Genomic DNA, 238,199 nt, shown 5'->3' with positions numbered 1-238,199 from the left:
GGGCCGAATACAATTTCTAATAACAGTTAGTAAAAATAATTACTTATATACAAAAGTTTTACAAACTTACAAACAGTATTAAATCTTCTATTTGGTCTGGAAACAATACAATTTCTAATAACGGTTAGTAAAAATAATTACTTATATACAAAAGTTTTACAAACTTACAAACAGTATTAAATCTTCTATTTGGTCTGGAAACGTGTATTTTATTGCGAATTCAACGTGACTCAGCATGTTTTTAAACTCAAGGTCGTCAAAAACGTAACGTTCAAAAGCCCTCCTCAAAGTACTTTATTTTGTCATTATTTGAAGGGACAATTGATCGTAAGGATATTTTAACAGTCTGTTCTGTCTTAGTAGGTTGGTTTGACCAAGAAATGGGAGGCGTAAGAAATCCCAAAGTGCAATTTACAAAAGTATGTTTAATCCAATCGTATTTAATTTTGTGTTAGTTACGTTGTAATTTAGAATGTAAATAGTTTATAGCCTGATGTTTATTTTATCGTATTTTATGTAGTTGGTGAGTTTGTAAGTTAAACTTTGGAGATCACTAGCATAAACTATGATACTTTTATAGTAATAAAACCAAACGGTTTTTTAACCAATTGGTTTCTCTGTTTAGCAATTTTTAACGAAAGCGTTTGAAAATTAGTACAAGTGTTTGGTTGAACTTTTCATTTCAAAATCTTTAAAATTGTAAAATCACAGAGTTAGGAAACGATAAACTGTGTAACTAAAAGTGAAATTTTCACAGCATTTTTATGTTATATATTAAAAAATGACTGGTATGGATAGAGAAAGCATCGGTAGAGAAGCGAACAACGTTTCGACCTTCTTCGGTCATCGTCAGGTTCACAAAGAAAGAAAGGGTTTCTGATCGGTAACTGACCACATGTTTGAAGGCGGCTGTGTAATTGAGTGTAAGAATGTTGAGAGCGTGTTTAGATATTGGACATATTTATTAAAATAGGTATAAAGGTGTTCCTTTGTATTGGTTTATTTTTGGCTTGAGTTGTTGTATAAGTAAGGCTTCTTTAATTTTGCGTTTGTTTATGTTTGTTTTTTTATTTAGGTTAAATATATAATTTTCTCTGCAAGTGGGTTTTCTCGTAATCACGGATAAGCATTTTTATGTGTTTAGTGCCGATAAAGTGATATTGTAAAGTAATTAAACTAATTTCATGTATCATATATTGTAATTGCTTTATAAATCATATAAAATCCAAACCGAAAACTCATATTTTGTTACCAAAACCTTATACTGCTTACAAATTAGTTTAATAATACAAAAAACTTTGGTTAGAAATCATTAATACCTCCAATAGACGTTTTTTTACATATTTTTTTACAAGGTACTTATATTCTTATTGTGTACTATTGTTTCATATATATATGTACAGAGCCCGGCATGGCCAGGTGGTTAGGTCCTTCGCCTCGTAATCTAAGGGTCGCTGGTTCAAACCCTCGACACACCAAGCATGCTCGCCCTTTCAGTTGTATGGGCGTTATAATGTGACGATCAATCCCACAATTCGTTGGTAAAAGACTAGTCCAAGAGTTGGTGGTGGGTGGTGATGACTAGCTGCCTTCCCTCTAGTATTGGCCCGGCGTGGCCAAGTGGATAAGGCATTCGACTCATAATCTGAGGGTCGCGGGTTCGAATCCCCGTCACACCAAACATGCTCACCCTTTCAGCCGTGGGGGCGTTATAATGTTACGGTTAATCCCACTATTCGTTGGTAAAAGAGCAGCCCAAGAGTTGGCGGTGGCTGGTGTTGACTAGCTGCCTTCCCTCTAGTCTTTCACTGCCAAATTACGGACGGTTAGCTTTGTGCGAAATACAAAACAAACCAAACTCTCTATTATTACATTGCTAAATTAGTGATGGGTATCGCAGATAGACCTCGTATAACTTTGCGCAAAATACAGAACAAACACCATGTATGCAGGTAATAGAGAACGAAATTACAGTACTTCTAACTGACAAACATGGTCTGATACTAATATTGTATTATATATTGGTGATATGATGATGACTGAACGCGTCTCTTGAACTAAATAACTGCACATCAAATTTACACGAACAACTCAAGAGTAATGATATTTTTTACATAACACATCTATGTTAATTTCAGCACCACTGCCTCTTCTTCTACAGTAAAGCAGCGAAGTATTGTAAGCTATTTTAAAATACAGTGATTATTTTTAAGTTTTCTATAAATCTCTCATGCCTATATAATTCACCTCACTTTCATTCTTTCATTTTCTATGGACTCTTAAACTACCAATTTTTCTAAAACTGATTTCTTCCAGATCTAGTTCCATAATTATACCAATCATTAAATAAGTATAAATAACCAGCTCATTTCTAAACTGCTCTCCAGTGCTTCTCATAACTGCTTTTTTAATCTAAAACTAATCTTTTTCGTGTAGTTAATTCAATAATTTTGTTTTTTCAAAATTCGTGCACCGAGAAGCAAATAGTATACCTTTCAAACGCTGAATCTCTGCGCAACAAGTTACATAATACGTACATACATTTAGAAGTCAGAATTAAAGCTGTTATCACAGTCAATTCTCACAATAACGGTTTTTTACATGGCACCAAGCCCTCAAAATCACGTCTATGCAAATCATGGAATGCGCGAAACGTTTTGTTTGTTTTTTTCACAACAATACAAGTCACATAAGAAACCTCTGTTATCGCTCAGCTATACAATTCCTCCCTCGATGTAAAGAAATTTGTTGATGACTGATATATCTTATTCCATGAACAACACAATCACTAGATCTGAAAGGCATAATCAAACGAACATAATCATCAGCTCCATTGTGAATTATACAGCAATCTTTACTTCATCCTCCATCACCCAAGATACCACAAATAACTTACGACTCTGAAATTACTAATAGAAATACTCGTCGTTCTGATACTAAAACAGAACAATAAAATTCATTAAAATACTTTTGAATACTTAAAACCAAAACAAATCTGCCTAGGAAGATTTTACTTATCAAAATCCATAAACTCAACATTTGTGATTATCCTATTATTTCTATTGCATAAATTGACCAAATAAAAACTTTCTCTGAAGAGTTTTTTCAGTGATACTGCCCATTTTTTTTGAGATTTTGCAGAGCAATGTGCTAAGGACTTTTCCACATGATGAAAGTCTAAACTATCTTAAGACTACCTTTAAATATTTTCAACAACTCGAAATTAAATAAAGTAATTGATTTGGCCATATTTGTTCCAACTCTAAATATCTTAAACGACAGGTCGCGATGACAACTAAACTAGTATTTTTTTCTCGGTTTATTCGTGCACAGGTCTGTACTAAATATGCTCTTCAAAAAAAGAAACGCAAAAGGGATATTTTTGTTATTTTAAAGAGAAATATGTGTAATAACGTTACAAGCTCAGAGTATGTGATGTTACACGTGTTAAGGCACTGATTGTCAGACCAAAATGACAATAAAAGTTGTGCACTTTGAAAACGGAGGAAAACATCGGATTTTTCGCCAAAACGCATTCGTGTCCAATAAATTTGTTTGAGAGATCTGCATGTTCTGAAAGTGCAACATGTGCAAAATCCCTATAAAAGTGACGGGTTCTCGGTTTCCATAGCTCAGTGTTAAGCCACCGGCACGCAATACAGTTACGCCAAGACTGACTGAAACACAACGCAACAACGCTATTGGTCGCTTGGAAGCAGGCGAATCTTGATCAGATGTTGCCAGAGCTGTGAATGTCCACCCAAGCACCATCACAAGGCTATGGAATCGTCACCAACAACATGGATCAACTCGTGACCGTCCACGATCTGGCAGACCTCATGTGATCACGCCCGCACAAGATCGCTACATCCGGTTACGTCACCTTCGGGATAGGACCACCACTGCGACGTCTACTGCCTCAACCATACCAGGGCTGCGTAGGATTTCCTATCAGACCGTACGGAACCGTCTACGAGATTCTTAGGCCCCATGTGCAACCCATCATGGTGAACGTCAACGACGTTTTTCAACATGACAACGCCCGTCCTCACACAGCCCGACTCACTACTGTCCTCTTGAGACACCACAACATCAACGTTCTTCCCTGGCCCTCCAGATCACCAGATTTAAACCCCATCGAACATCTCTGGGACGGGTTGGACCGACGTCTGCGACGGCGACAACCTCAACCGCGGACTCTACCTCAGCTTGCAGCAGCTTTGCAGGCTAGTGGACAGCCATTCCACAGGATGTGATTCGTCATCTCATCGCTTCTATGGGCAGGAGATGCCAAACAGTTATTGATGCTCACGGGGGGCATACTCGTTATTGACGTTGAGTAACGTAAACTTCAACTAGTGAGCGTGAACTTCGCCTTTGCAGACTTTGGATGTTCAGCGGTGAATGGGTAAAGTTTCACACATGTCATACAGAACTACCCGGAATAATTTTGCCTTTTGCATTTCTTTTTTTGAAGAGTATATAACACTTCTGGATTCTTGGAAGCCAGCAATATTTTCACGTTCTTTAAGTCCTAAAGCGAAGTTTGTTTCTAGGATTTTGTTGGCAGATTCAGCAATTCTTCGTGTGTTTTTTCAGGAATGAAGCGCTGCAGTTGCATAACATATTACCAATTTTGAGTTATTTGTTACTTTTTTTTTAAATTTAAATTCAACCAATCATTGCGCGTGTTTGGACTCAGTTAGTTCAGGCAGTAATACTATTAAGTAGTTACTGATATCAGATAACTGTTAGCGTGCACCCATTGCTGTGAAATTAAGTACTTTTGTTTAAGTTCTTTCCTTTAAATAATAATATTATTGTCGTTTGATCCCATCATAAATAATTATAAACGTTGTCAAAAACGTTTGTTTTTGAATTTCGCACAAAGCTACTCGAGGGCTATCTGTGCTAGCCGTCCCTAATTTAGCAGTGTAAGAGGTTATATCTCCAGTCGACAAATATATCAGAATAAAAAAAGATATACCACTAAATGACTTGTTTAAAATTGAAGTTACAACATTAGAATAATCAGTAGGTCGTGCCAGACGCAAATTATCAAATATCAGTTTTGACCGATTTACAAAAAAATTTCTATAAATAATTTTGTTTTTTTTTTTGAATTTCGCACAAAGCTACTCAAGGGCTATCTGTGCTAGCCGTCCCTAATTTAGGTGTGTAAGACCAGAGGGAAGGCACCTAGTCATCACCACCCTCCGCCAACTCTTGGGCTACTCTTTTACCATCGAATAGTGGAATTGGCCGTCACATTATAACGCACCCACGGTTGAAAGGGTGAGCATGTTTGGCGCGACGGGGATGCGAACCCGCGACCCTCAGATTACGAGTCGCACGCCTTAACACGCTTGGCCATGCCGGGCCTGTCACAACCATCATAGTCGTAAAAGCCAAGTGTCACGAGGTCAGTCAGTTGGGCACGCTCGATTTCTCTAAATTTATTTTGAATTACACGAGTTTAATTACACTTTTTCTTCTACAGTACTTCCTCTTGTAACTGCTCATTCCAGTTTTAGTTGAATGTAACTACTAACATAGGTGTAAAAGAAAATTCTTAAATTTCAGCATTTTTTGCTGAACCCATTAAAGTGCATTCACACTGTATCGACCCCGCCAGTACAGCGGTAAGTCTACGGATTTACAAGGCTAAAATAAGAGGTTTGATTCCCTTCGGTGGGCTCAGCAGATAGCCCAATGTGTCTTTGCTATAAGAAAAACACACACAAACACACTCTATCAACGTTTGTGAAAAATTAGTAAAATCTTGACGCTAATTTATGCTTACCTATTATTACGAAAAAAGCCGTGCCGAAACAGTCTGGAAATAGCAATTGTATGCATGAAAGAATATGTTAAAGGACGCCCAATATGTAACATAAAACAACGAAGAACTAGTGAAGTTGAGTGAATTTTTTAAGAAATTGTAATGAGTATCTTGTGTTTTTTGTATACTACGTTTTAATCACTAATTAAATGAACTTAACAAGCTACAAATATTTTGTATTCCTTCCTTGACAGCTAAAAATAAAACTGATAAGGCTAGACTTGAACCTTACGATTTGAATGTACGCGAAAACCCTGGATATCATACAACACCTGAACTTTTGCAATCAAAATTAATTTCTGAGCGACAATTTCTCCAAATCATATAAATTATTGTCTAAAATTGAATGGCACAGTTATTTTGAGAAAAAGTTGGGGAAAGACAAAACCGCAGATAATCGAGGATCGCGAATAACGGAGGCGAGTATAATCCAGTCACTAGTGTGGCCACCACAAACAGTAGTGAAATTAGGTTAGACACACCTGGCTCTTGAGATTTTTTAATGACTCCTAGATCTGAATATATTTGTCGAGGTCTGTGCTATGTGCACAAAATAGATTCTAACTTTGTTAACACTTTTAAAGGTGAAATTGAAAATCAAATCTTGGAGAAAAATTCTGCCCAACCACACTTCTGAAAACAATAAAGTGATGGTATATTTTTTATTTGATCTACAGATTCGGAAATGTTTATATGCAAACTATTTTCATCAGTCTTATGAAATTTAGACTTGAATATTCTCTAATACAAAAGCATTTTCTTGGTGTCGATGTGTACTTAAAATATATGTCTTCCCGAAAAGTACCAGAGCTGTAATCTGACCTGTAGAGTATTATTTATAATCAACCTTTTCACACATACTTGTATGTATATATATGAGCTGCAGTGACAGTAAGGGTTATAAGACACACACTGAAATGCTAGAATTATTAATGAAAAAATATGGTTATAAGGTTGGTGAAAGAGAAAAACAAATTAGAAAAACTGGCCTGCAAAGCATCGATGGACACTTTTTATAAAGTTGTATAGCTTTGATAGAAAAATATAGTAAAATAAATGAAGCTAGATAATTATATGCTATGCAGATAATGCTGTGTACTAAAATACAATATGATTTTAATTTTGTTCAGAATTCCGTATTTTAGAATGAAAATTTGTGTGAAACTTCTGCCTTTCATCGTGGTATTTTCTCCAGACCTGATTTTATAATCTTGCTTATTTCATGATCACTTTTGCAATCTCTTTATTTCTTGAGTGCTGGAGGTACTTGTAAACAACATAACCTAGCTCCACAAAATATAACTACAGCTTAATTTTTTATAAGGTGTTATTATTTCATATCTACTCTCTCTGTTTTCCCGCACGTGGAGAACACACCACACATACATATGCAGTGCTATTCATCATTGTAGGTGATATTATTTTCTCACTTTCAGTACAATGACCATTATAATTTATAAAATATGCTTGTAATTTCATTTGCCATTTACTTTTTATGGAAGAAAATCTACTTTCAAAAAGTGTGTGAGTTATTGTTTTTTTTTTCTGCTATTAACGTTTATTTCTGTTGATCTGATCTCTTTGGAAAATCATGGGTATTGATCATCTCATTGAAATTTTCTATGTTAAATAAAAGGGTAGGACTTGTTCTTCTTGATGTTAATATTTTTATAGATTGATAAAATCTTTGCTGCTAAAGTTATGTAACTGTCTTCATTTGCAGATCTTTATCAACAATGAATGGCATGATTCTGTAAGTGGAAAAGTCTTTCCAACAGTTAATCCTGCAACAGGTGATAAGATAATAGATGTTCAGGAGGGAGATAAGGTATGGAATTTCAGTTCTGTACAGTTAAACCTGACTGAATCTATTCTTTCTACATAAATATTTCTGTTGAATACAAGTGATGTCTTTGAGCATGGGTAGTTTTAGAATAAGAAAGATGATGGATAAACATTAATTTAGTCAGACATATTTTAGTGAAGATATATTAATAACATTAAATATATCCACCTTTGGGTGGGTCCAACATTTTCTAAGATTTTTATAGATTGGTGAAACATTTCATTTATGTGTGTTTTTTTCTTTTCAGGCAGATGTTGACAAAGCAGTGAAGGCAGCCAAAAAAGCTTTCAAATTAGGCTCAACATGGAGAACTATGGATGCTTCAGAAAGAGGCAAGCTGCTCAACAAGTTTGCTGATTTACTTGAACGGGATAAAGAATACTTAGCTGTTAGTATATATATATATATACTTTATTATTAATTTCTCAGTAATCTGAACTTTTTTCTCATTCTTATATTGTATGTATCTGTTGTTGAATTTTTAGCACAAAGCAACAAAATGGATAATCTGTGCTCTGTTCACCTAGGAGAACCACACCCCAGATTTAACATTTAAATCCATAAATTTATCCACTGTGGGACAGTGTATAAAACTAAATTTAAGATGTACTAAATTAATGAATAAGAGAATAATGCATAGTTTAAACCAAATCTTAAAACTGTGTGTGTAAGAAATGCTTATAGTTCTAATAATTTAATGATCTCTTAAATCTTTATTGCAATATCTTCTTCAAACTTCTAACTGCAAGTTTGAAACAAATCAAGTTAACCCATTGAACATTTCTTGTAATAGTTACAAGATAGCCATGATGTCTTAACTTTTCATTTAGATCAGTGGTTCCCAAGCTTTTTCAGGCTTCAGCCCCCTTCGCTTCCAGACCACATCCCTAGTGCTTTCCTCCTACTCCACACGCATACATAATAATATCTTCATAGTACCGGTATAAGACTTCTACTAAGCCTATTTATCTGCAAGTCTACACAACGGCAATCACTACAATGATAATGCAAGCTTATATATTTATAAACTTAAGCTTGATCAAGTAAACCACTTCATTTAACATCACTAAAGGGTGTATTGGTAACTGCACTGTTCTGTAACCTTTTAATGAGATGGATGAGCTTGATGCATTGATACAAATTTCTCCATATCAGGCTGCAAGGTACTAAAAAAAAAGCCTGAGATCCTCACATTCAGTAATTTGCAGTCTATTTCTTTATTTGGAAATAAGCAGGGCTACCGCAATGAAGCCACGCTCTACTATATACGATGTCGGGAAGGCAATAAAGTACACCTTGACTTCATTCCACAGTACACAGTAGCATTTAGAAATTTCTTTCTGTAACCAAAACACTTGATATTATATTTTGAACTTTGGCCTCAGCTCAATGTCATTTTGTAGTGAGATCAGTTCTTCCTCTACCCTTCCTGTTTCCTTGATGTTGATATCCAGGAATGGATTGATCACCTAGTCTGGTTTGTTTTGTTTTTGTGTTGCTGTTGTTTTTTTATTTCGCGCAAAGCTATACGAGGGCTATCTGCGATAGCTGCCCCTAATTTAGTAGTGTAAGACTAAAGGGAAGGTAGCTAGTCATCAACACCCACTGCCAACTCTTTTACCAACGAATGGTGGGATTGATCGTAACATTATAACGCCCCCATGGCTGAAAGGACGAGCATATTTGGTATGACGGGGATTCGAACCCGCGACCCTCAGATTACGAGTCGAGTGCCTTAACCACCTGGCCTTGCCGGGCCCCACCTAATCTGGTATTTGGAGGTAAAGAAGATTCTGAAATCTTTCAGACATTTCTCCGTGCAGTTCCTCCAGGTGTGTACAATACGCTTGAAGGTCGTCATCTACTTCTCTTCCAATTCGGAGAGACTCGGAAACTGGAAGAGCTCACAACAGCCTATGTTACACTTGGAGTTACAAAATGAATTCGTTAAACAGCGCGAATATGTCTGACAAGTAAGCAGTGTCGTGTTTGGTGTTTCTGAGTTCCTCACTAAAGGAAACATTGGAACCTTGAAGAATTCTACCACTGCTTCAAAAAATGAGTAGAAACGTCGCAGGCAGTTTTCCTTCGATAACCATCTGACTTCTGTGTGCAGCAACAAACGTTCAACCAGTTCTGGTTATCAACAACAAAATATTGTACGAAGCATGCAAATCATCATTGTTTTGTTGTGAAGCGCTAGTTTGCAAGGTTTTCCGTTTCTGAACTCTTTCTTGCAGAGACTGAAAATAAGTTATGTTTTTGTCTGCTTTGTCAGAGTGATTTTATGTCGAGTGATCAAGGATCTTCGAAGGTTTCATAGCTTCATTTGACAAAACTTTCTCACATCAGTGGGCTCAACAGATAGCCCGATGTGGCTTTGCTATAAGAAAAACACACACACACACGTTTCAAATACAGCCAGAAAATGGCGACAGGAAAAGGAATTACAGTTTTAAGCGGTTGCTTACATTCGAGAGTGGACACGATCACTCTATGCGAAACGCGAAAATATTTCAGATAGAATTATGTAACTGGTATATTTCTCTTTTTTTTAAAAAAAAGCGATTTTAGTTACGTCACAGCACACAACAGTCATACCGGCAAAGACACACTGCGCCGCTCAAAAGAAATCCGTGTTTTATGCCTATAATTATCAATTCCACATATTGCTTTTTATGATATTATTCTTCAATTATTAATAGAACTTTTTTTAAACATTTGCTGCTCCTAACTGTTTCCCCGTAGCCTCATAATCCGAAGGTCGCGGGTTCGAATCCCCGTCACACCAAACATGCTCGCCCTTTCAGCCGTGGGGACGTTATAATGTGCAGTCAATCCCACTATTCATTGGTAAAAGAGTAGCCCAAGAGTTGGCAGTAAGTGATGATGACTAGCTGCCTTCCTTTAGTCTTACACAGCTAAATTAGGATACGGCTAGCGCAGATAACCCTCGTGTAGCTCTGCGCAAAATTCAAAACAAACCACACCAAACCGCCGCCTCATTTTTTTTTTTAATACCGCACCTTTTTCATTTATTGCTCCCATGGAATTTCCCAACACCCCCAGGGGAACGGTACCGCCCACTTTGAGAACCACTGATCTAGATTGATTCTTTTATCAGAGACATGACAACAAAACAAGAGTTCAACCCTGAAGCAGATAAAGAAACAAGAGAAGTTTTCTTCATTATTTTGTAACCTTGTTTAAGTATATCATGGTTCAATGAAGTTCTGGCTTTCTTTAAAGACAATTTTTGTCATACTTTGTTCTCTTACTTCTCTGGGGCCTGGCATGGCCTAGCGCGTTAAGGCGTGCGCTTCGTAATCTGAGGGTCGCGGGTTCGCGGCCTAGTCACGCCAAACATGCTTGCCCTCCCAGCCGTGGGGGGCGTTATAATGTGACGGTCAATCCCACTTTTCGTTGGTAAAAGAGTATCCCAAGAGTTGGCGGTGGGTGGTGATGACTAGCTGCCTTCCCTCTTGTCTTACACTGCTAAATTAGGGACGGCTAGCACAGATAGCCCTCGAGTAGCTTTGTGCGAAATTCCAAAACAAACAAACTTAGTTCTCTGCCAGTCCGGCATGGCCAAGCGTGTTAAGGCGTGCGACTCGTAATCTGAGGGTCGCGGGTTCGCATCCCTGTCGCGCCAAACATGCTCACTCTTTCAACTGTGGAGGCGTTATAATGTTATGGTCAATCCCACTATTCGTTGTTAAAAAGAGTAGCCCAAGAGTTGGCGGAGGGTGGTGATAACTAGGTGCCTTCCCTCTGGTCTTACACACCTAAATTAGGGACAGCTAGCACAGATAGCCCTCGAGTAGCTTTGTGCGAAATTCAAAAAACAAACAAACAATACTTCTCTGCTATGTTTGCTTCCCACTATAACACACAGTTTTCAATCAAAACATCCACGTGTTGATAAGGTAAGACAATTGCAAAACAGCTATTTCTTTTGATCTTGAATAATCCTTTATTTTGTTCACACACACACACAAATATGTATTATTAAAGTTTTGTAGTGGTATATCAAATAATGTTAAAGACAAGTTACTTGATTTTAAAATTATTATTTTTATTGGTTTAGTCAACTTTACCCTTTCTCAAAATGGTTAACCTTTTGTTTATCAATTCGAAATTTAATGTGTCATTTACCTACTGGTTATTATTTCCAGAGTCTGGAAACTATAGATTGTGGGAAACCTTTCAGAAATGCCAGAGGAGATGTGGAATTTGGAATCAAAACTATTCGTTATTTTGCTGGATGGGCAGATAAGGTTCATGGGAAGACCATACCAGTTGGTGGGTGAAGTAAATTAGTTGATGTGTTACAAATAAAATTTAAAAATTGAAAAAAGAGATGGTGAAATATAATTAGGATAATTTATTGTTGTCATATTTGAAAGGTTATGAACTTATGATGACTACATCAAACAAGATGACTGCATTAATTCTGAGCCAGTAAAGAAAAAGATTGGGAAGTTTAAAATATGGTAAGGCTCCTGGGTCAGACTGTATTTCCTCAAGGGTTTTGAAGAAGGTTAAATATTGGATATGTGAGCCATTTACTACTATTTTTTGTCAGTACATGTATACCAAAGGGCTGGAAGTTAGCTAATGTAACTCCTCTGTATTGAAGGAGATGATTAAAGTTGTCCCAGTAATTATAGACCCATTAGTCTTATATTAGTTGTGAACAAAACTGTGGAACATCTGTTGAAAGATGCTTTGCGAAGTCATTTAACAAAGTCAATTTGGTTTCACTAAAGGAAAATCTTGCCTTACAAATCTTTTGGCATTTTTTGGGTAGGTTACAACTTATGTAGGTGAGGGTAAGGGGTGTAGATTTTGTGTATCTATATTTTCAGAAAGCATTTGACAATCTTGTAAAAGTGTCTATAGATGTGGGGGCTTAAGTTAGCAAATTGAATGCTAGAATAGTTACATGGAAGAAAGCAGAACATTCGTGATGATGAGAAACCCACTTGATGTAAAGATGTATCCTAAAGACGGCTGGTATGAGCATTAAAAATTTTATTAAAATAAAGTAGAGAACAACATTTCGACTTTTAGGTTAACCTGAAGATGACCTAGGAAGGTCAACATTGTTCTCTACTTTATTTTAATAAAAGTTTTAATACCCATACCAGCTGCCTTTAGAATAAAAAGCAGAGGACTGTTGCAAATGCAGTTCAGTCAAACTGTCACATGTGGGGTACCTCAGAGCTTAGTTTAGAACCATTGCTCTGTTTTATTTATATCAATGACACAGATGAAGGAATAGTCAGTAAATTACTTAAGTTTGAAGATGATATTAAGGTTTTGGATGTTGCTGGCTGTGAGGGGATGCTGCTAATTTACACAGGGATTTAAATCATTTAGTGAGTCGATCAAATAAATGGTAGGTGGGTTTTAATTATAATGAATACAAAACAATGCATGTGGGTTATCATAATTTGAATTATAAGTATAATTTGAATGGGAGTAACCTTAACAGTATTATGAAGAAAAGGGATTTTGGTGTAATAGCCAAACAGTATCTAAAGTTATCTAAACTAGTTGCTAGTGGTAGAACAAAGAGAATTTTAGTTTGTATCTACACAAAAAGAGGTTATAATTTCATTGCACTGTTCACTGGTTAGGCCATAATTGTAATATTATGTTCATTCTTGGGCTGCTTATCATAAGAAAGACATTGAGTTTTTGGAAAGAATTCAGAGAAAATGTACAAGAATGGTGTTTGGGATGGAGGGATTGTCATATAAGAAGAAGCTAAAATCTCTCAAATTCTTTTCTGTTGAGGTATGAAGAGTTGGGTGTGATCTGATTGAGATGTTTAAGATCATTAAGAGAACTGACAGTGTTGATGCATCATCTTTTTTTCATATTTAGTAGTGAGAATAGTAGGACCAGGAGACACAAATATAAATTTTGACAGAGTAGGAGTCATCTTCAGCTAAGACAGTTTCATTTTTCTAACAGGGTGGTTGGGTTTTGGAATGGGTTGCCATCAGATGCTCTAAAGGCAGTAAATTTAAGTTAGTTTTAAGAAAAAGCAGGGTAAGTATGTATATTATAAAGGCCAACTTTAAGATTTTAAAAAAATTTATTAGACAATAGTTTTAGTTTAGAGGGTGGAATATCTGAGATGGACTAATAAGTTTCATGTTGTCTCAAAATGTTGTTTTTGTGTCACTTATTTAAAATGTTAAATTAATTTCAATATTCTGCAGATTTTTTATATCCAATCATATATTTTTGCCTAATATAAATATTTTTATACATATGTAGATGGAAACCTTTTCAGCTTCACAAGGATTGAGCCTGTGGGAGTTTGTGGCTTAATTGCCCCTGTAAGTAGTTGTTCGTGTTATGTATTCTAACTCAGAAAACATGTTTATTTAATATAAGCAGTTATAGTCAGTAAATACTCTTTTGGTTACTAAAAAAAATAGTAAAACCTGCAAGTCAAAAGCTAATTTAAGATGGGGTGTTAATGCTAAGTATAAAGAGTTAGCTAAAGCATTTTTTTTCCTCAGCATAGCAGCTCATAGAATGACTCTGAGTTTTTGTTTCATAAAGTATAAACGTTTAGCTCATAGCTCTGTCAGTTCATGACATATTTGAGATCTGATTACTGTTTTAGACTTAGGAGGTTAACCTCTTTTGACTGATGTATTTGACTATACCTAAGATCTCATACAATAGTTAACTCTAATCCTGCATAAAATATTCTTGAGAGTTGCAGCTTGTATTGCTTTAGAGCCCATAGAATATATATGATATTTTAAATTAGTTGAAGTTGATAGATACACAAGTGTACCAATTAACTTAACTGTTATTTTTGTTTAAAAAAACACAAAGTAAAAATATATTGTTCATTTATGAATATATATCATGATATTACATAATAATAATAATATCATATTCTTAATACAGTGGAATTTTCCTCTTCTGATGGTGATCTATAAATTAGGACCCAGTTTAGCTGCTGGGAATACAGTTGTTGTAAAACCTGCTGAACAGACCCCACTGACAGCACTCTATGCAGGAAGTTTAATTAAAGAAGCTGGATTTCCTCCTGGTGTTGTTAACATTGTTCCTGGTTATGGAGCAACTGCTGGAGCAGCTATTTCGGAACATCCCGATATTGATAAGATTTCCTTTACTGGTTCAACTGAGGTGAGAATATCTTATGCTGAATTAAAATCTTGCAATATAACAGTTTAGGATCTGTTGCAAAAATATTGAGAGAGGGAGAGACAAGTTTGATTATTACACCAACGTCAAACAGTGTTTCTAAAATCTTTGTCAATGCCCTTTAAGAATCAATTATGATTTAAATATATTCATAACATGGGGAAAGAATATGGTTCTTTTGCTAATTATTTCATTTTTAGGTAGGGAAGTTAATTCAGCAGGCAGCAGGTAGAAGCAACACTAAAAGAGTTACTCTTGAGATGGGAGGAAAGAGTCCCCTGGTGGTGTTTGCAGATGCTGATTGTGAGTACTGCTGGAAAGTGCATATTTTACACAAGGATTTCATTATTATTATTATTATTTTAATAACTGTTATTATGTCTATGCTCTAAGTATACTATCAGAAAATTTGTACCCATAATGCATATAAATCTTAAGATATAGAAACCTTAGAAGTATAAAGGTATTAGGGAAATTCCTAAAGCATATTAGATTATCTGGTGCTTTATAAAGGGTTATGTCCTGTATAATTAAAGTAGAACTCTATTTTGTAAAGAATATTTAGAAAATAATTACTATTACCACCTCTGTTCTTGTATTAAATCTATATTTATTACAGATTTCTATTTGTAATAAAATAAATCTTTCAACATTTTTATTTTAGTGGATAAAGCAGTTGAAATGGCTCATATTGGATGTTTTTACAATCAAGGAGAATGTTGTTGTGCTGGCTCGCGCACTTATGTTCAAGAAGAAATTTATGATGAGTTTGTGAAGAAGAGTAGAGAACTGGCAATAAAGAAAATTGTTGGTGATCCTTTTGATGAAAAAACTGAACAGGGCCCACAGGTATTTTCCAATTATCTTACTCTTAACATGTTTACTATACTGTAATCTTCAATTCATATAGAAACCAAACCATGCATCTGGTAAATACTGGGCTGGCTTTGAACTATGTTACTTAAATGATATGCAAAATTCAATATACTGATATTGTCTTTACATGATAGTGTTGCAAAGAATAATTACATTTTAGTTTATTTGAAACAGGATTAATAAAGCTTCAAAAAAAGTAAATGCTCCTGAAGCCTTCTTAATAACTGTCTTTTTTTCTATGTTAAATGAACCAGTTATGTGAAAACTTTGGATTCTGCATATAAATATTTGTATAACTGTTATTGTATACAAATGTTGTACTATTATTGAGAATGATGATCAAATGCTGGTAATGATGTTTTTACCATGTATTTGTAATAGAATAGAACAGTGGTTATGTTTTTTTTTTTTTTTTTGGAACATTCATTATAACTAATTTTGTTAATGATACTTATTGTGAAGTACAACACTCTGAAATTAATAGTAAGTTAACATCAATAGGCAAAATATGTTCATCGCTACCTTTATACATTTCAAGTATTTTGGGAATAATGCCATATTGATAAAGGTCACCTACAATTGTATTAAATGCAATTGATAGTTTAATGTGAAAATGTAGTAATAAGCTATGTTTAAAATGTATTTTTAGTATGATCTTTATTATATAAACAAATATATTAGGTTGTTGTCTTTTCCAATAAACTACATAGTCTTTTCATGCACTATAGTATTTCATAATTTAGAATAGGTAAAACAGTAATGAATAACTTTGTTATATATATTTATCATATATCAATATGTGTGCAGACATGCTTTAATTTCTCTTGTAGGTTGATCATAACCAGTTCACAAAAATTCTAAACTTTATTGAGTGTGGTAAGATGGAAGGAGCAAAAATAGAATGTGGTGGTGGACGACTTGGTGAAAAAGGTTTTTATGTGCAACCAACTGTTTTCTCATCCGTTACCGACAATATGAAAATTGCTAAAGAAGAAATATTTGGACCAGTGCAACAGTTAATGAAGTTCAAAACTTTGGATGAAGTTATTGAAAGATCTAATAATACTCACTATGGTTTGGCAGCAGGTATATTTACTAGCAACATTGAAACAGCCTTGTTGTATACTCAAGGTGTCAGAGCTGGAACCATATGGTAAGAAATTATTTTTTATGTCAAATATAGTATTAAAGTAATTGTGCAGTTTCATCTGCCATTCATGAAATTACCTCTTCAAAAACAAATGAAAGAACAAAAACAATTTGTAATGAATATGTTTGTATACCTTTATGCTTTCCTTTGTACAGTAGGTTAAACTGTAGATTCTCATGTAGCATAAACTGGGAATAAAACTTGTGAAATAAAGTTGGTAAATAAACAAATCTTTTAAAAAATAAAACCGTATAATTCAAACATATGTTGTTCCATAACATTTAAGTAATGCTTGTTGTTCATTTACTTAGTCATATTTGATATAATGCAGTTGATAATTTTATTATCATTATCTTAGGGTGAACTGTTACCTTGTTTCTGGTCCACAAGTGCCTTTTGGAGGATTCAAAATGTCAGGCCAAGGTCGAGAAATGCAAGTAGTACTGGTTTCTTTTATGAAAGCAAAATTTTCTTGTATTGTACAAGATAGTTATTTGTTTAAAGGAAGCTTTCTAGAAAATATATACAACACTTGTTATTAATGTATACCCAAATATTAAGACTTCTTTATCCAAATTATTTTATGTTGACAATTTTTATACATTCGTTTTTTTTACCTAAAACAAAGTTATACTTTCAAGAATAACATCTGAAAACTCAGTAATGAGATTTCTTTATAGTAGTCTTTTGAAATAAAATTTCATTTCTATATATTTTAATAATATACATAATTATGTTGCCAACTGTGTAAATTTCTTATCTGATCATACATTTTGTATAAAATACTCTCAACTCTTCACAAGGGCATGAATATTGAGATGTCAAAAAAAAAGTTTCATATTTAGTTTTCAGACTGTTGTACTGATTTATTTTAGTTAGTTTGTTTCATCACACATCAATAAAGCTGTCATAAACAATAACATGAGGATTTTTTTCAGAATCAGCTTGAAAATTATGTTGAACTACAAAATTGTTTTGGTGACATTCCTTTGAATACAGCATTATGAATTTTAGGTGTCTTACACTACAAAGATGAGATAAGTAAGAATATTGAAGGTGTTTTTGATTTCATTTAGTCTTTTCATAACAAATTTCAAATCTTGTACAGGGGAGAAGATGCCATCCACGAGTACACAGAAGTCAAAACTGTAAGTAAAACTTTTAAGGATTTTGTGCATTTATTTAAAAAATAAATAGGTAAAAATGCCTTTTAAGAACTTTATTTTTTATCCTTTATGAAAACTGTTGTACTAGCTAAGTTACTTATTCCAAATGAAACTTTACATCATGATCTACTGATTATTATAAAAAATATGATAAAACTATTTGTTAGATTTGTATTTTGTTTTTCAGGTTACTGTGTACATTCCACAAAAAAACTCTTAAACTTTCAACTCTGGAGAAGATTCCTGCTTATTTCAATGTATTGATTATATTTTTTAATTGTTGCTTTTGTTTGGAATATAACATCTTTTGGGTTTTATTATTAGTTGATTTATCAAATTTTATAGATTATATTAATAAAAATTTAACCATTTGTTAGTAAATATGAAATTTTGTTTGGACAACTTTATATCATTGTTTTTATTAAAAATGTATGATAGCACATGAAATAGTGTTGAGGTTTTTCACTTTGAACTAACTCATATCTGGTGAATTGTATTTGAGACATTGTATTAAAGGAGATATGTTTATTGCTGCAATACTTTTGGCTAAAACTTTGCATTGTTTAGATTTGGTAAATCATTCAGAAGGTATATGCCAAATCTCTGGAGAATTTAATTTAGGTCATTATTAACTTTCAAATTAAAAATAAATTGGTACAAGTTTATCCTGATAAACATACTTAATTCACACAATGTAATCACAAACTGTTACTGTCACTGGGGGCCCCAAATGGCTCATTGGTAAGTGTTCAGATTTATGACATTAAAATTCAGGGTTTAGTATATATAAAAGTACACAAATTGCTTTGGTTATCTTCAAACTAATCTTCTATGAAACAGAATAATTAATTTTATTTTCTAGGTTTCTGGCTCAATAAAAAGTAAATATCTCTGCACCTAGCTTATTTTACATAAATATTTTAAGATAATTTACTGGAGAAGTTTAATAATTTTTAAAACTAATGGAGCTTTTATGATGTATTTATTCATTAACAACTGTCCATATAAGAAAACTCATTTATTTTGTTCAAAATTTAAAAAAATGACTAATTATTTAATCAAATATATTTTAAATGTGTGTTCTAATTGCAGTGACGTTATTATAGTTTCACTGTTAATACTCGTATATTGTAAATGTATATTAAGTTTAACTGTTAAGACTGAGAAACGACTTTTCATAGTCTGCCCTACTCTGTCCTAACTGTTGAAGAACATTTTGGAAAGCGTTGAAGGATTGATGTTATCACATTATTAAAACAATTTATTTTTGAAACTTACTGCTTTGTATGTGTGTGTTTGAGGGGAGATAACAATTGTACCAATCTCCAACGATATTTAATTTGACATACATTGTTTTATCATCTCACTTCTGAAATAACTGTGATTTGTACGCTTGGAACTGAAAATGTGATATAGACAACGAAAGGTGCTGTAAATGAGGTAAACTTCTCAAATATTACGTGTAAGAATGAAAGGTAAAAAAGGAATAAAATAAATTCCTGTATCACTATTTTAATTATCCTGGCCATACTTTCTATTTCAGTCAATAGAATATGTTAATTACATTGATCCTCTGTGTAGCAGTTTGTTTGTTTTGAATTTCGTACAAAGCTACTCGAGGGCTATCTGTGCTAGCCGTCCCTAATTTAGCAGTGTAAGGCAGCTAGTCATCACCACCCACCGCCAACTCTTAGGCTACTCTTTTACCAACGAATAGTGGGATTGACCGTACCATTATAACGCCCCCACGGCTGAAAGGGCGAGCGCATGTTTGGCCCGATGGGGCTGCGAACCTGCGACCCTCATATTACGAGTCGCACGCCTTAACACGCTTGGCCATGCCGGGCTTACTATGTAACAGAATTGAACTAGAAGAAAAACTACTGGATAACCAAAATTGTGGCTAATTATTTATTTGAGATAATGGATATTTAAGAGAGAATAATGTTTCTTAAAATTCAATTAATCCTTATCTTTTCTCGGCCTTTTCAATATCATCCCCGTAGTAATGGGAGTTGAACATAATTAAGATTAGCAGATGCATTACTTCAGATATATAAAATAAAAAAAGGTCTTCGTTCGTATTATGTTGCATTACGACATCTTGCAATGACAAAATAGTTTATTCAAACCAATTTGAAAGTAACTTCCACAGGGAATGATAATAAATTTGAATTAATTAACACGTATTACTTGTCAGCAGCTTTTGCTGGTAAACATATAATAAATGTACAGTATTCCTCGATGTTCGGTGGTAAACACAGCACATATAGTTCATTGTGTAGTTTTGCGCTTAACAACAACAAAAAGATAAAAATAATAATGACGAACTGAACACCATATTTTCCTATTATTGTAATTGTTCAGTTCTTTTTAAGTTTACACAACTAATAAATATGTCATAAATAGAAACATTAAAACGTTTCGAAAGGAACAGTTAAGACTTTTGCTAAGTAAGGGAAACAAATTTCGCGTATATAAGCACATTTGCTAAAACTTTTCGGTTCAAAGACGTCTGTTGTCAACTTGAAGTGAAAAATAAATCCTAATAAGTTTACACAATGGTTCTACACCTATTACCATTACTGCCCTACGACATGTTGTTGGTTGAGATTCATGGACTACTCTAGCCATGACACTACCACTTATATATCTGGCATTATTAATTATTGCTATTTCTTACAGATATTTTGATGAGATAAAATCAGGGGATGCTCAGAGATCTATTGATCTTCATAAACGCCCCCTTCTTGGTTAAAAGAAGTTCATAATTATTAAGTAGAGAGAGCAAAATCCATAAATTAATATATTTCTTGACTTGATTTCTGTTTCGCTGCGACAACCGCAAAACACATAAGGGAGGGAAGGAGAAGGGAAGAAAGCTGGATAACGCTGGATGCCATCGTATTAAATGTGGTGTATCTGACTGATGATGTATAATGCTGTATTTTCTTTAACATTGCTGGTTAGCTCTAAGTGGACACCAAAATATATCATAAAATAAATATAAACAAGTATTAAAAACAGTTTATAAATTAAAATGTAGTAGACATGACTGTGCCAAAGAAAACGCAAACAAGAATATAGGAAAGATACAGCTATACATGACTTTCAATATTAAATTCAATGAAACACTGTGAAACTAACAAATACAAAACTGACCAACTTCCTAAAGAGAGTCTGCATTAATCAAGATACATTTTGACTCGATTTGGTTTTCCTTATACGTAAGTCCTAAGCTTTCACTTACATTACACTGATGCCTGCCATAATATGTTCATGATATTATGATAAGCAAACTGCATACCTACAATCAGAAATATATTATTTCCAGTCGCTGTAATATTAAAGGGAAGGATGTATTTATCAGTGTAATGTTGGCCAGGTGGTTAGGGCACTTGACTTGTAATCTGAGGGTAGCGGGTTTAAATCCCCGTTATACCAAACGTATTCGCCCCTTCAGACGTCGGGGCGTTGTAATATTACGGTCAATTACACTATTCGTAGGTAAAAGAGTAACTCAAGAGTTGGCGATGGGTGGTGATGACTAGCTGTTAAATTAGGGACATCTGGCGCGGATAACTTTTGTGTGGTTTTGCGCAAGATTTAAAACAAACAAACAGTGTAATATTCTAATATTGATTGTCATGTACGGTTGACCTGTGTACAGCTGTATCATCCATATATTCTTGTTTTTAATTTTTTGGCACTGCCCTCCATACAACATTTAAAGTGTTTTTGATGATTGTTTTGTGATGTTTTTACCTTGACTGAAAGTTAATTTATTCTATGAACGCGTGTAATGAAATGTAATGTCATGTGTAGTGATTTGATTATTTAACTCCTTCACTTAGTACATTATATAGTGTGTAGCTTTCTAAAAACACCAACTATATAGTGTACAAAGCATAGAGTATTCTACGTGTTACAGTCATCTATTGGTGATTGATAAGCCCTGCTTCACACTGTACTTTAGCTCTTGAAATAACACCATGAACAAGCTGTGCGTTCTGCACCACTAGTATAAAAATTAGGTTTTTATGGTTATAAGTTTTCTGACTTACCAACCCATAAGAAATGATGCCCTAAGCATAGCCTAACAATGGTGTCCCCCCTCGGCCCCTCAATTTCTTAATTTATAAAACACTAAGACTCAATAAGTGCTGAAAGTGAAATAAAAGTTTGAAAATTTATAACCCTTCTTCAGTTTTCTTCAGGTCATACCCCACAACTATATTAAATAAAAACGAATAGTGGGATTGACCAAAACATTATCATGCCCCCACGGCTGAAAAGGCAAGTATGTTTGGTGTGACGGGGAATTAGTAGTGATCTCACTTTCAGTGAAAGTGGTGTTTTCTTTGAAGAGAGAATAAAAACAAGACTTTTAATACATTAATGTAAAATTATATACAGCTTTATGTACAAAGATATCATAGATTCTTCATGAGCTAGTAAATTTTTGTTAAAGCAGTCGATACGGAATGTAAGTTTCATAGATAGAAATATAATTTTGGTTTTGGAGTTATTTTTAATAAATGTGAGGAGATGATTTTTTTTCCTATTGATAAAAGTACCTTGGTAGTTTTTGTTTGTTTTTTTGCTGATTTTTCAAGGTATGTTCATCAATAATTCTTTCTAACAATTTAAGAGTGAGAAATTTGTTTTTATTCCTAGGAAAACTGAAGTTAAAACATTTTTACCAGAGGTTTCAAAAGTTCATCACGCTCTAAAATTATCAGGTTACATGCTGATAAAAGACATCAGCCCAGTTGTTATAATAGTGATAATAAAACTAAACAGTATTGTCAGCCAAATTAAAATATTGACAAAAGCCAATAAAATGTCCAACTGGTTCATTGTACTTACAACCCAATGTTGGGTAAATGTTTCTGTGGAAAACAAATTATTAGTGATACTCTGATGAATTAATGGCAGCAAAGACAGATCGTTTACTATGTTATGTTTGAAAACAGTTACTGTAGAGGGTTTTCTTTTTTCAATGTACTATGGAAAGAAGTAGTAAGTGATTCTACACCAATTTTAAATTTGATAAAACTTTCATATGTGCTTCGTGAAATGAAAAAGAAATCTGTTTGGATAAGGCAATATTTACATTAAAAACTGAATTCTTAAACAATTAATTATTCAACTAAGAAAATAGAAATAATAAAGGGTTTAATAAAATTCTTTAAAATCACTTCTTTTTTGTTTGTTATAACATTTCACCTCAATCTTTAATGCTTGCATAAAGAATTAACAAGAAAAAGCTAAAGGATGAAACAGGCAGATTTATTAAGTGAATAGCGTTATTGTTTTGAAAGACTTGGAAAATATATTAAAGTATATTTAAAGTGTTTTAAGATAAAGTAATATATTTTTCAGTTCATTTATTAGAGTAGTGTACATAATGTAAAATAATAATTTTAACACTAGCGAAAGCACGTAAATGCGAAAGATCAATTTTAATTGAGTGAGGAAAGCTTTTGTTAATTTTTAAATGTAACGTAATAGAAAATGTTTCTATGTGTTGTATTCTGCACAAGTCAAGAAGTAGATGACATTAGAAGTTTTAGAAAAAGTTTCTTGAAAAGTAAAAGTTGCTTAATCGCTGTGGTGGAGCACCTTGAACAGTTATTATTTTTGCAAGTAATTGATGTATATCCAAAGAAATTTTAACATTTACTTTAAAAAGTTGTCTAGGTTTAAATTAGTATCTCTAAAAAGAACAGATAGTAAAGAAGCAGCATCTCTATATCCAAATATATTAATAACAGTAGTAAACATACAAAGAACATCATCATATGTATCATGAAATTTATCAGTAACAACAATACAATAAAGTGAAAATATCACATATTATAATGTGATCTAAATACACACACAAATAAAAATATATTTTATAATGTAATCCAAATTCATACAAAGTCAAAATATACATAATAAAAATGAGTTTTAAAAATCTATAAATTTTCAAAAAGCTTTGAAAATAATCTGTCTTTTCAATTTTACATAATCGAGGGTAAAACCTGTTGTTTGAGAGCAGGTGAAAAATCAAAAAGTGCTGGAAGGCCAGGCTTGAATCAGTGATATCCTCAACGAAACTACACAATTCACTGTCTGAACACAATTATTGAAAGATAGTTGTCCATATATATAAACCATTATAGTTAATTCATTCATTTATAAACTTGACAGAATCATCTACAGAGATTTTGCATCTCATGCTTGGTCTTCATTATACTATGCTTGAGGCCAAATACATCTGAACACTTAAAAACAGCATAGAATTAAATAAGAACATGGTTTAAGAAAGAAATTAACACTAAATCCTTGAAAACTAATAAGTATATTGTTAGCCAAAAAATGTTTTTTTTTTTTTTTATAAATTGCATATCACTATAAAATATCTTAAGTGACTATATATATTAACGATATTTTTTTGAATTTGCCAAAAATCATCAGAAAAATTCACATGTTCACAGTTTGCTCGTTTAAATTTTTCTTCTTTCTTTGATCCTAAGGAAAACAAATATAGCAATGATATATTGAAAACACGACTTCTCTTGGACGAATCTCCTATTTCAAAGAAATATAATCATGCCAAAATCATGCATAAACATTATAGATATTAAACAATTATTTTCTTAAAGAGTTAGCTTATTTATCATAACAGAATGATATTTGGAACCTTAAGCATAAATGTTAGTGAAGTGTTTATGGCAAACAATTTTACCTGATCCATTCCAAATCAGAGAAGAACCGTTTATAACATGGGTGCCCACAGGAAAATTTTCAAGAGTGGAGGGAGCAAACCATGGATGTAGGGGATCAACTTTTACAGGGTAAGTCAAACAGACTAAAAGAATACCTGTTATATGTGCTTAAACCTACAATATTAAAGTTTAACTACAATGTTAAGTTTACATCATAATATGTGGAATTTGTTGTGAAATTTAAGGGGTGAAAATGTTCTCTCTTCCTCTTTTATTGATATTTATGATACTAACAAAGCATCATGAATCACTTCCAGGTTAAAAAGATAATTATAAAAAAACTTTTATTTGAAACATCAAATGTCATGACAGAAATATCTATAGAAACAATAAATTAAGAATAGAAGCATTTTGAATGACTTACAGTCAGAATATTATGTGCAAGGTATATTGACGATTCATCATTTTTAGACGCATATATATAAAAGTGGGCAAATTAAATACGAGCATAAACATAACACAGCAATAAAATTACATTTTAATATTCAAAAGAAAGAGTGCAACATAACAGTATCCTCTTAATTTAGATATTTTAAAATATATCCATACACACTTTCCTGGGCTTAATTTAAGGAAATTTTATCAGTTTATTAATTGAGCTAGGATCTGAGGGAATAAATAATGAGTGAATGCTCAAAGCCTGGATGATGGAGTATAGATGTTATGATTAAAATATTGTTTTGGGGTAATCTGCTATCATATGAAGGTAGCCATCACAAAAACTTTTAAGCGGAAAAATTGAAATGGTGCAAGTTTTATTTGAAACAAAAATATTTTTGCCCATTTACAGAACATTTGAAATGGGTTAACGTTTTTAGTAATGTTTCGTTTTGCTTCATGTTAATGTTTAGAATAATACATATACTGTATATAATTTCGAGTTGTGAAACAGGAAATTACTTTTACGGCTACCATTAATTATTAGATGTTTTGTTTTGGAATTTCGCACAAAGCTACTCGAGGGCTGTCTGTGCTAGCCGTCCCTAATTTAGTAGTGTAAGACTAGAGGGAAGGCAGCTAGTCATCACCACCCACCGCCAACTCTTGGGCTACTCTTTTACCAACGAAAAGTGGGATTGACCGTCACATTATAACGCCCCCACGGCTGGGAGGGCGAGCATGTTTTGGCGCGACTCTGGCGCGAACCCGCGATCCTCAGATTACGAAATGCACGCCTTAACGCGCTAGACCATGCCAGGCCGTAATTATTAGAGATTGACTCATTTATACAGCCATTAGTATCACATGCTCCGAAACCATAGCAACTCTTTTTTATATCATTACGTAATAAATAATGTTGCAAAACAGAAGCAAATAATATTATTTTACTTTTTAATAAATACTCTTTTCGCACAAATATTATAAACTATTCAAAATATATGTATTATACCATGCTAGTTTATATATAACCACTTGATTCCGAATCAACGTTGAATAACTTGTTAACCAATCTTCCGGATTTCTATCTAGTTGTGTTGGAAGAGCCTTAAAATGCTTGATCAAGGTCTGTCGCTGTTGGTTGGCTGGTGAATGTTCACTGTCGTTGGACAAGTTCGTGTGTTGGGAAGTGTATTTTTGCGTCTGTGTGACATCTGGTATTATTAGATTGCAAAGCTTGCGATTAACTTAATATATTGTTTTAATTCATTACAAATTTAGAATTAAGAAGTGTGCATTAGACACCAGTGGCGTAATTTTAGTAAATTTACTATTTTTGTTATTAGTAATATTGTAATAACTAAATACGTAAATTGGTAGTAATAGGTTATTTTGTTAATTTATTCAAGTTATTGCGATGTTTAATTTCCAAGGTTATAATTTAGTGAATTTTGTGTCGGTTAAAAACATTTAATAATGAAAAAAAAAACGAAAATTAACACAGAAGAAGAAGATGGTAACCCCAATCCGTTTGAAAACGCCAACTTCTTGTCGAGAATTTTATTTTGGTAAGTAAAACTGTAGTTTTGAGTTATAACGTATTACTCGCACTGTAAGAGTCTTAAGAATAACAAAACTGGTACAACGGTACTTCTACCGTGATAGTATTTATAAGTTTAGTATATTTATACTTGACGCGTAGCTCAGCTACATCATCGTTGAGATAATGTACACAGGTGTTAATCAGTAGCGCTAACAGCTGTGTAAGTTATAACTAACAGTAAGGCTAAAACTTTAAGTTACGTTACTGTATTCTTGAAAGCTGAAAGTAATCAAAATGTAAAATTAAAGAAGAGTTTAAATAATTCATGTTTTGTACGTTTTCACTAAAAGCTTGGCGATTGTTTAACCTATGTTTAATTTCCGTATCTTTCCCGCCTAAGCGGTTAGCTAGGATGTGTGTTTTAATATATATTGATATTTCAGCAGTAGCAACAAATGTTAAGCCTATTTCGGCTTACAAGTTAAAAGCTTTGGGTAGGTTTCATTTCTAAGAAATGTAGCAGTAGTATTAAAAATATTCATAAAAGAAGCTTTTATTTTGTATTACTCGATAATATGTTCAATTCAGATTTCACATAAACGATCTTGTATTACTGGCTACTAGTACTGTCATTGCTGATGCATTAGTGGTTAATTTATAATGTACATCCAACATGAAGTTATTGTGACTGAGTATGACGGTTGAAAAGTAAAATATAACCTCTTCTTTGTTTTTGTTTATTACCCTTTCCTTGTCATGTGATAATTATAATTTTATATAACCATGGGCCTTCCCAACGGTTTAAGTGGGGCACCTACCTCTACTGAGAAAGTGGAAAGCATAATTGTATATTTATTCAGTATATTTATATTAATTCAATTTGCAACTCCACCCTACTTTGTCCCACCCCCTTGAAAAATTTCTGCAGGCGTTGATAATAATATAACTAAAGCTGTTGATGAGATTAACAGATATTCATGCATTTTATGATTTGATAATTATCTGTGATTAATTGGGTTAAATATTTTTATTAATCGCAGATTATCATGTGTCGTTTTACTTTTCAGTATAAGTCCTGCAAAAGGCCAAATGTTACTATTCGAAAGTTGGTACAGTACTGCAATAATCAATTTCAGAAATTAAAAAATAATCATGAAGATTTTTTTTCTCTTGAAAGCTAGGAATAAAGATACAGGTAATACAGGTACAGTTATTTATGGTATAATTCAGTCATTGATCCTGGATTATTTGTGCAAACCATTGTCAAGTTAATATGACTAAGTAGCCAAGCTTATTAAGACTATTAATTGTTTCTGTGAATTTCTTTGTACCTTTACAAATACATAAGGTTATTTCTTAAAAGTATCTTGGGGCTACTTGATATATAAAGATCTTTAAAAATGAGAACTAGAATTAAAAAGATACTTTACACTATTTTAAGTCCTAAACAACTATTCATTCTTCCTTTTAACCCATACTTTATATACTGAAGTATAAAACTTTGGTGAGACATTATCCTAAATTCTTTCCACATAGTTTTTCTTTTGCAATAATAAATAATAGTAACTACAAATGATTATTTTATACCTTAAAGAAGTAAAAGAACTTGTAATCCAAAAAAGTGTTTTCCTGTCATACTTGAAAGTAATGTTGTTAAGCTTGTTAACTTTTTCAGTTTTTATATTCAAGAGGTAACAAATAAACGACAAAAAGCAAAGGCAAACAAAAATATTCATTTAAGTAAATCTGAAATCTCTTAGTCCAAGTTAAATTGTTACTTCACGTTTGTGGGATTTTTTAAAATTGCTTTATAAACCTTTAAAAATTATTTTATGCAACTTGTTCTTATTTCATTTGATTTGATTGAGCTCACTTACCTGAAATTTTAATTTTTTTCATACAAAAATGCAAATGTGTTGGTGGAATGTTCAGTATGGGATAGGTTGTTCACAGATCTATAAAAATAATAAGTAGTATGTGTAGTGTTTATTTACTATATATATAAAAAGCATACGAATGATTGAAATTATATATACTTATGGGCAATTTTTATTTGGTTTGTAGAACTGTTTTGTTTTCATAGCAGGTATTATTGTGTACAATGTTTTTGTCATTGTATTAGAATATATGCAATGTGGCATGAATATACCTTTATATCAGTATTTGAACTTTTAGACAGGATGAAAAAAAAGGATGAAAACTAAAATAATGTAATCTATTATGTAAAGCATTCTATGGAATGTATAGATAAATACAAATGCATTTAGTTAATGAAAGGATAGGATTTAAGGTAAATATATTTATGGAAAATAATATTATATAATCTAATATTTATGAGCTTACAATAATAAATTGATAATGAAATGTGCATAAGTTATATTCAGAAACAAAAACATAAATTTACTTAGAGCAGGTCTGTTTTGAGTGGTGAATTGAAAAGGGTTGTCAATATCAATTTGAATATAATTAGTTTCAAAGTTGTAAAAAGATTGTTTTTCAGCAATATGATTTCTCTGTAAGTTATAAGTCTATGAAATTCATTTGTCTGATAATTGTAATTTATGTTGCACAAGCAGAATGAAACAAAGAATTTAAGTTTTGTTTGATTATATGGGTAGGTAGAGGGGTGACTTTGGTGTGATATCTGCAATTGTCTTTTGGTCAATAGTGTAAGAAACTCCAAAAGATAAGTTAACTCTTATGTAGAGTATTTCTTACAGAACATTTTGACATTCTGACATACCATTATTAGGCCATAAAATAAGACTGTGCAACTTCAACAAAGAAGTTTGTGTTATCCGTTTAAAGGCTTTCTGTTTTGACATCTGTGTTATAACTACTGTTGTGGTTAGCTACCACATTTGGTAGCTATATTTCTTCATGAAGTGCATTGTAGGACATGGATGCTAATTGTTTACCAGATTTGGGTCCATGAAACCATGGCTTCTTTAAAAAAAATATCATTTCAGAGAAGCTTTTAACAGTAATGTAAACCAAAGGAAACAAATAAGTGTTCATCTCTACAAAATCTTTATCCTTCTAACCATATTTGAACTGAAAAACAACTGAAACTATATAAATTCTAATAACCAACAGAGGAATTAATAGCTTGGCATGCAGTTTGTAAAGTTTTTAATCTTTCTGTGGACATTGTAGCATTAGAAAAATGTCAACCTTTACTTAAAAAAAAATGCTGGCTTAAAATGAACAAACTTGGAGGCCCACAAACAAAGTCTTCAATTTAAAGTCATGTGGTAGGTTAACAGCTGGATTGCAAAACATTGTCATGAAAACAGTGCACTCTATTTTAGAAGTTTGTTTTCATCATCAAAGTAATCCCAATTACTTCAAAATAAAAATCATCAATTTATCTTTCTGGATCTGAACATAGGCACTTGAGATACCATGACTACGGCATAATTTTCAGTTAACTAAACTTGTATGAAAATTAAGAAATGCAACAAATATAGATACTCGAGCTTAAATCACGCACATGTAGTTAAGATAATTGCATTCTGAAAAGTAATTGTGGTGTTGCTTCAGTTTATAATGTGAGCTTATGTTATAATGAAACTGGTTAATCTAAACCAAATTGAAACAAAAATTAATTGTAATTAACTTATTCTGAATAAAATCATGCCCGATTGTTATCAAGAACATAAAAATATAATAAAAAAAACAAGGTGAAAAGTAAGCCCTTTAACTGTAGGTCATCCCTCAACTTCAAAAATAATTATAGGAATATAAAATTCAAAATAATGGACATTCCAACAAAACTATAACTAAGAAGACAATCCAATGTAAATGATGTGAAATTCAGAATAACATTCACAGCCTTTACCATTACAGTTAATAATGTGCAATTTAATATAGTTGACTAAGTAGAAATATGTTTTTGATAACAAGTTTTTCCACATTTCAGTCAATAAGGAGTTACCAAGAAGAATATTTCAATGCAACATAAAATCATTCAAAATTCTAATTAAACAATACTCAAAGGAGTTGACCAAATATATAACATTTTCTTAAAGTGACTATCTTATTTCTAGTATTCTTCACATATATATTTTTACTAGGTTATAATTAATTAAAAAACATTTATTCAAATATTTTGAGAATAAAAATAATTACTTCCTATCATATTATTAGCATTGAGGAAAGAGAGACAATTTATTTGTTCTTTGAGCACATTACTAAAAAGAAATAGAAATACAGAGTTATCATAAAAGAAGACTCCACATCTGGAATACTATACTTTTCATTGTGTAACTAAATTCACCAGAAACTGGGAATTGTAAGTCTTATTCAAGAAAGATTATACATGATACAGCATGTTTCAATAACTTTCACATCTGTTCTGAATAGAACTTATTGATCTTTTTAGTATCGTGCACAGTGACACACATTATAATCAAATCACCAATATTTTATCATTGAAAGAAAGAGAAAGAAGAGAACATAAGTCAGTACTAGTTTATAAGAAAAGTGATATAATGTAGATACAAAAAGAATATGGTTTGAAATACATTAATGTGTTTTGTTTCTCTTAGGAGTGGTGTGAGATCATTGATTCATTTTAAATATTGTTTTTTTTATAATCACCATGTATGAATTGCTAGTTCTTAATTTCTAAAATTTTTTATATGTATTGAAGTAACAAATATAACTACAAAATTATTAAGTCTGAAATTCAGTCTTTTAATTATCTTTCATAATTTGTACAAAGTTGTTTCTTGGTTGAGACTGTCTATAACTAGACATAGCAAAAAATGTTATGAAAAATAAACACATTGAAAATTAATATATCTTTATAGACTTGCAACTGGAATATGATTAACAAAAAAAAAATATATATATATACATACATACACGTGTGTGTGTCTGAAATATTAAAGAAAAATGGATATGTATAACTTACACTTCTAACATGGGCAAGTGTAGCTGCAACACTTATCCTATAGTGAATGTTGTGATAACATATTAATGATAACTGTGACAATGTTTGCTGTTTGCCAAGAGGAAAAGTGACCAGTGAAAGTGAAATTGTATATACCAAACATCTATATGGGTTTAGTAAAGTGTTAATTGATGATATGCAAGTTGTGAGACTGTGCATGTTAATGTTTGCTGACTGTAGATGACTACCATAACGATGGTTACCACGTGATATATCAGAAATGAGTAGTTGTACATTTCTAGGAACCTTATCAGCAAAAACACTTAAATAAATCAGTTTGCCTATATTACACCTATTCCAAATTAATGATAATGAAAAAAGAAAAATAACCACCGACATTGTATTTTATGATCATAAATCAATAAACTAAGAATGAAAAAAAAAAAAACCTAAGCATGTAAGTGCTGGAAAAGATATGGTTCATTAGGACAGTTATTGATATGTTGTGGCTTTATAACTCCATAAATCTCATAATTTGAAGCAGTATTGAACAAAAATGTTTTAACTAGATTTATTACTGTTTTTTGATATTTTTATAATGTATATAGTAAATAGCTATATATTCATATTTTCATTTGTTCAAATCTATTAAGTTAATCAAAAACTAAAAATTAAGTCCTACCTGTAGCTGTAGGTTTGTAATACCTAAGAATACTTTATTTTGTTCCTGTTCATTGCAGTTTTGGTTAAAATGTATTAAGTGCCTCATTACTTGAAAAAAGTGTAATCTGTTTAAGTAGATTTAATTTGGGCAACTGGATGACTTGTGTTTAACATCTTGATTTGTTGACTGGAAGATACAAGGTTTGAGTTTGCAAAATACTGCTGAACACATTTTTCATTTTTACCTACAAGTGCTTTATTAAAGTAATTATCATTTCTGCTGTTTTGTTAAGAATAGTTGACAGATGTTGTTTGCTGATTACTTTCTACCAGATCAGTAGTCTAATGTTAAGGATAGATAAACCTGAACCTTGGAGCCTCTGACCTGGCTGTTGAACATGTTTGTTTTATAAGGTAGTACTCTTTTGATTAGAAATTCCTAGATTTGATTTGTTTTCACTAAAGTTATAAAGCTGACCAAAGTGATATGGAGGTTAAAAAAATCGAATTCCACTATTATTCAATAATGATTTCAATTAATGTATCATCTATAATGTAACACAAAAAAATACTGATGAAAAACAAAATGTTTATAGTTTAATGAACTACTGTGTGGAATTGAATAAAAAAGATTGTGAATAGCTCATTACAAATCCTCTGCACATGATTGTACTGACCCTGCAATTTATCAGTGATATGCACAGGAGGGTGGGGATGATTGGATGGGCTATAGCCCCTGCCTTCTCATATGACCAACAAATGCCATATTTTTGGTCATAAGACTGTCGATAACTACCAAAAGACATACCTGATTCCAAACTTTTCTTGCTGTAAATTATTAGGGGAAAAATGATTCCAACTTTTAAAAGAATTGAACCTGAGTACTGGTAAGTCTTCACAGCAAAACAAAAACTAATTAATATCACTATCAAGTTTGGTTTGTTTTGAATTTTGTGCAAAGCTACACAAGGGTATCTTCACTATCTCTAATTTAGCAGTGAAAGATAAGAAAGATAAGCAGCTAATCATACCACCTGCCACCAACTCTTAAGCTACATTTTTATCCACGAATAGTGGGATTGACTATCACATTATAGTATCCCCAAAGCTGAAAGGGCAAGCATTTTTTTCTTGAGTCCCTGATAAAGGACATTGATAAATAACCATTACTATAATTTATCTAAGTTAACAGTTAAAGTCCCCCCAATGGGACAGTGGAAAGTCTTATATTTACAAATGCTAAAATCAGGGGTTCATTTCTCCTCAGTGGACCCAGCAGATAGCCAAGTATTGCTTTGCTATAAGAAGGTACGCATACCAGAAAAAATGTACAATGATTTAAATTTTATCATTCATTTTGAACAAAGTATTCAACACAGTGTTTTTTGTTGTTAGCATGACATAAAACATAACTGCCTTTTATCAAAAAAAGAGTAAGGGATACAAAGAGCCAAATTCGTGTATTATTATATGATTACCTAAGCTAGAATATTATCAGTGCTTATCAGCTGTAACATGTTGTGCATAGTAACCTAAAGAAGTTATAACTGAAAGTCGAGAATAATATTATATTATCAATCACCTGCATGTGTCTTGCCCTTTTGACTGGTGCCAGTTCTTAGTGTGGTAGCTTTGGTATGACAGATATTGTAATATTCAAGGAACTATTTGTCATAATTTGTATGAACAACTGCTATGATGTAAAATAGATTAAGTAATCAAAGTATTATTGTCAACAATTCGCATTTAATTCATTTACAAATCAGAATTACGAGAGTTTATTTATTTAATTATTGTTATTTATAGCATATACAATCAGTGATGTCGAGAAAAACCCACTTGTGGAGACAAAAATATGTATGTAAAAACGGCTCGTTTCGGTTGAGAAAATTTTTACGCAGAGGAGCCTGACGTTGACCGAAGAAAGTCGAAACGTTGTTCGCTCCTTTACGTAAAAAATTTTCTCAACCCAAACGAGCCGTTTTTACACACGCACGCATGCATGCTCGGTACGTTTAGCTCCATGGTTTGTCTCACAGTATTTTTAAGCTATAAATTATAATTTTTATGTAGTTGTAACACTACGGAACTACACAGTACATTATAAATGGGTAAAAATATTCAGCGCCATAGACCAGTAAAAATTAATAAACTTGAAATTGCGCATTACAATACAGAAAGATAGAAAAATTATACCGGCTGCTAAGCATTGCAGGTGATAAAAGTTCATTAAAATAACTATGATGATAATGCTAAAAATGCTTTGGGGAATATCTTATGCCTTCAATCCTGTCAAACCAATCATGAAAAAAACGGTATAGATAATGCCAAAGTGTACACACAGTGCGTCATATTCGGATTAATGTATATATATATTCACCCGTCAGTGGCATTGTTCAGTTATGCTCATAAATATACGAGTACAATAGTGCCTAACGTCTGCCAAGTATGAGATGTGGAAAGTACTAGAAACCTTGATTGCACTGCCATGTTACGATGAAATACGATATATGTACTATATTTTTGTTATGAGTAGAATACTCTCGCATACCATCCCGGCAGTGAACAAATGGGATAAAAAAATGCACAACTTAGTTTATATATTAACATGTGGAATGAATATGTGTATTAAAATATTACATTTAAATGCATATTATTTGAAAATTGAAGTAATATATTTTTAGCTGTTTAGTAGTTTCGAACAATGTATGATAACGTAATAACAGTTAACTCCTTAACTGATACTTATTCAGATGCGATGTCATTCATCTTCAACGTATATAATCATTAAAACATTAAACGCATGCGTTTAAATTTCGAAATTTAAAATTCGAAAATTTCGAATTTAGTTTAAAAGTTAATTGAATGTCGATATGTATCAAATGTATATTTGCCAATAAGAATGATAATATAATTTTCGTTTAAAATACGTATTTTAATATACAAGCATCAATACAATTTATAACGATGGTTATTACAAATAATGATTTATATACCAATGTTTTACAAATAATATCAAGTCTTCTATCTGTTCTAGAACTGCATATTTTAACCATGGTTTACGATGAGCGAATTAATTCTGAGTTGATAAACTACCTAGTTCTCTGTTGGCTGACTTCACGCCGTTTTAAAACTGATTTTCCCCAACAAAAATATCTAATGTCTTTGAAGAAATACTGGCTTGGCATAGCCAAGTGGTAAAGACTTTCTATTCGTAATCTGAGGGTCGTGAGTTCGAATCTCCGTCATATCAAACATGTTCGCCCTTACAGCTGTGGGGGCGTTATTATGTACGATCAATCCCACTATTCGTTGGTAAAAGAATAGCTCGCGAGTTGGCTGTGGGTGGTGATTATTAGCTGCCTTCCCCCTAGCCTTACACTTCTAAATTAGAGACGGCTAGTGCAGATAGCCTTCGAGTAGTTTTGCGCGAAATTCAAAACAAACCAAACCGAAGAATGGCGCAGATAGCCTAGTTGCTTTATGCCATAAAACACCCAACCGAAGAAATGCTAACGTACGAAGTTAAGTCACTGAAATTAAATGGTTTGTAATGCTCGAAATTATTTCATTCCTGGTCGAATACCTGTAATTTCACGATTGATAAGCGTTTGTGGCAATTATAGCTTCTGGTATTTATAGTACACTAACTGTAGCAAACCAACAATATTAAACTCTCGGTGTTTTGCGATTACTATCTTTTTAATCATTAGGCGAGGTTTTCGAAATTTCAGTTGGCAATAATGCTAGCAATCACTAGTGTGTGTTTTTTTCTTTACACATACACACACATCTTTCATTGTTGGTTCTTACACCCGAGAATCTTCTATAAATTTAGAAAATGAAAGAGACCTAGTAATACACATTTAACAATATAAGTTACATCCATATATTAAACAAATGTAGAAGGTAAAATAAATATATAATAGTAAATCCGTTACAGTGTGTCATAAGGGATGGTCAAATCCATTATTCGATTACAGGAGTCTATGAGTTGATAGTGGGTGGTGTTGATAACTACTTTCTCTCTAGCCTCTTACTTCTGGATTAAGGACGGTAAGCGAGATAGTCCTCGAATAGTTTTGCGCAAAATTCAGTTACCAAGAACAACATATATAATCTATTTTAGTGTTCAATTATGCACATGTTGTAGTTTTTTAACTCGTTTGTGCAGTGATGAAAAAATTAACTCTGCTTAGTTAGTTAAATGAATGATTTTATATTAATTAGAATTAATAAATTGGCAAATTCATAAAAAGTGTTCGTCCAGTGACTCGAAGCTGTTTAAAACATATCACCAAATTTTCTTCCGAAAAAGTAAATAGGTTTTTACCAAACACACATATTTTATTCCGCCGAATAGGCTACATGGTTTGTGTGCAGTGATAAATTATCCATGGAATAGCCACTAAAAACATCGTTAAATTTGCTTCAAAGTTTCCACCTTGTCATTTCAGGATAAATTTTACTTTTGTATGATTTTCATGATATTTTTTTAAAGACGTATGTATATTTTAATAAAAACGAGCTTTACTACTGGGACCTTGAGAAAGTGACGATCTCTGTTGCTCATGAACTGCACTTTGAAACTCTTCCTGTCACATGCTAACACTACTGGTACGTGAGACTCTCTTTACACACCCAATTTCTAAGAAATAAAATCATATTGCCCACTTACGACCATTTCCGCTACCAAATATAGTTTATCCACCTAAGGCCACTTCAGCTTAAACATAAGAGATGCATATCATGCGTTTAGGCCATTATAGTTCATCTTATCGCTAGAAATTCGATAAAATATACTCAAAACGTTTTGACACACACAGGACGATAAAATGTAAGCAAAATAGTTAGTTAGTGGCTGCTAAGAGAAACTGCAGGTTTTTAGTGACTAAAACTTCAAGCGTAGTTTGTTATTACTAGCGTGAAAACTTCTTTGATGTTGATTTTTTTTAAAAAATCGGAGCTATTTTTTGGAATTTCGCACAAAGCTACTCGAGGGCTATCTGAGCTAGCCGTCCCTAATTTAGCAGTGTAAGACTAGAGGGAAGGCAGCTAGTCATCACCACCCACCGCCAACTCTTGGGCTACTCTTTTACCAACGAATAGTGGGATTGACCGTCACATTATAACGCCCTCACGGCTGGGAGGGCGAGCATGTTTGGCACGACTCGGGCGCGAACCCGCGACCCTCAGATTACGAAGCGCACGCCTTAACGCGCTAGGCCATGCCAGGCCAAAAAAAAAAAAATCGGAGCAAACTAGATTTTTGTTATTTCATGTTTATCTTTTCTAAGGTCTTATATAATCGTAGAAATTAAGTTCTTAATGGACCCTTTGAAAAAGCTGGCTCATTTTCTGGTAGGTTTAGGTTTTAAAGAAGACTTATGTAACTGCGTAGCTGGGTAGGTACTCACTCATGTTTGTGCTCAAGTTTTTGTAATCGTGTAACTAGCATTTGTACATCGCTGAAAACAGCCTAATGTTTGTTAGATATGTTGAAAAACAATTTGTATAAATTTGGGTGTAAGTTGAGACTTTCCTAGCTTTGTTCCTTAATTGTAAATTTTATCTAAATGAATAAGTTCGTTCAGATTGTGTAATAATATTACGAAATAGCACCATGAGTCTTGTTAAGAAGGAAAAAACTTTATCAAACTGATTTTGACCACGTACATTAAGTCTGGTTTTGTTGCTATTCATAGGCCAAAGAAGTTTTTTACGGTGGTCAACTGCCCAATATTGTGTGCTCAACAAACTGAAGAAATGTAAACCTGACATTTTTTACAGTATACTACGTCTAAACCGACTTTACTGTGCGTGTTTGTGACCATTATATTTCATTTGCAATCACTGTATTTATCTATTTATTTTTTTCAGTTTTAGTACTTCTTAGATGCTTAACAAATGTATTTCAACATTAGGAATTTGTCCATCTTGTAGGTATTTTGTTAATTGATGTTTATGGTAATTTATTGATTTGCGCCATCCTGACCATCATAAGATTCGGGATTTGATACATGTAGTGGAAACAGTGTCGGTAATCCACTTCTCCAGCTTTGCATTTAACAAAAATTAAAAAAAAATTATTGTTAAAGTCAGTATGAAGATATTCATGTAAATCTTTTAATTTCATGTATCGTCTTCTTTACACTAAAGCTACCTTAATTAGATTATTACTTATTATTTTAAGAGAATTTTACTTGAATAAAATAATCTAACTTCTCCATTGCTTGAAAGTTACGATTGTTGTTGTTTTTTTCTGGTTATTTTGTTTCCATTGAAGCACCTTGTAGCGATAATAGCCCTTTAGGATATGTTTGTATTCAAATTGACAGTTGTCATGTTAAGACAACTGAGTTAAATGTGTAAAGAAAACTCAATCGATGGTAAGGCCTAACTTCAAACAACAGACGGTTGGCTTATGTCTGTTTGTCTTTTTAAGTTTAATCTTTAACTGTAAAAGCAAAGTATTTCTGTTCCTTCAAATAAAACATGTTGCTTTTACAGCCATTTTGATAACACCAATAAAACCGTAGGGAACAGAGGATAAGTCTAACCTGTACTAAAGATAGTATGTGTCACGTCGCTGTCAGTTTCTCTTGAGTTCTCGAAGTAGGAGTCATAAAAACCAAAATACATTCGTCCAGATAGAATAGTTTGATTACAATTTACTTATTCCGAATTTTGTGTAGTTACGGGGGGTGGGTGAAAGGGTGCCCTGAAACCATACAAGTTATACCTAAAGTACAGATGTTGTGTGGGAACACCTAGCCTAGAGTCGAGTAGATAAAATTTATCATGAAAGAAAAATTATCCTTTCACTTTCATCAAAAACGCTGATGATATAAAATAGTTTAATTCAGAAACAATTTGATTTTAAAGTGAATGGATAATTTTTCTTTAATATATTTTCTAGTTTTCTTTTCTGTAAATTTCATTTTATGCTTTCAGTACACAGACTAAAAACAACATTAACTTGTACTTTGTGTTATTAAACAACATACAAGCTGTTGTAGGAAGACGTGCGTGTGTGTGTGTAATACAGATTCATCACTCTTACCTATTTTAACTGTGTGTTTAACCTGTAAATAGTGGATTCACGTGTTTTTTGTAGTGCAAGTCTAATTCTCAAACTAGAGTAGACAGAAACCCTGAGACGTGCTGAAAGTATACAAGTCACATTACAGGAATTTTCCTTTCGGAATACAGTTTATTCAGTAGTATCTTACTGTTGGCTTACTTGTAATTTCCTATCCATGTGTATTTTACTATGATTATATAATCTCTTCTGATAGCGTGTAATATTTACTGAAAGTTTGGAAATAGCATTCTGGATAAGTTGATAAGAATAGTGTAAGAAATATTTCAATAATTAACCTTTGTTTATATCTATCCAGTTTAGTGATATCTGTTGGCTGGAATTGTAGCACATTATTATAAATAATAATCAATATTTTATTAAGAAACAACACTTAAAAAAGCAATCTTTTCAATGTGATGTTTCATAACTTTCAACAAAAATATATATTTACTCTTGTGTATTCTTTCGTATTTTACATACCTGCTAAGTCATACAATAAAAACGCATGTATCAGACAAATAAAAATAATGATCTGTTGATTTTAATATTAGAGCTATAAGTTTTGTAATATTATATTTGACGGCTTTTGATATTGTGTTAAAGTATGACCATGAAGTGAAATCTTAAGAGCTGTAAATGTAGATCTGTATTTTAAAATAAAACTTATAACCACAGTCTTTACCCCATTGCATGAGTTGAAAGGTGTACATACCGAGTCTATATTTTATTATATCAAAGAATATGGTATAAGATTAGCTGAAGACGAATAAAGATTGTGTGTATGTATAGAACAAGCTGTTTCCATACTTATTATGTTTACACTCTCTATATTCATACATTCAAAGCTGAAAGTATACCTCATTGTTTAGTCAGATAAACTTGATATTTGAAGGACGTCTGAGATTACTACGTCTATGTTCGAAAGTTCGTGAGGCGGCATTAAAACAGTTGTATGGTTGTGCTTGAACGAAGCAAATGGAGAAACAGAGAGAGAAACAACGTTAGAAGCTGTATTACTTGAATGAAACACGCTAAATGATTTAATGTCTAAGACGTAAGAGAAGCATTATGATAAAGTATGAGAACATGAAATATACTTTAGGTTAATAAGTATGGTATTGAAAAAGTAACACTGTTGTAACTGTACTCTTTCCCCTTCCCCAAGATGTAACTATATAAATAATACCCTTGCGTTTGTTTGTCCGGAACATTTCTAGATAAAACGCTGCAAATCTTATCTTTAGAAAGGTCTATGTTCGAAGAGTTCATACGGCATATTGGCTTTTCAATTCAGTATAATTTTACTTGTTTATGCTTAGTCAAACTTTTTAATGCACCGGACATTGCACGTGATGGCACAATGACCATCATGTAACGATTGGCTTCGATTTCAACTTTGGTTTATTTTAAAAGTCTTTCACATAAGGATGAACACACCTTATAATTTTTAAAAAATAATATTAGATTACGTACATTTTCTGTTTTCTTTCTCAATTTTTTTGGTCTAAAATATTCATGCCCAGTTCGTCTAAAACCATTTCTTATCACTTTGAATATGCATTCAGATGTTTCTGCATATCAGCTAAGTTTACTTTCATTATAACTTCACTTTGCAATAATTTATCTTCAGTTCGTTTCGTAGACTGCTATAAACACCTTTTAGCAGCGTTTTTTAGAACGGTTTTTTATTGATCAATACGTTTATATTTGTTTAATTCGCAGTTTATGTTGAAGACACTGTTAACGTACAAGGAACAGTAATCAATTAAAAAGATTCTTTGCAGTCAGATGTAGATATCTTCTCTAGAAACTCAACGTGCTGTATTTAGCTATGCAGGATTATTGAACGTAGCATCGTATACGAATACTTAAACGTGTGTGTTTTAATAATTTAAACACATGATTACGTTTCCACATAACGTATTTTCAAAATACACGTGAATTTTTTATTTCATTTACATGGATTACGTGTAAAAAAAAAAAAAACGGGGATTTCAATCGAATATTAACTAGTAGTTGCGGTAACGTCATCAGTAAATTATGGAAGGTGTTTCATATTTCGTTCATAATGTATTCCGAATCTTCTAAGGTCAAAATAAACCTTTCATCACAGCCAAACAAATAATTACCACTCGGTGTGGATTTCTGTACGTGGTGAGGGGACCTCCTAGGGAAGATTGTTCTTTCAGTTTACCTCCTCTGGGATCTAACCATCCATTCACGTGTTTGCCGTACGTTGTGACCCGTCAAGGAGAGGAGAGGATCCTGATGGTTGAGGGGTCCAACCCTAACACACGACTTTGGCCTAGAATTCCTGTAAACGGGCGGCCTTGGGGTGACCCCACTTGGGTCCAGCGGCTGGTCCACTTGGGCTAGGGTCAACCAAGTACCAATGTTGGATGTTCTCAACAGGTGTTGTGTACATTGTATCTGACGCTAGTGTTTGGGTATAGTGCTTACAAAACCTTGGCGTTGCTGCAGTGTCCTTGTTCGGCATTGTAGTGCGTCCATTCGTAGGCCTCCATGGTGGGTGGGGTCAGTTGGCAATGAAATATTCTTTTTTATTATGGATCTTTCAAATAAAAACTTTAAGATAATAAAAACAGTCCATAGGTAAACGATCACGTCTTGAAGATTCTAAGCAGCAATCTTCAACATCTGTAACTCATTGTACCTCATTTTCTTTCAGACAAACCTTTAGAGCATCTGTCTCCCTTTTTCATTCAGAAGGGACTAAAGGGACTTGCTAGCTCTCCAAAGTCAATAAAGATGCTTCCCTCTGGTGACATCTTAGTGGAAACATTCACATATTAACACAGTGAACTCCTCTTGCATTCAAAGGCGATTAGGGATATATCTGTTGAGGTTACTCCTCATGCTACTTTGAATTCATCACGAGGAATTATTGTTGAGAGGGAGTTGAAGAACATCCCCAAGTCGGAGATTCTCGCTGGTTTCTCAACCCAGAGAGTTTCTGCAGTGAGGCGTATCTCCACTCACAAAGATGGAATTATGATGCCGACCGATGTCCTCATTCTGACATTTACATCACCACGTCCACCTGCCACCATCAAGACAGGTTATTTTAATCCACTACTACAGTGGGAGTGCAGATTGATCTTTCTGTGTCTTTAAAAGAATCGTTCTCAAACCAAATGAAAAGTATTTTGTCCTCAATGGTGAAAAAGTTGATGAATCAACTTCAACACTCATCTCTGTCTCTAACATATATTCCAGCAAACCCTAAGAGCCATTTCCTTTGGTTCTGGGTATGGGCATTTCCTCTGGTACATCTTTCCCTTTCCCAAGATACAAAACGATAATTTGTTCACATCTTCAGTCGCTGGAATCCTCTTTCAACACCAAAGACCTGCCATGGCAGTCAACAGACCTCCCTCGAATAAAGACAATAAAGAGAAAAGACGTGGGCGTAAACAGAAGAGCTCTCCACCAATTCGCCTACACATAAATAAAAATGACCACCTTGATGCAATGTTTACGTTCTAATCTAGATGACATCAAAACACTAATTGCTTCCTACCATCTTGCATGTCTTTCCTTACAGGAAAAGTATCTGAAACCTGCCGATACAGTCGCCTTTTGGCAGTTTTTCTTTGTGCAGAATGACAGACTGTGTAATGGACGAGTGCATGGAAGGCTGGCACTGTTGGTTGATCAGCGTGTGTCCACCCTGTCTTTGTCACTCAATACACACTTGGATGCTGAGATCATTCGTGTTTCCTTGGGTTGTACCATCACTGTTTGTTCTTTCTACCTGTCACCTAGAGAGACCTATGCTCAATTAGACTTTGATGTTCTCATTGAACAGTTACCATCTCCCTTTTTAATCCTGGAGGAGCTTAATGAACATCATTCCCTCTGGTGAAGTGCTGATATTGATGGGAGGGGTTACTTTGTAGAGTTTATGCTCTCTGGTCACAACTTTTCTCTTTTTCAGTAGTGGTTCTTATACTTATTTTCATGCACCTAATCAATCCTTTTCTGCTATTGATCTCTCAATTTGTTCCCCTTCACTGTTCTCCCACTTTTCATAGAGGGTTGACAATGATTCACGAGGTAGTGATCATTTTCCTATAATTTTGAGAGAGACTGGCCGTGGTTGATGCTACTCGACTCGCGTGCCTTGGTGGAAGCTGGATAAAGCAAACTGGCCCTCTTTCATTTTTCTCACAGAACTTGATCCTGCCATTGTCTGTAAGCCATCATTAGACGACTGTATGGCAGCAGTAACTAACTGTATAAAACATCCAGCTGCTCAATGTATTCCTAACACCTTGGCACGTTTTCCACGATATCTTCATCAGTGGTGGAATCCAGCCTGCCACATGGCACAGAAGGTTCAAAACGGTCCTGGGATACTTTTTGTAGGTATCCCACACTGTTGCACCACATTGCTTTCTAGCAGGCCCGTGCACATGGTCATTGGACAACATTGCTGATACTCTAGGCGAAAGCTTTTGCCAGTATCTAGCAGTTCTTCATTTTCCACCTTCTTAGCCATCAAGACTCAGGCAGAGCGATCGATCACCTCTTTCCTTTCGAACTGATTGTCTCTATGGCTATAATCGTCCCTTTGCACTGGTGAAACTCAAATTGGCTCTTCTTTGGTCTGGCATTACATTGGTTGAACCTGATTATGTACACTATGAAATGCTGTGCCACCTATCTTCTGCTTCTCTTGTTATTCGTCTGATTGTTTTTCACTGGATCTGGCAAGAAAATGTTTTCCTGATGCCTGGCACCAGGCTGTTGTCCTACCTTTATCTAAGCCTGGGAAAGGTCTCAAGATTCCTTCAAACTAACATCCAATTGCTTGACAAGCTGTCTCTGTAAGACCTTAGAGAGATGGTTAATGCTTGTTTTGTTTGGTTCTTCAAAATAAACAACCTCCTCTTTCCCACCCAGTGTGGGTTCCAACGACAGCACTCCACCATGGACCAACTGATTCGACTTAGCGTCAATCAAAGAAGCCTTTCTCAAACAATATTTCGTATCAATATTCTTTTAAATTGAGAATGCTTACGATACGACATTGAGGTGTGGCATTTTGCAAGACCTCCATATATATGGGAGGCTCATCATGCCCAGATGGGTTAAGGCAATCGACTCATAATCTGAGGGTCGCGGGTTCAAATCCGCGTCGCACCAAACATGTTCGCCCTTTCAGCCGTAGGGGCGTTGTAATTTACGGTCAATCCCATTATTCATTGGTAAAAGAGTAGGCCAAGAGTCGGCGGTGGGTGGTGATAACTAGCTGCCTTCCCTCTAGTCTTCACTGCTAAATTAGGGATGGCTAGCACGGATAGCCCTCGAATAGCTTTGCACAAAATCCAAAAACAAACAATTCATATATAGGTTATGTGGCTATTTGCCCATTTTTATTACAATTTGTTTAATGGAAAAGCGATTTCAAGTTCGTGTGGGCTCCACACTTTCCCATTCTTTTCTACAGGAACTTGGAAATCTTCAGGGCTACTGTGTTTTGAGTATCACACATTTCGGTATAAAGATTAATGCTATCACTCAACAACTCCTTCTTGCTATTGCAAATTGACTCTATGTCGACGACTTTCACATCATATACTGAAGTGAACCACAGCAAACAGGTTTAACTTCTCTCTCTCTAAAACTATTTGCATGTACTTTTTCCGCCAATGGGGTATTCATTCTGATTCTGAACTCCATATCAGTGAAGTTGTTCTGCCTGTGGTACCTGAGACAAAGTTCTTGGTTCTTATCTTTGACTGTAAGCTGACCTTTACCACACATCAAGCAGCTTTGGGTCAAATGTACAAGAACATCGAAAATCCTCCGTGTCATCTCTTCTACCACTTGGGAATGGATCAATGTACTGTGCTAAAAATATATTGTGCTGTTATTTGATTGAAACTCGACTATGGATCACTGGTCTATGGCTCTGCCAGGACCTTGGCCTTTAAAGATGCTGGACCCCATTCATCATCAGGGATTTTGGCTCTGTACTGGGGCTTTCTGCACTTCCCCAGTTCAGAACTTATAAACAGAGTCTCATGAACCTTCTTTGTACCTTTGCCATTTGCAACTGTCTTTAGTGTATGCTTCAAAACTTCATTCCTTGCCAAATCATACCACTTGATATTGTGTTTTCCTTCCTTGGTGGGCCATACTTTTTCAGAATAGACGATCTGCCATTGTTCCTTTTGGCCATCGTATTCCAGTTGAATGAATTTGGTCTCTTCTTGGATAACATTGCTGTGTCCACTGGTCAGCCCAACCCACTGTTGCTTCTTACAGTCCCAAAATGTGACCTATCTTTAAGTCATCTGAGAAGAGCAGACACTCCAGATTGGAAACGCTGTCTGTTATTTTCTGAACATCTTTCGAACCATCCTTCCATTCTTATTTATACAGATGGTTCGAAATCATGTGACTTTGTGGGCTCTGCCGTGATTTGTTGTGGTTTGGTGGTTGTGTGCATAATCCCCACTACAGCTTCTGTGTTTACTACTGAACTGTATGCCATTTCTCTTGCCCTTTATCACATAGAAGCTAAGCAGTACTCAAATTGCACTATTTATACTGACTCGCTTAGTTCTCTATTGGCCCTGGAATCACTTCACGTTAGTTCACACCCTGTTAGCGCTGATATTCAAAACCGAATGCCCCATTTCTCTTTGACATCCATTTCTATCCAGTTTTTCTGGATACCGGGCCATGTTGGTATTCGCGGGAACGAGCTCGCCGACACCACAGCTGAATCTATATGCATTGGTACTGTCACTGCTGTGCCTGTTCCATACATGGACCATGGTCCTGTATTCAAGGCTTAGCTCTATGCCAGTTGGTAGTCGATTTGGAGTGAGCAACGTGAAAAAAGCTTTTCAGATAAAGCTCTCTATTGGACTTTGGCCATCTTGCTTTCGTAAGGACAGAAAGAGGAAGTTGTTCTAACTAGACCAGATGTAAAAATTGGATTTAATGCTATTTATGTTTTTTTAATTCAAAACTTGAACTTGGTTTTGTTTTACCTTAATTAACTTTTATGAATTTTACTAATTTTACTTTAATTTTAACTTTTTACCAGATGTTTGCAAATAGCAGGATTGCTTTGCGCTATAAAACACCAAACCAACCAACCAAATAACTAATGAAGTTTCTATATGTTTAAGGTGATATTCTATTATGATTGCAAAATATAACTGGATAAATCTGATGTTTAAAAACTCTTAGGGAAGGATAACCTGTACAAGATTATAGTTAATTAATTACTCATCCTAAACAGTTGATAGATGAAAACAAGCTTGAAGAAGATGTTCACATTAATTCTGATATTGTTAAGAAGAAATTGGGAAGTTTTAAAAATAAGTTTACTAGGTAAGATTGGATATTGATTCACTTGCTACTATTTATTGTAACCTCTCAAATACCATGCAGATGCCAGAGCATTAGAAGTTTCCTAATATCACTCCACTCTTCAAGGAAGGTAATAGAAGTTGTCCCAGCAATTATAGACCCATTAGTCTCATATCAGTAATGGGAAAAGCTTTGAAAAGTATGTTAAGAGATACTTTGCAAAGTAATTTAACAAAGTGTATAATTCTCTTGGATAGTCATTATGGTTTCAAGAAAAATCTTGCATTACAAATCTTTTGACATTCTTATGTTGATGATGGTAGATTTGATGTATTTTGATTTTCAAAAAGCATTGGCAAGGTGTTACAAAGAAGGTTGTTAAAATTATCTCTAAGTGTGAAGGATAAGCTAGCAAATTGGATTGAAGAGTTGCCAGATGGAATAAAGCAGAGGATTATTATAAATGGAGATCAATGAAATTGAATTAAAGTCACGTGTGGTTTACTTTAGGGCTTAGTCTTGGGACGTTTGTTCCTTTTGATTTGCATCAATGACGTAAGTGAAGGAATAGTCAACGAATAACCTAAACATGCTAATGATATTGATCCACTTACTTGTAGAGTAAGGTTTACCTCTGGCAGTTGAATGCGGGTGTGCTGTATACAGTATACGGCTCGTAAAAATTCCGCGTGAGTTTAAAGCAGCCGCATTCAAAATGTTAAGTCATCTTAGCATGATAGGGTAAATAGGATTTTAGATTGCACTTACAGGAATATTGAATACAAATTGAATAAAATTATGATTTCAGTGTACAGGTCAATGATTAGACCACATTTAGAATACTGTGTTCAGTATCAGACTACTGACCTTAGGAAAGACAATGAACTGTTGTGAAAGGTTCAGTGTTTGTTTTTGAATTTTGCGCGAAGCTGCACGAGTGCTATCTATGCTAAAAGGTTTAGAGAAGGGTGACTGGGATGGAGGTGTTGTATGAGGAGATGTTAAGATCTCTGAAATTGCTTTCTCTTAAAAAAAGAAGAGTTGAGGGGGTCTGATTGAAGTATTGAAGATTGTTAACCCTTAAATAGCGGGAATGTTTTTTAGTTAGCGGCATCAATTGATAATGGCTGCCGTTTAAGGGTTAAGAGAATTGATAGTGTTAACACATCTTTTTTTTTTATACTTTGGTGATAATGGTAGGACTAAGGAATACAAATATAAATTTTGATAAGATAGGTGCTGTCTTCAGCTAAAATAGTTTCATTCTTCTAACACGGTGATTTGCCTTCAAATGTTGTAGAGACAGTAAATGTAAGTGAGTTTAAAATAAAGCTTGATAATTATATGAATGATAAGGGCCAGCTTTGGGGTATATTTATTTATTTAATGTTTTAGTTTAATTTAGAGAATGGGACAGCTTAGATGGATGAATAGTTATGTTGTCCAAACTATTGGGCCTGGCATGGCCGAGCGCGTTAAGGCATGCGCTCGTAATCTGAGAGTCGCGGGTTCGCATCCGAGTCGTGCTAAACATGCTCGCCCTCCCAGCCGTGGGGGCATTATAATGTGACGGTCAATCCCACTTTTCGTTGGTAAAAGAGTAGCCCAAGAGTTGGCGGTGGGTGGTGATGACTAGCTGCCTTCCCTCTAGTCTTACACTACTAAATTAGGGACGGCTTGCGCAGATAGCCCTCGAGTAGCTTTGTGCGAATTTCAAAACAAACAAACAAATCAAACTATTATTTTATATTAATGTTAACACTTTTCATATAGTACCATTGTGATAATGGTTATATGTGTACTTCAGTTAAAATCAAACTGAAATTAGTATATCGTATATAAGATTGATTCCGTGGTATTTAGAAATATAAAGCTCTTCTCTTTCTCCCTTAGTTGAGAAATATGAACATCTTTGGTCTCCTTTCTGAAATAAGGAGACCAAAACTGTACACATTATTCCAAGTGGACCTGACTTGTAGTTTCTATAGAGATTATTACATCTTTTTTTACTTAAGTGTGTTTGTATATATATCCTAAAATTTTGTTAGCTTTACTATTAGCAACAGAGTACTGTTTGTTATCTTGAGTGACTTGTCTATATCAATATCCATTTTCTTGGGTTATGTGGTTGAATGGGTTTTCATTTATGTTTAACATTTAATCTAAGTTATGAGCCCAAATGGATGGTTGCCTTGCGTTTACTGTAATTTGAAGGTCACAAATTTACCAACATTGGTTCAAGTCGTTTATTTTACCTAAAAATCCTCAACCTATTTAGAAATAAAAAAATACTTTAACTAATTTATTAACTGTTTTCCTATCGGTATTGTTGTTGTAAGTAAGAAAAAAAAAACCAAAGCGTCTGGATCTGTACCAACTGTAGATCTGGGTAGGCTGATTGGCAATTTTAATGCTTACTAATGCACTCCACTTGAACGTTTGTAGATGTGTGCCTGTATAGCTATCAGATAATTAATCTTAAGCTACGTTAAGTTTATTCTTTCTGTAGTCGCACATCTAGGTTATTCCTCTCTCCCACAATATGTTTAGGTCTTTTTTCTTCCTGTTGGTATTATTGGATAATACCTAGTTATTATACTAGGTATAATATTGTAAGGAATATGATTAAGTCATATTCATGTGTACCATTGTGTACTATCCCCGTTGATTTCTCCAAGCCCGTTCCATTGGCTGTGGTTTCGCTAGATAGTAGATAGGGACAGTGGGAATCTCGTTAATCCATTCATGCTCGTCACTAATTAGATGACGAGGCATTTGGCTACCTTAAGAGAGTCATAGTTACTCTCTTTTGGTTGAACGAGTTATAACAAGTTCAAAAGATTGTGAATTCCAATCACTATAGATTTACTGGCTTTATTGATCATGTGGATATTTTGAAGAACCTTGTACTCTGACATTTCCGTTTATTAATGGAAGTGGTATTGCACTTGTTGTCCCACTGTGTAACCAAAAACCTCGTTCGGTAAAGATGGATTAGTGAACCCACAAGGTGTCGTGTGGAATCTTGAGATTAAGAGAAAAACAGAAATGTTTGTCCCAGTGGCATGCTATTATTTAGAAAGTCGGAGCCATCAGGCACCAAAAAGATTGTGGATGTCTCATTTATGTTCTTATTAAGATACCAGCTCAGATTATCTGTATTATTTCCGTATCTAAGTGGCAGAAAAGTGAAGTATATAATGCTACTAGTGTTTAGGGATATGCCAAAGAATGACCTACACTACTTTTTTAAGTATTCTAACAGCCTGAGATTGTCTGATATTTAGAGTAGATGATCCAGTGCTTGGTATTACTGAACATTGTAAAGGACAGTTTAGTAATTGGGATGCAGTCATAACTGAGCTCTTCCAAAGTTCTGAACTGATAGACTAACGAGTTATATTTTGGAAAGAGTTCGAAGTTTAAACATTAAAACCCCAGAACAACTTCACTGTTTTTGCAGATAATTTACTTTGTTAATAGGGAAGATACATCATACCATATCAGTTGTAGGCTGCAAGAATATCCTAACTGATAAATTCATTAAGATTCTATACAAATTGTAGGCATCGTACAGGAGTATTAGATACTTATACTGCCAGAGGAGACTTTATATATCAACTAGGTTTGAGGTAATTATGTCTATGGTTGCAGGAGAGTAGTAGGACTACCACAAATACAACAAGCTTTGGTGGTGCTTCCAATCAAAAAGGCTCCAACTCAACACAAAATTCCCCTGCCACAAATGCAACCCAGTGTTTTGAGTTGACAACATTAGGCATTTCAGTTGTGGGGAGTATATGGGACACTGAAAATGACTGTAGCATAGCAATATAAGTTAAAATTTTCCAGATACTGCTGAAGGCAAAACAAATCGAGTGCATACTTTTGCTATGGAATGACGGGATATTTCGATGAGGAAGATTAGAAATTTACTAATTCAACAGTTGTTGCGATAGGACTGCAAACAAGACATTGGTTCCACAGCTCTGGTCCCATTAAATTAATAAAACATATGACAGGTTTTGCTACTGATCTTAGAGTACAATAATCAGCTGTGTTTAAAAGTGAAATGAGTATTGTCTCTCACCTACAAATAAGTATTGGTATTTTATGATGAACCTACTGAAAAATATATCATTATCTTCTAATATTAAAGTGGCTTTACACAACATTTATAGCTGTTGTCTACTGTAGTGATAAAAAATCACACAAAACAGTTTTTTGTTCGAAAATGATGTGTGAGTGATTAGACATCCATATATTGGAGTGGGATAATTGTGCCAGTACAAATTTGAAAGCACAGCTGGATGGCATTTCAGCTTTCCACTGGAACGGTTGCCAGTATAGTGAATGACACAAAAGTAACTGAGAGTAAATGTGTGACTAAGGTACCTTCAGCAGCACAAGGGCAAATGCAATACTACCAATGAGTCTGACATTATTAGTTGAGAAATTTATAAATGAAATTAGATTTATCACAGTAACAGATACTTAGAGAACTATTAAGTTTACAAATTATATATTGACACTCAATGGAAACAGTCTCACTAAACATCACAAACACAATTATTGATGCACTTTCGATAAAACAATATCATCAAGGCTTTTCTGGATCATTAGGGGAGGCATCTAGCATTGAAATTAAGCAGATGCTGAAGGAAAAAGAATGTTTAGTCATCTCCAGTTGTATTTGTTTCCTTATATGAACAGATTACTATCTAAAATTATTGGTGGGCACCATCTGGTCCAGCGCATTGTTCTAGATTCTAACAATTCAAATTAAGGTTTCGTTTAGCATTCAGTTATGGATTATATGAATTTTGCGTGTCATATCATACAACCTGTATTAATATCGTGCCTATATGGGTGCATACCCTTTTAAAGGTTAAATTCAACACTTGTTATTTAAAAAAAAAATAGAAAAGGAACTTGTAGGTGCATTTTGGAAGTGTAGCTAAATTTGTTTTATTTAAATTCTATAATTTTCGTTAATCATTCAGGTGTAGTTTCCTATAATTTTAAACGGGATTTTATGCCAGTCTTTATTATAGCAAATACAAGGAAAACACTGCAAATATCTGCATGGACCTGAATGACGGTAACTTTTATTGAACTGTGTTTTAGTTTCATAGTTTATCTCGCTAAGGAGTAATCTCTAGCATGTTTCAGTTCTATATTGAAAGAAGTCTTCGCTTGACAATCTCGTATTAGAAATATTCATAAGAAAGTTTGTCATAACTCAACAGGTAAATTCGCTCTCTTTGTTCTGTCAGGCTCGGCATGGCCAAGTGGTTAGGGCATTGACTCGTAATCCCCGTCACACCAAACATGCTCGCCCTTTCAGCCGTGGGGCGTCATAATGTGATGGTCAGCCACGATGTTCGTTGGTAAAAGAGTAGACCAAGAGTTGGCGGTGGGTGGTGATGATTAGCTGCCTTTCCTCTAGTCTTAAACTGCTAAATTAGGGACAGATAGCCCTCGTCTATCTTTACGTGAAATTCCAAACGAACCAAACCAATCTTTGTCCTGTCAACAGTGTCATCTTATTCAACGTCTTTGTTTCCTCACAATATTGGTTTGCTGTTATGTTTAGTTAACGTTGAAGTCACTCAGCAGAAAATATTCTGTTAATACAGATGGTACATATTACTGCAATATCCTCTCCAGCAGAGGAGGCATCACATTCTATAGAAAATAAAGCAATAAGAGGATGGTAACCTCAACGACTTTTTGGGCCACCTGTTGCACACCACTGTGACACTGAAGTTAAATACCCCCCCCAAAAAAAAAATCATTGAAGTATGTATACTAATACATATGGTAACTTATCCCATTAGAATGGTGAAAGAAAATAATTTAAAAGAAATATGATATCTACAGCTACGTAACAAGCGTGGGAGGAGACTTTTCACCAGAAAAAAACATATTTTAACCCAGGTCTCGAAGGCAATCTCTAAACCTTGTTTGTAATGGCCGCGTCTGTGGCGCACATTCGCTCATTTTGTCCACTCAAATAAACCTCGTTCCCCCTTCATGAATTTGCTTTCTATCTGATATACACGCGTAAAGAAATATGAAGCGTGTTTGAAACTTGTAATCTGTATTACGATTAATAATTCCAAAATAAGAAAATCGGCTTATTTATAATTTCGGTTGAATAAAAAAGGAAAAAAAAAGTTCAAAGATAAAATTTTATAAAAATGTTTTATAAGAATATGTGACAAATCTCTATTAACATCAGTGGTGTGGTTTTAACAAGAAGTTGAGAAATAATGAGTTTGTTTGGAGTTAAACGCTAAGCAACATAATAAGCTATATGTGATCCATTCACCACGATATCAAAACCTGAATTATAGCGTTGCAAGTCCGTAGACATACCGCTGTAGCACCAGGGGGCACTAGTTTAGAAAAATTATCGACTAAACATTTGTTTTTACTGCATGTTCTGTATTTCTCTTATGATTTTCTTAGATTTCACTAGTAGTTTCTATTCTGCTTGATCGAGTTACAGAGAATAAGTAGAAAAGAAAATTGATGGGTAACTTAACAAAATTCACGTTGTTCCCTGTGTGTTTGGACGCCTGTTGTTGTTTTTTTTCAGTTTGAAATTGCTATTTTCACCGAACTACTTAATTATTCCGACTCCATCATTAACTCTGGTTGTTATCACTAGAACGTCACAAACACCTGTTGGATGCATGCGTGCGATTGATAGTACAATTTGTTCCTGCAGACTCTAAACAGAAATGATCTAGAATTTGTATAGTTCGGCAGCTTCTAAAGGAACACGTACGATTTGTTCGTTTATATTTACGAGTAGTGTAATATTACGTAATTAAGGCTTATATTAGTAGAAAATATCACCTAATCGAAAGCTACTTTCTGTAACGTGTGTGTGTGTGTTTACATATTATTAAAAACACAAGTTGCAACCCAACATTATTAGCAGTAAGAACTCCGTATAGGGACATGGTTGAATTAGAACAGCGGTTCTGAAACTTTTTGGTCTCTTTACACTCCTATAAATAGAGGACCACCCATAACGAGCTTTTATATATGTGGGTTATATTTATCGATATTTACCGTATTAGAAATTAAAACTGATAATTGTTTCAAATATTTATTAATTCATTTATTTTAAAATAACAGTAATAAATCATATGTTTTAACATTATATGTTAAATAAAACATATTTGTTTGTGAAAAAGAACTATTTTCCAAAACAAAAATCATTTTTTAGTGAGAAAAATGGCATTGTTTTACATTTTTGCAAATCTCTTTAATGTCTGGCTTAATAGAAGACAGCTGAATTCTCATATCTGTTTTTACATTCAGTCTTTTGCGATATGTTTTGGTTGAAGCATATAAAGGGGCCCGGCATGGCCAGGTGGATTAAGTGGTTTGCAGATGTGATCCGTGCATTATCCTGGTGTAACACAACACCTTTACGATTGATCAAAGTAGGCCTCTTTTTCTTTCAGTGCAACATTCAAGCGCTCTGTCTGTTCTAAAAAGACATCTTATGTACAGTTACGACAGAAAGTGTTCTTACCCCTGCGTCCCGAGTGGTTTTTTGCTCATAACTTAAATAGTATCATGAGTAAGCTACTAGAAGTATAATATATTATAAATATTATGCTAACACACATCTACATAAATCTTTATGTAAATTGAACGACAAATAAACTGTTTATAAACAAATAACCAAACATAGGAGGGGCAGAAAGTGTTCATGCGTCTACTTTAATGGTCAGTTCTTTAGCCTTTCAGGTGAATTATTTGGCGCAATCTCTTCTCATAACCCTCCATGATCGTTTGACAGTACTCGACTGGTATTTTCTTTCATTCCTTTTTACAGAAGGTCTCCAACTCTTGCACGTTTTTTGGATGACGCTGATGAACCCTGGTCTTCAACTCATGCCAAACGTTTTCAATTGGGTTGAGATCGGGTGACTGCGATGGCCACTCCGGAACGCTTATATGGTTCCTCTGCAACCAGGATTGCACATATTTCGATGTGTGCTTAGGGTCATTGTCGTGCTGGAAGATCCAACGACGCCCAAGCCGCAAGTTCCGAGCATCATTCTTAATATAAGTGCCTAATAAATCAACATATTCTTTTTTCATGATTCCGTTGACGCGGTGAAAGCTGCCTGCACCAGAAGAGCTGAAGGAACCCCTTAGCATGATCGAGCCACCTCCGTGTTTAACTGTAGGGACGGTGTTCTTTGGAAAATTTCGTTCCCCCTTCTTACGGAAAATATAGCGAACATCATTGTGGCCGAAAAGCTCGATTTTAGTCTCGTCTGACCAAAGAATACTCTTCCAATAGGTAAAGGGTTTATCTACATGCTTTCTTGTATACCTCAATCGTGCTTCTAAATGAACAGGCTTTAAATATCGAGTTCTACGAGGACGGCATGCTTTGAACCCAGAAGAGCGTAACATGTTCGTAACTGTAGATGTGCCTACTTCAACCACAGTTTCCCTTACCAGTTTCTGTATGTCATTACGTTTAAACGAGGGTTCCTACTAACTTCTCTGAGAGCCTTCCTCTTGGTTCTCTCTGGAATTTTGGTGAGGCGTCCGAAACGGAGGAGGTTAGCAGTTGATTCTGTAAGCTTAAACTTGGCAATTATGCTTTGAACAGTAGATTTAGGCGCATTAAGATGTGTAGCAATACCGGAAAGAGACACACGAGACTTGTATTTTTACAATAATTCGGTTTTTTAAATCACTGGACAGTTGTTTCCTGTTCGCCGTGATAACCAAGCAGATAATGACGGAGACGGCGCTAAATTGCCGGAAGTAAATTTTTTGCTGGCTAAATTCCAATAATTATGAACCCAGTGTGTAGTTCTGGAATGGTATAATATAGTTTATTCGCCAAAATAAACAAAATTTTTACGGGAATATCTGTTTTTTTACACGTTCTGAACTGTACGAAAACTTTCTGCTCCTATATTTGGTTTTGTTTATAAACAGTTTGTCGTTTAATTTACATAAAAAATTATGTAGATGTGTGTTAGTATAATATTTATAATATATTATACTTCTATTAGCTTGTCATGATACTATTTAAGTTATGAGCAAAAAAACTACTCGGGACGCAGGGGTACGAACACTTTTTGTCGTAACTGTAGTCGTTACGTTGAGTTGCAGCAACTAAAAGTGGATCACACCAACAATATTCTACCAAACGCTTAACAAGACTTTTCTAGGGTGGAGGTCCATTTTAGGCTGTGTTTTAGCCAGTTTACCCGCACTGAGCCAATGTCTGCGACGCTTAACATTAGTATAATATATTAATTTTTCATCTCCACTCACTAACCTGTCCAAAAATGGTGAGGTTGCGTTCACGAAAGTGCAGAGAAGTGGCAACATCCACTCTTGCTTTAAGATTGGCTTCTGTCAAATCATGGGGAACCCATTTTCCAAGTTTTGACGCCTTTCCAAGCTATTGAAGATGACAGTAAACCGTTGAATGGGTTGAATTAAGCTTCTGTTCTAGTTCTTCAACTGTTATAGCACGATATTTATCAAGGGCAGCCAGCAGCAAGCCATCATTACATTCAACAGGATGATCTAAACGTGGCGCATCATTTAAGCTGTAGTCACCTGATATGAACTTCTGAAACCACCTTCGACATTTTCTGTCATTAAGAGACTCCGCATCATAAACATCTTTAATGCTTTGTGTAGTTTCTGCTGCACTATTGCCTTTATTGCACTCATAAAGCATTATGTACCTAATGTGTTCCTCAGACACATCTACCTTCATAAGGATTTATTTGATTAATGATCTGAAAAAGTAGTGTTGGGTTAGTTTCTTTTATTTGTCTGAACATTTTTATGCACGTATTGCTACGTATTTTAGTCAGTAAAGCCTTCCACAAAGACAGAAATGATGATGTACTTCCTGTATTAAATTCTCGGAAATTACCTATGGGATGACCTGATATAATGTAAATTTAATATGAAATACGTTTGATATTTTACGAAACCGGATAACTACGGTGTCACTTCCACCAGTTTCGAGCTGGTAAGGAAGTGCGACTCCAAATTTGTAAACAGTATTTTGACTAGTGTTTGTGAGAAACTAATTATTCGTTTCCTATATCTTGTTGATGTAAGAGTTTAAGATGTTTGTTTTGTTTTTTTCATCGTTCGTGGATGGCGTCACTATTCTAGGAAGGGGAATGGAAAACATGTACATTAACAGCAGATGTTTTGAAATGGTTCATATTTAACCCTGTGTTTTGAGTAACTGTAATTAAACGTTATAAACTACATAGTTTTATATTGCCACAACTTCTTTTTGCTTAGGGACTTCTCTCTGGTTTTATTACATGATGGTTTCTTTATAACAACCGTGTTACACTTTTTTTTCTTTTCATTCTGAGAACAGTGTAGTTATAATTATGCACTATATTATGGAAAATATATAATGTAATATATATGAAAGAATTGATTATTTTGATAGAGAATGAACAAGTATCTTGGAAGTTTGTAAAAATATATAATAATACAAAATGCAGTATATCCCGATGGGACAGCGGTAAGTTTATGGACTTGCAACGCTAAAATTCATGTTCAATTCTTCGCGTTGTACACACTCACGTGGTTTCGTTCCTAAAACGAACAAGACAAAATGCAGTTTAAACATGTTGGAAAAAGGATCGACTATGTTAAAAAGCGTATAAATTTAAAGTTATTTCATTTTCATATGGTACTTTGCAGTTGTATAAACATGATGTTCTAATAACTGTACCAGTCAAACTCTTCTTACAATAACATTTTCATGAATGTGACCTTATAGATAATTAATTACGGAACTTAATTACAACTAAACTAAAACTATGGAAGAATGTTAAAAACTAGGTGTTGAAAGCGGGTAACAGTAAGCACATCTACCAATACTAATTTGGTCGCTACCTCTTCATAACAAAACCACCCTATCATACTGTGTATTACATGTTTTAAATAAACATAGAGTTATTAAACTTTTTAAACTTTTGGTGAGATAATAATGAATACTGTAATAATATGTATAGATAAATTGTGCGGAAAGAGTCTATAAACTTGAAATTTTGCACGCGTACTAAGTGAACCCTTGAGGTATGCACCTGGATATTATAACTTATTCGTGTATTTGCGCATCTTTTCACGAGGCAAGTCAGCGAAAAAACATATAAAAAAAATGATTTCTTAAATTACAAATATAAATCGCAGACACACACGTGTTTTTCTTTGTGTGCTCACTATAGCTCCAAGAGGAAAGAACCTAGGAAATGTAAATTTTACACCCAAACTAAGTGGACAGTGAGGGTGCACACCTAAATATTACTTTCCTTATCCACGTGCATGGGCATATTTTCAATGAGACAAGGCAGAAAAAACACGAAAAAGAAGTCGTTCGGTGTATTACAAATAGAAATCGCAGATATACGAGATAACCTAGCCTACAGCCAAGTGCATAAAATTTAACATGAAAGTAAAAATATCGATCCATTATAAACTTGAATAATAGAAATATAATAAAAACAAAACACTTTAATCGACAGATTCTAAAGTATAAAATAGCGTATAGATTTTGTTTTTTAATTTTCTATTTTATACTTTTAGCATATAGACTAACAGCAATATTAGGTTATAATTTTATTGCTAAGCAACATATTAGTCATTGCTGGAACATATTGTTACCAAAACACAGTGTTTTTTGTCTATATATTAGAAGTGGTTATATAAGGAACCACTCTTTTCCATGTGGTTTTTGCAAGCTTACCTCTTCGAGATGGGTGTAAAGTGAGTTCCTAAGCTCATTCTTCTTGGAGATGTAGTGGTCGCATTATTTTCTGTGTGTTTTTGCCCTACTACCTTGAGGTGGTGAACTTGTGTATTACTTAATTTTATTAAATTGTACACCTAGGTTGGCTCTTATGGTATATACTTGAGTATTAGTTATCCATGTGTACATCTTTTTAATGAAGCAAGGTAGAAAAACCAACATAGAAAAAAAGTAGTTACTTGTATTACAAATAGAAAAATCGCACAGGGATGCGCGCGCATATGTATATTACTGCCTGTGAGTGATAGAGAGACCGCCATAGGTCCACGAAAAAAGAACATAGTATTTTAAAATTTCCACCCATCCTTATTTATAAGTATTATTACTTATTCACGTGCATGCGCATCTTCTTATGAGGCAAACTAGCAAAATACCACATTGAAAAGAAGCGTGTTTTTTTTGTAACAACTTCTGATGTATATAAAAACACCAGTATGTTTTAATAACAATGCATTACATCAATGGCTTTTATGTCATGGTGCTTAGCAAGAAAAGTATGCAGTTTTTTTTTTTTTTCTGTTATGCTAAAATTAATTCAGAACACACACACATACGTCTATAATATGTGTACCCAATAACCCGAGTGAAGTCGTGTATTTACGCTATACATGCATATAACCAATTACAATTGAGTTTAATTTGTCTTGTGTGTTTTTTTTTGTATGCTAACGTTCATATTACTCTGTGCTTGTGCTATTGCACAAGTAGACAAAAATTTTACTGTAGTGACATATTCTTGCTGAACATAAATTACTATTTGTATTTATACATTGTGAGTATTTAAAATGCTATTTTTTTTTTTTTTAAGTTAACGGCTAGTAGTGAAATTACGAAGGGGTGATAAATATTAGAAGACTTATTACTGTTACCATCCGTGAAGCAAGACATATGCGGGTACTTAATGTATTTTTATACAAGTTACATACCTCTTGCAGAGAACAGGCAATGTACAATATGAAGTAAATTTTCATTATATTGTTTTGCCCATTTATTTCACTAATAAATCTGTGCTATGGAAATAATCTCTGTTGAAGCGTTTCTGATCGTTTGGTATGTTTTAATATCAAGGCGCCATCAACAGTGTTAATCTACAACTTTAGCACCAGTTATACCCAATAATGGGTCTAGACACTAAGGAGACGGCGGAGGCTGGATTGCCAAAGATCGATCTCAAGAATTGCGTATTTTGTTTATATGAGGGTTTAATATTTCTTATAATTACGCGTTCATTCATTTCAATTTCACTCAATATGCTCACATTCTTGAACATGCATTTTTGGTATGAACGTCAATTTATTATTTTTTTTATAGGTGGGTTATTCCATTTTTCCTGAAGGGTTCCAATAAAGAATTGGAAGAAGAAGATTTATACAATAATTGTGACTCCGATTCATCTGAACGTTTAGGGGATATTTTACAGAGGTATGTTGAAAGTTACAATTAGATTTTGGAGAGATGTTTTGGAAGTAATTAAATGCCAATTCTTTAACAAAAAAATTCCCCAAAATGAATTTACTTTATTAAATTACTTTAAATTTTGACAAGTAATGATTATTTTGACGAAATAATCTTTTAAAGTGGTAAAATGACTTCCAGTATTACTGATCTTAAAGAAGTAGACAAATTATAGGCCTGGCATGGCCAAGCGTAAGGCGTGCGACTCGTAATCCGAGGGTCGCGGGTTCGCGCCCGCGTCGCGCTAAACATGCTCGCCCTCCCAGCCGTGGGGGTGTATAATGTGACGGTCAATCCCACGTTGGTAAAAGAGTAGCCCAAGAGTTGGCGGTGGGTGGTGATGACTAGCTGCCTTCCCTCTAGTCTTACACCTCAAAATTAGGGATGGCTAGCACAGATAGCCCTCGAGTAGCATTGTGCAAAATTCCAAAACAACAACAACAACAAACTATATTCTTAATGATAAAATTAAATTCAATGTGGAGAGTTGTATGTTTAGGTTAGGATGTTAACCCTGGTAGATCAATGGGTAAAAGCACCAGACAGGGCTCCAGCGAGTTAAATTGTGTTATACATTGAATTATTATCCTCTTCTTGAACACATACAGTATCTATTTCTTGTGTAAAACAGACACCTTTAGGGTAAAAATTGTGTGCAGAATTGTATTTCTTAGGTAACATGTATGTACAAGGGATCATTTAGTGGTGTCAGGATTGTCTTTGCACACCCACTTTTGAAAAGAGTAAAAAAATTAAACCTACCATTTACTTTTAATAAAATCCAAGAATCCACTCTTAACCTTCTGTAAGTTGTTGGTCTTTATAATTGTTAACTGTTTTAGAAGTCGGTCACCTAGCTAAAAAGATAGAACTGTTAACTAGAGTCTAGCCTGGGTTTTTCAAACATTAAACTTGTGTATTCGAAGTGAAACCTAACTAGTGATTGTATTGTAAAAATAATTATCTCATCTAGCTTTCATTCAGTACCTTTAAAATTGTGTCTAAACTTTGTTTAGGAACAGAACAATGCTTCAGTGGTAATAGATTTCTTGTCCACCACCATTTTAATTGAAGTGGTTCACATCTATTTTAAATATATGATCCAAATTACAATAACCAATATGCATTACTTTACATTTATATGTATGTAATTAAAGGAAATTTGAAAAATATTTCTCTTACACATTGTACTAAGTCATTCTGTAATACCTAAATGTCCATAGACCTAGAAATAGGTAAGAGTTTAATGTCATCAACAGTTACTTCACTAATTTGCTGATTGCACACTTATCATTGTAAGTAACATAAATAAGAAAAAGCAAAGGCTCAATCACTATCTCATAAGGCACTCCATTAGTAACAATGGTTTGGTTTGAGTGGATTTCATTGTTCATGGCTCATGGCAATGTGCAGGAAATCACATGGTAATATATATGAAGTAATACCTCTTTGTGGTGCAGAGAGGTGAGTATCTATGTGTAACACATTTTTCAGATAAAGATATGTTTACCTACTAAAAATGATTCCATTAACTCATTGATTATTTGTGCTTCCCTTCTTCATACTACAGTTACCAGAACAAGTTAATTTGTCTAACTTCCGTTCTTTTATAGGTTGAATTTATTGTCACTCGCTTGGGCTGTGGCTGTAAAAATGACCATCTAGGCTTGGTCTTATCCATGTTAACTTCCCCAAACTAACCTTCACCTTAACTCCATTCAATTCTTGTCTTGTTTCTTGGATTTCTGTTCCCAATGTGATATTTTACACCTCTCATAGTACAGTCTTCTCAAAAGCTGTTTTTATCTTATCCTCAAGTAAGCAAGCCCTGCATTGTATCATACTGTTTCTTCCTGACTCTCTGGGAAGTATTGATCAAGCCCACAGTTTTCAAACATAACCCATTTTTGGCATCTCTTGCACCTTATAAATTCCATCCCATTTACTCCCAAGCTACTTCTAACCATATAGTAATAATATATTCAACTCAAATTAAACTTTCACATTTGATAGACTCTTTTTTTCTAGTATAGGAAATTAATTTTTTAGATATTTTTATGACTTGCTTACATAGCATTTTAGTTGTGACAAGCTTGTTTGCTCAGTTTCTGAATTTTCCCAGAATTCTTGAACCTTTTTATTTTATTCCAAGTTTTATAGGTAACATTCAGATTGGCTCATTGGTATGTTTCAAGTGGAAGTCGCAAATTCAAATTCCATTTAATTTACTTTTTTTTTTATAACTTTGTAAAATTAATTTACCTAGTGCACAATATTACATTTATTAAGAGAAACAGCAGTAACATGATAGTTTACATTAGGAATTTGAATTACTGTATTTGTTAACATTAGATTACAAAGACCTAATGTTACAGTGGTTATAGCACTCAACTGTCATGTTCAGATCTGTATAAAGTCAGACTTTTGTTAATGTTTTTTTGTTGTGTGTGTGTGTATATATATTTTTATTTTGCTGAAATTAAATAATTACATTTAAATGAAGTTAAGTAAACAAAATCATGAGGAAGGACTGCATTAAAAACAGCATATCCCAACCTCTGATTATATTATAACCATAAATTTTTAAACCAAAACAAAACACTTTTAAAATTAAACAAAATTTCCAGCATTTTGTAAAAACGATCCTAGGGTACAGGCTACAATGTGGGATAATAAAATGATCCTGGGTTTTGGAGGTGATTAAAGAAGTAGGACCCACATTGCAATGGAGATACACTGTCTATCAATCTTCACCTCCAATTTGCTAGTTTGACATAAGAAGATTGGAAATTAGGAGAGCAAGATGTGGGTGCTCAAGACCACAATGTCCTGCATCTATATCACTCTTCATTGTCTACAGACAGTTCTGGGAAGGTGACTGCTCTCCCAGGTTAAAATAAGAATAAGAAAAAGATAGACATAAAACACCCAAATACCATATGGAGACAAGTAAGAAAAAGCTTGCCTCTTGAAGGTAGCATTCCTGCCTTCAATATGGTAGAGGCACTAATTAACACAGCATTGGACCATATCATTATACTAAGTTCACTGTGACTCTTGTGCTTTTTATACGCAGCTCAAGGTGTACATTTGCATCAAGTATCGCAAAGATCTTAAATGAGTTTATTTTTTTATCAATAACAAACTCTTTAAAATATAAAGAAAAATATCATTATAGATTAAAACAGGATAATACCATATTACATAATAAACACCAATGTGTAGAAACTGAAATATTTTTTTTCAATGCAGTAGTTTGCACTGTGAACAACTATCATTGTTTTTTTGTCTTTGGTAAGAGATTTTTAAAAATTTACAAACATTTTTTATCAAAAATTATACTTTTTGCATTTGCCCTTCACCATCAGATTGTTGCCTTTGCCATAACAATTAATAAGTTGCAAGGTTGGACATTGACCAAGTAGGAATATTTCTTTGAGAACAAGATTTTCACAGGGTTTATTGTCAGAGGCTTTATCAGGAAGAAGATTTGAACATGACTTAAAAAGTATAGGAAAGTCAAAATTCTAATTATAGACCCCTTATAGGAAATGACCAAATACAAAAAGTGTTGCTTTCATGAAATACTGGAAAAAAGATGCATTCTTTATACATATATATATTTCTCTAGAAAATGTGCTCATAAAACATTTATTTAGATTTAATTTTACTAATTAAAATTAATCAACATCTACCATTATATGACAGTTATTCAGCTAGTATGGTTAATAAGTGAAGATAATGTTAAAGGAATGCCATTACATTATTTTACTGAAACTTTTTCAGGATTGTTACACATGTGAGATAAATCTTCAAGTCCTGAATAGATGAACTTAATCAAGATAACTGGATTGTAAATATTGTTGGTAGATAAATCTAAAGTATTTAGTATATGCTCTGCATCCTCCTTTAAGTAGTATCAGCGTTTTTGTTTTTCAGAGTGCTTTGTTAGTAAACATATGCCCATGGAACTTGCGAAAAACATAAGTATCTTATCCCTCAATGTCACATTTATAACATTCAATAACAGTATAGACTACATTTAGTTTTGCTTCTTAAACATTTTATATAAACAATCTGATGAAAAAACCCTCTCACTTTCTGTATAAAGTATCTTATGGATCTCAACATTGGTTAGTGTGGTCAACTGCACCATTGATGTTATTTTTTGGTAACATTTTTCTGCATGACTCATACATTATTAAGAACCTTGTAACCATCAGTCATGGACTTGCAGTTAATTTGGTCATAACTCATAAAAAGTTGAGAAAAATATGTTTGTAAAGCTCATGGAGTCCATATGAACTGATTTATTATTATAGGTTATTAGGAGTTAATATAAATTTTGAGTAATAATAATTTTATTCTTCAAGCTAAAAGAAATTAGTTCTGTACTACATATAGATGTTTGAGAATATGTTGTTTATCAGTGGTTGTATTGCTATAATATATTTATATATTTTTGTTTGTATTTTGTTTTTCATAATTAATCATTTGTTCTTGGAGGTACTATAATTCCAGTGACTTTACAAAAATTTACAGTGTGGATTTGATACCAAGGTAAACTATCTCTCTTCTAGTACCACAAAAAAAAAAAAAATCTTGTAGGCGAGTTTAACAATCCTAAAAATTGTAATTATTTACTTGCTCTTAGATACTTGAGTGAAAATTCTGCAAATTAATAAATAGTTCAGGTTTTTGAGGTTTATTTATCACATAGTTACACAATATTTAAACAAATTAATTTTTTACTTTACACTTTTGTGGTATAAAACACAAAAACAGCAAATTCTTAAAAGTGATCCATTTGAACTAAGTAATACTAAAAATTCCAAAGCTCATAAGTAGAAGTGTACTTCATAAAATAATTACTGTAATTAAATAAAATTTATTTCTTAATAGTTGAATATTAAAACATAAGTTTCAGTTTTTCTAAAAGTATTCATTGTTTTCCCCCTGGGAAAGAATGATAACATTTTTAGTCTTATAGAAACCAGAAGAAGAGAGATAAAATAGTTATATTGACAGAGATGATAAGAGCTTTGAAGGTGACTTTTTCACTTTGAGCAAGGTCAACCTCTCTTAAGAGGTTCTTGTAAAATGTTTATCGATTCCATACCACTTGAAGTGTCATTTATCAAATATTTACTATATCAGCTTGATTTTTGAAGCCTGAGATAGTACGTTTTTATTTTTTGTTCAATAGAAAAACATTGCCTTCTGTTTCACAGTTGCCATCCTTGAAATTCTAGGTGGTGCAAGGCTAGGATAAGTTATCAAAACTAACTATTTCTAAGTCGCAAGTTTATTTTTGTATTTTATAAGTAATTATTAAGAACAAGAGAAATTAAAAATTTTTACTTTTATGTGCTTGATTGTCTGAGAAATGGTAACATTTGTGACATAAAAAACAACATGAATGTGATATTTTAGGTAATTTTGGATGTTAGTCCCTATTTTATTAAATTTAAATCATTTTATTTTTATCTAAGTGAAATTCTCACATGTAATGGGTATCTTGTTTTAATATCACTTAGCTTTAATGAAGTTTTTGCTTTTCTTTTTTCTCTAAGGTGAGCATGCAGTGACAACCTCCAGAAATTAATAAATCCCTTGTCTATATGTTATATTATTTGGATTAGAAATTATGATTAAAGGAAGGCTCATAGGGAATTTCTGAAACTCCACTATTCTAACCCAAATTATAACAAAATCACTTACTTTATTTTGAAATCAATATATCTTAATGCATGCAAGAAATAACATGTTTTAAAAACATTACAACAATGTTTTATCTGTCTATAAAATCTCATGTCTGAATTAATAGTAAACAAGTGATATATATATGGCACAAATCATTTATAAACATAAAACAAAACTACCAAAGAGCTGCATAGGATGAACACCATTATTTTGTGTCTACACATAACTTAAAGTTTCCCTTTGTGCTTCTGTGTCATATCTTTACTAAGGGAAGCAGCCTAAGTGTATTAAAATGTATACTGAAGGAGTAAAATCATTTCTTATTTGATAATGAAGCTTAATCTATAATGTGGATATTAATTACTCTTTAGATAGAAACTGGTAGTGGGTAATAAACACCAAACTTTGAACCATTTTATGACAGAGTGACTTAATTGTTGTGCTTTCTAGTCTGATGTAATAATACTGGTTGAGTCGCATCTTTAATTGTTAGTATAAAATATTAGCTCACATTGTGTATGAAATTGTATGTATTTACCATGATATCCTAAAATATATCTCGTTTAATCAGCTCAGCTAACTCACTGTATTAGTTCTAATTTGATGAGTAGGGTCACTATACCAGCTCCCATCAACCAAGTGAGGCCATCTACATTACATAATTTTTAACAGCCCTTGTTAATTTCACTAAGCTGCTGAATCAGTTCTTTAATGTCACTACTGTTTTTTTTTTATTTCCTATCAGTTTAAATTTTATTAAATTACTTAACTTACTATTAGCTAGGTCTCATTAACCTAATTAGGTCAATATGTAAACCGTTATCAGCCCAGTCTGGGTCACTGTATGGGTTTTAATTAGCCCAGTTTGGTCAGTGTTTCACCTTTTTCTCAACCCATCTTTTACAATATATCACTTCTGAATGTCTTAACTAAGTCGCTATGTCAGCCTACGTTAAACTATGTACATGTGGATCACTATGTTAGCTCTAATTCTTAGTTAGATTACACTATCTAACACAAATTTTTTTCCTGGATAGTATGTGTTATTTCTTAATTGCTTATGTTGTAAAAGTACAGAAAATGGACATTATTCCCTTCAAACTTTGCTTTTGTGACCTGGATAATGAAATTTAGAAATTAACCTATTTTCTGTGTAAAAAAGGGGGCAAATTGCACATTTTCATTTACATAAGGTTTTAATAAAACAGTATATGAATAAAGATTTACATGTATTTATATTAAATTTATACAAAAATGAACAAAAGTGTTTAGAAGTGAGTGGTTTTTCGAGATTTGCGACTGTAAAGTAAATCACTTTCATGTATTAGCCCCCAAATATAGTTTCCCATCATGATTTCATTATGCACTTCTTGGTAATGGCTTTCAAACTCCAGTATATCTTGGTAGAGGCACTTGCCCTGCTCCTCTAAGTATGCTCTCGTGTTCTTCGTGAATTTAGCAAGGTGAGTATGATGCTTCCTCTGACTTGCAACTTGCACACTTTCATTGAACAAATCCTTCTCTTTAAGCCTAGATGTCAAAAGCTCAACATTCAACTTTGTTAGACCAAGATATTTGACCAAGTCATTGAGGTTTCTTTGGTTGGGGTAGTATGGGTATCTCTCACCAGCTGTTTTTGTGAAATTGTAATCTGGATCTTCAACGTCTACCTTCTCTTCTGAGGATTGCTGCTTTCTCTCTGACAAAGTTGGTACAGGGAGCTCAGGCCAGTGTAGTACTGGGGCAAAGGATGATGGAAGGTCTGGATATATGATAGCAAATGCATTCTTGCCAGCCAGACATTTGGAAGGGTTCACCATGCAGAAGTAGCAATTGCTTGAAGGGTCAATGGGTTCATGCTAAATTCTTGGAATAGTGAACTTTGTCTCTCTTTTTCCCTCTGTACTATCCTGCAAAAGAGCAAAATAAAATTGTTATTATGAAGAATAAATTTATTTCATCCACAACTAATGTGTAAGAGGTTTGTGTAAAATATTTTATATGTGCTACTTTTCTATACTATGGGAAATTAAACAAATAATAAATTAAAAGATATTTAAATTTAAAAGGTCAAAAATTTGTATGATATAAAATCTTACTATTCAAGTAAGCAAAATTTGTCCGTCTTACCTTCTAGAGTTTTTTGCAGTGCTTGCAGATAAAATGAGGTGCCCAGGGTTTGTCTTGATCCCTGACAGGCATGCCGAAATATGCCTTGTAGGCTTCACACGTTTCAGCAGATGTTGTCGCAGAGTACTTTTCTGCTCTTTTCTTGATAAATTGGCCACATACATAGCAGAATACATCTGGAGAATGCTGGCAACTTCTTGTTGCCATGTTTGATAAAATCAGATAGGTCTATGTGTTCACTTAGGCAGCTAAAACTAAACTGGAGTGGTGAGCCGTTGTATATATTACTGTGGAAAGTTCTAGAAAATTTTAAAAGGTTTTTGAAAATTCTCATAAGTTTTACAACATTCTAGAAAGTTTTTACATTCTTGTAAGTTTGAGAAAATTCTTTGTCAGCTATTTAGTACTGAATCTACCTGGAGTATTCTGGAAAATGGGTAAATTTGAAAATTTCATTACCTAGGTCACAAAAGCAAAGCCTGAAGAGAAAAATAGGTATTTTCCATTTACATTAGGCATAAGAAATTGGGAAATAACACTTTCTGCCCAGGAACAAGAAAAATATTTAATATAGGTATATACAGATAAATCGTAATATGCTATCAACATTTTATGATTTTATTGAAACTTCGTGCCATAATTTTCATTTACACGCAATGCTGCAATATTAATGGCAATTATTATAATATAGTTTGTCTTACTTCAGTGATTTATACTACTATTGTTTGTAATAATAGACTAAAACTAAAAAAGACAATTGAATATTAGCTCAAATATATTTAGTTGAATAACATTCGACTGAAATGCTGATCATGTCTAGTTCTGTATTTTCACTAACAACTAAAAATAAAAAGAATGAATCATGATTTGGTTCACAATAAGCACATTGCCATTTTAAAATTATTTCCAACTCATAATTTTTAATACTGACCATAACTGTGCTGTAAGTAAAACTATTTTATTACCTTCAGCCTCCCACTGATTTTTATTAATGTAAGAATGTATGATCTTTGTTGTAGAGATGATATGCATTAAGGTTAAATTATGCACAGGTATGTAAATGAAATATTGATAGTACTGTTTACACTACCTTTCCCACCTCAAAGTACTCCTAAATCTTGGGAGTAAGCAACATTTAATTGTTTGTTGTTATGGGAATGGTTATAATACATAAATAAAAATCGCAATAGAAATAATGGAACTAGCCCAGTATCCCTGTTAAATTGTAAATAATTTGTAGTTGATTCTTCCTGAAAAGTTTTCTTCTATAGGATAAGCTTAGATTGAGTTCAGGTGACATGACATCATTACATCTATGAAAATGATTGAGTAGGCTCATTAGCTGTTCAATAAACTGTTTTAAAACTTGCACATTCTTACCTTTTATCCACATGTTGAATCTGGATTTAAGTCTTTTTTTTTTTATATAAAAAATTAATTGTACTTCAATATTTTTATTACTGCATCTATTTTTCAGTAAACCTAGTGAATTTAATGGCAGTTTTGAGGTGCATTAATTATCTCCACTTATTAAGAAAGTTAGTTTCCTTATATCCATATAATCTATATATTTAAAAATTTACAGACATGGGCATTCTTAAAATGTTTTTTTTCCTAAGGTATTTGTAAATGCTATATTATGTCAGAGATATCGATGTTTATGTTCTTTATATGCCATTTTCTATTTTAGAGAATGGAACAAAGAAATAGGCAAACTCAAAGCAGGAAAAAAACCAAGTTTAAAGAAAGCAGTTATTCGAAGTTTTGGTTGGAAGTATGCTGTTGTGGCTGTTTTGGCATTCTTTGAAGTAAGTATCAAAGTTGACAGGTATGAGTCTTCATGTGCACCTGGAAAAGTGTTTGAAGAATTACTTGTTTAAAAAAAAAAAGTTAAGTAATTATAGATAAAAAAAATATTTTTAACATCACATTTTGTACACTTTCTATTTCTTTATAAAATTTCTAATTACTTGACAAAATTTGAAGATATTTTTTTTAAAGTAATGTACATCCCTCAAAGAGCAAGTTGATATCTGCCCAAACTGCCACTTTTATGCAAGTCTCTCATTTATGAGTAAAGACAGCTAAGTGTTGAGAAATAATTATATATAATATTTAAATCAAATTGTCTACAAATTTCAGTATGTTTTTAAAAATTGTTATGAAGGACGGAATTAGTACAACAACAATGCTCATTTTGTTTTTATTGATATGTTTGTTTTCAATTTGGACAAGATTATACAAGATCAATTATGTCATTTATAGCAGCATATAAAAGAACATCTGAACTTAGTGCTGGTAATTATTCAAACATCTATACCAAAAATATGTTGGAATATCTGAAAAGGACTTTTATATAATATATTGTTCTAAGAATTGAACAATAATGTGCAAGAATCTAAATCGTAAGTATACTGGTCACTGGATTCATTGCCAGCTCTGGACGAGGTGCATATATCCAGTCAGTACATTTGACAGCACTCGTACATGTTAATCCGAGTGATTAACGTTCCCCTTGCTAAAACATAGGAGGCTGGATCTGATGCATGCTCTGCATGAGCTATGAAATTCCAGCATGTCGTACATATTGATGGGGTTTGTCATACATACAGCGGTCACGGGAACTGCTGTCAGCCTCTGGACAAGAGGGATATGTCCAATCTGTGCGTTCAACTGCACACTTACATGTTAATCCATGCGATTAACAGTTGTCTTTTGTAACAGAAGACATTTGGTTTTCACTGCTGATGTGGTGAGTTTTGGGTAACTAAAATGAAAATTTCATTGGAAATACAAAATTTTTATCATCAAGGGAAGGGGAGTAGATCTAAATAGGTATAGTAACCTATGATTGGCACAATTTTTAGCATAAAATTTAGGATCGATATATATTTCAAAAATATAATTGCTCAGCTATGAAACTTAATGGAACATACTTTGTTGCCTGAAAATATATTTCAGGGAACCAAACCATAATAATTTCAAATGCTGCTTACAGATATGTGCATTCACAGAAGCAAATTTTGCAGTAATACTTATTGTAAATAAAAATTGCACAACTTTAATTAAAAGACTAACTTAAACTCTTCCTTAACATCATTGCAGTTTACTCTGCACGTAAAGTGTCCTGATTTTTTTTACAGTTCATCTCAGAAGATAATGTTAAAAAAGATAAAAGTACTTGGATAATTTTGTTTAATAAGTTCTTACTCTTCAATTTTTTTATTCAAAATGTTTTCCCATGTGTAATAATCATTTTTTAAATTTGTATGGCAGTAGAGGTTTAATTAACATTTTCAAATAATTTAGAATAATTATGTTTGTAATTACTTCATTTTTAATGTGAATAGTTTAATTCTAATTTAAAATCATAATCAGTCTTGTACACTATTAAAAGAAAACCAATAAAAAATGAACAGTGTATTGTTGTAATAGAATATTATACACAGTATTACAATATAGGTAAGTTTACAGTATTTTTTGTTTTCATTTAACCTTTCCCTTTTTTGTCTTTAATTGTATTTCAGGAATGTGTGATACGAGTATTGCAACCTGTAATGCTAGGTTGGGTGGTTCGTTATTTCAGTGATCCAACAGCCATCACAAAGGAAGAAATGTATTTATCAGCAGGAGGAGTTTGTATAATGGCTGCTTTTTACATCTTCTTTCATCACCCATACTTTTTTGCAGTTCAAAGAACTGGAATGAGATTAAGAATAGCCAGCTGTAGTTTGGTTTATAAAAAGGTTATTATGTTGTCATTTTTTTCTGTACAAATTATTAGAAGCACTTATTTCGTAACCTGATATCTGTATATTTTTTAACATTTCTAGGATCAAAACCTCAGTTACTTAAAACTTAAAGCATATATTTTTATCATCTTATTAGTGAATACGTACTTTTTTCAAATGTTTTGTTCTAGGTTTTTATGCTTTTAATAAAAAAAAAGAAACCTTTTCCTTCAGGCCTTAAAGCTTAGTCGGGCATCTCTGGGGAAGACAACAATTGGACAAATGGTGAACCTTCTATCCAATGATGTAAATAGATTTGACCAGGTATATACATTTAAATGCTTTAAATTTAGAAATTAAACTGTATATTGCATATTTTGGATATTTTGTGTTTACACCACTTCTATCAGTTTTATAAGAATATAAAACTGTGAGTTAGTTAAGCCTGATGTATACTGTACTAATCTGTTAACTTTTTTAACTTTACAGAAAGAGTCCTTATGATACAATGACTAATGGTATTAGAGAAACAAGAAACTAGGATACTGAGTTTAATATTAAATCTTGGTCTACATTTATGAATTGAATAAATAAAAGAAATTTTAAACAATTTCAGTGGAATCTGATTTGATTTTGATGTAGATTCTAGCAAATATTCGTGAAAAACATTGTGAAAGTGCTTAGAAAGTCCTTCAAAAGTGTCTGAAGTTGATCTGAGCAATTCAATATGATTGAAGTTAAATACTTAAGCTGGCATAACGTAACAACTTGTAAGTGCTAAATTATTTGATAAAATTACTGTTATAGTGCAGACATTTCATTTCATTATTTTTTTTCAGCCAGTTCAGTACAGATTTCACTCTATTATTACCAAATATTCTTTGTTTAAAGAATTCATCAACTAGGCCAGTTTAACATGAATTTCAATTTATATTTAACATTTTAAACTTTTCTAGTTTGCTTCATACCTTTTGAATCTCTTGTACTGCATGCAAACAGAATTTGATATAAAATTTTCATTGTCGTAGTTTCAGACCAGCTGATAAATTTTGTTTGTGAATGAAAGACCTTTTGTGGTAGATAAGAAAGAAGATTGTGCAAGATACTTTTACACTTGCCCTTGGTTGTGAGTCATAAGAAACTTGACAGTTAATAATGGAATGTATTAAAAATATGCAGTTAAACTTACCACTTTTTGTTTGCTTGAAGAGATCGATAACATTTGAAAAGGCAGACAGAAATTATCAATTGAAGTAATACTGTAATTTGTAACAGATCCTGCACTTGTTTTTCACATAATATTTAATATTTTGTCTGAAGTTTAGGTTTGAGTTCAAAAAGTAGTTAAGTACTTTTAATAATAGTATTAGACTCATTTCAACTGTATTTTCAACTAGAACTAATTTGTCTTGTTCAAAAAAGAAACATTTAAGAAAATAATATTATTGTTAGCAATTCAAAAGATAAAAAAACAATATAACTATGCAGAATTATATGAACTAAAGTATAGAATCTGAAATTTGCTGTTGTACATTTTTCGTGGAGATGAGTGCTGAAAACTATAGGTTCTTCAGTTTTTGCTCTATTTAAGTACTAGGTATTTTTATATCTGATATAAACTTCTTGATGTTTCCAAGTTTTTCTGGTGTAATTTTAAACTTAATATTGGTGAAGTTTAAATCAGCTTATTTTTAATAAATATTTATTCAAATGTAAGCAATATTATGCTTTATTTTTTAATATATGCATCTATTAAATTGAGTAATTTGCTTCAAAACTACATGAACATAAATATTGATTAGTGTAATTAAACATATAATATATGCATATTGCTGCAAACTATTTTTACGAACTGATATTCATTTCTTAAATTGAGAAAATTGAGTGCAAAACTCAAACTAACATAATGTTCATGTTAATTTATACTGATTATCTGTTGCACTTGCTGCATACCAACAATTCATCTAATAAACATTCTTCACAAACATTTGCAATATATGACATTAAACTATTTTTTTATATATTTTAACCACTAACACCTGCACATTTTTACTGTTGGCTCTTGGTTTGGAATTAATAATTTGTTTCTTTTTTTTCCATTATTTTAGTCTGTTATATTTCTCCCTTATCTGGTTGTTGGCCCTCTTCAAACTGTAGTTATTATTGCAGTTTTATGGCAACATTTAGGTCCTGCTTCTTTTGCTGGACTCTCTGTTCTTTTGCTGTACATTCCTTTCCAAGGAACCATGGGAAGGCTGTTCTCCAAGCTTAGGTAAATAAAGTGCTTGGTAGTGATTTCTCATTTAGAATTTAACAAAATAATATGTAATTTTGATTCTTTTGAATGTTGACTGAAATATTTTCTGAAATATCTTTCATTGATTAATTTGACACTGATTCCAGTAATGAAACTTTTTAATGCTAGGTATTCCCCCTTGGAGATTTATCAGGAACTTATCTTCACTCATATAAAAGCACAGTATCTCAGTACGCTTGAAAATAAAGATAGAATATTAAAATTAAAAACAAAATTTTTTTTTTTCCTGGTATTCTTGTTTTAAAATAATCAAAGAAGCATGAACCGTATAGTGTTTGGAAAATTGCTTACTAGAACATAATTTGTTAGTGTTTTAAGGGTTGACTCAAGTTAGAGAATGTGTAACTAATGTAATCATCATAATAATACATTGGTTGACCAATTTATTAGGTCCTATATGTCCTTTCAGGCTTGGACTTGACATGATCTGAATTATGTTAATCCATGCAGCCCTGTAAGTAAATAATAAGAATAACCATTGCAGTCAGTCTAACATATATTGGAAGGGAAACATTATTGAACTATTCAAAAGAGGCATTATGGTTAGGGTACATCCAGCAGTTGACACAGTGGCCAGGTCAGTTTCATGGCTGCTCTGTGATACCTGCTATTTAAGTTTATCAGCAATAAAAAAAAAAGTGAATAAAATGTTTGCTGCAGGAAGGAATTATGGCTGCAAACATAAAGACAGAAAGAAGAGAAAGGCAGTTAGACAGGATAGTAAAATCTGTTATCATACAATACACCAACTGACAGACATTCATTGCAGAACTACCGAAAGCTGTATCTTGAGAAGAACATTGTAACAAATAGACTTTGTATTAGACCATTACATAAGTCACTAAACTTTGTTACCAAATATAAAGAATGCAGTGAGTGGTATGTAAAAAAGCATAGGCACTAGACTAAAAGGGATTGGTGAACAGTAAAGTAGTTCATTCAGTCTCACTTTCCCCTATTTTACCCAGTGTCAGACAGTTAGTCCTTTCAGGCTGGGTCAGCCAATTACCAGTCTCAACAAGTGTTGTTATATTGTGTCTAATAGTACGAGGGCTGTTAAAAAAATATGCGGACTGTTTGAATTGCGGGGCTCCAGTTGGTTCCAGGGGAATCCGCTTGGTGTCGCTAGGTTCGCACAGATCAGCTGATTACGACGCCATTTCCCGATTGCAGATATCTTCATTTGTGTATTAGCTACACGGTTTTAAGTGAAGTGCGATTTTTTCATTTGGCGGATTTTAGAATGAATGACCTAAAGGAGCAACGACTTGCTGTGAAATTTTGTGTTAAACTTGGAAAATCTGCGACTGAAACTTTTGCTATGCTTAACACGACTAACGGTGATGTTGCTATGAAGCGTACGGCATGTTTCAAGTGGCATGAACGTTTTAAGGATGGTCGACAGTCCATTGAAGATGATGAGCGTCTTGGACGTCCTTCCACGCCAACTGACGACCCACACGTCGACAAAATCAACACCCTGGTGCGGGCAAATTGACGTCTGACTGTCAGGGAGCTTGCTGAAGAGTGGGATATCAGTTGGATCTTGTTACGAGATTTTGACCGAAAAATTGAAGATGCACCGCGTTGCTGCGAAATTCAGCCTTCAGAACTCGTGAAATTTTGGCCAAACACTCGATCACTGTTCTTGCCCACCCCCCTGCTCACCTGACCTTGCTCCTTGCGATTTTTTCTTGTTCCCCAAACTCGAAAGACCCTTGAAAGGAAGAAGATTTGAGATGATTCCCGAGATTAAGGCAAATGCGACAAAGGAGCTGGAGGACATTACAAAAGAAGCGTACCAGGATTGTTTCATCAAGTGGAAACACCATTGGGATAAGTGTGTGCATTGGGGAGGAGAGTACTTTGAAGGGGTCCCAGACCTGTAACTTCTAAATAAAGTACATTTTGTTTTATGATGTCAGTCCACGTATTTTTTGAACAGACCTCGTATAGTGTTAATGAAACATTGTTAGAATCCTTGTTTGGAATTGTAGTGTGCCCCTTGTAGGACTCCATGGTGGGTGGGGTCAGTGGGCACTGAATCATTTTCTTTTTCTTGAGGAACCCCTAAATCAAAATCAAAATAAAATTGTAAAAAAAATTATAATAGGGAAACAGTCTTGTTTAATAGTCTCTGTCCACCAGCCTTCACTCAATTTTGAACCTGTACCTCGTTTTTCAGGTTAAACCTACTGTTGTTTGCAGTATAGTTTCCATAAGATTTGGAATGAGGAATTTGTTTTGGTTAGGCTAAACACTGGTTGCAGTTTTTTTAACTATTTTTACCTGGGCCTGATCCATCAGTGTGTAGCCTGTGTTTTACTGTTGTGCCATTGTTACAGGTATGATCACTAACACTGTTTTTGGCATGTGCTTTTGGCTTACCTATGATAGTAGACTGTGTCACTGGTGAAGGTGACACTGTCCATCTTGATTATGTATTTAGCTTTTTATGGACTATTGACCTTTTTAAATGTGTTTGAGTTTTTACTAACTTTTTGACATTCTTTAGCTTTTAACTATTGTATGATGGGTATTATTTTGGCAAAATGTAGCCCAAACTATTATTATGTTTAAGTTCTAATATGTTCAGCCAGTGTATTTTAATGTGGTAACATTTTAGTGAAGTTTCAGATAATTGTTATTTAAATGCTTTACAGTTATGTTTTTGTTTCTTTTATAACTCTCTGGTCAACAGGCTAAAAACAGCAAGCATCACAGATGAGAGGATTCGTTTGATGAATGAGATTGTTTCTGGTATGCGAGTGATTAAGATGTATACTTGGGAGAATCCTTTTGCTGACCTTATTGAGACTATCAGAAGGTAAAATATTTCTAGACTTTTGGTAAAACATCTAAACACAATATGAAGTTCTTATTTTTAGCATAAAATAAATGTGGCAAAAATGTGTTTGTAGGAACAAAGTATATTTTTTCAAGATTTTGTCTGGCTAATGACCATACAAACATGTACTATACTCTTGTATTATAGGATTGTATGGTTATTAAAGTAATACTGTTGTGGGTACTTTTATTGTTTCTGTAATGTTACTGTTGTGGATACTATACTATTATTACTCAGTTACTTGAGATTATGACAGTATTACAGGAAATTACTAAATATGTATTGTGGTAGTACTACTCAGTCAGTGTATGTTTTGCAAGAAAGTAAAACCTCTTAATTATCTTCATTAATAATGTATAAACAACTCTTTAGGCCTTGACAACTGTATCTTACCAGTTTATAATTAATGCTCATGGAAAAGCTGGCATAAATTATTGAATCGCATAACTTGTGTTTGGCAAGTAACATTTTATGACCTTCCTAATGATCCAAGTGACAATGCAGTACATTTGAGATATTAATTTAAAATGAATGATGAATTTATAGTAAAACCTTAGGTGCAAAATATGTGAAAAGTATACGTTATTAAAAGTATGGAGGGTGCAAAAGGAATACAGGCCCAGCTAACATACTCTTACTTATCACTTTATAGTTTCACTATATCATACACATTTTGTATAAAATGTACTCTTTCTTTTTTGTCATAAATTCTAGTGTAGTTTTTGAACAACACATAATACTGTGATAATTAGTATGTGACCATACTTAGAATTAAATCCTGAAAGACATTAATGATACACTACATATACTACAAGGTTAGTTAATGTAGGCATATGTACTTGAATGTGAAAGGTCTCCAAATCATACAACACTTGTGTTAATGTGCTTTTGATATTTAGAAAATTTTGCAATCAAGAAAAGATAATTTATCTAAAACTGTTTTAATAGAAAATATTCCATTAAAAACAGTTTGTAAGTAAATTCCATTGGTGATCTTTCAATTTTTGGCTATCAAATACACGTGTGGCTGCATCGTCAGGTGAAAGTAAGACAACATATACAAAGCAATGTACAAGATAAAAGTTAGCTAACTTTCAAACCATACAAATATTCAATAAATCACTAAATAATATTATGATGGAGCTATATTTTTAATAAAGTAATTAAATTAAGAAAACTGATAACTATTTAAAACAGTCACCTGATAAATATTATCAATAATTATTGTATAACAAATGTAAGAGTATACCAAGATTCTGCATTAAAATGAGATCCAAGTTAACTTCTTGACTGCAATTTTTAACAGGAACTGCATTGAGAATGTGGGCAGTAACATTATTATTAGTACCAACATTTCTAATTATCTTACTTTTCAGTAATGTCTCAAGTAATGGCAGTGCTTTTTAAATTTTTTAACATTTTTGGTAATGGCTTTTAAATGTTTAGTCAAAACAATGCATTATTTGTTACTTAATACTTTTAAGTTCAGTAATATTACAGCTTATTAACCTTTTGTGATGGGCTTGGTATAAAATATTCCAGCTCATGTACACTTTTCCACAAGTAAAGTATTTATACTATAACTTTCAATGTAGTTTCTATACCTTCATAAAATTTCGTAGACTTTAAGTAAACATTACATCTTTTTTACACAAAAGATCATGTTATGATTAAAAATATTAATGTTTGTCTTGAAAATCTCATATCATTTGTGTAATCTTTACAGTCTCCTAAACACATTTCAGTTGTTTTTTTTCAGCAAACCTTTATATTATGTTATTTTCTCTACCCTAACTCTGTTCAAGGTTGATTGATTTGATTGACCTTGTACCTACCATAAAAAATTGGGAAATAAATATAAGTAAGGTTGTTTTTATTGTTTGTTTGAGAATGACACAACATATTATGACACAGAAACACAAATCTTTAGTGTAAATAGCTTAAATCTCATAACATTATACATTTATTATTTTTATTTTGCCGACCTTTCCAGCCATGCTTGGCTAGCATTACAGATGTTACAACAATGAGGTGCACATACATTCATGATACTATATTTAAGAATATAAAAGTCTTGGCTGTGTTTTAATGGACTAGTATTTTGTAACATTGTCACATTTCAATTATAATACATGTACATACATTATTACTCTTTACAAATAAGTTGATAAACTTATTGTTCTTAAAACATAGAACAGTAAATAAGTATATCAAACAATTCTATCTTCTAGTTACAACAACCTCTAAAACCTTTCTCTGTAAATGCACTTTTTTAGTCTTGATCAACGCTTGTGGCTCAGTTCTGTATACTTGTATTTATAGTATACAACATACACAGTGCATGTTTTATGTACAGAATAAAGATATCTATTTGCTTGTTACATTTTTAAATAGATAATGTTCGAGGTAACAACACTACAATTTTTAACAGGTAACGGCCATAGTAACGTCATTACTTTTTTCTAGTAATATTCCCAATACTAGTAGTAGTGAAAAATTAAGTCTAGTATTATGAAGTGTAAATTTGAAGTAGTTATTTTAGTATATAGTTGAATAATTTGTTTTGAAACAAGTTAAAAGTTGAATTTCATTTATAATATGTGATCTAGAGTAGTACTTATCTGTTGTTTACTGTTTACTGGGTCATTATGTATTATTAATAATTAAGAGCAGAAAATTTCATTAAGTAGATTTTTAAAATTTATTTATCTGTTTGAGGTGCTGTTTTTTGTTACTTTAAGCTGTATTTTCTCATAAATAAATCTTTATATCACTCAACAATATAATCAAAATTTAAAAATAAAAATATGAGAAAATAAGTGAAAAATATGTCATAACAGTTAATAAATTGAAGTGGAAATTTGAGAACATAATACTAGAAAATTAACTAAAATAAGGGAGGTGGCATTTGCTTCCATTTTTATAGGAAGGAAATTTGCAAGATTCAGTATACTTCAATCTTGCGAGCAGTGAACATGTCCTTATTTTTTGTGGCCTCAAAAATCATCCTGTTCATTTGTTTCATCACATATGTGTTTATGGGAAGAAACTTAACAGCAGAAGTGGTATTTGTTAGTATGGCTCTCTACAACAACTTGCGACTTACAATGACCTTGTTTTTCCCATTTGGAGTAGCACAAGGAGCAGAGTCTCTTATTTCTCTTAAAAGAATAGAGGTAAATAATTTTTTTTTTATTTATGGTATTTATATTAAATATAAGAGTTAGCATCATGTTAAGTGTAATAACAGATGCTGGTAGGATAGCGATATAAATACAATCCTTATAACATAGTTTTGAGTAGGGTTAAACTTAATCTTTAAGTGTTGCTTTATTCAGGTAAAATAACTTATAGAAAAATGAGATCATCTGAGTGTTGTTTTTTATATAAAGACTTTTTTGTAAACTTTGTAAATAAAGTTAAAAATGGATTTGAAATTTGAAAGATGTTTATGCGGTATGTTCATTAATGTTTACTGATGTGGGACACTTAAGAGTTAGTGGTAATTAAGATAGATATCATATTTTACTTTGTTTTAGAATACTTACATAGTTTCAATCATTTTCTTGAGATTTTTTACACATTCTTTAATAATTTTTTTTTAAATGATTTTCTCTATTATTATTTTGTGCAGGTAAAATATTCACTTTGATGTAAACTCATTAAAAACAAAGAAGTAGAAAGGTATGGGAAAACTCTTACTCCCACCCATTTTTAATCTGAGAATTTGCATATACTTTCATGTTGCTTGGTTTTTTCCTATTATTGGAAATAATCTTAACTGTTTACTCTGGTATTTTATCTGAATTATGTAATATAGTGTACCAGTTGATAGGGTATATCAATTTTTCATTTACAAAATAAAATTACAATATTTCTCCCTTTGAGTCGGAATCTTCTTGTTTAAAGAATTTTTTCTCTAATACCATTGTCTGAGATTAGTATATTCTAAGTTTTATATTACCATTTATAAACAATTTAAAAGTCAAAGTGTTGTCAAGTAGAATTTGGAGAAAAATTTGTTATATCAATGTTTTTGTGTGTACACATGCCTGGAAAATCTGGAATTTTGCATGGAAAGTCAGGCAAGAAAATTTAAATAGAATGTGGCCTCCATAATATATTTGCTATTGTATTAGTCAGGAGATTATTGTCATAGGGTTTGTCTGCATAGAGACAGTTTTTAACAAATGTAATATGACAATGGTACCATCATTAAAAACATTTTATTACACAAAAGGAACAGGGTGTATGTTATTTTGCATATGACATTTTATTGAGAAAATACTTTTTAATTTTTATTTTTCCTCCCACGTTTTACACCTTCAAAACTTGGGAGGGGTGAGAAAGTTACAGGAAAAATGGCAGACAAATAAATACAAGAAATTAAAGGTACTTATTGTACAAGGTGTCTAGGAGTTATGTTAACAAATTCATTAACATAAATAATTTTCTTAACATTATTTTTAGACACACTCTGTATTAATGTGGCTAATGCTGCTTTGTTTATTAAAGAGTTATATGTTAAAGCACTTAAAGTGTTCCACAATTCATAAACTAATTCTAAATGTTTGTAAACATGCAGAAGTTTCTGTTACTAGAAGAGCAGAAGGAATCCAGTGTTGTTAACATGTCGGACTTAAGACCTAAGTTGGAAAACTGTGGAGTGTGGATGGATAAAGTCACTTCCAGGTGGTGTAAGGTAATAATGTCTTATTTCAAATAAGTATTAGGAAAGTTTTGAGCTACATGATAATTTAATGCATAAAGTATAGACACACAGTTGTAAATGATTAAATAATGGAAAACAACTTGACCTACATAATATTTTTCAATAATTACTAATGAATGTGAGAAATAGCAGAAATGACCAGTATTTTATTAGTGTAAAATAATAAATAATTCTTAATGATTGCACTTTTGTTTAATTTATTTATATATAAACACACACATACACTTGTTTATTTATAAAACTATTTATCATGATAAACCAATCTAAAAAAATCATATCTTTATAAAACCAAGTTAATACACTTTAAAAATGAGAGATTCTTTTTTTTAATGGAAATTTTATCTGTTATCATATTATGAGAAAAATGTAACTTTTTCCCAAGAGTAATTGTTGGATAAATTTTGTTGTTGTATTTGTCAAATAATAGATAAACACCTGTAAGGCTTATTGTGCATTTTTTTTCTTCATTAACAAAATATTCAAGATGATTTAGAGATTTGTGGAATACTTGTAAACTTGCACTGCTCTCATATTAATTAGTATTCCATTACTAACAAAAGTATTTTGCAAATACAACAGGTTTAATACATTTTTCTTTTTATAACATTTTTATTAATTTCATCTCAAATATAGCAAATATTTTAAGGAAAAGTTTGGTTTAATCAGAAAAATCATCTAAATATAAGTTATGTGTGAATAAAGTGAAACATCTAAACAAGGTTTAAGAATGAGTTTAAGCTGTCATACATATCAAAAAACGATATACATTTGTAATCTAGCTCTGCTTTTAGCTGATATTTTTCTGTTGTTTTACCATTTGGACTGGTCAGGATATTTAATCATTTATTGGTTAGTTTTTCCTTAGTTTATGGTGTTTTCACTATCTTACTTAGGTTCTATATATAGTAAAGTTCTAATTGTAAAGCTGTAGTATTTTCAGTCTAGTTAAAATTCAAATTTAGACATCATAAAGCTTTAACAACAAGTTGTAAGCCAAACTCAGAACATTGATTTCAGGCATCAGTTTATAAATAAGCAGTTGCTTTAACCATCTCATCCTAGGTATCCCTACTGCACATGACAGTTTGTTTTATATTCAATCTTTTATTAAACTTTTTTTATGTTATATATATATTAGTATAGCATCAAATCTTAGCTTATAATACATATTTTAAAAATATACAATTTTTAAATTTTTAATTTTACAAGGCAATATTTTAAATTCTGAATTTTCCTAGTGGGATACACGTGACACATTTTCTTTAGGTATCTTTTCTTTATTTAACCACCTCCCAAAATAAAAAGTACAAAATTACACATAACTTACTCATTATAAAATCATCATTGGTCAAATAAACCATAATATTTATACCTTTATATATTTTTTTTGGTTACAAGGCTATCAAATAGAAAATCGGACCTCTCCTGTCACTTCTCTTTCAGGAATTGTTAAGAGTTCTCTCACAATTAATTATATATTACGAATAACCAATAGAAAATCAAAGTTTTTATCTGTTAAATAACATTGTATAATATTGTTTTTAAACAGGTAAGCATCAATTTTGCTTAATACATGGTTCATTTCTGTTAGTAAATTAACAACTAGCTTGAAAGAATTTGTAATGGCTCTTATCACATAGTTAGCAAGCCAGAAAAATTTTGAGATATAGAGTAAATTGTCTAATTTTTGCATGTAATTAGCCTGTGTTCTTTGGTGCATTATTTAATTTAAATAAAAATTTAGTGAATTGCTACCATTAGTATAAAAAAGTAATTTCTTGTTATCTACAATTGACAGCAAGATTGGGCAAGTACTTTATTTCTTTTTCATATTTATACTTTTATAATAAATCAATAACGAAACTAAAATATAAAAAGTGGGGATCTTTTTAGATTGGTTAAGATTAGGTTAGATAAAATGAATACTATAATAAAAAATTTTTCACAATGCACACGTGAACAACTGCTCATAGCAGCTTGTGAATAATATAATTGAATAGCATAACATAAGCTGCACATCCCCAAAGTGATTTACAACTTATAATGGCACAGGTAGTAGTTGGACATAGTTCAAATGGCAATCGAAAGGGCAGTAAAATAATTAAATGTAATTATAAGTAGATGTTTCCTGTTACAAGCTTAAAGTTACTTAAGATAAACAAATATAGTTTCATGTTACAATTTGAAGTAGAAAGAAAAAAGTAATTTAGATTTCTTTTTTCTTTTGATGATTACAAGGTTGGTCAAATTGACCAATACTGTATAGAGACATGGTATAGAAAATAACAGGTAAAATATAAAGTTTTACTGAAAAAAAAACACATTTAACATGTATTTAGGAAGTTTTAGGATTGTGCAAAGGAAATATCAAGTTTCTGAGATGAAAAACTTTTAATCTTAACGTAAAAATTAATTTGCACACAGACTATTCAAAACAAATACTCAATATAATGGACAAATCTTTATTTTGGTTTATTAAAAATACATCACTAAAAATATGATTTTTGTGTTTGAAAGGCTTATTTTAACTGAAAATGTACACACTATGTTAAAAATTATAAGTATTGAACCTGTAAAGACTTTAACTGTGTACAAAGCGGTTGTATGGTCAACCAGATTGACTGAACCCATGCTGAGAGAATTAATATGGAAGCTTTGTTCATCACTAGATCTGCTCAACATATTAAGCAAATTAGAATGGATGGGTACATCACATTCACCTAGATATGTATAAGTATATTAAATCTAACTAAAGATCTAGTTCTTTTAAACAAGTTATTAACTTCCTTTTAGTAGAACCAATATAGCCCCATTGACGGCAGGAACAAGTTAAGTTTTATACACAACAAAAGAAGATTGGTCCTTCAATTTGAAAATAAAAGTAAGTTGATAATTAGATTTGAAAGTGCACTTCAAATGTATTGACTGCTATATCTTGCAGAAGGCATTTTACACTGTTTAATAATCAAAGAATGTTTAACCCTAATAGGCAAACTGATAACTACAATACTTTCAGATACATATAAAATAATGTGTACCTACATTTTGCTTACACAGATAACAATGTAGTAAATTGAAAAATAATTTTTACATAGGAGTTCTTTGATATTCAAAAATTCTTCCTCCACATTATATGTACTAGATATTTCATAAGCCATCATGACAGTATTAATCTTATCATATGAATTCTCATTCAAGATAAAATGAGATTCCTTAACAACAAAATATATAATCTTTAAAAAAAAAAACTCTTTTAAAATATTAACTCATTGAAATTACTGTTGTGAACCAAATAGCTTTACTATCTCTTCCAAAAATATGTTGATGTAGAGTGATTTTATGACAAAACTAATGCAGTGAACATTAATACTAAACTTCAATTGCTGAATTTCATGACAAAACTCAAAACAAAACAATTAAATGACAGTGTTGGTTTGCATCATTCCGAGACATTTTTTAAAAGTAAATATTGGTAATGGCATAATGATATAGCACCAAAATACCTGGAAAATCTAGATATTGGCATTAAAAACCATCTAGGTGATGAAGACTTGTCTGTGGGGAAGCGAAATAGGAGGTTCCCAAGACAAAAATATAGTTCCAGCTTACATAAAGTTAAAATTAAAAATATTAGGTATGAAATAAAAGTTACCAAAAAAGAATTGAGAAAATGACTTCAAGGAATGAATTGAAAGCTGTCATCCAAACTGGCACCTACACGATAGCATTAACACCTATTTTTGCAGCAAATATTTAATTCCTTTAAGTGTCACACTCCATCCTTTTTTCTTAGTTGCACCTTTATAACAACTTAAGGTGTTTTCACTTAGATGATGCGAATTTTTATCAATATAAATCAGTAAACCACAGCAAGTAAACAATATTAGCTTTAGGATAATAACCCTATTATTCAGAACAGACCTATACGTTACAGGACCAACCAGAGTTTAAAATGCATATGATGGTAGTTTTTCTCTCAAAGTGTTTATAAGTTACTGTTAATCTAGTTTCCATTGAATTACAATAAAGTGTTTTATCACCACCATCATGCACTCCTTACAGCCATATCAAGCATCATTCTTTATGCTACTTGCTTAAGCTAACATCATGTGCAGCTAAACACTGTAATTGGAAAAATTTTATACAATTTACCAAATTTGTGCTTAAAAGTTGGCAAGGAATAAAGAATTACAAACATCTGTCCATATGATTCTTTTGAAAACTTGAATTATATATTTATATATCTGCATGTGCTTTCACCCTGTGGTTTTGCTGCTCTAAATCATCCATCTTTAGTGTGAATGACTAAAAACTGTCAATTTTTACTTCTTGATGAAACTGTAATAAACATTTTAGATTGATAGTTCATGACTTTTTGAATAGGTATGCACAAAATGTTCTGTCAAAATTGAGTAATTTTTTTAATACCTTTGCATTTGTGGCCTATATTAAAATCAAATATGACACATAATTGTACATTATAAAGATCATTGTACCCTATTTGAAAAGAAAATCCATAAAAGTTAAGTGCTATTTCCACCAAGTAAAGTTTCCAAACTTTTGGTATGAAGTAAAAATGACTCAAAATTGGAGATTTCTCATTTCATGTATTTCTTAAATGAATTGCCTTGAAGTCTGATGTGGGGTATGAAGGTCCAATAGAGTATATCCACTGAAAATGTGATAGTTTTGATTCCCATGTTCTGAGCTACAGAAAGTGGAAAGTTTCTATACTATTACTCCAGTCAATAACACAGTTTGTCCTACAGGCTCTTTTGACCACAAAACGACACATTACTGTGCATTTTGGTTTTTGGAATATAGTCATTTTATGCCTGATCACTAAGCTTTCTTTGGAAAACAAATTGGTTAAGGCAACAGCTTTTTTATTTCCAGTGAAATGTTTTCATCATAGTTCAGTTAGATATAGAGGTTTTATTTAGACAAATGATGTTTGAAGAGAATGTCATAGCTAACATTACAGACGAATGAACAATATACCTAACAGAAAATGATTTAGAAGACAGGGAATGGATTGATGATTTCTGAAGGCAAGTCTTCTTGAAAATGCTTGACAATGGAAACTTGGGCTACAGATTTCTGTTTATCCTCATCAGGAACGTATTAGTATTGTAACTTGGGAATGTAGACATAGAAGTTTCTCTGTTAATTGAAATGCTGTCACAAAAAGAAAAAAGAATTGCTATTGGGGAGAAAACTGTGAATGTTATAAAAACCATTAAGGGTATGGTGATGTTTTTGGATTCTGACAGGTTTGAGCTCAATAAACTTCTACTCAATAGGGTAGTGTTATAGTTTGCTTATGTGGCTTATAGCAATTATAAACAAAGAACAAAGAAAGAAAATGATGAAAAAGAAAGGCAGAAAAGTGAAAAGGTTAAGACGTTAGAAGCTGAACAGAAATAACCTAGGAATAAATACTGTTCATTCCTTGAGAGAGAGAGAGAGAGAATTGTTGAGGAAGGAAACTGAACTTCAGAAGTAGCTAATCTGTACAGAATAGTTTCTTAAAGAAAGACATAGCAAGCTGAAAAAGCAGTAAAAACAGTGTTATGAAGATAGTGCACATTGCAACAGTGATAGTAGTCACAGCAAAGGTTAAGAATGAACAAAATATGTGAAAGTCAAAGGAGTGTTGAATAACAAAAGGAACAGCTACTGGAGAAGCTAGGTAAAACAGCCACTGGTAGTAAATCATCATCTGTAAGAAGGAAATATGAAACTAATTCTAGTTGATCAGCAAAGGTCTAGTTTTTTTGTTGTTTTTTCTAAAATTAAACTATTATTGAATTATTCATCAAATCCCAATAAAGTAAAATCAGGTTAGGCATCTTTGTTTCAGTCTCAGAAATATTGTTTCATCTTTGTAATGGTCATTAATTTGTCTGCAACTGTTGTAGACAATCTTTGCTACATTCAGTCATTATTTAAGATTATTACAGTATAACTACCCATTATGTAATTTTAGTATATCAAGTCTCATAAAGGACTACTTTACAATGCCACTATTAGTTTTATTTATTATTACATTTGTCTATTAAACAGTCTCGCACAACTAAGCATTGTTCAGGACGGATTAGATAATGTTATGTGTGTCTTTTTAAAAGAAGCATTGACTTTATTTCTTTTGAAGACTTTATTACATGCCATCATTGTTTAAAATGATTGATATAATTATGCATTATCCAAGCCTAAAAAAAAATTAATTTCAATACATCATTCATTGTGCTTCTGTTGTTAAATTTATCATCATGAATGCATCTAGTCATTGTTTAAAGTGATAAAAAATAAAAGTATACAATTTGTTATTTAAAAGTGAGAGATGGTAAGTGGAGGAGGAGCCTAACATTTTTTCCCTTCAAAAGTATATTTACAAAGTATATAGATATTCCTTCTGTATTTTCTTGTATTTCTGGCTTTGAATTCTTTTCAAAATTTGTAAATATACTCAACCCACATAAAAGTGGGAAAAAAAGATAAGTTTTATGTGGAATTTTAAGCAGAAAAGGGAAGGTTGCCAAATGGTTTAATTCCAATTTGCTAAAGATAGAAAAAAAAAAAAGGTCAGCTAGAATTAAAAAAAATATTAATATTGAAAATAATCCAGTCAAAAAGGTTTTATTATAACATCATAGTAACCTAGAAAAGGAAAGACGACACACTAACTGTTAACTATTAAGGGGATTCTGTTGATTTATAAACTAAAACCTGTGATCAATGTTATCAGTACTGCTTTCTCATTTAGATATCTGCAAGCACATGAAATTAATAATATACCAAATATCTTGTTTATTTCTTTTATTGCATGTCATCAAGAATACATAGCTTTGAATGCTACTAAATTTCTGAATTTATCTTTTTCTTTGTGGTTATCTGTAATAGTCAAAAAACATTTGTTGTTTTTTAAACAGTGGAACTGTTGTGGGTAGCAGCATCGATTGATAATGCTCTCTATTTAAGAGCTAATTATTTTTCCTCTCTACAGTGTATTTAGAACATGCATGAAATGAAGGGTTTGAGAGCTCAAGCTTTTCCCTTAGCCTCAACTCTTCAAATTTGTGCAAAGAAATTGTATAAAAGAAAAACTTGTATTGAATACTTATTTGAAATTAGAGCTACTTTAAAATAATAAGTATGTCTTGTTTGTTTGTTTGATTAGTAGACATTCTAAAATACTAAACAGAAGATATTCAACAACTATATCATTTAGAAATATGTGGATTGAAAATGAGTCCTCTCCTTAAAACTGGTTGCATGCTCCAATTAAACGTTTAAGTCCTGAGAACTGATTTTGGTGAAAAATGCTAAAACATCATCTACATTTGAAATTTACTAAGGAGGAAATTTCAAAACATTAATGTTGTTTTTAAATATTTTTATTACTGGTGTGAAAATATGATCATATTTATTTATATACGAAGTAATAATTTCTACATAAAACTGTATACTGTAATTTAATTTTAAGTGTACTTTTTGGTTTAAAACCTGTACCATTATTAAGCTTCTCAGTTTAGTCTAAATGGATATAAATAATATTTTTAACTTAAAGATTCAAACATCACAAAAGTGTACCTTCAAGTTTTGACAATTTTCTACAAAGAAATAGTATCAGGAGTAAACATATTTAATAAAATTAACCAAAGTGAGTAGGAAAATTAAATATTAAAACCTTTAACTGCCAGTTAAAACTTATTCTGCTGGTAACTTATAGATTTATAATCTTGCATATCATTTATACATGTTTTGATTCAGGAAGTTGAAGAGCCTACACTGCAAAATATATCATTTACTGTAAAGCCAGGAGAACTTTTAGCAGTAGTTGGACCAGTTGGTGCTGGAAAGGTAATTAGCATTTTTCGTTTTTCTGTTTTAACTTTCGATTTACTTTTTAGTATGACAAATTCAATCTAAAAACATTCATTACATTGTATTAACATAGAAACATTATTACTATAGTACAGTGATTTTCTAAACTCTTTGTAGTGGTGCTTCCCAGATCAGCATTATTTCTCATGGGATTTACCTTCTTCATACTGAATAATTTTTGCAAATGATAATAATAGCAATTATAGTTGTTTCTTTGCCTCTCTGTAATCAGTTTTTTTCTGGACTGTTAGCCCAAAAATGTAAAGTATCAAACATTATTTTTATTTTTTCAGCTTCTATTATTTGTATTTTTGGTTTCATGTGGCAAGAAAAAGCTGTGCCCCTATCTCAGGAAGGCATACCTCACAGTTTGGAAAACGTTGCTGTGGTTGATTTAACAGATATTTGCTCACGCGTGTGCACACGCACGCACACACATACACATTTAGCTGTCATGTATTATAATGTAAACAAAATTTTTCCATTACTGAATAATGGCTAATCATTTTTCTTTTCAGAAGAAACTGGATATCAGAAGTCAAGTTTCAAACTACATTCAAGTAGAAAAGTTTTCTATGTGTAGAAATAAGATGATCAATAGTTTAAAAAAAACTTTATATATTAATATATTTTTATTAAATAAGACTATTTTGTAAACTTCTGTGTTTTTCTTTGCCTTTTAAATCTTCATTTAGACATCATTATTAATGGCTATTCTGGGAGAGTTGCCTTCTTTACTGGGTGAGGTCAGAGTTCGAGGAAAAGTGGCTTATGCTTCACAAGAACCATGGGTGTTTGCTGGAACTGTTCGAGATAATGTTGTGTTTGGAAATACATTTAATAATAAGAAATATCAGAAAATTCTTGAAGTATGTGCACTAGATAAGGTAAATTTTCTAAAAAAATTATTTACGATGTGCCAAGTGTCGTAATGTAATTGAAACAGCATTTGATATTTTTATGAAATGTTTGTTGTTGTTTTTCTCTCATTCTTTTTAGAACTTTGATAGAACAGCTTTATATAAGTTTTTTAGTAAACATACAGAACCTATTCAGAGATAGGTACAAATATCAATTGTCATATTAAAAAATTGTCCAAAATTATATTTGCTATTTTAAAATATAATAATTAAGGAGATATAGTTATGCAGTTTTCAACATATTGTAGCCCAATGCAAACAATTTTTACTGTCATGTTTGTTGTTTCCTTGTTTTCACTCCAGTGAGTAGTAGTACCATGTAAAATGAGAACTGTGCAACAGAAAGTTCAGTTGTCATTTGGCTTACAGAAAATAAGTCAGTGACTATGGTAGAGTGAAATTTTAGACACCAATATAGGGAATAACCACAATCAAAACCATCTATCAAGGAGTGGTTGAAGAAGATCTTGGAGACAAGCAGTGTGTTATAGTGCCCAGGAGCTGGAAGGCCCTTTATCAGTGACAACCATGTCAAACAAGTACATGAATTGTTTTGGTGTGCTTCACAAGAATATAACATGCCTACAGAGTTAGTTGGTGCAGGCACTGCAACCAGACAATTGACCAAAGGGCAAGACGTTTACTGTGAATATCCTTGACCACATAGTTGAAAACAGCACTTTTCTAGTGTGCATACTGTTTAGTAACATTTCATACTTTTGGGTTAAGGGAATCATCTTAATGTCTGCATTTGGGGCTCAGAAAACTCCTCTGACACCATGTTAGCTCAAAAGTTAATTTGTGGAGCAGTCTCATGTGTAACACAGTTATTGGGTTGTTTTTGCTAAAAGAGCTGTTACCAAGGGAATATGTAGAATTTGTGGTCACACAATTGGAGATAACCAAACACAAATAATCCTTCAACAGAATGGTGCTCCACCTCACTGAATTTTACTGGTCATGTTTCCTAGATCAGATATTTCTGAGCTCATGGATTGGTCAGGATGGGCTAGTTAAATGGCCTCCTTGTTTATTAGACATTACTCCACTAGACTTATTTCTTTTGGAGTATGTTAAGCTATTGTGTATAGCAAACTTCTTGGAGCTAACGACCAGGATAGCAGATGTGATTGCTACTATAACTAAGGGCATTTTTTAGTGTAGTGGGACTGAAATTGAATATCAGTGAGATATACTGAAAACCACTAATGGTGCACACATAGTCTACTAACATGTCAATGAAAACTGTACAAGTTAGATTACAAGATGTTTAAAACTGCATATATATGCTTCCTTATTTAATTCTTAAACTTTAAAATAAAAATGATAATTTTGATCTATGTTGTATATCCTAAATGTTTTCCAGTGTAGCTAACTGTAGTTTAATGTAGTTGGTTGTGGATGGAAAGATTTTATATCAATGTATTTTGATGCACATTATTAATATCATTATTTATGTTCATACTATAAAGTTATAGCATTAATTAATCTTTTTCTTGTATCTTAAATGTTGTTTATTTTACAAAAAATACTTTAAGCTGGTAGATGAAACTATACTTTTCCACTTTTCTTCACATTTTATTCTACTTAGACATTGGTTAAATCGAGTTACTTGTTTTACAGGATATCAAACAACTTCCCTTTGGAGACAAAACTCTAGTGGGTGAGAAAGGAGTATCCTTGAGTGGTGGACAGAAAGCTCGAGTTAGCTTAGCAAGGTATTTAAATAAACATCATAACAATAAAAATAATATGGTAAATATTAAAATAACAATTTACAGAAGTTAAATCACCCATTTTAACTCTCTCAATACAGGTTCAGTCAATTTGATCGACCATGTGACCACTTTGTACTTATTTACAGTCTAAGATTTAATACTTCTAACTTTCAATATAGTGTGTGTATCTTCACAAAAATTGGCATTCTTTTAGTTGATATTGTAAGTCTTTGACATACAAACAATTATATTTTCAGTGAGGTATCTTTAATAAAAAAGATTTGTCCATGAGTATATTGAGTATGCTGATCTTTTAGATTTTTTCCTCAGACATAAAATGGTAATTTTTGTTTTCAAAAACAGTTATGCTTGTGTAATAAATTCATTAGGTTATTCTTATCTTTTGATATTTTAGAATTTTTGTAAGTAACTTCTGAATGTGATTACATTGGTGAAGTTACTTATTGAAACTTGTTTACATTACAGAGCTATATATGTTGATGCAGATGTCTATCTTTTGGATGACCCTTTAAGTGCAGTTGACACAGCTGTTGCCAAACATCTGTTTGATAAGTATGTTCTGTATAAATTAGTTTCATGTTATATCTGGTAGTATCACACTTCTGACTTTTATTGCCCCTCACCCATAATGCAGTGGTAAGTCTGAGGGCTTATAACACTAAAAATTGGGTTTTGATACTAGAAGTGGATGGAGCACAAAAGCCGGTTTTGTAACTTTGCACTAAAAAATTGCTATTTATTTTTTATTTAATGAGGCATTTATGACATTTAAATTGTATAGTGTGTTTAATTTTATGAAAAATTGTCATTTCAATTTATGGTTTGTTTTGATTAACTGTTTCCATACAGTCTTAGTCAGTTTGACTAACCACATGACCTCTTCATACTCATTTAAAGTCTTTATAGATTTAATACTTCAAACTTTGCTGTGCATGTCTTTTATAAAATATGACAGTCTTTCATTTAATATTGTAAGACTTTCACATAGAACAAATTATATTGTTAATAAACTAAATAAAGATTTGTCCATGAATATACTGATTATTTGTTTTGAATAGTCCATGTGGAAAGTACATTTCAGGTTAAGATTAAAATATTTTTCTCATTTCAAAAAATGTCAAACTTCCTATGTGTAATCCATAAGTTATTCTAAATATTTTTCAAGTGTTTTTACAGTAAACCTGTATACTTTATCATTTTGTTCTCTAATTTATGTATATAGTATTCATCAATTTGATCAACTTCATAACCACCAAAAAACAAATCAAAATCAATCTAAATTATCTTCTTTGTCCTTGTAGAATGTCTTCAAATTGTAACATGAAACTACATTTGTTTATCCTAAGTAGCTTTAACCTCATTAACAGCATACATCTATTTACAATTTAATTTTTTGTTTTATTGCCCTTTGATCCATCCCTAACTACCAGTCACTTGGAGCACATGCAGCTCACTTTGTTATCAAATTACATTACCCAAGTGTTGCTCACAAATGTACATCTTGAAACATTTATTTTACCTAATCTAACCTTAACTAACCTACAGAGGTTCTTATTTTTATATTTTAGTTATTTTTATAATAAATAAAGAATGAACATGAAAAACAAGAAATAAAGTACTTACCCTATGTTAAAAGTAAACAATTTTCCTTAACTCTCAATATATTTGTGGCTTTCTAACTATGCGACAAGAACTATTATAGATTCATCCAAACTTGTCATCAAGTTTCTCACTGGAACTTTGCTTCTACTATGAGTTAAATTGACTGTAATCTGTTCAGAACACAATGTTATACAATACATCATTTGATAGATGAAAATCTTGGCTTGTTACTGGTTATATATGGTGTAAAATTAAACATAAGAGAAACTATTAACATACACTGAAAGAGAGGGTGTGACAGAAGGGGTCTGATTTTTTTTATTGATAGCTCTTCAGCCAAACCAAATTGAAGACTATAAAAATTATGGTTTGTCTGATCAATAAAAATTCTACATTAAGTAATTTACATTAAATTTCTTACCCTTTCAAGGGATGGTGGAAAAATAGTGAAGACAAGATGCCTAATGAAAATTGTTTGTTATGGTAGGGGACATTCAGGATATTTTAAAAATATTTCCTTGTACAATTTGGAACTTAAAACTTGTATAATATTAAAATATGAATTATTAGCTAAGATATTATGCAATACTAATTGATATAAATTAAACAAAAAATAGGTGACTAAAAAAATATAAATGTAAGACACTAAAATTTTATGGCATGTGGTGTAAAGGATACCTGGGTCAAAAGAATTAATAGGAACATTAAACGATATAGGAAGAACTTGTCATTTGATTAACACATATGTAACTCTTAAGTGCACAAGGCTCTTTTATTTAAATAAAAGTACAAATCAATGCAAATAATAAGTAAAATGTTTTAAAAATTATAAGAGATTCATAATCTTTTTCTCGTATTAAATGATGACATAAAGGTTGTATAGGAACAGTTATTTTTTCAGTATTTAATCTAATTATATTTGTATTCTAGCACACATAGTTTGTTATGTATATTTTGTAGAACTGAGAACAATGAAATAACTAAATATTTTGCTTTTGCATAATTTGGGCTTTTAAGGCCATAATGCTTGTAATAATAAATGTATTTGATAGGATGAATTTCTTATTTTCTTAATCTTTTCACAACTTTTTTCTCCTATTCTAGATGCATCAATCGTTATCTTAAGAATAAAATCCGTATCTTAGTTACTCATCAGCTTCAATTTTTAAAGCCAGCAAATCAAATTCTGGTTCTTCAAGAAGTAAGTTTGAAAAATTAACAAATGGCCTTTATGTGTAATACTGTTTTGCTAGGGTTTATTGCAAAAATTGTATGACTGTTTTTGTTTTTCATTATATCAAATTTAGAAAAGTGATTGAGCTCCAATGTCATAGTTAAATGTAGACTATTTAATTTTCAAGTAGAAACCAGTGTTACTTGCATTTCATATACTTATTGTTTTTGTAGTAGTAATAGTACATGTTTTTCTTATCTTGTACAAAACCTATTTGCTTCCTTAATCAAAATATCAGTGTTGAAATTAATTTTAGTCTTGAGAACAGTCGGAAGACTTGTAACAACTACAAATGTAATCTGTAATTACATGCTTTATAAAGTAATACATGATAAAAATATGGAATATTTATATTGACTGTTATTATGTACTGGTACTGCAATAAGTATAGTTATTACATAATGATTATATGTTTAGATTTGTGTACATTTAGGAGCTGATTTTTTACTGTTGTTCAAAGGAAGTTGATCGTATTTCTTTATCTTCAATTTTTGTAAACTCTTAATCTTCAAACACAGATCTTAAAGCATCAATAGATTAATTTCCATATAAAGGCATATTTTGGAACAAGTCACGAGTATTGCTTATGTTAAAGAAGTTCAATGTGTTTGTAATTTTATGAATATTAATATTGTTTAAAAGTTCCATATGAATACTGATTAACCAACCTGGTAACCATCAGTTTCCATCATAAAATTTCTCATATGTTTTGTGTATTTTCATAAAATTTGGCATGCATTTCAATAAACATTGCAAGTATTTTGTGCAAAAAATGTTGCCATGAACACCTTAAGTTTGAGTGTTGAGATGTGCACACATACTGTAGAAATTCTTACTGTATCACTCATATATCCTCTTCTTGTAGCTGCAGTCTGACAGTAGAGTTGAGATGAGCCTGAATGCACCCGAACTACACTAAACATGCTGATTATCCAACTGCATGTGTGCAATTACTCAAACATTAATTTCTTTCTTGCTCCCATTCTTGTGACACATGGGGCTCAATTGCTTCTTCCCCCTTTCCTTTCTGAACAATAAGTGTACTCTGGTCAACATGATATAAAGTGTTCCACAGGTGTGCCCATTTGAAACCCCTGCCATCAAGTGTCATAGGTTTCCTTTAGATAAAATTTGGACTTGCTCCTCCACCAATTCAGTGTGGAATTCTAGTAAAATTGTATGTGAAGGTGAGTTATCATCTTGAAAGGTAATGTTTTTTTTACCTGATAGATACCTCTTCACACATTCCTGCCCATCCACCCCACTTCTGGTACACATTTTTTTCCTTGCTTTATCTAAGATGAAATTATCATGAGTGCAATTACATGAAGGGAGATATTGCACTTGGGGATTTGTTGTTATTGATATAGGGCTTTTATTGCATGATGATTCATCAGGCATTGGTGCAATTTACATCAATCACATAAAACTAGGGGAGAATTGCTTCTAGAGTAGTGATATTCTAATATTTTAGGTATACACACAAAGAATATAGCTAAATTGTGTGTGGAAGTATCTGTTAAAATATATTTTTAGCTTAGAAAATTTTAGGTTGATCATTAATTCATTTTCTTTATGATTTGAATTTCTTTGGGGAAACATAAATTAGTTAATTTACACTTTTCCAGTTGTAGGTGCTGTGAACTTTGATGCTAGATTCAATCATCCAGTTTTCATACTATAAGTACTGTTGAATATCTTAACTGTTCATTTGGGTATGATGTATTTTGACATGAGGAATAGACCTGTCATTTATTTTATTCTTGAATGTTTGTCTAATCACTAGGGAAAATGTTTTGCTCTTGGAAATTATACTCATCTACTGAACAGTGGTATAGATTTTGTATCCCTAATGGAAATGGAAGAAGAGGATTCAAGAAGAGATTCTGTAAAGGCCCACAATATTACGATTGAGCAGAGTTTGTCTATTAGTCCCATGGATACTTTCGTAGCCCAGAAAAAATCGCCAACAATTATTCGAAACCCTGAAATAGTATCATCCAGTTCAATTTCTAGCTGGCTAGCTGAAGAAATGAAGATCTCAGGAATGGAGGACTTGTACTGCTCAGGAAGTACTGGTGATAACAGTTCAAGAAGACATTCTTTGTGGGATACAGTTTCAGTCAGTCATTCTGCTCAACATATGGTGTCAACATCTCAGGGTGCCTTATGTGAGTCCAATTTATCACTGGCTTCAACAGTGGAAGAAGACCCACACCCAGTAAGTAAGCTGTGTTTTCATATACATGTACAGAAAAATGCATATATTTTCTATTGTTTTTATTGTATTTATTATAAATCTCATTAATTTGTTCTTTTTGCTTTTATAATATCGAGATATAACTGCCTATTTTTTCTACCATGTACCATACTTATAATGATGATGATGATAATTAGCATAAGTCTTAAAAGATTTAAAAAATATATTGGAGTATTATTATTATTGATGTTCACAGAATCAAAATAAAAGTTTGCAGCAAATTTACATCTTAACATTTACAGACATAGAATTATGAAAAATGCTATTCAGTCAGTTAACTTTTTCTGCTTATTTACATTCTTTTTATTGAGGCTTAGTAAGTTAAGTGTGTATTTAAAATTTGCTACAAAATTGTTATATATTTACATATGTACCATAATTTAATTTGCAGTATTTCATACTTATTATAAGAGTTTACTAACACTTTCAAGAATTGTAATGTTTATATTTATTTTTCACTTATGTTATTGGAACTATAGACACTCACAGAAAGAAGTAATGGGAAAGATTATCCTAAACAAGAAGAAGAATTACGGTCAACTGGCTCTGTAAAAGGAACAGTTTATTGGTACTATATCAAGACAGGAGCTGGATGGTTTCTTATACCACTGCTGATAATAAGTTCCATTGGAGCACAAGCACTTTTTAGTGGTAGTGACTTCTGGCTTGCTTTATGGTAAGACATATTAAGACACATTTGGTTTTTAATTTTGTGATAAATGATATACAGAATGATTATATAAAAGTATTATAATATCAAAGGTTTCAAGATTGGTTGGTATAGTGTACTTTTACTCCACTATTGTTAATGTAGATCTGGCTACAAATGAAGAAATTCCAAAAATCACTAAATTCCTTTTCAAGTTTCCATGCAAAACATCTTTTAATTTACCAGAAAAAAAAGCAAAAATGTTGTTAATTGTAATGCTTCTAATATCAGCCTCATTTAAACACTATTAAATCCTGCAGAGTACACATGCTCTATTTCAACAGTATTTACAAATATGGTGAAAATAATGGATATGTTTTCCAATTTTTTCAGCCTTCAGAACATAAATACATAAGTTCTTATTATTATTGAAATAATTATTGCATTTTGATTTAAGTGTATTACCAAGTATTACTGATTATTTTGGAGCCTCAGTAATAGTTCTAATGATCTGTGGTATGATGAAATGACTTTAAAACTTAAAGTTAATAAATTTGCCCAATTTACTTTGGTCTTGTCCATTCAATAATATATTTATGGAATAGAATTCATGTATAAATATAGCATGAAATTTGCTTTAAACTATGGTTACTATATTGTTATGCAGCATACAGAAAAATCACAAATATTTTAATTTTTTTATTGGATATCTAAATTTGCAATAAAAATTTATTTTATAAAATTATATGAATATTTAAAATTATTACCTGTTAGATACCTCAAAAAAATAATACTGTACCTTCTAACTAATTTTAAATTGAAAGACTTTTATGTTTTATTACAGGGAGTTTGGGTGTTGTACAGAATATACAAAAAACTTTTGTCTTTCTTGATTAGCAAATATAAAGCCTATCTATAAATGAAGCTATTAAAGTATCATGTTTTTAAGTGTTTGTTTTCTATGCACTCTCACTTATTTTATACAAATCATTAATCAAAAAGAAAGAAAAAGAATGTAAACAGAAATACCACTAGCTTTTTAACAAAGGTATTCAAGTGTGTAATGTGAGATGGTTCTTTAAACATTTTGTACAATATTCATATTTTTCTGGACAAAACTAGATTTATATTTGATTTTAAGACAGTGCCATCTCTTGAAACTATAATTATCTCTATATTATTTCTCAGAGGAATTTCCCTTCTCTTTTAGTGATTTTATTACTACAGTTTCTTTTGGTCCCACCCTTTTATCATGCCCCATTATGTACTTTGAATAGTTACTAAAAGCATAAGTTAAATTATTTTCTTGTTACAAATAGTGAGAAGTACTGAACAGAAATATTTGGTCAGGTATAAATGCCCAAATATATCAAATAGTTTTATCTTTTTTTCATGTGACAAAGAAAAGAAAGGCAAAAACTACTTTTAAAGATTTAAAATACATGTTAATCAGGTTTATAAAGGCAATAGGCTTGCTATAACCGAGTAGTTTTTCATGATAACTGAGCTTCAACTATTAGAATAGTCAGGTGTGTTCAGCTGTCAGAAGCATCAATTTTTAGTAGTAACACACTGGTTAGAAAATTCATGGAGGTTTTTCATAATTAGTGTATTTAATTTAGTTAGAATCTTAAAACTAATTGTAGTAGGTGGTTGCACCTCACTTTCCTGGTAAATGTGCTAGTATTTTTTTGTTTTGTTGATGCCTTGATAACTGCTTTATTTTAAATTCATATTGGAAGCAGCTTAGAATGGAATCAGTGTGACCTTATAAAAAGAAAACAAACAAATAAGGACATGCATATTTATAAAAAACAAAATTATAAATAGCATTGCTTTGTCTTACACAGAAAAAGTATTTAACCTTTATCTAGGTTGAACATTGTACATAAATATGAGCTTTGGGTATTTTTTCTTTGCCTAAAGTTTGTTTACCTGTATATTCACACCAATAATCACTGAAGAAAAGTGAATTTCCACATTGTTACAGACGTTCTTGTTTTGGAATAGGTAGTGTTGCAGTTGAAAAATATGCCCAAATATGCAAACTTGGTACAGAGCTGCAAGAAGGGTAAAAAAAAAATATTGCAAATTTCAATTATTTTGTTGGTCACCTCATGGAGTCCAGACTTCTTGGAGAACTTTGTTTGCAATTATTCAGGACAATACTATTTAAATTAAAACATGATCCAATAAATTTCATGGTGGATTGAGGTTTCATGTCAATTTTCATGACAGTCTATCAAGTCATTTTCATTTAGATAGTTATTTTATGAATTTACTGTTTATGCTGTTGTACATAATATACTGTAAGGACTTTTTGATGATACTTTTGTTACCTCTAAAAAATTCTAAATACATCAGGGCATGGGTTGGTTCTGTGGTAGAGTTTTGGAGTCCAAAACAGGGTTTGAATCCATGCAGTGTTACAAATTATTACTTCATATATTTCAGGCTTTTGGTGTATTATTACAATAACAATCAACTCCTCAGCATGAAGGTCGTTTTAGTGCTCTGCTGCCTGTCTTCCTTCCACTTGGTCAGCTGCTCTGAATTAGGGATAGTGGTAGGCAGCTTTAGTAACATTGCTGTAAGTGGAAATGCCAAAACCATCTAATTTTTTAAGTTATTTTAACAGCAAGCATTAATTTCCAAGTAGAACATTAGCAAGTCTGTGAGTTTACCTTAGTTTACAACAAAGTTACAATACTTTATTTTAATTCAAATTGTTTTGTACCAGTAAAATATAAGAAACATTTGATTAAAAACGTTTGTAGTGTTTATAAATTTATGAACAAATTTAATGTTATGAAAACATTTAAGTTTATTTTGTAGATATTAAACTTTTTAACATTTGTAATGAATAACATTACAAAGGAATATCTTAAAAAGGAAAACGTTCTCATTAGAAGGTTTCTTCAGATGCAAACTAGGAGGTCATAGAAAATATATTTGGTCTTCAGTTGTTTGAGAGTGAAGTTTAACCACAGACTTATGGCTAGAATGATATGTCACTGCCCTTTCTAAAGAAGGATATTTATATACAAATATTGCTAAATGAGGTAGAACTAAAGGAAAACATCATTTCAGAGAAGGGGGCATGAAGAAATGGTAACAAAAAAGGTTAAAGTTTAAGCAAGCCCAAATTGTTTGTACATGTCTGGAGAACATAGAGAAGGTTGGGGCCTATGCACAAGTGTTTCATATGTTTGACTTAAGTCTGCAGTGCATGAAGAACTACTCGGACTATAAGTTTGATATTAATCATTCATAAAATTCTGAAAAGTGGTTTGCAAGATCATCTAACTACTTGAAGTTAATGTTATTTGGTGAAAAAGACTCCAAATAACTGTCAAATGGTTTACACAAAACTTTACTACAATTATGAATATTATGGCATTATTCACATCTATATCCAGACCTTGATTGTAGTCTCTAGACTATTTCTTGTTGCCATGTATCACACTACAAACGTTCATTTGTATTGAATTAGGTTTGACCATAAAATGTTATTTGGCAGAACAAAGAAATGAGCATTGTAATTTGATGTTCTATTCATCTTGGAAACTCTAGAGATGTCAGTTGTTTAAACATCACTGAATCTCATGCATGTTACAGTTGGTTATTAGAATCACTGAAAGCAAAAATATAAGCAAGACTTAGTTAAGTGTATGTAATATGCTCACTTGTTAATATCCAAAAAATAATAAATTTTGAAGTTTGAAATACTGAATTAAGTTTACACTGATCTAATATTGTGCTAATTCTTATAGATTACACTGAAAAACTTGTGTTCAAAAATACTGAACAGAAATATTTAGTTAAGAGTAACTGTCAAATATTTCATGTATCTGTATCTTCTTTTCACATGATAGAGGAAGAAAGGATGAAATTATGTTCAAAGGATCTAAGATGCACATTAATAAGGTTTATAAAGGCATTAGGCTTCCAAAATTATTTGTTCATCCCAATCTCCAGAGCTGAACTTAATACTGTATATCCCCACTTTTTATAAACAAACTAAGCACAAACCTTATATTTTATAGTTACTACTTACTACTTGTGTTTTCCTTCATTGTTTAAGAGGAAGGGTATTCCTTCATGCTATCAGTGGTTTTACACAATGAAAGTTCTAGCCATCTATGCTTCAACTTGTATGATGCTTTCTGTTTTGATCACACTGGGGTATGTTCACTTGGCAGTGAACACTTAGAAGTTACATCAGGAACCACTGCTTGAAAAAAATCATTTGTTTTGTGCTATCAGTGAAATACATTAAAAGCTAAAATATTCTGTATTATTGCATAATAACTTAACACTAACGATGATTACATTGAGAGTTTTTTTTCTGTTGACTTGATTATCAACACCATGATGTACATCAGTAAAGGAAGTTTAAGCTTCTCTGTCACTGTCATGTTAAGCTTTATTTGGCAAAGTTGAACTAATACTACTAAGTAAACTGTTTTATTTGCAGAAACTATTCATTATATGCTTATTTCTGTATGTTTCCACATGTGTAATATGGTCAGTGAGGGCCACAATTCTGAAAGATCAGTAGTTGAGAGACTCACTATTTCAAAATTTTGACTTTTTGGCCAGCCTGACAGACCTTGTCAAAAAATCATGTTTTTTTCAATCTCTTCTGTCCCTCCATTCCAGTTTTCAAGACTTAACTTTTTAGCTTATCCATGAACCTAAAGCTTCTCTTTACAACTTTCTTCATCATTTTATTGATTTTCAAAGGCATTTTGATGTGTCAAACCATCATGTACGTGTATTTAACAAAAAAATTATCTTTGCCAAAAGTGTGGTGCATTGTACATTAGACTCTCCCTGAGTAACCATCTACTTAAAGAGATTGCTTCCCCTATTAGACAAAATATTACAGTACCAACAATTTGCCTGTCTTAACCATTATATTAAAAAACATTCCAAAGGCTAACTACTCTCTAATTCCATACTATGACCACTGAAAGCAGTCCCAAAGCCATTGTTGGCTTTCCATGTTGTGACCACCTGCTGTCTGTTTTTTTTTTTATGATAAACAATAATAGGTGTGGTCATTGTTGATTGTACTCATGTTCAATGTTTGACAACAATCAGCATGTGACACTTTTAAATTACTGTTGTTGTTATTATCATTATTTTTATTTATGCTACGTACTTTAACATTATCTAGCTTAAATTTCTTAACTGTTGCATTGTTAGTTACTTTTATAATAATAAATAAAAAAATAGTTTAAAAAAATAAGAAATATAGTACTTATCTGTGTGGCCTTTTTGTTGTTGTCATCAGCTGTCCTTCCATGTCCCTAATACTTTCACTATTGCTATTAGTCCACAAAATATTTTTTCTTAAAGTAAACAATAATGCATGGAAGAAAACAGAATATTAACATTATCAACAGCTGAGAAAGTTTGGTATCTGGCAGAATTCTTCTGGCTTGCTCTTCATATGACTTGTAGTTAGAAATTCAGATTAGCTTCCTACTGTGTTCTTGTGTGGGAACATGTTTTTCTTCTCAGCAGAATTTAGAATTGTCAATTACCTATAACATCAGCCAAAGGGTGGCTTCTTGACAACTTCACTTGTGAAACACCAAATGCACAAATCTGTATATATCAAATAACAGTGATAAATAAGTTTAAGACTGTCATCCCCCTTATCAAAATATCATTAGATGTCCAACATTCTCAAAGATGGCTGTGATCACAGAAAAATTAAGTTTTAAAACATCAGATGTAAGGGAAATTCTTACTTTTGAAAGAAAGGAAACCTTTAGTGTTCTCCATGAAAATGGAAAAAACTGGTAAGCGTGTTCCAAAACTTAAGCCAATCTGGAGTACTCCTCTAAAGAGTAAAATTTATAAGTTCAAAAGAAGACCATGCAAATGAAAAAGTATTCTGATGAAACTGATTATACCTGGTACTGATGGCAAGATAATAAAGATTTTGAAGTTTCTGAAGGATCTAATGTTTAGAAGCTTCTTTCCACATCTCTAACAGCTATTTTTATGAGAAAGATGGCCAAAGAAACTGAACTTATAATAATCACATTCATCTACTAATCCTTTAAATCCCACAATGTAGCTCCAATGAATTTTTAAGTTTTTTATTTTTCCTTAAGCACTGTTCTTGAAACTAAATCCACATATAGTAGGTTAGTAGACAAGTTGTCAAGATGTGCATTCAAAGATAACCTCAATAAAACCTTTTTATATGTGATACAGTAGAAATCTTCAGGTGTTTTTACTTAATGATAACTATCAAATTGAACAAGATCAATAACTGATGTAAAAGTTCTAAGGATACATTGGATATTACACATCACTCTTGTAAAGTGCAATTAACCTTCAATTAAAAAATTGTTCTGAAACATTCTTGTATCTGTAATGTTGTCATGCAAAGGTAGACAAGTTTTTTTTGTGTATGTTTATATATATAAACAAAAAAGCATATTCTTACCTTTTACATAGGTTAGATATATTTTTAAACTTAGGTATATATTTTTTTAACTTTTCTCAACTAAAGACACAGAATGCCAGTAGTAAGATATAAAATGTTTATAAATCTTCATACTTTTTATATTTTACAGTGTTTGTAAGTCTTATTATAAGGTGACAGGAGACTTGTGTTACAGATATCTCAATATGAAGGCAAAAAAATCTCAAGTGTAGAGTAATATGCCTTACATGCATGTGAAACACCATTAGTTCTCTATTTGTATGATTTCAGAGTTTTAGTTAATGTCAAGTTCAATAAATCTGATTCAGTTGGAAGTTTATTGATTAAGTTTTAAAAGTATACTTATACTTTTAATAACAAGTACATTAAATTTTCTAGGACCAATGGAGAAGAAGCAAGGAGACTTGCAATTGAAAGACACAATATGACCAACAGTGATAATACCACCAATGGCACTATAAACCAGTTAGTCATTGACAATGAATTCATGAATGTCTATACAAATATATATATATATTCTGGAATGGTTGGTGGTCTATTTATTTTGGCACTGCTTCGAACAACACTTTTTTTTGTTATGTGTATGCGATCTTCAGTTGGGTTACACAACAAGATGTTTGGCAGCATTGTTCGAGCACCTATTTCCTTTTTTGACAATAATCCTGCAGGTGAGTGTTGCAGTTTTGTTGACATTTTCTGGAGATATAAATATTCATAAACATCTTTCATCATCAAACAAATAAATTATGTCTACTAAAAAACATTTAAGAAACCTCTTCATGCACCTCACATAAGCTAAAGAGTAATATGGTTAGTTTGTGAATAAGATCAAAATGTGAAAATTCTGCTTGTAAACCTTGGTTATATAAGGTTGAATGATAAATGTTTTCTCAATTATCAGGAAGAATTTTGAACCGATTTTCTAAAGACCTTGGAACCATTGATGATTTACTACCTCCAACAGCATTGGATATGACTTATGTAAGTGAATTATTATAATTAGCTTTAAATGAATAGTTGTTCGTGTAATTATGTCTTAAATTAATACCGTTATGTTGCAGTAAATTATTTGTTTTGCATAATTATAAATCATTAATTCTTTTGTTCGTACGTCATTGCAGTCTGTTGCTTTTGAAAAATACACAAGGGATATAAACAGTTTCTCTCTGACAGTCCACAGGAGCTGTTAGCAGACTTATGCTGTATCTCAGTTCTTTATTTATGAACTTAAAGATAATTTTGTGACAAAGCTCATGATAAGTAATACCTAAATTCAAAAGTATTTCCCCTCGGTGTGGATTCCCGTTCGTGGTGAGGGGGACCTCCCAGGGAAGGTTCTGTCTTTCTGTTTACCTCCTCTGGGATCTAAACATCCACCCACGTGTTTGCTGTGCGTGGCGACCCATGAAGGAGAGGAGAGAATCCTCGTGGTTGAGGGGTCCAACCCTAACATACCACTTTGGCCTTCAATTCTTGTAGACGGGCAGCTTTTGGGTGGCTCCCCTTGGGTCAATCGGTTGGTCCACTTGGGCTAGAGTCAACTAAGTACCAGTGTTGGAAGTTCTCAATGGGTGTTGTGGACATTGTGTCTGATGCTGGTGTTTGGGTATAGTGCTCACGTAACCCTGGCATTGCTGCAATGTCCTTGCATGACATTGTAGTGCGTCCCCTCGTAGGGCTCCATGGTGGGTGGGGTCAGTGGGTACCGAAATTTTCCATTTTTCCTATGGATTCTCCAACAAAAAAATTTAAATAAAATAGTGAAAAAACAGTCAATAGGTAAACAACCACGTCTTGAAGACTCTGAGCAGGAATCTTCAACATCTGTAACACCTGTACCCCATTTTCTTATATTACATTCTCTTTCAGAAAAACCTTTAGGGCAAATGTCCCCCTTTTTTATTCAGAAGGAACTAGAGGGACTTGCTGGCTTTCCAAAGTCAGTAAAGAAGCTTCAATCTGGAGACATATTGGTTGAAACATCCACATTCCAACACAGTGAACTCCTCTTGAATTCAAAGGCAATTGGGGATGTACCTATTGAGGTTACCCCTCTTGCTACCTTGAATTCATCATGAGAAGTTATTGTTGAGAGGGAATTGAAGAACGTCCCCGAGTCGGAGATTCTTGCTGGTCTCTCCACTCAAGGAGTTTCTGCAGTGAGGCGCATCTCCACTGGCAAAGATGGAATAACACTGCCGACAAAAATCCTAATTTTGACATTTACATCACCACGTGCACCTGCCATCATCAAGGCAGGTTATTTAATTTGCAGGGTACGGCTGTACATTCCAAACCCTCTTCAATGTTTCCAATATCAGAGGTTTGGCCACAAAAAGACGTCCTGTCGTGGTTCCCTGACATGTGCTTGTTGTGGAGGCAAGGACCACGATACCTATGAGTGTCACACGGACCCACATTGTGTCAACTGCAATGGTTCCCACCCTTCCTAGTTTCGTTCTTGCCCAAAATGGTTGGAGGAAAAAGAGGTGCAGCGTTTGAAAATGACCCATAACGTTACTTATCCTGAGGCTCTGAAATTGCTCTCTGCCACTCCATCTCTGACATATGCTGCTGCACTTAGTTCCACAACTACAGTAGGAGTGTAGACAGATCTCTCTGTACCTCCAAGAGAATCATTTTCAAAACAAATGAAAAGCCTCTTGACCTCCATGCTTAAAAAGGTTGATGAATCGACTACTACACCCATCTCTGTTCCTCCCATACAGTCCAACAAATTTCAACATCCACATCCTTCGGTTTCAAATACAGGCATTTCTTCTGATACATCCTTTTCTCCAACCCCACGATGCAAAACAATCCTTCGTTCATGCCCTCAGTCACTGGAATCCCTTTCCAACAACAAAGACCTGCCCAGTTGACCTAGGGCAGGATCCATGGAGGTCGATAGACCTCCTCCGAATAAGGACAGTAAGGAAAAAAGACGTGGTCATAAAGACTCTCTGTAGAGCGTATGATCTCTGATCACAATCTTTCTCTTTTCAATACTGGTCTTTCCACTTATTTTCATGCACCTAGTCAGTCTTTTACCGCTATTGATCTTTCGGTTTGCTCTCCTTGATTATTTTCCCACTTTTCATGGAGGGTTGACAATAATCCAAAATGCAATGATCATTTTCCTATACTTTTGAAAGAAGCTGGCCCTGGTCGATGCCACCCTACCCATTTGCCCCGGTGGAAGCTGGACCAGGCAGACTGGTCCACTTTCACTGCTCTCGCAGAACTTGATCCTGCCATCATGAATCAGTCACCAATAGATGACTGTGTGGCAGCAGTAACTTACTGTATTATACAAGCAGCTGCTCAGTGTATTCCTAAAACCTCAACACATTTTCCACGATTTCCTCTTCCGTGGTGGAATCCTGCTAGTCACTTGGCACGGAAAGGCTCAAAAACGGGCCTGGGATACTTTCCGTAGATATCCCACACTTTTGAACCGCATCGCTTTTCAACAGGCCTGTGCACATGCAAGGTGGGTAAGACATCGAAGCCAGAAGGAATCTTGGATTAAGTTCACAAGTAGTATATCTTCTACCACCAGATCCAAGGTCATATAAGACAGGATTCGAAAGGTTAATGGGCACTACAATTCTTTTCCCCTCTCCATCTTACTCTGTGATAGCCAAGAGGTAGCTGATGTCCGGAGCATCACCGAAACTCTAGGTGAAAGCTTTTGCCGGGTATCTAGCACTTTTGCCTGTTCCTCCACCTTCTAGGCCATCAAGACTCGGGCAGAGCTTTCATCTCTTTCCTTTCGAACTGACCGTATTTTTTACTATAATTGTCCCTTTACACTGGTGGAACTGAAAATGGCCCTTCATCGATCTGGCAGTACATCTGTTGGACCTGATGATGTACACTATGACATGCTGTGCTATCTCTCTCCTGCTTCTCTTGATATTCTTCGGTTTTCAACTGGATCTGGCAGGAGAATGTTTTTCCTGATGCCTGGCACCAGGCTATTATCTTACCCTTCTCTAAACCTGGGAAAGATCCCAAGATTCCTTCACACTTCTGTCCAATTGCTTTGACGAGCTGTCTCTGTAAGACCTTAGAGGATGGTTAATGCTCGTCTTGTTTGGCTCATCGAATCAAACAACCTCCTCTCGCCCACCCAGTTTTGGTTCTGATGACAGCATTCCACCACGGACCACCTAATTTGACTTGAAACATCAATCAAAGAAGCCTTTCTCAAATGCCAACATCTTGTTTCAATATTCTTTGACATTGAGAAGGCTTATGACACAACATGGAGGTATAGCATTTTGCGAGACCTCCATACATATGGGTTACGTGGCCATTTACCTATATTTATTAAAAAATTTTTAATGGACAGAAGATTCCAAGTTTGTGTGGGTTTGACACTTTCCTGTTCTTTTGTACAGGAACTTGGGGATCCTCAGGGCTGTGTTTTGAGTGTCACACTTTTCAGTATAAAGATAAATGCCATCACTGAACAACTCCCTCTCACTGTTGCAAACGGGCTCTATGTTGAAGACTTTCACATCTCGTGTCAGTCATCAAACATGAGATATATTGAGTGGCAACTACAAACTGCCCTCAATCGTGTACTGAAGTGGACTATGGTAAAGGGCTTTAATTTTTCTCTCTCTAAAACCGTTTGCATACACTTTTGGCGCCAACGGGATATCCACTCTGATCCTGAACTCCGTATCAGTAAATTTTGCTGCCAGTGGTCCCTGAGACCAAGTTCTTGGGACTTATCTTTGACTGTAAACTGACCTTTATACCACACTTAAAGCAGCTTCAGGTCAAATGCACAAGAGCACTGAACATCATCCGTGTCCTCTCTACTGCCAGTTGGGGAGCAGATCGATGTTCTATGTTAAAGATATATCGTGCTCTTATTCGTTCAAAACTCGACTATGGATCAATGGTCTATGGCTCTGCCAGGCCCTCGGCCTTAAAGATGCTGGACCTCATTCATCACCAAGGACTTCGACTCTGCACTGGGGCTTTCCCCACCTCCTCAGTTCAGAGCTTATATGTGGAATCTCACAAACATTCTCTGCACCTTTGCCATTTGCAACTGTCTTTACTGTATTCTTTGAAACTTCGCTCCTTACCAAAGCATCCCACTTGGGGATGTGTTTTCCTTCCTCAATGGGCCTTACTTTTTCAAAACAGACAATCTGCTCTTGCTCCTTTTGGCCTTTGCATCCAGATGCATTTGGATGAATTGGGTCTGTCCTTGCAGAATCCACTTGTCAGCTTATCCACCCATGGCTTATTACAGCCCCCAAATGTGACCTTTCTTTAAGTCATCTGAAAAAGTCAGATACTCCCAATTGGAAGTACTGTCTTTTATTTACTGAACATCTTTCGAACACCCTTTCTATTCCAATTTATACGGATGGTTCAAAATCAGGTGACTCTGTGGGCTCTGCCATGGTTTGTTGCGGTTCGGTGGTTGCGCGCAGAATCCCCTCTACAGCTTCTGTGTTCACTGCTGAACTGTACACCATATCTCTTGCCCTGGATCATATTGAAGCTGAGCAGTACTCTGACTGCACTATTTATTCTGACTCCCTTAGTTCTCTGCTGGCCTTGGAATCACTTCACGTTGGCTCACACGCTGTTCTCGCTGATATTCAAAACCGACCTGCCCATTTCTCATTAACATCTACTTCTATCCAGTTTTTCTGGATACCAGGCCACATTGGTATTTTCGGGAATGTGCTTGCAGACATGGCAGCTAAATCTATCTGCTCTGACACTATCACCACTGTGCCTATTCCGTACATGGACTATGGTCCTGTATTCAAGGCTCGGCTCCGTGCCAGCTGGCAGTCCACTTGGAGTGAGCAACGTGACAACAAGCTTTTTCAAATAAAACCCTATATTGGGCTTTGGCTGTCTAACTTCCGTAAGGTTCGGAAGGAGGAAGTTATTCTAACTAGACTATGCATTGGTCACAGTTTTTTAACTCATCATTTTCTTTTATCTGGAACTGATGCGCCAGTGTGTAGTTTGTGTAACACTCAAATCACTGTAAGCCACATTTTACTTTCCTGCCATCGTTACAACTCTCAACAACAGCACTATTTTAAACATGTTCTGTCCCAGGGTTTGTCTGTAACATTGGACAGTGTTATTGGTGATGACATTGTCCACCTTGATAAAGTTTTTAGTTTTTTAATGGCCATTAATCTTTTTAACCTCATTTAAATGTTTGTTATTTAGTCATTACGCCTTTTTAATTGTGGTTCCCTTTTCAGTCTCAATCTCTCTAGTTCAATTTGATATTGTAAAATGGCCAGAACATTAAATAACTCGACACCAGGACTGGAAAGGCCAACTTCAGGTGACTAACGCTACTGTTTGAACTACCAGTTAGTCGTTCTGGCGAGTTGTTATTACACTTTTATTACTCTACCTTTTAGTACTGGCCATAATGACACACAACCCAGAACCAGGACTAGAAAGACCAACTTCAGGTGACTGACAGTGGTTCTTATACTTATCTGTTGGTCTTCCTGGCAGGTTATGATCATTACCATTCTGCTACAGGAAGTCCTTTACCACTTTGTAGACCGGATGTCAACATTGGTTTTATGCCATTTTATGTTTTATTTATACCTTTGTTTCCTTTTACGAATTTTACTACATTTACTTTACCTTTTACCTTTTTTACAGGACATTTGGCTAATTTTTATTACGATTTCGCTATATGTCTTTTAACACTTTTTTTATTTTGCCTTTTGATAATGGCTGTTATGATGACATAACCTGAAACCAGGACTGGATAGGCCAACTTCAGGTGATTGACGGTGGTTCTTGTACTTACCTGTTAGTCTTCCTGGCGGGTTATGATCATTACTATTTTGCTAGAGAAAGTCCTTTACCACTTCTCTTACTCTGCTTTCTCTCTTAACATTGTCAACATTGGTTTTATACTTTTTCTGTTTTTCAATGATGTTTTGTTTTACCTTCATTCCCTTTTATGTATTTTACTACATTTAATTTCTTTTTACCTTTTTACTGGACGTTTGGCGCAGATAGCCTAGCTGCTTTGTGCCATAAAACACTAAATCAATCAATCAATCAAAAGTATTTATTTATTCTTAAGGATAAAAGGACTGATAGTGGTCCAAAAACACTTGATGTCACAACAGAGTTAACAGGGGCTCTAACAAATCCTTTCCTCGCTTTAAAGGTGACCTAGAGCACTAGTGTGATGACATCCATCAAATGTGGTAGCCTGCATTGTAACAGTAATTTTCACAGATACATATTATCTATTAGGGAGTATAAAAATACTGAACATGAATTTTGCCCTTGTCATTTGCCACCCAAGATGTTAGTGTATGTGCAGAATGATTATAAAATCAGTACAAATATTTGGAACAGTATGTAGTGTAAACATACTGGCAAAATATTGTGTACAGCATTCTATAGATCATGGAAAGTACTATTAGGTATTGTACATGGTTATATACAAATTAGACTGGTATATAAATACAGCAGTGTTTACATTAGCACTTGTATTTTTTAAGTCCTTGAAGACTAAACACTTAAAGTTAAGTCCCATTATATTTTTATGTAGTGTTAAAACCTTAGAATGTTTATTGTATCATTTATTTCTTACCAACTTTAGCAAAATTTGAATATTTTCTGCTTTGCATGGGTTTGCTTATAATTTTTACTTGTTTTTCTATCAATGAGGTCCACCATTTTCAGGCAGTCAAGGTAACACAGGTTATGAAAATCGTGGAGTTTTGTAAATATTTTTCACCACTGAAAACTTTAGAAAATCAATAATTTTGATCAGGAGGTCTTGGAAATACCCTTGAAAGTCAAATCTTCAAGATCCCCACATCTTATGTTTTTATTGAGGACAACTCCTTAATTATACTTCTTACTTTTATCTAAAATCATCTTTTGAAAATGTGACTTGTAAACTAGGAAAAAGTAAACTTATAACACTGATCAATAGCATGCTTTGAACAGTGTACCTCTGTCTGCAAATGAACGTGTCCTGTGAGTATTATAATGATGTTGTTAATGCAAAATAAACTCAAGCCTCATTTGGCAAAAAACAATATTCACGAAACTGTTAATAGAATAAAGGACTTTAACAATTTTTATTTTTAACAAATGTTTCAAAACATAATTAACAACATTTTTAGCCTAACTTCATCAATTAGAAGTGAACCTTTGGTTGATTGTCATGGTAATGTGTTGTGATTTATTTGCAGCAGTCAGTCAGGTGCAAGTTGACTTGGTGTCCTGTTGAAAAGTTAAAATAATATGTTTAATAAATATTATTTGGTTTGTTATATGCTAGAAGAGTTTTTTACTATGTCCAAAGCAATGTTTGGGAGAAAGTTGTACGTACATAAATACTTCGTATTGTATGGTTTGACCCTGAACATTAAAAAGAGGCTTTTAAGATTTACTGTGAATTATCTCATAAGTATTTCAAGAAGCCATCACTTAAAATTTAAGCATCCACAACAGAGATGCCAGTTAAAAGTGCATCATTTAGAAGAACCAATTAACCCATCAGTCAATGCCATTGTAACTCTCTGAACTCCCTGGGTCTAGCATGGCCAGGTAGTTACTTTGCTTCACACACAGTCTGCAGATTGTAGGTTCGAATTCTGTCATACCAAACATGCTCACCATTTAAGCTGTGAGAGCATTGTAATATGATGGTCAATCCCACTAGTCATTATGAAAAGAGTAGCCCAAAAGTTAGCAGTGAGTGGTAATGACTAGCTGCCTTTTCCGTAGTATTTCAGCGCTGAATTAAGAATGGCTAGCACAGATTGCTATAAATTTTGTGGAAAACTACATGGGCAAACTCTGAAGTTCCACATGTATGTTATTTAATTGTTTTTTTTATAATTGAACCTGTAATATCCAATTAAAGTTTCTTGTATAGTACACCCCTAGGGGCCTACGAGAAAGTTTAGTTACTTTAATTATCTGAACAGTAATGTACGTGATAATAATTAACATATCGGTGCTCTCAACCAAGTTTCTTCTATTACATATACATATTTTCAACATTAATACCATTAAAGTAGTAAAGATGGCACCAACATATTTCCCATACTGTGATAGTGTGTGAATGGCACTATTTTCAAGGACCCACATCATGTTTCTTACTATGTGAAATATTAATACTTTATAAATTAAGACTTGCTAATAGGTAAACATTCTTGAACATCGTAGTGTTTTAGTGTGCAAAAACAATTACAAGTTAACAGTATTTTTTTCAAATAAATCTAATATAATGGAGTATTTTTACAAATACAGGTTTCAGTAAAATCAGGGTAGAAGAGATTTTTCCAGCTCAAAAGATGTAGCTACTAAACTTGTATTTAAAAAACAACAACAGTTATTCTTCATGTTATCTTTTGATCTGTTGTGACAATATTCTTCTGGTCTGTTTTAGATTTTCCTCAATCTTATTGGAATACTAGTTATAGTATGCATTGTTAGCCCATGGATAGCTCTTCCCACACTTATCCTCACTTTTATTTTCTACATCTTGAAGAGGTTCTACATGGCTACTGCCCGTGATATCAAGCGACTTGAAGGAATCAGTGAGTTATTTATTTTCTTGTACTAACATAATTGATTTTAAGATACTTTTTTTTCAACAATTTCTGTAAAGAAGTGGGTAAGTTGTATTCAGTGATTTTGAATATGAAAATCGTCAATTCACATAAAATCCGTAGCTAATATGAAGTCCTGGTGGAATGGCATATATCAGAACTATATTTTAACATTGACATTTTTTAGGCAGTGCAATGCCATTGAAAACTGAACAGTTTTTGGGAAGGGTTATGTAACATCCCATTCTGATTAAAATATACTTATGAATAGATCATAGGTTTGTGTTCGGGTTAGGGATTTAGGATTTTCAAGAATAGGGTATCATCTTTTTCTTAATTGCATCAGAAAATAAATGAATATGAATTATCTTTGTACCTCAGGATCACCCACAATGAGACCTGCAACAAGTAAACCCAGACATGATAAGCAAAGCATAATGTTTAGTAACAGGTAAGAATCCACAAAGTTCATTGGCAAAAGCTGTCAACAAGCATCTTCACCTGGAAAAGTGAAACAAATTGTGGACAAGAAAAGAAATACTGAGTGTAGAAAATAGTATGATTGGTCCCGAGCTGGGGGGGAAAAAAAAGGCAGGATATGGTGGCACTCTCAAAAATGTATATGTATCTCAATAACTGTAACACGTCTAATGCCATTTTATACTAGTAAATGGGTGTAAACAACTTCTAAAAGTTGTACATCGTATGTTACAAATTATTTTGAAGGGATTCATAATCATCACTGGATACTATACCTTGTCTAAGTTAGAGGACAGTGGAGTGGATACAGAGATCAAGGTGAATTTTGCTCACTGTTAGATCAATATTTTAGACCCTTTGAACTACAAAAATAATACTTTCCATATAAAGCTACATCAACAAATTATGAGGTTGTTAAAAGAAGGGAAAAATAAAGGCTTCCAATCATAGTTTCTTTTCAATTGTTGCATATTCCAAGCAGCTGGAGAATAAAATGTTTATCATATTTCATTTGCAAACATACTGGTCCAATCATTGGATACAGTATAAATTTCCTAGTGCTTGTATTTTTAAAACAAGTGCTGGAAAATCAACATTCTTGTATGCTAGATGGACTGTGGAAAGCCTGCAGGGAAAAGTGGTTTACTTTGAACATGACAACTTTATGGTAGAACCTGTTGCAGCAGAAACTAAACTGAAGAGATATTGTCGAAATGTGCAGCCATTAGATAAATAAAGTATGACTGAGTGTGGCGACATACATTAATGGCGTGTTGAGAATCTCGGTTCATTTTAATGTAACTTCATCAACTATTTATATATGGAGTCAAGAATAAGTAATATATTTAATGATTTATTAAAATATTTTCAATGTACTTGAAAGTATTTATATAGGAATTTCAAAGTTCTACATATTCTTGTGGTTTTTATTCATGTTTATATAAGCATTTAAAGTTTTCCTTCAGACAACTATTACTATTTTATATCAATAGATGGCACTAATGCATGTATATGTTTATATTATAATCAATAGAATGATCCAATTTAAAGGTGGAGCCTATGTGCAGTACTATCCCTATTGCATTGATAAGATCACATGTAATACGTATGTAACCAATTCTTCCTATTAGAAAAACCTTAAGTGCATCTTTTTGTATACACAATTTCTAACTGGAAAGTTTATTGAATTCAAGATTTTATTCTAAAGTATTTTTGTGCAAATGAATACAACCAAAAATTTTTTTTAATATCCATCACCATAGTTTTGTATCTAATGTGACTTAGTGAATTATCATTTGTCAACTAATCAGTTCATGAGTACTAGTCAATTGTAGTTTAAAAAAAAAAAAAGAATGCTAAATTTTCAGTTACAACATGGGTGCCAAACCTTTAAAGAATAAATTTTAAAATTTGAAAATAAAATTAGTGATCTTAAAATTCAGATAATCAGAACACAAATGTTTTTTCTGTTGAAAAATTGTATAAAATTATTTTGAAGAATTATGTGTCCCCACTAGCTCGCAGCCCAGTGTTTTCTCACTTGAGTACCTCACTTTATGGCCTTACAACTATCCGAGCTTTTGGTGCTCAACAAAGGTTTGAAGCATTGTTTGACAAATACCAAGATCACCACAGTTCCTCATGGTTTTTGTTTATTTCTTCAACTCGATGGTTTGGAGTTGTTCTTGATTGGCTGTCATGTATATACATCACCATGGTAACCTGGTCCATGGTTCTCTCTTCTGAAAGTAAGGAACATTTGTCATGCAATGTCAGTTTTTATAGTTAGAGAAGAAGTTGCATTTTGATATCTGAGATATTACATATTAGTTTATTTAGATAAATAAAAATTTAACATTTCAACTTGCTTTTCCTAACACAATGGTACTAACTTGTCCTTAGTGGCAAAATTTGTTTCTTAGTTAAATATTATTTTGACTTTTTGTACCTAGTTATTTACCCCTGTACATATAGGTGTCAGTCAATTTGACTGACCTAGTAACTATCATGACACTGTACACACTATAACTTTGAATGTATTTAGTGCATCTTAACAAAACTTATTAAGGAATCACAAGTATGCATAAAAACCGTTAATAAGAATAATTTATTAAAAACCTAACATATATATTTGAAATCTTGCCGAGTCATTCTGAATGAAAGGTGATTTTTTATGCTTAAAATAAAAATACTGCTTAGGACCCTTGTAAATGAATTTTTTTTGTCATAAAACTATTATTGTATTTCCTCTATTCTAGCTGTAATGAAATCTTCTGTATGCAAAAGGTTTACAAAAGATGAAATTAGAATTAAAAAACAGTTTTTTGCTAGAATGACTGCAGATAGTAACAGACAATTACATTTATTTGTCCTACCAGCCTTAGGCTAAGAACAACAGTAATTAGTTGAATTAACTGTATTGTTAATAGTATTTTTATTTACTTTTTGTTATTAAATGGTATTAGAGACCTTGTAACTACCAACAAAGCCTTGGTCCAAAAAGTAGTTTTGTCATATACAATTCTGAAAAATGTTAAACTGTTATGAACCCTCTTCTGTAATTCTGTGGTTAAAGAAACAGTTCAATACCTAAGTACTAGTTGCTTCTGTTACATAGTATTAGTTTCTGTACTTAGGAAAATATTTGATGTTATTCTGATATATTGTGTTCATGAGAAATATACAATTTAGTCATAATGATATCTTCATAAAGTAGTTTTAATTTCTGTAAGTGTTTTATGTTTTTCATTTTGACCCAAACATCTGAAGATAGATGTTTCCATCATCATAATGACTTGTTTTATGTAGTTGAAGTACTTAGATAACAAAAAATGTATTATATCTGGGTAATTATTGATACTTACTAGCTGATTAATTAGTGGGCATATTAATCAGTTAGTACACAATGACTCCTACAGCCTATATATGCTGAATAAAAAGTGTCAAAGAAATGAAACATCAGAAATAAAACCAATTATATATATAGAGAGAAGGTAGTACCAATTATGGAAAAGGTAAAAGAAACTTGCATTAGATGGCTTGGGCCTGTGGAAAGAAGAGAAGAGGAAAATGTTGATAGAGAGTGGTAATTATGACAGGACATAAAAAGGGCAAAAGGAAGACTGAAGAACAGGTTGGTAGGTGTAGTGAAAAAATGTCATTAAAAGTGTAATGTTTATGCAGCTTTAACATAAAACAGGAAGAACCAGAAAAGCAGACTTCAGTTAATTGGGACAGATGTTAAAGAAGTTGCATTATAATCTAACAATTTAAAAGCTTATATTTCTAATTGTATGATTGTAAAATTAAAAAGAGTTGGCCATTTTAAATTCTATAATTGAAATTCAATATTTATAATTACATTAAAAAAATATGTAGTCTATTTCTTGGTTCATATTTTAAAATTCATAAACACAGTGCCTATTTTATTTATTTTTAAGTCATCTTTTATACAGTTATAGCACTTGTGTTTTTGCTTATTTTGGTCATTAACAATATGGAAACATTTTTCTCATGGTTATATTTACTTCCAGAAAATAAGTTGTAACAAGTCTAGGTAAAAAGAGCTGTGGATATACTAAGAAATACTAATTATGATTAGAACATTGGGAGAAGACAAGAAGTGTGTGTGGGTGGGTGTATTTTCTTATAGCAAATGCACATTAGGCTATCTGCTGAGTCCACCGAGGGGAATTGAACCCCTGATTTTAGCATAGTAAATCCATTGACTTTCTGCTGTAACAGTGGAGGAGATAGGCAGTAAGTGAAAAATTAACTATGACAGCATTTAAATAACATTCATATTATTTTACTTGTATAAAAACAAGTTATTGTCTACAGCTATAACAAAATTGATGTAGACACCAGCAATGTTAATTTCAGAAAATGTGAAAAATACGTTCAAAGTAATTTAAAAATCAAATCATATAAAGACATGGAGATCTGATATTTCTTTTTGATACTATATGGCTACTTTTCTATTAATTTTTGAAGAAAAATGGAGGGGTTAGGAACCTTCCTAGTTATGTGTCTACTTATGAAATATTAAATAATACAGTCACTAATTTCTGAAACAACTATAAGGATTTGCCCCTTGGACTCTTCTGATAGATTCATACATTCTTATACAGCATTAAGGAATAGTTTTCAATTTTATGGATAAAAACTGAGAGAATTGGATTCCAGATCTGTACCTCCTTATACAATCATAAATAATACAGTTATAAATTTTAAGCAAAACACAATGTAATAAAACAGTAAATTTACATTTTATTAATACTTAAGAAACAATAGAGTTGGTAGTGGGTAGAACTATTTGGTTGCCTGCCCATTAGTCAGTAGTTTAAAACTAGTGAAATTGGCAGATAGAATTAGCAGCATTGCAAACATCACAACAGGACAGATAAATTTAAGAGCAATGAGAATTAAACCCCAGATTCTCAGATGATGTAACATTTCCTCACCCACCAACTATCTAGCTTTGTACATAGTGACAAATGAACATAATAGCAGTATTTTGATTACTTGAATGTTTGGATTGATTGAAAAACCTAACTTTGATTAATTTTATTATTTTCCTGACAATAAATGTCATTGTAATTTTGATTAATTGTTTCTTGGAACAATTGGAAAAACCAATTATAAATAGTTGATTATTTTCGTTGTATTAAATGATTAATTATAATTTTGATTAATCAGTTAGTTTATGGGGCACTAATCAATATAATTATTGTTTTCAAGTCATCATTTAAATTCCCAACTCTATTGGTAATTTGAGATTTATTGATGCTTTATAGAAATGGTAAACATTTCATTAAATGTGTACAAGTAACCAAATAAATATTGTCTTGCTCTAATGTGTTCTGATTTTGAGTCTGATTTTTACAGGTACTTCTGGAGGTAATGTTGGCCTAGCAATTTCTTCAGCCATGATGCTAAGTGGTATGTTTCAGTGGGGAGTGAGACAGTCAGCAGAAGTTGAGAATCAGGTAAGTTGGTATTTATTTGGAAGACAGAAAAGCTTTGTTTAACTTTTGTTTTTAATAATGGCTTAATATAAAACACATTCAAAGGATCTCACAATCTGGGGTTTGAAATAAATTTTATTCAAAATGTGTTGTAAATAATTGCCTCAATAAAAACATTTTTGTAAATAACTTTAACTACAGTAAAGAGTTTGCTGCATTACATCTTGTTACCAGTATTTAGCTCTGAAATAATTACTTAGAAGCTATCTAGATAGTGTTGTAAGGCTAAGCAGAAAGTTCAACAGTTGTCATAGATTGTATCATGGTGTAATTTAACCATTAGGCTGCAACTACTCTAAACATGCACAGAAATTTTGCAAGCATTACACTGTATACAGTATGCTTACATTCAACTGGCAAATCAGCAGTCAGTGGTTTAATAATATACTAGATGATTCAAAGTCTTACCACAATGTCTTTTAGAGTACCATTTTAATACATAATAATAATTATTATAAAATAACTTACCACAAATAAGTAAGTAAAGCCTTTAATAGTGTATCTTGTCACAGTATGATCATTACATACACTGAATGAATATTAAAGCTAATCTAAAATGTGGTGTAATAATCCACAAGATGACAGCTGTAGAAAGGGTGATGGAGTACAGTAACTTACCTTCGGAAGCTCCACTAGAAGCTCCTACTGAACAGCAACCACCACCAGACTGGCCACAACAAGGGATGATTAGATTTGAAAATGTGTCTCTGAAGTATTCACCTGAGGACCTTCCTGTACTGAAGAATCTATCATGTGTGATTAAGCCTCGAGAAAAAGTCAGTTTTTCTTGTGTTTTTTGTTGGTATGCTACTAAACAGACTTTTTATTTAAAAAAAATGATTCTGAAATAGGTTTGCATCTTTTATATTACATTATTTTGCACTTTTTGTTGGTTTGATCACAGGATGAAATTTTCACTGTAGTGTAGTTTCATCTACAGAAATGTCATTTAATTTTAATATTTGCTTGTATACTTATCTTCTCATTATGTTAAAAAAATATTGCATTAATTAAGTGAGCATATAGTTTAAGAATTTATCAAACAATAACGGCTATCAGTATAATCCATTTGGTAATATTTAAAATAATTATGTACTTTTGAATTTATTTGTTTCAAATTTTGATCAAATAAAAAATTTTGTAAGTTACAAACTATAGCACTTGAATATTGAGTAGGCCATTAGAAGTCCTTTTAATAAATCAATCCACAATTGTTCTTTTATGTCATCTGAGTTGTTGTACTGTCCTTTATTTAAATTCACTTTTTTTAAACTGTATAATTAACTTCTTTAGTATTGCACATTTTATTAAGTGCTATTTTAAATGTTTAGATTGGTATTGTGGGACGAACTGGGGCAGGAAAAAGTTCAATAATTGCTGCACTTTTTCGAATGATTGAACCACAAGGACTAATTGAAATAGATGGAATTGACACCAGAAATGTTGGTCTGCATGATTTAAGAGGAAAGATCTCCATTATTCCTCAGGTACTTATGTAATGTGAACCATATTATTCTCTTTTTTCTGACTAATAAATGAGATTTGTCAGATATTTTTGACCTTCTAGTTGATATAGCTGATTTGTCGTTTTCTTTTGTTGTTGTTGTTTCGTTTTTGTTTTTTAAAGAAATGGATACAAAGTTTGATGGTAAAACATCTTTAGCAAGGAAAGGTCCATATTCCCAATATTTGGTATTTAGTTTATTATTTGTAAACTCTAATATTAAAGGCATAGAGTGACTTTTTGTAGATAACAGTTTACACTTTTTCTACATGCAGTTTTAAAGTGAATTAAAGAAACATTTAGGTTGCAAACTACAGACTGATGTAAGCTAAGTAGAAATTAAACTTGTTACATTTGATGGCAAAATATCAAAAATGTAATTGGAAAACAAATTGATTTTTTTGGATAGATAATAATAAAGAATAAATTGACACATCTAAGTGAAAACTTTTTCTCGTTTATTTTCTGTGACATTTTAAGTAGACTGTTAGAGTGGCATCAAAAAATAATTTATTATCTAAATGGTAAAACTCTGTGTTTTAATTTCAAAATAAAGTATTTAAGTAAATTCTAAGCCTTCATATGACATTTTTCAAGTTTCTCTTCTCCCCTATACTAAGCCTGATTCCATTGAATGCAACCTTCATTGCTTGATGAAGGTGTCTGCTTTGAGCATTGCAGAAAATAAACTAGAAAACATTTTTCTTTAGATTTATTAATTTATTATTTATCATTTATCCAAGTTTTATTCTCACACTTGATTTTTGTTACTTTCATAGGATCCTGTTTTGTTTACTGGTCCTTTGAGAAGAAACATTGACCCTTTCAATGAAAATTCTAATCACGAACTCTGGCAAGTTTTAGAAGAGGTATAGACATTTCTTTTACGTATCTAAGTTGTTCTTTTTTCATTTGTTTTTTTTATGCATTTCAGTTTTTATTGCAAACTACAATATTTAGTGTCTCAGAGACAGTGTTCCTCTTATAATGTAAATGGCAGGTGAAGTTTTTTATTACTATTCAGTATACCTAGCCATATTAAAATGTGTCATTTTATCTTCCAAGCTACAGGTTGCTCAAAGTGCACGTTATAATCTTTTTCACAAAGTTAAATTCAAAATGTAATTAAATTATATTTATTAATAATGTATGTCAAGGAAATTGACATCAAAACAGTTTATAATTAAAATTTTAATATTACAAGTTTTAATTTCAAAAGAAAATATTTAATTAAACTGTCGTACAGTCTTCACATGACATTCCTTTGCTCTGTGTTGTGTATTTTTCTATTCCTACATTATTATCTAATTATCTGTTAGATATCCCCAAGCTGAAATGGAAAACTTTTTCAGACTGTTTTTGTTTGTGTTAATGACTTATCTCGCAATGAAATTCATATGTCATTCCCCACAGAACATTTTTTTTCTTTAAAAAGTATTCATTGATATTTGTTATTGGAGTAATTAAAACTAATAGAAAGAAAATATTTTATTTTAATGTTTTTCTTGTGGCATTAAGCTCATTCTCATGGTTGCATCTAACTTATTAGGTAGGTATCTGTTTCATAGTTTACTGTTCTGTGTATTATTACAAATGTTATTTTTCAAAGAGATTTTTTTTTTGACCCAAATACAGCACAATTATGAAGCCTTGTAAATTACAGTAGATTTTTGTGGTATCAGTATAGTTATTTATAATATTTTGGTATTCAGAAATACATGTATAAAGTCTAAAAAATTGATTTTTTTTTATATCATTATGTGAATCTGGACAAGGCTTACTGTGAGGCTTAGCAAGTATGATTCCATGAATGCAGTAAAGAACTTCAAACATCTTAAGTAATGAGGATCATTGTTTTCTGAATATTTTTTGTTTGCTGTTCTATGTTTCAAGAAAAATAAATTTAAATGCTTATTTGTAAATAGTAATTGTGTGTGTGTGTATACGTGCATGTGCACCTATGCACACACATGTAATGTATGCCGACTGAAACCTCACTGTAACTTACAAAATATTGAAAACTACACATTTACTGATAACTGTGTAAACATGATAAACACTTTCACACACCTGTATTACCACTGAATCCTGATGACCCAAGGTTACAATTATTTACAGGGCCATATCATAAATATTTTTATCTCACTTTTATAAAGTACTTTAGACAATTCTTGTTGAAACCACTGTACTGTGAAGAAGCAGATAAATTCTGTTCCACTGTGTTCTCAGAGCAGCAATTCAAATAGTTTATGTAGGATACATCCACTTTTCATTTTATTGAAAGCAGCCTGGACTTTTCTACAAAGTCATAACATAAATATGTTATAATACTTTAGACAATTTTTTTTAGAGAAGCACTGTTCATTTTGTTTCTCATAATTTCTAATCTGTTTACCAGTAATAAAATAACTGTAGTAAATAAGCATGAACTCTGACCATGAGTACTTTGAAATTTTGGCATCAATACGACAATACTATACATTTTATTTTGCATTTTTAACCTTTATTTTTGTTATACTTTTATTACTTACCTACAACCTGGAGTATCAAGTATAATGTTACATTAAAGAAAATAAATAAAGTTTTACTGAAAATCAAGATATTTTATATTATGAGGTTTTTTATTTTCATTTCTTTTTACTGATTAGTGTTATAAAAGTAACTAAAATTAGAAACTTATTAGGTAAGGTTTTGAACGATAAATAATAAAAATATTTATGGGGTATACGTGACAGCGGCTTGTACATTACTATTTGATATGCGTAACATGAACTACATGTGCACCACGTAATTTTCAACTTATGTCAGAGTATTTTTAGTCAGATGCAGTTCAAATGTCAATAAAACAAATATTGATAAATAAAAATAGACATATACTCTTATGAAACCTAACCTATTTAGAATGAACATCAGGGGTGTGCTGCTATAATTACATTTATTTCCTCATTTTATGATGATTTCAAAGTTGGTAAAATCAACCAACACCATTTTGAGTTAATTATCAAATCATTTTCATAATTATCTAGAAGGATATAAAAATTCAGCAAATAAATTTTTCAGATAAAGAAAAATAGTTTTAATCTTTAAATCAAAATTACTTTGCATGTTGGATAGCTAATATTCTGAAAGAAAATTTCACAAGCAAATCTTTAATGAAAAAAAATGTTGGTACTTAATTTTAAAACCTGATAAAAAATATGCACACATCTAGATAAAAAGCAAAATCAACTAACAAAAGTAAATATACCCCACAATTTAAAAAATCATGAAACCATATACTGCTTCATACTATATATTCCCAACATCAGCAGAAAAAAAAACATTTGGCAAAAATTAGTAACAAAATATGACATTCCACTTCATACCAAATTTATTCAAAAACCAGGCACAAAACTAAAGTCTATACTATGTAAAAACTAACTGACAAACACCACACTAACATTATTTGATTGAAAAATTTAAGTATGGTCAGTTTCAATGTTATATCCCTCTTTACAAAAGTCCCAACCACTGAAGCTTGCAAGATAGCCTTAGAACTCTATATCCGAGACCATAACCCATCAGTAGACATTCCCAACAACCAATTAGCAAACATATAATTCACCACGATGAAGACAAACTTCATGTTCAACAACCACAAAAATATACATACAAATGGCCTAAGCATGGGCAATCCAATATCGCCAGTTCTAGCCAATATTTTTATGACACAAGTTGAAATGCAAACAATTAACACATCATTACATCCACCAATATACTGGTAATGATACATAGACAACATGATTGTGGGATTCAGATCTACAGAACATGCACTTAATTTTTTCAATCACATTAACTTTATAATCCCAACTTTAACTTCACATGGGAACAGGAAGAAAGCAATCAAATATAATTTCTTAACCTCAAAATTACAAGAACCGATACACAATTTAAAACCGAAATCCACCGAAAAATCACCCATACTGGACTATACATTCCTTGGGACTCAACACATGAAACAAAACAAAAATTCAACATGCTAAGAAACCAAATAAACACAGCCATAAAACTATGCTCACCAGATAAAATTAATGACAAATTAGACAAAATAAAGCAATACTTCATCAACATCAATAAGTTTCCTCCACAAACCGTAGAAAACATTATATGCATTGAAAATTTGCACTGCAGTTGTCAAACATTTAATTATGCCTCATTAATATCAGTTAAACATTAAATGAGACATAAGGATCTTGAACATTAATTGACTAAAGAAGAGGAGTCGTCATCTGTGACAATACATTCACATGCATTATTATAAATGTTTAATGATCTTATATATTAGTATATGATACATTGAAATAAAATTTGCCACCTGTAAGTAAAATTAAGTGGACTATTTGTGATGAAAGTAGAATGGTAAATTTTAACATTGTGTATCCTAAATATAGCCATAATAGTGAATAAATCTGTTTAACTATGTGAAATTGTATCCAGAATGTTGTGTAGTTGTACGTTTGTAATGCCTTGAAGTTATAGACTTGCGCATTATGTCTATAACAAATGTGTTCCATTAGTTTCTGAACCAATTTGATCTAGTAACTTGTCACAGGTTCAACTAAAAGAAGTAATAGAAGATCTTCCAGGAAGGCTGGACACAGAACTAGCTGAAGGAGGAAGTAACTTTAGTGTTGGGCAACGTCAGCTCATCTGTTTAGCTCGAGCCTTGCTGCGAAAAAATCGGATTCTAGTTCTTGATGAAGCAACTGCTAATGTTGATCCGAGGTAGGGATTTATAAATATTAAATGTTTAAAGAGAATTAAAGTACTTCTATTATATAGACAATTGTCTTTTAGAATAGTGGAAACAATTTAATGAAGCAGTTTTTTCTAAAATCCTGTAATGAATTAACTAGTTTATTTTTTTATTTAATCTTTCATTTACAGTTCATTTATTTCTGTGTATTTGGGAATGATTTCTTCACACACAAGAAAATATCTTGAACATCATAATAAATTTGAAAGTGAAAACTTTTTATTTAAATCTATCAATACAATTATTTTATGTATGACCTTTATGTATTTTATGCATTTCGGCATTTGTCTAGATTTCAGGCTTATACATTTTTATATTTCTAATGTTCTTCTAGTACTGATAATCTTATTCAGAAAACTATTAGAGAGAAGTTTAAACAATGCACTGTTTTGACCATTGCTCATCGTTTACATACTATTATGGATTCAGACAGAGTTTTGGTAAGTATTCACGTAAAAAGTATTTTTAAACACGTTGAGATTTTTGCTTTAATGTTTGTCTTGGTGCTTCAAGTGGTCAACTGTGTTATATTGTACTTATCAATAAGTTTATTCAGAAGAAGTGTAATGGTATCTTTAACAACCTTTCAGGTTAATAAGCTGAATGTTGTGTACTGGTTAGCATATCAGACTGCAGATAAAAAGGTCTGGAATTTGAAATGTGATGCATTTATTTTCAACTAAGGGCATATTACAAAAGTGATGTCCAATCCCACTGTTAAGTTCAAATATGGACAAATATCTTGTAGTGACAGCTTCTGGTTTGTCATAATTTTGAAATTAAGGACAGCTATACCTGAATTGTTATAGGTCTCTGATCTGGCTGTTTATTTCACATGTGAATAAAGTACTATTCAGATTGAAAGTTCATGTTGGTTAATTTTTTAATGTTCATTGCATGCTCAACTCTGATATTGCTAAGCAGTAAATGAAATAATATTCTTTATAAATAAAATTAATTGCAGATACTCTGTTCTAACCTAGAAAGTTAACTTTGCTTCAACATAGCAATATATATTTAAACTCATTAATTAACAAAAGCAAAGAAATATGCTTTTTGAATATACAAAATTCATGTGGATTCAGAACAAAACACCAGTACATTCAAGTATCGTTACAATTTTTCATATAGATGAATGAAATATTTGAAATTGTAAATGCCAATACTATAATTTATTTATTCAGTCCATTTTTTGATGAATGTGTTTTTACTACATAAAACATTGTTAGATGTAGGTTTTACTCATGCCTGTGATTTACTCCTAAAGGGTTTCTGTCCATACAAATTTCAATGAGACAAGGCAGTAACATATTTAAAGTTTGACTGTGTAATGAATTCAGTAAAATGTTTTATAAACATTAAAGCTACTATGTGTGACTGTTTTAGATAAAAACAAAACTTGGATTTTCTATTTAATGTTGTTCATTTATTTCTGTGTGACATGAACTGTATGTGATTTTAAAGATTACCTAATACTAGTGGTTGCGTACTTTCTTCCTTAATATTCAATAACATTATATTTCTGTAAGGAAATAACTTTTTGTACTTCATGATATGCTCTAAGGAAACATCCTTCCTATCAGGTTCTGGAGGCAGGCAGAATAGAAGAGTTTGATGAACCATATATATTAATGAAGAATGAATCTGGCTGGTTTATTCAAATGGTGAATCACACAGGATATTCAATGGCTGCACAGTTACATTCTGTAGCTTACCAGGCTCACCTAGCTAGAGCTATGAATTATCAGCTTGAAATTAATTCTACAACTCGGCAAGAAGAAGAAAGCTTTGAAACTTCAAGAATAGAGACTCGGCAATTACCTCTTGTTAGTAATGTTGGTATTGAGGAAAATGAAAAATCATGCAATGATGTTGTTGCTGCAGGTCAGCAGGATGATAAAAAGATAAAGACAGAAAGTGGAAATTTAGAAATGCATAGTGATACTGATGTAGTATTAATTGTGCCTAACTCTTGTAATGATGCTGATATAACTATACGTTTATAAGTCCCTTATTGTAATGTCTTAATTTAATTTGAGCCATTGATATTGGTTGTGAGGTAACTTGTTTATTTTACTGAACCAAGTTCCACTGATTTGCAAGAAGTTGTTCAGTACAGTTAATAAGTAATGAAAAAATAAATACAGTTGTATTTGGATATTGGCTTTTATATTGTAACTACAATGACTATAGTCGTAGTCTTATGATATAGTACAGTACTGTGTTAAAATGTAGTAACATGGAATATAATGTTTTTCTAAAATAAGCTTTTGGGTGCTTCTTAGCAGCCATTTTGGACATTTATAATAAATTTGTTTAAAAAATTGTATTGCACACGTAACATTACACGTATATGTCTGTATTGTTGTTGTTGTTACCAAAATTATTTTTAGAAAACCATATAGGTTGAGTAATGTATAATAATAAATTTCAATACCGGTGAGAAACAACCACATAAAAACACGTAAACAGATCAAAGTTAAAAATGAAGAAAACTAACTCAAAAACACAGTTTAATGTGATTTATTGAATATTTGTATGAATGATGGCTACACACTTTTGACTTCAATTTTTCCTGATTGATGTTAAAGCCTTTGCATAAGCTGATATTTCAAGTTTTAGTTATGTTATATTCACTGCTTATCAATAAGAAAAGCAGAACTCGGATGTTATCGTGTATTTATTCTGTAATTTTCTATTACATTAAATTGCCTGTAGGTAGCAGGCTTCCCCAAACCTTTGCAATATTGGTGGTATTATTGTTATGACAAACTTGTCTATGCCTTAGTGTTCTGTCACTATAATAATTAGAAATTGCCTCAAAAAAAATGTTTGTAGTATAAACAAAATCTGAAATCATTTAGCACCCCAGTGGCACTGTGATATGTTTGTGGAGTTACAACACTAGAATCCAGGTTCAAATACCCATGATGGGCAGCTTTATGTTTAAATTACAAAAAATAGTTTTTAAAATTTCTCTTACACTTTTGAAAGACTCCATCTTTTTTTGAAAAACAAGTTACTGAAATGTAAGAAGAATCAATTTTTTAAAAAACTTTGGTATATTTAACAATTGTACAACATTCTTAATGGAACATCATTAGCACTTGTGTACTAACCTACAAAACAGTGTTCTTGTTTTCATGTTGGTCTTACTTTATTTCTTGTTTTCCTGTCAAAACGAATTGTTTGAATTTTTGACTGTTGCTCTGAATTAAGCATCTGTACATAATTCTGTAAAAAATAAAATGTACTAGTGTCCTAATAATTATCATAAACATTTTAATAGTGTAAATTGTATGCCAGCAGACTTAATATGGTAAATACCACATTTTCTACCTGAAATGTAAAAAAAATAAATTTTGTTTTCATAAACTCAAAACCTCTTTGAACTACATGCACTATTGTCTGTGTGTGTATGTAATGTATGGCTTTTAATTTTGTGGAGGCAAACAATATGTTTTGTGAAGATTTATCTAATGTAACTAATGTTGTTATTGAAGTCAAGGGCTGGAAAGGTTTACTATTGTGTATAGCATTTTTTGATCTTTATATAGGTTCAACCACATCTATTTTATTCTTTTATGTATTATTTTTTTTTGGCTTTTTGTATGCTGTAAGAACTGGTGAAATGTTGAAGGTTGAGTATTAATACCTATGAACTGATCATTCATATTAACTGTAGTGTTAGTGAAGTACATCAATAGATGTTATTGTGACCATACAAAATGTTGTTATATGTTGTGAAATAATAAGTATATTCAGAATGCTTAGAAATGTTTGTATTGTTGGATTTTTTTAACAAGCTTAGACTTTAGTATCTTTCAGTTCAAGAATTAAGAGTAAACAAGTTGAATTATTTCTTTTTTTTGCTGAAATAATGTTAAACAAATGTCTGTGTTTTAGTTTACAGTTAAACTAGATTAGAGATGGAAATTTCCTCTCATAATCATTTTTGAATTATCAGGTTGTTTTCATTCCACATTGTATGAATGTAATCTGTTTCAAGAAAGTTTACAAATGAAATAGATACCTGTACACTAAAAAACATTTTTTTGACATGTAAAAATATATTTATTGTCCTGGTAAAATAATACCAGTATGGTGCATTTGATATTTTATGAATAATGTTTTGGTTTATATTAAAAAGTTACAACATTAATGACCTATTGCTTTCTGAAATACTGTATCAGTTATTTTATAAAAATTCTGTATAAAACCTCATATTATCACTGAAAAATTTCATGCCTCAGGTTTTACACTGTTCAAATGTGATAGTTAAAAACACTATACCTTGCTATAAATAATAATTATACTTTCATAACAGTGAGATGCAAGTCTGATTTATCATTTTGTAGTTTTGTCTTTAGTAAGAAAAAGTTTGGCATCTAGTACGAAAGCTTTATTTTGTTTTCCTCATAAAACAAAATTGAAAATTAAGGATATGAATTAAATATAATCCAGGTATGTTTTGATGGGTTTCTTTATGATTAGTTTCTGTTGTGATAAATACAAGATTAATGATATGTAAATTGGACTTTTGAGAATAGATATAATTTATGTGTTATTAGAATTATATTTTGTTGTAAATGCAATACACTTACAATATTTTATTCAGTAAAATTTAAACAGTATTGCAATAATATTTTGTTTGCTTTATTAATAATTGTTGTTTATGGAATAGTATGCTTGTAATCAAGAGAAATAAATTTTACAAGAGTACTTATACAAATATCCATTTGTTTAGACCTTGATAAACAGTATTTTGTTTTGTTAATAATTGTTGTATATGGAATAATAGGTTAATAATCAAGAGAAATTAATTTTTCCACGAAGTAGGTATTATACAGTTATTCCTTTGTTTTGACCTTGATAAATAAAGTTTATTAAATCTTGTAGCTTTTAGAGTTGGTATTTCTGTTGTCCCCTCGGTGTGGATTCCTGTACGTGGTGAGGGGACCTCCCAGGGAAGGTTCTGTTCTATCTGGTTACCTTCTCTGGGATCTAAACATCCACCCACGTGTTTGCCGTGCGTGGCGACCCGTGAAGGGGAGGAGAGGACCCTGGTGGTTGAGGGGTCCAACCCTAACACACCACTTTGGCCTCGAATTCCTGTAGACGGGTGGCCCCCCTTGGGTCAATCGGCTGGTCCACTTGGGCTAGAGTCAACCAAGTACCAGTGTTGGAAGTTCTCAACGGGTGTTGTGGACATTGTGCCTGATGCTGGTGTTTGGGTATAGTGCTCACGAAACCCTGGCGTTGCTGCATTGTCCTTGCGTGACTTAGTAGTGCGTCCCCTTGTAGGGCTCCATGGTGGGTGGGGTCAGTGGGTACCGAAATTTTTCCTTTTTCCTATGGATCCTCTAAAAATTTAAATAAAATTGTAAAAAACAGTCAATGGGTAAGCGACCACGTCTTGAATACTCAGAACAGCAATCTTCAACATCAGTAACACACGCACCTCATTTTCTTATATTACATTCTCTTCGAAAACCTTTAGGGCAAATGTCCCCTTTTTTTATTCAAAAGAGACTAGAGGGACTTGCTGGCTCTCCAAAATCAGTAAAGAAACTTCGATCTGGTGACATATTGGTTGAAACATCCACATCCCAACACAGTGAACTCCTCTTGAATTCAAAGGCAATTGGGGATATACCTATTGAGGTTACACCCCATGCTACCTTGAATTCTTCACGAGGAGTTATTGTTGAAAGGGATTTGAAGAACGTTCCTGAGTCAAAGATTCTCGCTGGTCTCTCCACTCAAGGAGTTTCTGCAGTGAGGCGCATCTCCACTCGCAAAGATGGAGTTACACTGCCAACAAATACCCTCGTTTTAACATTTACTTCACCATGTGCACCTGCTACCATCAAGGCAGGTTATCTCATTTGCAGGGTTCGGCCATACATACCAAACCCTCTTCGATGTTTCCAATGTCAGAGATTCGGCCACTCAAAGACATCCTGTCGTGGTTCCCTGACATGTGCTCGTTGTGGAGGCAAGGATCACGATGCCTATGACTGTGACATGAACCCACATTGCGTAAACTGCAATGGTTCTCACCCCTCTTACTTTCATTCTTGCCCAAAATGGTTGGAGGAAAAAGAGGTGCAGCGTTTGAAAACGACACATAACATTAGTTATCCTGAGGCTCGGAAATTGCTGTCCACAACTCCATCTCGGACATATGCTGCTGCACTTAGTTCCACAACTACAGTAGGAGTGCAGACAGATCTCTCTGTGCCTCCAAGAGAATCGTTTTCAAAACAAATGAAAAGCCTTTTGACCTCCATGCTTAAAAAGGTTGATGAATCGACTTCCACACCCATCTCTGTTCCTCCCATACCTTCCAACAAACCTCAAGATCCACGTCCTTCAGTTTCAAATAGAGGCGTTTCTTCTGATACATCTTTTTCTCCCACCACAAGAGACAAAACAATTATTCGTTCGCGTCCTCAGTCACTGGATTCCCCTTCCAATAACAAAAACCTGCCCACCTGATCCAGAGTAGGATCCATGGAGGTTGATAGACCTCCTCCAACTAAAGACAGTAAAGAAAAAAGACGTGGTCGTAAACAGAAGGGTTCTCCAGCCACTTCACCTACCCGTTCTTAAGAATGGCCACCTTCATACAATGGAACTGTCGAGGTTTACGTTCTAATCTGGATGATATCAAAACGCTGATTGCTTCCTACCATCCTGTTTGTCTTTCTTTACAAGAAACATTTCTCAAAACTGCTGATACTGTCTCCATTCGGCAGTTTTCTCTGTACAGAAATGACAGGTTGTGTGATGGTCGAGTACATGGAGGGGTGGCACTGTTGGTTGATCAACACGTGCCCACCCTGTCTTTGTCACTCAACACACCCTTGGAGGCTGTAGCCATTCGTGTTTCCTTGGGTCATACCATCACTGTTTGTTCTCTGTACCTATCCCCTGGAAAGACATATGATCAATCAGATCTTGATGCTCTCGTTGAAAAATTGCCATCTCCATTTTTAATCCTAGGGGATTTTAATGGACATCATCCCCTCTGGGGAAGTGCTATTATTGATGGGAGGGGCCAATCTGTAGAGCGGATGCTCTCTGATCACAATCTTTCTCTTTTCAATACTGGTTCTTCCACTTACTTTCATGCACCTAGTCAGTCCTTTACCGCTATTGATCTCTCAGTTTGCTCCCCTTCATTATTCTCCCATTTTTCATGGAGGGTTGACAGTAATCCACTAGGCAGTGATCATTTTCCGATCCTTTTGAGAGAGACTGGCCGTGGTCGATGCCACCCTACCCGCGTGCCCCAGTGGAAGCTGGATCAGGCAGACTGGTCCACTTTCACTGCTCTCGCAGAACTTGATCCTGCCATCGTAAATCAGCCATCAATAGACGACTGTGTAGCAGCGGTAACTGACTGTATTACACATGCAGCTGCTCAGTGTATTCCTAAAACCTCGACACGTTTTCCACGATATCCTCATCCGTGGTGGAATCCTGCTTGCCACTTAGCACGGAAGGCTCAAAAGCGGGCCTGGGATACTTTTTTGTAGATATCCCACACTTTCAAACCGAGTTGCTTTCCAACGGGCCCGTGCACATGCTAGGTGGGTAAGACGTCACAGCCAGAAGGAATCTTGGATTAAGTTCACAACCAGCATATCTTCTACCACCAGTTCCAAGATCATATGGGACAGGATTCGAAAGGTTAATGGACACTACAATTCTATCCCCCTCTCGATCTTACTCTCTGATGGTCAGGAGGTGACTGATGTTCGGAACATCGCTAACACTCTAGGTGAAAGCTTTTGCCGGGTATCTAGCACTTCTGCTTGTTCCTCCACCTTCCTGGCCATCAAGACTCGGGCAGAACGATCACCTCTTTCCTTTTGAACTGACTGTTTCTTTGACTATAATTGTCCCTTTACCCTGGTGGAACTAAAAATGGCCCTTCATCGGTCTGCCAGTATGTCTGTTGGACCTGATGATATTCATTATGACATGCTGCACCATCTATCTCCTGCTTCTCTTGATGTCCTTCTGATTGTTTTCAACCGGATCTGGCAGGAGAATGTTTTTCCTGATGCCTGGTGCCAGGCTATTATTTTACCTTTCTCTAAGCCAGGGAAAGATCCCAAGATTCCTTCAAACTACCGTCCAATTGCTTTGACGAGCTGTCTCTGTAAGACATTAGAAAGGATGGTTAATGCTCGTCTTGTTTGGTTCCTTGAATCAAACAACCTCCTCTCGCCCACCCAGTGTGGGTTCTGTCGACAGCACTTCACCACAGACCACCTAATTCGTCTTAAAACATCTATCAGAGAAGCCTTTCTCAACTGCCAACATCTTGTATCAATATTCTTTGACATAGAGAAGGCTTACGACACAACATGGAGGTATGGCGTTTTGTGAGACCTCCATACATATGGGTTACGTGGCCATCTACCCATGTTTATTTAAAAATTTTTAATGGACAGGAGATTCCAAGTTCGTGTGGGTTCGACACTTTCCCGTTCTTTTGTACAGGAACTTGGAGTCCCTCAAGGCTGTGTATTGAGTGTTACACTCTTCAGTATAAAGATAAATGCCATCACTGAAGAACTCCCTCTCACTGTTGCGAATGGTCTGTATGTCGACGACTTTCACATCTCATGTCAGTCATCAAACATGAGATATATTGAGCGGCAACTACAAACCGCCCTCAATTGTGTACGGAAGTGGACTCTGGCGAACGGCTTTAATTTTTCTCTCTCCAAAACTGTATGCATACACTTTTGCCGTCGACGGGGTATTCACCCTGATCCTGAACTTCATATTGGTGAAGTTTTGCTGCCAGTGGTCCCGGAGACCAAGTTCTTGGGGCTTATCTTTGATCGTAAACTGACCTTTATACCACACTTAAAGCAGCTTCGGGTCAAATGCACAAGAGCACTGAACATCCTCCATGTTCTCTCTTCTACCAGTTGGGGGGCAGATCGCTGTTCAATGTTAAAGGTATATCGTGCTCTTATTAGATCGAAACTCGATTATGGATCAATGGTCTATGGCTCTGCCAGACCCTCGGCCTCAAAGATGCTGGACCCCATTCACCACCAAGGACTTCGACTCTGCACTGGGGCTTTCCGTACCTCTCCAGTTCAAAGTATATACATTGAATCTCATGAACCTTCTCTACACCTTCGCCGTTTGCAACTATCTTTACAATATACTTCGAAACTTCATTCTTTACCAAAGCATCCCACCTGGAAATGTGTTTTCCTTCCTCGGTGGGCAGTACTTTTTTTCAGAACAGACGATCTGTCATTGCTCCGTTTGGCCTTCGCATCCGGGCGCAATTGGATGAATTGGGTCTGTCCTTGGATAACATTGCAGATTCCACAGGTCGGCCCATCCCACCATTGCTTATTACAGCCCCCAAATGTGACCTTTCTTTCAGTCACCTAAAAAAAGGCAGATACTCCAGATTGGAAGTACCGTCTTTTATTCAATGAATATCTTTCAAACAATCATTCAGTTCCCATTTATACAGATGGTTCCAAATCAGGTCATTCAGTGGGCTCTGCTATGGTTTGCTATGGGTCAGTAGTTGCGCGCAGAATCCCTTCTACAGCTTCTGTGTTCACTGCTGAACTGTATGCCATATCTCTTGCCCTGGATCATATTGCAGCTGAGCAGTACTCCAACTGCACTATTTATACTGATTCGCTTAGTTCTATACTTGCCTTGGAATCGCTACACGTTAGCTCACATCATATTCTCGCCAATATTCGAAACCGACTGGCCCATTTCTCATTAGCAGCTACTTCAATCCAGTTTTTCTGGATACCAGGCCATGTTGGTATTCGCGGGAACGAGCTTGCAGACATGGCAGCTAAATATGTCTGCTTCAGCACCATCACTCCTATGCCTATTCCGTACATGGACTATGGTGTTGTCTTCAAGGCTCGGCTCCGTGCCAGCTGGCAGTCCACTTGGAGTGAGCAACGTGACAACAAACTTTTTCAACTCAAACCCAAAATTGGACTTTGGCCATCTAGCTTCCGTAAAGTTCGGAAGGAGGAAGTTCTCACTAGGCTACGCATTGGTTACAGTTTTTTAACTCGTCATTTTCTTTTATCTGGAACTGATGCACCAATGTGTAGTTTGTGTAACACTCAAATCACTATCAGCCACGTTTTACTTTTTTGCCATCGTTACAATTCTCAACGACGGCAATATTTTAAACATATTTTTTCCCAGGGTCAATCTGTAACATTGGACAGAGTTATTGTCGATGGTGACTCTGTCCATCTTGATAATGTTTTTAATTTTTTAATGGGCATTAATCTTTTTGATCTCATTTAAGTGTTGCATATTTATTCATTACACCTTTTTAATTGTGGTTCCTTTTTTACAGTTTTAATCTCTCTAGTTCAATTTGACATTGGACAATGGCCAGAACATTAAATAACTCGACACCAGGACTGGAAAGGCCAACTTCAGGTGACTAACGCTACTGTTTGAACTATCCGTTTGACCTACTCGTTAGTCGTCCTGGCGAGTTGTTATTATACTTTTGCTGCATATCATTTCACACTTTTACTACTTAACTTTTTAGTACTGGCCATATTGACTCATAACCCGGAACCAGGACTGGAAAGACCAACTTCAGGTGACTGACGGTGGTTTTTATACTTACCTGTTAGTCTTCCTGGCGGGTTATGATCATTACCATTTTGCTAGAGTAAATATTTTACAACTTTGAAGACTGGATGTCACCATTGGTTTTTACACCATTTTCTGTTTTAATTGCTGTTTTGTTTTTACCTTCATTTACTTTTACAAATTTTACTCCAGTTACTTGACTTTATCTTTTTACTGGACATTTGGCTACTCATTATTACGATTTTGCGGAGTGTCTTTTAAAACTTTTATTCTTTTGCATTTTGATAATAGCTGCTATGACACATAACTCGGAACCAGGACTGGAAAGGCCAACTTCAGGTGATTGACGGTGGTTCTTGAACTTCTCAGTCTTCCTGGCGGGTTATGATCATTACCTTTTTGCTAGAGTAAATACCTTACTACTTCTTATACTCTGCCTTCTATCTTAACATTGTAGACTAGGTGTCAACATTGGTTTTATACTATATATATATATATATTCAATATTATATTATATATATATATATATATATATTCAATATTATATTATATATATATATATATATATATATATTCAATATTATATATTCAAACATCTAATACCGCCCTCTACATTTCGACACACAGTTACACAACCCCTTTCAAACATGTGGTCAGCTTCCGGTCAGTTACCTCTTTCTTTGTGAACCTGACGATGACCGAAGAAGGTCGAAACGTTGTTCGCTCTTCAATGTACAATATTTTCTCAACCCAAACGAGCCGTTTTTGCATATAAATTTCTCAACAAGTGGGTTTCTCGACATCACTGATTATTTCATCACGGCGATTGTACGAGAAGTGCAAGTTTTTGTGTTTTTCTCAGTGTATTTGTACTTACCTGTTACCATTATGTCTGAACTAGCATACCGTACACCACTATTAACAGTACACGCTCACACGATCGTTAAGAAACTAAGAAATTTAAACCAACGAATTATTAATAGAAGAAATATTGTTGCTGTGTGCGTATCTGTTTATAGAAGTAAGTTTATACCAACCATCAAGGTCGATAGCTCTAACACCTAACTATATATATTTTACGATCAACAACTACAGCCAATTAAGTACTCAATGGTTAGACTAATAATCTGAGGTGATAAAGAAATAATGCACTTATTGGAGGTGAGAAACAAATTATGAATTATAGAGTAGACTGTTTCTGTATGGATCAAAACACCATTGTGTGTTTTACGGATGCTATTATCATGGTTGTAATAAATGTTATGAGTCTGGTACAAAAAAGTTTTTTTTTAAATAGACCCATGTGATTTATAAGAAATTGTACTGCTGAAAGATAAAAACGACTGAAGGGTGTGTGTTTGTTTTCTTATAGCAAAGCCACATCAGATTATCTGCTGAGTCCACCGAGGGGAATCTAACCGCTGATTTTAGCGGGGGGACCAGTTGGAAGGTCTGGAATACAAAGTTCTAACAGTATGGGAGAATGAATTCAAGAAAATGAAAACTAATGATACTGACGTAATTAATTTTCTAAGAGACCATACAGCAGTTCCCTATCTGGATATATGAGACTCCTTGTATGAAGCCGGCAGAGCCAGATGGTTAATGAGATCGACTCATGATCTAAGGTCACGGGTTCGAATCCCCGTCACACTGAATATGTTTGCCCTTTCAGCCGTGAGAACGTTTTATGTTACAGTTAATTCCACTATTCGTTGGTAAAATTTAGGGCGGTGTTGGTAATTACCGTATTACCAAGAGTTGGCAGTCGGTGGTAATGACTAGCTGCCTTCCTTCTAGTCTTACATTGCTAAATTAAGGATATCTAGCGCAGATAGCCCTTGTGTAGCTTTACGCGAAATTAAAAGAAAACAAGAACAAAACTTAGATGGAGGAAGAGTTAACGTTACAAGACTTTTAAACAGCGTAAAAGAAGAGAAAAAATCAAGTATGTACATTACACGTCTTTATATCCGTGGGTCAATAAATACTGTGAATATTCTGTCGGACATTGAACAGTTATAATGACAATTTTTTTTTACTTTAAATAATTATTTTGAATTCATTAAATGTGAAGTTTTAGCCCCCTGGAAACTTCATCATCCAGTATTATTCTGAGAAGTAATGATAACTTGATTTTACCACATGTAAAGCTGGATAGATTTCAGAATATTGCCATCAGGTAATCACTCGGACGATGAGAGAGATTTTAATAGCACATGGGTTACAGAGGAGGTGAAAAAGTAGTCAAGTGTAAGAATAAGATAATACAATTTATGAAATTTACCATTTTCCTGAAAGATTCACATAACTGTTCAAAAATTACATAGACATATTTCTATAAATAAAACAGGAAAATTAAGAATGGCCCTCTCACTATGTTAAACCAGAGGCAAAACAGGAATATATTGAACAGTATGCTGAAAAGGAAGAAGGTTTTATGGAGAATTTCAGCTGTTGTATACAGAAATAATACAAAACGTTTCCAGCATTAAGTATGTCGAAAGCTTGCTTACCTGGAAAAATTCATGATTATTTACAGTTTGATAAACACAAATATTTTATTATGGACGATCTTATGAATCAATGTGGAGAAAATAAACAAGTGTCTCAACTTTTAACACATAGAGGTCATCATTTGAATTTATCAGTGTTTTATATTGTACAGAATCTATTTCATCTGGTAAAGAAATTTGTAATATTAGTTTAAGTTCTCAATATATTATTCTGTTCAAAAATGTTAGATACAAATGTTTCCATAATGTATAAAATATTTTGAAAAAGCTTACCAATATGCAACCATGTGGTTATTTAATCATCGACTTGTAACCTTAAACACCTTAACAGATCCATCTGAGAACGGTACTTTTTCCTGAAAGTGAATTTATAGTGTAGGTACCGAAGTGTTTATAAGAACCCTGCACATCCTACTAGTTTTGGAGGAGTACGGCTCTTATTTAAATCTTTAAAAATGCCAGGTAAGTCTCCAAGTCTAAATCTGGTTAAATATTGGTTAATTCGACAAGATAAACACACTTTACACAAACCAGTAAAACATAAATTTTTGAGAAACCGAGTTATTGTTTCAGGGGTCAATTTGGTTAAATCTCTCTTACCTAAGTCAATATAACAATCGGTGATGTCGAGAAAACTCACATGTAGAGAAAAATATTTATGTAAAAACGGCTCGTTTGTGTTGAGAAAATTTTTTTACGTAGAGGAGCGAAGAAGGTTGAAACGTTGTTCTCTCCTTTACGTAAAAAATGTTTTCAACCCAAACGAGCCGTTTTTACATAAATATAACAATCGGTTTTAAGTATTTACTCACGTGTATCGACGTGTTTTCTAAATGTGTTTGGGCTATTCCACTCAAAAATAAGAAGGGTGCAACATTCGTGAAATCTTTTAAACAAATTTTAAAATAGGGTCGAAAACTTTCTAAACTTCAAATTAACACTATGATAGAGTCCACTAATCGTCTCTTTGGACGATGTCTCGAGGAACAAGACATTTACTTCTTTGCTACACATAAAAGAAAAGCATCTAGAGTAGAGAGATTTAATTGCATTCTTAAAAATGAAATGTGGCACTACTTTACTCATCGTGAAATTAATAACACTAAGTTCATCTATGAACATGGAAAAACTAACCAACTAGTATTTTTCAACCTCAATATCACAAGAACTGATACACAATTCAAAATAGAAATCCACAAAAAAATACTAGATTATACATTCCCTGGGACTCAACACAAGGAGCAAAAGAAAACTCAACATATTAAGAAACCAAATAAACAAGGCCACAAAACTATATAAAATTAACGATGAAATCAACAAAATAACGTTTATGACAGCATTATCTTAAAAACCGATCTCGGTATAAATTGTTCTAAATCAAGCTAATCGATACATGATTAATTCTTCAGTTTGTAACCTTCCAACTATTTATTATTTTTGCCGAGCATGGTCAGATGGTTAAGGCACTTGACTCGTAATCCGAGGTCACGGGTTCCAATCCCCGTCGCACCAAACATGCTTGCCCTTTCAGCCGTGGGGGCGTTATATTGGCACTGCCAATCCCACAATTCGTTGGTGAAAGAGTAGCCCAAGAGTTGGTGGTGATGACTAGATGCCTTTCCTCTAGTCTTACACTGCTAAATTAGGGACGGCTAGCGCAGAATGCCTTTGTGTAATTTTGCGCGAAATTCAAAACAAACCAAAATTTATTATTTTACATGTTATAATTTATGTCGGACAAGTTTGTGATTTATGATGTTACGTACGTTACATATTACAATTTTCAATAGCCAAGAATTTTAAGTTAAAAGTTAATTAAATGTCCATATATATTAAATTTACGATAACTTCCAAAAAGATTGATATGCACAATTTTCTTTCTTAACTCACATATATATATATTGTATACAAACAGTTATACAACTTATAACAACGGCTATTACAACTACTTATTACAAATAATGGTTTATTTACAAAGATTTTTACACGCGTGCGGAGTTGAAGAGAAACAAAAGTTTTTGATCATCCCAGGTTGTTTTGTCGGCCCCTCTGGAGTCCGCGTAATTTAAAACTTAAGTTACCGCCAAGCCGATTAGGATTACCTCCTGGGTATACATATATATATACCTAAACACTAGAGAGAAACAGAGAGAGAGAGATTACGGTTATCATGTAAGTAAAGGAAGGAGGAAGAGGTCAAAACGCACCTGACCCTCCAGGGTACATATGATTACCCAACTCCCGAGAGAGAGAGATTAGATTAGGATTTCCAAAGATTTTTACAAACATACCAACAATGTCAAGTCTTCTATCTGGTTTGGAACTGAACATTTTATCGGCGGTTCACAAAGAGCGACTTCTTGATATTATAACTCTTCGCTTTATGGCTTGCCTCACGCCACTTACAAGCTTACCTTTCTCTGACGAAGGTATTTAATGTTCTCGTACAAATACTAATGTCAAAATTTACTTCAATGACATTAAATGATTTATAAAGTTCGAAATCTATAAACGTTCCTGGTCAAATATTTGCACTTTCCCAATTTATAAGCATCAATCACAATTATAGTTCCAAGTTTAGGCCCTGCATGGCCAAGTGTATTGAGGCGTTCGACTCGTAATTCGAGGGTCGCGGGTTCGCTTGACCGGCTCGAAATAGTGCAACGTTAACGTAGTCGTGATATTTGATGTATCGTTACCGTCCGCACAAGAATCTCGGCTGACTAAACACAACATTGACAAACCTTGATATAGGAACTGTGTGATCATACACGTGGTCGTATACTTCAGAGTTTTCACATATTTCAGCGTACGTGGCTTTTATTTCATTGACCCGAATAACATACGTCATTTAGCATGAAAAGAGATTAACAGATCTTTCACCGAGTTAGGCAACATATAAATATGTCGTCATAAAAATATTAGTTACTATCGTAGATAAAACCATAATACATACATATATATATATAAGATAAATAGTCAACAGTTAAGTATAGCAAAATCAAAAGGACAGACTGTGTTAAAAACAGCAAAATTCAAATCTCAAACTAATGGTATTTTCTAATAAACAAAATCAAACCCAAACAAAAACCAAATAACTGTTTGTTTGATTTTTAATTTCGCGCAAAGCTACACGAGAGCTATCTGCGCTAGCCGTCCATAATATAGCAGTGTAAGGCTAGAGGAAAGGCAGTTAGTCATCACCACCCACCGCCAACTCTTGGGCTACTCTTTTACCAACGAATAGTGAGATTGACCGTCCCATTATAACGCCCCCCATGGTTGAAAGGGTGAGCATGTTTGATGCGATGGGGATTCGAACCCATTACCCTCATATTACGATTCGAGTGCCTTAACCACCCGGCCACGCAGGGCCAAAATCAAAGAAACTGCAAAATCAAAATGATATCCATGGTACAGGCTTTAATGTGGGATACATAATATACCCTAGATTTGAGATGACCGCGGAAGTAGGACTAACATTGTGATAAGAATACACTGTCTATCAGTCTTGACCTTCGTTCGCCAGTCTCACATGAAAAAATTTATAAAAGTAAATAATAATAATAACAGAATCAGGATTAAGTAATAATAATAGAATAATCAAAAGAAATAGAAATTAAGACAATAAGATGAGGATGCTCAAACCAACAATGTCCCATATTTCTTACTGTCTATAGACAGTTGTTTGAAAGTGGGGTTCCTTTGATTTGTGCAGTGTCTTTGATTTTTGTTTGGGCTTGTTATTATTTATTAAAATATATATATATGTATACACAAACACCCCTTCATATATACACAAATACGCATTAGCACTTTATAAATATAAATACATATAAATATATGACATATTTTGAACACATGATACATATATGATAAATATATAGAGTAATAACTGTAAAAGTTCACTGAGTTTAAACACTATACTTACCAGGCCATAGGCATATATGAGGTAAATGGAAGATTTCTGCCGTCCAACAGTGATTTCTTCCATATGACGCAACAGGCTATACACAGTAAGAAAGGTGCCTACAATGTAAAATAATATTACAAAAATTAAAAGTGCTTCTGCTTCCACCTTTGTTTTTGTATCCCACTTTATTTGTAAGAAACTTTTGTCGTAGTAATTGCTGTGCGAACCGTAAGCAATAAATTCAACGTCTTCACCATGTACATCTAAGACTTGTAGAAGTGACTGTAACTATCATGCCTGATTGCCCAGCGAATGTTGTTACACATGTCAGCAAGTGATTTTTCTCTTTGATTCAATGAAATGATCTGACTGTATAATACGTTTTTAAAAATCCAGCTCGCTTTGGCCACTCGAAGAAATATATAATTTACTTAAGTGTTGACAAAGAAAGCACAGAAAGTTAAGAATGTACCATCGACCTTAGAGCTGCACATCATCTGTAGTAAAGATGTCAACCATTCGTGTCTAAATCTGCTCTCAGTATTACTGATGATTGAGGGAATATATATATTTAACACAGTAAAAAGGAGTTTGGAAATAGCTTATTTAATTTTAAGTTTGAATATTACATAATTTTATTTAATTTTAAATATATACATCTTAATATAGTAAATACCACAATTGGAGTGAAAATGATGTATATGAATGTAGGTTTTAGAAAATTGTGTTAGGTAATAGGCTCACTTGGCTAGCAACAAGTGACGCACAGATCAGCATTAAAACCAATAGTATTAATATACAAAGTCTGACAGTTGTAGTAGGACCATAGATTGGTTGGTCGTTTGGTGTTTATCGGTGCAAAGCAACTGGGCTACCTGATAAAAAACGTGAAAGGAAAATCGTTATAAAATGTAAAACTAAAGAAACTCCAAAAAGCAAATAAAAACGTAAATATAATTTAAAAGGCCAAAGGCACTAAAATTTAAAAACGCAAGTAAGGTGAACAGTATCAGGGGTAAACCCTTGGAAACCAAATGTCTAAAATGGAGTCATCATTCAGAGTGGTAATGACGGCACGGCACTAAAACGTGGGCTATTAACCAAACTTCTAGATATACTGATATAGTATTTACGAAAACAGCTAAGTTTACAGTTTAATGAATAGTATATGTATAGTTTAATATTTTGTGATGAACTACATTTTATGAATATCAGTTTCTAATTATATGTTCTTTTCTTAATATATGCAGTTCTAAAACGGACCTCTTAAATTTCTTACGTTTTATACAAATCATTGGCTTCCGAAAAAGAACAGTCTTTATCTTCACCTGGAATATATCGTCTGTTTTGGATTATTAAGAAAACCTCTAATGAGACGTTACTGTTTTACTTGTTGCATGAGCAATTTAATTTATATAATGGTTAAACTTTTTATTGTACTATGCTTAATAAATGTTTTAACAATTTTTCAGAGTGATATATATTAATCTTTCCATATCGTAATAACATCGTTTTAGATGAAACAACAAATCTCATAAAAGAAAGTTGTGTTTATTTTATGGATACCAATATAAAATTCGTTATTGTACAAATAATAATAAATATTTTAATTGAATATATTATCAGATTGGTTAATATTAAGTAGAAAAGAGTAATTATCTTCAACATAATAATCTTGTTTGTAAATGAAACAAAAACTAAAACTCCAACTAAGATTGACGGCGGTTACATGAAGAATTTGAAGTTGAAAAGGATGACAGTTTAAACGTCGTTTTATACTACTTCAAACCCTCTAGTGATATAAAGTTTTTGAAAAATCGGTTTTGTGAAATCTTTGGGTACAACAGTAGAAATATCCCATTTTAGCTGTCTTAGCACAAGAAGTTCCTAAATACGAAATTCTATAATATGATCGAAATGTGCAGTTAATGGTTAGGGGAAAACTTCTGTTTGGCATTGTCCGCCTTCAAATACCTCCAATATCCAACCTGTAGCAAAGTTTTTCATCTACAGCTAGAGTTCCTTTTGACAGAAGTTTGTTTGTTTTAATTTCGCGCAAAGCTATACGAGCGCTATCTGCACTAGCCGTCCGTAACTTAGCAGTGTAAGATTAGAGGAAAGGCAGCTAATCATCACTACCCACCGCCAACTTTTGGACTACTCCTTTACCAACGAATAGCGGGATTTACCGTCACATTATAGCACCCCCACGGTTAAAAGGGTGAGCATGTTTGGTGCGAGGGGGATTCGAACCTTTTTAGAAAAAAACGAAATCGAACGAAGTAACGGTGTACCTATCTTCAACAGCAGTGAAAAACATCCTCTACATGTTACTCCTAAGGGGTGAAGAGAAACACTAGTTTTTGAACGCCACTAGTTGTATTTAATTCTATTTGAGGCTCTTGAATTATTTAAAATCAAACTAAATGAAAACTTAACTAATATTTTTAACTTAGTCTTCTTGATGATGGCTTTAGAAGTAGATCATTCACCAGAGTTCTGTAAGTTCAACAGGTGTTTATAAAGTATTACCTGCAAGTAAGTAATAACTATTTGGAATGTATTTAGAATCTGCAGTCAAAAGCTTTAGTACATGTTATATTGCAAAATGATTTGACATGAATATTGACTATGTATAGAGCAAAGTCATTTTAATTCTTTGGTACGTGTATAAATGTATATAATTTACTAACAATATTCATTATTCTATCTAACTCATTCTGTGTTGACACACTACACTCTACAGGAATGCTAGCTAGTTCTATTCTTATTTGGTCTTACGTGACTTACACGTTTCCTTTTTACAGAGGAAGATAGAGGTCTAATGTCGTTGTAGAAATACTAACATTCGAAATATATAAATGTTCCTACTCAAATATCTGTAGTTTCCAATTACTAAGCGTTTGTAACAATTATAGCTTCCAACAGTATTCTAAAACTCTCTTGGCGCATCGATTTATAATCATTAGGTGAAGTTCTAGAAAGTTCAATTAGTCCAACTATATTCGAAAATACGCTAGTGTTTTCGTAATACATATATTGTTGACTCTTATTCTCTAGAATCTTCTGCAAATTTAGAGAACAGGGAGACTTGCGCAATACACGTTACATTAATGAAACAGAAACAAACTTACATATTAAAATAAACGTATAACAGTAAATTTGTTACACCTCTCTCCTTAGAGAATAAAAACTTTTAACTGAGATATTATATATAAAAAAAAGCGATAGGAATTCCAATAGGAGTTAACTATTCAACTTGTATAGCGAATTTATATTTGTACTATTATGAAAATATATGTAAATCTATAATCACACGATTGAAGTGTTCTTCGAAATCTGGGATACGTTTCAAAGGAATAACGCGAATTTTTTGGTTAGGTTTTTCAACCAACTGATAGGTATGGCAAGTTTTATAAAACTGAGAAACATCTTCCCTAAATTTTGACCAAACGAAATATCTCATGATTTAGTCACACACATCTTATTGACACCTAAAGGACTCCCAAAGGGAAGTTCATAGGCGACTTTCAATATTGCAGAATGATATGCTTCTAGAACAACGATTTGATAAACTACAGCCTAGACTTCTAAAGCTGGCATATTTGATGGATTCCTTCTTCTCATAAACACACCATTTTTGAAAAAGTAACTATTTGAAACTTTCTCCATTTCATTCCTTGGGAGCACGTATTTAAATAATGAAGAGATCTGCATATCTTCTTCTTGCTTAACGATCACTTTACTGCTAGAAAACAGAACTTCCTGGCTGAATCAGATCCTTCACACTCATCACTGTCACTCACCAATGAATTGACAGCAAGACAATTATTCACAAGACCCTGTTGGATCCAAAACAATGTCTGAGACAAATATATATTAACGTCCTATGAGTACATGTTTATCATTTGTTTTTGGCTTAATTTCTAAGTCTGAGCTCGAATCACAGCACATGAGGGAAACACATCGGTATTATTATCAATAACAACATCATCCTTAGATGAAGCATTGATTGGCTTCCTGACCATCTTGGGTTCGAGCAACAACTTTTCCTCAGCCAAATAATTTCCCAACAACAATGTTTCACCCTTAAGTGGCAGGGTAGGTTTTACTCCAACCACAACTGGTCCTGAAACTAGATCTGATCCTATGAAGAGGAACGTTAACAAAGCCAGTGTCAATACTCTAAGCAGTAATAGACTCACAGTGGCAGAACTCGAATTTTAGGCCAATATATCCTCTAACAACGATTTAGTCGCCCCAGTATCACATAAATACATATGGGTATGGGATCACCCGTTATTTGTCAAAGACACAGAACTAACAGACAAAAAAGGTCTAATTTTCTACCTAACTACATCAGCCCTTTTATTATAGGCCAAATCAATGACATCGCGCGATCTGGAGAAATTACGTCCATTTGTAGACACGAACACACTGGGTGTTGCTTTCTTTTCTTTTTTCTTTTTAAACACCAACAATAAGATATAATATGACTAGTTTTTTTTTACAAAAATGGCAAACAGGATTTGATTTCTTTGATGAAGTTTCATCCCATCTTTAATAAAATTTCAAACTAGAGTAGCTGGATTTTTTTAGAATAATTCTCAAATTTTGTGGATTGAACAGGTGCAGGTATTTGCCAAAATGGTGGGAATTTCTCTTTTAAGAAAAGTGGTTTAATGTGTTAAAGTGTAGTCAACGAAAAGAGCAGCTGCTTCCTGCAGGGTTTCAACTTTCTTTTCATTCAAGTAAGTTTTCAGTTTGTTACTTGCACAACATCTGAATTCCTCAGTTAAAATAAACGTAACTGCCTTAGTTTATCAAAACTGTTGCCAATATGCATAGAATTACACCATCGATCAAAATAAACCTATTTTTCATGACCCAATTCCATATAAAATTGACTTTTCTCTTACCATAAAATCGAAACTTTTGATGATAAGCCTCCAGTACTAAATTATATACTTTGAGAAAAGCTGCTTTAATCTTGCCATAATCCGTACAAGCTTCAGCTTCTAAGAGAGAGAAGCATAAGTCTCTTGTGCTTTACCGGTTAACACTCTGTAATAATAATGACCATTTTTCGGCGGGCCATTCCATAGTTTGGACAACATTCTCAAAATTTTAGAAGTATTTATCAACATTATTTTCATTAAATGGTGGTAATTTAGTACATGTATATGCTAATTAAATTCAAAGTCATCATTTTGCCTTCGTCAGTCGAAGTTCAATTTAATTTCCATTTCTTCCGATCTAATTTCTTTATGAGCTTTGATACAGACTTGTTTGGCTTCGAGGCGTTTACTTTCCATTTCCGCTTTGATACAGGTTTGCTCTTTCTCCTTTTAGGCTTTGATACGAGGTCTTTCAAGCTTGATTTGTTTCAGTTTCAAATGTATTTCTAACCTATCTCTATCACTGATTGGCTAGTGGAGACACTTGAGCAGGGTTGGGCAACTCCTTGACCACTGGCCACACGTGGACAGTGGATAGCACAATTGTTGCGAGCTCAAGTTTAGGAATCAACTGCTTCCATCATTTAGTATTATCTCAAATTTGATAATCAGCAACTGCACTGCCTCACATCATCGCTAATGTCGCGCGCTTCATCACTGCCACAGACTACGCCCATTTTGTAACGCCAGTCTGGTTTTAATGTTTGTTATCGAGTGTGCGTTGTTTTGCATGAATTTTTACTGTGCGACTTTAAAGTGTTTAAATAAATTTTGTTTTTAATCCTATAATATGGATAAGTGGATAATTCGAAAACAAAAGAATCCAGATAATGATGAACACTCAGAAAATAAAGATAATTTAACTGATTTTGGTATTACTGCTGAAAAGAGAATGGCGCGTGACTGGAAAAACGTGAAACGACAATTTAATGAAAGTTGGGAGCTGAAAGTTACAGTGATTGAAGCAAATAATAAGCCAGTGTGTCTTTTGTGAAACAAAGTTTTTATGAATAATAAAGTATACAACCTTAACCAACTCTTTAACAGTTTTCACAACGAATTTGATGTAAAATTTCCAGTTGATAGCAAAATCGTATGAATGAAATTAGCCGTCTGAAGGCGCAACTTCATGAACAAAAGGGAGTTCTAAAAATATTTTTATCATCGATAGAACTAGTTACGTTAGCTAGCTATAAAAAAAGCTTGGATTCTAACTAAAAAAAGAAATCATTTTCTGATGTTGAAGTAGTAAAAGAAATATTGATAGTACTCATTGAAACTCTGTTGGGGAATTATGATTCAAAAATAAAAGATTATATTCTTCAAAAGGTAAATGATTTGCAATTAAGTCGAAGAACAATTGTCCGCAGAATGCTAGAGTTAGCCAAAAGACACATAAAATTAGTTGCTTGAACAATTAAAATGCTGTTTGTATTTTCCTGTAGCACTGGATGATTCAACAGATGTTAGTGATACTGCGCAGTTGATATTTTGGGTCCGATGTGTAACATCAGATCTTTAAGTGAGGGAAGAAATATTTGACCTTTGTGGATTACGAAATCGAACATGTGAAAAAACATATTTGAAAAATTTCTTGAAATGTCCAAAAAATTCAATCTATATTTTAAAAAACTGGTTTCTGTCACAACAGACGGTGCTCCCGCCATGACTGGGGCGAAATTAGGATTTGTTTCTCTTTTAAATTAGCATTTATTTGAAAATAATGTGATATCCACGTTGCCATCTTTCCATTGCATTTTGCAGCAAGAAAATTTACGTGCTCAGATGTCTAAAACTAATGAATTGAAACACTTTTTGGTTGTAAAAATTGTGAATTATGTTAGAAGTGAAAGCTCTCTTAATCACCGACAGTTTGTGGAGTCTTTGAAGAAAAGCAGAGACTGTACTTTTGATGATCTTAATGATTTTGCAAATTTAAGATGGTTAAGTAGAGGAAAAGTCTTGGAACGATTTACTTCCTTATTTCCTCAAATGAAAGAGTATCGTATTGAAAAAGGTAAGATTGAAAATTTTCCTGAAATTGAAACTTTCTCATGGCAGTGTGATATGCAATTTCTGTGCAACATGATGACTCACTTGAATAATTTCAATACGAAGCTTCAGGAAAGAGGTAAAATAATTAGCGAGCAATCACAGTCTATTCATGAATTTCAGTTAAAGTTAAACTTCCTTGCGGAACAATTACAAAAGAATGATTTTATACATTTTGCAAAGCTGAATATTTTTCTGGAAAATAATAAGTACTATGATTTTTTTATGCAAAAAATGATCTCTATGTAAACTGGATAAAAAATCTATCTCAAAAATTTGAATCACGTTTCTCTGAATTTAAAATTTGAAATATATATTTGAATTTTTGCATGATCCATTTCAGACTTACTTAGGAAATTTCAGTAAGGACATTACATCTTTTTTATCTTTGGATAAGTGTGGATTTGAAGACGGGATGCTTACCTTGCAAAATGTAGAACATATAAAAAAGTAAACAGAAAGGTTCTATCAGAGAGATGTGGCTCACTATTCTGATAAATGAGAGTCTTCCAAATTTAAAGATATCAATTGCAAAATTACTTTCCGTGTTTAGATCCACATGGTTGTATGATGCAACATTTTCTACGATAGATTTTTTCAAGTCTAGATACAAATTTCGGCTTACTGACATAAATTTAGAGTCAGAACTAAGATACTCATTGAGCATAGATATTAAGACAAATTTCACGAAACTTGTTGATAAAAACTCCATCAATTTTCATATTGAAGGTTAGTTGAAGTGCAATTATTTTGATTAAACTAACATTTTTTTTCTTTTTTTAAATAATGTGGCCAACGTTGTTTTCATTAGCCACAGTTTTGGCTACTATGAAAAATAAGTTGTCCATTCCTGCACTAGAGTATTCCCTAAATGCATTTTCAGACAATAAATCACCCTCGACTAGTATTTCAACAATACGATGTTTTCATTTCACCTTTTCTCATTGATTTTTTAACATCTAATTCTAATATATTGGCAATTTCGAGCAATTCAATTTTTTTATATTTTTCCAGTCGTACAAAGGAAGGTGATTTAAGAAAATCTGGATAATCAGACACAATAAAATATTGTTGGAAATAATAAATATTAACTAAACTGTAATTTTAATTTTATTTTTGTGTTTGACTCAAATCTCGAACATGAGCCTTTATTTTATTGTTACACATTATAATTTACCTCGGACGAGTCACCAATCCATGATGTTACGTACATTACGTATTACAATTTCAAATAGCTGGAAAAATTAATTTTAATCTAGAAGTTAATGGAATGTTGATATATATCAGTTTTATTATATTTGCAAAAAGACTGATATATAATTTTCTTTCTTAACACAAACATATTTTAATATACATAAAAACAATACAATTTATAACAATGGTTATTACAAATAACTATGTATATGCAAAAGTTTTACAAATTCGCAAACAATATTCAATTTTCTATCCAACACCTAAATGTCCAGGTCCACGACGAGCAAATTAATTTAATGTTGATACACTTTCCTTACGCCCGGCATGACAAGGTGATTAAGGTACTCGGCTGGCCCGGCATGGCCAAGCGTGTTAAATCGTGCGACTCGTAATCGGTGATGACTAGCTGCCTTCCCTCTAGTCTTACACTGCTAAATTAGGGACGGCTAGCACAGATAGCCCTCGAGTAGCTTTGTACGAAATTTAAAACAAACCTAACAAACAAACCAAGGTATTCAACTCGTAATCTGAGGGTCGCGGGTTCGCATCTCCGTTGCACCAAACATGCTCGCCCTTTCAGCCGTGGGGGCGTTATAAAGTTACGGTCAATCCCACTATTCGTTGGTAAAAGAGTTGGCGGTGAGTGGTGATTACTAGCTGCCGTCCCTCTTGTCTTACTCTGCTAAATTAGGGGCGGCTAACGCAGATAGCCCTCGTGTCGCTTTGCGCGAAATTCTAAGAACTAAACATACAAACCAAACCAAACAATATGCGAAGATACACTTTTGCTTTCGTAAAACATATATTGTTGATTTTTACTCTCGAGAATATCCTACAAAGTTAAAGAACAGGCGGGGCTTGAGCAATACACGTTTAACAATATACCTTACATGTATAAAACTGAATCAAACGTAGATATTAAAATAAATGTTTTACAGTAAATCCGTTACACTTTTAAATTTTCGTTTAATCTAAACGTTTAACTTTATTGGTAATTGAGTTTTCATTGTTGTAATTTCCAAATAATTTAAATTAGTGGATAGTAGACCATACTTAGTTACTCTTTTTAACTACAAGTGTTAATTTTAACATAAGTAAAACAGCTCCAAGTTTTTTGCTCATGTTCTGAGGAGCTCTCACAATTTAACTGGTTTTGTAGTATTGAGACCATTAAGTACAAGAAACATACCAGTCATGGAAATTCTAAATCCCGAATATGAAATCATCTTTACACTCTAATGTATGAAATCTTTCCGTCGGAAACGACGGTTTTATATCCTTTTTTATAGAGACCCGTATTAGGTTGCATTACACAAACTACTTATCACCAGTCAATGCCACAGTCTAATTTTATAATAGCGCTATTCCACCGCCGCTTTATAGTGGCTGTAGTTGTTACTCAATAAGCTTATTTGCGTATTTCAGATTGCTTTATTATAATTTCCTTAATCCTGTGTATAAATGCCAAGCAGCGAGTACGAATGCTTATATGTTCTTATCAATTCGTGAAAGCTAGAGAACCTTTAATCATGAGGGCTTATTTCCTAAAAGAGCCATGTTAATGTTTTTATGAAATAATATTGTTTTTTAAAAGGAGCGTCATCTGCCGACGTAATATTTCAGCAACACGACGATGGTAGAACGTCGTATATCCTGCACCTATCGAGCACTGCTTACGGTGATAGTGTATATCGTGTAAATAAAATTATAACCTTCATAATAAAATACGCGTACAGGCTTGAACAGTGTTGATACAGCGCGTTCTGCAGTGTGTGAAACATTATTTGACGAAAAACGTTAAGACTAACGCATAACGACCATTACTATTTGGCCTGTTTGGTAAGTTTATGTTTTGGAATTAATTTTAGCGAGCCAAATGAGAGGTCTTTCACTTTTAATACCGAAAAGAAATTATAGTGGTTGTTATTACTGTATATTAATATATCTTAAGAAAAATAAATTAATTTTTGCAATGGTGAGAAAACTTTAAATACAAATACCTGTCGTCTTAAAGTTAATAAAACAACCTATGACTTACACGTATGTATAATAAATACTTCTAGCTAAACGCAGAAGTTTGCATGTAGAGTTTTAAACTCTTTTATGAACTTCTGACTTTAAGACCAATGACGTTAAAATTCAAACCTGACTCAAGCAGCTGAGTTCACAAAAGAAACCTTATGAAGAATAGACAGAAATAAAGTTGTTTTTATATCAACAAATTAACAATCAAAGTGTGAGAAACACCAAACGTTAGGGTTTTCCACGGCTGTAGATAATTCACGTACCTCTGTGACTAACATTCTCCGTGATTTTATTTTTTTATTGTCAACCTTCAAAGCATTCTCCATACGTGCGTATATGCTTAAGTAATGTTTTTAGTGTTGGAACCTACGCTGAATATACATCAAGAACTAATTTTGCAAAATGTTAATAACTGGGAGAAATTAAGAAGAAAGTCACGAAGATTCGTACAGTATTACACTCGATTAGCTCCAGAAAATTGTACAAATTCTTCCTATTGGTTCAGAAACATTCACATGAAAATATATCATAAACAGTGTCTGCAACATTTTAGGCTTTACCCATATTTCATCCATATTTCGTGAAATAGTATAACAAATTCCAGCTTAGAGAACTATGAAGTCACTATTTAATAATGACTTTTTGATTTGGAATGTTAAAAGGATTGGTTTCTCTCCTGTTATATAGTAATTACTGTAAGAGTTTTTAGTTTGTTTTGTTTTGAATTTCGGGCAAAGCTACACGAGGGCTATCTGCGCTAGCCGTCCTTAATTTAGCAGTGTAAGATTAAAGGAAAGGCAGCTAGTCATCACCACCCACCGCTAACACTTGGGTTACTCTTTTACCAACGAATAGTGGGATTGACCGTAACATTATAACGCCTCCACGGCTGAAAGGACAAGCTCTTTGATGTGTGGGGATTTGAACCCGCCACCCTTAGATTAAGAGTCGAGTGCCTTAACCATCTGGCCATTACGGGCCAGTTTTTAGTCCTTTTCTTTATTTTAAACGCAAAGCTGTACTATGGGTTAGCTCGCATACCTATTGCTGTGAAGGAATCCCACATTTTAGCGATATACACCGTTAAACTTATCTCCAGTATAAAGGTAAAGATTGTAGATAAAAAGGTGCCAAACTGTAAGGAACAAATATTATGAATTTTATACGATCACCAAAATTTTTCTGCTTATTTTGTTCTTGCATGTGTTCAATGAAGATCTTTCAGTAAGCAATATTTTTCTAATGAGCTTATATAAAAACAAGAAAAAGATAGCCGGTTATTTTCTAATATTTTTCGTAATGCAAATTTTAAACTTTTCAACATCATTACAGTGAAAGCTTTAACATTAATTGCTGCGTACTTAAATGTTTAAAACCGATGAGAAATCACATTGTCAAATCAAGCGAGTGTATATTGTTCTATTAAAGAAAGTAAATCTTTATTTTCATTAGGAACTGAACATCTTACCAGTAATCATGAATGTTCTACCAACAGTATTTTTTATTCTGGAGTCCTTCCACTTTTGGGGGCATTTGACTGTGCTTCTTGGATGGCGCCTCCTTCCTCGCAAGGATTTAGTTCGCCAGTTTCCCTATTTTATAAGCGATACTTTGACGGTGTTTCTTTCATACTTCTTTATTATACAACAACTTCAATGGTTAGCTGTGCTGCAGATCATTGAACACGTCCTCGTCGTTTGTACATGGGAGAAGCACTACTGGACGAAAAAGGTTGTAGTTTATATAAATATTCTGAATGCTGCTTTATAAAAACACTATTTTTAGTTGCAACATGGTTATAGAATATTTCCTTAATACACTTGTTCAAAAATGTTATTACATGTTCGAAAAGTGTAATTTTTGCCATTTTAAAACAAAATTCACTTTATGTATTGCCCTTAAACTTTCAAGTTTTGTTTATCTTCTACTCTGCATTACCTGGGTTCATTTTGAGTCGGTTTAATCCCTTGAACATGGGAGTGTTCTGAGACTTGTCCCAAACGCAGTGTCTAAGATGAGGTATAAAAGCCAGGGATTTTGGTGTTTCTTTTGTACCCTACCTGTTGGCGACGCGTTTTCAACTCTGTAAATATTTTAGACATTATGCCAGGTGTTACTAACGTAGGTTTGAGAAATCAACTGGTTGCCTACGACAACGCTTGGTAGAAACAAGGCGATATTGCAAGAAGACTTGGTATATCCAGGCAGACCGTCAACAGAGCTTCCAGAAGAAGAACTGTAACCAGAACTGTGAGTCCCAGCAGACCTACGGGCAGTCCACCTGCCACTACAGCACGCGATAATCGCCGAATCCTCACCAGAGCTCATCGAAACCGTACGATGTCATCCAGATCGATTGCTTTTGAGGTACGTGCGCAACAACTGATTCGGATTTCACGACAGATAGTTAATCGACGGTTGGTGCAAGTTGGATACAGAGTAAGACGGATGATCAAGAAACTTAACTTGAGAGCTAGACATCGCAACAACAAGTTGCAGTGGGCTCAGCAATACTGTAATCTAACGATCGCACACTAGAATCATGTAGTTTTTGCTGATGAATCCAGATTTCTGCTCTACCCCACTGATGGACGGATACGCGTGCGCAGACTTCCTGGAGAACAGCTGAATGATGAAAATGTTCAACCAAACGTCGCAGGAGGCGGAGGTTCAGTGCACGTCTGCGGTGCATTCTGTTCTGCAGCTGTCAGCCAGTTGGTCATTTTAGATCAAAACGTCACTGGTGCTGTGTATCAGGATATCCTGGATCGCCACTTACTGCCATTTACCCAGGGTATTTTCCAGGACAATGCATTGGCTCATAAGGCTCGCAGCGTGCACAATTTTTTGCAACAATGTGCTGTGTTGGTCCTTGAGCAACCACCTGTAAGTCCAAATACCTACCCGACAAACAATCTCTGGGATGAACTTGGCCGTGCAGTCAGGAATAGGAACGATCCCCCTACAACCCTACAGTTACGCCAAGCACTGACTGAGGAATGGGACAGGATTCCAAATCAAAGTTTCGTAACGTTAATTAAGAGTTTGCCACACCACCTAGTGGATATTATTGCAGCATATGGAGGCCACACACGTTATTGAGATAAATATTCTGATGTGAATGTGATTGTTGCGCGTTTACTGAAAGTTTCAGATTGATACTAAATATTTTCACAAAATGATAGTCTTATTTGTTCTGACATAGAAGTGAAGAAAAAAGTCCATTTGTGGTGATACAGATCTTAAGTTCTACAGAAATTTCCATAAAAAAGACATAATCATGAAATAATACACGAATGTTCATGTTACAAACATACTTATCAATAATTACCAAAGACATTGCACATATTAAAAAAAAAAACAAGAAAAATAACAAATAAGGGACAAACAAGCTCAAGATATCACATGCAACAACTTTTTTGAGCAAGAGTGTAGATATATATATTTGAATAAACAATTTTGTTTGTGAAAGTCGAGGGAAAACGTCTGTAGGCTGGAAATTTTTGTTTGTTTGTTTTATTTAGACTAGAAGATAAAATTAATTCAGTCAGATTTTTTCTTACAACGATAAATGGTGTTGAACAGAAATATATGGATAATTTGTTAGATGATTTGAATTTATGTACCAATACTGATTTACCTACAATGAATTAATTCATCAGCAGTGAAAGGACAGGCAAAGATATGCGTTGAGAAAAGGTGGAAATTGTTCTTAATATGTTAACGGTTAAGAGGTTCAGGGAGGCCCAGAGCACTTCTTGTATTGAGGTCCCTGGCCATAGTAAAAATAAAAAAATTGACAACACATGAAAATAACAAACCACCATTAGCTCGAAAAAAAGAGTAAATATTATTCGAAGTGAGACATATAAAACAAAAAGTCGTGAAACTTAACAAATGTGTGAATTTGAGGCCAAGGCGAAATGGCTCTCTTTGCCTTCCCTGTGATTGGCTCTAGTTGATGTTTAATGGCCATAAAAGAGCAAGTTCTAGTCTAAAAATAATATTTAGTATTTCTCTGTTTGGACTTCTACACTACTTTCCTCTTTTTTTCCTTTCTTGGAATCAAGTTCCTCATCGTTTGTTCAATGCTTATACATTTTTATTATATATTTGTTAACATTTTGTTTCTGGAATTATTTTATAATAGACTTATTTAAAACAAATTCCTGTTGTAATACAAATTCTAGGTGGTTAGTTGGAGTTCTCTGGATTGGACAGGAAGCCGAATGGTTCCTGATATTTGGCTTAGTACATTTTTTGATGTGGCAGTTCATGGAATAGATGCTGTAATTTTGGCTACGATGATCTCCCTTCAGGAGGTGATGTTGAGCTGTCTGCTTACTGGTGTTGCCTTTTGCGCAGTGTTTTTCAACTCAAAATTTGCTTGGAGCAACCCCAAATCAGTTCCACAGTGGGTAGCGAAAAGGATCCAGCCATGTGAAAAGTATTAACTACCAACAGAGTATACATATTTTAAAAGTATTCATGACAAGATATGTTCTTATGTATTACACATTTCGCTTTGTGAAAATTAAAATAGATTTGGTTACATGTAATTTAGTTAGTTTTCGACATAGTGTTTTAGAACTTGTCAACAAAATTAGATTGATACATGAACGAAAAGATAGCCAACTCTTTTCGGAGAAATGCAGATTCATGATATTTTATGTAGCAATTAAATTGAGCATAGTCAACAAAATAACTCAAATATTCAAATAAAAATACTTTTTTCAAACAAAAGCGTGTACTCTTTTATTTACATTAATTACTAATCAGCTTCGATTTATCGTTGTGATTAATTGGGTACTGCATAAAGAAGATACTTTCTGATAACGTCTGCAGAAATCAAGGGCACAAACAGTTATGTAATACCGTGATTGTTAATATATATCTAAAATTATACTAACTCTGAACAAAACGGGAATCTTTCATGAAATTCACTGTTTCACATACTTTGTTCTGTGGACACTGAAGCTCTGGTGGCTACCTTAAAAAAACTAAGATAACATGAAGAAAAGCTTGACCTTTGGAGCAAAGTTACATCCAGAACACCTGTAAGGAGGTATATGAAAATTATTGCTCTAGTAGTTGTGGAAGGGTGAAATTAATAATTATGTAAAATTTGAATGTGCTGTTGGTTTTCTTTTTAATTACATTATGTAATAAAATTTTTGCTTTCTCTTGTTCCTGGACAGAAAGTGTTATTTCCCAATTTTTTATACTTAGAGTAAATAGAAAAGACCTATTTTTCTCTTCAAACTCTGCTTTTGTGATCTGGTAATGAAATTTTCAAATTTACCAATTTTCCAGAACGTTTCAGGTAGATTCAGCGCTGAGTAGCTGATAGAGAATTTTCTCGTATTTATAAAAACAATTTCAAGAACTTTCTAGAATATTGTTGAACTTACGAGAATTTCTAAGAACCTTGTAGCATTTTCTAGAACTTTCCATAGTAATATGTATACAGGGACTCACCACTCACCACTCCAGTTTAGTTTTAGCTGCCTAAGTGAACACATAGACCTATCTGATTTTATCAGACATGGCAACAAGAAGCTGCAAGCATTCTCCAGACGCATTCTGCTATGTATGTGGTCAATTTATTAAGACGAGCAAAAAAGTACTCTGTGACAACGTCTGCTAAAATGTGTGAAGCCTACAAGGCATATTTCGGCATGTGTGTCGGGGATCAAGACAAACCCTGGGCACCTCATTTTACCTGCGAGCACTGCAAAAAATTCCAGAAGGTAAGACGGACAATTTTGGCTTGCTTGAATAGTAAGATTTTATGCTACGCAAATTTTAGACCTTTTAAAATTTAAATATATTTTTCTTAATTTCCAGTAGTTTGGAAAATATCACATATAAAATATTTGCATGAACGTCTTACACATCAGTTGTGGATGAAATAAATTTATACTTCATAATAATTTTATTTTGCTCTTTTACAGGATGGTACAGAGGGGAAAGGAGAGCCATGAAGTTCGTTATTCCAAGAATTTGGCGTAACCCACTGACCACTCAAGCAATTGCTACTTCTGCATGGTGCACCCTTCCAAACGTCGGGCTGGCAAAAATGCATCTGCTATCATGTATCCGGACATTCCATCACCCATCGTCCCACTGCCACACTGCCCTGAGGTCCCTATACCCACTCCGCCAGAGAGAAAGCAGTCATCCTCAGAAGAGAGCAGCATATCAGAAGAGGTGGTAGACGTTGAAGATCCAGATTACAATTTCAGAGGTGTAGCTGGTGAGAGAAACCCATACTACCCCAAACAAAGAGACCCGAATGACTTAAGCAGAGATCTTGGTCTAACAAAGTCGAATGCCGAGACTATATTTGGGGTTTGATATGTGAAAGTGATTTGCATTACAGTCACAAATCTCGAAAAGCTAATCACTTCTAAACATTTTTGTTCATTTTTGTAAAACTTTAGTATAAATACATGTAAATCTTGATTTATATGTTGTTTTATTCAGGCCTTATATAAATGAAAATGTGCAAATTTGCCTGTTTTTACATAGAAAATAGGTTGATTTCTAAATTTCATTATCCAGGTCACAAAAGCAAAGTTTAAAGGGAATAATGTCCATTTTCTGTACTTTTACAACATAAGCAATTAAGAAATAACACATACTATCCAGGAAAAAAATTGTATTACATAGTGTTATGTTTAATAGGCCTTCTAGTCTGCTTAATCAAACTTCTGCGACTAATAAGAGAAGCTTCTTCAATAAACAAAAGTTTTGTTCGCTTTGAATTTCATGCAAAACTGCACGAGGACTATCTACGTTCGCTATCTCTAATTTAGCGGTGTAATCCTAAAGAGAAGGCAGCAGTAATCACTACCCAACACCACCTCTTTTACGAATAAATTGGCACTCACTTGTAACGCCCCCAAGGCCGAAAGGGTGAGCATGTTTAGTGTGAAACAGAGTCGAAAAAGTGACACTCAGATTGCGAGTCGAGTGCCATGGGCCACGAACGAAAAGATTGATGTTAAGCTTATCTGAACAGCTGCAATGACAATGTTAGTGAACAGAAATATATTATCCAAAACAGTCTAACAAACGATAGTTGGTCAAGCTGCGATCAGAAAGGAATCTCGTAATACAAATTATGTACATTAAAACATGATTCCTCAACTGTTTTAGTCTCTATCATACCATTCCCAGCTCATATGACACTACAATTTTTTTTTTGCTTTTTATCTCGTTAATACCAGGAAATTAAAAAAAATTAAACTTGACTATTAAAGAAAGTATATAAATCAAAAAGAATTATTCATTTCCAATTGCTTCGATATGAGAAGGATCAAATACTTTTTTTTTTTTTTTGTATAAATAAGTGGGCCATCTATTCTCTAGTGGTTTAAGTGGGTTCCATTTTTACGTTGGTAATAGCACGGGTAGCTTTCTGCTTAACAACGAACAAAAAAACGGTCCCATAAATTCCAGGTTGTACAATTAATGTTTATTTTTTATACCTCCAGTCAATAATAATCAAAGCTGAAAAGAAATAAGACATACTTATTTTTATGCCTGATAAAATGCGTGTGAAAGGCATTACTAACAGAAACGATGTATTACGTTTTCTACTGGCAGATCTGCAACAGACAAGGTAACATTTTATCTAAGTGCACGTGTACCTGAAATTGTGTCGGATAAAAAAAGAGATTATTAATTCAACAACTGATATATTTCATAGAAAAAAGGGGAAGTGGCACCTACAATTTCTCCTCATTATTCCTCTGTGATTTTTATTAGCCACAACTGGGACAATGATTGTGGCAAATAATAATCTGAGAAGTCTAAACATATGACATTCTACTCATTCTTAGACTCGCCAGATATCGCACCACTTTGACGATCCCTGAGGAAGAGTTTAAGCAATTGTTCTGGGTACACCAGATATCGGCGGCTCTTTCTTATGAGTCATCAGCTACAACGTGATAGAAATTGTACACAGCTCAAACATTGACCCTCCTCGACTTTATAATTGTATCCTCTTAGTGATAGACTCTCCCTAATCTTCATAGGTCCTTCTATTTTTATAAAAAAGCCATGTTCTTTAAGTTTGAAACGATATGGACAGTGGTTCAATTAAAATGCACTACACAATTCATCTCGATGTAGAAATTCTACAATCACAATAACCTGCATTCATAGTGTAAACTTTTTACTATCATCCACTGTGATATATCCAGGTAATACTGAATTATCTTTATAGAACTGCACTAGATAGTAAGAAAGAGAAGATAGAAATGGCACAGCATCTCATAGTGAACATAATCAAGTTTGACTGATGTATTGCCAGACTGATGAAGACCACATTTCAATATCACTAGTGTAAAGGAGCAATTATAGTCGTAGAGATGATCAGTGTGAAAGGAAAAAGATGATCACTCTGCTTGAGACTTCATGGTCAAAAACACAGAAAGAAACAGATAAATTGGATACATGAGAAAAGCTTTCACCGAGAGTATCGGCAATGGTCTGTACATCAGCAATTTTTTGGGCTTTAGATGAAAAGGAGATAGGAGGCATACCTCCCATTGACCTTCTGAATTTTGTCCCAGATGATTTTGAAATTTATGGTAGAAGAGAGGCAGATTGTGAACTTAATCTAAGATTACTTATATCTTTGAAATTTCACCTGCTGATAGTGAGCTTAAGCCAGCTGATAAATGATGTGGTTAGAAAGGAGGGATTCTGTCAGAAGGTATTCCAAGTCCATTTCTAACTTCTATGCCTCCTGGTAGGCATGACTGCACCATAGAGGAGGATACTTTGGAAAACATGGTCACTGTCAACCCTTGAAGAAAGTGTATGAAAATAAGTATAAGAACAAGTACTGAAGAGAGAAAGGTTATGATCCAAGAGCATACATACACTCTACAGAACAACCAAGAGGAGATGGTGTCCAGTAGAGTCTCTTATGCTTAAAAAGGGATATGACAACTGTTCAATGGTAGCTTACAAATACCATCATTGGAATATATCACTCTTAACAAAATTAAAACTGGTCACCAACCAAGGACATGCAAGTTAACTGACTTTTCCAGTAAGATTAAAAGTTAAGCTGTCAAATCCAGGAAGAACTCTGTGCAATACCATGTATAGTAAACTTACATATTGGAAAGAAAGATTTGCAGAATATAAGATCTGGGGTATATGGGGCACTACATATTAATTTTTAGGAGTTCATAAACTGTGGAAGAAAGAGTGCAATTGCAAGTACAACTGCCACAAGGAAGTCCATTGTATATTAAGAATTGTAACTATTGAAACAGCAGTTTTATATATGTATATACACACACATATATGCACATCTATGTGTATTTCTTTGCTTTTAAATTTTGATGTAGGCAAGGTAAGTTTTGTAAATAATAAAATTGACACTTACAAGTTTATTATAGTTTTTTATCTAGACATGTATTAGGCAGCTGGTAATTTTAATACTCAAAGCTCAAAGTGTGTCAAGTGATTCTTTTATATAAAAATACAAATATAGATAGAAGAAATGTTTGCTTACTCTTCAAATATATTCTAGTTTAAATTTAACTTCCAGAGTTCAAATGTACTATATCTTACATTGACTTAACATTACAGTTTGCCATATGACACTAATGTGTCACAAATCGAATTTTCTTGTAACTCTTTAGTTTCACATTTATTTTCTATGGTCAGTGAGAAACAGCTGGCATAACGTTGTATTCTCTTGTTAATAACCAATGCTGTACAGCCCAGCTTAAAGTGTATTTTTAAATTGATTATTATAATGGAGTACAAATGACATCTTGATTGAGAAGAGTAAATGGAGATTGACTGGGGTCATGTTATGAGAACTTGGAGAGGTGGCTTGTCATGCCACCAATTTTTCCAGCATATAATGTTAAAAGAATCTTTCTTTAAAGAGTTAATGTTCTGGGATCCTGCAGAAAAATACTGCTTGATTTTCAAGATGGCCTTTTCTCTAGAAATAGTTGGGTGCTCGTGGAATTGGATGTAGCATGAGCCAGTCTAATGCTAATGCAGCAACATATTGTTTCTCAGCAACACCTGAAATATTTGGGTGCCCATAGAATTGGATGCAGAATGAGCTAGTCTAATGCTACTGTAGCAACATACTGGTTTTCAGCAACACCTGTAAACATTGCAATTATCATTACGTTACATATTGGACTCATGGCTTTTTAGAGCTTACAGTAACCAACATTTAATAACTTCCTTCTTCCAAAGTAAATGGATGTATAAACTCCTCATCTTTAAGTTTCCACTTTCATTAGCTCCACAATCAGCAAACTTAAACAGATGAGATACAGAAAAATAAAACCTGGCATATTTACGTTATCAATGACATTCAACACAACAAACAGGACCTATGTAAATGTTGTAGTCATTACATTTCCAAAAATCATCATTTTTCTCTTTATTTCTCACTCTTATTCCAATTGCCATTTAAATTCATTGCACATTTATCTACTATCTATGGGAAAATAAACTCGATGTAACCATTTTCTGGTTTTGTTTTGTCTTAATTTTTTGTTTTTTTTTCTGTGTACATTATGATAACTTTGGTATAATTTTAGTGGTTTCTTTAAATTGATTTACATTTATGATTTTGTTTCTTTCCATTATGTTTTATTATGTATTTCAATTTTCATGTGATTAGAATTTTTAAATAAATTTTGTAATTTTTGCTCTCAAAGAAACAACATTATATTGGAGTTTTAATTATTTTGATTTGTTTTAAATGCACTATCTTAATTCTGAACATTTTGCATTTTTTTTATATTTGACATTTTTATACTCACATTAAACTATATTTTCTAGTTTGTGCTTTGTATTCCTGAGCAGAGTTTAAGAAATTTTATCATGTCTTTATTGTATTATGAGGTAGTATTTCTCTCAAGTTGCACTTTATGTTAAGTATGTATGTTAAATGCAAGTTTTTCTTTATTATGCCATATTTTAATATTGCCGTAATAAATATGAATCTGTAAACCATTGCATATTAATAGTTTCTGTGTTGTATTAGAATAATTTATGGATTTCAAAGATGTTTATTTGACGTATTATGACTTCTTTTAAATTCTAATTATTCTGTATGTTTTTTTTTCTATTGCCATTCTACATTACACTACTTTTTATAATGTCTGTATTAAGTCTCCTAAGGAGAAACAAATTTTCTTTTTGATGTATTAGTGACTTTTTCTAATTGTTTGATGACTAAATGGTTTATTCTAAATGTATTATTGATTCCAATAATAATGATTTTAGTTGATTTTTATAAATTTGACATGGATATTTTATAATTTTAATTTTTCTGAAAATATGATTTTCATTCTATTGTATTTTAATTGTTTATGCTAAGTTTCTCATTAAACATGTACTACTTATATTGTGGCATGTATCTACTCGGGAAAAAAAAGTGTTTTCTAATGCAAACACTATTTTCATATTTTCTTTTAGAATAATAAATCATGATGTGATATAGAGATTTACATTTTTATAAGGTGCTTATGTTTTCACTGTTTGGCTGATTTCATGTCTCCTGTGTCTTAAGGTGATTGTTCAGTCGGTTAAGGTAAAGTGGCATTAAAACCAAATTAGAATATGAATTTTAACTTTAAAATCACTCATGATGAATGGAAGTGAAAGAAAGAAAGAATGTGGTAGTCATAACTGTTACAACTGCTAGCTTTTCTCTGACTTTACTTCTATAGTATTTAAAATTTGTACAATATTTTGAATATTTAGTTGTTTCTAACATGATCTTTTGACCATTATAGATCAGTTTTATGACTGCAACATTTCTGTATAGGATGATGACCTTTCATTATCTCTTTGTTCATGTGCTATTGTTGGACTAGTGGTGGAAAGTGACCTTCACCTGTTGCTAACACAACTTTCATTTTATAGTCTTGGGTTTGACTGCTAATATTGAGAGAAGTGTTATTTCTTTGTTTTCTGTGGTTGAGTTTTAGTAATTAAGAGCTTGTTTTAGTTATCATACTATTCATAGTCAGTGAAATAAATAACTACTTAACTCATTTTTAAATATTAAATTCATCTTCACCACTCATTAGTGACTAAGTGCTACCTAAAATATAGCATTTCTGTAGTTATTCTGGTTGTTACTTATCTATGTGTAACTACTCACTTAAAAATTTTACAGCTTCTCTCATCCTTAAAGTAGCAAGATGCAATATCTAGTCCTTGCAGGAGTTTAAAGCAGAAATGTACTGACTACATTTATCACAGATTTCTCTGTGAAATATTAGAAAACCATGAATCAAGCTCTGAGAAGTGGTGCTCTTATTGTTTTTAATGGATTTGACCATGCAGGGAAAACTACCCAGTGCCACAAACTAGTTGAAATACTTAATGAAAAAACAGGTCATAAAGAGGAGTTGGTGAAATTTCCAGGTGAGTACGTGGATTTGAATACCTTTAACATGGTAAGATAGATTTACCATTATTCTGAAAATTTTTAAAATGCATATTTTGTGAAATAATAACAATTAAGCTGAGTAAATTATTTTAAAGAGTAACGCGGTTAATAGTTCTTAATCAGTGCCAGCGTACTTTTTGTTACTTGCCACTTCTGGATATTCAAAAGTAGTGCACAAAAAATATCCAACTATGACTGTTTGTTTTTCTCAATAAACAGAAAATTGATAAATTTAAGTAAACAGGAGAAGCACTTTCAGCCTGCTAGTTATAAATTTAATGTAACCTTTCCTTTTTCTTGTAATTATTATTTTGGATATAATACTTTACCTTCCCTTACATAACAGCTTTTCTTGATTTGTGCTGCTTCCTATATGAATAAAGTTTGCTTGCTTGTAGCTATGATGTTACCACTTGCCCACAGCATATAGTTACACTGTAGCATGTAACAATTATTCACCAACAAGAGCATATCACCCTCCTAGCACAGTAAACTCTTTACACTGTACAGAACTCTTGTCACTTCTAGATTTTGCATTCACGTGGTCAGTCATGCTACATTTTCACCCAGTGCTTAAAATTTTTATGTTAACTGTAACTTTTCACCACTTTATCACAGCTATGTGTTTATGCCATTTGTATTTCAAATTTTCTTGTGGAAAGTGTTGTTTTTTCTTTCTATACGATGAACTCTTAAACATCACGTAACAATTAGTTTCTGGTATGGATCCTCCTACACACTACTTCTGTGGCTTTGGGCTCTACTAATTTTGAAGGAGGTCTCACCTTTCACTAATTGTGAATTGTCTTGCCTGCAGTGTACGTGTCTCCTAAGCTGGATTGGATCTCCCTTTCTTGTAGAATTTATTTTGGAGAATAAAAAATTGGACAGACTTTTTGCATCTCTTCTCTATTTACCTCTATGGATCTCCCTTGTCTTCCTCCACCTTTCTGTACATAATCTGAAGTCTATTACCTTTTATCACTTCCTCCTTTTGCATGTGGTTTATCCCTTCTTCATTCTATCCTGACATATGATTATGTCTCCCCCCCATCAACAGATATTTGTATCCATGTTGAACAGTTCAGTATGCAGCTACATTCAGGTACTTGCATGCTTTGGCATACCGTTATTTAAATTTCACTTTTCTAGATTCTCATATCCTGCTTCTGCCTTTCATTTTTCTCTTTTCCAGCTCTCTCACTTTTATCTTACACTCACGACTATCCCCTGTCATCTGTTCATCTTCTTTCTAAACCTGTCTACAACTCTCCTGACAAATTTCTGGTGAATACATGTGTCATATTCTCTACATTAGTACATTTATCTTCTCTGATTTTCCATATGTGGCTGCTTTGCTGTTAGGAACTCCTTGGCAGGGATACCCTTTTGTCAAACGTGCATCTGCCTGGCTTCTTTTTTGCACTAATCTGTTTTAGTAGATGTCCCTGACACTTGAGTCTTGGGTGGAGGCTATGAGCCAACATTCCTCTATTTTCTCCTTTGTTTCTCATCTTTCCAAGTTACCTTTTGTTCCTATTCCCGTGTCTTCCTTACTTTACCAGTTCCACTTTCCCGTTTTTTGGCCCACTGTCACCTTTTCTGACCCTTGGGTTCCAGCAGTTGGAACATGTTTTACCCTTCTCTATAATTTTATTTCTGTCTCTTTATTGTCCCCAGGACAACAGAATATTGACGCCTGGTTACCTCAACTATTTCATCGACCTATCCCACTTAACCAGTCTTTTCTCACCTTCAGAAAGTTGTTCAGTCCAGGTCTCTGGATGATCAAGGTCAACGTTTCAGATGCCTACGTTCATTCTATGTTATTCTGACACAGCTTCATGAATAGCATCTTTTGCTGGTTATCAGCATAACTGATATACATTTTAATAGGTAAACCTACCAATAATTAAATTACAAAACAAGCATCTGAAATATTATGCATAGCATTAAAAGTTGTAATGCCATTTCCACTGTCAAACTTAAAATTGTATATATAATTTTTGGCCTAATATGTCCAATTACACAGAGTAGACCATTTTCTATCAAAATATTTTGCCACTAATTATTGTGTTTTGTTATAGCAAAGCTACATTGGGCTATTTGGCTATGTCTGTCAAGAAGATATGAACCCCTGATTAAAGCATTGTAAGCCCAAAGACTTACTGCTGTCACACCTGGGGACCACTAATTTACACGTCTGCAATTTTAAACTTTACAAAAATTTTGGTTTTAGTAACGGATTTTTTAAAATTTAACTAAGCATGTTTCATTTTTTTTTCTGTCACGTGAATATGTCTTACAAATCGAAAGACATAAAAACTCTTAGATTAATTTTACAACAAGTTATCCATAAATAAAATACGTTTGAGTCATTTACAAAATCTGTTGCCATAGCAATAAATAAACCGTCGTTACTTCCGTGAGTAGTGGCACCATTCTAGACATGTTTAAACTCAGAATTTTGCATAGACTTTGGACAGCGTTATTGGTGATGGTTACATTGTATTAAATGACGGTTAGGGTAACTGATTTAATGTTGTGTACTCCTCCACACTTACAAATTTCTTTGAGTTTTTCACAGAAGAGAAGCCACTTCTGTAGAGGTTAAATTTGAATTAATCATTTTCTCTATTCGTTCCAGACAGAGCCGAAGACAACGCACTTCACTGCACAATATTTATTGTGGCCTCATCAACAGCTCCTTCACAGAAGTCCATTGTTTGTCTATCCATTGTAAACCTTGTACCACTGGTCCAGTTATTAGTGACGATGGTTACCTGCGCTTACTCAGCACAAGACGATTCCAGTTCCGAAGTTTTCTGATATGATCGAAATGTCCATGTAAAGAACGTTTTTATGAAATGATGGACCGCGTTTGATACACCTCTAACACCAAAGACATAAATACACAAAACTTCAACAAGTTGAAGTTGACTTTTCCGATTTCTGTAATACTATTTAAACAGTTAATGGCTAGGGAGAAACTTCTGTTTGGCATTACTCATCTTCAAAAACCTCCAACATTCAAGCTGTAACAAACTTTCTCATGTACAGCTGGAGTTCCTTTTGGGAGAAGCCGAAATAGAACGAAATAACGGTGTACCCATCTTCGACAGTAGTGCAAAACATCTTCTACGTGTTACTCCTAAACAACGTCTGAGATATGAAGAGAAAACAGTCTGAACGCCGTTAGTTGTATTTATATTCTATTTGAGGCTTGAAATGTTTAAAATCAAAATAAATGGTGATTAAACGAGTATTTCTAACTTAACCTTCTTCATAATCGCTTTAGAAGCAGATTATTTAGTGTTCTGCAAGTTCAACCAATGTACACACACACACACCAAAAATTTTCAAATTCACAAACAATATTCAGTCTTCTATCTGGTCTGGAATTGATTGGAACCGGTCTGTGATTTTCGTGTTGATACACTTCACTTGACGGGAATGCTAGCTAGCTCTATTCTTATTTGTCCTTACGTGATTTACAAACTTACTTTCTCCAGAGAGAGGTAGATATTTAATATTATTGTAGAAATACTAACGTCCGAAGTTAATTCTCTGAAGTTAAATGGTTCATAATGTTCAAAATCTGTAAACGATTCTGGTAAAATATCTAGTTATCTGAATAACAAGCGTTTGTCACAATTATAACTTTTGATGCGTATACTGGTTATAGCTGACTAACAATATCCTAAAGCTGCCTCCTGGCGTGTCGATTTACAATCTTTAGAGGAAGTTCCAGAAAGTTTAGTTAGTCCAACAACATTCGAATAAACGCTAGTACTTTCGTAAAACATATTGGTGAATCTTACTACCTAGAATCTTCTAAAGTTTAGAGAACAGGAGGGACATGGGCAATACATTTAACATGTATTAAACTATTAAAATATTAAATATATTAAAATAAATGTATAACAGTAAATCCGTTACGCTTTGAAGACGTTTAATTTTCTACTTTTTTGGTAAAAGTGTTCTCGTTGTTGTATTTTCCAAATAATTTAAACTAATAAATAATAGACCATACGTAGTTACTCTTTTAAACTATAAAAGTTAATTCTAACGTAGGTAAAGCAGCTCCAGGTTCTTTTGCTCAGGCTCCGAGTAGCTCTCACGATTTCAATTTTCTTGTTTGTATTAAGACCGTAAAGTACAAGAAACATGCCAGTCTTGGAAATTCTAAATCTCCAATATGAAATCATCTTCACAAACTGAATATTTGAAATCTTTTTGTCGGAAACAGCGGTTACAAACCCTTTCTTGAAGCGACCTAGTTTAGATGGCGTCACACTACTTAACCACGTCGCTTTATAGTGGCTGTTGTTATCATTTGATGTGCTTATTTGCATATTTGAAACTGTTTATGTTTTGAACACTTACTCGTGAAAAGGCTTTAAATTACCGTTATTGTCCGTTTGAGAAAATTAAAGAATCTTTCATTGTAAGAACTTTTCTTTATTCCTTAAAGAGCAATATTAATATTTCTATATGATTCCGCTGTTTTTAAAATAAGCGTCTTCTACCGAAGTAATATTTCAGCCATAGGTGTACATAAGAGTAACCTTAATAATTAAGGCCTTTACTATTAGGCCTCTGTGGTAAGTTTAAAAGTTTGTTACTGAATCAATTTTATTGAGCCAAATGAGAGGTCTATCACTTGATACTGAAAAGAAATTACAGTGGTTTTTATTATTATATATGGTGAGAAAGCTGTTTAAATATAAACACCCGCCTTATCAGAATTAATAAAACAACCCATGACAGAAGCACATATTTATAAGTACTTTTGGCTAAACGTAATAAATGAAAACGTCTGCGAGTATAATTTTAATTAAACTGTTGTATGAACTAACTTTCAGACCTATGACGTTAATATTCAAACCTGACTCAAACAGCTAAGTTCACAGATTAAGTTTTCGTATTAACAGTCAAAGTATGAGAAGCACCAAGTGTTAGGTCTCTCCGTGGCTTTAGATAATACACGTACCTGCGTAACTTCCATAATCTATAATTTTATTATCATTACCTTGAAAGGATTCTCCATATCTTGCATAGATGCTCATGTAACGTTTAGTGCTGGTACCTACTGAGAGTGTAGATAACTAATTTTCCAAAGTATTAATAATGAAGGAAGGTTAAGAAAATCACCAAGATTCATTCACTATTACACTCGATTAGCTACAGAGAACTGTACGAATTCGTCAGATTCGTTGAGAAACCCACACATTAAAATATATCAGACTGTCTTCCACATTTTAGGCTTTACCCATATTTAATACATTTTTCTTCAAATAGTACAACATACTTGAACACAGAGATCTAGAAAGCCACTGTTTAATAACTGGGATTTCGCAAGTTAAAACAATTGGTTCTGTTCTATTGGGTTGAGGAATAATTCGTGAGCGTTTTTTCAAGTTAAAAAAATATATTCATAAATGAAACGCTTTCGCAAAATATTTCATGTCATTTGGTAGATAATTTTTTACTCTAATAGATGGTGTGTTTGATTTTCATATGTCTTTAATTTTTGCTTTCATTTTCAGCTCATTAAATGGAATGTCAAGTGGACAAAATCGAGCATTTTCGACACCATCTGCTTTTCGCATTTAGTTTCTTGCAATTTCGTTTAAAACATACTATATACCTAGGTATTACATGAAATAAAATATCATAATAAATGTTTTGGGTGTAATGTGTTCATGCATTGAAGTATTGTATAGTCTTGGATGTAATGCTTGAATGAAATTATTTAAAAAAGCTCACGAATTATTCCTCAACCTAATATTATATAGTAATTACAGCTATGGTATTTTGTCATTTGTTTTACAGCACAAAGCTGCACGACAGGCTAACTCGCGTGCCTACCACTGGGAAGGAACCTCACATTTCAGCTATATATGCCCTCAAAACTTCTTCATTATAAGATGAAAGAATTTTTGACAAAAAGGTATTCAATAAATATGAAAATTATACGGACACAGATTTGTTTGTTTGTATTTTAAATTTCGCACAAAGCTACTCGAGGGCTATCTGTGCTAGCCGTCCCTAATTTAGCAGTGTAAGGCTAGAGGGAAGGCATCTAGTCATCACCACCCACCGCCAACTCTTGGGCTACTCTTTTACCAACGAATAGTGGGCCACATTATAACGTCCCCACGGCTGAAAGGGCGAGCATGTTTGGTGCGACGGGGATTCGAACCCACGACCTTTAGTTTACGAGTCGCACGCCTTAACACGCTTGGCCATGCCGGGCCTTATACGAACACCAAAAATTACGTTTTATGCTTGTTTTATTCTTGCATATATTAGATGAAAATCTTTCAGTAAACAGTATTTTTTTAACGAACTCGCATAAAAACAAGAATGACTAATGTTATTTCCTAATTTTTTTATGTAATGAAAACTAAAATTAATTGATGCATATTTAGATTGTTTAAAACTAATAAGAAACTTCTTTTATACACGTTGTCAAATCAAGCGAGTGTATATTGTTCCACTAAAGTAAATCTTTATTTTCATTATGAACTGATCATCTTATCAGCATTCATGAATGTTCTACCAACAGTATTTTGCATCCAGTAGCCCTTCCACTTTTGGGGACATTTGACCGTGCTTCGTGGATGTCACCTTCCTCCTCCCAAGATTTAGTTCGCCTGTTATTTCATAAGCGATATATTGACACTATTTGTTTTATACATTATTATATAACAATGGTTGCCTATGTTGCAGATCACTGAACTTTATAAAAGACCCTCTTGAAGGTTCAGAGACCCGCAGCAATACCAGTTTTGAGGACCCTGATCAGAATAAAAATATATAATGACACGCGAAAACAAAATAAATCCATCATTAGGTCGAAAAAATGAAATAAGATTTGAAATGAGACAAAAACGTTGCCAAATTTAAGTGACAAAAGAATTAACAATGTTTAAATTGAAGTCCGGGCCAAAGTTTTAGTCTAAGAATAACTTTATTGAACTTAATTTACAGTTATAGTAATTTTCTTCTTGTAATAAACTTCTTCAGCATTTGTTCAATGCTTATGTCTTTATTATATATTCATTAACTTATTTCTGTATCTATTTTATTGTCGATTTATTTAAAACAAATTAACATTATTTTACAATTCCAGGTTATTAATTAAAGTTATCTGGAATGGACAGGAATTCAGATAGTTTCTAGTTTTGTGTTTGGAACATTTGATAATGTGGTTGTTCATAGAGTAGATGCCGTAATTTTGGCTATGATGATATCCCTTCTGGAGATGATGTTGAGTTTTCCGCTCACCGGTATTGCCTTTTATATAGCTTTGTTCAGTCCAGTCTGTTTGGAGCAACCCAAAATCAGTATTAAAAAGGGTTCAGCTACGTAAAAGGTCTTAGCAACCAATGGAATATACATGTTTGAAAAATGTTTTTCACTAGGTGCATTATTGTTTATTAAATATTTTGCTTTGAGAAAGCTTAAAATAAGTTCACGTAAAGACAATTTAGTGCTTAATAGTGTTTTAGAAGTTATCACCAAAATTAGATTGATACATGAACGAACAGATAGCCAAAACTTTTCGGAGAGATTTATGATATTTTATATAGCGATTAACTTGAGCATGTTCAACAAAAGAAAATAAATATACAAATTAAAATACTTTTTCAAACAGTAGCATGTACTCGTTTAGTTGCACTGCTAGTTAGCTTCGGTTTATCGTTGTGACTGAGTGCTAGGTGAAGAAAATCTGATAACGTCCGCACAAAACAAAAAACTTACAATTATGTAATACCGTGATTATTTATAATGTTTCGTATATATCCAAAACTACAAACCTAGAACAAAACGGGAACCTTTTACGCAACTCGCCGTTTCACGTACTTTGTTCTGTGCTCACTAAAGCTCTGGTGGTTACGTTACGAAAACTAAATTGGAATTGGAAAAAAAAAAAAAAACTTTACCTTTGGAGCATAACTACATCCAGAAAACCTATAAGAAGATAAGAAAGTTATTTGAATAAAGATGTTTTCTGTACTGGTTAAGGAAGGGTGATATTAATAATTATGTAAAATGTGAAGAAGTTGTTAATTTCTGTTATATCCATCTAGAAGAAGGTTTCAAATGTCTATTTTAAATAAAACTTTAGGTATTTGTCATTATGACTTAACTGCAACTGTAAGGTACTTCTTTTACAAAGAAACAAAAATTGATATTAATCTGCTCTAAACAGGTGCAAGTTTCACTGTGTCGGTATTTGGGTATTGATGTTAAATACCCAGGAGGGTCAGGTACATTTGACCTCTTCCTCCCTCCCGAACGATTATAGCGTCTGTCTTTAGGGTTTTTTTGTTGTTTTTTTTAGCTTTGGGCTAGAGTAAAAGTATAACATCATACTCATACTCAGGCCCATTTCAGGGCTCAGTCCATACATGGACGAACAAGAAGTTTTTTTTTTTTTTTTTCCCTTTTATTATTTCTCTTGTGTTTTTTTCTTCATTTTTTATTTTTTGTATTTTCATATATATATATTTTTTTTGTATTTTTCTCCTTTTTTTCATAGAGAGAATGCTACTACTACTTGTAGTAACACACACACACACACACACACAAAGAAAGTAATAATAATAATTATTATTATTCAATACTTGAATAATACTTCAAAAAGAGAAAAAAATAATAATAATGATTAAAAAAGAAAATAATAATTATAAAAATAAAAAGAAACAAGGACTAAGTGTCTAGTGCATAGTGGCCAGCTTGTGTTACATTTCTTAAATATATGTTAAAAGGGGAGAGGTATTTAGGACCATTTACATCATGTACGTGATATCTGTCGAGATCACACATTAAGTCATTTTTATGCCAATTCTTATTGAAATATTTTAGAGAATTATGCAAGAGTCTTTCAGCTATTGTATCTATGTTTGCATACTTGTGCATGAATGTGGTTGAGGTGCTACGTGGTACTTTGTATGCTGAAATTAGTACAGAATTTTGTATACGTTGAAGTTTCTGTACATGTGTGGGTGCTATGTTAATCCAGGCAGGTGATGCATATTCTATTGTTGGTCTAATGTACGTTTTGTAGATTTTAAGTATGTTGTCTGGTGATGTTCCTTGGATTTTACCTGAAAGACTTCTTGCATAGTTTGCTCTTTTCCAGATTCGTATCAGTACATTTTTAATATGTGGTAGCCACGTTAATTTTGAGTCACAGGTTAGACCTAGAAATTTAGCAGAAGTAGCAGTCAGTAAAAGTGATCCATTCATATAGAGTTTTGGTGGATCTTTTTTCAGCTTATTCAGTCTGCTGAATACTATGACTTGGGTTTTTGGAATATTAATTTTGATTCTGTATTTCTGGCAGTATTCTTCGATGTTATTTAGGACTGGTTGTAGGTTCGTTGCTGCTATTGACGGAGTGGGGGCACTTTTCCAGACTGCTACATCGTCAGCGAACTGTGATGCATAACCTAAATTTAGGTCCGACAGAGGCATATTACTCACGTACATGATAAATAATATAGAGCTAACAACCCCTCCCTGCGGGACTCCTGCTTCGGGTGAAAAGGACCCTGAGTGGGCCCCATTTACATTTACTTTACACATTCTGTTATCCAGGAAGTTGGACAGCCAGCGAATAGTTTCCTGGGGTAATGCCATTTCAAGCAATCTATGTCGTAAGCCGTTATGCCACACTGTGTCAAATGCTTTCTCAATGTCGAGAAAGCAAGCTACAGTGCATTCTTTTTGTTGAAGCTGTCGGTAATTGATTCTGTAAGTCGAATCAGGTGGTCTGTAGTTTGGCGGTTTTTTCGAAATCCGTTTTGAATTTCTGGTAATTTTGAATTTTCTTCTAAGTAAACTGACAGACGATTACTAATTATCCTCTCTAATACTTTGCCAATACAACTGGTTAAGCTAATCGGGCGGTAGTTGTTTGGTTTATTCGCTGGCTTTCCTTCTTTCTGGAACATTAGTATTATTGCTTCCTTCCAAGAAACGGGGATATATCCAGCTGATAGTGAGAGATTAAATAACGCTGTTAGGTGTTCATATAATCTCTGAGTGCCTTGTTTTAGGAGGATAGCTTGAATACCATCTTCTCCAGGGGCTTTGTTTTTTGTATTGTTAATAGCAGTTACGACTTCTGTTACAGTGATATGTTTTACCAGTTGATGAGTGCTCCAGTCTTTTGTTTTTTATTGGTGTGTAATAGTGTTGACTGGAAATTTAGGTGTAAAAATGCTTCTGTTTTGATCAATATAGTTTGTGACTGTATTATAAAAGTATCTGTTCATGTCTGGTTCATGATGTGTTTTGAACGTGTTTTCTAGGTGTTTTTTAAATATCTCGGCTTTTTCTGTGTTAGTGTATGCTGTTTCTCCATCCAGTTCCAGTGATGGATATACTGTGTTTGTTGTTCCTGTGTTTGTAAATCTTTTCAAATGTGTCCAGAATTGTTTAGGATCAGTTTTGTGATTTAGATCGGAACAGAAGGTGTCCCAGTTTTCTTGTTTCTGTTGTCTGATTAAGTTTCGTATTTTATTCCTTATTGTGTTTATCTGAGTTTTAAGTGTGGGGTTGCGATTTTGAATGTACTGTCTGCGGAGTATACGTCTGTTTTTAATTAAGTGTATTATGTCTTTGTGTGGTTGCCATGAATGAGTTGTTGTGAAGTGTTTTTGTTTCGGTATCGAACTGTTGGCTGCCTGTTTTAGACACTCAGAGATAATATGACAGTATGCATCTATATCTGATGCGTCCGCGGCAATATGTAGTACTTCTGGAGGTAAGGTTTCATTTAATATAGTTTGGAAAACTGGCCAATTAGCTTTTTTGTAGTTCAGTTGGTCTCTCACTATACGAGGGCTGTTTGAATTGCGCGGCTCCAGTTGGTTCCTGGGGAATCCGCTTGGTGTCGCTAGGTTTGCACAGATCAGCTGATTACGACGCCATTTCCCGATTGCAGATATCTTCATTTGTGTATTAGCTACATTTTGTTTTATGGCGTTAGTCCGCGTATTTTTTGAACAGACCTCGTAGTAGTGTCATTTAACCCAAAACAGTAACAAACAACAGTTCGTCTCGAAACACTTAGAACATATGTGTAACAAAACATGATTCCTTAACTTTCATACTCACTAATATTTCTAGATTGTGCTACTACAACTTGATGAATTAAAATTAGTTGTATAAAATTTTATTTTTTAATAAAGATGTATTCAAATACGTATAAAATACAAGATACGTTCTACAGTATCCTTTTTGTTTCTTATTTGTTAATACCAGCAAAATACAAACTTTGAATTTAACTATTAATGACAAGTTTAAATTAAATATAACTCATTTCTAAGAGCTTTGATTTGAGAAGGGTCAAATGCTGTTTTGTTGTTCCAGCGAGGGCACCATCTATTCTCTAAAGGCTCAGCTTTACGTTTTAGAACAACTTAATCCTGGGTTCCATCTTCACGTTAGCATAACACAGACAGCCTATTGCGCAACCCACTGTTTGAGAATCAACAAAACAAACGGACCTATAATTTTACTAACGAGTTCCCGTATGTATAGTTAACGTGTAATTCATCTCCAGTTAAAAAAAGGGGAAGGGGAGAAACAAGTTGATAAAACGCGTATTTATAAAGACATTATCAACAGAACTGATGTATTAAATCTTGTATTGACAGATATGCAACATACAAGATAACATTTAAGTGCAGATGTACGTGAAATTGTGTCAGATAAAAATACAGTCTTGAAAACGGATATTTTATCAAAAAGGGGGAGTAGATCAAAACGGGTAAAAGTCAAGTTAAAATTAGATAAGGTAAATGTTTCATTTATTTTCGTATTTATGATGTAATTTTTCCTTTCATACTTCAGAATTATTAACTTTCGTGACGTAATTTAAAACATTCTAAGTCTACCTCTGCGAACTTACTTTATATTACGTCATGCGCTCTCTGTCTAAAAGAATGAAATTTTAGCTCTTAACAGTATAACTATCATCCACTTCAGATAAGGGATAACAAATATACAGCGTGGCCCGTAAGTTCCTACACATCCATATGTTATTATGTTATATTCAATTACGCATGTATTATAAATTTGTTTCTTTTTTTTTCAGAGAAATATGGCCGATGTTAGCCCATTTACATAGCTATGTTGAGGAAAATGCCTCACAGAACATGGTGTCGCATAATATTATGCGGCGAGAATGAGGGACAGCACACAGATACATTGGATACATAAGATATATGGATGGGTAGGGACTTACGGGCCTCCCTGTAGTTTACTTAAGCCTATGTTAACAAATAAACAAAGTTGAACGTGTTTTCCATGCAAGCCGTTAACCAGACACAGTTAATGTTTGGTTCGTTGATAACCACAAAGCTATATAATTGACTATGTGCTGGGCCCAACACGGGTAACAAAATCATTTGCTTTACGAGTAAGACCGAGTTTTGATACCAGTAATGGACAGAGCACAGATAGCCACTTCGTATAGTTTTGTACTTCTTAAATGATAATCTCTTTAAGGCATAAAAATTATCTGATACTAGCTTAAAGAATTTATTAAATAACTAATGGCAATGAAATTGTTTGTTTGTTTTAAGACTAGATGAAGTGCAAGAGTTATGGTCTCTAAGTGAAGTTAGAGTTCTCTCAAAGCGATTTATACTTAACTTTTAATAAGTTGTCTGACTGTTTAGATTAATTTATCCGCATATAATTGACTCCAACCTTAAAGGTCACACAGTAAATAACCGTGTAAGAAGTAAACCTAATTAAAAGTTGTTTTATTGTTATTTCTTTCCTATTTAAGTATATTGCTTTGCTGAATTTCTCGCTAAGATGGTTTGTTTGTTGTTAAGCGCAAAGCTACACAATGGATTGACTATATGTGCTGTTTTCACCACAGGTATAGAAACCCTAGTTTCAGCGTTATTAGCCTTCCGACTTACTACTCAGCTATTGAGGAGGAATGGGTTCTACAACCGAAAAAAATCCTTATCTCGCAATTACAGCTGTAAATCGATTCGTTACTTACATAGGGTTGAACACTTGTTACTGCTGATCTAAGTTTCATCTGATATTTGATTTTGAAATAATTTATTGAAATAAAATTTTAAAACAGTTTCATGCATGTCCACTCCTTAAGCTTGTTCTATATCATGTTGTATTATATTTAAAGTATATAACAAGTGCAAGTTTTATTTTGTTTATTGACAAGAAAAACAATTTCGTATTAGAAGTCCCTAGTGGCATGGCGGTTAGTCTAATGGTTTAAAAATTATAACGTCAAAAACCGGGTAAGAAGTTTAAGTGGCGAGAATACACGAACGGAATAGCTCAACCATAAGATCTTATTCAACTGCCCCATACAGACTTACAAAACTGGACAAAATTATCTACAAAACTCTTTTCAAATACACAGTCACTAAAGACCAGAGAGGCAACAATCAAAACTCTGCAAGAAAACATAAGTGAAATAACAATTACAAATCTATACAGCTATAAAACTGAACTAATTTACTACTTGGATGTCTCAAGGCACTTTTTAACCTCTCCCTCAAAACAGGGTACATCCACGTCTTTTAAAAAGATGCGAATATTCGCGTGTTTTTAGAGGAAAGGAAGGAAAATTGGTAGATAAGCGACGTGGCTGCAGAGGAATCAGCCTGATCAGCTGCGCAAGAAAAAATTTTAGCAAGAATATCAGATTTAAATTAACTGAAACCTTACTAGACAGCTTTATAAAAAAAAGTGCACGGTTGTTTACCTTCTCGATTCAGAAGAAAGCTTTCGATACAATGCGTTACTCGGGTCTCAAACTCCAAATGTTAGAAATGGAACTACCGCGAGGAATTATTTGCTAGTAATCAAACTTTCTAGAAAATAGAAAACATCGAGGGCACCTACTTGAAATATTTTACTCGAAAAACAGGGGCACCTCAAGGAGGGGCAGTAAACTCTAAACTCTTCATCAGATGTAAGCCATACGCCATAAGACGATCAAAATTTCCGTTTCACTTTACAGTTTTCAGATGACGTAGCCATTTCTAAAACTTCCGAAAGTAATCAATAGCAGCCACAAATGTATAAGCCTCATTAAATAACATTTCTGAATACTATTCTAAGAAACAAATGAAAAATTAAATAACGAAAGCAAATCTTAGTACTGGCAAAACTAATCAAAATCAACACTGAACTACATCTTAACACTTCTCCAAACAGCGAAATCTCTTGGTCTCACCTAGGACAAAATTAACCTCACAAAAACAAAATTTCAAACAAAATTTGGTAAAGGCTAAATCAAAGTAGAAGTATCATGAAATACAAGAACGATATACACACTAAGAATATACAACCCATGTACGATCAATTATAGAATACACTTGTTCAGCCTTGATCAATGCCGCAACCAAGAAAATAAAAAAATGTATTACTCATTAGTATACATAGTTTCCCAGTTCACACTCTTTACGTAAATACGTAAACATACAACAAACCACTCTATAACAGGCTTCTAACCAGATCATTTATGTAGTTTATGAAAAACTTATACAAAAACGAAACATTACACGCATTATATCGCAATGTCATGCACGATGAAAATGATTAAGCCCTGATAATGGTTTTGAATTCATACAAGTGATCATTTGTGAAAGCAATGTATTCTTTCGTGTTGCATTCAACATTTGATTCTTTAGGCGTCTTCTATATTATGCTGTTACATTGTATTTAAATACTGTATGAAACAAGAATTTGTCGTATTTTGTTTATTACCTAGCAAAACACTTATCGCCAGACTAAATATTTATAATGCTAAAATATCGGTTTCAATAGTCGTGGTGGATACAGCACAAAAAATCCATTATGTACAGTTATGCACTACAATAAAAACATTTTCACCAGGAAAGAAAAACACTTTTCTTTACGCGTCAAGATAAGTTTGTTTATTTGTTTATTTTTAATTATTTCTTCTTAAGTGTTCCAACTTCTCTCAGTTGGCTCATCGTGAGGTTAATCATACTACAAGCTAAACAGGTACCAATGGTTAGAGTTGAAAATTTAGACCGGCTATGGGTATGAATAAATACTTACAACAATAAAAGAAATTCCATCCATTATAGTCCTACATATTTTATGTATGTATTAGCAATTTTATATATTTTTTTTAAAATCAGGAATAGTTTCAAAACTATTACTTACATTAATTGTCATTAAACGATCAAGATCAGTACCAATGAACTTTATATATAAAAATTAAGACTTATATCAATTCGTCGTAGTCCAAAAATCATGAGTGTGAATGTCTATTATAATAGCACCCAAAAGCGTTCGAGATATCCCATCTATCAGGAGAATACAAATGAAAATCTATTTAGCAATATTAGAAATTCAATCAGTTTATTAAGGGTGCACAATTGATTACGTTTAGCCACCTCATGCCAACTCACACTACTAATTTGTCCTCGAAGAAATGTTCTTTCGAAAGAGACCCGGCATGGCCATGTGGGTTAAAGCGTTCGACTCGTAATTTGAAGGTCGCAGGTTCGAATCCCCGTCGCACCAAACATGATCGCCCTATAAGCCGTGAGGGCGTTATAATGTTACGGTCAATCCCACTATTCATTGGGTAAAAGAGTAGCCTAGGTGTAGGCGGTGGGTGGTGATGACTAGCTGCCTTCCCTCTAGTCTAACACTGCTAAGTTAGGAACGGCTAGTGCAGATAGCCCTCCTATAGCTTTGCGCGAAATTACAAAATCAAACAACCTTTGGAAAGTGTTGGGGTGATAATTTTTAATTCATTTCTATCAAGACTTCTTGAGCTAAGGCGTTTTTCTAATATCATGGACTCTTAGTGCCTTTCTTTGTCTATAGCAAGTTGGGAGAAGGTAATTTTCCGTAAAGACATATATTAAAAGTCAAAAGTATAAATAAAATAAAGCCTCCCAAAATACTTCTACTTGGCATTACCTATTGCTCTCAACCCTCAAAACTCCTAAACAAATTCCCGAAGTCGGTACAATATCTCAAAACAAATATATTAGATCTTAAAAACTACAAAACCTACCTTAAGTACTCCGTGATTACAAGAAAACCCACTTGTATAGAAAAATATATAAGTAAAAACGGCTGGTATGGATTGAGAAAATTCTATGTAGAGGAACGAGCAACGTTTCGACCTTCTTCGGTCATCATCAGGGTTACAAAGAAAGACGTAACTAACCGATAGCTGACCACATGTTTGAAGGGGGTTGTGTAATTGAGTGTAGGAATGTTGAAGGCGTGCTTAGATGTTTCATTGTATTTATTAATATAGGTGTAAAGGTGTTCTTTTGTATTGGTTTATTTTGGGCTTGAGTTGTTGTATAAGTAAGGCTACTTTAATTTTGTGTTTGTTTATGTTTGTTTCTTTATTTAGTATTTGGGTGTTTTTTATGGTTATGTTGTGTTTATTTGATTTGCAGTGTTCGAAAACGTGTGAAGGTGACTTTTATGTTCTTTGAATCTGGTTTCCATTTTTCTACTTGTTTCTCTAATATAGAAGTCGTGGCAGTTATCACATTGTATCTTATAAATAATGTTGGTATGGTGTTTGTCAGTGTAGCTTTTACATAGTATAGACCTTAGTTTTGTGCCTGGTTTTTGAATAAATTTGGTATGAACTGGAATGTCATATTTTGTTACTAGTTTTTGCTCAGTTGTGCTCAATAACTACAGAATATTTGGAGCTAGCTAACTACCTCTAGTGACATAAAGGGTTTTTCTCAATGAATATTTATCTGGCAAAATAATTTCAAATTTATTATAGAACCTTGCAATAACTTTTTTATTTGCCAGTATTTATAACAATTATCTTATAGTTTATTTATGAATAATATAACATTATCCATAAATTGTGATGACAAGAAAACCCACATGTAGAGAATTATATATTTAAAAACGGCTGCTACGAGTAGAGAAAGCACTAGTAGAGGAGCAAACAACGTTCCTTACGAAAGCATCCCACCTGGGATTGTGTTTTCCTTCCTTGGTGGGCCATGCTTTTTCAGAACAGACGATCTGTTATTGCTCCTTTTGGTCTTCATATTCAGGAGCAGTTGGATGAGTTGGGTCTGTCCTTGGATAACATTGCTTTATCCACTGGCCAGCCCATCCCACCATGACTTATTACAGTCCCTAAATGTGACCTATCTTTAAGTCATCAGAGAAAAGCAGGCATTTCCGATTGGAAATACTGTCTGTTGTTTGCTGTACATCTTTCGAACCATCCTGCCATTCCTATTTATACAGATGATTCGAAATTAGGTGACTCTGTGGGCTTTGCCATGGTTTGTTGCGGTTTGATGGTCGCACACAGAATCCACTCTACACCTTCTGTGTTCACTGCTGAATTGTATGCCATTTCTCTTGCCTTGGATCATAAAGAAGCTAAGCAGTACTCAAATTGCACGATTTATATAGACTCTGTTAGTTCTCTACTAGCCCTGGAATCGTTTTGCGTTAGTTTTCACCTTGTTCTCACCGATATTCAAAACCGACTGGCCCTTTTCTCTTTAACATCTACTTCTATCAAGTTTTTCTGGATACCGGCCACATTGGCACTCGCGGGAACATGCTCACTGACACCGCAGTTAAATCTGTCTGCTCTGGCACTATCACTGCTGTGCTTGTTTCATACATGATCTATGGTCCTGTATTTAAGGCTTGGTTCTATGCCAGTTGGCAGTCGACTTGGAGTGGGCAACATGAAAATAAGGTTTTCCAAATAAAACCTTATATTGGACTTTGGAAGTTGTTCAAGCTAGTCTACGCAATGGTCACAACTTTTAACTCATCGTTTTATTTTATCTGGGACTGATACACCAGTGTGTTTTTTTGTGTAACACTCAGTTCACAATAAGCCATATTTTAGTGTCTTGCCGTCGTTACGACTCTCAACGACGACACCATTTTAAACGTGTTTTGTCCCAAGGTTTATCCGTAACGTTAGACACAGTTCACCTTGGAAATGTTTTTAGTTTTTTAAGGCCATTAATCTTTCTAATGCTACTTAAGTTTTTTGATTTATACATTAGATCTTTTTATGTGATTCCCTTTTAAGAATCAAAGTACATCTAGTTTGATTTGAAAGTAGAAAATGGCCGTAATGCCAAATAACTCTAAACCAGGACTGGATAGGCCAACTTCAGGTGACTAACGCTGCTGTTTGAAGTACTCGTTATTCATCTTGGCGAGTTATAATAATTAAAATTTTGCTACAAGTCTTTTAAAACGTGTACTACTTTACTTTCCGGAAATGGCTATAACGTCAAATAACTCGAAACCAGGACTGGAAAGGCCAACTTCAGGTGATTAACGGTGGTTTTTGAACTTACCTGCTAGTCTTCCTGTAGTTTTTCTCTTCTTGCCTTGTTTTTCCTTAACTTTCTTTTATGAATTTTAATAATTTTACTTTAATTTTAACTTTTTACCGGATGTTTGGCATAGATAGCCTAGTTGCATTGCGCCATAACACACCAAACCAACCTTTCCATTTAGTATAACCACTTTTAAATTAGGGATAAATAGCGCAAATAACTCTCCGTTAACTTTTTGTTAAATTCAACAACTGAACAAATTCATCAAACTTTTATTCTGGTATCTGTACGATTAACGAGTGTACGTTAATGTCGTGCATTTTGACGACGCATTTTCACATTCTGACAAGATTGTCTCTGACATGTTCAGCAAAATTGATAGTGATTGTGATAAAGTTTTATTGTTTCTTTGTTTTGATTTCATTGATTGTTTTTTTATTGTTGTTTTTATTTGACTTTTCTTTCGGCGTAAGCACTTTCATGACTGAAAACCTGAAAATATTATTCTTAATTCACTCCTTAAATTGTTGTGGATACTTATGTCAAGTGCGATTTGAATAGTTTTTGTAGTGGATAGTGTGCGAATTTTCAGTTCACATACTGTATTAAAGTCGTTGCTTTCCTATAAACTCAAATATCAAATACATGAGCTATGACATACACGCAGCGATTTTTCTTTTGATATCGTTAATCTTTGTTTTATTTAAAACTTTTTTTTTTAATGAAATTTAAGTAGGAGGAGGAATTAGATAATGTGATAGGGTTTTTGAACCATATTTCCCGCCAAACTTTAGTCACAAGTAAGCATTTTGACAGTTCTTGAATATTATTAATTTTAAAAGTTTAGCAATATTTGGAGCTTAGGTTGAGACTTAAGAATTACAACTTTATTTAAGCACATCATTCGCTTTTAAACTCAGATAAAGTAGTAAATGTGCCACAAATGGATTTGTATATTAATAATTATTACGAATTTTGCTGGTAGCAATAAAGTGAAACGTAGTTTAATTAGTTATTAGCCCTCTCAATAACTACAGTTTGACAAGAGTCAATAAAAGAGGTATGTTTTAAATAATATTCCATTGTAAGTGATAGTATTACTCCCATACTACGTTACTAATCGTACTAATCTTCGTAATAATACATATATTACAAGTATTACCGGAAGTGGAATTCATCTGTTGAAAATTAATTCTAATTTCAGTCAAACATTTATGTCTAATGTTATTACATGAAATTGTCCCTTGTATTTCTGAACAGAGAAAGTTAAATTACCAGTAAGACAATAGCATTTTTCAAATTGCAGTAAGTTGTGATGTTAATTGTTATAACTTAAGTTTCAGTGTCATTGGGAAGAAAAATAACTTATGAAACTTCTTTACAATGAAAAAATGTGGAATGCTCATTTCTAATCTCCAGGTTTTATGTTTTTATTATTTTTGTTACACATTTAAACTCTGTGTAAGTATGAGTGACAGTTGTTATCTAAAAAAATTAAATTGTAAATACAAGTTACAAGAGACTAATTTATAATGTGATTTTCATGCTTTGGAATCTGCTTTTTATGAGTTTTACAATATTAAAAATCAGAATTTTAAACAGTAAAAGGGTTACTTTTCTTGATGATTTTAGAAATGTGCAATTTCTGTATTAACATTTTATGGCTAAATTACTGATGAAACAAGTTTCTTTCACATTATTTTATAAAATGTGTTAACCCCAGAGGCCTAGTATATGATCAACATTACATTGCAAACTGTTTTTTAGTCTATTAATGGTTAAACACAATGTTATTTAATCAACCAGGTAATTGGAAAGTTAATTTAAGATTGTGTAAAATTAAATGAATTTCGTACCTATGTAGTAAACCAATGAAAGTATGGTCATCTTAAATTAACCAAAGAAGTCCCTCCATATAAAACTTTTTTTAATGCATATTTTGGGGACATGGATTGGGCCTGTACTCAGTTGTAGTACTGATAGAGGCATGGATTTTAGGGTTGGCAAACTGATTTGAAACCTTGCTAGAAAGTAATTGTCTTTCCCCTAGTAAGTAGTTCGAAATTTAAGTTAGCAGGAGATAGCTCTAATAGTTTTGCCATAACAACAAAACACAAATATATTGTACTTTTTTTGGAAAATAAGTATCAATTTTTGAACTTTTGAATTCTCTAGAGCGAGAAATTATACAAGTGCATGTATAATATAGATATATGTATGTGCATATGAAATGTGGTTTTAAATTTGAGGCATCCCTAAAACATTATGTACAGGGTGGCCCATAAGTCCCTACCATCCATATATCTTATGTATCCAGTGCACCTGTGTGCTGCCACCAGTATTCTTGCACTCGTGTACCCACGTACTTGTCACAATACACTCTTCAAGTGTAAATTAGCTTACATCGGCTATATTTCTATGAAAAAAAAACATTTATAATACATGCATAATTGAATAGAACATAATAACATATGGATGGGTAGGGACTTACAGGCCACCCTGTACACTAAGGTTACCTCTTAAGAATTCTCTTTATGCCCCTCCTCAAATAAATCCTTGAGGTATGAATTTTATGTTTTCAACTGTTTATTTTTGTTTTGTGAATAGAAAGCATGCCGAAAAAATTAAAATAATTTTAACTGTTTGCAGTAGTTCAATAACCTATCTACCATTATACCATCACTCCAATCAAAGGAAGTTTTCAATATTTTAAATCCTACAAATATATGTTTATTAGAGAAGCTCTTTCAATAAATGTGGGAAGTAATAGCAGATCTGACAACCAGTTAATGTAGCATGTAACATTGTGTATTAATAAGACTTGTGTGTTATAAGAGTAGACGTAATGGCCTAATCAAATGTTGAAGATAGATTGTTTCTTTTTTTTTTTTATCTTGTATATTGGCCTTGATAATTCTTGATCTGTTAGACATTTTCCTTTGTGTGTTATGAGAACTTAATAGTACTTAAAGAAAATAATAGTCATAACAAAAACATTATTTTCTAAAACTAGAAGGCATACTAAAAACATGTAAGTGCATCTTGAAAACAGTTTTTCCTTTTTACAATTAACTATTACTTAACTAAAATAAATTTATTAATGTCTTTTTAAAATGTGAATTCTTAAAAATGAGAATTGCAGAACATTTTCCCTTCAAACTATAGAAAATAAATATTAAAAAATTGATTTTTATAGGGTGATGGGGTAAACTGACTTATTAGATAGAAAAGTAGCTATATGGAAGAAAGCAGAGGATTATTATGAATAGTTTGATCAAACTAGATTATTTTTCTCCCTCCTTTCTTGGTTCATTTACTGTTGGGATTAAATGCTTTCCAGGCTGTTATTATACAACTCCTTCACGTTTAACTCTGTGGCATTCATTAGACTCCATTTCATCACCTGGTTGTGTTTGAGGGTGTTCCTGACTCACTGGAGACTGAGTCAAGATAGTTGAGCATTAATCTTCATTGTTCACTCATGTTGTTTTCTTAAGCCTGGTGAATTTATTCCTCCTCTTCTCATTTCAGCTTTCTGACCTGCTCCCTGTCCTTTCACTTTCCAACATCAGGGTTATTGCTTGTCTCATTAATGACTATCCTATTAGGTTTGGTTCTATCTTTTATCTTTCTGTTTTTGCCAGACTTTGGTTTGTATTTTTAGCCTACATATGTCTTTTCAGGTTCTCACTCATGGTTTGAATATTCACTTCTATTTTTCCTAGTTTCTTTTCCCAATCCCTTTAATCCCATTTATCTTCATCATCTTGAGGATGCAGTTTCAGATCTCTTGGGTAAGAATGTCATTGAGAGAGTATATACCCCTACTTCATATTATTACTCTTGTCTCTTGAAGGTCCTCAAGAATGTAGAGTGGCATTCAGTTATTGACACATTGTCTCAATTAGTTTCTTCTCTACAGCCATTTCTTTGACTCACCTGATTTTCAAATTTGGGTAGGTAAGAAAATCATTCTCCTCCTCCCACAATATTACACAATATCAAAATATAAAACACAACCACAGAAAAGTTTCTTTGGCATTTAAGTTTAATAATAACTATACAGAATGTATGAAATGGTATTAATAATGAGCAAACTGTTGACAAGAGCATACCTTTCCAATATGAGAGAATTACATACTTGATATTTTGACCCAGAACTTCAATTATTAAAATGTTACATGGATTATAAAACTTGAGTTATAATATGTGACCTCTAAAACTAATATGCTGCATTTTTGACATGGGTATTTTAAAGTAATTTATCCTTTAAAAGAACATTTTTTTATATATATTTATTTATACAATGTGTATACACTTCTTTTTTTTTAAACTGATTTGAGCTGAAATTTGCATTTAAGAGTAACAGTTGTGACAAAAAAGTGATGTACAAAGCAGTTCATAATTGCTGCTCAGTTGATTTTGGCCTCGCATGAAAATTTTTCACAGTTTTCATCTATATCTTGTATTGTGTTACTGCATACGTCCTGGCAAGTGTTGTCACTGCTGTATTCAGGCAGACAGTTTTGCACATTCTCTGTTTCTTTTATATTCTGTATCAATTGTATCAAATATATAAAATAGTTTAAACATTCTTGTTGTGTCTTTACACTTGCTGTCTACTATAACTTACAACTATTTCTGTTGAGTGCATAGCTAAATTACACTTTTTCTGATTTGTCTTGTTCTCTGCTCTAGCTTGGAGATATGCCATTTTTAAAACGTTGTTGGAATTTTGGAAGTGGTAGGACTGATGAGAAGATGAAACAAAATAAAATTAAAACTTGCTGTCAAAAAAAAAAAAATCACATTTGCAAAAATACTACTTTTCTGATCAGCCAGTCAGGCAAGGGGTAACAAATCAGATTTATATTTTAGTTAGAATCTGCAATTTTATATAACACTTTAAAAATATGAAATGTTAAATGCAATAGACAAAGTAGTGCATAGTTTCTAACAGCACTGCAGTTAGCTTAAAGCATTATGAATGTATTAGTTTTTCACACAGTAAGCATAGATTGAATAACTAGTATCATAAGAACAAGCAAAAAAACAATGTGAAAAAAGGTTAATACATCAAGATCAAATCTCATCCATTAAAATTGCAAGTGTAAAAAAACTCCATATTGCTATGCCTGTTAAAAAAAACTTGGAGGAATTTTAAAATGTATTGCATCATCACAAAAGCTGTTGTACAAACTTGTATAAATGAAAAACAACTTAGTTTCAAGAATAAACTTACTTTGAAGCTTATAAAGCTTAAAGTTATCTCTAGAAGTGCAATTTACACTTCCAATGTTACATTTCGCTCTGTTTTCATAAACAGGTTGTCAAAATATGTAATATTTTGAGTATCCAAATTAAGCCTCTTGTCTGTCTTCTACCTTCTAGAGAAACCCAGGTAAAATCTAAACCAGTTAGTCTTGTGGTATTTCCAGCTGAACCATAACCAACAAATAAGTTAATTAAAATTATAGTAATAGAGGTTCTTAGAGAAGGTATGCAAAAGGTATGTGAAACTTAACAAAAGCATTTTATTAAAAGGTATAAAAGTGTATGAAACAACTTTTAAATTCATGACTATCTTCACACAAGTGACTATACAAAATGAGTTCTAAGTAGGTTTGTTATTGAAGTATCAAAGCATATTTTCAGTAGTCCACCCTTGAAACTGTTTGAGTTCAGTCTCTTCTTGCACTTCCCAACATGCCATTTTATATATGTTAAGTAAAAAAGTATCTACACATAATCAGAAAGTAATGTGCCTTTGTTTCTGCATATACCCAGCATACCAGATGAAGTTAAAAAGTAACATATCTAATGTATTCATTGTTTACATATAAAAAAGGCTTACTCAAACTATTTAAAATATGGTTAACAAAGTACTGTTAGTCATTAAAGGGTGTCCTTGTACATACACTTTAAAAATGAAGCAAAAATTCAACCCACCCTCTATTTTTTTAAGAAATCATTAATTTCCCTCTTAAACTACTGTAAAATGTCAGTCATTGCTATTGCTGAAAGCAACTTATTCAATATGCCAATTATCTTTTTAGAAAAATATAAACTGTTTAACTTTGTTTTTTTAAATAAGCATGTTCCTTCATCCTTTTGTCTTTATAATATATAAGAGAAATCAGAAGCAGCCAAATACATTACCTTAGACTTACCACAGCAAGAGGTCATTTGTAAGAAATTGGTCCAAGTGATTCTATAGCACCTAAATACTGCCATGTTTACAGTCATCAGTACACTTTTTTGATTTATTAATTATGCCACTGTTAGTATTTTTAATGTAAATATGAAAGAGCATGTGTCTGCTTAAACCTAGAATTAAGGGTAACTCACAACTGTATGAGCTGTTTTAAAGAACTGTGTAAAGACAATATTTACTATAACTTTGAAAAATTACATTGGTATTTGTTGTCCAAGTCCTGATTGGGTTTTCTACAATCATAATATACTCTTCAAAACAAGAAATGCAACAGGGATATTTTTGTTATTTTCAAGAGAAATATATCTAATAACGTTACAAGCTCAGAGTATGTGATGTTACACGTGTTAAGGCACTGATTGTCAGACCAAAATGACAATAAAAGTTGTGCACTTTGAAAACGGAGGAAAACATCGGATTTTTTGCCAAAATGCATGCGTGTCCAATAAATTTGTTTGAGAGATCTGCATGTTCTGCAAGTGCAACATGTGCAAAATCCCTATAAAAGTGACAGGTTCTCGGTTTCCATAGCTCAGTGTTAAGCCACCGACATGCAATACAGTTACGCCAAGACTGACTGAAGCACAATGCAACAACACCATTGCAAGCAGGCGAATCTCGATCAGATGTTGCCAGACCTGTGAATGTCCACCCAAGCACCATCACAAGGCTATGGAATCATCACCAACAACATGGATCAACTCGTGACTGTCCACGATCTGGCAGACCTTGTGTGACCACGCCCGCACAAGATTGCAACATCAGGTTACGTCACCTTCAGGATAGGACCACGACTGCGACGTCTACTGCCTCAACCATACCAGGACTGCGTAAGATTTCCGATCAGACCGTACGCAACCATCGACAAGATTCTTAGGCCCCATGTGCAACACATCATGGTGAACGTTAACGATGTTTTTCAACATGACAACGCCCGCTCTCACACAGCTCGACTCACCACTGTCTTCTTGAGACACCACAACATCAACGTTCTTCCCTGGCCCTCCAGATCACCAGATTTACACCCCATTGAACATCTTTGGGACGAGTTGGACCGACGTCTGGGATGGCGATAACCTCAACCGCAGACTCTACCTCAGCTTGCAGCAGCTTTGCAGGCTGAGTGGACAGCCATTCCATAAAATGTGATTTGTCATCTCATTGTTTCCATGGGCAGGAGATGCCAAGCAGTTATTGATGCTCACTGGGGGCATACTCGTTATTGACGTTGAGTGATGTTAAACTTCACCTAGTGAGCGTGGACTTCGCCTTTGCAGACTTTGGATGTTCAGCAGTGAATGTGCAAAGTTTCACACATGTCATACAGAACTACCTGGAATAAACTTGTTAACAATTTGTCTCATATTTTGCCTTTTGCATTTCTTTTTTGAAGAGTATATTTACATACTCTGACATAACCCTTTCCATATGGGTCAATCAATCACTTTTGTTGACTCGTATTTAAATTTTATTGAACTACTATTTTGTGAATTTATGTCAGTAAGTCAAGTATCCAACTGTAGATTATAATACAAACTTTAGTATTACACATTACTTAATTTCTTAATTTGAAAGTAAATATTAAAAAATAAAACCCTTAAAAATTTATTTTTTGTGTCACGTATTTTGAAAGTAGCACCAGTTTAAATTAAATGTTTGTGATGTTAAAATACAAAGTCTATGGTTTGTATGAATTATGAACTCAAATTATCAGTATTGACAAGCTAGACTAGAAAAATAAGAACCTCATATTTTTTCTATTTGCTGTGATATCATTCATGTACTGAATCAAACACAGTGTGACCTCCTTACCTTCTTCCATTTTTGGAAGCATTCCCTTACACATACTTTTGACTATGACCTGAATAATCAATCTAAATCTCAGAATGTCCCTTAGTGGTTTTCTGAGCTATTTTCAAGTGTTATGACATTACCTCATTATTTTAATACAAAACTTTAAGTTGAGTCTGTAGTCTGCTCAAAATTTCATATTTTTTAGACCTAACTACAATTAGTTACTAAGATTGATAAATTATAGTGAAATTTTGTGGTATTTATATAGTCATTTATGATTATTGGTTATATCAAATGTATATATAAGACCTAAAAATTATTTCACATCCTCCATGTGCAAAGTTTTATAAGGCTTGTCAACCTACAACTAGCAGCAAATGAGTTCATAACTAGAGAAGATAATTGTTTGCTTTATTTCTTGATTTATTGTTCTTTGTTTTAAGAAAACTTTAAGAACTTATTCATAAATAGTAATGTATGTACTTTAAGTTATATATTATTGGATATGATAAGATGAGTGCACATGCACTGCATCATTGTAACTTCTGTAATGTTAGTCAGGCATGGCTGAAAGGTTAATAATATAAATAATAAATAGATGTAAGCATATAATGTTATGAGATTTAATCCATTTAGTCTAAACATTTGTGTTTTTGTGTTACAATTCGTAATAATTTGAGAATGAAATAATGAAATGCACATAAAGACATTTATGTTTATTTCCTAATTTTATTTGGCAATTATAATATTAGTCAAATTGACTGAAGCCATACATAATTTATTAGTGAAGATAACTCATCAAAATGTGAAGTTTTTTTCTTAAGAAATATATAAAAACTCTATACATTAGGAAGATTTTGCATGTGATATTTGGAAATTTACTGATGCACAAAAGTATATCTTAAAATGAAAATGACTTTGTATGCTGAATGGGCAAAATACAAAAAAAAAAGCATAAAAGAAATATTTCTTGACAATCTGTAAGACTTAATAAAAAAATATATTTTACATATGAATGCCTTGTAATATTTACTGCTTACCTACAAACTTTAAAGAACAGATTTAAAAGTTATAGCATACAAACTGTAACAAGCCCAAAATGGTTATGAGGTCAATCCCGGAGTTTGAGTCCATACTGAAACTAGATATAATTTCAATATTCTTATAAATTATATATTAACCATATCCTATTTTTTAATTTCCCTTAATAAAACTAAGAGGTTTAGTGTATTTTTAATTACAGCTGAATACTTTATAGAGGGATTTTGGTCTTATTTTCTAATTACAATCTAAGTATTTTTTTTATCACAGAACTTGTATTGTTTTCACATCAGAAGAATGCTTTTTCTAATTTTCATTAGTGTAAAACACAACTCCATTTAAAGACTGATTTTCTGACCAGTTGGAAAATAAAGAAATAATACATAGCATTCTCAATAGAACAAGCTTTTTCAGGTATCATAATATCATAGTTGAAATGGAAATTACTACTCTACAAGGGTTCATTCAAGTCATTGGCTTAAGAAATGAACAGATCATTGATTTGTGGTTGAAAGCATGGAATATGTTGAGGTATCATGACACTGATATTCAGATATTTATGATAGGCATTCATTTGGTATAGGGAGTGCAAAAGTTGAGAATCCTGAGGCATCTGTTGTGAGATCTTCATTGTTTGGCATTTATGTAAAGCATTTAGATTGTTAAATCAATGTTTTCAAGTTTACTAATAATGCTATGGCAGCTAGAAAAGCTTATATTCCACAGAAAATATAATTTATAGGAAGGATTTAAAAAATCTTTCTATTGTTACTGCAAAGCCATTTATTTATTGACTCATTTTCTGTCGGATCTCTAAGGATTAAAAATCCTAAGGATACAAAATTAACACTAAAAATTAGTAAAGTCAGAAAGCATACTGAAAAAAATCTTAAATTCCAGTTTCCTGTCTGCTTTTTTGAATGACAATTATATATTCTAACACGTTACTAACAACATAATTCTACATATAGAGATGCAAAATTTCACAAAACTGAAGTTTTTGTAGATGTTTGGTCCAGCAGTCCTTGAAAATTATGTGGTCCAAATAATAAATTTAGTATTATAGAACATGTTTTAATTGGCAATGATGATTGTAAGATTGCAGTTTGAGTGTAGTGATAACAAGACTAAAAGATAAAACAATTAAATTATTATTCTGGAATTAATTAGGCTATTTAAAATATTTGGCTGATTTGATTTGCGACAACAACTTGTTAGCTATCCATGACATAACTGAACATAATATATATGTAAAGTATTCTTTTTATTTGTTTATAAATTGTTGTATTTAATATTTACTGTGTATGTGTTCAGTTTAATTTAGTATCAATTTAAATGTTTTATTAAATTCCTGAAATAGAAAATTCTAGCAGAAAATTTGCTTTTTCAACATTCAGTTGATATTATTTAATATATTTTAATGTTAGGAATTTATCCTTTTGCATTTGCTTATTAGTTATTATTACTATCACTATGGCCATTTATTTTTTTATACTGTTCTTGTATAATTGAATATATCAAAGGCTGTATGGTTGTCAGCTGTTTTCTCTCATCATTGGCAAATATGGATAGGCTGTTCTAAGAAGTCTGTAATAATTTATTAAAAGGTCAAACTGTGACAATTTCTGACCTGATGTCTGAGAGGTCTTAGAGATTTGTGAAACTAGAGTTTTTGGGGTTTTTTTTTTCAGGCTCTTAATTTTTGGAGTGTATGAATATTGGAATGATAATGATGGAAATAGGAAAATAACATACTTAGGATTCTCAGATCTGGACTTCTTTATTTCAACCAATATAACTCTGTTAAAGTATTAAATTATGAATGTGCTATGAGTTGTATTGAATTTATAATTTTGAAGAATGAACTTTAGATAAGGACCTGTTCAATTAGAAATAACTAAAATGGGTTGAATGGTTTTGTGGTAGTCAAGGCTATCATTACTGCTAATCTTTCTCCAACTTTATGTAATATTTCCAGAATTAAGTTGTCTGTAACTACTGAATTTTTTAGTCACTGTAAATCTATGTCTAGACAAAGCAACATTTCTGGATAGATCAGTGACTTTGTATTATTTCTTTATTTTCCAACTAGACAAGTTTATTTGAATTTTAAAAGTTAAGTTTTTCTAGTTCAACTATGTTGGTGTATTTAATGTTTTTTGTTGCCTTTCTCATATTGCATCACTTATCTTTTTATTTGTTACTCCTTAAAATCCACCTTTTACACTGGAATGATTCAGGCTTTGTGTTTTAAAATTCATTGACTTGCTGCCAGCTAGATTTTAGCATTTCTCTGGTTATTATGTTTGTGACTTAACTTAGTGTAATTATTTACTCAAGAGTACCACAGAGCAAAAGTCATAAAATTTTGGTTCTGTGACCTTAGATCTAAGCAAATTAGGTGAGTAAAGATGTTTTTATTATGCTGATGGGAGTTGGATCTAATGGGAAAACAATGACAACTAAAGACCAAAATAGAAGAGTCCAAATAAATAAGAGAAACTAAATTCTTAAACTGAAAGTATTTTCTTATGATTCATCAAGCATTTTAGGGGTTCAGTGGTAGCTTATAAATGCTGCCATTGGATTGTATCATTCTTAAGAACATCAGAACTGGACACCAACCAAGGGCATTTAAGTTGACTGATTTTTCCATCATTGAGATCAAAAGTGAAACTATCAAATTCAGTTAGGAAGGACTCTTTGCAATACCATGTCTAGCAAGCTGGATATTTGGGAAAAAAGACTTGCAGATTGTATGTAAGGCTTAGGAAATATGGGAAATTGTATATTAATTTCTTAGGAGTTCATAAACTGTAGAGCTACCACAAGAAAGTTCACTACATATGAACAGTTATAAATTTTTAAACAGTAGTTTATATATATAACATGCACACAAACTTTTATATGAATTTCCTTGGTTTTAATTTTTGAATCAAGCAAGGTAGGTGTTTGTAAATAATAAAATTGACACGTTTATTCTAAACTTTTTTCTTGACAGAAGTGAACAGCTGGTAATTTTTATACTCAAAGGTCAAAATATGTTAAATGATTTTTTTGTAACTCTTCAGTTTCACATTTATCTTCTATGGTCAGTGGGAAACAGCTGGCATAACTTTCTATCCACTGGTTAATAACCAGTCCTGTATAACACAGCTTAAAGTGTATTAGTAAATTAAATATTATAATGGAGTTCAGTTGACTTTTTGATTGAGATTGGCTGGAGTCATGTTACAAGAACTTGGAGAGGTGGCTTGTTGTGTCACCAATTTTTCTGGTGTATAATGTTAAAAGAATCTTTCTTTATAGAGTTAATGTTTCAGAATCCAGCAGAAAAATACTGCTTGATTTTCAAGATGGCCTTTTGTCAAGAAATAAATGGATGCCCATGGAATTGGATACAGCATGAGCCAGTCTAATTCTACTACAGCAACATATTGTTTTTCAGCAACACCTGTAAATGTTGCACTTACCATTATGTTCTGTCTTGGACTCTTGGCTTTTTAGGGCTGACAGTGACCAATATTTGTTAACTTCTTTCTTTCTGAGCAAATGGGTGTATAAACTCTCTCTTCTTTAATTTCCACCTACATTACTTTCACAATCAGAGAACTTAAACAGATGAAATACAAAAAATTTAAATTTGGCATACTAATGCCATCAATTACATCTTTGAAACCATCAACAAGGCATATGTAAATATTATGGTCATTAAATTTTCAAGTATTTTCATTTTTCTTTTATATTTCTCAGTTTTGTTTCAACTGTCATAAAAATGCATTGGACATTTCTTTCCCATCTGTTGGAAAATAAAAATTTTATGTTTTTGTTTTGTCTTGTTTTTGTTGTGTGTATACATTGTGATAACTTTGGTGTAATGTTACTAATTTTTTTAAATAGATTTACATCTATAATTTTGTTTCTTTCTACTATGTCTTATTATATATTTCAATGTTTGTATGATTACTATAGTTTTTCTCCATGTAAATTTTAATTATTTTCTCTTATGTACATTGTTTTAATTCTGAGCAGTGTTTTATTTTTATTTCACATTTTTATGCTAACATTAAAACTATATTCTACAGTTTGTGCTTCATATTCATGAGTGGAGTTTAAGAGATTTCATCTTGTGTTTATTGTATTGTGTGTAGCATATTTCCTAAGTTGCACTTACGTTTTAGTATTTATGTTAATTGGAAGTATTTCTTTCATTATACCATGTTTGTAATCCTGCTGTAATTCATATTGATCTATAATGCATTGTATATTATTATTACTTTTTGTGTTGTATTAGAATAATTTACAGATTTCAAAGACCTTTATTCAGCATATTATAACTTATTTTGAATTATGAATATTCCTGTATGTTTTGTTTTTTTTTACTTTTTCCTGTCATTCTGAAGTGAACTTTTTATTATGTTTGAATTAAATCATGTAAGGAGGAAAGTTTTCTTTTTGATGTATTAGTGAGGTTTATTCTAGTTTGATTGATTTCATTAATAAAGATTTTTAGTTGATTCTTATAACTTAACATCATGCTAAGGCCATCCTGACATTAATTTTTATTTATTTTAAATTTTTCTGAAGTGCTAGGATTTTCATTCTATTGGATTTTGTTTAACTTGAGTTTCTCGTTAAACCTGTAATAGTTATATTGTGACATGTATCTACTTGAAGAGTTTTGTAATGCAAAGCACTATTTTTGTGTTTATTTAAAATAATAAACCATGATATGATATAGAGATTTACATTTTTATAATTTATAAAGTGCTTATGTTGTCACTATTTGACTACATTTATGTTTATGTGTCTTATGGTGATGATTAATGATGACTGAATAAAAGGAAGAATGTGGTAGTCATGTTTCTAACATGATCTTTTGACCATTGTAGATCTTTTTTTATGACTGCAACATTTCTGTATAGGAAGATGACCTTTCATTATCTCTTGTTCACGTGCTATTGTTGGACTAGTGGTGGAAAGTGACCTTCACCTGTTGCTGGCTTAGCTTTCATTTTATAGTCTTGAGTTTGACTGCTGATGTGAGAGAAGTGTCATTTCTTTCTCTTATTGAGCACTAGTGGTTGAGTTTTAATAATTAAGACAGCTTTGTCCTAGTTATCATATTATTCATAGTCAGTGAAATAAATAACCACTTAACTCATTTTTAAATATTAAAATTCATCTTCATCATTTGTTAGTGCCAGCTGAAACATAGTATATCTGTAGGTATTATGGTTGCTACTTATCTATGTGTAACTCTTTACTTAAGAATGTTACAACTTCTCTCATCCTTAAATTAGCAGGATGTAATATCTGGTCCTTGCAGGAGTTTGAAGCAGAAATGTACTAACTACATTTGTCATTCATATTTCTTTGTGAAATATTAGAAAACCATGAACCAAGCTCTGAGAAGAGGTGCTCTTATTGTTTTTGAGGGATGTGACCGTGCAGGGAAAACTACTCAGTGCCACAAACTAGTTGAAGTACTTAAAAAAGAAGGACACAGAGCAGAATTCATGAAATTTCCAGGTGAGTACTTCAGTTTGAATACCTTTTACATGTATGAAGTTATTGTATATTTTGTTAGGTAATGACAGTTATGCTGAGTAAAGTTAGGTATAATTTTTATTGCTTGCCACTTGTGGCTGTCAAAAGTAATGCAAAATAAATTATCCAACTATCAGTATTTGTTTTCTTTAATAAATAGAAAATTGATAAAGTTAAGTAAATAGTAAAAGCCCTTTTAGACTGCAAGTTATGAATTTATTATAATCCTTCCTTTCTGTAAACGAGCATGCGACAAAGATTCATCAACAGGAGTGTGAAACTCCTAGCACAGTGGACTTTCTCTGTATTATTGAGCACTCTCATTATTCTTGACTTGGCATTCATGAGCATGGTCGTGCTACATTTTTATGTTCACTTTAACTTTTTATTATCTTTTTGGCATCTTTGTTGTCATTTATATTAAATTTTCTTGTCAAATGTTCTTTTTTTCTACATAAAAAACTCAACTTTATATTACAACTACAACATCTAGTATGGATCCTGCTACACTAACTGCAACTGTGGCTTTTGGGTTCCACACTTTTATTGAATTAAGGTCTTGCATGCAGCCTGAAATATATCCTGAGTTGTGATTTGATCTCCATTTTTCCTAATGATGAAGACTTGAACAGTCTTTTTTGCAGCTCTTCCTGTGCTATCCCTCTGGATCTCTCTCATTCTGGCCTGATGATGTCTGATTATTTGGTTCACCACCAGATATTTGTCTTCATGTTGGACTGTTTCTTATGTAGTTGCATTCTGGTACTTGCATGCTTTGGTGTATCCTTGATCAGAGTTCACATTTCTAGCTGCTATTTTTATTTTTTCTTGCCTAGATCTCTCTGTTTTGTCTTATCCTTATGACTGTTTATTGTTATTTGTCATCTATTCATCTCCTTTCTGAAGCTATCCGCTATTCTCCTACAGGGTTTTTGGTGGATATGCATCCTTTTATTGTATATTGGCATATTTATCATCTGCTCCGACCTTCCTTATGTGGCTGCTTTCTCATCTTTCAAAATCCCCTTTTGTTCCTATTCTTGTCTCTTCCTCATCTCAACCAATTCCACCTTCCTGTTTTTTGGCCTACTGTCACCTTTTCTGATCCTTGTGATCCAGCATTTGGAAGGTATTTTACCTTTCTCCAGGATTTTATTCTTGTCTGTTTGTTGTCTCCAGTAAAATGAGACTGATGACTGGTTATCAATCCTTTCAAACCTCAACTGCTTCATCAACCTCTCACTTTTCACCGTAGAGTTATTTCTCACCCTCAAATGGTTGTTCACTCCAGGTCTTTGAATGCTTACTTTCATATACCTATTTTTCCTGCATCCATACCTTTAGTTTGTTCACAGGGTTAGGTGTTTCAATTCTGTGCTCTCCCTTTCTATTTGGCTTTGGTTTTATATGTCTTCTGTCTAATAGTCAGGGTCATTGCCTGTCATGTTCATGAACTGTGACTGGGATTTTTATAATTACATGAACAGTTAGCTCTTTTTAGCTTTACCCACACAAACCTCTTGCAACCACACTCATTTGCTCCTTTAGGAGGCATCTCATTTTGAGTAGCTTATCAAACTGGAGAAGCCACATGTCACCCCCACCCAATATTTTATTCATCTGAAAATGTTTTTCAACACCTAACTCAGCAAGCCCAGCCTCCTCTATGTTTGAAAAATATGAAGTGCTTGGTTTCTAAAGCTGTGTCTTTTGTTCCAGTGTGCAAAGTTCTATCTTTTTCAATATATGTATGTTGTATGTATTGTACAAGCTTTGTGGAGATCTCATAAACAGGAAAATGAGACTTAACAGTTTGTGGAAATACTGTTGAATATGTATATATTTTTCAAGTTCAGAAACTATTACTTGCTTTAACTTTTTTGTTCACAATGTCAGTGACTTTGTACAAGTTTCAGTCTGTATAATCAATTATATTGTTAGAACAACTCAATTATTTTGAATAGTGAGTAGAAGTACCAAAATTTTGTGAGTTCTCCTTTTGAGCCAGTGTTGAGCCATGAAGACTTAATAAACATTCAGGACAAATCTCGAAGTTTTCACTAAAAACCATTGTTACTAATTTTGAAGTTCAGACAAATGTATCGCAGTAGAAACTGTAAATCATAACACAAAATCTTACCTCTGTTGTACATGTGAAGGTCATATTTGAGATTAAAGTAAACTGGTTATCAAACATAAAAATCAATTAAAAAACTTGTTTAAACTTATTACTTTTTTATTAAATTTTTAATTCTATTTACAGACATTAATTTGTCAGCATTAAGAATTTAACATTTACATTTTTATTATCATTGATAAGCCTTACTGGATCCCCAGTGGGTCAGGAGTAAGTTTATGTACCTACTCCACTAAATAGCTAGTACAGATAGCCCTCGTATAGCTTTGTTCGAAATTCAGAACAAAGAAACAAATATTTTGTGATATTTTTTTCCTAGTTGAAAGGCTATACATAAACATATTAACAGAGGAATAAATAATTCGAAATATGCTATATTAGAATTGTAATAAAAGGCTATATGATCTGTATTTTGTATCCTTGAAATGTATTTGCAAATTATTACAGATCGATCAACAGCCATAGGAGAGGTGATCAGTCAATATTTACAAAAGAAGGTAGAGCTGGAGGACCATGTCATTCATCTTCTTTTTGCTGCAAATCGGTGGGAAGCTGTGTAAGTAATTATTTTTCAGTACTCAGTAATTAGATTTCTATTTTGTTGATAGTGAGAAAATGAGACATGAGTTTGAGTTCAACAGATATTAGTTGTTATAGATAAACAAGTGAAGGAAAAATTTTATTGTAAATATGAGCAATTTGGAAAAAAAGAGCAAAGGTTGTGTGATAATTTGTAATAACAATAATAACAGTGACCTGAGCATCATGACTTTTTACAAGTTTCTACAAATCATTCAAATTTATGAAGGTTCATTTCTAAAATAAAAAAATAACAGTCTGTACAAGCTACATATTGAATGGAACTTTCTATTGGTCATAAAAGAATATCATGAGTATGAAGAGAGATTAAAAAGAGATAGCAATGCATTTCAACCAACAAATAATATAAATGAATACTTTCATGGTATTGTACATAACATAGATTATTAATTAATTTTTGGTTGAAATGCATGAAAACCACTCTGGGGACATTTTAAGCTATTGATTGGTTATTCACATGTCACATACTGTAGTAAGAATGTATAAGGGACTGTTTCAAAAAAATAGAAAAGAGTTGAATGGGACCACTGTTTTTGATTCAATACATAAGTCATATCTCAGCAAAATGAAAAGGTTTGAAGTTTTTATTTTATATTCTAGCTTATCAATGTTAGTAATTTGAGTTCCTAATTTGTATGAAATTGTAGACTTAGTGTTTTGACATCACAAACATCTAATTTTAACCAGTGCTACATTCAACATACCATGTGACTTACTGAAATCTATATTTAAATGTGTTCTTTTAATATTTATTTTTAAATTAAGAAATTAACTCGTATATAATATTAAAGTTTGAATTAGCAATGCTGGCGGCTGCGCATGCGATGTACGACCACTTTAATGCTAGCCTGCTGCAAATACGCTGAACTTGGTGTCGAAATAAAAGTTTGTTTTACGACCATGTTGTGACTTTCAGATATATGTGTTTGGTTTAAATTTAATCTACAAATGTTTATTGTTGTTTATAACAAAAGAAATTATTTGTTGCGTGTGTACTGTATGAACAGGCAACCGATAAAAATGCCGATCACTGGAATAAGTTGTGCGGCTGCTCGTGGCGCATGGAGCGCAATTTTTCAGATCAACCCCTCTTTGTGTTGTTTTGCCACGAAGAAAACCGGAACGTGTTGACCTGAATTGATGTTAACCAATCAGAGCACAGATTTGCGATCACGTGAATGTTTGTTGTTTCTGCATGTCTCGACAAAAACATAAACAAAGAATCACAGAAAGTCTACATTCGAAAAAAATGTGCGGCCGCGAGATAAGCCTGAATTATCTATACTAATCTGTTCTCAAATCCTATCTGTGAAAACGACACTCTTTTTGTCATAACTTTTTTATTATTTAGTATTTTTTAAAAATTTAAAAAGTATTATTGTTCTTACATCAATGGCTTTAAAATTAAAGCTTTAAAATTGATACATTTTTCATGAAATATTTTGACCCCCCATCGCTATTTGAATTATACAATATGATTCCAAACTTAATCACGTAAATTCATAAAATAGTAGTTCAATAACAATTTGAATGTACGTCGTCAAACCTGATGAAATAGCCTTTGAAACATGACCTATTGCAAAAGGATAATATGCCCCTTGATCCCATAAAGTTTTGTTGAAATTACCTCTGTGACTTAGGATAAGGCAGATGATAAGTAAACAAATAGGCACATAGATTTTTGTGCTTTATATGTGTGTGTGTGTGTCTATGTTCTTATGATCTATTTGCTTTAGAGCTCTATCCATCTCTTGCCAAGATACTAGATTGTGGATTTGTAAACTTTTATACTACTTTTCAAGGTGCCTTGAGGCTATACCTGGTTTTTATTTTGCAAGTTATTAATGGTTTTTATGCCATGGAAAGACAGTAAATGAAATTAACAAATTTCTTTCTGTGTTTGTTTATTTTATTACTCTATCATGAGTTAAATTGTTGTACACAAGAGTTCCAGCTTTTTGTAATTTGAGATGGTTGTAGTTGGGAGCTGGAAGGGACATCCTTGTTGGGCTAATAAGCTCCTATGTGTCCATTTAAAATTTTATGAAGTTTATAAAGTAATAAACTTGTGAGACAAATTTTTATTAACTTTTTTTATTTGAAAAGTAAATTATATGTGTTATGAACTCTTTAATTCTCATGTAATCTTCCTGGAGTTTACATCATAGTTGAAACTGCATATTCCTGGTACTTCAAATAAATAGTATTTGTAATGGCATTGAATCTGTGGAAAAGCTATACATTACAAAGCTGACAGGACCATTACAGTCTGAGCTGCAATCTGTTACAACAGGCTACTTAGATGCTGATAATCTCTTAAAAAATACAACAAATAAAACACTAAAGTATCCTGCCCATAGAAAATTATGGACTGGCCTATAATAATGTTAAAAAATTAGAAAAATGTTGTGTACATCATTTTAAAAATAGCTTAATTAGTTTCCAACACCATACTTTCAGTTTTTATTAACTCAATCTAGATGTTTGTTTGCTAGAGGAAACTATTTGTAAGGAGCGTGCAGTCGCCTAGAAATTTTGTGATACATGTAAAAGTAAGAATAGCATATAAATCAAAAGTCAGTTAGTTGATCAGTTTGATGTTTCAGTGACTTAGTAAGAATTATTGCATCTGTTTGTATGTAGTTTAGCTGAGAAATGACCCAAGCTCATTTGTGAGTAAGCTAAGACTACAAATTAGTATAGTCTATAGCAAACATTACTGAAGAAATACATTCATTCCTCACAATTTACCTTACTGTACCACACATTACTTTTACCAAATAATCTAAGTATCTATATTCAAATGACTGAATATAAGGAACTATTGGTATGTTTAACTTAAACCTGTTTCTGAGTATCATGTGTGCCATTTTTCTGCTGAAATGCGGATTTCCGCAGTTTTCAAACGGCCAACGATCACCCACGAGATTTGTGTAAATTCGAGGAGAAAATATGAGCGATTTGGGGGCCGGGTAGGTGGTTTTTGAGGAGAAATCGTATTTTTTCAATGTTTATTGCAGAAAAAAAAAATCTGACCGCCATCTTGGAGGCAGTCACGTTGCAGGTCTCATGGTCTAGTATTGTGTGCATACCAGATGATAAAATATTCTCTACGCTCCAAAGAAACAACAGCGATTGAAATGTTTAAAAGAAAAGGTGTTCATTTTGATCCTGTAGACAAGAGAATGTGTAAGGACATTAGATCAGCAGCTTCAAAGTATACCTCAAAGCTGAGGGAGAATCAGAAGAAAAGGGCAGAAAGTCTTGAGGCCTATGGTTCTGTGAAATCTGGCCCAGCCACTTTGGCTAAAGAAAAAGTCCAGAAAGCCGCAGAGACACAGAGAGCTGCCCATTCAGAGAAGGAGAGAAAAAAAGCTCGGAAGAGAGCACTGGAAACCCTTGTCTCGAAAAAGAAGAAAATAGCCAAGATTGATTAAAGGAAATTAAGTGATTTGAAATTTGACTGTAATTTATGCAGCAGAGCAGAAGTTGATATCAGTGACTGAAAAACATTTTATTATTATCTGCAGCATACAGTGCCAGTGGTTTATTTTAAAGCATATCATTAATTTTATTTTGAAGCAATGTCAAAGCTTTCCTTGATTTGCTGTTTCAGTTTGTATTGTGAAAGAATGAAAAATATACTGATATTGAGGTACCAGTAATTTACTGACAAGATTGTATAGATGAACAAGTTTTACTGTAGGTAGTCATGTAGAGTAATTTTAAGTAATTTGAAATTTTAATGGAATACATGCAGCAGAGCAGTAGTTGTTGATGTCAGTGACTGTACAAAATTTAATTTCTGAGGCATATCACTGATATCAGTAGTTTAATATTGAACCACATCAGTAGTTGAATTTTTAAGCAATGTCATAGCTTTCCTTCATATGCTGTTTTAGTTTGTATTGTCAATTTGTGAAAGAATGGAAAATTCACTGACATTAAGGTACCAGTAGTATAATGACAAGATTGCATAGATGAACAATTTGACCTGTAGGTAGTCATGATTAGTCAAAAGAGTAATTTTATGTGATTTGAAAATTGTATGGAATATATGCAGCAGAGAAGTAGTTATTGGCAATGACTGTAAAACATTTAATTGGCAGCATACCAGTAGTTGATGATGATGATGTTATTGATGACAAAAAGGATAATAATGAAATGATTTGTATTTGAAATATTTACTGAGTTATTTTGGCTTTATTAACTCATATTACTAATATATTTTGATTTAGAAAAAAATTAAACTGAATAAATAGCAAATAATCTTAAATTTCATTTATTTACTTTTTATTTTATTTGTTAATTTTAGATATTTTGATATATCTTCTAAAAAATGAATGCAAATTAAAAGAATAAATCAATCTGCTAAAAACTGTAAATGAAAGTCAGGCATGCCCCTGGACCCCCCTAGTCAGGGGTATATAAAGTATATATAAAGGTAAAGTTAAAAATAAGATTTGTGTTGAAAATATATTAATTTTTGGTTACATTTACCCTTGAAAATTTTCAAATATGTTAAAATGCCTGTGAACAAATATTGCATGATTTATTTCTCCAATTTTTAACAATTTTGTACATTAACATTTTATTCATCTAGATATTTACCTAAATGTTTAATTTCAGTAAGAAAATGGAAAACCTTCTTCTCAATGGAACAACACTAGTGGTTGACAGATATTCGTTTTCAGGAATTGCTTTCTCTGCAGCTAAACCAGTAAGTTCATTACAACATTAAAAGTTACCCGTTTGTAAATGGTTATTTTATTTCATCATCAGTCATCTTCACTACATGTTGACCAAGAATGAAAATAAAATTCTATGTCTATTAATTTTATACATGTGAATGTGCATTTTCTGTTGTGTAAAGTTATTTATTAAATAACTGATTACGCAGTGCATACTCATAATTTTCTAAAAAAATTACAAATATACCACTACATAAACAGGATTTATACAACATAAATTATCCAAAGAATGAGTTCTGTATCAATTACTAACAAAATGAATAATAAAAATGTACATAATATAAAATGTTATTAATTGAAATACTAATTGATTAGAAAAACAGACACGTGTGATCAAAATAATAAAAAAGTTATAATTGTTGCATGAGGTCTGATCTGTTAAGTAAAATCAATTTAATTATGCAATTTAAAACTTATCTTTCTATTTCTATATGCTTCTGTTTGTTGGAAAAAATTCTTCAGACTTTATCATGATCATTCTTATGTTTGTCATTTCTAATATAACTGTTTCTTATATTTTTCTTCAAAAATTAAAAAGAGAAGATATTGTCAAAATAACAAGTTGGACAAATCATTACCTGCTAAATTTGGCTCACATTAAGCAGTAGTGAGTCTAACTTTCCTCTTTTTTTTCTTTTATTACTGGTTGAAACATCAAATGTTGAGACTGCCTCTTCAATTTTTTTATTATTTCTGAAGCTTTCATCAGTCATATAACTTACTTTAATTTATTATGAACGAAAAGTACAGTTTTTCTAATATAATCCATAAAACTATTTAAAAGATTTGGAGATAATTTTCTACAAAAAATATCCACATATAGAACATATCTATTTATCAAAATTTCTTCAAAGTAGACAACAGTGAGTAATTTTGATATTGTTTTAGCATATGGATTTTGAGTGGTTGAAGCAACCAGAGGTGGGACTCCTTCAACCAGACCTTGTATTCTTTTTGGAGCTTTCATCAGATGTCGCCTCAAAGCGAGGAGAGTTTGGACAGGAGAGGTATGAGCAACCTGAATTTCAAAGAAGTGTACAACAGATCTTTAAAAAGCTACAAGACAAATCTTGGCAGGTATAGTTCACAATTCCTCAACTTGAAACATTATGGTACAATGGTATCAATTATCAAAATAATTCAAGAATATACAGAATGAATTTCAGTCTTACTGTGAAATAATAATTGTTTAAACAGTCAATACTTTTATGTTTATTTGGTTATAAATTTCTTAATATTTAATTTTCTTATTAAATTAATAATTCATGAAATACAAAACCTGTAGCAAAACTATCTAAAGATCAGCATTTATGAGAGGGTTTATATGTAATTATACTTCCATAGCAATAAGACATGTTTCAGTTAATCTGCAATTCACTTGATCTCAAGCATATACATGAATATAGCAGTTTGTAAAAAATATCTTGTTTAGCTTAGTTTTATTCACTATGTCTAACTATTGCTTGAAGTTGCAGTTGATTAAAACAAATATGAAAAGTTACCTGGGTTTGTTTTTTGATTACTTTTCAGTCTATAATTCCTTTCTCTCGTAATCTCATGGATAAATATGAAAACATATACCTACAAGTAATTAAATTTTGTATCTTCTTTATACTGTTGTATCTTGCTTTATTGTTAGGTAGTTTATATCAAATTATTTAGCAATAATAATGTAAATTACTGTCCATGCAATAATAAATTTGTTTGTTTCTTCTGTTATGATTTTTATAGGTTACATTCACTTGTACTATGTAGGCATAAGTTCATAAACACCATTGCAACAGGAATTTTGACACTAATAATACTATACATAACTTACAAAACAAACTTGAATAATTTCACTGCTAATTGATCAGTTAATTGGATACATTCAATAACTCTCAGTAAATAACTTTTTATAATATTCAACTGAAGCATCACGTGTTATTCCAACTTCTAATTTATGACTTGCTACTCCTATCTAACTGGGTACCTGTAATTTATAAACATCATACCTTGTTTACAGATAGCACCAAAGATTATTATATTCTTCATGTTGTTGAAATGACAAGCTCCCAGTTGCAAATCACAAGAACCTATAAATGAAGATACAGGAGAATACATTAACTGCCACAAAGAGTATCCCCCATTATATGGCAAATATAGTAATGGTCTAGGTGTTTTGTATATATGTCGGTTTTCATGCATAGAAACTGTTATAGTGTCAATCAGATTAAGCAAATGAATTGTGATTATTTGTAGTTTTTATTTAAGTAATTAACAAATCAGGGTAAAAATTAATAATAGAAGGTTATTTACTTAACTCTGTGTGAATTTTATTGGTGCTTTGCACCAGCCTAATTTGTATGGAGCTATACATATCAATTGGTACTGTATTTTTGTATTCACTAAATGTATTTTGATGGAAATTTTGCCAGCTTCTCATAACAGGAAGAAGTCTCTTCTTTCTCCAAGCACCAACAAAGAAAAGTTTTTGAAAGTAGGGAGACTTCACATTTTTGTATCTAACACATTCACTATCTTATGATTCCAAAATTTCAAGATGGTGTCTTTTGAAGTTCCATTGCCACTTGTGCAGCTTCCTTTAAAAAGGTGCACCTACTTTGTTTCAGTCTAATTCTCCTATCCTCATCTACTATGTAATCTATAAAATGGTCTCATACCTTTGATTCTATCATTTTGAGTGGACCATCCAGGTAAAATAACTGGGCAAATTTAGTGAAGATCTCTTTTTCTCCTTACCTTGTTCAGGAAGTTTTACTGGATATTTCCTTCTGGTGTGTTACTCCAAACTTGTTAGATAAAATAGTTCTAAAACATGACAACTGTTAACTGCTCTTAGTTGAAAGGCTACTTGTTGTTAAAGCTGGTCTATTTCAATAGATAATAAGATGAATATGTTGTTATTCAGTATTCCACCTATTCCTTTCAGAAATTATTTTGAACTGAGCCTAAAATGCATTCCATGCCATCTTTCCATCATAGTCTGTTAGTTTGTCAGTTGGACCATGTTAGTGTACTTGTGAGGTAATTCCTAAAAGTAGATTGATCGATAATATAACTGTAGAAGTTCAGGAAGATCCTGCAGTATAGATGGCATTGCTGTTGTGGTATCAGGTGTATATAAACTAGTTTATTTTATTTCATGCATTACAGTAACTGGTTTTTTAGGTTAAAAGCTTTGGAAGATACAGAATGAAATATGATTGGTTTGATTTTTATATTTATCAATTCATTTTACAACTTTTATTATGTCACTGATGTTTCTCTCTGCAGTTGCATTGCCTTTGTACATCTTGAAACATTTTGTGCATTTATTATTGTTCTTAATTTTTCTTTTACCATTGTCTCTTTCTTTCAACTCTTTAAATTCTCATCTATTAACTTTTGATTGTCTTTAGATTTTCTGTCAGTTTCTTCATGATATCTGTTTCTCTGTGGTCCTCTTTCTGTTATCTTTTTGGTATTGTTTTTATTTCTATCTCGTTCTTCTAGGTCTTTTTTCCACTGTTTCATAGTCCTGAATACAATTATCCAAGTTTGGCCTAACAGGTGGCCCATACAATGAAATTATAACCTCTTTAGATTGTATTCATGATTTGCATATATGCAACATAAACCCCTCGGTGTGGATTCCTGTACGTGGTGAGGGGACCTCCCAGAGAAGTTCTGTTCTTTCAGTTTACGTCCTCTGGGATCGAAACATCCACCCACAAGTTTGCCATGCATGGCGACCCATGAAGGGGAGGAGAGGATCCTGGTGGTTGAGGGGCCCAACCCTAACACACCACTTTGGCCTTGAATTCCTATAGACGGATGGCCTTTGGGTGGCCCCCTTGGGTCAATCGGCTGGTTCACTTGGGCAAAAGTCAACCAGTGTGTTGGAAGTTCTCAACGGGTGTTGTGGACATTGTGTCTGATGCTTGTGTTTGGGTATAGTGCTCACGAAACCCTGGCGTTGCTGCAATGTCCTTGCATGACATTGTAGTGCATCCTCCCATAGGGCTCCATGGTGGGTGGGGTCAGTGGGTACTGAAATTTTCCTTTTTTCCTATGGATCCTCCAACAAAAAAATTTAAATAAAATAGTGAAAAAACAGTCAATAGGTAAACGACCACGTCTCGAAGACTCTGAGCAACAATCTTCAACATCTATAACACCTGTACCCCATTTTCTTATATTACATTCTCTTTCAGAAAAAAATTTAGGGCAAATGTCCCCCTTTTTTATTCAGAAGGGACTAGAGGGACTTGCTGGCTTTCCAAAGTCAGTAAAGAAGCTTTGATCTGGAGACATATTGGTTGAAACATCCACATTTCAACACAGTGAACTCCTCTTGAATTCAAAGGCAATTGGGGATGTACCTATTGAGGTTACCCCTCATGCTACCTTGAATTTATAATGAGGGGTTATTGTTGAGAGGGATTTGGAGAACGTCCCCGAGTCAGAGATTCTCACTGGTCTCTCCACTCGAGTTTCTGCAGTGAGGCGCATCTCCACTCGCAAAGACGGAGTTACACTGCCAACCAATACCCTCGATTTGACATTTACATCACCACGTGCACCTGCCACCATCAAGGCAGGTTATCTAATTTGCAGGGTACGGCTGTACATTCCAAACCCTCTTTGATGTTTCCAATGTCAGAGGTTCGGCCACTCAAAGACGTCCTGTTGTGGTTCCCTGACATGTGCTAGTTGTGGAGGCAAGGACCACGATGCCTATGAGTGTCACATGGACCCACATTGTGTCAACTGCAATGGTTCCCACCCTTCCTACTTTCGTTCTTGCCCAAAATGGTTGGAGGAAAAAGAGGTGCAGTGTTTGAAAACGACCCATAACATTAGTTATCCTGAGGTTCGGAAGTTGCTGTCCAGCACTCCATCTCGGACATATGCTGCTGCACTTCGTTCCACAACTACAGTGGGAGTGCAGACAGATCTCTCTGTACCTCCAAGAGAATCATTTTCAAAACAGGTGAAAAGTCTTTTGACCTCCATGGTTAAAAAGGTTGATGAATCGACGTCTACACCCATCTCTGTTCCTCCCATACAGTCCAACAAATCTCAAGATCCACATCCTTCGGTTTCAAATACAGGCATTTCTTCTGATACATCTTTTTCTCCAACCCCACAATGCAAAACAATCATTCGTTTGCATCCTCAGTCACTGGAATCCTCTTTCAACAACAAAGACCGGCCCAATCGACCCAGGGCAAGATCCATAGAGGTCGAAATACATCCTCCGAATTAGGACAGTAAGGAAAAAAGACGTGGTCGTAAACAGAAGGGTTCTCCAGCCACTTCACCTACCCGTCATTAAAAATGGCCACTTTGATACAATGGAACTGTCGAGGTTTACGTTCTAATCTGGATGATATCAAAACACTAATTGCTTCCTACCATCCTGTATGTCTTTCCTTACAAGAAACATTTCTAAAACCTGCTGATACAGTCACCATTCAGCAGTTTTCTCTGTACAGAAATGACAGGCTGTGTGATGGACAAGTACATGGAGGGGTGGCACTATTGGTTGATCAGCATGTGCCCACCCTGTCTTTGTCACTCAACACACCCTTGGAGGCTGTAGCCATCCGTGTTTCCTTGGGTCATACCATCACTGTTTGTTCTCTCTACCTGTACCCTGGAGAGACATATGATCAATGAGGTCTTGATGCTCTTGTTGAACAGTTGCCATCTCCATTTCTAATCCTGGGGGACTTTAATGAACATCATCCGCTCTGGGGAAGTGCTGTTATTGATAGGAGGGGTCGCTCTGTAGAGCGTACACTCTCTGATCACAATCTTTCTCTTTTCAATACTGGTTCTTCCACTTATTTTCACGCACCTAGTCAGTCCTTTACCGCTATTGATCTCTTGGTTTGCTCCCCTTCATTATTTTCCCATTTTTCATGGAGGGTTGACAACAATCCACTAGTCAGTGATCATTTTCCTATACTTTTGAGAGAGACTGGCTGTGGTCGATGCCACCCTACCTGCGAGCCCAGGTAGAAGCTGCATCAGGCAGACTGGTCCACTTTTACTGCTCTCGCAAAACTTGATCCTGCCATTGTGAATCAGCCATCAATAGACGACTGTGTGGCAGCGGTAACTGACTGTATAATACAAGCAGCTGCTCAGTGTATTCCTACAACCTCGAAACGTTTTCCACAATATCCTCTTCCGTGGTTGAATCCTGCTTGCCACTTGGCACGGAAGGCTCAAAAACGGGCTTGGGATACTTTCTGTAGATATCCCACACTTTCGAACCGCATAGCTTTCCAACAGGCCCATGCACATGCTAGGTGGGTAAGACGTCAAAGCCAGAAAAAATCTTGGATTAAGTTCACAACTAGCATATCTTCTACCACCAGTTCCAAGGTCATATGGAACAGGATGTGAAAGGTCAGTGGGCACTACAATTTTGTCCCCCTCTCCATCTTACTCTCTGATGGCCAAGAGGTAGCTGATGTCCAGAGCATCGCCAGTACTCTAGGTGAAAGCTTTTGCCAGGTATCTAGCACTTCTGGTAGTTCCTCCACCTTCTTGGCCAGACTCGGGCAGAGCGTTCACCTCTTTCCTTTCATACTGACTGTCTTTTTGACTATAATTGTCCCTTTACACTGGTGGAACTGAAAATGGCCCTTCATCGGTCTAGCAGTATATCTGTTGGACCTGATGATGTACACTATGACATGCTGTGCTATCTCTCTCCTGCTTCTCTTGATATTCTTCTGTTTTCAACTGGATCTGGCAGGAGAATGTTTTTCCTGATGCCTGGTGCCAGGCTATTATCTTACCTTTCTCTAAACCTGGGAAAGATCCCAAGATTCCTTCACACTACCGTCCAATTGCTTTGTCGAGCTGTCTCTGTAAGACATTAGAAAGGATGGTTAATGCTCGTCTTGTTTGGTTCCTCGAATCAAACAACCTCCTCTTGCCCACCCATTGTGGGTTCCGACGACAGCACTCCACCACAGACAACCTAATTTGACTTGAAACATCAATCAAAGAAGCCTTTCTCAAATGCCAACATCTTGTATCAATATTCTTTGACATTGGGAAGGCTTATGACACAACATGGAGGTATGGCATTTTGTGAGACCTCCATATGTATGGTTACGTGGCCATTTACCTATATTTATTAAAAAATTTTTAATGGACAGGAGATTCCAAGTTCATGTGGGTTCGACACTTTCCCGTTCTTTTGTACAGGAACTTGAGGTCCCTCAGGGCTGTGTTTTGAGTGTCACACTTTTCAGTATAAAAATAAATACCATCACTGAACAACTCCCTCTCACTGTTGCAAACGGGCTCTATGTTGACGACTTTCACATCTCGTGTCAGTCGTCGAACAGGAGATATATTGAGTGGCAACTACAAATTGCTCTCAATCGTGTACTGAAGTGGACTATGGCGAACGGCTTTAATTTTTCTCTTTCTAAAACCGTTTGCATGCACTTTTGCCGCCAATGGGGTATCCACCCTGATCCTGAACTACATATCAGTAAATTTTGCTGCCAGTGGTCCCTTAGACCAAGTTCTTGGGGCTTATCTTTGACCGTAAGCTGACCTTTATACCACACTTAAAGCAGCTTCGGGTCAAATGCACAAAAGCACTGAACATCATCCGTGTCCTCTCTACTGCCAGTTCGGGAGCAGATCGTTGTTCTGTGTTAAAAATGTATCATGCTCTTATTCATTCAAAACTTGACTATGGATCAGCCAGACCCTCGGCCTTAAAGATGCTGGACCCCATTCATTATCAAGGACTTTGACTCTGCACTGGGGCTTTCTGCACCTCCCCAGTTTAGAGCTTATATGTGGAATCTCACGAACCTTCTCTGCACCTTCGCCGTTTGCAACTGTCTTTACTGTATTCTTCGAAACTTTGCTCCTCACCAAAGCATCCCACTTGGGGAGGTGTTTTTTTTCCTCAGTGGGCCTTACTTTTTCAAAACAGACGATCTGCTATTGCTCCTTTTGGCCTTCGCATCCAGGCGCAATTGGATGAATTGGGTCTGTCCTTGGAAAACATTGCAGAATCCACTGGTCAGCCCATCCCCCCCATGGCTTATTACAGCCCCCAAATGTGACCTTTCTTTAAGTCATCTGAAAAAGGCAGATACTTCCGATTGGAAGTATCGTCTTTTATTTACTGAACATCTTTTGAACACCCTTTCTATTCCAGTTTATACAGATGGTTCAAAATCATGTGACTCTGTGGGCTCTGCCATGGTTTGTTGCGGTTCGGTGGTTTAACGCAAAATCCCCCCTACAGCTTCTGTGTTCACTGCTGAACTGTATGCCATATCTTGTGCCCTGGATCATATCGAAGCTGAGCAGTACTCCGACTGCACTATTTATACTGACTCCCTTAGTTCTCTGATGGCCTTGGAATCACATCACATTGGCTCACACCCTGTTCTCACTGATATTCAAAACCGACTGGCCCATTTCTCATTAACATCTACTTCTATCCAGTTTTTCTGGATACCAGACCACGTTGGTATTTGAGGGAATGTGCTTGCAGAGATGGTAGCTAAATCTATCTGCTCTGACACTATCACCACTGTGCCTATTCCATACATGGACTATGGTCCTGTATTCAAGGCTTGGCTCTGTGCCAGCTGGCAGTCCATTTGGAGTGAGCAACATGACAACAAGCTTTTTCAAATAAAACTCTATATTGGGCTTTGGCTGTCTTGCTTCCATAAGGTTTGGAAGGAGGAAGTTGTTCTAACTGGACTATGCATTGGTCACAATTTTTTGACTCATCATTTTCTTTTATCTGGAACTGATGCACCAATGTGTAACACTCAAATCACTGTAAGCTACATTTTACTTTCCTGCCATCATTACAACTCTCAACAACAGCACTATTTTAAACATGTTCTGTCCCAGGGTTTGTCTGTAACATTGGACAGTGTTATTGGTGATGGTGACACTGTCCACCTTGATAACGTTTTTAGTTTTTTAATGGCCATTAATCTTTTTAACCTCATTTAAGTGTTTGATATTTATTCATTACACCTTTTTAATTGTGGTTCCCTTTTCAGTCTCAATCTCTCTTGTTCAATTTGATGTTGTAAAATGGCCAGAACATTAAATAACTCAACACCAGGACTGGAAAGGCCAACTTCAGGTGACTAACACTGCTGTTTGAACTACCAGTTAGTCGTTCTGGCGAGTTGTTATTACACTTTTGCTGCATGTCATTTAACACTTTTATTACTTTACCTTTTAGTACTGGCCATAATGACACACAACCCAGAACTAGGACTAGAAAGACCAACTTCAGGTGACTGACGGTGGTTCTTGTACTTACCTGTTAGTCTTCCTGGCGGGTTATGATCATTACTATTTTGCTAGAGAAAGTCCTTTACCACTTCTCTTACTCTGCTTTCTCTCTTAACATTGTCAACATTGGTTTTATACTTTTTCTGTTTTTCAATGATGTTTTGTTTTATGTATTATACTACATTTAATTTATTTTTACCTTTTTACTGGATGTTTGGCGCAGATGGCCTAGCTGCTTTGTGCCATAAAATACTAAATCAATCAATCAGTCAATCAATGCAACATAAAATTATTGGGTCCAATACCCATGTGAAACAACTTGTAAATCATTTTATTAAAAACATATTTCATAGTTTAGCTTTATTTAATTAACATTACTCTATTGATTATGAAGTTAGTAAGTTCACAATAACTGTGTGTGCTATTTCCTTGTTAGCTTAAATGTCTTATGTAAATAGGTAGATGTGTTATAGCTGCATTATTAATGTAATATGCCATTTTCTTTCATGAATACCATAAAGATTAATTCCAAATTTATCTTATGGTTTTGCTCCTTCTGTGAAGGTGCAGCACTCTACAAAATAAATTAATAGTATCTATGAAAAAGTTTTGACTTCATTTCTAAATGAAATTTTTACTTTTATAACTTACATTGTGATAGTCTTCATCCATTACTTGTGTATAAATATTTTAGGTCTATATACTATACTTAATACTGCCAGCTTATTTTATTTAAAGATTTATATGGATAAAATGTACCATGAGGACTGAAATAACTTATGGTATTAAAAGTACAAAGCTAATTTGTTTTACTTTCAACTTTTAGATTTTTTCTTCAGTGATTAATAGTAAAAGAAGAATAAAGTATTTAACTTTTATTTGTTATGTCATGATATTTGCCCACAAAATATAAATTTGGTACTTGGTTCTGTATTGTAGTTTTTTTACATAAAGATTTGTTCTGCATAGGATGCCTGTGTTCCTAATAAATTAAATGCTGTTAAAACAATATTAATAAAAAAAAGGCTTTATTGTTCAATTTGAAAATTTTAGATTTCGAAGGTGGTTTTCTTTATTAAACTGTGATTAACCTATGTTATTTTTTTAACGTCCTATCCATTTAATTGTAACTGTTTAAGTCCATTTACTAATTTTACCATAAAAAATATATACATATAGAGACTTCTTTTGTAGGTTATCAATGCAGATGGAACACCAGAAGAAGTACATCAGGATATTTGTGAAAAAGTAAAAAGAAGTATCGAGTTTGTTAGTTTTCAGCAACTAAAGAAATTTGATAAGAATTTTGGAAGTGACCAGAACTGTGAGAATTTATCTAGTGATTCAGAAGAAGTTCACTAAATTTGGATTTTGTCAACTTTTTAGAAAACTGCTAAAGCCAAGAGTCTACTTTTGTGTGTGGTAATGTGTTTAGAAGGAGACTGAAAGAATAAAACTAGCTCAGTAATGAAGGCAATATACACAACTTTTATTTCTGTTGAGCATTTGTTATTATGACTGGACCAGTTGTATAGATTTTACTGATTACAGTGAAAACAAACATCTAAGTGTGTGTGCACGAATAAGGAGTAATGTGTGTTGAAGTCTCAAAATAACCAACGAATGTTTAGGTTTTAGACAGAGCTGCAGATTAGGTTATTGTTATAGAATAGTAATTGCTCTATACTCTTTTAGTAATTTAATCATTTCTAATATACATGTTGAAAATTTAAATCATCTTCCATGAGGATTTATTGTAGGGGTTTGTTTTTTTTTACTGAAGTCTGTTTTGAAACAACATTGTTATAATCAGTAAATGATAGCATCTTTTGTATAATATGAAGGAGTGTTAGTTCATGATTTCAAAATATTATGTGATGCTGAGGCCAAAAGTAAAACTTTAATGTTGGCAGTCAATCCACAAAAAAATGGTATACCTCAAAAAAAAAAGTGGGGATTTGACCTCCCTTTATTATTATTACCAGCCTTATCATTATGTTCATATTTAAAGTACTTATAAATCAACAAACATTTTCTGAAAACATATTAGCTGCTTGTATGATTGTTTGCATGCATTGCAAATACACTTCAGTAAATGCACAAAAGGAGGCGCACAGTGAACATAACCATGCGAGTTGTTTCCTGGCATGCAGAGTAATGATGTCACCATCTTTTCATGTTAATAGCATAGGTTTATGCTGCAGTGTCATTAATACTACATATTTTATTTAAATGTTATCCAACCTCCGTGTTATCACATTCTAAGTGACTAGACCAGATCATGAACACGTCACATTAGTGGATCAATTTGAAGAAAACAGTAGTGAGAATTAAAAAATTATACATGTAAAAACGGCTCATTTGGGTTGAGAACATTTTTTACGTAGAGCTGTTTTTACATATATATTTTTTTCTACAAGTGGGTTTTCTCGACATCACTCATTATTAGTGAGAATTATGCATACTTCCTGGCAATGACTTGTGTTCATGTTAAGACTTAATGTTCAGGTGAAAGTTAGTCATTGGTATGCTGTTTTATGTAGGTCATATTATATATCTGGCATGTATTCAGTAAGGTCTGATTTCTTTCCAATACAACAGGTAATTCCCTGCAACAGATGATTTCTTTTTTATAATTATATCTACTTCCATTTCAGCTTTTGTTCGTAAGGTGTCAGGTCTTGTATACTATTGTTGATTGCAATGTACAAGTTCCATTGTAAATTCTCAGATGTGAGAAAGATGGTGATAGCTTTAGAACATATACTGTCTCCATATTTTATTTTAAGATTCATGAAATCATAGAACTTGTATTAACTTTTGTTCAAGGAAATGAAATGGCTACCAGGAAAACATAACTAAAATACAGGGTTTTGTATTGCTTATTTGACAAAATTTATTGTTAGCATGTATTTTTCTGGTGCTTACTGAGGAGTTGATATTTCATTTGTAGGATCATTAAAACTGATAGTGTATCATGGCAGAAAAATGCATTTATAAACCTTGTGATTAGAGGAAACAGAAGATAAAACTGACAGTTTCTGTATCATACTTGGTTTGTGGTGTGTATTTTTAACTTGTGATATTAAAGTCAAATGGCTTGTGCTTTATTGGAAGATTACAATTAATACTTGTTCTCTACTTTTGGCTGATTTGGTAGAAAATCAGTATTAAATCTATTGTGAAGTTTTGCCATTTTGCTATTTCTTGGCATTTAATAATGTATGTAAATGCACTTATACATCTGTGTTCTTTTTCAGTCGACATCTAAACATTTGAGTTAGTGACAGTTTACCATGTGTCACAGCACTTACTGGTATTCTTTTAATAAAGTGTATGATTTATTGATATCTACTTTGATTTTACTGTGCATTAAAGTAGTAATTTGTTTTTTCCCAATTTCTAAATTTTAAACATGTTCATAAATTATGTACCAGAAACAATTAATACCACTGTCACTTCATTAATAAATTAACTAAGTATATTAATTTCAAAATAATTTTGACAATCTGAGTTAAATATAATGCATTTTGATGTTGATGAAGTTTAGTATGATTGGTTTACTGGGTAATAGAAATAATAACCATGCACAACTGCACATACACATCAAAGCACTTCAAGCCAATACTCTTTTCCACACACCACTTATGCTGTCATACATTCACATTTATGCCTCCTTATCATTTGGAAGCAAGAAATCAAATTTAAAACTGAAATAATATTTTATAAATTATTGTCAATTTTATTTCATTTCTAATTTGGAATTACTAAAATATCCAAGTATGAGTACCCAGAGCCACACCCATTGTAGACTGTTTGCTGGCTCAGGGCACACATCCAGTGTTAGAATGCAGTTATTCTAACTATACTGTCAAACAGTAAGTACATGGTAGAAAATTTTCACTGCTACCCAGAAGGTCTACAAGATAGATTACAAACATATTTGTAATCTACATATTCTACAAACTATTGTAGAATAGTTCCATGTTTAGCAACAATGTAATTACTGTAGCTATGACTATGCTGGTCTTCTTAAAAAGTAACAGTAATTACATTGTTGCTAAACATGGAACTATTCTACAAGCCAGGTAGCATGCTTCTCATGTTTATTTAGTGACCAAATGTGCATATAATACCACATCAGTTGTAGAGGTAGAATTAATAATCTGTAAATGGTATATTATAAAATTTACAATACTAACTTGTAATTTGATCTAAAAGCACAATATCATTAAACTGAAAATAAATTACAATGCTACAAACCACAGTGGCACTAGAAATAATCTGACCTTCCATGCTGATTTTTAAGTAGAAAAGAATCAGTTATAAGCAAGGGCCCTATTCCTTGATTTTGATTCTTATTTCTACCCAGATAAGTATGTATTAAACTTTTCAATCATTGAAGAAGTATTTATTTAATATTGCAATGAACTTATAAATTTTAATTGTATGAAAAATGTGGCAAAATTATAAGAAAATGCAATAGGGTTTTTCATCTATGGAATAAATTCATAGTAATAGAGTTTGTTTTTTGCCTTTTAAGCTTTGAGAATGCACATTTTGTGATGTTTTTATTAAAAAATTTCTAGAGAGACTTCATGCTACTGGCAATCTGAAGGGCAAAAAAACCCTACCTACCCATACCTGAGAGGGGTGAGTAAACAACATCAAACAAACATTTTTTAAGCTTGACCTTAGTGGAATCTTACTTTAATGAGATGTTTTTTATGTAGTGTAGTCCAGTGATAGTTTTTATGTTGTATAGATATTTTAATGTTTACAAAGAAAGAAATTGTGCATGATTTGATATTTGCTCAATACATCAAATTAAAATGATTTTCTGTGCAGCACTAATATTATATTGATGCTACAGGTAACATGCATATTAATTGTGGCACACCTGCTTCATTTAATCATGAAGATTTTAATATTAATTCACTTACTGGGTTTTTAGTGTATCAGTTGCAGTTCGTACTTAAACTTGTTCCTTCACAGAGGTAAAATATGGCTTGACAAATTTTGTTTATATGTATATATCATATACAGCTTAGCTTATAATGTTGTTCCTAAAGAAATACATTCTCTTCACAGAATACATTGTGTATTGATGTTGCATTAAACAGGCTGTGTACAGGTCCTTGAAATCCTAAAAACACAGCTATTTTTAAATCATAATCCCATGAAATACTTAGTTTAATTTTAAAATCTGGACAAAAACAAAACTGGGGTATCAAAGACAGGGTTGATCTATATTTCACATCCGTCACTGTTAAATTCATGCATCATGAGGCCTAGTATGACTCTTAGAAAGTTCTATAATTTTCTTTTGTAAATTTTTTTTTGTAAATCCTTTATAATCAATCAATAATATAATCCCTGCCTAATACATGTAATTACATTTACATGTATGCATACATATAATGTAAGGAAAATAAAGTACCTTTTGGTCTGTCTAGACTATCCCATTCATTACACTAATCTAAAATAAAGATTATATTGTCATTACAACCTTCCTACCCATGGAGTCTGAATTGTTATACAGTAATGGTACTGACATTATCTCAAGGTGTTACATTAAAAAATAATTGAAGCTACTGGGAAAAACCTCTCATTGGAGCTAATATCAAAACACGTTTTTTGTCAACATTCCTTCATAGGTATAAAAAATAAATATATTTTCCTGGACAAATTGTAACAAAAGTTAAAGGTACTGTTTTGGAGATGAATTAGCCATGATATTACTGATCCACTCCCAGAAACAATTCTGATTATCAGTATATCCTAGTAGTAACTGATTAGTTCACAAAATGAAATGAGTTATTATGTATTGGCTGATGCATCAATTCAGGAAAATTAGCTGAATATGAATAATTCACTTTAGCACTAATTAAGGAGCAAATGTAAACAATCAGCCATTTGTCAAGTCACAAAAGGTGGAGATGGACATAATGAAGACTCCTTTTTACCATCCTTAATTTCATGATTTAACTGAGTGGTTGACTTCCAGACTGTTAAACACATTCTATTTAAGATTGTGAGTTCAGGTTGAATTTACTAGGATGATTATCTAACATATCTACTGATTACTAATTATGGAACAGTTTATTGTCAGTTCACCAAACATATTAATTTGTGAAAGAGAAACTGTGTTTCCAGTGTATTAACTGTCACTAGTTGCAGACCTAGTGTCTATAAGAATATTTTAGTTATTGCACATCCACACTGGTTCAAATGTTTTAACTTTTACACCAAAATAATTGAAAATGTAGCTAAAATACATATAGGACAATAAAAGCAAATTATTATGAAAACACTGGGCATGACTGGAATATGCAGGAGTGCATAAGCCACTTGTATCTGCTTTCATTTTTTCTTGTGCTGCAAGAACTCAATGTATCAAATTAAAAAATTCAGTAAGAGCACACAACATACTGAAATGTTGAATTGTATATCAGTGGTGAGCCTCTGAAGCATTGAATATGCTTAGAAATAAACAGTCTCTGAGTAGAATGTTCTGATTATGAGTTTATTGTATACTGCTCTGTCTTGGCAGAGGAAGAGAGAATCAAACCTTCCTCAGTGGATGTTTGTGTTGATCAGATGAGGAGGAGCCAATATTTGAGCAGTTAATCTACTCGGATGGCTACAGTGGCAAAATTGACCTCGAAGCCATTGTAGCTGGCAGTGACGTAATTTTGACAATTTAAATGGTTGTAAAAGAAAGGGGAGCTGCATCTCTAATTTGCAAAAACCAATCCAATATTTTTGCAATGCAGACTGTCATAGATTCACTAGGTTTCTTCAATTACAAGAGTGAATAATAATAGCTATAATGGTGGCAGTTAATGCATTGTTAATGATAGAATACCTTCCAAATAATATTTTTTATAGTATTTTGTTTAAGTAATCTTAACATATAGATGTCATGCCATATAAAGATTTATACATATGGTTTTACATGAGAACCATCAATAAGCATAAAGCCTAAAAATAAACACCCCCAAGGATACTAAGTGACCATCATATAGCTCATTATAGACTACTATAAACAGCCATGCCACAAACAAAAGGTCACAAAGTTGGAAGATGAGTGGTTAAAGAGAACAATTAATTGGCATGTCTCTTGCAATATCACTTTTGGCAATGAATAAAGTGACAATGCAATTCTAGTTACATAAAAAAAGTTTCTACATGGCTTGGTCACCCAAAAACAATATAATGGACTCCTCATGCTATGAGAAAAATATGGAGAATGATCTACTTAACAGTCACTACTGTTAGAGGCTATTTGTGAGTCAACAAGTTATCTTCATTGCGTGGACTAAAATGGCAATGAAGCAAGACAGAAGTCACTCCTCATTCCAAGTTGTATTGTAGATTGACAACCATAGATATCACAGGTGCTATCACGAAACGAAAGTAAAGACGTCTAAAATAAATTGTAGAGAACTGTTCACATCTTCCATAGTTTCATTATATGTTAGTTGTGATTTCTTGAAAGTAATACAATCAAACAGTTTTTCTTTACTGTTCTTATCATACCAAGAGTGTTCCAAGTGTTGAATTATTTATTTTGTCTTGGTAGGAGTGAAAGTGCTTGATAAATGGCAGAACAATGTAATAACTAGTGAGGCTCAACTAGAAGCCAGTTAGGAAAACAATTATGACTTTACTCCCATTGTGCTTGAATCTCCCATAAACCTGAAATCATTGCATTATTGTAAAACCTTTTGTTACATGTGCTATGTTTGACAGCACTGGTGAACCAGGTAAATAGCTAACAGTGAGAACAGTATTTGTCCTTTACATGTAACACATGCATTCAGAAGAAAAGGTATAAATTTATTGTGGGGTGGAACTCTAAAACAACTGATGCTTTAGCAATAAATCTGTATATTTTACAGTTAGTCCTACATTTGACTTTAGCAATTCATAAAAAGCAGCAAAGTGTAATTGATTCTAGATTTCATAAAGTTTCTGTGTGGATTTCTGAACTTTTGATCTATCACACAAAATAAACCAACACGGACTTCAATTCTTGCTCATTATAGGACCAAGAACTTACTGTGATTTTGACCCATATTACTTTTAACACGGTAATTTCTGACCATTCCTATTCTTAATCCAGAATTTATTTTCTTAGAAACTCAAATATTTTACTGGGAATGTTGTCCTATCCATAAAACTCATATTACTAAAATTCCTAACCATCAACAGTACTGTATTACTGATCCAGAATCCCAAACTCCTGCAGCTAGAGTGTCCTTTATTTGTAGAAATTAATTATTTTAACATTAATAGGAATAAGTCTTGGATAGTAAACATCAAATGCTGAGGGCATTAGACATGACCTCTCCTGAAAAACTGCTTATGAGATTCTCTTGATCAAAACTAGATTAGAAAATTTTATGGTATATGCTGTGTAACTCTGATACTCCTTTTCTGTATTATACTAAAAAGTATTTATCGTAGTATGTACAAATGTGTGGCTACTGCTGCCACCTAGAGGGGAATTACATATTCAACTTCAAATGATTGCCCTTATTACTGTACTTTAATGGCATTCTTTTTCTATTCTTATAACTCACCTTTTTCATTTCTTCACTTAAGCTGCCTTATGCCAAAGAATTTTCTCAACATTCTCATGATGGTTGTCCAAACATTTTAATATTAGTTAGGATCACTGTCAGAGGGCTGCTGAGTGTTGGTTTGCACTAACTCAACAAAATTAATTTCAAAACAAACTTATTCAAGAAAATTTTAATTTTTTTTGCTTTTACCTACTCTTATGTGAAATAGTAGATTTAATATTCTAAAATAATTTGGTTTATCTAGCTACTAGTCTTCCATCACCATGGAATCTTCTCTTGTATTCCAAATGGTAAGTAAAAGCAGAGACTGCAATGTCAATCTGATATAGGATATTTTCTCTGAGTGCTTTATTATCAATGTTGGTTCTGACAGGAATTTATTTGAATATGTTCTGAGAATAGATCTTAAACCTGAAACCTTTAACAAAAATTAAATAACTGCCTGATGAAATATAAACTTTTTATAACAGATGAAATATGTTTTAAACATTGCTTTATTAATAAAAATTCTAACTTTATTTGAGATCAAACCTAGTACTTTCATTAAACAAGTACAATAATTAAACAACATTAAATGCATTTATATTTGTTCACAAAATTATGGGTCTGTTAGGAGATTCCACTGTTGCAGGTGATTAGGTATATTTACTATTATCTGTCTTTTATATGATTGCTCAAAACTTTTCCTGTAACGAACCCTAGCATCGCTGCAGTGACCTTATAATGCACTGTAGTGCATCCCTTCATAGGGCTCCATAGTGAGTGTGGTCAGTGGGCACCAAAATATTTTTTTTATTATGGATACCCCTCAAATAAAAAAATAAGCAAGCATGACAGCATAGAGAAAAATTCCATTACTGATGAACAACCATGCATTAATGACTCTGTACAGTCAAACTCACAACTTGAATCTGTCCTGCAATTTTTCATTATACATTCTTTAACTGGAAAACCCTCAGGGCAGAAGTCTCAATTTTCGATTCAAAAGGGTTTAGAAGGGCTTGCTGGCACTCCTAAATTCGTTAAACAATTACTGTTTGGGGACATTTTAGTAGAAACATCTTCATCCCAACATTCCAAACTCTTGAAATCAAAGGCCATTGGGGATATACCCATTGAGGTTACTCCTCATTCTACTTTGAATTCTTCCAGAGAAGTTATAGTTGAGAGGGACTTAAAGATCATTTCTGAGTCAGAGATCTTCACAGGTTTCACTCACCAAAGTGTTACAGCCGTGCACCAAATTTTTACTTGTAGAAATGGGATTATGGAGCCGACAAATGTTCTAATATTAACAATTACAACATCACGTCCTCCTACCACAATCAAGGCAAGATATCTGAATTGTAAAATACGGCTTTATATTCCTAACCCTGTCAGATGTTTTCATTGTCAACGATTTGGTCATTCAAAAACATCTTGTCGTGGTTTCTTGACACGTGCCCGTTGTGCTGGTAAAGACCATGATGATTTTGAATGCCAACTAGAATTGCATTGTATTAATTGTAATGGTCCACATTCTTCCTATTTTACTTCTTGCCCTAAATGGGTAGAAGAGAAAGAAGTACAACATCTAAAACAGTTCAAAATATTACTTATCCAGAGGCTCAGAAATTACTATTTCCAAATCCATTTCACTACTACAGTAGGAGTCCAGACAGACCTTTCTGTGCTTCCTACAGAATCCTTAACAGCACATCTTAATCTAGTACCCTCCAAAATCAACAGTTAACAAATCAGTATCTACTTCTATCTCTGTCCCTACCACATCTTTCAGTCATTGCTCAACTTCACCTTGTTCAAGCCCAGGTGTTTCCATGGGGTCTTCCTCTCTTGACACCCCAAAAATTAAACAAACCATTCATTCACACCCTCAATCACTGGAATGTATGTCTACAAACACCGACCTGCCTACTTGATCCAGAGCAGGATCACTAGAGAGTGACCAACCCACATCCACTAAAGAAAAAAAGCATGGTCACAAGCAGGTCTCCTTGCCATATTCTCCTCCAAATTAAATAAAAATGGCCATGCTAATCCAATGGAACTGTTAAGGTTTTCAATGAAATGTGAGTGACATCAAGGATTCGATTGACTTTCATCATTCAAAATGTATTTCTTTGCAGGAAGCATTTTTAAAACCTACTAATACAGTCACAATTCAATAATACTCCTTATACTGAAATGACAGGTCATGTGTAGGACAAGGACATGGGGGAGTAGCACTTATGATTGATCAGTAAGTACCCACTCAGTCCTTGTCACTGAATACGCCCTTGGAGGCTGTACCCATCTGTATCTTCTTGGGTCGTACCTTAACTGTTTGCTCTCTGTACCTTACCCCTGGAAAAAAATTATAACCCATCAGACCTTGATGCCCTCATTGAGCAACTGCCAACCCCCTTTTTAATTTTGGGGGATCTTAATGGGCATAATCCCCTCTAGGGTGGTTCTAGTATTTATGTGAGGGGTCATGCTATAGAGCATATGCTCCTGAATCACAACCTGTCTCTCTTCAATACTGGCTCTTACACTTATTTTCATGCACCCAGTCAGTCATTTATTGCTATAGATCTTTCTATCTGCTCCCCTTCACTTTTCATTTGCTTTTCTTGGGAGATTGGCATCAATCCACGGGGTAGTGTTCATTTTCCTGTCATATTAAGAGAAATTGGCCATGGTCAGTGCCACCTGACCTGTGTGCCTCAGCAGAAGTTGGACCAGGCCAACTGGTCCTCTTTCACTGCTCTCTCGGAATTTGATCGTGCCATCTTATGTAAATCATCAATAGATGATTGTGTAGTAGCAGTAACTAACTGCATTATCCAAGCAACTGCTCAGTGCATCCCCAAAACCTCGACATCTTTCCCACAGCATCCCTGTCCTTGGTGGAATTCTGTTTGTTCCATAACACGAAAAGCTCAGAAACATGCTTGGGATAAATTTCGTAGATATCCCACGTTTTCAAACCATATTTTATTTCAGCAAGCTAGTGCACAGGCTCGGCAAATTAGACGTCAAAGTCAGAAGGAATCTGGGATTAAATGCACCTCCAGCATTTCTTCAACCACCCATTGAAAAGTCACATGGGACAAAACCTGGAAGGTGAATGGATGATATACTTCTGTCCCCCTCACTATCTTAATATTCAATGATCATGAAGTTGCTGATGCTCATAGCATTGCTAATACTTTTGGTGAATGTTTCTCTCATGTTATTAAAACACAAGTTAAACATCTGCCTTTTTTCTCTTCGACCGATCATCCCTATGACTACAACTGCCCTTTTACATTGGTGAAACTCAAGCTTGCACTTTATTGGTCTGGCAATACATCAGTTGGACCTGATAATATACATTATGAGATGCTATGCCAACTTTCTCCTGACTGTCTTTAATCAGATATGGCTGAAGAATGTCTTTCCTGATGCTTGGCACCAAAGCTATTGTACTTTCTATTCTTAAGCCTGGGAAGAATCCAAAGATTCCTTTGAATTACTGTCCAATAGCTTTGACGAGTTGTATCAGTAAGACCTTAAAGAGGATGATTAATGTTCGTCTTGTTTGGTTCCTTGAACCAAACAACCTTCTCTCACCCACTCAGCGTTAGTTCCAAAGACAACCTTCCATGATAGGCCACTTAATTCTCCTTGAAACATCAGTCAGAGAAGCCTGTTTGAAGTGACAACATCTTGTTTCTATTTTGTTTGACTTTAAGAAAGCTTATGATACAACATGGAGATATGGCATCTTGTGAGACCTCCACTCATACAGATTGTGTGGCAATTTGGCACTTTTTTATTAAGCATTTTTTAATGAACCACCAATTCCAGGTCCATGTGGGCTCAACACTTTCCTGTTTTTTTCCCACAGGAACTTAGATTCTCTCAGGGCTGTGTTTTGAGTGTCACACTTTTCATTATAAAAATTAATGCCATCAGTGAACAGCTATCCCCTACACTTGCAAGTGGTCCTTTTGTTAATGACTTTCACATCTCATTTCAGTCATCAAACATGAGGTTTATTGAGCAGCAGCTACAAACTGCAATCAATCATATTCTTATGTGGACCACAGCAAATGGTTTTCAGCTTTCTGTCCCTAAAACTGTTTGTGTACATTTCTGCCACCAATGGGGTATTCATCCAGATCCAGAACTTTGTATTGATAATGTTGTATTTCCTGTTGTCCCTTAGGCAAAGAACTTGGGTCTTATATTTGACTGTAAATTAAACTTTATTTTCCATATCAAGCAATTTTTTGTCAAATGTATAAGAGCACTGAACATCCTCCGTGTCCTCTCTTCCACCAGTTGGGGAGTGGATCAATACTCCATGCTTAAAATTTATCCTGCCCTTATATCATCCAAACTTGACAATGGGTCTATGGTTTATGGTTCTGCCAAAACCTCAGCACCAAAAATGTTAGATCCTATCCACCATCAGGGGCTTTGGCTTTGCACTGGGGCCTTTCATACTTCTCCAATCCAAAGTTTATGTGAGGAGTCCCATGAACTCCCTCCATATATTTGCCATTTGCAACTGTCTCTTACATATGCTTCCAAACTTTGCTCTTTACCACAGCATCCTACTTGGGTTTGTGTTTTCCATCCTCAGTGGGCCATACTTTTTTATAATAGTAAATCTGCCATTGTTCCTTTTATCCTTCGTATCTGGGCAAAATAAGAAAAATTGGATCTATCTTTGAATAGCATAGCAGTATCAACAGATCGGCCTCTTCCACAATGGCTAATTACTATCCCCAACTGTGACCTGTCTTTGTGTCATCTGAGGAAGGCAGATACTCCTGATTGGAAATATCACTATATTTACTAAACATCTTTCAAACAATCCATCCATTCTCATATATGCAGATGATTGAAAATCAGGTGACTCTGTAGGCTCTATGATGGTTTGTTACAGTTCAGTTGTAGCACACAGAATCCCCTCTACAGTTTCTGTGTTCACTGCTGAATTGTATGTCATTTCTCTTGCCCTGAATCATATTGAAACTCTTCAATATACAAATTGTTTGATCCATACTGATTCACTCAGCTGTCTATTGGCCCTGACATCATTCCATGTTAGTTACCATTTTATTCTTATCAATATCCAAAACAAACTGGCCCGTCTTTCTCTATCCAGTTTTTTTGGATACCAAGTCATGTTGGTATTCATGAGAATGAGCTAGCTTACAGAGCGACAAAGTCCATCTGCTCTGGCTGTATTACCACCAACCCTGTTCCATACATGGACTGTGGTCCAGTTATCAAAACCTGACTGTACACCAGTTGGCAGTCGACTGGAGGGAACAACGAAATAATGAGCTTCTTGAAATCAAACCTTCTTTAGCTTTTGGCCATCTTGTTTCTGTAAAGATTGAAGGGAGGAAGTTGTTTTGGCTAGGCTACACATTGGTCACAGTTTAACTCACCACTTCTTATCTTGTACTGATGCACCAATGTATGGTCTGTATGGCACTCAGGTCACAATCATACATATTTTATTATCATGCTTGTTACAACCAAGGATATCAATGCCATTTTAAACATATTTTTAAGGTAGGTTTTCCCTTGACATTAGCCAATGTCATAGGTGATACTGGCTACCTCACTCATGTTTTTACATTTTTAAGAGCCATCAGTCTTTTTAACTTAATTTAAGGTTTTTATTGGACTATATACTGTTTTAGCATGATTTCTTTTACACATTTTAATTTTTATTTTGACCTGAACCCAGGACTGGAAAGGTCAACTTCAGGTGACTGACAGCAAGTTTGAATTTAATGCTTTAGTCTTTCTAGAGGGTCTTAATTTTACATATTTTTACTTTCATTTCCATTATAGTATACTACATCTTGTTTGGCACAGATAGCCTAGTAACTTTGTGCCAATAAACATGAAATACCTGCCTTCATACCTTAGGCATTCAACTGAAAAACAGCAAATTACAGGATTGAAACCTATTGCCAGACATGCACACCCTTTCAACCACAGGGGTATTATAATATAGTCAGTCCCACTGTTTGTTGGTAGTGGGTTATGTTGAATAACTGCCTTCCTTCTGGGCTATCATTGCTAAATTAGGGACAAATAGTGTAAATAGCCTTTGAGTAGGTTTTGGGGAGAAAAAAAACAAACTCTCCCAAAACATGTAGCATTAATAGCAAATTTTGCTGAAAGAAAAAACACAATATGTAAATAGATACACAGATTTAACAGGTAACTCTTCTTGATCTTCAGTTTATCTATATTTTTTATTATTTTATCTCAACAGCAAACACCAAAATAATCAACATATACCAGTTGTGAAAGTATGTTCTTTACATACCATTGTAATATGACCTATCACTGTATGGGCTATTTTGGATTATACAGTAAAAGTTATGGATAGCCAGTTCATTGATCAATAATGAACTAATTTAGTTCTCTATCTCAGAACAGCTATTTCAGGTTATATCATCAAGAATTTAGTTCTCTCTTCAATCACATTCTGTACAGGGTATTATGCTGGGTAAGCTTAACATCACAAACAATGTTTCAACAAAAATTCTAATATTAATGTATGGCTACCATGCAAAATTTATTTGCTAACTGATTGAAAACAAATATGATGACTAATCTAATAGTTTAGTTGTTAACAAACAAACTTAGTAACCCTCACTGCCTAGCTCACTAAAAGTAAAACAAATGCCAAAATGTTTCATTAATTCAAACTCGTTCAGTATGACATTTTAAAAGTGTACAATTTCATAAATATTCTTAATTACACAGAGGCTTAAATTTTTATAAAATTTCTAGACTTACATGCATCACATAAAAGCTTTCAGTGAACAAAATATTAAAAATAGAGTCCAGAACAGTACATTTATTTTTAAGCTAACTCTCATGTCAAATGGTCATCCACTATACACTGAGGGTAGCGATTAAAACAAAGTGTCTTTCTAACACTGCTTAAGTAATTATTTGATAAAGCAGTAGACAAACTTAGATATGATCTAAAACATGCATCAAATCTCTAATTGATTTTAGACAAAGTCAACTGTAGATGGCAAGGAAGCCTGATCATAAAATTTTTAATGTACATGAAGAAAAGTGTTTTAACAATAGTCTCTCTTGTATAAATTAATTTGGCATTACTTGATTAAAAAAGAATGCAAAGTCTAAACTACTCACTGATAATAAGAACATTTTATTTTTCTGAGATCACAAATTCTACTTGCTAATTTTTGTTACATATGTAACTTTTCATATTTCTTATATCTAAGGTAAAATTTAACAGTGCTGACTATCGAAACAGCTGATTCAACAACCTACTCTCACCTAACTGTTTTTTACAATTTCAATAAATGTGTGTGTTGGCCTTGTGGTAGAACTCTTGATTGTGGAGTTGATGAGATGGGTTCAAATCCATTTAATACCAGAAAATATTACCTTTATTATCAGCTGTGGATGTGTTATAAAAGTGACATTAATTCCTTTAATGTGGGGCATTATTGCCCAGGCCTTAAATGGGTCATCTTGCATTCATATTTACTTTGACATCTGCTGTTTGGGTTCTGGTCTGGCTGGCCTCTCCCGTGCTGCCTTTGTCTCGCTCACCAGTATTATGACGAACCTCACTTCTTTACCTTACAAAAGTTAAAATAAAATAAAGGCAAAAACCCCATGTAAATTTCAATACTTTTTCACGTGAGGGGACAAAGAGGAACCACAACGTTCCTGACCACCCCAGTTGGAGAGAGAATTCTTCAGATTTCTGAAGAAATCTGGTTAGTAGTTGGAAATCATGGATGGCAATAGGTGGTAGTTTTACCATAAATACAAACTACTTTCAAGACAGTTCTAGACATTAAACCATCAGATTATCATATGACATCATAGTATTTTTAAGTTTACTTATTTGCCTTTGAGTATTTGGGTATGTGCAATAAAATAATGAGAGACTCACCAGAAAATACTTTACAGCAAAAAATCAGAATTCTAATAACCTTAACTATGTTTAAAACAAAGAAAGGGACTGGACACAAGTTAAACACAGTGAAACAGTCTTTACTTACATAAACAGTAACCACAATTTAAAAACCCTTAGCACCTTTACTGACAAACTATCAAATTAAATAGTGTATTTAAACCAAATCAATAACTGTTATACTCTTTTGTCTCAATCTCTTAAAACTTTAAATTCCTCTAGGCATAAAATCCCTATGAAAAGCAACAACATTATTATCAAGACACAAGCACTACCAACATGACTGATAACCACTTTCACAAAAACAAATAAGGAAAGTTGTATCACCTGACTGGCCAGAGAAAATATAACTGTGTATTTCTATTCTATGTACTCTACTTTACAGGATTCTTTCCCATAAGACAGTTGAATATCCTAATTCAATGAATAACGTTTTACTTAAACACATAAATATAGTTTTAAATATATATACATTTAGCCATCTCTAAAGCAAAATATCACTAACACTTTTTCACATATGCTCTCAACATTGACTACATTGTACTAGAAATGAGATTTCTACAACAGTACATAGAGAAAAGGACATTTCCTGGAAAACTGGATGACTTTTGTGATGTCACTGAGTTCATATTATATATGTATATATCACTCATTTAATTACAGTACTTCTTCACCTTACAAGTACTGTAAGGTAAATACAAATGAGATTTCTACAACAGTACATAGAGAAAAGGACATTTCCTGGAAAACTGGATGACTTTTGTGATGTCACTGAGTTCCTATTATATATGTATATATCACTCATTTAATTACATCTCCATTCCCAGTTTGCCCCTGAAGAAGAAGAAAGGTCCAACTTTCAAAAGTGCTTGAGTTATAAGGTTTTATTCATATTTTTAGAAAGATGAACTTAGTTGCTCCCTTTACCAACACTATTAAAATTGCATATTCAGTATGTGCAGTAAATCTAAACACTTTTGTCTTAAATAAGGGGTATGAAACATAATACGTCTGCATACAACACATTTCTTCTTCTTCTGCTTATCTTCAGGCTGTTCTGGTTGTCCTTAATTTTGAAACTTAAAAACCAATTAATGAAAGGAGACTAAGTTTCCCTGTCCCCTGTAAATTGCTCCAGAGGACAGGAATCGTTGTGTAACAACAAAACCAAAATAAAATGTTTTTAAAATCTTGCACATGTTTAAATGAATTACCCTTAAACAGCAATTAAAGTAAAATATTAAATAAAACAACTCGCTTAAAAATAATGTTTTGTATGGCTAAATGACAGGCTAAAATTAATATTTAAGGTTGAGCAGTTTAGCTGGTTAGACTTCTGGGATCAGTTCAGTAGAAGGAGGAAACTTTTTGAAATGGATGGTTTACCTTTAGTAGGAAAGGGTTTGGCATGTTTGAAAGTGCTATTAACAACTACAAGAAAAGTTTTGTAGTAGAACTAGATGTAGTGAGGGTAATGGTAAACTAAATGAAACAAAATTGAGGTGTAGAAAAAGTTTAGCACAGGAAACTGATATAAAAGCAGTTATAAGAATAGGCTTGATTGATACTATTGTAATTCTAGGAGTATAAGAAATAAAATAAATGACCTAAAGGCACTGGTAGGAATAGAAAATTTTGGTATAATGGGAATAGCATGGTTAAATGTAGATGTTTTTGAAGACAGAAATTGCTTTGAAATGTATGATTAATATGGACAGACTAGTAAAGAGAGAGAGGGAAGAGTGGCTTTATATGTAAAATATGAGTTACATCCATCCTGTTGAAGTTGAGAATATTACAGATAATAATAGCAAGCAGGTTTGAATCTATTCGAATTTCTCTTAGTGGATATCAAGAGAAAAAGCTCTTAGTAAAAATTTGTTACAGACCAACAGACAAAACATGAAATTAGTGAGAAACTTTACAGAGAGATTAAGATTATTGCTATTAATGAAGTTATAATTATAGGTAAGTAATTGGGAAATGCTAGAGTCAAATCATGAGGGAGAAGATTTTTGTTATTTGATTACATTGAGTAGATGTAGAAAAGCTTTTTAAAAAAGTTTTCAACATTCAAACCAAGTATCTTCCTTACAGAAAGAAGAGGGTAGCTGGAATTTAAAAAAACCAGGTTGACTTACAAAGAGTATGAAAGAAATTTAAATCTGCCTCCCAGTAGCACAGCAGTATGTCTACATACTTACTAAAATCTGGGGTTTGATATATGTGGTGGGCAGAGCACAGATAACCCAACATATAGCTTTGTATTTAACTTCAAACAAACAAATTTTAAATGTATTGGTATGATAGAAGATTTAGAAGACCAAGAAAGTTGGTCAAACAGGAAATTAGAACATATAAAAGGATGTATGAAAAAAATTTGGCTGAAAACATAAAAATTAACATTAGGGTTGCGATAAGGCCCTTCAGGAATAATAAAGGAACGCTTGTACCTAATGGCTATAAAATTATTAAGTTCTGCTTTTTCTTCAGTTTTTACCAATGAAGACTTAAACAGTATTCCTCATCTTGAGCAATTGATAGATGAAAAAGTTGATCAAGACAGTTGCACAAATTCTGAGCTTGTTAAAATAGGAAAATTTAAAGAATAATAAGGCTTTTGGCCCAGATAATTTTTCTCCAAGGGTTTTAAAGAAGGTCAATGATTGAATATATGAGCCACTTGCCACAATTTTTTTGCAAGTCATTTAATAATGGACAAGTAATAACAACTGGAAATTAAATAATGTTACTCCTATCTTCAAGGGAGGTAAAAGAACATGCCCCAGTAATTATAGGCGTATTAGTTTTACATCAGTTATAGGAAAAGTTTTGGAAAGATTAATAAATGATACTTTGAAAAGTAATTTCACAAAATTTACAATTTTATCAAACAGTCAACATGCTTTCACTAAGAGAAAATCTTGACTAACAAATATTTTAACATGTTTTGAAAATGTTATTACATATATAGAAGACTGTAAAGGTGTGGATTTAGTGTATCTAGATTTTTCAGAAAGCATTTGACAACGTGCCACATCACCCACCATCTCACCTTTTTGGATCTTTATCAGCTAAATTGAATTTATTTGAAAAGGTACTTCTTGGATCTTTATCAGCTAAATAAAGGTTAAATGAAAAGGTACTTATGTATTTGTGCAAAATTCATCAAATGGGGAAGTGCATTAAGAAGAAATGCTGATTAATTGTAGCATTTGGTCAAGGTGTTGATGTCAATATCTTGACTGTTATGGCTTGTTAACAGTTGAATCGATTGCCAATTAGAAGATTGATTATTGAAAGGAAGTAGCATTCTATCAGAATTATCAAGTGGTGTTTCACTATAAAATGAATGCCACTTGATTATAGACAAAGTTAGGATAATTCACTGATTGCAAGGTCAACAGGATTAAAAAGGCTTTGTAACCATTGCTTCAGTTACTTTATGAGCTACTGGGCAGAGTTTCGTAGGATATCTGATGATAGCTGCTTGAACTTCACAAAATATGTAGTATCTCGTAAGTTTGCATGACTGAGAATGATCAATAGAATTTCGAAAAGTCAGTTGAAAGAGCATTGTGATCCCTTGCTACCCAAGCAATTAAATGATTTTCTGAAGCAAAATGCTATTTGACTTTTCTCAAGAATTGCCCATCCTGTCTAGTCGAGTAGTAGTAGCAGTTCTAAGGAATAGATTGCTAGCCATGCCAACAACAGTAAGCATCATATTACCAAGCCCAAACCAGTTCAGTTAAAATCTTGTATTTTCATGTATATAAACTGCACAATAATTTTTTCTCGGTTTAATTGAGATTATATGAAAAGGTATTTTCCTCGAACGTTGACTCATCAATCTCAATGTCTTATTCTTCCATGCCACTAATACGTACCCAATTCCTGACCATTCTCCATGCAAGGACTTTTGTTCATTGACTTTTTATAACACCTTGCTCTGATGTGTGGTAGCTTTTCTAGTTGTCGGCATGTAAATATATCCATCAGCAGATGCAGACTTTTGACTAAACAATGTGTTGTAATTCATAGGAATATTTCCATGAGAAAGTACATGTGATACTTAAGTTAAATGACTTACTTTAATGGGTACCTAGGACGAAAGAAACTTATTTGTTCCCTTGGCTGTAACTCAATATTAATTCCATCATGTTTGGATAGGCGCATTCTGCTTCTGATATTTTGTATTAACTTCATTGGCCCGGAATGGCCAAGCGTGTTACGGCGTGCGACTGGTAATCCGAGGGTCGCGGGTTCGCATCCCAGTCGCGCTAAACATGCTCGCCCTTTCAGCCGTGGGGGCGTTATAATGTGACAGTCAATCCCACTATTCGTTGGTAAAAGAGTAGCCCAAGAGTTGGGGGTGAGTGGTGATGACTAGCTGCCTTCCCTCTAGTCTTACACTGCTAAATTAGGGACGGCTAACACAGATAGCCCTCGAGTAGCTTTTTGCGAAATTCAAAAAAAACAAAACAAACAATTAACTTCATTATATTTCTTGGGGTGCAAAATTTTTAAAATACAAATTTGAAATTTATTCATTAAAATGTTTTAGTTATCTAACATTATAGATAAAAAATTTCAAAATATGATTTTATGTTTTATTTCAGTACACTTCACACAAAATGACTGGTATAAATTAATTTCTCGGTTGTTGTTGGTTTCTTTGTTTTGTTTTGTTTTGTTTTGTTTTGGGGGGTAGGGTGGAGAGTAGGTCTTTTTCGTAGTGAGTACAAAGACGCTGGGAAAAATACATTCAAGTGATCTTCACAAAATCAAATGTGAAAAAGTCGTGAAAAATTACTGTAGAAACAAACATATTGAAAGCTGCCACAGAGATATGTTGAAGATCGGTAGAGGTCCAAAGTTCTATGAAATCGTATCAGAATCGCAAAAGAAGATACCAAAGTTTTTGTTTCGCTCTATCAACATTATCATTCGCGATGGAAATCAAAACGAATGAACAGTCAGTAGAAGTAGAGACTAATTCAAGCTCTCAAGAAATCAGTTTGACTGACCCAGTTTCGACAAAAGTCGAAAGCACTGTTTCAAAAGAGGCACACAATTTTCAGGAAGAAACTCTTTTGGAAGATGTGGAACCTCTCATAGTAATTTTGATTCAGAAGATGGTCAAAATGAAACTATTCAGAAAGAGCAGTTGGCAAAAAAAGTTACTGGTTTTGAATTTGTTAGTCCACAACAACCGCAACTTTCCGAATTCCTATCTCAGATTATTTACGGAATTCGCCGATCATTTCAAGCTAAGTTGTATAAAGAATTCCCTTGGGTATCTTATAATCAATATTTTCATTTTGTAACTTGTTACCCTTGTGAGAAGTTTGCTCCAAAATTTTGTATGATATTTACATTTCTAAAATGATCAAAACCTGAAAGATTCCAAATACACGCTAAATTTGTAAGCCATCAAAATTCAATGATAGCATAGATCCGTTCAAAAGCAACAGAAATTCGTCAGAGCTCTGTGCTAGTTCAAGTCAAAAACAAAAGGAAAATTAAGTACAGCTGAACAGAGTTTATCTTTCAAATATGATAGAATAGTTGAGATGAAATATTCAAAATGAAATTGTGAATCTAGTTGCGATGAACGTGAGAAAATTAATAACTGATGAAGCAAACTCCAATGGTTTTTATTTCGTCATCGCAGATGAAACTATAGATATCAGTTGCAACGAACAACTTTCTCTGTGCCTTTTCTACGTTTCAGAAGGTGTCATTAAAGAAGACTTTTTACGCTTCTTGGCGAAATCAACGAAAGACTAAGCCCCTTTTGAATTTATTATAGAAAGTTTAATACAAGAGGGTCTCGACCTTTCTTTGATGGCTAGTCAAGAATACGATGGTGCCAGTAACATAAAAAGTGAAGATGCTGAGTTTCAAAGTCTAACCAAAATTGTGGCCCCAAAATTAATTTATGTCCATTATTTTGGTCACTTGCAGTTCAAAAAACCCTAAAGAAAACTCAATCACTGGGAAACACTCTTTTATGAACTGAATGAGAATCAATTATCTTCAGAAAGAAAAATTGTGATTGGTTTTCTTAATCAAGAAAAATAAAATTCCCATTTGTCTTCGGAATATAATTTGTCAAAATGGTTTTATGAGAATGGTATCCCTCAACTCCTTCCAACTTATTCTCAGTTGGAGCAAATATTCAGTGCTATTCCAGTCACATCCTGTTCTGCTGAAAGATCATTCTCTGCTTTAGGTCGAATCAAAACTTACTTACGTTATATCATTGGACAAGAAAGACTGTCTTATGTCGCCATTTTGAATATTGAAAGGGAAATAATAAATTTTGTGGTGGAGAACAAAATGGAAGGAATGATCAATGATTTCGCTCATCAGAAGAATCGTGAAAACTTATTGCTTATTTGAATTTTAATTGGTCTTAT

The 238,199-nt window shown here is 33.2% G+C and overlaps 5 protein-coding genes across 18 annotated transcripts; 4 read left to right on the top strand and 1 right to left on the bottom strand.

The window, feature by feature from the left end:
• The first annotated feature begins 263 nt into the window (after nucleotides 1-263).
• LOC143225998 (aldehyde dehydrogenase 1A1-like) lies at nucleotides 264-19,590 on the top strand. The gene is made up of 12 exons (XM_076456324.1): nucleotides 264-419; nucleotides 7,566-7,670; nucleotides 7,936-8,076; nucleotides 11,864-11,990; nucleotides 13,980-14,041; nucleotides 14,628-14,870; nucleotides 15,089-15,191; nucleotides 15,553-15,737; nucleotides 16,595-16,917; nucleotides 17,273-17,347; nucleotides 18,023-18,062; nucleotides 18,268-19,590. The coding sequence occupies exons 1-12, from the start codon at nucleotides 381-383 to the stop codon at nucleotides 18,298-18,300; spliced, it is 1,476 nt and encodes a 491-aa protein (XP_076312439.1). The 5' UTR covers nucleotides 264-380; the 3' UTR covers nucleotides 18,301-19,590.
• Nucleotides 19,591-23,098: 3,508 nt separating this feature from the next.
• On the bottom strand, nucleotides 23,099-56,646 carry LOC143225999 (histone-lysine N-methyltransferase SETMAR-like). 2 transcript variants are annotated; one of them, XM_076456325.1, is made up of 3 exons: nucleotides 56,109-56,646; nucleotides 28,655-28,732; nucleotides 23,099-24,599 (listed from the first exon to the last, which is right to left on the bottom strand). In XM_076456325.1, exon 1 carries the CDS (start codon nucleotides 56,556-56,558, stop codon nucleotides 56,235-56,237), a length of 324 nt encoding a protein of 107 aa, XP_076312440.1. In that variant the 5' UTR covers nucleotides 56,559-56,646; the 3' UTR covers nucleotides 23,099-24,599; nucleotides 28,655-28,732; nucleotides 56,109-56,234. The 2 variants fall into 2 exon arrangements, with proteins under 2 accessions (XP_076312440.1, XP_076312442.1); XM_076456327.1 differs by lacking the exon at nucleotides 28,655-28,732.
• LOC143225996 (ATP-binding cassette sub-family C member 4-like) lies at nucleotides 26,325-130,613 on the top strand. Of its 5 annotated transcripts, none has more exons than XM_076456321.1 (27): nucleotides 26,325-26,802; nucleotides 59,937-60,047; nucleotides 69,604-69,721; nucleotides 71,441-71,659; nucleotides 71,879-71,968; nucleotides 73,753-73,916; nucleotides 76,663-76,788; nucleotides 79,736-79,985; nucleotides 81,395-81,511; nucleotides 89,315-89,404; nucleotides 90,124-90,315; nucleotides 91,972-92,066; nucleotides 92,553-92,639; nucleotides 94,794-94,890; nucleotides 96,710-97,144; nucleotides 97,663-97,859; nucleotides 104,680-104,969; nucleotides 105,203-105,282; nucleotides 113,747-113,897; nucleotides 115,907-116,137; nucleotides 119,277-119,377; nucleotides 119,995-120,192; nucleotides 120,748-120,903; nucleotides 121,700-121,789; nucleotides 125,512-125,684; nucleotides 126,050-126,155; nucleotides 127,280-127,481. In XM_076456321.1, the coding sequence occupies exons 1-27, from the start codon at nucleotides 26,711-26,713 to the stop codon at nucleotides 127,328-127,330; spliced, it is 4,107 nt and encodes a 1,368-aa protein (XP_076312436.1). In that variant the 5' UTR covers nucleotides 26,325-26,710; the 3' UTR covers nucleotides 127,331-127,481. The 5 variants fall into 5 exon arrangements, with proteins under 5 accessions (XP_076312436.1, XP_076312437.1, XP_076312435.1 ...); XM_076456319.1 differs by having other exon boundaries at nucleotides 26,329-26,802; nucleotides 127,299-130,613; XM_076456322.1 differs by lacking the exons at nucleotides 126,050-126,155; nucleotides 127,280-127,481 and adding an exon at nucleotides 122,696-122,758 and having other exon boundaries at nucleotides 125,512-125,649.
• A 21,801-nt stretch (nucleotides 130,614-152,414) lies between these two features.
• Nucleotides 152,415-168,736, top strand: LOC143225995 (uncharacterized). 6 transcript variants are annotated; one of them, XM_076456316.1, is made up of 5 exons: nucleotides 152,427-152,822; nucleotides 154,504-154,739; nucleotides 157,199-162,387; nucleotides 165,196-165,446; nucleotides 168,119-168,736. In XM_076456316.1, exons 4-5 carry the CDS (start codon nucleotides 165,308-165,310, stop codon nucleotides 168,298-168,300), a joined length of 321 nt encoding a protein of 106 aa, XP_076312431.1. In that variant the 5' UTR covers nucleotides 152,427-152,822; nucleotides 154,504-154,739; nucleotides 157,199-162,387; nucleotides 165,196-165,307; the 3' UTR covers nucleotides 168,301-168,736. The 6 variants fall into 6 exon arrangements, with proteins under 6 accessions (XP_076312432.1, XP_076312433.1, XP_076312431.1 ...); XM_076456314.1 differs by having other exon boundaries at nucleotides 152,445-152,822; nucleotides 154,461-154,739; XM_076456315.1 differs by having other exon boundaries at nucleotides 152,461-152,822; nucleotides 154,461-154,739; nucleotides 157,199-160,635.
• Nucleotides 168,737-183,150: 14,414 nt separating this feature from the next.
• Nucleotides 183,151-218,567, top strand: LOC143225993 (thymidylate kinase-like). 4 transcript variants are annotated; one of them, XM_076456309.1, is made up of 6 exons: nucleotides 183,151-183,824; nucleotides 198,273-198,414; nucleotides 201,017-201,125; nucleotides 205,799-205,889; nucleotides 206,809-206,997; nucleotides 216,412-218,567. In XM_076456309.1, the coding sequence occupies exons 2-6, from the start codon at nucleotides 198,279-198,281 to the stop codon at nucleotides 216,577-216,579; spliced, it is 693 nt and encodes a 230-aa protein (XP_076312424.1). In that variant the 5' UTR covers nucleotides 183,151-183,824; nucleotides 198,273-198,278; the 3' UTR covers nucleotides 216,580-218,567. The 4 variants fall into 4 exon arrangements, with proteins under 4 accessions (XP_076312424.1, XP_076312425.1, XP_076312426.1 ...); XM_076456310.1 differs by lacking the exon at nucleotides 183,151-183,824 and adding an exon at nucleotides 184,499-184,633; XM_076456311.1 differs by lacking the exon at nucleotides 183,151-183,824 and adding an exon at nucleotides 184,626-184,893.
• Nucleotides 218,568-238,199: the final 19,632 nt, after the last annotated feature.

The sequence above is a fragment of the Tachypleus tridentatus genome, chromosome 9, assembly GCF_004210375.1.
Source record: "Tachypleus tridentatus isolate NWPU-2018 chromosome 9, ASM421037v1, whole genome shotgun sequence".
In the NCBI taxonomy this organism is placed as follows: domain Eukaryota; kingdom Metazoa; phylum Arthropoda; class Merostomata; order Xiphosura; family Limulidae; genus Tachypleus; species Tachypleus tridentatus.
Note: the sequence above shows the minus strand (reverse complement) of the source record. Positions and strands in the feature narration are given on the sequence as shown.

What these genes read in the sequence shown, in the direction of transcription:
- LOC143225996 (XM_076456319.1), top strand. Translation starts at nt 26,711, where the DNA reads ATGAAAAAAAAAACGAAAATTAACACAGAAGAAGAAGATGGTAACCCC. An exon ending in GACCAGTTGGTGCTGGAAAG is followed by an intron (nt 89,405 to 90,123) that starts GTAATTAGCATT and finishes ATCTTCATTTAG; the next exon opens with ACATCATTATTAATGGCTAT. An exon ending in AAGTATGTGCACTAGATAAG is followed by an intron (nt 90,316 to 91,971) that starts GTAAATTTTCTA and finishes CTTGTTTTACAG; the next exon opens with GATATCAAACAACTTCCCTT.
- LOC143225995 (XM_076456313.1), top strand. Translation starts at nt 154,485, where the DNA reads ATGAATGTTCTACCAACAGTATTTTTTATTCTGGAGTCCTTCCACTTT. An exon ending in AGCACTACTGGACGAAAAAG is followed by an intron (nt 154,740 to 157,198) that starts GTTGTAGTTTAT and finishes TACAAATTCTAG; the next exon opens with GTGGTTAGTTGGAGTTCTCT.
- LOC143225993 (XM_076456309.1), top strand. Translation starts at nt 198,279, where the DNA reads ATGAACCAAGCTCTGAGAAGAGGTGCTCTTATTGTTTTTGAGGGATGT. An exon ending in GCAAATCGGTGGGAAGCTGT is followed by an intron (nt 201,126 to 205,798) that starts GTAAGTAATTAT and finishes GTTTAATTTCAG; the next exon opens with TAAGAAAATGGAAAACCTTC. An exon ending in CTTTCTCTGCAGCTAAACCA is followed by an intron (nt 205,890 to 206,808) that starts GTAAGTTCATTA and finishes ATATTGTTTTAG; the next exon opens with CATATGGATTTTGAGTGGTT.
- LOC143225999 (XM_076456325.1), bottom strand. Translation starts at nt 56,558, where the DNA reads ATGAAGGTAGATGTGTCTGAGGAACACATTAGGTACATAATGCTTTAT.
- LOC143225998 (XM_076456324.1), top strand. Translation starts at nt 381, where the DNA reads ATGGGAGGCGTAAGAAATCCCAAAGTGCAATTTACAAAA. An exon ending in ATGTTCAGGAGGGAGATAAG is followed by an intron (nt 7,671 to 7,935) that starts GTATGGAATTTC and finishes TTTTCTTTTCAG; the next exon opens with GCAGATGTTGACAAAGCAGT. An exon ending in AAACTGAACAGGGCCCACAG is followed by an intron (nt 15,738 to 16,594) that starts GTATTTTCCAAT and finishes TTTCTCTTGTAG; the next exon opens with GTTGATCATAACCAGTTCAC.